At 39.6% G+C, this 288358-nt stretch overlaps 4 protein-coding genes and 2 non-coding genes across 21 annotated transcripts in view; 3 read left to right on the forward strand and 3 right to left on the reverse strand.

Moving 5' to 3' along the window:
- Positions 1-22161: 22161 nt before the first annotated feature.
- SOS1 (SOS Ras/Rac guanine nucleotide exchange factor 1) lies at positions 22162-163752 on the forward strand. 3 transcript variants are annotated; one of them, XM_058429008.1, is made up of 24 exons: positions 22687-22860; positions 76507-76632; positions 85154-85285; positions 87061-87225; positions 89091-89300; positions 92638-92781; positions 109170-109280; positions 109361-109459; positions 120587-120714; positions 121503-122158; positions 129914-129995; positions 130774-130896; positions 131200-131303; positions 132416-132638; positions 134061-134180; positions 137538-137700; positions 138235-138352; positions 147555-147727; positions 147937-148053; positions 149649-149913; positions 155716-155760; positions 157741-157859; positions 159013-160111; positions 160350-163752. In XM_058429008.1, the coding sequence occupies exons 1-23, from the start codon at positions 22774-22776 to the stop codon at positions 159499-159501; spliced, it is 3999 nt and encodes a 1332-aa protein (XP_058284991.1). In that variant the 5' UTR covers positions 22687-22773; the 3' UTR covers positions 159502-160111; positions 160350-163752. The 3 variants fall into 3 exon arrangements, with proteins under 3 accessions (XP_032034664.1, XP_032034665.1, XP_058284991.1); XM_032178773.2 differs by having other exon boundaries at positions 22162-22860; positions 159013-163752; XM_032178774.2 differs by lacking the exon at positions 155716-155760 and having other exon boundaries at positions 22162-22860; positions 159013-163752.
- LOC116484323 (U6 spliceosomal RNA) lies at positions 61263-61366 on the reverse strand. Its single transcript, XR_004252505.1, has one exon. It is a non-coding gene; the product is annotated as a U6 spliceosomal RNA (small nuclear RNA).
- A 7416-nt stretch (positions 163753-171168) lies between the features above and the next one.
- On the reverse strand, positions 171169-255153 carry ARHGEF33 (Rho guanine nucleotide exchange factor 33). Of its 10 annotated transcripts, none has more exons than XM_032176926.2 (20): positions 255035-255153; positions 248856-248925; positions 225658-225767; positions 223688-223737; positions 218749-218892; positions 215945-216109; positions 215194-215315; positions 213785-213927; positions 209365-209424; positions 207708-207932; positions 201200-201329; positions 194123-194255; positions 192039-192122; positions 190883-190966; positions 188316-188464; positions 187166-187330; positions 184649-185456; positions 179144-179283; positions 173380-173454; positions 171500-171605 (listed from the first exon to the last, which is right to left on the reverse strand). In XM_032176926.2, exons 3-19 carry the CDS (start codon positions 225680-225682, stop codon positions 173403-173405), a joined length of 2679 nt encoding a protein of 892 aa, XP_032032817.1. In that variant the 5' UTR covers positions 225683-225767; positions 248856-248925; positions 255035-255153; the 3' UTR covers positions 171500-171605; positions 173380-173402. The 10 variants fall into 10 exon arrangements, with proteins under 10 accessions (XP_032032813.1, XP_032032812.1, XP_032032823.1 ...); XM_032176928.2 differs by having other exon boundaries at positions 171542-171612; XM_032176927.2 differs by lacking the exon at positions 171500-171605 and adding an exon at positions 171635-172315.
- Positions 255154-260371: 5218 nt separating this feature from the next.
- On the forward strand, positions 260372-260478 carry LOC116484444 (U6 spliceosomal RNA). Its single transcript, XR_004252601.1, has one exon. It is a non-coding gene; the product is annotated as a U6 spliceosomal RNA (small nuclear RNA).
- Positions 260479-262387: 1909 nt separating this feature from the next.
- Positions 262388-269750, reverse strand: MORN2 (MORN repeat containing 2). The gene is made up of 6 exons (XM_032176934.2): positions 269580-269750; positions 269308-269437; positions 264836-264886; positions 264341-264447; positions 263472-263608; positions 262388-262641 (listed from the first exon to the last, which is right to left on the reverse strand). Exons 1-6 carry the CDS (start codon positions 269748-269750, stop codon positions 262539-262541), a joined length of 699 nt encoding a protein of 232 aa, XP_032032825.2. The 3' UTR covers positions 262388-262538.
- The window catches only part of DHX57 (DExH-box helicase 57), an 81169-nt gene continuing 62294 nt past the window's right edge, over positions 269484-288358 (forward strand). For 2 of the 5 annotated variants that reach the window (XM_032176938.2, XM_058428694.1), the window contains exons 1-6: positions 269501-269631; positions 276657-276889; positions 281843-282001; positions 283035-283223; positions 283530-284368; positions 286520-286695. In XM_032176938.2, the coding sequence (XP_032032829.1) occupies positions 276663-276889; positions 281843-282001; positions 283035-283223; positions 283530-284368; positions 286520-286695 (1590 nt within the window). In that variant the 5' untranslated portion in view covers positions 269501-269631; positions 276657-276662. Of the gene's footprint in view, positions 269632-269747; positions 269860-276656; positions 276890-277806; positions 277967-281842; positions 282002-283034; positions 283224-283529; positions 284369-286519; positions 286696-288358 lie in introns of those variants that run through there. The other 3 variants (XM_032176937.2, XM_058428692.1, XM_058428693.1) reach the window with 3 other exon arrangements.

A 288358-nucleotide genomic window follows, 5' to 3' on the forward strand; every position in this document is an offset into this window, starting at 1 on the left:
AGTGTGCATCAGAATCACCTAGAGGCTTGTTAAAATACAGATTACTGGATGCCACCCCCAGAGTTTCTAATTCAGCAGGTCTGAGGTGGAACCCAATAATTTGCTTTTCTATCAAGCTCCCAGATTATGCCAGTTCCAGAACAACACTTTGAAAACCACTTATCTAAACAATCAGGTGATGGGTTATTGAAGAACAGGATATTCACACAAACAGCTGTTCTTCTTTTTCTTCTTCTTCTTCTTTTAGTGTAATACTGTTTAACTTCAAAAACATTCCAGTATTCTAAACTAAACAAAACAAAAATAACAAAATGTGCAAATCGAGTTTACGTACAGAAGATTCTTGAAGTTTCATCGATGGCAGTGACTCTTCACTTTGCTGACAATGAAGAATTCTACAGTTTGTTTAACACTTTGAAAACTATCACACTTAGGCCGGGCGTGGTGGCTCATGCCTGTAATCCTAGCACTTTGGGAGGCCAAGGCAGGTGGATCATGAGGTTAGGAGTTCAAGACCAGACCAGCCTGGCCAAGATGGTGAAACCTCATCTCTACTAAAAACACAAAAATTACCTGAGCATGGTGGCAGGCACCTGTAATCCCAGCTACTCGGGAGGCTGAAGCAGAGAATTGCTTAAACCTGGGAGGTGGAGATTGCAGTGATCCGAGATTGCAGTGAGCCAAGGTTGCGCGACTGCACACTAGCCTGGGCGACAGAGCAAGATTCTATCACACACACACAAAAAAAAAAAGGCCGGGTGCGGTGGCTCACACCTGTAATTCCAGCACTTTGGGAGGCTGAGGCAGCAGATTACCTGAGGTCAGGAGTTCGAGACCAGCCTGACCAACATGGAGAAACCCATCTCTACTGAAAATACAAAATTAGTCGAGCGTGGTGGTGCATGCCTGCAATCCCAGCTATTCAGGAGTCTGAGGCAGAAGAATTGCTTGAACCCGGGAGGCGGAGGTTGTGGTGAGCAGAGATTGCACCTTTGCACTCCAGCCTGGGCAACAAGAGTGAAACTCCGTCTCAAAAAAAAAAAAAAAACCGGCCGGGCGCGGTGGCTCACGCTTGTAATCCCAGCACTTTGGGAGGCCGAGGCAGGCGGATCACGAGGTCAGGAGATCGATACCACGGTGAAACCCCGTCTCTACTAAAAATACAAAAAAATTAGCCGGGCGTGGTGGCAGGCGCCTGTAGTCCCAGCTACTCGGAGAGGCTGAGGCAGGAGAATGGCGTGAACCCGGGAGGCGGAGCTTGCAGTGAGCCGAGATTGTGCCACTGCACTCCACCCTGGGTGACAGAGCAAGACTCCGTCTCAAAAAAAAAAAAAAAAAAAACCAAACACTTCTCATGCCAGCTGACACTGCTAAGTTGGACACAACTAAGAATGGCAGCAGAATGCTGTGTCACTATATACAGAAACAAGACAATCTGAAGCTAAATGTATGCCTGCTGCAAAGTCAACAGGTCCAACCTCACAGTGCATGCCCTGAGCTGCAGCCGCTCCAAAAGGCATCTTCCCCAACAGCCTCAACGCCAAGCAAGGAGCATCAAAAGTTTGTCTCAATTTTGTTTTGTTCTTTTTACAAACCATAGATATATACAGTATCAACTGGCCACTGAGCATAACTTTTGACTCTCGAAAAACTTAACTACTAATAGCCTACTGACTAGGAGCCTTATTGATCATATAAAGTCTATTAACATGTATTTTGTATCTTATATGTCTTTTTTTTTTTTGAGATGGAGTCTTGTTCTGTCGCCCAGGCTGGAGTGCAGTGGTACGATCTCAGCTCACTGCAACCTCCTCCTCCCAGGTTCAAATGATTCTCCTGCCTCAGCTTCCCAAGTAGCTGGGACTACAGGTGCATGCCACCACACCCTGCTAATTTTCGTATTTTTGGTAGAGACAGGCTTACACCATGTTGGCCAGGCTGGTCTCGAACTCCTGACCTCAGGTGACGCGCCTGCCTTGGCTTCCCAAAGTGCTGAGATTACAGGTGTGAGCCATCTTGCCCAGCCCTTGAATGTCTTATATATTGTATTCTTAAAATAAAGTAAGCTAGAGGAAAGAAAATGTTATTGAGAAAATCATAAGGGTCCAGGGGCGTTGGCTCATGCCTGTAATCCTAGCACTTTGGAAGGCTGGGGCAGGTGGATCACTTGAGGCCAGGAGTTCAAGATCAGCCTGGTCAACATGACGAAACCCCATCTCTACTAAAAATACAAAAAATAAGCTGGGCGTGGTGGCACGTGCCTGTAATCCCAGCTATTCGGGAGGCTGAGGCATGAGAATCACTTGAACCTAGTAGGCGGAGGTTGCAGTGAGCTGAGATCATGCCTTTGCACTCCAGCCTGAGCAACAGAGCAAGACTCAATCTCAAAAAAAAAAAAAAAGGGGGGGGGCGGGGGTCTTGAACTAAATGTTTTCCATAATGTCAGAGGGTAACAAAGCCTGAAGAAATTAGGCTGGAAGACATTACTGCATGCTGCAGCTACAAAATCAAAAAATAGCAATAGAGAGACACCATCTCCAGTGAAAATTATTTTTATAACATTGCATCAGAGATTTCTTTTTCTAAGAAAGATGCTTGTCTTAGCAATATAGATTTTAAAATAATGTGAAAGATAAATGTTTTAAGATAACTTTAAAAAAATCAATGTTGCCGCAGCCACTCTGCTTTATATGGGAGACTAGGAATCACTTTACTCTGCAAAAATAAATAAGTTCACTCAGTTCTTTTGAACTGAGTATTATTTTCTCGCTAGATGTAAAACCACAAACCACTTTCGTAAAATTCTTTGTGTGATAATGAGGTAGATTAAGGGAGATATTTTCAGAAAATATATGTTTCTTTGCTCGGTACTGTCTGTAAAAAGCAGCTAGTTGACAATGCAATTCGGATAGGTCCCAGGTTACTCTCCTTAAGGAATCCCCATTCCAATCTTGAGGCTGTTCTGAGAAATAAATGGATTTAGAGCTGCAGTAGGCATAATTTCAACGGTGCCTCAAAGACCACCTCTCCGACTCCTGCCTTTTTTATATGAATCTCATTAAAGATCTTTTTTTTTTTTTTTTTTTTTTTGGAGATAGAGTCTCGCTCTGTTGCCCAGGCTGGAGTACAGTGGCACGATCTTGGTTGACTGCAAGCTCCGCCTCCCAGGTTCACACCATTCTCCTGCCTCAGCCTCCTGAGTAGCTGGGACTACAGGCGCCCGCCACCACGCCCGGCTATTTGTATCTTTTAGTAGAGATGGGGTTTCACCGTGTTAGCCAGGATGGTCTCGATCTCCTGACCTCGTGATCCGCCTGCCTCAGCCTCCTAAAGTGCTGGGATTACAGGTGTGAGCCACCGCGCCCGGCCTCATTAATGATCTTGATGAGCATCCATGGGGAAAAGCTGGCTCCCCAAAGAAAAGCTCCCACTGGAAGAAGGGGAAGAGACAGGACCGGTAAAAACACAGATTGCATGTCAGTGTTTGTTTCAGTGAAATTAGAATCTCTGAGGAAACAGAAGTTCAGAATTAGGCAAGTGAGGGGCTACGGCAGCAGGATTTGGGTAAGGAATAGGGAGACAAATCACAGAGGTAGCCAGTGGGCAGTATGGGTGGAGGGAAGCTCCGGGTAGTCTGAAGGCTCAGCCTGTCTGTCAGGTGGGGAAGGAGAAGGTGACACAGAGAAACAGGGCCTGCTTTCATTTTTCCTATGTTGCAAGTGCATTGTAAATATTGCTTTCAGCAAAGCTGATAAGGCTGAAATTATGCAGTTCTGAGCTTAACGTTTTTATATACTTTTATCCGATGCCTCAATCAACATTGCCTTCCCCTCGCACTTCCTCCCACTCTTCTACCCCAGTAAGATACCCTTTTGTCACTTGCTGTCATAGCAATGGGTTGTAGAGCCAGGAAAGGAGGGCAAAGCAAAGGCTGTGAAGGGCTGAGACCTATTTTACTTGGTCTGCAGTATCCAGGTCCTTACTTCTTATCCCCAAGGGCCATAGGAGTTCTCCCAGTGGTCCCAAACTCTAGTTGGGATCTGCCTTTAGATGGAAAGCCAAAGTCAGATGTGCCAGTTGAGAACCAAGAGGGGAAAGTGTGTTCAGCCATTTTGGCTCAACTGCATTCCATGATAATGATGTACAAAGAAACACATAATTAAAGACATTCCAAAGTGCACATAAGCATGCACACTTATTTACTTGGTTTTGAGAAGATGTTTTAATTTTTTTTGGGCGGGGGGGACAGAGTCTCCCTCTGTTGCCCAGGCTGGAGTGCAGTGGCGCCATCTCTGCTCACTGCAAGCTCCGCCTACTGGGTTCACGCCATTCTCCTGCCTTAGCCTCCCGAGTAGCTGGGACTACAGGAGCCCGCCACCATGCCTAGCTAATTTTTTTTTTGTATTTTTAGTAGAGATGGGGTTTCACCATGTTAGCCATGATGGTCTCGATCTCCTGACCTCGTGATCCGCCCTCCTCGGCCCACAAAGTGCTGGGATTATAGGCGTGAGCCACTGCGCCTGGCCATGTTTTAATATTTCATAGTTTTAAAAGTTTATAAAATTGTACAAAATAGCCTTTTCTTTTTCCTCTGGTGGTGGTAACTTAGCATGGGTCTCATTTTTTAATTAATTAATTTATTTTTTGAGACGGAGTCTCCCTCTGTCCCAGGCTGGAGTGCCGTGGCAGGATCTTGGCTCACTGCAACCTCCGCCTGCCGTGTTCAAGCTATTATCCTACCTCAGCCTCCGGAGTAGCTGGGATTACAGGCACGTGCCACCACGCCCGGCTAATTTTTGTATTTTTAGTAGAGATGGGGGTTTCACCATGTTGGCCAGGCTGGTCTCGAACTGCTGACCTTGTGATTCTCCCGCCTCAGCCTCCCAAAGTGCTGGGATTACAGGCGTGGGCCACCATGCCTGGCCTGGGTCTCATGTTTTTTAGAGTGCCCAAATATAGAGTAGCACATGCAACGCATATATCACAAACACAGAAATTTGTTTTTGGTTTCATGAATGTAGGTCAAGGATCCATTTTTCTAGCACTGAGTTTTAAGGGTAAGAGTTGAATAGTGACTAATGATCATACTTACCTCCTAAAAACAAAATGCTGACGAACAAGAAAGGGATTGAGCAAGGGGACCTCTTCAAGTCAGAGCCTGCCATCAGCCCCAGCTGGACCTGACAATAGCCTTACACACTGATGTCCCTCGAAACATTAAAAAACAAAGATATTGGGACTTTCCTCTTGTGAACAGTCTCGTTTTTCAAAAAGATAAATCTGAAAGAGCAATGTACATATAGTCCTCGACATGAGGAGCCACTGGGATGGAGTGAAGCAAGAGCTGACCTTGGAGTTTGTTGACAGCTTTGTACTAGGTGATGTAGGTAGGGCAGAGGGCTTACATTCACTGGGCCCCAGTTTTCTCCTCAGAAAAATGGGGAGATTAACACCTGTCTCATAAAATAAAATGTAAGTAAGGTACCTGGGATGTGAGATGCTCAAAAACTGCTAACTTCTTTTCCCCATAGCCAAAGCAATTATTTGAAAAAGGCAGCACGGGGCGATAAAGCATGGCCTATGTATGAAGAATGAAACAGAGGGCTGGCCTGGCATGGTGGCCCATGCCTGTAATCCCAGCACTTTGGGAGGCTGAGGTGGGAGGATCGCTTGAGTTCAGGAGTTGGAGCCTAGCCTGGGCAACACAGTGAGATCCTGTCTCTACTAAAAGTTAAAAAACTGACCAGGCGCGGTGGCTCACACCTGTAATCCCAGCACTTTGGGAGGCTGAGGAGGGCAGATCACTTGAGGTCAGGAGTTTGAGACCAGCTGGCCAACATAGTGAAACCTGTCTACTAAAAATCCAAAAATTAGCGGGGGCATGCTGGCACATGCCTGTAATCTCAGCTACTGGAGAGGCTGAGGCAGGAGAATAGCTTGAACTCAGGAGGCGGAGGTTGCAGTGAGCCAAGATTGTACCACTGCACTCCAGCCTGGGTGACAGAATGAGACTGTCTCAAACAAACAAACAAAACCAAGAATGAGGCAGAAGGTAATGGCAACATGAGGGAGCTCCAGGTTGATGATTTTGATTTCCTCAATAAAGTAAAAGTCAAGGTCAGGAACAAAAGGCAGGTGGAAATGGATGGGGAAATAAGGTATAAGAAAGGAGGAAATGCTGTAACTAGGTGTTCCGAAGATTGATGTATAGAGTTTACTAGAGATTCAGTAGATTTCTGGGTGATATTGAGCACCCCTTTGAGGCATAAAATTAGGAAGTTAAGGTGACACCAAGTGGTGCAATTGTACGATTCTCTAGCAATGCTTGGGTACACAGGAGCACACACAGAACTAGTGGATGTTTGAGGTTATTTGAGACTGGACTTTTTGCAAGGCAAGTGTGGCAAATGGAGAGAGGCAAGGAAATGGAAAGTATGTTCAAAGGCGTAATAATAATAATAATAATAATAATAATGAAATTTAAGCTAAAGAGAGAAGAAAAGACAGCAAGAGATTGCTCTGAAAGCAGGAAAGTTATTGACATTCATTTCAAATATGATGTGAATTATGTTACCTTCCCCCTTAGAAGGGAGGGGCAGTTAAGACCAACTCTGTTTTATTTCTTATTTTTATCTTTTTTTTGAGATAGAGTCTCACTCAGTCACCCATGCTGGAGTGCAGTGGCATTATCTTGGCTCACTGTAACCTCTCTCTCCTGGGTTCAAGTGATCCTCCTGCCACAGCCTCCCGAGTAGCTGGAATTACAGGTGCCCACCACCACGCCTGGCTAATTTTTGTATATATATATATATATATATTTTTTTTTTTTTTTTACTAGAGACAGGGTTCACACCATGTTGACCAGGCTGGTCTCAAACTCCTGACCTGAAGTGATCTGCCTGCCTTGGCCTCCCAAAGTGCTGGGATTACAGGCAGGAGCCACTGTACCCGGCCCCAACTTTGTTTTGAAATAATAATATTTTATCTCCATCATATTAGCAACTAAACCCAAAAGTTTATCAACAGAATAGTACAACATGAGCAAGAAGAGTGTATTTTAGGAATACACAAGTACTTAAATATTACATTCAATGATGAAAGAATTACCAAATGATCATATCATCAGATACTGTTATCAGTTATCTATTGCTGTGTAACAAACCACCCAAAAACTTTGTAGCATAAAGTAACCAATGGGTTCTACTCATAGATTCTGTGAGTCAGTAATCAGAACAGAACACGGCAGGAACAATTTATCTCTCCACAATGTCTAGAGCCTCAGCTAAGAAGACTCAAAGTATGGAGTGACTTGATTGCTAAGCAACAGAATCATCTGGAGGTATCATCATTCACTTGTTTGGTACTTGAAGCTGGATATTGTTTCGCACCTCAGCTGGGCTATCAGATGGAAAATTTACACGTGGCCTCTCGAGGTGCTTTCTCCAGGGGTTCATCTGAGCTTTCTCATAGCATGACGGATGGGTTCCGAGAATGAGCATTCCAAGAGAAGAAGGTGGAAGTGCATGGCATTTTTATGATCCAGCCTCATAAATAACAGAGTAGCCCTTCTGCAGTACTTATTTTTCCAGGCAGTCACAGAGATCTTCCTAAGTTCAAGAAAACAGGATATGGACCCCACCTCTGTATTAGTCAGTGTTCTCCAGAAAAACAGAACCAATAATATACATACAAGAGGAGATTTATTATGGGAATTGGCTCATGCAATTATGGAGGCTGAGAAGTCCCATGATACATTGCCTGCAAGCTGGTGAAGCAGGGAAGCTAGTGGTATAATTCAGTCTGAGCCCAAAGGCCTGAGAACCAGGGGAGCCAATAACGTAACTCTCAGCCTGAGGCCAAGGGCTGAGAAATCGGGGGCCTCTTGCCCAAGAACCTGGAGTTCTGATGCATAAGGACAGCAAAAGATGGGTCACACCTCTAGAAGAGAGAACACATTTGCCTTGCCTCTGCCTTTTTGTTCTATCCAGGCCCTCGGTGAATATGATGGTGCCTGCCCACATTGGATGAGGGCAGATATTCCTGATTTCATCCACTAATTCAATGCCCATCTCCTCCAGAAACACCTTCACAGACATACCCAGAAATAATGTTTTACCAGATGTCTAGGTTTCCCTTAATTCAGTCACACTGACACCTAAAATTACCATCACAAGTCCACCCCTTGTCAACTTGTCACACATATGTCTCCTTTTTAAAATTTTAATTATTATTATTATTTTGCAAAAGCCAAATACTTCTGAACCATATGTGTCTCCTTAAGCCATACTTCATCTTCAAATAAAGACAAAAACAAGCTGGGTGTTGTGGCTCACTCCTGTAATCCCAACACTTTGGGGGGCCGAGGTGGGAGGATCTCTTGAGCCTGAGTTCCAGAGCAGCCTGGGCAACATAGTGAGACCATGTCCCTACCAAAAATAAAAATAAAAATAAATTAGCCAGGTCTGGTGGTCCCAGATACTGGGGACTAAAGTGGGAGGATTGCTTGAGCCCAGAATTTCGAGGCTGCAGTGAGCTGTGATTGTGCCACTGCACTCCAGCCTGGGCAACAGAGTGAGAACATGTCAGAAAGAAAGAGAGAAAGAGAGAAAAAGAGAAAGGGAAGGAAGGAAGGGAGGAGGGAGGGAAGGAAGGAAGGAAGGGACAGACAGACAATAACAAGGTCATAGTTCCACCTAACATGATACAATTATCCTGTGTACAACTGAAAACACACTAGTCCCTTCCCCAGTAGAGGAGGTAAAGTTCTTGAGTGATGTTTACTCTTCTCCTGATATCCCATAATTTAAATACCATGATATAAAATTATGAATACTTAAAAATATTGATATAAAGTCAAAATAGCTAGCTTATCTTACACAATAAAGGAATAAGATGCAAAGAACCTGTCTTTGCTTAATATGTGTATATATACACACAAATGTATTTTTTGGGGGTGGGAGACAGGGTCTTACTCTGATGCCCAGGCTGGAGTGCAGTGGCACGATCTCGGCTCACTGTCACCTATACCTTGTCGGCTTAGGTGATCCTCCTGCTTCAGCCTCTTGAGTATCTGGAACTACAGGCACACACCACCACACCCAGCTAATTTTTGTATTTTTAGTAGAGACAGAGTTTTGCCATGTTGCCCAGGCTGGTCTCAAACTCCTGGGCTCAAGCAATCTGCCCGCTTCAGCTTCCTAAAGTGCTGGGATTACAGGTGTGAGCCACCACACCTGGCCACAAATGTAATCTTAACAAAATAGGGAGGAAATTCTTATGACAATTAATAGTCTATAACTGGTCACATGGTTGTAGCTGTTGTTTATAGTTAACTTCTGTTATCTATTCTGTATTCTCTCTGCCTTCAGTAAGCACCTCAACTGGTCACAGTTCTTTACTCAGTGGGGTCACCCAAATCTTCATTCCTAAAGGATCTGGGCCATTTGAAGTCCTGCCTGATTTGAGTTGTAGTTTCCCATTGACTTTAATCACAGGGCATGGTAATACTAAGAGGTACCCCAAGGGATCTCCTGTATTCCAGAAATATTATTTCTTACCAGCATTGTGGAGTATCCAATTTGGTAGTCCAGATCAATCATCCCAGCTGACACCGTAACTCCCTTCTTGGTCTGTTGACCCAGAGTCATTAGGCACCCAAAGGGAGCAGGTGGCATTCTTACTTACAATTTAATGAAATCATTGTTGTGTCTCCTGATTAAAGCATTCCTCCCTATGGAACTAAAGACCTTTGGGCCAGCAGAGCATGTCCTGGGAACAGGAAGCAAAAAGTTTGCCAGTGGATCACTAGGGATGATGGTGAGTGCTGCCACCTCCATTTCCACCCCTTGATTGCTGGATCCATGAATTCTGATTCTGGGAGAAACAGTACCATGTATTGGATGCTGATTCAGAAGAATATACAGCCTGCTGGAGAACTTTGCCCCAGCTCTATAAGGTGTTGTCATGTAATGGGCAATATAACTGCATCTTCAAAAGGCCATTCCACCATTCTATCAAGCCAGCTGCTTCAAGATGGTGGGGGTCATTGTAAGACCAGTGAACTCCATGAGTATGAGCCCACTGCTGCACTTCTTTAGCTCCGAAGTGAGTTCTTCGTTCAGTCCAGAGACAGTTTTGGTGGAAGCAAAGCAGACAGTGTCAAGCATGTAGAATAGGAGATACTGTGCCCATCTTAAAAAACAATCTGCTACAGATACTGAAAAATTATGTGATAACATTCAGCAGCTTTTCCTTTTGGAAGCTCATAGATCAAAAGAAATAGAAGGATGAATATATATGCAAAATAATTGAAAGCAGCATCCCAAAGAAACACTTGTGCACCCAGGTTCATAGCAGCTTTATTCACAATAGGTCAAACAACCCATGTCTCTGAGGTTACAGTGATCTCAGATTTATTCATCTCAGATGAATAGTGATCTGCTGAATAAACAAATGTGTTATATACATACAATGGAAAATTATTCAGCCTTAAAAAGGATGGAGATTCTGACACATGCTACAACATGGATGAACCTTGAGGATATTATTCAACCTTAAGTGAAACAAGCCAGTCACAAAAAGACAAACACTGTATGATTCTACTTAAATGAGGTATCTAGAGTAGTCAAATTCATAGAAACAGAAAGTAGAATGGTGGTTCCCAGGGCCTGGTGGGGAGGGGAAATGGAGAGTTGTTGTTCAGTGGGTTCAGAGTTTCGGTTTTGCAAGATGAAAAGAATTCTTGTGATTGATTGCACAATAATATGGATATACTTAACACTACTAAACTATATATTCTAAATTGGTTAAGGGCTGGTCTGGGTGCAGTGGTGTATACAACTAATTGATTACAACTAGTTACAGATTTCTTTGTTCCTTCTCCACTCCCACTGCGTCACCTGACTAGCTTAAAAAAAAAAAAAAAGGTAAAATGAAAGGTTAAGATGATAAATTTTGTGTTATGTGTATTTTGTCACTCTTTTCTTTTTCTTTTGTTTTTGAAACAGAGTCTCGCTCTGTTGCTCAGGCTGGAGTGCAGTGGCATGATCTCTGATCATTACAACCTCCACCTCCCAGGCTCAAGTGATCCTCATACCTCAGCCTCCTGAGTAGCTGGGATTACAGGCATGTGCCTCCATGCCCAGCTAATTTTTATATTTTTAGTAGAGACGGGGTTTCATCATGTTGGCCAGGCTGGTCTCAAACTCCTGACCTTGGGTGATCTGCCCACCTTGGCCTCCCAAAATGCTGAGATTACAGGCGTGAACCACCTCACCCAGCCTGTATCACATTTTTTAAAAGAAATAGAAAATTTTCTAGATATGCTAAAGAATGCTATGGCAGATATTGCATATTAGTATGCTCTAGAATGAACATATAGGCAGAAGCTAAAAAACTATATTTTCTAGACTCTCCTGTGGCTAGGGCTTGAGATATGATTTGTATCCCACGAAACAGAAGCATTTGTTGAGACTGATTTGAAACTGAGTCATATGTGGACAGAGGTGATATCAAGAGGATCTGCTTTGCTGGGGTAGACTGTGGCAGAGGTGGCATGGTCTGCAGCCACCTGTTGTGCAGCAGCTTATTAATTTGGCAGATGACTTCCTGATTCAGCAGCTTTCAACATCAGTGATGGCTGCATTGCCAATTTTGGTCAAGGCAGAGTAGTAATGGGGTCCAGGAGTTGCTGCTGAATCATTAGCCTAAGTCCTAATCCTCCAGCATTTATAAAAAGGCTGAAGGCAAAATATCATAGTTTGCATATAAAATGATTGTATTTGTAGGGAATCAGAGATGTTATTTTAGAAAGAAAACTATTAGAACTAATGAAAAGTTAGAGGCCAGATTTAAGCCAACTATATGAAAAACAATACTTTTCTTTAACCCAGCAATAATCATGTAGAAATATAGATTAAAAATCCCACTTCAAATGACAACAAACTTGATAAGAATCAGGAATAAAGTTATAAGAAATGCACTAGACTTATTCAACACACAGGTTTCATTTCAGTCCTCTTTCCCTCTGTTCTACATTCTCTGAACTAAATCAATAAACAACTAAAAGGAATATTATAATGAAATATTTCATGAGAACTGTAGTCTCAGTAATAAGAAAACCCATTTTTGCCTGATCAGCTGAGCAAATTAAAATTCAATTCTTCTTTAACCGTTACTATTTTCCATCCCAAGGTTTTGTTTTTGTTTTAACTTCTATGTTAGACTTAAGAAAACAAAAACTCTACACCCCATAAATCAAGGCAAACTTTTTCAGTTTTAGAGAAAAGAGGTTAAGAGGAAAACAATTCTAAAGAAGCAATGTTTCTGCCTCGGGGAGAGAAACCTTTAATACAATCCTTATGAAACTGTGTTCCTGGCGTTCCCTTCATAAATCATGCATGTATAAGTAATTTTCAAAGATTTTGGGAAATGAGCTGTTGTACAAGGGATGATGGGATGTGTTATTTTGTTTCTGTATTTTTCTTTCTCTTTCCCTTTTTTATAGTTGCTGGTCATTTATTGGTCAAAAAATAGAGGGTGTCTCTGTCAGAAGCAGTCAAAAAATAATAGGTCTGATGAAATATGGATGCCTGAGCTATATTTATCATAAGTAAACTACGTTTAAGAAACATAGCCAAGGCTGGGCACGGTGGCTCACGCCTGTAATCCCAGCACTTTGGGAGGCCGAGATGGGCAGATCACAAGGTCAGGAGTTCGAGACCACCCTGGCCAACATAGTGAAACCCTGTCTGTACTAAAAATACAAAAATTAGCAGGGCATGGTGGTGTGCACCTGTAGTCCCAGCTACTCGGGAGGCTGAAGCAGGAGAATTGCTTGAACCCAGGAGGCGGAGGTTGTGGTGAGCCAAGATTGTGCCACTGCACTCCAGCCTGGGCAACAGAGCAAGATTGTGTCTCAAAAAAAAAAAAAAGAAAATAGCCAAAATGATGGTAAACTGCAAGCTCTTTCCTTACAGATTCAGAGCCACATCAATTTCTCCACATTTTTTAAAGAAATAAATCACTTTGGAAAATTACAGATATATTTCTATATCAATACATTTGAGGTATTTATATGGATTCATCATAATTAAAAATATTAGTTGTTATCCTACAAAACAATATACATATACAAATCACTTGGGTCCTCTGGGAAGCAGATGCTGAGCTGGAGTTAAGAATGCAAAAGGTGGCCAGGCGCGGTGGCTCAGGTCTGTAATCCCAACAATTTGGGAGGCCGAGGTGGGCGGATCACGAGGTCAGGAGATGGAGACCATCCTGGCTAACATGGTGAAACCCCGTCTCTACTAAAAAACACAAAAAATTAGCAGGGCGTGGTGGTGGGCGCCTGTAGTCCCAGCTACTCGGGAGGCTGAGGCAGGAGAATGGTGTGAACCCAGGAGGTGGAGGTTGCAGTGAGCCGAGATCGTGCCACTGCACTCCAGCCTGGGCAACGGAGCAAGACTCCGTCTCAAAACAAAAACAAAACAAAAAGAGAATGCAAAAGGTGCCGAGCGCGGTGTCTCATGCCTGTAATCCCAGCACTTTGGGAGGCCGAGGTGGGCGGATCACGAGGTCAGGAGTTTGAGACCAGCCTGACCAACATGGTGAAACCCCGTCTCTACTAAAAACACAAAAATTAGCCGGATGTGGTGGCTTGCCTGTAATCCCAGCTACTCAGGAGGCTTAGGCAGGAGAACTGCTTGAACCCGGGAGGCAGAGGTTGCAGTGAGCTGAGATTACGCCACTGCAGTCCAGACTGGGCGACAGACTGAGACTCCGTCTCAAAAAAAAAAAAAGCAAAGGCTTCAGCCGGGTGCGGTGGCTCATGCCTGTAATCCCAGCACTTTGGGAGGCTGAGGCAGGCAGATCACCTGAAATCAGGAGTTCGAGACCAGTCTGGGCAACGTGGTGAAACCCTGTCTCTACTAAAAATACAAAAATTAGCCGGGCGTGGTGGCAGGCGCCTGTAATCCCAGCTACTTGGGAGGCTGAGGCAGGAGAATCGCTTGAGCCCGGGAGACGGAGGTTGCAGTGAGCTGAGATCATGCCACTGCACTCCAGCCTGGGCGACAAGAGCCAGCCTCCGTCTCAAAAAAACAAAACAAAACAAAAAAGCAAAAGGCTTATTGAGGAGTAACATTCGTAAAAAGAAAAAGGAGGAAGAACTGGGTCGGGGAGTCATCAGACCACGATGCGGATCGGCTGAAGACTCAGCCAGCCAGATAAGGAGCTCCCAGCAAAGATTACCCATTAGAGAAGTTCTGCAAAGGGCAAAAATGGCCAGGCTCTGTTCCACCATCTTGCTGAGTCACTGACTGGGGCTCAAGAAAAGTATGACCTTGGCTTAAAAGCTAACAGACACTTAAAGGAGTTAACAGCTGGAGGTTGTCAGCTAAATCGCACAATTCTTGCAGTTCAGAAAGAAGTCCTTTTTTCTAGGGGGTGGGGGTGGACAGAGTTTCACTCTGTTACCTAAGTTGGAGTGCAGTGGCACGATCATGACTCATTGCAGCCTCAACCTCCTGGGCTCAGGTGAGCCTCCCTACTCAGCCTCCCAAGATCTGGGACCACAGGCACGTGCCACCATGCCCAGCTAATTTTTGTATTTTTTTTTTGGAGAGATGGAGTTTGGACATGCTGCCCAGGCTAGTCTCAAACTCCTCAAACACCTCAGCAATCCTCCCACCTCAGCCTCCTGGGTAGCTGAGACTACGGGTGCACGTCATCACGTCTGGCTAATTTTTTAAATTTTGTAGAGATGGAGATCTCCTTGTGTTGCCCAGACTGGTTTTGAACTCCTGGCCTCAACATCCTCCCACCTCAGCCTCACCAAGTATCGGAATTAGAGGCATGAGCCACTGCACCCAGCTTGAATTGTCTTTTTTTTTTTTTTTGAGACAGAGTCTTGCTCTGTCACCCAGGCTGGAGTGCAGTGGCGTGATGTCGGCTCACTGCAAGCTCCGCCCCCTAGGTTCACGCCATTCTCCTGCCTCAGCCTCCCGAGTAGCTGGGAATACAGGCGCCAGCCACTACGCCTGGCTAATTTTTTGTGTATTTAGTACAGACGGGGTTTCACCGTGTTAGCCAGGATGGTCTCGATCTCCTGACCTCGTGATCTGCCCGCCTCGGCCTCCCAAAGTGCTGGGATTACAGGCGTGAGCCACAGCGCCTGGCCGTCAATTGTCTTTAAACTGGTTTTTTTTTGTTTTTTTTTTTTTTTCTGAGTCTTGCTCTGTCACCCAGGCTGGAGTGCAGTGGCGCAATCTCGGCTCACTGCAAGCTCCGCCTCTCGGGTTCACGCCATTCTCCTGCCTCAGCCTCTCCGAGTAGCTGGGACCACAGGCGCCCGCCACCACCCCCGGCTAATTTTTTTTGTATTTTTTAGTGGAGACGGGGTTTCACTGTGGTCTCGATCTCCTGACTTCGTGATCCGCCCGCCTCGGCCTCCCAAAGTGCTGGGATTGCAAGCGTGAGCCACCGCGCCCGGCCAGTTTTCTACTAGCATTTAATTTCAGCCTCTTCCTATTCTGACCTATAATTAACAATTTTTTTTGTTTGTTTGTTTTTTTGGCCAGGTGCAGTGGCTCACTCCTGTAATCCCAGCACTTTCGGAGGCCAAGGCGGGTGGATCACCTGAGGTCACGAGTTCGAGACCAGCCTGGGCAATATGGCAAAACCCCGTCTCTACTAAAAATACGAAAATTAGCCAGGCGTGGTGGCGGGCACCTGTAATCCCAGTTACTTGGGAGGCTGAGGCAGGAGAATCACTTGAACCCGGGAGGGGAGGTAGCAGTGAGCCAAGATCGCACCATTGCACTCCAGCCTGGGCAAAAAGAGTGAAACTCCGTCTCAAAAAAGAAAAAAAAAAGAACAGCTGGGATTACAGGCGTGAGCCACCAAGACAGGCCTTTTTTTTTTTTTTTAAGTGCATTTCTGAGACTGTCTCATAGTCCTTTTCAGATTTATCAATGAAGAGCTTTGCTCTATACATCGGCCAATTGTAACCTTTACCATTCCTTTTCCTTTGGTGTGTGTGTAACATATTATACATACAAGAAGATTATCTATATTTGTGTATGCACCTGGCCACAATGAAGTAAAATTTATCACAATTTTCCTTTATGGTTTGTATTTTTGTCTCATTTAAGAAACCCTAGGCAGGGCGCGAGTGGCTCAAGCCTGTAATCCCAACACTTTGGGAGGCCAAGGTGGGTGGATCACCTGAGGTCAGGAGTTCAAGACCAGCTTGGCCAATATGGCAAAACCCCGTCTCTACTAAAAATACAAGAATTAGCCGGGCGTGGTGGCCCGCACCTGTAGTCTCAGCTACTCAGGGAGGCTGAGGCAGGAGAATCGCTTGAACCTGGGACGCGGAGGTTGCAGTGAGCTGAGATCAAGCCACTGCACTCCTGCCTGGGCGACAGAGCCAGACGCCATCTCAACAACAACAACAACAAAAGATATTCCTTATTTTCTTCTCAGATTTTTTTTTTTTTTTTTTGAGACGGAGTCTTGCTCTGTCATCCAGGCTGGAGTGCAGTGGCGCGATCTCAACTCATTGCAGCCTCTGCCTCCCGGGTTCAAGCGATTCTCCTGCCTCAGCCTGCCGAGTAGCTGAGATTACAGGCGCATGCGCCACCACGCCCAGCTAATTTTTTTTTGTATTTTTGGTAGAGGCGGGGTTTCACCATGTGGGCCAGGATGGTCTCGATCTCTGGCCCTCATGCCTCGGCCTCCCAAAGTGCTGGGATTACAGGCCTCGGCCTCCCAAAGTGCTGGGATTACAGGCGTGAGCCACTGGCGCCCAGCCTTCTTCTCAGAGTTTTATAATTTTGCTTTTTGCACTTTTCTTCAATCCAATGGGATTGTTTTGCGTAGGGTGGGAGTTACGAGTATATTTTCTCTATGTGCATTTATCTATTGCACATTATTTCATTCATTCAACAGTATGGCCTTTACCTATTTATCTGCAATGCTTACGGTATCAGGTTTCTATATATCTGGCTGTCTACTGATCAATTGGTTTGTAGGTTCTTGTGCTAATATCCATTGTTTTAATTACTTTAGCTATGTTATCACTTTTCACATCTGGTAAATCAAGTTCCCTTACCTTCTTCTTTTACAGGAGAATTAGCCTTTTGCTCTTCCATATACCTTTAAGAATGAGTTTGTCAAATTCCATGACAATCCCTGTTGGGAATTTCGTTAAAGTCGCATTGCATTTGGATGTGATCAATTTGAGGAGCTATTACAACTTGAATCAACTGGAAAGAGACTTTTGCAAAAAGTCTTCTCTTCTCTCTTAGAAGATAAACTTGGGCATATCCTATAAGCTCCCTGCAGAAATCCCGAAAAAGTGCGAGGAATAGTCCCATATATCTTGGAGAACCTCTGATAATCTCTTCTAACTGTACCATCTTTGCAAAGGCAGGGATGGAAACAGAGAGGGAGGAAGAGGGAGGGGGACTCAAAAGTATTAGCTAAAGGTGAGTAAAGGGTGGGCATCCAGTGTTCTTCTCAGTCACTATTTTCTCTGGTGTATCTCCTGGAGATACATTTTTTGGAGGAGTGGAATTGAAGGGAGGCATTGGAAAGACAGAGGGTGAGGAAAAGACAGAGGGTGAATATGTTCTGGAGGAGAGAGTACCTTAACTGCTGATGGCTGAAACTGCTGTTCCTTCTACCTGTTCGGCTCTGAAGTTCGAGGGAAGGAATCCTGAATGGAGACTGAAAAAAAAAAAAAAACCTTTACAGAGAAGGTAGCATTTGAGCTGAGGGCGCGCACGGTGGATAAGAGTTCCAGCGCGAGCATATATCTGGGAGCTGGGGTGGGGCTGTGGCGGGCGGCATTAGAGAAAAAAGGCGACAGGCATTCTGAATAGCATATGCAGGAGACAGAGACAGAAGTGATGTGTTTGTAGGAGGCAAGAGCAGTTCATTTCGAGTGAGAGATACAGCTGGAAAGATAAGTAGCGGCCCGATTGTGCAAGGCCATGAATACCAGGTTAAGGACTTTGGACTTTATCCTGGCACGCCAGTGTGAGTTCTTGAAAAGAAAAGTAAGTAGCTGGGTCCGAAGTTCGCGTCAGGAGGATCACTGTGGCTGCAGCAAGGCAGAGAACCAGATGGCCGCGTCCTGGCCAGCGGGGCAGGCAAAGGCGCGGAGTGTTGCACTTCCACCTGCAGAGGGCACACTGAAGGGCCGAACGCCCACCCCGCCTCCGTCCTCGCCTCCCTACTCCGATGCGCCGCGCTCGGAACTCGGCTAGCCCGCCTGGACGCGCCCCTCTCGGGCTTCGGCTCTTCCGCCTGGACGCGCCTCCGTGCGTCACGTCCGCTGTGGCGTGAGGCTCCTTAGAGCTGAGGAGGGAAGCGAAAAGAAGCCTCTGCGCCTGCGCCAGGGCGCACCCGGCGGTAAAAGCTGAGGGGCTGGCGCGAGGGATTGGTGGGGGACATTTTACGTCTACACGCTCCTACACGTCTGCACGTTTCTGAGTCCGTACGGTTGTCTTTTCTTGCTGAATGGCCATAGGTATTTTGTTTTGTCCCAAGAGATACAGGCAAGCAGTACAGGGGTGATGGAGTGCTCCTTGACCTTAGCGAGGCTGACCCTGGCACTCCCTGTAGGTCTCCCCGCTGCGACGCACTGAGTCTCTTCACTGCAATTTCTCTCCAGTTACCTGCCCTGTCTACGGCCCAAACGGCCATGCTAGTGAAAACCTGTCCTGGCCGCTAAGCAAGCCCAGCCCAGGCTGTAACCCATGTTTCTAGGGCTTGTTTTCCTCCGCATTCAAATCAGATTCGGAGTTGAAGGGGACCTTAGAGGTCAACATGCCCAACCTCTTAGCCCGAGTGAGTGAATGTACGGTTTTTACCTGTACACCCCGAAAATCGCCCGTTTCCTGGAAACAACGTTGATTATGTAGTCCTGGAAGTTTCCTGCATGCAAATTTTATTCCTTCGACAATATTTATTGCTACCTGCTGTGTGCAGGCATTGTAGGTATTGGGGATACGATTAAAACCGATGGAGAACGAAACGCACAAGATTGTTGATCTCGGCCGGGCGCGGTGGCTCACGCCTGTAGTCCCAGCACTTTGGGAGGCGGAGGTGGGTGGATTGCTTGAGGTCAGGAGTTCGAGACCAGCCTGGCCAACATAGCGAAAACCCATCTCTACTAAAACTACAAAAATTAGCCGGGCTTGGTGGCGTGCGCGTGTAGTCCCAGCTACTGGGGAAGCGGAGGCAGGAAAATCACTTGAACCTGGGAAGTGGAGGTTGTAGTGAGCCAAGACTCTGCCCGCATTTCAGCCTGGGCGACAAAATGAGACTCTGTCTCAGAAAAAAAAAAAAAGATTGTCTCTCTCTAGGAGTTTACATTTTATTTGGGGGCAGGAGGGAAACCAACAACCAAAAGTAGAAGACTGATTTGATTTAGTGCTAGCAGGAAATAAAAAGAACATATCGTAGAAATACACAGGTGGGAATTACTTGGAGTGATCGGAGAAGGCCTCTTGGAGGTGGTGATGTTTATAACCAGCCAAGTGAACAGTTAGGGGTTCTAGGCTGAGAGAAGAACAATGTTCTTTAGGCAGGTTGTTTTCTAGGAATAGACAGAAGGCTACTGTGACTGGAGTGTGGTGAGGCGAGGTTGTGAATGGTGAGAAAACATTGAGAACGTGAGCAGGAGCCAGATGCATGCCTTTGTGTGGTACGGTAAGAAGTTTGAAATGTATTCTAAGAGCAATGGGAAGCCAAGCAATAGTTTGGGGTACAGGCTTGATCTTGGTTCATTTGGGACCATACAATCCAGTCTCTTCCCCCATATCACAACTCTTTAAATATTTGAAGAGGGCTGGCCGGGCGCGGTGGCTCACGCTTGTAATCACAGCATTTTGGGAGGCCAAGGCGGGTGGATCACGAGGTCAGGAGTTCGAGACCAGCCTGGCCTACACAGTGAAACCCCATCTCTAATAAAAGTACAAAAATTATCTGGGTGCGGTGGTAGGCGCCTATAATCCCAGCTACTCGGGAGGTTGAGGCAGGAGAATCACCTGAACCCGCGAGGCGAAGGTTGCAGTGAGCCGAGATGGTGCCACTGAACTCCAGCCTGGGCGACAGAGCTAGACTCCATCTATGTCTTCTTACCCGGAGGATTTGTGGATGGATTTCAAAACATCATTCCACACACTTTGGAGGTGGGGAGTTTTTCAAATGTAAACCAAGTATGTATATTTTTATTTTTTCAATAAAACAATAAAGATGGGTCTCACCAGCCTGGTCTCAAAACTCCTGAGCTCAAATGCTTCGCCCACCTCGGCCTCCCAAAGTGCTGGGATTACAGGCGCGAGCCACTGCGCCTGGCCGGTCTGTGTGTATGTGTGTGTCTCTGTGTGTGTGTATATATATATATATATATATTTTTTTTTTTTTTAATTGAAATGGAGTTTTGCTCTTATTGCCCAGGCTGGAGTGCAGTGGCATGATCTCGGCTCACTGCAACCTCTGCCTCCCGGGTTCAAGCGATTCTCCTGCCTCAGCCTCCCGAGTAGCTGGGATTACAGGCGCCCACCACCATGCCCGGCTAATTTTTGTATTTTTAGTGGAGACAGGTTTTCACAATGTTGGCCGGGCTGGTCTGGTACTCCTGACCTCAGGTGATCCACCTGCCTCGGCCTCCTAAAGTGCTGGGATTATTGGTATGAGCCACCTCGCCTGGCCGGCCTGTATATATATATATATATATATATATTTTTTTTTTTTTTTTTTAGACGGAGTCTCGCTCTTTCACCCAGGCTGGAGTGCAGTGGCGCGATCTCGGCTCACTGCAAGCTCTGCCTCCCGGGTTCACGCCATTCTCCTGCCTTAGCCTCTCCGAGTAGCTGGGACTACAGGCGCCCGCCACCACGCCCGACTAATTTTTTTTTTTTTTGTATTTTTAGTAGAGACGGGGTTTCACCGTGGTCTTGATCTCCTGACCTCGTGATCCGCCCGCCTCGGCCTCCCAAAGTGCTGGGATTACAAGCGTGAGCCACAGCGCCCAGCCCGGCCTGTATATTTTTAAAGGAAATAACCTAAGAGTTGTTTTTCCAGATTTTCAAAGAGGTCCTGTAAAGATTAAGAACCACTGAACCTTTCTCGTTTACGTGATCCTGGTTACTGTTCGCAGGAATAGCAGGACACAATGTCAGCTTTAACCCAGGCTAGTTCCTCTGCCTTCTTATCGGTGAAATGAAAATAATAGGGTTGCTATGGGGATTAAATGAGATGATACTCAAAAAGTGGTAATTAATGATAAATCATAAGGTGTCTGCCACAAAGTGCCCCTATTATAAACAAACTGGCCTGGAGGAACAGTTTATAAATACTGCTCCTTTAGCATTCCACTAACATTGACTGAGTGCCTGTTCTGTGTAGAGGCCCTGGTGAAAAAGATCTGCCTTCCAGTTTATTATCTAGTCGAAAGAACCACAAAAGATACAAAACACGATAGACTGAACGCCCTGAGAGGGGCATAAGTTCAGTGCTCTAGGAGCTGTAAAAGAGGTCTCGATATCCACTGGAGGAAAGTGCTTATTGGAGTTCATATCTGGAGTGGGTTTAAAAGATGAACAGAGGGAATCTAAAACATACACACAAAATCAATACTACACGTAAACATTTTATTCTTGATTTTGTGGAAAGACCAGTTAGAAACACTGCAATCATTTCTACTACTCAGCAGATACTGAGCAGTAGGTTTCGTGACAGAGCACCTGTATCTTTTGTCCAGTCTGTTTACTATACACTGCGTGCTCTGGGCAGTCCTTATCTTCGTGTTCAGGAACAAAGTACACACACCCCTTTCCGAAACGAAGGGCCCAGGGACTCCAAGAGAGGGGTGGGAGCCCTCACGGCCAGACCACACAATGGGGAGCCTCTTTACCCTAGTTATCACCCACCCCTACAGGCCCCACTTTGCCAGGGTTCGACTTCTCGGGCCCTTTCGCCCCTCCCCTGCAGCCCCGAGGAGCGCAGCCACAGCCCGGCCGGGCGCGTTCTCGCGCTCCCCCTCTCTCTCTCTCTCTCCCTCTCCTCTCTCTCTCTCGAGCTTTTCTCCTCCTTCACCGGGAGCCGGAAAACCCGGAGCGAACCAGCCCAGCCCGGCGGCGCATGCTCAGTAGCGAGCAGGTTCAGTTCGCTAGTAGGAAGCTACAGCGCTACACCGGCGGCGGCCGCGGCGGCACCTCAGGGCAGCCAGATTCCCTAACAACAACCTCGGGTCCTTCCCCTTCCCCGGGAGACCTCCGCCCCAGCTCCACCCCGCCCGGGACTCTTGTGTTTCGGAGTCCCAACTGCGCGGAGCGGGCGCCGCGGCCGGAGCGTCCCTCCACACGTCCTCCCCCAGCCGCCAGCTCCGCCGCGGGGCCAGGCCAGGCCCGGGAGTGCAGCCCCGGCGGGCGGGCGGCGGGCGGCAGAGGGCAGCCCGGGGCGGCGCCGGCGGGCCGGGGAGGGGCGGGGGGCCTGGCCCCGGGGCGGTGGTGCGGGATGCCGCCGCCTCCGGGCCGCGTCCGTTCTCCACGGCTGGTACCTGTGTCGGGTGGGTGGCTAGGCGCGGGCCTCGCCCCCCAGCCCCCTCGCCAGGGCTAGCCCGGCTGCGCGGCGCCCGGAGGGGGCCGGGCCGTCCGGTGGGGCCGCGGCCCTGTTCCGCGCTGCGAGCTCGCCCTCTCGCGGCTCCCTGGCCCGGCCGCCGCCGCCCCTCTCCCCGCCCAGAGGCGCCCCGGGGGCACCATGCAGGCGCAGCAGCTGCCCTACGAGTTTTTCAGCGAAGAGAACGCGCCCAAGTGGCGGGGATTGCTGGTGCCTGCGCTGAAAAAGGTGAGGAGCACGCGGGACCCAGCTTCCCGGTCGCAGCCCCCCAGCGCGGGCGCCGGGCCGGCGCTGGGGAAGGGCTGGGGAGGCGGGGCGCGCGCAGGGCTGTCTTTCTTCCCGGTCTCGCCGCGTCTCCAAAAGGACGGCGCACACGGAGAGGCCCCCCTCATACGGCTGGCTCTTGGTGTTGACATCCACCGGGTGTGTGGGAAGGCCGCAGGGAGCCGGGGGGAGTTTATCCGGATAATCCAACCCCTGAGAGGTGAATGCTTTGCCCTTTGATTCCAAGACGACAACAGTTGGAGGAGCCTCAGTTTTCAGCGGAGGTCAAAGCAGGCCACTTTTCCGCCTTCTCGGTCTTAGCCCGGAGCTGCTGTCAGCCTACTGTTTTAGGTGTCCAGTACGCTCGTTTTAGTGGCTTGAGAATGCCCTGGCCGTAATGCTTGCTCAAAGGAATTGCGAGCTCGCCTGCCAGTAGGAACGTGGCCTGCTCAGTAATCACTCCTCATTCTCCTGGTTTCCCCCGCTCCTCCGATTATCAGGGGCTGGTGCACATGCTACCAATTTCAGGGGGGTTTTGTTTTGTTTTTGCAGCATTCGAGATTCTTGGTGCTGTCATTTGGCTTGTTAAGAATTTTTAGCCTTTGTATGTTTAAGTTTGCTACATTGTTACCTGAGGTTACATACCCCCAATCTGTGCTTTTAAATGTTTTAGTATAATTAGGGAGTGTTGTTACATTTTTAAAGCTTCTAAAGCAGCAGTTTGACTACCAGACTTTTTGTTTCCTTTTCTTCATTTACCTTTTCCGTAAAGATTACTTTACTCTTCTAATAGTGTTTCTAAATCCCAGTGTCTTGCTGCTCAAAGAATGTTTCATGCTAACTGCTTCTACTAAGAATGGAGATTATGTTTTACCTTTTATGCTAAACATTAAAAGGTGTCTGATATTTCTCAAAGGCCAGTAACTTTTACTTTCCCTTTTGCCCTGTTCTCCTCTGGTCTCTCTTGCTGTCTTACAGTGGAAACTATTTGGTTTGTCAGGAGAATTTGCTCATATATTTCTGACTTAAATTACGGACATTTTCCCCTTCAAGTGTCTGACTAGTCACAAACATCTATGTAATTTTTTTTTAAAAAAAGAAAAAAAGATGCCATATATCTTATATACTTTACTCCTTTGAAATCCCATCAGGCTCTCACTCCTTACTTTTCCTTTATTTGCAAGTTTGACTTCTTAGCTTGTAATGGAAGGGGTGTAGGAGGTCTCTGTGATGCTAGAAGCTGGTGTCCGGATAAGGTAAGGGGAGACACGGAAATTGTTTAAAAACATGTAAAGGAGCTCATAAAGCATTGCCAAATAGGGGCCATTTTGCTTAGAGGCAAAAGCAGCTCCTTTCTCAGGGGAATCACCAAGGTATCAGCTGAGGATGCTTTGAAGTAGTGGAAAGAATATTGTACGAGTTGACAGACCTTGTTTAATTCTGCCACACTGGTGGCCCTTGCTGAAATCTGTCCACAGAAGCATTTTGTTTGGCTGGCACAGTGTTGTTTTATTTTTAAATGTAATTAGTTGCTAATATTTGAAAATGGGAGATATACATAAAATCTGAATTTTCAGCTTTTCTTGAAGAATAGGAAGGTCTTGTCATTTAGGACTTGTATTCAAGCGAGGCACTAAACTGCTGGAGTTGAGTAAATGGCTGCCTTCTTTAGACAGATCGTGTATCTCCACCTTACCACAGCCCCCACTTGTCCTTTTTGCATATTTACATAAATCAGCTTTTGACTTTAAGCTAGAGATACTTTTGCAGTAGAAGTGATAGGAGGAGGTGGAAGTGTACATAATCTAGCTGATATGTAAGGTTCTTCCAATTCTTATTTAAATAGCCACTAACAATGATTCTAAACAAGGTTGAAAATACAGTATATTTCATATCTGGATATGCTGTTGGTAGCTCAAAACCTACGTTTTTACTTGTCTGCTGAACATTTCATGTGGATATCTCCATATCTTGATTTCTTCCTTTGATTTATTATTGAATTATTTGTAGATGCATCCAACTTGTGTTCTCTTACTCTTACCTGAGGCTGTTTGGATATGCTAGTCCCTTCATCCTTCTTTGCCTGGTCCAACACTACTTATCCTTCTAGACTCACTCAAGTTGAACTCTCAAATCATCAGGGCTGAGTTGGATATTACTCCTTTGTTTTCTTTTTTCACCCTGTCCTAGTTCTGTGGATTTTAAGTTCCTGTTTACTTGCCTATAACTAGATTGGATGCTCCTTGAGAACAGGGATACCTTACCCTCATTTTATTCCCCGTACATACAGTGCTTGACATCTGGTAGGCGCTCAATTTGAATAAATAGGTGAGGGGATACACAAACTAAAACTATCACTTCTCTCCTCCACCTGTCATTTCAGTTTTTCTTCTTGATTAATGGCTTTATTGTTACATTTGACTGGTTTAAAATGTTGGGGTCATCTCTGGCTTCTTTGTATTACTGCGCACACTCAGGTAGAGCCTGTATGTTCATTTCCCTTTGACATGTTCTTCTAGTCTATTCCTCCTCCAACTTTTCTAATTGAGTCTCCTTTTTCAGACTACTGTGATAACTTCTTAATGGAGTTCACTGCCCCCCCCCCCCCACCTCACCTTGTGTTTTTCAAATCTCACCAGTTATAGGACACTTCTGAACATGTCACACTCAGAACTGTTGATGTCTTTTGAGTTCAACCTACACTAAAGTGCACACTTTTTAGCATGGAATTAACAGCGATTGATATCTGGCTTCATCCTGCGTTTTTGACTGGATTGTCTACCATAATCTTTTATCTCCTTTTTGCTTTAGCCAGTCTGGACTGCTAGTTTTCCTGAATATGGCTGGAATGTCCCACTGTATGTGTTTCACTACATCAACGAGTCTAAGTCCTATCTTATCTCTTGCACAAATATATCATGCCTACTATAGACTAGGTATTGCCCTTGACACTCAGGTTAAAAAGGTAAATGACAGGGCTGAGCGCGGTGGCTCACGCCTGTAATCCCAGCACTTTTGGAGAGCAAGGTGGGCGGATCACGAGGTCAGGAGTTCGAGACCAGCATGGCCAACGTGGTGAAACCCTGTCTCTACTAAAAAATACAAAAATCAGCCAGGTGTGGTGGTGGGCGCCTGTAATCCCAGCCACTCGGGAGGCTGAGGCAGGAGAACTGCTTGAAACCGGAAGGTGGAGGTTGCAGTGAGCCGAGATTGCGCCACTGCACTCCAACTTGGGCAACAAGAGTAAAACTCTGTCTCAAAAAAAAAAAAAAAAAGGTAAATGACATAATCAGGAAGAAAAGACTAAATTAGAACATGATGGGAAGTGGCAGGGCATGTCTGGAGAGACAACTGGTTTATGAACAGTTTTTATATATGTTAAGCTAAGGAATTTTAATTTTTTCTTGGGTAATTAGAAGCCATTGATAAAGTTTCTTTTGTTTGTTTTTGTTTTATTTGTTTGTTTTGAGACAGAGTCTTACCAGGCTGGAGTGCAGTGGTGCGATCTTGGCTCACTGCAACCTCCACCTCCCGGGCTTAAGCGATCCTCCCACCTCAGCCTCCTGAGACTATAGGCACACTGCCACATCCAGCTAATTTTTGTATTTTTTATAGAGATGGGGTTTCACCAGGCTAGTCTTAAACTCCTGGGCTCAAGCCATCTGTCTGCCTCAGCTTCCCAAAGTGCTGGGATTACAGGGTGAGCCACTGTGCCCAGCCAATAGGTTTTAAGTAGGGGAGTAACAGCACATTTTAATTTTAGAAAATTCACTTTGGCCATAGAATGGAAAATGGTTTGGAGAAGAATGAGACGTGAAGTGAGGAGAAAAGTTAGAAGCCTAGTTTAATAGTCCAGTCAAGAAATAATACACATTTGAATTAAGGGTGCATTTGAACAAGGATGGAAATATGGATGTGGATTTTATTTGAAAGATGTTTACAAGGCAAAATTGACAGGATCGAGTAACTCACTGAGTGATTGGGGGAATGGTAATGGAACAGGAATAGTCTTGTTTCTGACTTGATTGTCTTTAGTCAGGATAGAGAATGTAGGAGAAGCTCTTAGGATGGAGAGAGGAGTGGCATAAGAAGATGATTTTTGGAAATGTTGACTTAAAAGTCTTTTTGGGTTATTCAAGTGAACTTCGCCAACTGGCTGTTGGTTGTTGGTATCTGATGAAGCAGATTTGGAACTTCTAGATGTGTAAGTAAAGCCATAAATATAGATGAAGCCTATACAAAGACTTTATACATGAATGTTCATGGCAGCTCTTTTCAGTCAAAAACTAGAAACAATCCAATGTTCATCAACAGGTGAATGAATAAGCAAATTGTGATACAAACAGTGGAATACTACTGAGCAATAAAAAGGAACAAATTGGCCGGGTGTGGTGGCTCACACCTGTAATCCCAGCACTTTCGGAGGCCAAAGTGGGAGGATGACTTGAACCCAAGAGTTCCAGGCCAGCCTAGGCAACATAATGAAACCCTGTCTCCACAAAAAACTTAAAAAAATTAGCCAAAACATTAAAAAAAATTAGCCAGGTGTGGTGGCATGAGCCTGTAGTCCCAGCTACTTGGGAGGCTGAGGTGGGAGCATTGCTTGAGTCTGAGAGGTCACGGCTGCAGTGAGGTGTGATTGTGCTATTGCACTCTAGCCTGGGCAAAAAAATGAGACCCTGTCTCAAAAAAAAAAAAGAACAAACTTGATACAAATGACAACATGGCTGAATCTCAAAATAATTATACTCAATGAAAGAAGGGAAACCAAAAAAGAGTATATACTGTATGAGTCTACTTATAGAACATTCTAGAAGGTGCAAGCTAGTGCAGATCAGTGGTTGTTTAGGGAGAGGCTTTTTATGTTCACTTATCTTGATTGTGCTGATAGTTTCAGGGGTGTATATATATGCTGAAATTTTTCAGACTGTACATTTTAAATATGTGCAGTTTATTGTATGTCAGTTGTACCTCAATGAAGGTATTTTAAAAAGTAGATGAGACCACACGCTGAAAATGATTTGAGTAAGACTGAAAAAGGGCTGGCATAAGAAGTGGGGGAGGGGAGTGGAAAATAGTGTATAGGGAGATAGCAGAGGAAAAGGAATGGCGTAAGGAGACGGAGAAGCAAGGAGTCAGGCAGAAGGAATGAAACCCTAGTGTCTGAGAAGTTGAGAGAGGAATGCCTCAAGAAAAGAGTTGTTAGCTGTGTGAGATGGCTCACACCTGTAATCTTAGCATGTTGGGAGGCCAAGGCAGGTGGATCACCTGTGGTCAGGAGTTTGAGACCAGCCTGGCCAACATAGCCCCTGTCTTTACTAAAAATACAAAAATTAGCCTGACGTGGTGGTGCACGCCTGTAATCCCCAGCTACTCGGGAGGCTGAGACACAAGAATCCTGGGAGGTGGAGGCTGCAGTGAGCTGAGATCACACCACTGTACTCCAGCCTGGGTGACAGAGCTAGACTCTGTTTCAAAAAGAAACAAAAACAAATCAGCCGAGCGAGGTGGCTCACGCCTATAATCCCAGCACTTTGAGAGGCCGAGGCGGGGGATCACCTGAGGTCAGGAGTTCCACACCAGCCTAACCAACATGGAGAAACCCCATCTCTACTAAAAATACAAAATTAGCTAGGCGTGGTGGTGCATGCCTGTAATCCCAGCTACTCAGGAGGCTGAGGCAGGAGAATTGCTTGAACCCAGGAGGCAGAGGTTATGGTGAGCTGAGATTGTGCCATTGCACTTCAGCCTGGGCAACAAGAGTGAAACTCCATCTCAGAAAAAAAGAAAAAAGAAAAAAAAGAGAAACAAAACCAAAAAACCAAAAAAATTAGCCAGGCTTGGTGGCACACACCTGTGGTCCTGGCTACTCAGGAGGCTGAGGTGGGAGGATTGCCTGAGCCTGGGATGTTGAGGCTGAGGTGAGCCATGATCGTGCCATTGCACTGCCGTCTGGGTGACAGGGGAAGACCCTGTCTCTAAAAAGAAAGAAACAAAGAGAAAGGAAAGAAAGAGTCATTGATCATACCAGGCTATAGAAAAGTCAAAGGGCCTGTCAAGTTTGGCAGCTGAGGGATCATTGGTGACTATGTCAGAGCAGTTTTATTGTGACAGAAGATGGAAGAACATGGGAAAAGTAAGAATAGCAAGGGCTGCTGACCTTTTTGTTCAGATTATTTTTTTCTAGAAGCTTGGAAAGGAAGAGAAAAGAGATAGTGCTGAGGCAAAAAAGAGATTCAAGATTGGGTAAGACATTTTTGCTTCTTATTTGGAGATGACAAAAACTTGTTAAGAGCCTTTGGGGAAAGAGTTAATAGAGAATGCTGGTGAAGATTCAGGAACACAAAGCAATGGGATTTGCCTTGAACTGTTTGGGAGATACTACTTTAAGCACTTCACCTGTGTTCTCATTTAATTCTCATAGGATACTATTACGGCTTTCTTTTTACAGGAGAGAAAATCAAGGTTTGGAAAGTTAAATTTGCCCATGTAATTTAATTACAGAATCTGTATTTTTATTTTTACAATTCTTTTATTTATTTATTTTTGCACCATGGCCCGTCTCCCCCAACTCTAAAATCTGTATTTTTAAACACTATATTGACTGGGTATGGTGGCTCATGCTGTTAATGCCAACACTTTGGGAGGCCAAGGCAGGAGGAGTTTGAGAACAGCCTAGGCCACATAGTGAGACCCTGTCTCTACAAGGAAAAAAAAAAAAGCCAGGTATGGTGGTACATGCCTGTAGTCTCAGCTACTCAGGAGGCTGAAGTGGGAAGATTGCTTGAGCCCAGGTGTTTGAGGCTGCAGTGAGCTATGATTGGGCTACTGCACTCCAGCCTGGGTTACAGAGTGAGACTGTGTCTCTAAATACATTAATTAATAAAACACTAAGTGATGCTACCTCTGGCAGGGGTGATGACATCTTTTCTTATGAGATATAGGAGGGAAAGTGATAAAGATGGGTTTGTAGGTTGGGGAGCAGGGAGTTCATGCTAAATAATCACTTCTACTTTCTTTTCTTTTCTTTTCTTTTTTTTTTTGAGACAGAGTCTTGCTCTTGTCGCCCAGGCTGGAGTGCAGTGGTGTGATCTCCGCTCACTGTAGCCTCTGCCTCCCGGGTTCCAGCAACTGTGCCTCAGCCTCCCCAGTAGCTGGGATTACAGGCGCACTCCATCACACGCAGCTAATCTTTTGTGTTTTAGTAGAGACAGGGTTTTACCATGTTGCCCAGGCTGGTCTTGAACTCCTGAGCTCAGGCAGTCTGCCCGCCTCGGCCTACCAAAGTGCTGGGATTACAGGCATGAGCCACCGCGCCTGGCCAAATCACCTCCATTTTCATGATGAAATGAAAGGCAAAAATTTTTTACAGAGTGAAGAAAGGGAAAGTAGTAAGGAATTTAGAAGGAATAATGAAGTTTGGGAATTGCCGCTGTGGAGTGTAGAGGAGCCAACCAGTGCCTTAAAAAGGAATTGCAAGCCAGGTGCAGTGGCTCATGCCTGCAATTCCAGCGCTTGGGAGCCTGAGGTGAGAGGATCACTTGAAACCAGCAGTTCAAGACCAGCCTGGGCAACATGATCAAACACCATCTCTACCAAAAAACAAAAACAAAAAAGCCAGGCATGGTGGTACGCACCTGTAGTCCCAGCCACTTGGGAGACTGAGGTGGGAGGATCCCTTGAGCTCAGGAGGCTGATGCTGCAGTGAGCCATGGGAAAGAATGAGAGAGAGAGAGAGAGAGAGAGAGAGAGAGAGAGAGAAGGAGGGAGGGAGGGAGGGAGGAATTGCTCAGCAGCGCTGAATGTGGAGACCATAAACTCGAAGTAGGGTTGATCTGGTGGTTGTGAGATTTTCCTCCAACAGCACTTACCTGTTCAGATAAGCAGGGAGACAAGATAGTTGGTTGCAGGTAGCTGCAGTAGAGATTAAGAAGATAGGGATATTTCAAGTGATAGAGAGGAAGTAAGGGTATATAAGAGAAATAATGGACTGGAAGAAAAATTAGGGCTCCATGGATTCAAAATCTTGGTGAGTTAGAAGAGAAAAGGGTAGTGGGAGTAGATAGGGGATTATGATTTGAGATGATAATAGTTGTTATATTTTGGAGTTTTAAGATTCCAGAGATAGAGGCTGAGGAGGGCAGATCACTTGAGCTCAGGAGTTCAAGACCAGCCTGGCCAATATGGCAAAACCTCGCTTCTACCAAAAATACAAAAATTGTCTGGATGTGGTGGTGCATGCCTGTAGTCCCAGCTACTCGGGAGGCTGAGGTAGGAGAATCGCTTGAAACCTGGAGGTGGAGGTTGCAGTGAGCTAAGGTCGTGCCACTGCACTCCAGCCTGGGCAACAAGAGCGAAACTCTGTCTCAAAAATAAAAAATAAAAAAAAGGATTCCAGAGATGAAGCAGGTAAGACAATTAGGAGCTCTAAAGTTGATATATTGGGTTGCATATGGGAATGATGATGAAGTCCACAGAGATTATGGAGTGTACTGTAGCAGAGAGGGAGACTGTATTCTAGGAGTGGCAGGAAGGTCCAGAAGTAATAGCAGTAAGGATGTTTTAATCAAATAATAGTTAAAGTGGCAACTACTTCTCACCTCCTTTGATGTAGTATTTATTACAGCTATAGACAAAATAGGAAGAAACTTTGTATTTCATTTTAGAATTTTGTCTTGTGATAAAGTTTTTACCCTAACATTTTGTCATGAAGATTTTTCAATACACAGAAAAGTCTAAAGAATTGTACAGTAAACACCCGTATACCCATCACCCAGATTTTATAATTAACATTTTATTACAATTTTATTATGTTTGCTCTATGGCATGCCTATCCATCCCTTCATCCATGAATCCATCTTATTATTATTTTTTTTTTTTTTGAGATGGAGTCTTGCTCTGTCACCCAGGCTGGAGTGCAGTGACACAATCTCGGCTCACTGCAACCTCCGCCTCCTGGGTTCAAGTGATTCTCCTGCCTCAGCCTCCCAATTAGCTGGGATTACAGGCATGTGCCACCACACCTGGATAATTTTTGTATTTTTATTAGAGATAGGGTTTCACCATGTTGGCCAGGCTGGTCTCAAACTCCTGACCTCAGGTGATCTACCTGCCTTGCCCTCCCAAAGTGGGATTACAGGCGTGAGCCACCATGCCCAGCCCATTTTTGTATTTTTAATAGAGATGGGGTTTCTCCATGTTGGCCAGGCTGGTCTCGAATTCCTGACCTCAAGTGATCTATCCGCCTCAGCCTCCCAAAGTGCTGGGGTTACAGGTGTGAGCCACTGTGCCCAGCCAGGAGTTTTTAATACTGATGGAGTCAAATATATGCTTTTTTCTTTTAAGGTTATTGCTCTCTTATGTCTAAGAACCCTTTGCCGATATTTTCCTAATGTTGTCTTTTAAAAGCTTTATACTTTTAGCTTTCATAGACTCTGTGGTCCATTTCAAGTTAATTGTTGTGTTGTGATACAAGGTAGGAATTGAGATCCATTTATTTTTAATGCTGATATCTAGTTATTTCAGAACTATCTGTTGAAGAGACCCTCTTTTTTTTTTTTTTTTTTTAATTGCACCTTGCAGAGCAGGGCTATGCCATAGGCAGTATGCCTAGAGTAGTAGCCTGTTGAAGACATTTTCTTTTCTGTGTTGGATTGTGTTGATATTTTTATGAAAATTACATGATTCATGTGTGTATGTGTATATGCAGTCAGTCCTCTGCATCTGTGCATTCGAACAACTGTGGATCAAAAGTACCTGGGGGAGGACGATGGGGGGAAATTGCATCTATACTAAATTTGTACAGTTTTTTTGGTCATTACTCCTTAAACAGTACAGTACAACTATTTACATAGTATTAGTTATTATTAGTAATCTGGAGATGATTTAAGGTGTGCGGGAGGATGTGCACAGATTGTATGCAAATGCTACACCACTTCCTGTAGGATTACCACTTGAGCATCTGCAGATTTTGGTATCTGAGAGAGGTCCTGGAACCAATCCCCCATGGATACCAAGGGACGGCTATATACATACATGCACACACACACACACACACACACACACACAACTTGTGTACACACAACTGTATCTGTATCTCTGTCAGTTTATTTCTAGGCTCTCCATTCTCCATTTATCTAATTGTTGATTTCTCTACTTATAGTAAGTTTTGACGTTAGGTAGTGTAATACTCCAATTTTGTTCTTTTAAGAATTATGTTTTAGTGTTTCTAGATCTTTTTGAATGTTAATCTTTCATTCCTGTGATGATAAACCATGGCAGATAGTATTTTATTGAGTTCCTGCTATATGCCAGTATCCTAGGCAATATTGTTTACATGCTTATCTCTGTTCTACCCATTGATTTTGAAGGTGGTGATGTCCCAGTTGTACAGCTGAGGAAATGGATTTTATGAGGACAAACTACGCAAGATCTTATGACTAGTAAGGAGTAGAATCAGGATTTGAACCTAAGTCAGAATAGCTTCAAAGACAACTCTTTATATTCCAGTGTGTTGCCTTTTTTGAGTAGGAAGTATAATGCAGTACGATGGTGCTCTATTTGTCCTGAACCTTAGATTTTTAAGGAAGAAGTATCTCAGGAGAGAGGGAGGCTGAATGGACAGGGCTTTGAAATCCCCTACTTTAAGCTGAGGAGCTCAGCCCTTTTACATATTGGGGCTTTGCATAGGATTTCATTTGGAAAAAAAGGGTTCTGTTGCATTAAAAAAGGTAGAATTTTAAAAGACGCTGGTTAATGGAAAGATAGCACAGACCATAAAGGAACTGGCTGAGGATTAATGGTCTTTAGGTGGCAATGAGAAGCTAGGAGACTGTCCTTGTATGCTTATGTTTGGAAGTGATGGAAGTGACATATAATTTATTTTATTTCATTTTATTATTTTATTTTTTTGAGACAAGTTCTCGCTCTGTCACCCAGGCTGGAGCGCAGTAGTGCGATCATGGCTTACTGTAGTCCCAACTTCCTGGGGTCCAACAATCCTCCCACCTTAGCCTTCTGAGTAAGTAGGACAACAGACACGTGCCACCACACCCAGCTAATTTTTGTATTTTTGGTAGAGACGGGGTTTCACCATGTTGCCTAGGCTGGTATTGAACTCCTGAGCTCAAGCAGTTCACCTGCCTCAGCCTCCTACTGTGCTGGGATTACATATGTGAGTCACTGCACCTGGCCCATATAATTTTTTTTTTTTTTTTTAAAAGACACCAGGTCTTACTCTGTCACCGAGGCTGGGGTGCAGTGGCGTAATCATAGCTCACTGTAACCTTGAACTCCTAGGCTCAAGCGATTTTTGCACCTCAGCCTCCCAGGTAGCTAGGTCTACAGTTGTGTACTACCACTCCTGGCTAATTTTTTAAAAAATTTTTTGTAGAGACAGGGTCTCACTATGTTACTTAGGCTGGTTTCACACTCCTGGCCTCAAGTGATCCTCCTGCCTTGGCCTCCTAAAGCACTGGGATTACAGGAGTGAGCCATTGTGCCTGGCCAGAAGTGACTTTTTAAATGGAAGTGGGACCATAAATGGGTGAATGAATGAATGAATCAGTGATTGGAAGTGAGAGTTAGCCAGTTAAGGATTAGGAGGAAATAAATTCCAAGGATTTGTGGTAGCTTGGAGGCCAAGAGGAACTCAGCATTTTTGGAGATCTGAGTAGCTGAAGTCTGGAGTGGGGGCCAGATCTTGTGAATCAAATTATTGCATTTTATCTTGTCAGCAGTGGGGAGCAACTGCAGGGTTTTAAGCAGGGAGCTGACACACATGAATTTTGAAGCACTGCTGTAGATTGTATGGAGCATGGATTAAATGGGAACTGAACTGTAGGCAGGAAAGCCATTTGAGGAGATTTTGCAGTAGTTCATGGAAGGGATGATAGGTGGCTTTGATTAGAGCAATAGCTGTGGGGATAGAGAAAAGTGGACAAATTAATTAGAGAGATTTAGAGGTAGATTGGTGATTGAATTGAGCAGGGCAGTGAGAGGATTCCCAGGTTTCTGACTGAGGTGTCTAAGTGGGGATGGTGATGAAAGGGGGAATATTGGGAGAGGATCACGTTTGGAGGGAAACTAAGGCACCATCAGTATTCTAGAGATTAGAGGGCTGTGAGAGAATTGTGATAGGAGGGATTTACTCTTTGGCGGATATCCAAGCGTGGAAGGCCTGTTTGATGGACTGTCCCTGATAATCACAGGCAGGTATAGCGTGAAGGCTTTGAGGATGGCTCTAAAGTACATTTCAAACACCACCTCCTCCACAAAGCCTTTCTACTACAACTCCATCCCCTAAGTAGAGTGAATCTCTTCATATTCTTAGTACCTGCACCTTAATTTTGGAATAGTCATGTTTAGTATATTTTATTTTGTTTTAGCAAATAGGGAAGCAAATACTATATTTTAGAAATAGTTAATGTAAAATGGCTAGGGTTTTTTTTTTTTTTTTTTTTTAGTGTGATGCTTCAAGGGGAGCCTTTGTCATTGTATTAGTCTAGGACCTCTTAGAAGCAGATGCCAAGATGGGATTAAGCACATAAGAAATTTGTTAGGTGAAATGCTTGTGAGGGGGGAAAAGGAAGGAGACAGGGAGAGTTGTCAGACTGATGAAAGTCTGACTCCAAGTTAAAAGAGAGGTAAGGAAGGAATGAACTTTGGGTGAAAGTGTCTTAGACTGTAGTGCAATACTAAGGAAAGTTTGCAAGGCCTCAGGAAGTCTTTGAGTGAAAGGTGCCTATCGCAAGAATGATGTGTCTCCCAGGAATAGGCCTGCCATGCTCAGTCAGTGACTGGGAGGAGCTAGTGAGAAACTGGCCTGGACACAAACACAGTGATGGATTTGAGTGCAGCTGCTGCATTACTCAGTCTGTTATCCTTCCTGTAGTCAGAGATCTGAGAGGCTCATTCTCATGATCAATTAGGGTCATCTCTGGCTATGAATTGCCTAATTCGGGATAAATTATAGTTTTTCCCCATTTCAGGTGGGTAATTTGTTCCCAAAAAACCCTTTACTTAAAAGAAAAAAAAGGATGCCTTAAGGTGAATTCTTAAAAGTCAGAAATTAATTTTCGTTGAAATTAATGGTACACAATTTACTTCAATAGCTAATCATACAAACTTTGCATTCATATTCAATGTTTATGTAATTACTTAATATGCAAAACCACAAACAGAACAGTAAGACAAAAGAAAACAATTCAAGTAACACCCCAAATTATTACTCTATGAACTAGTGAACCAGGAGTACTTGAGGCAAACCAGTAGTAAGTTCCTGAATAGTCCAACCATGTGGCCAGGAAGATGACTCCTTGTTGGTTTTCCTTGCTAGTCTGGGCTACCTCACAGGCAGACAGGTGCAAACCAGTGAATGAAATTCTGCAGAATGTCAAATTCAGGTAACTTCCTATTGGAGTTGGGAGTGGAGATATACATGGGAAAATAAGTAATTTAAAGATTTGGTTTTATGGACCCTGAATTACTCAGATGTTATTTAAGGAAGTTTTTTTTTTTTTTTAAACTGTAACAGAAGATTACTTGAGGAATCTTTAATGCTACTTTAATGCTTCATGCTGTTTTTTGTGTGTGTGTGTGTGTGTGTGTGTATACAGTAGCACAATCTCAGCTCACTGCAGCCTCCACCTCCTAGGCTCAAGTGAACCTCCCATGTCAGCCTCCAAAGTAGCTGGGACCACAGGCACGTACCACCATGCCTGGCTAATTTTTTTGTATTTTTTTGTTAGAGACAGGGTTTCACCATGTTGCCCAGGCTGGTCTCAAACTCTTGAGCTCAGGAGAGTCACCCACCTGGGCCTCCCAAATTGCTAGGATTACAGGTGTGAGCCATCACGCCTGGACTGATTTTGATTTTTACTGGTTGGTTTTTTTTTTTTTTTTTTTTTTGAGACAGAGTCTTGCCCCGTCGCCCAGGCTGAAGTGCAATGGTGCGATCTCGGCTCACTGCAACCTCTGCCCTCAGAGTTCTAGCGACTCTCCCTGAGCCTCCCGAGTAGCTGGGATTACAGGTGCCTGCCACCACGCCCATCTATTTTTTTTTTTTTTTTTTTGTATTTTTAGTAGAGACGGGGTTTCGCATGTTGGCCAGGCAGGTCTCGAACTGATTTCAGGTGATCTACCCCCCTCGGCCTCCCGAAGTGCTAGGATTACAGTTGTGAGCCAGCGTGCCTGGCCACTGGTTTGATTTTATTTACCGAATTAGTTGAGCAGTATTTGTATGGCAAGCATGGATATAAAATTGAAAAATAAAACAATTGTTGCTTTTATGAAATTTATATGTGGTGATTAAGAAAAATCTGTAATCTGTCCATATGAGTTAAGCAGTCCAACTGTAAATATGATCAATGCTAGTATATAGAAAGTAGTTTGGCAGCCAGCCTTGGTGCCTCACGGCTGTAATCCCAGCACTTTAGGATGCTGTAGCAGCTTGAGGCCAGGAGTTTGAGACAGCCTGGGCAACATGGTGAGACCCCATCTCTATTTAAAAAAAAAAAAAAAAGTTCAGGATTTAAAAAAAAAAGAAAGAAAAAACAAGTCTTGATAGAACATAAGTTGTTTTTAATTGATACAAACGTTCTGTAGTAAGCTAACTTAAATTTCAGTTGTTCTTTTTTAATGCCTGAAACAATTATTTTCTATGTATAGCTCATTAATTTGTGATGGAATGCACTTACTGATAATTAATTCACAGATGTTTTGTTTAAGAGCTTTGGTAGGGCTGATTTCTATAGAACATTTAATAACTTTTTCTTTGATTTTTTTTATTGTGGTAAAATATATTTATACAACATTAAATTTGCCATTTTAACCACTTGAAATATACAATTGAATGCCATTAATTACATTCACAATGTTGTGCAACCATTACTACCATCTGCATCTGTTCTCTCCCAATCCCTAGTAACTTCTAATCTACTTTCTGTCTCTACCAATTTACCTGTTCTAGATATTTCATGTAAGTGGAATAATAAAATATTTGTATTTTTGTGTCTACTTTCATTTAGCATATTTTCAAAGTTCATCTGTGTTGCAGTATGTACCAGAATTTCATTCCTTGTTAATGCTCAGTAATACTCTATTCAGGTGGACATTTTGCACCTTTTGGCTAAATTGGATACTGCAGTGAACGTTGGCATACAATTATTCATTTAAGTCCCTGTTTGCAAGTCATCTGGGTATGTTCCTTGGAATGGAATTGCTGGGTTGTTTTGTAATTCGCTGTGGTTAGCTTCTTCAGAAACTGCCATATTGTTTTTCACAGAAGCTGCAATATTTTACATTCCTACCAGCAATGTACACATGTCAATTTCTCTACCTCCTTGCCCATACTTGCTATTTTCTTTCTTTTTTTATCCCATCTTAGTTGGTGTCCTTTTGGTTTGTATTTCTCTAATCAGTAATGATATTAAGCTCTTTTCACGTGCTTATTGGCCATTTGTATGTCGTATTTAGAGAAGTGTCTATTCAAATTCATTGCCCCTTTTTTATTATTTATTTATTTGAGATGAAGTCTTGCTCTTGTCCCCCAGGCTGGAATGTGATGGTGTGATCTCGGCTCACTGCAACCTCTGCCTTCTGGGTTCAAGCAATTCTCCTGCCTCGGCCCCGCCGAGTAGCTGGGATTACAGGCACCTGCCACCATGCCAGGCTAATTTTTAGATTTTTAATAGAGACGGAGTTTCACCATGTTGGCCAGGCTGGTCTAGAACTCCTAACCTCAGGTGATCCATCCCCCCTCGGCCTCCCAAAGTGCTGGGATTACAGGCGTGGGCCACCGCGCCTGGACCATTGCCCATTTTTTAATTTGATTGTTTGTGTTTTTGATATTGAGTTTTAGGAGATCCTTATTATATATTCTTGATATTAGACCTTTATCCAGTATATGATTTGCAAATATTTTCTCTCATTTAAACCCAATCAAAAGTTTATCTTTTTAGTTTCTTGATAATGTCCTCTGATGAACGAAAGTTTTTGATTTTGATGAAGTCAGATTTATCTTTTTTTTCTTTCATTGTCTTGTGCTTTTTGTGTCAGATCTTAAGAATTCATTGCCAAATCCAAGGTCGTGAGGATTTGCCCCTATGTTTTCTTCTAAGAGGTTTATGGTTTTAGCTCTTATATTTAGGTCATTGATACATTTTCAGTTAATTTTTGTATTTGGTATGAGTTAGGAGTACAACGTCATTCTTTTGCATGTGGAAATCCAGTTGTCCCAGTACCATTTGTTGAGCAGGCTCTTATTTCTCCATTGAATGGACTTGGCACAAATCAGTTGGTCATAGATGTATCAGTTTATTTTGGTACGCTCGGTTTTATGCTATTGGTCTATATATCTATGCTTTTTCAGTACCATACTATTTTGATTACTGTAGCATTGTAGTAAGTTCTGAAGTCAGAAAGTGTGAGTGTTCCAACTTTTTTTTTTTCTTGATTGTTTTGGCCTTTCAGTGTCCCTTGCAGCTCTGTGAATTTGAGGGTCAGCATTTCCGTTTCTGCAAGAAAAGATTTGGAATTTTGATAGAGATTGCATCGAATCTTACATTGCTCTAGGTAGTATTGATGTCTTAACAATATTAAGTCTTCCTACTCAATAACTCAGGATGGCTTTTAACTTATTTTGGTTATTTTAAATTTTCTGCAGCAGTGTATTGTAGTTTTCAGGGTAAAACTCACCTCCGTGTTTAAATCTCTTTCTAGGTACTCTTTTAGATGTTATTGTTCTTTTCAATGTTAAATGGAATTGCATTCCTAATTTCTTTTTCAGATTATTCATTGCAGATGCATAGAAACACAACTACTTAAATTTTTTTTTAAAGTTATTTTTTTTTTTGAGACAGGGTCTCGCCCTGTCACCCAGATTGGAGTGCAGTGGCGCGATCACAGCTAACTGTAGCCTCAACTTCGTGGGCTCCAGCAATCTTCCCATCTCAGCCTCCTGAGTAGTTGGGACTACAGATGCATGCCACCACACGACACACCACACTGACTAATTTTCGTGTTTTTCTAAGACAGGGTTTTGCCTTGTTGGCCAGGCTGGTCTTGAACTCCTGAGCTCAAGTGATCCACCAGCCTCAGCCTCCCAAAGTGCTGGGATTACGGCCGTGAGCTACCGTGCCCGGCCGCACCAGTCTTTCTTTTCCAGAATCTATATAGCCTGATCTTTTGGACTTCAAAATCCTTGTTGTTTCCCCTCAATAACCCTTTTAAAACGAAGCGGAATTTTTTTTTTTTTTTGAGGCAGAGTCTTGCTCTGATGCCTAGGCTGGAGTGCAGTAATATGATCACGGCTCTCTACAGCCTTGGCCTCCTGGGTTTTAGTGATCCTCCTACCTCAACCTAGTCTAGCTGAGTAGCTAGGACTACAAGTGTGTACCACCACACCCACCTAATTTTTTTTCCCCGTTGGTAAAGATGAACTCTCATTAGGTTGCCCAGGCTGGTCTTGAACTCATAGGCTCAAGCAGTCCTCCTGCCTTAGCCTCCCAAAGTGCTGGGTTTATAGGTATGAGCTACCACACCTGGCCAAAATGGGACTTTTTTTTTTTTTTTTTTTTTTTTTGAGACAGAGTCTCGCTCTGTCACCCAGGCTGGAATGATCTCAGCTCACTGCAACCTCCGCCTCCCAGGTTCAAGTGATTCTCCTGCCTCAGCCTCCCGAGTAGCTGGGATTACAGGCGCCTGCCACCACGCCTGGCTCATTTTTGCATTTTTAGTAGAGATGGGGTTTCTCCATGTTGGTCAGGCTGGTCTCGAACTCCTGACCTAGTGATCCGCCTGCCTCAGCTTCCCAAAGTGCTGGGATTACAGGCATGAGCCACTGCACCTGGCCTAAAGTAGTACTTTTTAATTAAAAAAAGAATCAAAATGAAACTCAATATATAGGCAGGTCATAAAAAATGATTTTTTCTTTTGCACAGGCAGTGAGTAGCATTAAGCTGTTCCCTCACCTTCACCTGGTGTTACCTGGAGTACATTTGGGAAGTCCTCAACTTTGAAAACCCATCTTCCCTATATACTGCTGGTAATTAAAAGCAAAAAATTATTCTGAAGTTTGTCAAGCATTTTATGAAGGAGACATTGCTAGTTTGTTTTCTGGTTTTTTTTTTTAAGTATATTTTAAACATTTCCTTATATTCCTAATATAAATGTTGCTTTGTCGGAAATTTCAAAATTTGGAACAAAATTTTGATAGTTTCTAAATAAATATAATTCAAACCAGGTATGGTTAGGATGGGTGCCTAGAATGCTGTCAGGATACATATAATGCTATACATAAAGTTTATTTCTGTATCATCTAGTTGTTCAACAGTTGATTTAGGCATAATAATGAAACTACTTTTGCAGTTTCATATAGTTTGGATATTTGACCCCTCCAAATTTCATGTTGAAATTTGTCCACCTCCAATCTCGCGTCTCAGTGTTAGACAGTGGGGGCCTGGTGGGAAGCGTTTGGGGTCATGGGGCAGGTCCCTCATGAATGGGTTGGTGCCATCCTTGTCCCAGAGGTAATGTGTGAATTCCTGCTCTATTAGTTCATGTGAGAATTGGTTGTTTAAAAGAGCGTGACACACTTCCCCTCTCTCTTGCCATGTGACACATTTGCTCCCCCTTTGGCTCTGCCATGATTGGAAACCTCCTGAGGTCCTTACCAGAAGCAGATGCTAGCGGCACGCTTCTTGTACAGCCTGCAGAACTGTTAGCCAAGTAAAACTCTTTACTTTATAAATTACCCAGTCTCAGGTATTTCTTTATAGCAATGCAAATGGACTAAAAGGCAGTTAAACACGTTTTTGTTTTTGTTTTTTTCCATGTCTCCTTGCTGTATTTTATTATTTTTTTGAGATAAGGTCTCACTCTGTTGCCCAAGCTGGAGTACAGTGGTGCAATCTCGGCTCACTGCAGCCTCCCCCTCCTGGGCTTAAGTGATCCTCCCTCCTCAACCTCTCAAGTAGCTAGGACTAAAGGTGTGTACCACCACACCCAGCTATTTTTCTTTAAATTTTTTATAGAGACAGGGTCTCACTGTGTTGCCTAGGCTGGTCTTGAACTCCTGGTCTCAAGGAATCCTCCTGCCTTGGCCTCCCAAACTGCTTGGATCACAGGTATGAGTCACCATGCCTGGCCTGCTCTTTTGTTTCTGTATGTTAGACTTTTTGCAGATTTCCACATATAAGCGATGTCATCAGTATTTTCTTTCAGTGTCTGGCTTATTTTACTGAGTGTAATGTTCTCTGGGTTTATCCATGTAGTTGCAAATGGCAGTATCTCATTTTTTTAAGGCTAAATGAGATTCCATTGTGTGTATCTGTGTGTATCACAATTTCTTTTTTCATTCATCTGTCAATTGATACATTGTTTCCATAACTTGGCTATTGTGACTAATACTGCAATGAACACAGGAGCACAGATATCTCTACCAGGTGCTGATTTCATTTCCTTTGAGTACATACGCAGCTAGGTCATATGGTAGTTCTGTTTTTAAGTTTTTGAGGAACCTCCATTACTGTTTTCCATAACGGCTGTGCCAATTTATATTCCCATCCACAGTCTACAAGGGTTTCCTTTTCTCCACACCCTCACCAACACTTGTTATCTCTTACCAAAAGAGTCATTCTCACAGGTGTGAGATGATATCTCATTGTGGTTTTGATTTGCATTTCTCTGATGATTAATGATGTTGAGTACCTTTTCATATACCTGTTGGTCATTAGTATGTCTTCTTTAGAAAAAAGCAGTTTTGGCTGGGCACAGTGGCTCATGCCTGTAATCCCAGCACTTTGGGAGGCCGAGGCAGGTGGATCACTTGAGGTCAGGAGTTTGAGACCAGCCTGGCCAAAATGGGGAAACCCCGTCTCTACTAAAAATTAGCAGGGCCTGTAATCTCAGCTGCTCCAGAGGCTGAGGCAGGAGCATCACTTGAACCGGGGAGGCAGAGGTTGCAGTGAGCAGAGATGGTGCCACTTCACTCCAGCCTGGGCAACAGAGTAAGACTCTGTCTCCAAAACAATAAAAAAAAGATACATGGTTTGTAAACGTTTTCTCCCAGTTTGTAGGTTGCCTTTTCATTGTGTTAATTGTTTCCTTTGCTGTGCAGAAGCTTTTTCGTTTGATGTAGTCCAAGTTGTTTATTTTTGCTTTTGTTGCCTGGGCTTTTGGTATGCCATCCAAAAAAATATGAAGGAACTAGTATTAACCTATACAATTCAGTAGTTTTTAGTATATTTACAGAGCTGTGCAACCATTGCACAATCAATTATAAATCATTTTCATCACCTCAAAAAGAACTCCATACCCTTTAGCTGTCATCCTCCAAACCTCCAGCCTCAGGTAACCATTAATCTATTTTCTGTCTTTATGGATTTCATATGAATGGAATCATAATACATAGTCTTTCATGACTGCCTTTTTTCACTTAGCAAAATGTTTTCAAGGTTCATCCATATTTTAGCATGTATCAGTACTTCATTTTGTTCTATGATGAAATAGTATTGTGTTGCATTGACGTATACTACATTTTTGCTTGTGCATTCATCAATAGATGAACATTTGGGTTGTTTCTACCTATTGGCTATTAAGAATAGCTGCATATTTTCATTCCCACTAGCAGTGTGGAAGGGTTTCAATTTCTCTATATTTTCACCAACACTTGTCTTTTTTATTCTAGCCATCTTTTTTTTTTTTTTTTGTGAGACGGAGTCTTGCTCTGTCGCCCAGGCTGGAGTGCAGTGGCGCAATCTCGGCTCACTGCAAGCTCCGCCTCCCGGGTTCACGCCATTCTCCTGCCTCAGCCTCTCCGAGTAGCTGGGACTACAGGCGCCCGCCACCACGCCCGGCTAATTTTTTTGTATTTTTAGTAGAGACGGGGTTTCACCGTGGTCTCGATCTCCTGACCTCGTGATCCGCCCGCCTCGGCCTCCCAAAGTGCTGGGATTACAAGCGTGAGCCACCGCGCCCGGCCTATTCTAGCCATCTTAGTGGGTATGAGGTGATATCTCATTGTGGTTTCCACTTGTATTACCCTAATAATTAATGATGAACATTTTCTCATGTGCGTATTGAACATTTGTGGATCTTGTTTGAAGAAATAATCTATTCAGATCCTTTGCCCATTTTAAAATTGGGTTGTCCTTTTACTGTTGAGTTGTAAGAATTTTTTTTTTTTGAGATGGAGTCTCGCTTTGTCACCCTGGCTGGAGTGCAGTGGCACAATCTTGGCTCACTGCAACCTCCACCTCCCGGGTTCAAGCAACTCTCCTGCCTCAGCCTCCTGAGTAGCTGGGACCACAGGCACCCGCCACCACACCTGGATAATTTTTTGTATTTTTAGTAGAGATGGGGTTTCACCATGTTAGACAGGATGGTCTTGATCTCCTGACCTCGTGATCTGCCTGCCTCGGCCTCCCAAAGTGCTAGGATTACAGGCGTGAGCCACCGCACCCAGCCAAATTTTTTTATATATTCTGAATGTAAGTTCCTTATCAAATATATGAATTGCAAGTATTTTTTCCCATTGTGTGAAGTCTTCTTATAGATATAGTATTGTGATTAATAACAAATAGTTAATTTAGGAGAGCAGAGTACAAGCTGCAGCAGTGGGAGTTTTGTCAGCACACGCTTTTAGAAGGTTTCTTCCACTGTATGACCGTGTATTGATGAAAGGATTGTGCCTGAAACTGTAACCTCAGGAGACATGCTTCCAGAAAAATCTCAAGGAAAAGTATTGTAAGCAACAGTAGATGTTGGATCAGACTCTAAAGTAAAGGGTGAAGAGTTAACCAGTTAACATGTAAGTTGGAGATAAAGTTCTCCCAGAATATGTAGGCACCAAAGTAGTTCTAGACAACAAGGATTACTTCTCATTTAAAGATAGTGACATTCTTGCAAACTATATAGACTGAAATAAATCATATTGAAATGGCATCAACATGAAGCTGCCCATTCTGTAATTCTGAAATCTTCTATCATGTAAAATAATTTTCATCTTTCTTTTGTGATAAACTAATGATATCTAAACTAATGATGCCCAGTGTCTCCAAAATTTAGTTTTGCTGTACTGATGAAAACATTTCCTAATAAAAATATGTAAATTAAAAATAGTTAATTTAAAGCTTATATAGACATTTAATTTCCAAGAAATGATAATTTTCAGCACTTCAACTGTTTTAATCAAGGGTTAAGAATTAACTTCACTGGGCAAAGTGGCTCATACCTGTAATCCCAGCACTTTGGGAGGCCAAGGCACGTGGATTGTTTTAGCTCAGGAGTTCAAGACACTCCTGGGCAACATGGTGAAACTCCATCCCTACCAAAAATGCAAAAAATTAGCTGGGCATGATGGTGCATGCCTGTAATCCCAGCTACTGGGGAGGCTAGGATGGGAGAATCACTTGAGCCCAAGCCTGGGAGGCGGAGGTTGTAGTGAGCTGAGATGGCGCTGCTGTGCTCCAGCCTGAGTGACAGAGCCAGACCCCATCTCAATAAAAAAAAAAAAAAAAGAAAAGAAAAAAAGAGATCTTGTGCTTTAGATCAGTGGTTGCCAAACTTTATCAAGCATCAGAATCACTTGGACAGCTTGTTAAAACATTCTTTGCTAGCCTGCATTCCCAGAGTTTCTGAATCAGAAAGTCTTGAGTGGGGCATCCAGGAATTTACATTTTTAACAGAACATGTTGATGCTTTGGTTCATGGACCACTTCCTTAATGGTCCCTATAACTGTCATAAAGAATTAGCAATATGCTGATATGTAGGAATTTCTACCTGATAAAAACGACAAAATTTTAATTTATAGCTCATATTTGCATCTCTTCAATTTGCATATATATATATATATATAAAGTGTTACATAGTCATAGTTAGTGCCTAAATTGTTTGGTTTCTTTTAAAACTCTTGCCATACATAAAGTCTACTTTTTTCCGTAGGCTTGTCTCCTGTCAGATCCTCATGAATTTCCTTGAGTTTGAGAAAACAGTAAAGAATGTTATAGCTTAAAGAGATTTTATAGATCATCCAACTCTCCCTATCCCTCATAGAGATTGGTTAAATCTCTTAATCCAAGATTGTGCAGCTAATTATTGGTAGGTATAGGTAGCTCTTAGGGAGTTTATTTCTGGCAATTCTTTATATTGCTTGAAGAAAAGTAAATATGTATTTCAGCCAAAATTTTTTTTTTTTTGAGATAGAGTCTCGCTCTGTTGCCCAGGCTGTAGTGCAGTGGCGCGATCGCGGCTCACTGCAAGCTCCACCCCCCGGGTTTACGCCATTCTTCTGTCTCAGCCTCCCGAGTAGCTGGGACTACGGGCACCCACTACCACACCCGGCTAATTTTTTTGTATTTTTAGTAGAGATGGGGTTTCACCTAGTTAGCCAGGATGGTCTCGATCTCCTGACCTTGTGATCCGCCTGCCTTGGCCTCCCAAAGCTCTAGGATTACAGGTGTGATCCACCGCGCCCAGCCAGCCAAGACATTTTAGTGACTTTCAAATACAGATCTCTTTGGTAACATTTTATTAGGTAATAAATAAGCTTAAGATATTTGAAATGACTTGATCCTGTGCTAAATGCTATTTGATTATTTTACACCAAAGTAATACATGAATTTAGCCTGATAAATAATTTTTAAAAGGTATGTCTTTTTTTTTTTTTTTTTTTTTTTTTTTTGAGACGGAGTCTTGCTCTGTCGCCCAGGCTGGAGTGCAGTGGTGCAATCTCGGCTCACTGCAAGCTCCGCCTCCTGGGTTCACGCCATTCTCCTGCCTCAGCCTCCCGAGTAGCTGGGACTACAGGCGCCCGCCACCACGCCCAGCTAATTTTTTTGTATTTTTAGTAGAGACGGGGTTTCACCATGGTCTCGATCTCCTGACCTCGTGATCCTCCCGCCTCGGCCTCCCAAAGTGCTGGGATTACAAGCGTGAGCCACCGCGCCCGGCCTAAAAGGTATGTCTTATAGGCGTCGCTTTTATTCTGCTCTTAAAACTTATGAGAAAGAAGATAGTTGAAGAGTATGTGCTAATGAGATGTGGCACAGATTTCCATCAATAAACTTATGTAAAATTGAGTAGAATGAACAGGTTGTTTCTTAGAGATGTCTTAAACCTATTAGAAAGTTTAGAGGGAATGATGAGGAAGGGATATGTAATAGTAAAAATATAAGGCTGTCCTCTTCCTTCTTTTAAAAATTTTGTCTCTAGCCAAGTCTGCTTAAGGAGAAAGTCTTGCTTTCCCCTGTCTAGGTTATAGCTTCTAGATGTTCATTTTAATAATTACTGAATTATTAAAATCTCTTTTTCCTTAGCCCTTCACCTTAGTAGTCAATCAAGGTTTGTTTTTCTAAATTAGATGATCTGCGTTGTTTCTTTTATAGGAGGAATTTGGGTAGCCAAATAGCTCCACATAAACATCTAGTTTCTCAGGTATCAACTGTAAAATGCATAGTAAATGCTATTAAACACTAAAAATAGATTGAAAGCACCGTTGACTGACTTGTCACATTATTCCTAATTGCCTTTGGTCAGCACATATCTAGACTTCTACACGCCCAACAGTCTATTTCAACCATTCTGTAATGTTGCTAAAATAATTTTCCTGCTTCATTGTTAAAACTCTAATGATTCCTCTCTGTCCTCTTTGCACACAGCTCTATCCTATATAAATTTCAGAATATGTGGAACTGAAATAATTTTTATCTCAGAAGCAAGTATTCCTATTAAGGCTTGGTGTGTTTTCATCATTTTAATTTTGACTAGAATAGAGAATTTATTAGAGTAGGAAATGCACTTCTGCCCCAGATTCAGGAGAATGAGGACTTATTTCAGTGTCTCAAACACAAACTTTTGAATGTAGCCTGCAGAACTCTGGTACTTACGAGCCACGTTCTGCCTGGCTGTTAGTTCTCTTGATAACCTAGGAAATATGCCTTACCTTAGCTTTTCCTAACCGAATCTCTCATCTCTGAGCTAAGATTTTTCCCCTAGTTTAATCATAGTGTGTCTTCCTACAGGAAGCCTTTTCAGGTTGACCTGTACCCATCTACCAGTCCTCAAGTAGTTTCTCAAACTGGAATCTCTAGATATTCTCAGGAGTCTGAGAATTCTCTGAGATTTAAACAGTTTTGTGGTTCTCTGTGTAGATGCAAACACCATACATCTGGTGTCTACTGGAGGGTGGAGTTGAAAATGATCATTGTGAAACAATGCCAGAATCTTTCTGAAATTTTTGCAAGTAGCAAATTTGAACAGCTGGTTTATAACAGAGGTTTTTAAACCTCATTCAGTCTAACTGTATGAAGTGCCTTACGTGGCTTTTATGGTAGGTGAGAGGAAGGATGAACTGGAGACTGAGGACACCACCCCCATTTTAACCTGGTTGGCCCTACTTTTATTTGTATTATATATTGTGGTTCAGTGAAGATTTCTCTTGGGAGCCTCTCTCCATCTAAAAGTTTTGAAAACCACTGGACTAACAGGTTTATGGCTTGTGGTTTTGGTAGGGGAATAGGGAAAAGTAGCAATGTATCCTTATAAAGAGGCTGTATGTGGCTAAGTTATTTGTAAATGGATTTTTCATAGTTAACCAAACAAAGAGTCCTTAGAAATTGTTACTGGTAATTGGGAATGTTATTCCAGGGTTATCTTAGATTGGTAGATAGTAGTTCTCAAGTTTTTTGGTCCCAGAACCCCCTCACAGGCTTTATTTTATTTATTTTTTATTTATTTATTTATTTATTTATTTTTTATTTTTTTAAATTATACTTTAGGTTTTGGGGTACATGTGCACAATGTGCAGGTTTGTTACATATGTATCCATGTGCCATGTTGATTTCCTGCACCCATTAACTCGTCATTTAGCATTAGATATATCTCCTAATGCTGTCCCTCCCCCCTCCCCCCACCCCACAACAGTCCCCGGAGTGTGATGTTCCCCTTCCTGTGTCCATGAGTTGTCATTGTTCAATTCCCACCTGTGAGTGAGAACATGCGGTGTTTGGTTTTTTGTCCTTGCGTTAGTTTACTGAGAATGATGTTTTCCAGTTTCAAACATGTCCCTACAAAGGACACGAGCTCATCATTTTTTATGGCTGCATAGTATTCCATGGTGTATATGTGCCACATTTTCTTAATCCAGTCTATGGTTGTTGGACATTTGGGTTGGTTCCAACTCTTTGCTATTGTGAATAGTGCTGCAATAAACATACGTGTGCATGTGTCTTTATAGCAGCATGATTTATAGTCCTTTGGGTATATACCCAGTAATGGGATGGCTGGGTCAAATGGTATTTCTAGTTCTAGATCCCTGATGAATCACCACACTGACTTCCACAGTGGTTGAACTATGTTATTTATTTTTTTGAGACAGAGTCTCACTCTGTTGTCCAGGCTGGAGTGCAGTGGTACGATCTCGGCTCACTGCAGCCTGCGCCTCCCGGCCTCCCGGGTTCAAGCAGTTCTCTGCCTCAGCCTCCTGAGTAGCTGGGATTACAGGCTCTCGCCACCATACCTGGCTAATTTTTTGTATATTTAATAGAAACGGGGTTTCACCATCTTGGTCAGGCTGGTCTTGAACTCTGGACGTCGTGATCCACCCGCCTCGGCCTCCCAAAGAGCTGGGATTACAGGCGTGAGCTACTGCACCCGGCCCCCTTCACACTCTTAAAAAATTATAGAGACTCCCCAAAAGTACTGTTTGTATGCATTATACCCATCAATTTTTAAATAAAAGAAAAAATTTCAATAATTACTGATTTATTTTAAAATAACGAACCCATTACATGTTAACAACAGTAACATTTTATATATATATATATATAGTTTTTTTTTTTTTTTGAGATGGAGTTTTGCTCTTGTTGCCCAGGCTGGAGTGCAATGGCGCGATCTCGGCCCACCATAACCTCCACCTCCTGGGTTCAAGCAATTCTCCTGCCTCAGCCTCCAGAGTAGCTGGAATTACAGGCATGTACCACCACACCTGGCTAATTTTGTATTTTTAGTAGAGACGGGGTTTCTCCATGTTGAGGCTGGTCTCAAACTCCTGACCTCAGGTGATCCGCCCGCCTTGGCCTCCCAAAGTGCTGGGATTACAGGTGTGAGCCACTGCACCTGGCCAACATTTTTAATATTAAGATAACTGTTTTCCAAAAAAGAAAAAAAGAGAAAACTGTTTTCCAAAACAAAAAAAATTAGCAAAGAGTGGCATTGTTTAGTATTTTTTGCAAATCACTTAATAGTACAATCTGGATTCTCATTTTCTGTTTCTGCATTCAACCCGTTTGTGATATGCTGTTTTAGTTGAAATATATGAAGAAAAACTCAGCCTCCTACATTCAGTATTTGAAAAGAATTAAGGTATGTAACAGCTTTTTCAGATATTATGAATACTGTATTTTTCTTTAATGTCAAACCCCACAAGTGGTAGTTTCTTTTAGGTTAATTGCAACATGGAATCTGAAACTATAGCAATGAATTTTTTGTTCCTTACAATAAAAGTAGCAATGTATCCTTATAAAGAGACTGGAAAGGCCTTCCAATTGGCTTTCCATAATTGCCACTCCATCACACTCAAAAGTCAAAGTCTTTAAGTGATCTGGCCTCCTACTATCTCTCTGATCTCATCTCCAACTCTGCTGACTCTGCTCTAGTCACACTGGTCTCCTTGCTGTTTGTTCCTCTCAACAATCTCCTGTCTCTGGGCTTTTGTGCTTGTCATTCCCTCTCATTTCTTAACAAATAGACTAGATATTGTGTTAAGTAATCTTAATTTAGTGAAGACCTACCAGAATATATTTGTTGAATGTGAAAATTATCTCTGAACAGAACTGCTTATATACTTGGCAATGGCATTGTAATCAGAAACACTCAACACCTTTATGTCAGACTCTGACCCTGTTATGTCTTGGTGGAAGTGAAAGTGTAAGTGGCACCAAGTCATTTGGATTGCCAGTACTTTGCTATAGAGTACACAGATGTGCCTCCTCATTGCAATAACACTAGGAATTGCTTACTACTGTAGTTTACTAAGAACTAACCACATAGATGATCATGCATTTCAGGAAAATATGATAGAAATAGGAAAGATTCTAACCCAGGTCTTAATTATTCACATATGGAAGAATGGCCTGTATATCTTCATTACATGTGTAGGGGAAGATAGTGCCTATCTTTCAAGATCGTTGGAAGATTAGAGATCCTTTTGTTAAATCATGTTAGTTTAAAAAATGCATTTATTTAAAAAAGTATTTCTATAGTATTAATAACTGATTTTTTGAGATCTTTGTATATGCTTAACATGGCTTTTTAAGAGTCACAGTTTACCAAAGAACTAATATTGTCTCATTAAATTTCTGAAGTTAACATTGTAGCACTTTGATATTTAGAAGTAAATTGTCATTTTCATTTTAAACTTTTAATTTGGGAATTTAAGTATTATGAAGTTTTTCTCAAATGTCTAGTTCGGAGAGACTATTTTTACAACTAATTAAGAGCTTTCAAGTGGATTTAAATTTGTCTTGCTTTGAAGATATTTTATTTCATATCACACTTTCAGATTTCTTTTAGTTTTATAAAATTTCAAGTTGCTTTTTCTTGAATTATAAATTTATTTAGTGTGTTTTGGTTTTTAATCATTTCATTTATTCATTCAACCCACCAACAGAAATGCCAAGCAGTGTTCTAGATACCAGGAGAGGGCGGGTGATGAGACAAAGTCTTTTACATTCTAGTAGGAGAAAGCAGACAAATAAATAGACAAAGAAATACTGTAGTTTTAGATAACAGTAAGCAGAATAAAGAAAATAAAGCAGGTTGTGATAAGTAGGGTCTGAGAGGCAGGAAAGCAAGGGGTACTCTTAAAAATAATGGTCGAGGACAGCCTCTCTGAGGAGGTGACATTTGAGAAGAGACCAGAATGTTCAGAAGCAGCCAATAATGCAAAAAATCTGGTGGAGGAGCACCCTAGAAGAGGGTAGTTAGTGTAAGACCTTGAAGCAAGACAAGCTTGGGGTGTGCAAGAAACATCAAGACAAGCAGTATGTGCAGTGAGCCATGATCCTCCAGCCTAGGTGAAAGAGTGAGACCGTGTATCCAAAAAGAAAAAAGAAAAAAAGCAACCAGTATGACTAGAGTATAGCATATGTGAAGAAGAGTAAGAAAAGTTACGTTTGGAGAGAGAGACGGACCACTTCATGTAGGGCTTTAGCACTAGCGATAGTAGAACACTTGAGGATTTTAGGCGAAGGAGTGACATAAACTTAAGTTAAAAATTTAATTATGGTCAATTTGTGAAGAAAAACAGACTTTTGTGGGCATAATAATGAAGCAAAGTAACTATTTTAGAAAAAAGAGGTGATGGCAGTATGAACTAGTAGTGTAGGTGGTGAGAAATAATCATAATTGGGCTATGTTGTGTCCACTGGAGTAAACCATTAGGAGAGAATGGTAACTTGGAAGTTAAATGAAGAAGGAGTGGCAAGAAAGTGGAAGTGGTCAACTGTCATACTGCCAAGAGGTCAGGTGAGATGCAGGCAGGGATTTAGTCCTGGCCATATTATAGAATGGCATCCCCTGGTGACCATGACAGCCCTGGGTGGAGAAGCCTGGGGGGCTGGTATAGAAAAGGTGACTGTGGAGATCCTTTTGAGGAATCTGCCTCTGAAAGGCAAAGAATGTGGTGAACACTGGGGGATGTGAGGACAAGGAAAGCTTTTTTTTTCTTGTTTCGAGTGCTTTTATATGCCAATAGGAGTGATACCGTTATGTTTAAGTTCATTTTTTTGTTCATGAATGAGGTGAGGCTTTCCTGAGCTAAAACAGTAGAAAAAAGGAGTTGGAAAAGAGTTAAGGGGCTTATAGACAATTATTTATACCTATGGGAAAGTTGAATTTTTCATTTGGATTCACAGGTGAAACATCAAAAGTTGAACACAACTGCATATGTAATTTCATTCACTTATTCATAGTGCAGTACTTGAGCTACTTAAGTACCAGGAACTAGGGTACAAAGGTAAGACATGCTCACTACCCTCAAGGAGGGAAAAATCCAGCAAATAAACAGATGTGTACACTCTCACTGCACAAAGGACATTGCTCAGACCAGCAGTGTTGGTCCCACCTGAGAGGTTGATAAAAATACCAAATGCTCGGCCAGGCGCAGTGGCTCATACCTGTAATCCCAGCAGTTTAGCAGGCTGAGGCGGGTGGATCACCTGAAGTCAGGGGTTTGAGACCAGCCTGACCAATATGGTGAAACCCCGTCTCTACTAAAAATACAAAAATTAGCCAGGCGTGGTGGCGTGCACCTGTAGTCCCAGTTACTCGGGAGGCTGAGACAGGAGAATCGCTTGAACCCAGGAGGTTGAGGTTGCAGTGAGCCAAAATCACACCACTGCGCTCCAGCTTGGGTGACAGAGTAAGAGTCTGTTTCAAAAAACAAACAAAACAACAACAACAGAAAATGCTCTACCCAAGAACTACTGAATCGGAAGCTGTATTTTTAACAAAATTTCTAGATGATTTAAGTTTGAAAAGCACTGATATACATAAACTATACATTAAAAAGATGCGATAAGCACTAAATTTTTTTTTTTTTTTTTTTTTTTGAGATGGAGTCTTGTTCTGTCGCTCAGGCTGGAGTGCAGTGGTGCGATCTGGGCTCAGTGCAACCTCCACCTCCCAGGTTCAAGCAGTTCTCCTGCCTCAGCCTCTCTAATAGCTGGAATTACAGGCGCCTGCCACCACGCCTGGCTAATTTTTGTATTTTGAATAGAGATGGGGTTTTGCCATGTTGGCCAGGCCAGTCTCGAATTCCTGACCTCAGGTGATCCGCCCACCTCGGCCTCACAAAGTGCTGGGATTATAGGCATGAGCCACCACACCAGGCCTGCTAAAGATTCTTATAAACAAAAAATACTGTATGTAAGAGCTCAGTTACTATGTCAACCAGCCCCCAGCCCCCCCAAAGAAGAAAAATGATCATAGAAGAAAAAGTTGGATCAGACATTTCCCTGGATTGGCATATTAAAAGGTGCTTGATAAGAGTTTGTTGAACTAAACTAGCTCTAGGTGCTACCATTTGAAGATGAATTATTTGCTATTTAGTAGTCTGCATTTAGTGTTTATGCACAGAGTGGTGTTTTTTTTTTTTTTTTTTTTTTTTGAGACAGGGTCTCACTCTGTTGCCCAGACTGGAGTGCAGTGGTGTGATCTCAGCTCACTGCAACCTCCGCCTCCCAGGCTTAAGCGATTCTCCTGCCTCAGCCTCCCAAGTAGCTGGGATTACAAGCACGTGCCACCATGCCTGGCTAATTTTTTTTTTTTTTTTTTTTTTGTATTTTTAGTAGAGACGGGGTTTCACCATGTTGTCCACTGATTGACTATACTAGTGCCATGAGCATGGGAAGTGTTAGGATATAAAGATAAGTGAGACAGTCACTGCCCTCTAGTAGGAGACTCAAGGACATTTATTTTACTTTTTGGGTTATAATCCAATACTGTTGCTACTTATTTTGTTGTGTAAATTGTTGCAGCTTTGGTCATTGGGAGCTTTTTTAGGTTGGCTTCTTTTCTCTTTTTTTTTGAGGCAGAGTCTTGTTCTTGTTGCGTAGGCTGGAGTGCCATGGCACAATGGCTTACTGCAACCTCCACCTCCCAGGCTCGAGCAATTCTCATGCTTCAGCCTCTCGAGTAGCTAGGATTACAGGTGTGTGCCACCATGTCTGGCTAATTTTTTGTATTTTTAGTAGAGATGGGATTTCACCATGTTGGCCAGTCTAGTCTTGAACTCCTGAACTCAAGATGATCTGCCCATGTTGGCCAGGGATGGCCAAAGTGCTGGGATTACAGGTATGGGCCACTGTGCCAGGCCAGGTTGGCTACTTTTGAACACTACTTTATGAGTCTACTTTCTTGCTCGTTTCTTCCCTATTTTGAGGGCTGCCTCATATTGGATCAGTGTTTTATGAAGAATATGATCTCTTAACTGACCACTCTGTCACTATCACAAGAGGTGTTTTGTTTCGTAAAGGCACACTCATCATTAGCGAAATGGAAATGAAAACCACAGTGAGATACCGCTTCATACCAATTAGGGTGGCTGTTACTTAAAATAAAAAACCAAAAATGAAAACCAAAGGACAACCACATGGATGTAAAGAAATTGGAAACTGCGCATTGCTGGTGGGAATCTAAAATGGTATAGCTTCTGTAAAAAACAGTATGGCAGTTCATCAAAAAACTAAACATAGAATTACTGTATGATCTAGTAGTTCCACTTCTAGCTATTGACATCAGGGATTTGAACAGATATTTGTACACCAGTGTTTATTGGCAGCACTTTTCACAATAGCCAAAAGGTAGAAACAAACCACATGTCAGTTACCAGATGAATAGATAAATGTAGTGTATACATGCATATAATAGAATACTATTCAGCCCTAGAAAGGAATGCAATTCTGATGCTGCAGCATGGGCGAACCTTGAAAACATTTTACTAAGTGAAAGAAGCCAAAAGCAAAAGGACAAATACTATATGATTTCACTTCTGAGACACCTAGAATAGTTCAATTCATAGAGACAGAAAGTAGAATGGTAGTTTCCAGAGCCTGCAGGGAGGAGGAACTGGGGAGTTATTGTTTAACTGGTGCAGAGTTCCAGGCCAAGATGAGAAAGTTCTGGAGATGGATAGTGGCGATGGTTGCACAACAATGTCACTGAATTGTGCATGTAGAAATGGTTAAATGGTAAATTTTGTGTTGTGTGTATTTTACCACAATTGAAAAAAAAAAGTCACTTCCTTGGCTCCATCCCAGGCATACTAAAGTAGAATTTCTAGTGGTCGGGCCCAGAATCACGCATTTAAAAAAAAGAAAAAAGCTTTTCAGTTTATTGTTATGCATGATTTAAGAACCACTGATATGTGGGATTATCTAATGGAAAGTGGGGTAAACTGAATTTTGTTGGTCTATCTTTAAGGAGAAATTTATCAGATTGATGAATTAGAGTATAATCTTCATCTAACTTTTTATGTTTAATTCAGCTGTTAATATTTACACATTACTTCATGTGGTAATGTGAATAATGACTACTAATAATTATTTAGCATTCTACCACATTTTAAAGCACTTTCAGCTGGGTGCAGTGGCCCACGCCGGTGATCCCAGCACTTTGGGAAGCCGAGGCAGGAGGATCATTTGAGCCCAGGAGTTCAAGACCAGCCTGGGCAATGTGGCTAAGCCCCATCTCTAAAAAAAATTTTAAAAATTAGCTGGGCATGGTGGCATACACCTGTAGGCCCAGTTACTCTAGAGGCCGAGGTGGGAGGACCTCTTGATCCTGCTAGGAGAGGGGAGGCAAAGGTTGCAGTGAACCAAGATTGCACCACTACACTCCAACCTGGGTGACAGAGTGAGACTCTGTCTCAAAAATAAAATAAAATAAAGCACTTTCTGATATGTGATCTCATTTGATCATCATGTTATCCTCTGGTGGTGATAATTGCCATTTTCAGGCGAGACACTTGAGACTTTGGAGATTGAATGAGTTGCCTAAGATCATACAGATAAAGTCAGATGTCCAAGATAGATCTGATTACAACTCCTCTTAGCAGTCTCCAAGAAAAGAGCAAGTGTTATTCAGGCCATTGTAAATATTCTGTGTTTAATTGTTTTGTGACGAAAAATGTAAAATTACTAAGTTAATCATGAACCATAGACTTAAGACCACTTTATTATATAAACATGACTGTTATCATATGACAGCTCCACTGTTCTTGCCATGTTGGCAGTGGTTAATATTTACAAAACAAGATACTTTATTTTGTCTAGGAAAGTATTCTTATGAAGTATTACTATGTGAATACTTAATAAATACTAATTAATATGATTTATCTGGAAATCTAAAGCAGATCTATGATTCTGTGGCATTGTTTTTCTTCTCTTCCCTTGCATTGAAGCGGCCTCTATACCCAACCATTTGTGCATAATACTATAACTGTCAACAGATGCAGTGGATCGCGCCTATAATCCCAGCACTTTGGGAGGCTGAGGTGGGTGGATCACCTGAGGTCAGGAGTTCAAGACCAGCCTGGCCAAAATGGCAAAACCCCGTCTCTACTAAATACAAAAATTAGCCAGGTATGGTGGTGGGCGCCTGTAATCCCAGCTACTTGGGAGGCTGAGGCAGGAGAATTGCTTAAACCGGGGAGGCAGAGGTTGCAGTGAGCCAAGATCATGCCAATGCACTCCAGCCTGGGTGACAGAATGAGACTCTGTCTCAAAAAAAAAAAAAAAAAACAACCCAACTGTGACTATTTGCCTTTTGAAGAATGTATTTGCCACAGTTGAGCCCAAGAGTCAGCAGACTCCCTCTCCTAGGACATCCAGCCATGTTTTAGTAAAGTAAAAAGATGTGGGGAAAAGCCATTTCTAGTGTTCCTGTTTTACACTAATTTTCCTCTAGCCTTCCTGTTTACCAACATGGAATTGTCAGGGAAGGGCATTTTTATTTTATAGTGATTTAATATCTAACCACTTCTTAATTTGATAGGATAGGGCATTATATGATAAAATTATTAAAAATGTAATCCAGGCTTGCTTACCAATACCTAGTATGTTAAACTGTCTATTTGCTAATTGCATGTCTGAAAGATCTCAAGCATAATGGAGTCCAGAACTCTTGATCTCTTGTTCCCTCTCCCACTTAAGAAAACATCTGCTCATCTTACAGTATTCCTTATCCTAGTATATGCATCTGTATCTGGCCAGTGATCTGGGCCTTACCTAACTGTAATTTCATTTCCTTTACTCTTCCCTTCACTTGTATACAGTCTGCTGCCTTTGCCTAGAATGTTATCCCTCTCACTTCACCAATGTACTTTTCACCTAAATTCTGCTCACCCTTCAGCTTTCAGCTTTAATCTTTTCCGAACCACTAGATTAACTTAGGCACCCATTTAGTAGCCTCATGGTATCCTGTACTTTAACAAGAACATCAATAATAGCTACAGGTAACATTTATTAAAGATTGACAATATATTGGTATGTAATATTACCAGAAGGAGTAAGTAATTCGTGCAGGGTTACACTCTGGTAATTGAAAGAACAAAGATTTTAATGTAGGCAGTGTAGCCCACAGTTAACCTTTTTACTACTCTGCCTCTTACATAGTGATAATTTTGTTTATTATTATGTTTAAATAAATTATTTGTTTAATGTCTAGTTCCCCTATTGTACTTCTAAGCTCCTTGAGGGTGGGGGCTGTGTCTCTTATACTATCTGTTGAATGTGTGCATGTATCATATTTGGGATATAGCCTTTCCATTACTCAGAAAGTCTGAAAATTGATAAAAATTTGTAGGTGGAATTCACAGATTAACCGTTTTATTGTCTAGAAATAAATGTGAAGAAATCTGTTTAGTTCATCTAGTAAATCAGTTTACTGTGAAGTGGTCATATATCAAGGAACCTGATTTATTTGGAGAAGTTTGAATTTGAAAAGTTTTTTTCCTTATTATGGCTTTGGTTTACTAGAACTAGAATCTACTGCTTAGAGGTTATGGGCAAATTAATTGGTGAAGATACTAGAAAGACACTTGGATCACAGTTGCTATCTGTTGGCATTTTAAGGAAGACTGCCAATGATAGTAGACACACATCACGTGTATTGTGAATTGCCATTCCAGCTTAAATATACCTCTTAGAATGTGGTTGAAACTTAAAATAGGGTAGGATAACTGCGCGTGGTGGCCCATGCCTGGAATACCAGTACTTTGGGAGGCCAAGGCAGGAGGATCACTTGAGCCCAGGAATTTGAGACCATCCTCAGCAACATAGTGAGACACCCATTTCTACAAAAAAATGAAAAAATTAGCTGAGCATGGTAGTGTATGACTGTAGTCCCAGCTTCTCAGGAGGCTGAGGTGGGAGAATCACTTGGGCCCAAGAGGTCAAGGCTGCAGTGAGCTGTGAACACGCCACTGTAGTCCAACCTCGTGACAGAGTAAGACCCTGTCTCAAAAATAAATAAATAAAAATAAAAATAGGATAGGATAGATGGGAACACTAGCAGAGAAAACACTGGGAATTTGATAAAGCGCCCCATCTGTGTCAGGACATCATTGATAAAGGGATACATGCCACTTTTGGAAGATAAAGAGCATAGTTGAAGAGGAACTAAAAAATCATCAGAGACTCTTTTCTTGAGTCAGTTCCTTTCTTTATTGGTGGGAACTCTGTTATCACATAGTAATATTTTTAAAAAGTTGTTTAGGAAGGTCATACTGTTTTTAAAGCAAAACACATGAAAAATGATATGAATTTAGCACTTGACACATGTTTGCAATTTGATGTGTATAGTTATTTTCTGTGGGAAAGGACTTTAAATATGTCTTTCCCATGGCTAATATATACACTGGCGTAAACCACATACCAATGAAAATTTTTAATTAAATTTATATTTTATTTTATATACACATAGACATAAATGTTATAAATGTGCATAAATATGAGTAATTTTTAGTAGAGCTTTGGGGGAGGAATGATTCATTCTTTCCCCCTTTTTCTTCTCTTCTGTTCACATCCCTGCCTTGCCCAGGACCGTTTATAACCCATGTTGAAAACAAAGGTTATATTCTTCCATATTTTTCTCCATGCTGTCATGCTTGTGTATAAATACATACTTAATTTATTATTACACATACACATGTATATATGTATATGTGGTTTTTTTTTTGAGAATTCCCTGTATTTTACATTTTTTTGTGAGTTTTCTCACTTAAGAATACCTCACTTAATAGCTCTAATTTGTTCTTTTTAATGGCTACACATATAGTTGTATTAGTTTGCTAGGGGTGCCATAACAAGTACCACAGACTGAGTGATTTAAACAACAGAAATTAATTTTCTCACAGTTTTGGAGGCTAGAAGCCCTAGATGAAGATGTTGGTGGGTTGTTTTTTTCTGAGGCCTCTCTCCCTGGCTTTATAGATGGCTGTCTTCTCCCTGTTTCTTCACGTGATCTTTCTTCTGTGTTCAAATTTTCTCCTCTTATTAAGGATACCAGTCTTGGATTGGATTCAGGCCTACCCTAATGACCTCATTTTAACTTAATTACCTCTTTAAAGACTTCATCTCAAAATACATTCACATTCTGAGGTGCTGGGGCTTAGGACTTCATATGAATTTTGGAGGGACACTATTCAGCCCATAACAATCATATTCCACAGTGTATCCAACCATTCCCTTACTGGTGGTCATTTACATTATTTTTGTTTTTTGCCACCATGCAATAAAATCTTTGTATATATATCCTTCTATTTTTACAGGATAAATTCCCAAAAGTGGATTTTCTGGGCAAAGGATATATTTTAATTTTGATAGTGGTTGCCAGATTACTTTTCAAAAAGTCTTATCAGTTAGCATTTCTACTTGTATGAGAATAACTTTTTCCAAGAATAGTCTATATTCAGGATCCCTCTTCCCATCTTTCTCCTCCCATCTACTCCTCAACTGCTTATAATTTGGGTTTTGCTCCAGCTACTGTATTCATATTCTTTTCTCAAAGGCCACTAGTTCTGTGCTATTGCTACATTAATTGTTCTTTTAAAAATATTCTGTTTGCATTTTGCAATATTTGAAGCTCTTGGAGACTGGTTTTTGTATATTACTTCTCCTGACTTCCTTAAGAATATACCCTAGCCACCATTTCCTGATTGTTTTGCCTCATCTTCATCTGCTTGCTGCTTGGATGTAGGTGCTTCCCAAGATTCCATTCTGCTTTAAATTGCTCCTGTCCACCTTAGACTGGGAGATTTTTATTTACTTGTACTATTTCTATTACCTGTGTGAAAGTTAATCATCCGAATTGGGTCATTTTTGTCATACCCAACTAAATCAATAGAGGGGCCAAGGGGAAAAATCATTCAGGGTCTATAAGATTGCTCTAGAAATGTAATTCTCTGCAAATCCAGCAGCTAAAACTGCCTATTTGTATAAACAAAAACCAGTTTTATCTACGTCTGCTGAGATAACTTGCTACAACTCTGGGACTAATTTTGCTCACCAACTGGAGTTTGCCAGCTCCCCAAAGCCTTACTAATACCGATAAACTTTCTATCAAGACCAGATATAACATTTCCTCTTCTTTATAAAACCCCCAACCATATCTTTGTTGTTTGGACATACTGAAGACCACCCAGTCTATGTGTATGCCCCAAATTACAATTCTTTCTTCCCAAATAAAACGTTAAATTTAGAGGTTTGCATCTACATTTTTATTTTGACTTTGACACCTGTAGGTGATTCGATGAATCCCAGATCCATGTTTTTGGCCTTAAGCTCTCTTTTTTTAAAAAATTAAAATAAAAATAATGGAACGCTTCACAAATATACATGTCATCCTTGCGCAGGAGCCATCCTAATCTCTGTATCGTTTCGTTTTCAGTATACGTGCTGCCGAAGCGAGCACTAAGCTCTTTTTTGAGCCTCAGACCTAGCTAGATTTCAACCTGTACTCTAATAAATTTAAAGTAAAATTTACCGTAAGATACCTCTGGGTTTTTTCTCTGTTTCTCTTTATTCTTTCATTAACATAGATCCAGTTTTTTTATTTTTTTTCCAGAAACATAGAGGAAAAGGGAAAGATGCAGTACCACAAAGCTAACAATAGAGCAAGTGATGTAAGTTCTGTGAGGGCTGGAACTTTGTCTTATTCTGCTTTTCCCAGATGCCTACTATACTGCTTAGCATATGTGAACCCATCTCAAAAACAAAATCCACCAAAAAACTCTTATGAATTAAATATTAATAATTAACTATTTACTATTTCCAATTAGTCTTAAAGATTGAACAGGCAAGTTTTGTAGCGGGGGTGTGGGGATGGCTACTGGGTACAAAAAGTGATTAGAATGAATAAGACTTAGTATTTGATAGCACAACAGGGTGACTAGTCAGTAATAATTTAATTGTACATTTTTAAATAACTGAAAGTATAATTGGATTGTTTGTAACACAAAGGGTAAATGCTTGAGGGAATGGATACCCCATTTACCATGACGTAACTATTATGCATTACATATCTGTATCAAGTATCTCATGTACCCCATAAATATATGCACCTATGTACCCACAAAATTTTTTTTAAAAATTGGTTTTATCAAAAAAGGTTGAATAAGCAAGTTTTTATAAAAATATTTACCAATATTTAATAACTATGGACATTCTTTTTTTTGAGACGGATCTCTCTCCCCAGGCTGGATCAGGCACCTCACTCAACCCCCTCCGGTTCACCCATCCTGCCCACCTCGAAACTGGACTACAGGCCCCCCACCACCCCTGCTAATTTTTTTTTATACCACCGTGGTCTCGATCTCCTGACCTCGTGATCCGCCCGCCTCGGCCTCCCAAAGTGCTGGGATTACAAGCGTGAGCCACCGCGCTCGGCCCGACATTCTTTTTTTTTTGAGACAGGGTCTTGCTCTGTTGGCTAGGCTGGAGTGCACTGGCGCTAATTGCAACCTCTGCCTCCTGGGTTCAAGTGATTCTCCTGCCTCAGCCTTCCAAGTAGCTGGGACTACAGGTGCCCGCCATCAAGCCTGGCTAATTTTTGTATTTTTAGTAGAGACGGGGTTTCGCCATGTTGGCCAGGCTGGTCTCGAACTCCTAACCTTAGGTAATCTGCCTGCCTTGGCCTCCCAAAGTGCTGGGTTTACAGGCATAAGCAGCCGTGCTTGGCAAATTTTCTTTATCTTTTTTTTCTTTTTTTCTTTTTTTTTTTTATTTTTACCGAGGACAGAGTCTCACTCTGTTGCCCAAGGTAGAATGCAGTGGCACGATCTCGGCTCACTGCAACCTCCGCCTCCAGGGTTCAAGTGATTCTCCTGCCTCAGCCTCCCGAGAAGCTGGGATTACAGCTGCACATCTCCGTCGCTGGCTAGTTTTTGTATTTTTATTAGAGACGGGGTTTCACCATGTTGGCCAGGCTGGTCTCGAACTCTTGACCTCCAGTGATCCACCCGCCCGCACTTCCCAAAGTGCTGGGATTACAGGCCTGAACCGCCACACCCAGCCACTATGAGCATTATTTACTAATAAATAAGCACCATCTTGCATTACAGCTACAAAAATTATTTTTTGTTCTCGTTTTTGAGACAGGGTCTCCAACCACCCAGGCTGGAGTGCAGTGGCAAAATCATGGATCACTGCAGCTTTGAACTCCTGGGGTCAGCTTCCTGAGTAGCTGGGACCACCCAAACCCAGCTAATTTTTTAATTATTTTTTTGGAGAGACAAGGTCTCACTTTGTTGCCCAGGCAGGTCTTGAACTCCTAGGCTCAAGCAATACACCTGCCTCAGCCTTCCAAAGTGCCGGTATTATAGGCGTGAGCCACTGTTCCTGGCCTTACAAAAATTATTTTGTAGGTTGTATTTTTAGCTAGCCTATCACAATTCTTCCAAGTTTTTAAATGGTTTCTGTTGCTTATAAAATATTATTTATTGATAGCCAACAAATTCTAATTTGGTTATTACTAGGGTATCAGTGCGAAAAAAAATTGCAGTTAAAAACTTGTAAAATCTCATATGCCTAAATACCAGGACTGGGTTTATAGTTGTATCAATTTATTTGTTTTTCTCAATACTCAGCATCCAAATTAAAAATAGGAGTATTTTTGTTTACTTTAAAAGGTGATATACTATTTATATTTTGTAACATTCATTGAAGAAAATACTTAAGACTTTCAAAACTAGAAAAATATTATTTTAATTTCTTAAAGCTTTGAAATATACATTGAAAAGAGTGCATATAACCTCAGTTTAAATGTTCGGTGTAAATCAGGGGTCCCCAACCCCCAGGCTGCAGACTGATACTGGTCCATGGCCTGTTAGGAACCAGGCGCACAGCAGGAGGTGAGCAATGGGTGAGTGAGCAAAGCTTCATCTGTATTTACAGCCACTCACCATCATTCGCATTACCGCCAGAACTCCGCCTCTTTTCAGATCAGTGGAGGCATTAGATTCTCAGGAGTGCAAACCCTGTTGTGAACTGTGCATGTGAGGCATCTAGGTTGCATACTCCTTATGAGAATCTAATGCCTGATGATCTGTCACTGTCTCCCATCCCCAACCCCCCCCCCCATATGGGACTGTCTAGTTGCAGAAAAACAAGCTCAGGGCTCCCATTGATTCTACATTATGGTGAGTTGTATAATTATTTTATTATATATTACAATGTAATAATAGAAATAAAGTAAACAATAAATGTAATGCACTTGAATCATCCTGAAACCATCCTCCCCACCCGAGTCTGTGGAAAAGTTGTCTTGCCTAAAACTGGTCCTGGTGCCAAAAAGGTTGGGGACCACTGACTTTAGGCATGCTTCCCCACCCACCTCCCCCTAGTCTGTGGAAAAATTGTCTTCCACAAAACCAGTCCCTCGTGCCAAGGTTGGAGACCACTGGTTTAAATAATAATGAAATGAACATGTATGTACCTAACAGGTTAAAAAATGAAGTATTTCTGGCCAGGCACAGTGGCTCACGTCTGTAATCCCAGCACTTTGGGAGGCCAAGGTGGGCAGATCACAAGGTCAGGAGTTTGAGACCAGCCTGACCAACATGGTGAAACTCTGTCTCTACTAAAAATACAAAAATTAGCCGGGCATGGTGGCACGCGCCTGTAATCCCAGCTACTGAGGAGGCTGAGGCAGGAGAATCGCTTGAACCCAGGAGGTGGAGGTTTCAGTGAGCCGAGATTGCACTACTGCACTCCAACCTGGGCAACGGAGTGAGACTCTGTCTCACAAAAAAAAAAAAGAAAAAGAAAAAGAAAAAAAAAGAAATATTTCTAATACTTTTAAAGGCTTCTGTGGTTTCCTGATTGCATCTTGTTTTCCCTCCCCTGGAGGTAATAGCTGAGTTTTAGATTAATCAACTACTTAAATTACTTTATAGTTTTGTCACATATGTGTAAATTAATAAACAATGAACATAGTTTGGTTTTGCTTTTTTCTGAACTTGATATAAATGGATTGTTTCTATTGTTCTGTAACTTATATTTTTGCCCCATTTTATGTTTTTGAGATTTCATTTATGTTATTGTGTAACTTTTAGGTCATTCATTTGCACTGGTAAGTAATATTCGTTTTCTAAATCTCCTGCAATGTATTGGTCCATTCTAATGTTGATGGACATTCTGGTTTACAAGTTTTGCTTTTTAAGCATTACTGTTAACATTTTTGTGCTTGTTCATCTGTTGTACACATATAAGAGCTCTATAATGTGGCAGTCCTCAACTTTTTTTTTTTTTTTGAGACAGAGTCTCCCTCTTGTCACCCATGCTGGAGTGCAGTGGCGCGATCTTGGCTCACTGCAACCTCCACCTCCCAGGTTCAAGCAATTCTCCTGCCTCAGCCTCCCGAGTAGCTGGGACTACAGGCGCATGCCACCGTGCCTGGCTAATTTTTGTATTTTTAATGGAGACAGGGTTTCACCATGTTGGCCAGGATGGTCTCGATCTCGTGACCTCATGATCTGCCCGCCTCAGCCTCCCAAAGTGCTGGGATTACAGGCATGAACCACCGCACCCGGCCAGTCCCCAACCTTTTTGGCACCAGGGTCTGGTTTTGTGGAAGACAATTTTTCCATGGTTGGGGAATGTTTTGGGGATAAAACTCTTTTGCTTCAGATCACCAGGCATTAGATTCTCATAAGGTGCACAAGCTGGAGCCCTCACATGCACAGTTCACAGTAGGGTTCATGGTCCCATGACAGTGAGAATCTAATGCTCCTGCTGATCTGACAGACGGGGCTCAGGTGGTAATGCTCCCTGGTAGGCTGCTCACCTGCTCTGTGGCCCGGCTCCTAATGGGGTTTGAGGGGATTTATTGGTTGGCAGCCAGGTGTTGGGGACCCCTCCTATAATGTACTTAGAATTGCTGGATCATATTGTGTGTGTGTATTTAACTTTACTAAGTAACGTTAAACTTTAATCCAAATTGTTATTTTATATTCCCACCAGTAATGGGTGAAAATTCACATTTCTTTGTATCTTTACCAATACTTGATATTCTTACATTTTAAAATTTTTGTCAAAATAGTAGGTGTAAATTAATGTCTTGTAGTTTTTATTTGTATTTACTTGAATACAAATAAATACAAGGCTGAGGCTTGAGATTGAGATTGAGATTGAGGCTGAGCACCTTTCTAATATTTATGGGGCAATTGTGTTTCCCCTTCCATGAAATGTCTGTACATGACTTTTGCGCATTTTAGAAAACTGAGGGTTTTTTTTATTAATACTTTTTAATTATTTATCCTGGATATTTCCGTTGTAGGTTATATGTGTCCCAGTGTGTGACTTATCTTTCCACTTTTTGTGATATGTTGATTAAGCAGTAGTTCTTAATGAAATTGAATTAGAATTTTTCTTCATTTTATACTTAATGTGTTTTTCTAAATAAATTCTTTCCTAACTCAGGTTATAAAGATATCCTGCTATGCTTTTACTAAAAGTTTCTGAATCTTTTGCTTATCACTGTTAAGTACTTGATCCGTCTTCAGTTGGTTTTTATATATGGTGTGTGATAGGGAATAATTTGCCAGTGTCCTAACACTATATCTTGGATGATCCATCCTTTCCTCATGAATCTACACTACTGGCTCTTTGTTTTATATTATTTTCATACAAGATCTGTATACAAGCTCTCCATTATGGTGGTCTTTCTGTTTCTGCACTAATGTCTTAGTATCTTAATCACTGTAGCTTAATCATGTCTTTATCTGGCAGGAAAAATAGTTTTTTACCTGATTTTTCTGTAGGAGTGACTTAGTTGTTCTTGGCTCTTCTAAATTTAGGATCAACATCTCAATTTTTCAGAAAATTGTTTCAATTTTAATAGGAATTGTAATGTTTAGAGTATGGGAGAGTTGACATCTTGAGATATTATGGTACTTCATTAATACTATTTAAGGCCTTCTAAATGTCATTCATTAAAGTTAAAAAATTTTTCTTCATAAAGGATTTTCTTTTTGAGAAGGAGTCTCACTCTGGTGCGATCTCGGCTCACTGCAACCTCCGCCTCCTAGGTTCAAGCAATTCTCCTGCCTCAGCCTCCCAAGTAGCTAAGATTACAGATGCGCACCACCACACCCAGTTAATTTTTGTATTTTTAGTAGAGACAAGGTTTTACCATATTTGTCAGCCTGGTATCGAACTCCTGACCTCAAGTGATTCACCTGCCTTGGCCTCCCAAAGTGCTGGGATTACAGGCGTGAGTCACTGCGCCCAGTCCATAAAGGTTTTATACACATTTTATAAGATTATTTTCCTAGTTACTCTATTTATTTTTGCAACTATCATTCAAAAATTATATTTTCTGTTTGTTGCTTATGTAGGAGTGCAACTATCTTTTATAGATTATTTCAACTATTTTGCTAAACTCACTTATTATCTCATAATTTTTCTATAGATTCTTTTGGGTTTTCAGTTAGAATAATTATATTACCTGCAAATAATAACAGTTTTATTCCTTCCTTTCCAATCCTTTTTATCTTATTGGCTAGGACCTCCAGACAATGTTGAGTAGACATTGTGATAGTAGGTATCCTTGTTTTGTCCCTGGTTTTAAAGGTAGTTCTTTTAGTATTGCACTATTGATTATGATTTTTGTTGTATGCTTTTTGTTTATATCCTTTATCAAGTTTAGGAAATGTTCTTCTATTTCTAGGCCCTGAGTTTGTGCTTGTATATTTGCTAGGAACCATGAATTGTTACCTTTTCTGCATCTATTGTCATTTTTCTCCTTTAATCTGTTAATGCGAGAATCACAAAAGGTTTACTTTTGTTGAACCAGTCTCAGTTCCTGAAATAAGCCCAAGTCGGTCATGGTGTAGTATCTTTTCTAAACATTTCTAAATTTGATTTGCTACCTTTTTTTTTTCTTTTTCTTTTTCTTTTTTTTTTTTTTGTAAGGTAAGGTCTCACTCTGTCACCCAGGCTGGAGTGCAGTGGTGTGATCTCGGCTTACTGCAACCTCTGCCTCCTGGGCTGAAGCAATTCTTTCACCTCAGCCTCCCCAGTAGCTGGGACCACAGGTGTGTGCTACCATGCCTGGCTAATTTTTGTATTTTTGGTAGTGATGAGTTTTTGCCTTGTTACCCAGACTGGTCTTGAACTCTTGAGCTCAAGCCTCAGCCTCCTAAATTGGTGGGATTACAGGCATGAGCCATCACACCTGGCCAAGTTTGCTACTTTTGTTGATGATTTTTTTCATCTATGTCCAAGAGCAGTTATTCTTTCCTAGATAGTGTTGGTTTGGTTTAGTGTCAGTTGTACACAGCGCACATTGTATAAGGTTGGAATTGTCTATTTCTGGAAAGATAAAATTACCTTCTTTGTGGGAAGATTTTAAACCTTTGATACAATTTCTTTAATGATTAGAAGACCATTCGAAATGTTTTATTTCTTTTTGAGTCAGTTTTGATAATTTACAATTTTTAGGAATTTGTTCACTTTACCTAAATGTTCAAAGCTTGATTTGAAGTTTTTCATAATTTTCTCTTTTTAAACTGCTATATTTGTAGTTATGCCCCTCCTTCTTGTGTATAATACAGTAGTATTTGTGCCTTCTCTTTTTTTCTTGATCTTTTAGCAATTTTTCTATTAGTACTTTTCAAAGTGTCAACTTTGTTTTTTATTTTTTTAATTTAAAAAATTTATTATAATATTTTGAGATGGAGTCTGTCTATTTTGTCCAGGCTGGTCTCTGACTCCTAGACTCAGGTAATCCTCCCGCTTCAGCCTCCCAAGTAGATGGGATTATAGGCGTCAACCACCACACCTGACTGTCCTTTGTTTTTTATTTATTTGTTAACTGTTGCTTTTCTTTCTTTCTTTCTTTCCTTTTAGAGGAGAAAAAAAGGTTGAAAAAAATTTAGGAGCCACTTGATAAAAAAAGAATTTCAGGTTTGTTTCCCTAGATGTAATACAGGAACCTTAAACTCATATGTCAAACTTGAATTTCTTATCTTTCCTGGAAAATATTGTCTTCTAGTATTTCCTGTCCTAAGTTGGTGGTTCGCTCTTGTTGCTGCCCCCACCACCCAAAAAAATAGTTATCCAAGCCTACCTCCTTCTACCTTAACAGGCCCTTCTTTCCCACCTCCTGCTGTTTGTGCCTCGGTCCAGGTCTTCAGTCTCTCTTCTTATAGAGCATGTGGCATCATTTCAACTAGTTTTGCTTCCTTCGACCTCATCTCTGTTAACCCATCCTTTATACTGGCATTTTTGACTTCAGCAAACAGTCCAATTATGTCCGTGTCTCATTTAAAACATTACAGTTATTTTCTGCTACCCTGATCACTTCCCAACTCCTTAGCATGATATACAACCTGCGCCTTCCAGTCTCCCTACATGTACTCTTTGGTCCATGGTCCAACTTAGTTTCCCTAACACATCATTTTGTTCTTGGTCTCTATGCCTTTTTTTTTTTTTTTTTTCTGTTGAGACAGACTTTTGCTCTTGGTGCCTAGGTTGGAGTGCCATGGCACGATCTTGGCTCACCACAACCTCCGCCTCCCGGGTTCAAGCAAATCTCCTGCCTTAGCCTCCCAAGTAGCTGGGATTACAGGCACGTGCCACCATGCCCGGCTAATTTTGTATTTTTAGTATAGACAAGGTTTCTCTGTGTTCGTCAGGCTGGTCTTGAACTCCTGACCCCAGGTGATCCACCTGCCTCGACCTCCCAAAGTGCTGGGATTATAGGCATGAGCCACCGTGCCCGGCCAGAGAAAATATTTTTAGTTTATTTTATTTATGGGAAAGATGTAAGTGCTCTGATTTGTTTGATTTTTGTCTTTTTCTTTGTCTTTTGCTTTGCCTCCCGGGTTCAAGCAATTCTCCTGCCTCAGTTGGGACTACAGATGTGTGCCACCACAGCCAGCTAATTTTTGTATTTTTGGTAGAGATGGGGTTTTGCCATGTTGGCCAGGCTGGTCTATTTTTTTTTTTTCTTTTTTCTGAGATGCAATCTCACTCTGTCACCCAGACTGGAGTGCAGTGGCACAATCTCGGCACGATCTCGGCTCACTGCAGCCCCTGCCTCCCGGGTTCAAGCGATTCTCCTGCCTCAGCCTCCCGAGTAGCTGGGATTATAGGTGAGCACCACTGCACCTGGCTAATTTTTGTATTTTTAGTACACACGGGGTTTCACCATGTTGCTCAGGCTTGTCTCGAGCTCCTGATCTCAGGTGATCCACCCACCTCAGCCTCCCAAAGTGCTGGGATTACAGGCGTAGGCCACCACGCCCGCCCCAGGCTGGTCTTAAATTTTATTTGTTGATGAAAGATTTTTGCCTTGGTTTTTAACCTCAGAGTGAGGACAAATAAGCACCTAAAGCATCAAACATTGACTAAAGAATTGTAACACTAAGAGAGAGATTTGATGATTCCGATCTTTATTATTTGGCTTTGAGAATACCAGTTTTATCTCAAATTCTGTCTTTATATTTATAAATAAAAGTAGCAGATCTGAGCTCAAGACATGACAGAACATAATTTAGAAGCTTTTCCAATTCTCCAGAAAGCCATTAGCTAGCAGGGGATATGAAAGATTCATCAGAATTCAACATAGTATTTTCTGGCAGTTTACCCAAGGGGTTCCTGAATACACTTGGAGAACTCGTGTATCAAACAACTACGAATTGATATACACCTAAATCCCTTTGCCTTTTCAGATTCCACAAAACCTGGCAATAATAGCCAACAAAGTTGCTTCAGAATCTGCTGGAACTTACTAGAGACAAAATGAACTGTCAAGATAGAATCAAGTAGTCCTTAAGGAAGGTTTATAATTCAAGAGTTTTCATCTTTAGTTGAATATAGTGATTACTCCTTAAAAGAACAATTACTGTAAAATTCTTATTCAGGCTATTGTTAATTATTTAGTAAAGTATTTGCATTAATTGTACTTAAATTACTCTAAGAAAATATAGTTAAAGAATTATATGCAATTTTCTGTGTCAGTAAACCATAAGTATAAAATGTAATGTTTTTTGAAAACTATTAGGTTGGTGCAAAAGTAATTGATGTTTTGCCATTAAATGGCAAAACCGGGAAAACCCACATAGTTTAAACCCAATTTGAAATGCTTATTTATAATTGCTCATAAACACACATGCAACTCTGAATCAGCTGTACATGGCTTCTGAAGACTGCCGTGAGATTTGACAGGGTAACCTATTCTGTATAGAGCTGAATAACTTGGATCATTTGATCTATTAAATGTCTCTGAGTACCATTTATGATGGAATGGAGCACTTTGGCTGTAACACTATCTCATGGAATAGAAGTGTGGTTACTCTGCCTACATGTGAAATATAATACTACTTCTGTTTGCTCTTTAAAGAAATATCCTAACAGCATCTTCTTGAAAGAATAAAGAATAGCCTGCGTATTTTTAGGAGTTGGTACTCAGCTTGCCTTTTAAGTATGGACCATTGCCTTTGTTTTTCAGTTAGAATTTTTAAGTTTTGTTTTTGTTTTTAAGGGGGTAAAACAATTTATTGATCTCTTAAATACATGGATGAGTTTTGTGATTCCCATTTGACAGATTTTAAGATGTGAGAAAGGTTAATGTCCAGAAGCTTAGAAGTGTGGTTGGCATCATGCATTATTTTCTGTTTAAGCCAACTAATTCTTTGATTTATTTGATAGTTCTTATTTGGATATTAGTAACCACCAATAAATAAAACCGAATATGAATTTCCAAAATTTTGCTTATACAAAGTGCCAAATTTAACATTTGAATTATATGTGCTAGAATTATAGGCAGTATCACGTTGCTGTTTTTAACCATTGCATTTTCACTGTTGTGGCTATATACAACTCTACATAATTAACATCTGTTTTAGTTCTAACTGCTTTTGTATTGTGAATGGTTTCTGCTTTAAAGGCTTATGCTCCTGAAATCAACCAAACAACCAAACAGACTCTCTAGTCTTACCATCACATCTTTTCAATTTTAATTCCAAGAAAGAAATATTTTATTCCCCTCACCTCTGTAACACAGAAGCCTTGAGTATCCCCTGAATGTCAGGGGTTTAGAGTGAAAAGCAAGGAGAAAATTATAAGTACATAAAGCCCTGCCCAGTTGGAACATCACTATCCAAAAGAGGAAACAGACAAGGGAACATGTAATTATAAGTCAACATGATAAACCCAGTAACAGAAATGTGGTATATAGTACAGGGATTAACCCAGTAAGAGTATAAGGACCATACGAGCAGGGATTATATTTGATTCATATCTGTATATCCAGTACCTAACAGAGGGTCTAGTATTTAATAGATTCAACAAATCAGTTAAATGAATGAGATTAATTCTGCCTTAGAGATAAGAAACAAGGAAGTCTTCCTAAATGGGGTGTAATCTGGATTTTGAAATTCAAATAGCTTAGAAGAAGAAAAGGACAAAGTTGAAAAAAAAAAAAAAAAAGCCAAATAGGCAGATAAAAAAAAGCTAAGAGAATGAATGACAGGCCTGGGGAACAGTGTGAGTGAAACTGCATGCCATGTTTTAGCAAACTGCAGATAGTTCAGATTGCATCAGCATAAAGTGTAAATTGAAGAGCAGCTGGAAATGGAGCTATACTAGTGAAGAATTATATACATGGGTTTCTTTGAAAAACAGTGAACTTTACAAAAAAAACTTAATCATACTTTCTTGAATACTTTCTAAATCATGTTTTGGGATGCCTAGACCCCTTCTTCAAAGGCCTGTGATATTTTTAAAAGGTGATTCGAATTATTAATGAAATATTTTCATTTTAACATTTATTATCTTCTCTAACATTTGAGATTTATGTCAGATTTTTAATATAATTTTATATAACTTATGAATATTGGGATCCTTTGTGTAACCAATGATGATTTTCCCTTTTCAAATTATAAAGATTTATAGAACTGTAGTTGCATTTATGACATGAGATAGATGTTTATTAAATAGTATGACAACATACCTCAAGCCAAGTTTTATATGGAAGCCCACTATATAAGTAGATATGGTCCATGGGCATCCACTCCCTACACTAGGGTACTCCACAGATTCCTCCAGGTTCAACAGTCAAGGGTTTAGTGGAAAGAGCCAGGAGGCCCAGGTTCAATATTTACAATATTACTAGTTAGCGACGGGATTGTGGGTGTGTCATTTTTCTTTCTCATCATCTAAATAGAGGGACTGGCTGGGTGCAGTGGCTCACGCCTGTAATCCCAGCATTTTGGGAGGTGGAGGTGGGCGGATCACTTGAGGTCAGGGGTTCGAGACCAGCCTGGCCAACATGGTAAAACGCGGTCTCTACTAAAAATACTAAAAAAAAATTAGCCCAGCGTGGTGGCAGACACCTATAATCCCAGCTACTTGGGAGGCTGAGGCAGGAGAATTGCTTGAACCCGGGAGGTGGAGGTTGCAGTGAGCCAAGGTTGCACCACTGCACTCCAGCCTGGGTGACAGAGCGAGACTCCGTCTCAAATAAATAAATACAATAAATAGAGGACTTAGTTAAATGACTTCTAAAGTCCCTTTTAACTCTTAAGTCTGTGGTTTTATAAATCTGTAGCTATAGTTTATGTGATGCTGGGGCTTTGAACTGGAATGTCACCCCCAATTATAGCTACACTTTCTGGGACTACATCTAAGTGAAATCAGGAGCAGTCTATATTGTGTTTTTCTAAAATACTTAAGTTCTTCTTTTTTTCATGTTAAGTTTGAGATTTTGGTAGAATAGGTGGAACTATGTCACAGGTAATGTGAAGTCTAAAACTGAGGAGAGAAATCAGTACTAGGGATAGATTTGGGGTTATCCATACAGGTGACTGTTAAATGTGGAAGTAAATGAGGTTACTTAGGGGGCAGAAGAGAAGGGAGTGAACATACGAGAGTAGAAGGGGTGGAGGAATGGAGGAAGATATGGAACTCTACAAGGACATGGAAAAGGAATAAGGAAATTAGGGAAGAAATTGAATAGAGTATGTCTCAATACTAAGGAAAGAGTTTCAGAAATGAAATTGACTGAGAACCAGATAGAAATAGCCTACCATGTGGTGGTAGCATTCACTGCAAAATGAAGATGTTGTTCATTAAGATAAAGATTATCTGAAAAGATAAGCCATTGGGGGCATGCAAATCAGTGTACAAAAAGAAAACTTGCAAGTTCCAGTTTTGTTTTGTTTTTTTTTTAAAGGTCATGCTAAGTATTGAAGAGGAATAAGTTTATATGGTTTGATACCTACACACATTAGTCAGAGTGTGGTGGTATGGTGAATGGAGAGCACAGAACTCAGAGTTATGAATTCTGGGTTCTAGTACACACTGTCTATTATTTTAACTGTACAGCCATCCAGTCACCTAACAGGGATACTTGTAAACAGATAAATTATAATCAGATTGGTAATTGTACTCAATATGATCAAAAGTTCTTGGGCAAATGATTTAAGCCTTCTGGGTTTCTTCACCTGTAAAATTAAATTGTTAAAAAAATTTGTTTTAGGCCAGGCACAGTGGCTCATGCCTGTAATCCCACCACTTTGGAAGGCCAAGGCAGGTGGATCACCTGAGGTCGGGAGTTTGAGACCAGCCTGGCCAACATGGTGAAACCCCGTCTCCACTAAAAATACAGAAATTGGCCGGGCATGGTGGCAGGTGCCTGTAATCCCAGCTACTGGGGAGGTGGAGGCAAGAGAATTGCTTGAACCCAGGAGGCGGAGGTTGCAGTGAGCCGAGATCATGCCACTGCACTCCAGCCTGGGTGACAGGGTGAGACCCTGTCTCAAAAAAATAAAAAATAAATAAATTTTGTTTTAAAGCTCGTACTCTATGTAGTACCTCTTCATGCAGTTCTGGATTGTTACAATGCTATTTGCCTTTAAAATGTATATGAATGCATACGGATGTATGTATACATATATGTACTTTTAAAAAATTATTATGTAGGATACTATCTTTTACTGTTGTTTTGAGACAGGATCTCCCTCTGTTGGCCAGGCTGGAGTACAGTGGTTTAATCATAGCTCACTGCAGCCCTGGCATCCTGGGTTTAAGCGATCCTTCCACCTCACCTCAGCCTCTGGAGTAGGTGGGGACTACTATAGGCATGTGCCACCTTACTGGGCTTTTTTTTTTTTTTGGTGGCGACAGGTTTTCCCTGTGTTGCTCAGGCTGGCCCTGAACTCCTGGCCTTAAGTGTTCCTCCTTCCTCAGCCTCTCAAAGTGTTAGGATTACAGGCATTAGCCACCACACTCAGTCTAGTACACTGTTTATAAAATATTCCCTGTAGACTGAGGCTGTCACACCCTCTCAGTTAATGAAGTGTAGTAGGACAGGCCATACTGTGTGCTGTGAGCTAGTGAATACTGTGCACTTTCATCCAGCAAGTGCCCTACCACCTGTTGGAGAGTTGATCATATTTTGGAACATGTATTGTTTCTCTCCTGGAACTGTCTTTCTTGCCATTTATTTAGGGAGGAACAAAGGGATGCAAGTAAAGACTATCATGCTGTTTATTAACATGCAAGCTTTACAGAGGCCACTGGCCTGAGATTCAACTAAAGAAATGGTCAAGGCTTCTTTCCAGTGTGGACTCTTAAGTAAAACTTTTCATAAAAAAAAAAAAAAAATTAAAGAAATGGTTGAGGAGAAAGAAGGTAAAGATTTTTAGGCCACCAATATTCCTAAAGTATAGGTAGTCACAACTTTTGTGTCCTTTGATACAGGGTGACTTTGTGTTCACAAATATTATTTAAATTTATCAAGCTTGTAATATACGTGCCCTGCACAGTGCTTGCTGCCATAGATACACTGGTGAACTTGATGAGACATGCCCCTCCTGGATTTTATCATTTATTAGGAATGGCAAAGTTAAACAACAGTCAGAGGCCCATAGGAGGTCAGTTTTGCCCAAGCAGAATGTTGAATAAATGTTCTAACTGGTTCCTGGCAAAAACCGTATAAACTGTATCTTTTATCATCACCTCAGCCTCTCCCTTCCTTTCCCCATTTCTGCATCATATTGTAACCATAGTATGAGAAAAAACATACTGAAATTATTTAGTTAGGTAAACTGGATCTCCAGGAGCATATAAGCATGTGGCTGGGAAAAAGGGTTGAGAAATCCTGACTTCTAGGTCAGTATCATTCAAATCTATATTTGCAAGCCAGACCACATTTTTAAGTACAAACCCACTTTTTATTTTTGAGACAGAGTCTTGCTCGGTTGCCTAGGCTGGAGTGCAGTGGCAAGATCTTGGCTCACTGCAGCCTCTGCCTCCTGGGTTCCAGCAATTCTCCTGCCTCAGCCTCCTGGGTAGCTGGGATTACAGGTGCATACCACAAGGCCCGGCTAATTTTTGTATTTTTAATGGAGACAGGGTTTCACCATGTTGGCCAGGGTGGTCTCAAACTCCTGACCTCAGGTGATCTGCCTGCCTCGGCCTCCCAGATTGCTGGCATTACAGGCATGAGCCACCATGCCCGGCCACAAACCCATATTTTTTAAAGTTTTAAAAATTTGTTTAATGACATGGAACCCACATTTTAATTACTTTGCTTTTTGTTTATAGGTCCAGGGGCAAGTTCATCCTACTCTCGAGTCTAACGATGATGCTCTTCAGTATGTTGAAGAATTAATTTTGCAATTATTAAATATGCTATGCCAAGCTCAGCCCCGAAGTGCTTCAGATGTAGAGGTATGACAAATGTTGTCTTGTATTTACTTTATATCTAATTTGTGTGTTGGTTGTAATGTCATTCTATATATATATATATATATATATATATATATATATATAATATGGTATATAAGAAAATGAAGCCTGTTTAATTTTAATAGGTATCCTATCGGGTTTTTTTTTTTTTTTTTTTTTTTGGAATGTTTGCAGTATACTTACTGGTTGAGCATCCCAAATCCAAAAACCCGAACTCTGATGTGTTCCAGTGAGCATCATGTCAGCATCTAGAAGTTTTGGATTTTGGCCTGATGTGGTGGCTCAAGCCTGTAATCCCAGCACTTTGGGAGGCCAAAGCAGAAGGATCACTTGAGCCCACGAGTTCGAGACCAGCCTGGGAGACAAAGTGAGACCCCATCTCTAAAAAAAATTTGTTTTTAACTAGCTAGGCATGGTGGCATGCGCCTGTAGTCCCAGCTACTCAGGAGGCTGAGGCAGGAGGATCACTTGAGCCCAGGAGATCGAAGCTACAGTGAGCCCTGAATGAAAGAGTGGAACCCTGACTCTAAAAAAAAAAGCTAAAAGTTTCAGATTTTGGATTTTTGGATTAGGGATAATCAACCTGTATTGCATATAAGATAGTTTATATATATTCTAGCTGTTAAACTATACATTTTTTGTTTGTAAGCTAAAACGAACAATTTCTTGATGATAGAATGATATACCCATACCTTTAGGAGTGGCTTATGTCCAAGCATTTCTTTTATTAAAGCCAGCTAACATTCCAAAAAGATTTCTGTTAATGTTTTGATCTTCAGTTGTTACATGTATTTTAGGTGGTAAGTGAATTATTTCCCACCAATTGAGAGAGAGGGAAACATCTAAACACCTAGGAAGGAGGTTCTGTAATCTCTTAGAAAGATGATATGGCCCTTGTCTTTTTTTAGGGCTTATGATTTAATGGAGATACAGATAGATATGTAGTCAGTAACATAATGTGATATTCTATGAGTAAAGAGTATATGGGAAACCATGAAAGGGGCAACTGATAGATGCTTTGGGGTTTGGGATAGCTTCCAAGAAAAAGATGTATCTAAACTGAGTTCAGAAGGAGTCGAAAGTTGGAGAGAAGAGTAAGGTTTGAAGTACCAACTGTAGAAAATGGGAGATACAGCTAGAAATAGAAAGAGTTCTCTGGCAATGATGAAGGACCGTTTGACTTTAATGACTTCAAGTGTACAGTAGTTCAAATCTTTGGGTTTCTGTGACTTTGCTTTTCAGCACTCAAGTGTGAGCACAAAAAAAGATAGTTGGACTGAATGGTGTTTCCTCATGGATGTATAGCAGCAGAAGAGTAGGGCAAGGGAATTGTAAAAACTGGTAATAGCAGTGCCTTGCAACCTTTTCGGGACACAACACACATAGAAAGTAATGTTTTTATGGCACACAGTGATTGGGTAGGAAGTAATCTCTAGCAACCTCAGGCCTTGTCCTTCTCTCCTGAAGGCTGAGGGATTGATAGACAGGCATATCCAATGAGAAACTGCTGAGAAGAGCATCACTGAATTGAAATTGGATAAGGAAAAAAGTGAAATGTGATAATAGCTGATGGGTTTTCTATATAGTATTATGCACTAGTCTGAATACTTCCATGCTTTACATTTCATTTAAACTTTGTAATAATCCCATCAAGATGGTATTAGTTTTTTCCCTACTAGAATGTAAGCTCCAGGGATTTTTTTTTTTTTTTCTTGTTCACTGTTGAATCATCAGCACCTAGAACAATATCTGGCACAGAGAAGACACTCAGAAAATATAAGTTGAATGAATGAATGTGGAAACTGAAGCACAGAGAGGTTGAATAACCTGCCCAAGTTATTAAGTAGTGAAGCCAATACTTTTAACCAGAAAGTCTAGCTTTTTGAGCATGCATTCTAATACCAGGTAGGGGAGGTCACATATAATGGAAAAACATGGAGAGAACAGGGTACTAGAGTTCTCAGTAAGGTCAGAGAACTCATGATATTAGGACATCTGAAAGAGAGAAATAGAATAGATTGAGATCAGAGAAAGAGTTGTTTGAATGTAAGATTTCATAAGTAACATAGTTACAAAGCAGGATGTGGCTAGACCAGGGGTGAAGGTCCCCAAGATGAGGCGTTTATAGAATTAAGAGGCCAGGGTATTTTGTGTGTCCCTAATGTAAACCATAAAGTTGGACAGAATGGTAGCAGGACTTTCATGAGAACAGAAGAGTGATGTTAACAGCTCTTAATACCACCACAGTGGGGTTTAGGTTTCAACATGAATTTGGGAGGGGCACAAACATTTGGACCATAGCAAATGGTGTCTTACATTCTTTCATCAGGAAATAATTTTCCATTTTCCTCATTGACTAGGATTCAGTATTTCTTTAACACAGTTACAAAGCTTTCTATTAAAATAATAAGGGCCCTAAATTTAGCAAGCCCTAAGTATGTTTTGGGATGAGTCATAAAATATTTTTCTTAAGTTTTGAGGGTCACATAAGAAAAATGTATATAGAGACTGGGCATAGTAGCCCACACCTGTAATCCCAGCACTTTGGAAGGCCGAAGCAAGCTGATAACCTAAGGTTGGGAGTTTGAGAACAGCCTGGCCAACATGGTGAAACCCCATCTCTACTAAAAAAAAAAAAAAAATACAAAAAATTAGCTGGGCATGGTGGCAGGCACCTGTAATCCCAACTCCTCGGGAGCTGAGGCAGGAGAACCGCTTGAACCTGGGAGGCAGAAGTTGCAGTGAGCCAAGATTGCACCACTGTACTCCAGCCTGGGTGACAGAGAAAGACTCCATCTCAAAAAAAAAAATGCATTTTAAAAATAGATCAATCTGAATTAGCAGAATATATACATTTAAAAATCTTTCTGAAGAATATGCTTCATAATGGTTCCCAGAAGCTGTGTTGATTGGAGAGAAAGGGAACTGGGGAAGATTCATTCAAAGAATGCATATTTACAGTTGGGAGGAATAAGTTCAAGAGATCCTATTGTACAGCATGGTGACTATAGTTAATGATGGTATATTGTATTCTTGAAAATGCTAAGAGTGGGTATTGATTGTTCTCACCACAAAAATAACTATGTGAGGTAATGCATTCGTTAATTAGCTAGATTTAACCATTCCACAGTGTATATGTACTTCCAAGCATCATCATGTTGTACATGATATACATGTATAGTTTTATACATCAATTTAAGGAGTAAAATTTGGCTGATGTGGTGGCTCATACCTGTAATCTCAGCACTTTGGGAGGCCAACGTGGACAGATTGCCTGAGTCCAAGAGTTCAAGACCAGCCTGGGCAATATAGCAAAACCCTGTCTCTACTAAAAATACAAAAAATTAGCTGGCCGTGGGGCTACATGCCTGTAGTCCCAGCCACCTGAGAGGTTGAGGTGGGAGGATCACCTGAGCCCAGGAGATTGAGGCTGCAGTAAGCTGTGATCGCGCCACTGCACTCCTGACAAGAGTAAGACCCTGTCTCAAAAGGAAGAAAAAAGAATTTCGAAAAAAAAAAAATGTTTAAAGAATACACTTTGCTTTAAAGTATAAGCATAATTCAAAGTATGGTAGCAATTACTGCTTAATTTGGTAGTTCCTAGGGGATATGTCTAAGAGTGATTTTTAGTTGCCCTATAGTTTTAGGAAAATAGGTGATTCAAAAGTACTTGAAAACAGATAGATTGCGTACATGTTTTGCTGATGGTAATTAAAAAGTTTTGATAAATTGTACTACAGATTATCACAAATTATAAAGTATCATAGTCCAAATGAATGGAATTTTGTTTTATTGATGTAGCCAATAATCATTAATCGGTACTGCCAATATATTAGTATTTACCGTCAGGCAGTGTTGCAGATGAATAAGGAGGTAGAGTTGTGCTTCAGTTTCCATGGGGGATTGGTTGCAGGCTGCTGCCTGAAGATACCAAAATCCATGGATGCTCAAGTCCCTTATATTAAATGGCATAGTATTTGCATATAACTAATGAACACCCTCCCATATGCTTTAAATCATTTCTAGAATACTTATAATACCTAATAAAAAGTAAATATTGCCAAGTGTAGTGGCTTGTGCCTATACTCCCATCTACTTAGGAGGCTGAGGTGGGAGGATCACTTGAGCCCAGGAGTTCAAGGCTGCAGGAAGCTATGATCATGCACTTCAGTCTGGGTGACAGAGTGAGACCCTAACCCTTAAAAAAAAAAATTGAATTCTATGTAAATAATTATTACATTGTATTTTAAATTTTGTATTTTTTTATTTTTTTAAAAATATTTTTCATCTGCGGTTGGTTGAATCCACAGATGTAGAACCATGGATATGGAAGGCCGACTGTATTATATGTATTTTAATGTGCTGGGATTTCAGAAGAAGGGTATATATTATTTGGCTCAGTTGATTCCAATTAATTCAAGTATTAAAAGATAGTATAAAAATTGCTCCAATCTGTTTTTTTCCCCTTTTATAATAAGTATAATTTTCTGTATTTAAACTTTGAAAAAATAGAGGCAAAAGCTAATTTTTTTTCCTGTGTTATGACCTTAGTATATTCTTTAATTTCTTAGGTCTTGTCCTTTCATAATTGTACTTGTTCTTCACTTGACTGGAATAATTTCCTTTGTTGTTCCTTCCCTTTCTGGTCTGTATTTACCTATATTTAACCAGCTTTGATTTCTTAGGACACTGATTTCTTTTCCTCATTCATCTCAGGCTTTTTTTTTTTTTTTAACTCCTTTATCTTAGACTTTTTTTTGTCATTAGCCCTTCATCGTAAAATGTAAAATGTCTGCTTTCGTTTTCCATTCATTTTTTTTCTTTAGCTTTTTTTCCCTTGGAATCCTAAAGAGTCCTTATAATTTCTTTCTTTCTTTTCTTTTCTTTTTTTTTTTTTTTTTCTTTATTTTGAGACAGAGACTCCCTCTGTCACCCAGGCTAGAGTGCAGTGGTGTGATCTCAGCTCACTGCAACTTCCGCCTCCCAGGTTCAAGTGATTCTCATGCCTCAGCCTCCTGAGTAGCTAGGACTATAGGCGAGCACCACCATGCTTGGCTAATTTTTGTATTTTTAGTAGAGACAGGGTTTCACCATATTGGCCAGGCTGGTCTTGGAACTCCTGACCTCAAGCAGTCCGCCCACCTCAGCCTCCCAAAGTGCTGGGATTACAGGCATGAGCCACCACACCCGGCCAAGTCCCTGTAATTTCTAATAAGCTTTCCATTAACATTTAGATTCCCCAAATAATTTATCCATATTTTCTACCTTTCTAAACAAAAACAAATTTCTCCCACACATACCAAAGTATGTGGGGATCTGATTTTTTTTTAACTGAAGTACATATGTAGGAATTTATATAGGACCTAGAATATTTATATTGGAATTGATCAAGATTATCTTTTTAAACCTATTTATTATGTAAAGGAAAAGACAGGGTTCTGCTAATAATAGAGGTGAATCTCAAACTTAGCTCTGTATCTCATTAATGTTTCCCAAAGGTACTAGATATTAATCAAGATAGAGTTTCTCATTTAATACAAATAAAATTATTAATCTTGAAATTAGGAGAGTAATAGTATTCTAATTCATGAATCTTTCATTGTTCAGTCCTCCTTGGGCTTCTTTTTAAAAATACATGAAGGCCAAGTGCAGTGGCTCATGTGTGTAATCCCAGCACTTTGGGAGGCCAAGGCAGAAGGATCACTTTGAGCTCAGGAGTTCCAGAGCAGCCTGGGCAACATAGCAGGATCTCATTTCTACTAAAAATAAAAAAATTAGCTGGGCGTGGTGGCACGTACTTATAGTCCCAGCTACTTGGGAGGCGGAGGCAGGGGGATCACTTAAGCCCAGGAGGTTGAGGCTCCAGTGAGCTATGATTGCCTCATTGCACTCCAGCTCGGGTGATAGAGCGAGACCTTGTTCCCCCCCAAAATAAATAAAAAGTAAAGAAATATAAATGTTTGTGAAAGAAATTTTATTTTACCATAAAGTTATGAATTTGCCACTACAAGAAATAAAGTAATTCCTTCAGTTTGGCCTCTCCACATTCGAAACACCTTTTTTTTTTTTTTAACCCTACAAATCTTTCTGCATGCATTTTGACCCTTGACATTGTCTCCTAAGTATGTATTTGGTAATTTGATTTCATTAATACCCTTGTAAGTAAGTTTAAAAATGTGCTATGCTTCAGTATTACCACTTTGCCTTTTTAAAAATCATTCGATATTTTCTTTCCTCTTCTTTCCTTCCTCGAAACAATAAACCTGGAATGAGGTAGACATAATTGATATGGACCGGGGTTGCAGTTCTGTTTTCTTTTTCTTCTACCTCAACCCCTGCCTACAGTTAGTCTCTGTAATTCCACTGCTGGTGATTTTTTTTTTTTTTTCTACTCTATTTAGAATTAATTGTTAGGTTGAGTTCAACTTCTGTCCTTTTCTACTGCTTTTATTTTTTTATTTTTACTTTTTTCTACTGCTTTTATATCTACACTGTGCACCAGTATTTTTAGACTCCAGGTCATGGCCGTTAGTAAGTCATAAAATTACTTTAGTGCATTGCCCATTTAAAAAAATAAAACAGGCCGGGCACAGTGGCTCACACCTGTAATCCCAGCACTTTGGGAGGCTGAGGTGGGCAGATCATCTGAGGTCAGGAGTTCAAGACCAGCCTGGCCAACATGGGGAAACCCATCTCTACTAAAAATATAAAAATTAGGTGGGCATGGTAGCACACACCTGTAATCCCAGCTACTTGGGAGGCTGAGGTGGGAGAATCACTTGAACCTGGGAGTGGTGGTTGCAGTGAACTGAGATTGCACCACTGCACTCCAGCCTGCGCAACAGAGCGTAAGACTCTGTCTCAGAATAAATAAATATATAAATAAAAAACAGAATAGAAAATGCCAGTGTGCTACATATAATAAGGACAGGTTTGTTTTAGGAAACTGTTTCATTTGAGTATGTGTGCAGTATGGAAGGGTACAATGTAAAAATGTGTTGAAAATTTATTCTTACTATGAGTTGAGGTTTTAAAAGATGTTGGAAAGCCACAGGGTCATAGCATTATTAGGTTTGTACCATGGTTACATTTAGTTAATTATGGGTTAAACCCATCACTATAAACATTTTAATTGAAAACCATGTAAGTTAGTCCTAAATATCTTGTCATTTTTGGATTAACAAGTCTGTAAAATAAACTTGGAAAAAAGAAAAGAATTCTTGTTTTGGATGTTCCCTTCTCTCCCTTTACCCCTTCCGTTTTCTCCCTTTTCACCTGCGATGCCTCCTCAATATTTTGGGCCTTTGTATTGCCTTTTACTGCGTGAGGCTGGTGTCCTGGCAAACAGCTTTTCAACTAGACAGTTGAAAAGGTTTGTAAACCCCATTTTTAACTGCTATAATTTCTTTCAACATGCTTCTAATTCCATTAATTAGAATTAAAATAACTTTATTTGGAAGCTGATTTAGCCTTGGACATAGATGAAAATTTATTAAAATTGAATGGATTACACTCCTCAATTTATAGATTTGCTCTTAAGATTTCCAAGAATCATTGTGTTCTCCACCCCTCCCTCACCACCAACGGCATCACATGGCATCACACTTTTTTATTTTCCATTTTACTAGCAAATAATAAGACTTTTTATTCAGATTTATAATTAGGATGATGTTTAATTTCATCTAGTAGTTTTTACGTACTAGTTGAATACTCATTTATTCAAAACACATGTGTAAAAGTTATGTAATAGCGACCTCTACTGGTTTTAGTCATGGTATCCTGCAAGTGGATTTTTTAAAGTTTTGAGAGGATGAAAGCGCCTTTTTGAAGTGAATTACATTAGTTTAATAAGGAAAGAAATTCAGCTGTGATAGTAACCTGAGTTCTTTCACTCTCAGTGGAAATTTTAACTAAAGAATTTCTGGAAATTAAATTGAAGTATTTTGTTAAAAACGAATGACTATGAGAGGACTTTAAAGAAACTACAACGTATTAAAATTGCTGTCACCCATGCAAACCATTTCTTTCCATGATTTGTAAATAGTTTTGGAGTGCCTTTGCATGGTGGATAAAGAATATTCATAGAAGTTTCAATTGAAAAATGCTGCATGTAATTAGTACTGAAAGTAAGGACAAGTGAGTGAGAACTGGATTTAGATATTTGCTTCTTGATCTTGGGTGTTGTTCCTTGAAGTTTTATACAAGTACTATTTAAAGTAGCTTCTACTCATTCTTGTAATTAGCTTTATCACAGTGAAGTTGAAATTCAGGATGTGATATTCCCCCTAGATAATAGAAAGAATGTTTAGTCTCTTATTGTCTAATTAAGGAACTAATACATTGACAATTACTGTTTTCTCTTAGCTTCATATGTTTGTAATGTAAATTATACCACATGTGAAAAGCTCTACTTTTGGTATTCTTTGATTTTAAAAGTAAATTTTAAGTGAAGAGCACTATTTAATATATTTTTTGCTTAGTTGTGATTTTCCTGTTTTCCAAGGAACGTGTTCAAAAAAGTTTCCCTCATCCTATTGATAAGTGGGCAATAGCTGATGCCCAATCAGCTATTGAAAAGAGGAAGCGAAGAAACCCTTTATCTCTCCCAGTAGAAAAAATTCATCCTTTGTTAAAGGTAATGCTGAAATACTGCCTTCTTGCCTTTTAAGGGAAAAATAAAACCCACCATTTTTATACAATAAGAATATATTTTATGGATAATTGAGTCAACTTAAGAGTAAAATTCTCTCATTCTAAGTTTTCCAGAGATTTATGTGGTGGGAAGGGATGCGATGATAATAAGAAAATATAAACCGGGCAACATGATTTAAAGTAATTTCATATCAATAGTAATAAGCAAGTTGAGAGGACTAAGAAAGTTATTGTGGATTTTGTTTATCTCAGATGTAATTAGGACCACAAAGAGAATTTATAAAACTCCTCCTTTCTTGTTGGTTAGACCTAAGTGTTCCTATAAATCCTTTTGATGTTAATACTTTGTGTAGAGACCTCTGTGAAAAGGCTACGTGTAATCTTGGAACAAAAAGATCACCTAAACTCTCCAGTCCTGCTTATCATGTAAATAAGTCAGTCAGTCAGTTGAATCTCTATAGAACTAATGGAATAACTGCTGGAAGCTCGAATAGTGCTATTTCTATTTTAGTTAATGTAATGAACTACTATTATCTTTCACAACAAAAATATAGGTATTATAAGAATCAAAAACTTAGATGCCAGTAATTTTGTACATACTATAATACAGACAAAATACTAATACTTGTATACATTGTCTGAGTTTTATTATTCAACAAAGTTATTATTATCCACAGTTTGTAAATGAGGTGACAGAGGCAGAAAGTGATTAAGTAACTTCTAGGCCAAGTTCACAAGACTCTAAGTGATAGTGTTAGAAAGTTCAGGTTTGCTTGATGTTGTCCAAAATTTAAAGTTAAACACTTGAATGAGTTTAAGGTTGTATTTTGCATTCAGTTCTTTGAATAGAAATACCTGCCTTATGGAAAAGGCATTCACCATTCTGTTCATGATTTTCATTGGCCATATGTTGAATTGTATTCTAAGAGAATTAACAAATTGAGGTATATAAATATTATGTTAATAATCCTAAATTTTGAGTTTTATGTGCTAATCGTGAATATAATTTCAATTTATTTTAATACACCTTTATCATGATACACTTACTAGTTTTTATATACCCTAAAAGGTAAATGCAGCCTGTCTCCAATTTGTAACAAACTTCTTATTTGAAAGTTGTTTTTTTCCCTTAAATGGGTTGTTTGGAAAATAGAATTTGTATGAACAGACCAGTCCCACAAAAGCCCATATTCTCTTCGAAGTCTAATATTAGGGCTATTTAACAATTTCTTAACAGCAACCATGATTCAGTAGGACATAACATGAATTTTATTTTCGTAGAAATTGCCAGGAATACCAAGAATATGCCCACTATGGTTTTGGGGAGCTCATCTTCCCTTGGAAAAGATAAAAGTTTAAGCCTGGTAGAGATTCCTAGATACCAGTAATATATTAACTTGTTTTTTGTAAAAGAAAAAACTTGTTTCTTATAGTTACTTCCAGGTATTCTGAATTAGATAACAAAGAGCATTTGCTGCCTTCCCCAAACTTAGGCCTTCCTTTGTAGGTTAGGGATTATCTATTTGTAATCTCCGCTTCTTATTAGAGGTAATTTTGCCTTGCCTTTTCTTAGCTTACATTTTCAATAGTAATACATATATTATTCATTGTTGAACCATTTAAAATTAAATGTTGTTGGTAAGCACAGGCCTCAGGAAAAAAGTGTAAGCTAAGTTGCAAATATGTTTTTTATTTTTAATCAGTGTGTTAAATGTACAGTATATGATGTTTAAACATGCTTTTCTTTTAATTTTGCAGGAGGTCCTAGGTTATAAAATTGACCACCAGGTTTCTGTTTACATAGTAGCAGTCTTAGAATACATTTCTGCAGACATTTTAAAGCTGGTTGGGAATTATGTAAGAAATATACGGCATTATGAAATTACAAAACAAGATATTAAAGTGGCAATGTGTGCTGACAAGGTAGGAAACTGAGCTTTTATATTTTTTCTTAAGTTTCTTTTTATGACTTATTAGATGCTAACATACTATTCATATAGAATAAAATTGTATTATGTGTTGGGGAGTATCTCCAGTAACCTAATAGGGATTCAAGATACCACTTTATAGAAATAAGATATTAGATATATAATATTAAAATGTGTTTAAATATGTCATGCAGTTTTTTTCTTCTGTGCTGTTGCAAATAGGGTTAATTAATCTCTTAATAGTTAATTTCTTTTCTTCTTCTTTTTTTTTTTTTTTGAGACAGAATCTCGCTCTGTCGCCCAGGCTGGAGTGCAGTGGCACAGTCTTGGCTCACTGCAACCTCCACCTCCTGGATTCAAGTGACTGTCCTGCCTCAGCCTCCTGAGTAGCTGGAATTACAGGCACACACCACCATGCCCGGCTAATTTTTTTGTATTTTTAGTAGCGACAGGGTTTCACCATGTTGGTCAGGCTGGTCTCAAACTCCTGACCGCCTTGGCCTCCCAAAGTGCTGGAATTACAGGCATGAGCCACCGCACCTGGCTAATAGTTAATTTCTTAAAATTTATTTGGATTGAAAGATTTATAAGGTTATGGATTTACTTAAAAACAATTTTTCAAAATGTAAAACCACAAAACGATAGTTTTACTTTAGCACCTAGCTTTCTTCAGATACTACTTTGTGGTTTTACAATAATACTAATAAGAGCACTTATTGAAGGTTAAGCATATATGTGGCTTATCTCCGTTGGTCCTTATGATATTCCTCTAAGGTAAGTGATCTTATCTACATTTTATAAAAGAGAGACTGAAATTCACAGGGATAAAGAAATTGGTCCAGAATTTTCTGAGAAGTTTCAAAGCCTAGGCTTGAACTCCAGGTCTCTCTGAGTCTAAAGCTTTTAGTCATTACCTAAGGATGTTCATTTTATGAAAACAACTTTGCAGAAAGGAAAATGTTTTCTGATGAAGCATTTCATTCCATTTTCCTCATTATACTCTTACTGATTTGGAATATTATTTCTGATTACTGATTCCACTAAATTATGTTTTAGTATTTATTTGTTCTTTGAGAATGTGGCCATATAGAGTGAAAAAACCCACCTGATTTGAAGAAGAATTTGAAATGTTTGGGTATTTTTAAATGAAGACATGAATATGAAATACTTGATTCTTTTTAATGAATCAGATAAAATATTTTTGAGTACCTACTACATGTTTACACAGGGAGGAGATGCAAGATAAGTATATCTAAAACAAGGCTCCAGAGTTGATGAAGGTATACTTATATTCATGAAACAATCAGAAAGCATACAAGATAAAATATTTTATTGTGTTATAGAGATATGATGCTGTAGAAGTTCTCAAGAAGGGGAAAGATGTGTTCTAGCAAGAGTAGTAACAGTAGACTTCTTGCAGAAAATAAAAGCTTATTTTGACCCATTCCCAACAAATGTAGGAAAATAGGCCAAATAGAAGGCTATAAACATTTAAATATGAGATACTGAGGCCATGGAATAAAGTGATGATGGCAGGGTATAAAACAGAGAAAACCAAGTCAGAGAAATTAAAGACAGGATCTGGAAACAAATTGGAAGTAATGGGTTAACGAGAGACAGACAGATAAATACTAGTAGTGATAGAGAACTTTGGAGGAGTGTAGTAAGTGGTATCAGATGTCGAATTCTGTTTTAGAGAAGCTGTGGAAGGATGCTGGCAATATATCCAAGAAGAGAAATGTGCTTGTCTGCTTTTTTTTATCATTTAAGAACTTTATTCAGAGAACTTAGGGCATTTCACATCATATTTGACGAAGGCTTCATATTTTATTATACTTTTTTATATCTCTGACTGTATAGGTATTGATGGATATGTTTCATCAAGATGTAGAAGATATTAATATATTATCTTTAACTGATGAAGAGCCTTCCACCTCAGGAGAACAAACTTACTATGATTTGGTAAAAGCATTTATGGCAGAAATTCGACAATATATAAGGGAACTAAATCTAATTATAAAAGTTTTTAGAGAGCCCTTTGTCTCCAATTCAAAACTGTTTTCAGCTAATGTAAGTATCATTGTATATATGCCTATCATTGCATGTGTTGTGAAATTTGCATGACCACTTCAAATTTGAAGTTGTGTAGTTCATGATTACTAATTTGTTAATTTTTTTAAGTTGTGGGACTTAATTCATGATCACAAAGTGCTATGACAGTTTCAAGAGATTTAACATCAGAAATTAAGAGACAAAATACAAAGTAGACTGATTATGTAAGTGAAAATGAATTCACAGAATTGTCCATGTACTCCTAAGGATAAAGCTTCTTGTTTAGGTGGAAGATATTCTTGTTTGAGTCATTTGAATCATTCAACCTACACTTCATCAATGCCAACTGTATTGTCAGGTACCATGCTTGGCAGCAGGGATTCAAAGATGAATAAGAAACAGTTCCGCTGGGCGCGGTGGCTCACACCTGTAATACCAGCACTTTGGGAGGCCGAGGCGGGCAGATCACGAGATCAGGAGATGGAGACCATCCTGGCTAACATGGTGAAATCCTGTCTCTACTAAAAATACAAAAAATTAGCCAGGCGTGGTGGCGGGCGCCTGTAATCCCAGCTACTCGGGAGGCTGAGGCAGGAGAATGGCATGAACTTAGGAGACGGAGCTTGCAGTGAGCCAAGATCGCGCCACTGCACTCCAGCCTGGGCGACAGAGTGAGACTCTGTCTCAGAAAAAAAAAAAAAAAAAAAAAAAATTCCTTTCCTTAAGTTTAGTCTAGTCAAGACAGAGATATAAACTATAAATTGAAATAAAATATGGTAATTACCATATTAGAAGTATGACAGCAGTAGTATTGGGAGCACAAAGGAAGGGGCCAGTAACATTGAAACTTAGACAAAGGATTACTGATCTTACGGTAGTAGTCAAGCTAACCTAATTGGGTCCTGAAGAAATGCTGAATGAGAACAGGTGAGACTGTCATAGGAGTTACACACTGGTAATTCCTGGAACTGTAGCCACACAGCCATAAATGACTGATAGAGAAACAGTGCTCACTACAGAGGCTGGGACTGGGCTCAAGCTATGGCAATGAGTGAACATTAAAAAATAAAGGAGTAGATTATGGTGATGGTTGTACAAATCTGTAAATATATTAAAGACCATTAAATTACTTTAAATGGATACACTGCATGATTTCTAAATAATGTTTCAATAAAGTTGCTTTAAAAAAAGAGTAAAGAAGAGGCAAAGGTTTCTGAGGACACAAAAATCAAGAACCAAAATGGCCAAAAAGCACATCAAAAGGTGTTCAACATCACTAATCATTAGAGAAATGCAAATTAAAACCATGACACACTACTACATACTCATTTGAAAGACTAAAATGTAAATGACTTATAATACCAAAAGTTGAAATGGGTATGGAACAACTGCTTGTGGGAATATAAAATTCCCACATTATTTGAGGAAGTAAACTAGTATATTTTGGAAAACAGTTCGGTAGTTCTGTCTCTTTTTTTTTTTCTCTTGGAACGTAGTCTCACTCTGTTGCCCAGGCTGGAGTGCAGGACCGTGATCTTGGCTCACTGTAACCTCTGCCTCCCAGGTTCAAGCGATTCTCCTGCCTCAGCCTCCCATGTAGCTGGGATTACAGGTGTGTGCCACCACGCCTGGCTAATTTTTGTATTTTTACTAGAGGCGGGGTTTCACCATGTTGACCAGGCTGGTCTCGAACTCCTGACCTTAAGTGATCTGCCAGCCTCGGCCTCCCAAAATGCTGGGATTACAGGTGTGAGCCACCATGTCTGGCCAGTTTGGCAGTTCTTTATAACAATAAACATAAACTAACCATATTGCCCAGCAATTCTACTCCTAGGTTTTTACCCAGAAGAAATGAAAACATGTCCATGCAAAAAACTGGTTCATGAATGTTCATAGCAGCTTTATTTGTAATAGCCCCAAACTGGAAACAACCCAAATGTCCATCAGCAAGTGAATGTATAAACAAACTGTGATATGACCATACAGTGGAATGCCACTCAGGAATAAAAAGAAATGAAATAGTTACGCGTGCAACAGCATGGGTGCATCTCAGAAGTATAAGCAAAAAACTAGGCACAGAAGACATATATGATTCCATTTATTTAATATTCTAGAAAAGACATGTCTATAGAGACAAAAAGGAGATCACAGGTTTCCTGGGAGTGAGGCATAGTAAGGGTTGATGGAAATGGGGACAAGAAAACTTCTTAAGATGATGAAAAGGTTCTGTATCTTGATTGTGTTGATGGTTAGAAGGGTGAATAACTACACAAAATCTCACCAAAAGAACATTTAAAATAGGAGTTTCTTATATAAACTATGCCTCAAAGTTGACTTGATAAATATAGTCACTGATAAAAAAAAAGAAATCAAATAATAGTAACCAATTTTAATTTAAATACAAAATGGATATGGTTGCAGATTCTGCATTGCAACTAACCCTTAAGAAACTACCATTTGTTGAATTTTAGTATAGTACCATAAAAGGATAGTCACTCTATTTATATGGAAAGTCCAGAATAGGCAAATCCATAGAGACAAAGTAGATTAGTGGTTGCCAGGCACTGGGGAGAGGAAAGGAATGGAGAGTGACTGTACTGGGTATTTAGATAGCCACCTTCCAGAAAAATCATAGGGTTTCTTCTTGTGGTAATGAAATGTTCTAGAATTTGATACTGGTGATGACTGCACAACCAATATTGAAAACCATTGATTAGTAACTACGCTTTTAACAAGTGAATTTTATGGTATGTGAGTTTTATCTCAATAAAATTTACACAGAGAAGCTAGATTTTTCGTATACTTTGAAATAATGTAGCACAACAGATTGTATGCAGAAATAGATATGAAAATCCTGCTGTCTTCTAGTACGTTATGTTAGAGATTTGCAAATGTAAAACATTGCCATTCTTCTACTAAATGTTTTTTGTTATGGCTTAAAAATAATTTGGTTACTTTTTATAAAAGTGCTATTTATGTTAACACATAATGGGTTTATTATTTTTAATGAATTTTTTTTTGAAATTTTTGGTTTTAACTTCTAATATGGTAAACATTGAAATACATAGTTATAAACAAAAGGTTTTTAGAATCTTCAATAACTTTTAAGAGTGTGAAGGAGTCCTGAGACCAGAAAGTTACATGACCACTGACCTAGAGAAATGTATTTGCAAATCGTACATCTTTGCAGGAGGAATTCTTGAATTGTCCTTTATTCATATTTGTAAGTCATTAAAATTTTTCACTGTGTCTGACATGTTAAATTTTGTGATTATAAAATGACTTATTGGCTCAAAATTTGTTTAATATTATAATAATACAGCCTCACTGAATTAATGTGTTTTCCCCCAAACAGGATGTAGAAAATATATTTAGTCGCATAGTAGATATACATGAACTTAGCGTAAAGTTACTGGGCCATATAGAAGATACAGTAGAAATGACAGATGAAGGCAGTCCCCATCCTCTAGTAGGAAGCTGCTTTGAAGACTTAGCAGAGGTAAGTACTTCAATTATATACCTGAAAAGTCTGCATAAAAGCCTACATTTACATTAAAATTGAGAGTCTTACTTCTTTCCAGCTAAAGTCATAGATACTAGTTGTTGACTGTTTATCTGTTATTGCTCCTTTTTCATAGGGTCATTGTCAGCATATGTTTCTGTTATCTTACCAAACAGAAAAAGTGGTCTCTTGTTAATTATAGAAAGACAGATACCGCCAAGGGGAGGTATTACAGCTGTCACGCAATGGCCTACTGTAAAAGGTTAAGAAATGTCAATGAATGACTATTAAGTAAGAGACCACAGAACTTGCACCTGAGGTCAGATTACTTGTGTTCCAGTCTAAGCTCTGCTGCTTATTAGGTGTGTGACCAGTGGCAAGTTATTTCATTTCTTTAAACCTCCATATCTTTTATTTGTAAAATAAGAATGATAATACAGGTTGAGTATTTCTAATCCAAAAATCCCAAATCTGAAATGCTCCAAAATCTGAAACTATTCCGACATGATGCTCAAAGGAAATGCTCATTGGAGCATTTCAGATTTGGGATTTTCAGACTCGGGATGCTGAAGCAGTAGGTATAATACAAATAATCCAAAATCTGAAATCTTAAACACTTCATTTTGAGTAAGAGATACTCGATCTGTAATCTCAGGATTTTTGTGAAAAATTAAATAACCTATCTGAAGTATTTACCTATCTACCTTCACATAGTAAGCTTACTCAGTATGTGATAACTGCATTATTATTTAGAATAGGAATGAGGTAAATAAGATAATAAGGTCCAGGACCTGGGTGATTCAAATACCACGAGATAGAAAGACAGGTAATAACTCCTCAGATATTTCAAATGCTAAAATACATGAGTCAGTCCTAATAAGTTAGCATTAAGAGTCATTCTGAGGTTTCTAGCATTTGCTGTGTTGTCACTCTAAAATCCACTCATTATGATACAGCATTGAGCTTGTAAAATTTTTTTTAATTAAGACTTTCAGGCAAAATAGAACGGTAAGTTCAAGCATCACCACAGCCCTTCCATTCCTGCTCCAAACACACATAAGTAATAAAGTATAAAAAGAAAAATGTGGAATATATATAACTAGACTTGAAAACAAGATCAGGAATGGAATAGACATTCAAGGTAGTGAGCTCTGGTATCTGGGTGTTTAGGCTCTTAAGGACAATGAATTGTTTCAAATGTGTTCCATGAAAGCCAGAGCAAGATTTCTTGCTCAAGTCCTTCCTTATAATAGGATGCTGCGAAAGTCTGCCAACCTGGTATCTACAGTAAAGTTTTCTAAAAAGTTGTGGACTTGACGTGGGGAGACAAAAACGTTGCCTTACAATAATAACTTAACAAAGTTTCCCACAACATTAAACCAATATGAAGCCTGAACCCCTAAAGTCATTTTAAGAGCAGGTTCTAGTTTGGAAGAGTGATCATAAAGGAATGGGAGAAAAAAAGGAAACAAAACATTAAGTCTCCCACTAAGAAGCATATAATACAAAATTCCAAAAAACAAGGCAAATTCTGATTCTCAGAATGATAATTAATAAAATCAGCAATTGCAACATGAATTTATTCCAGATGAAATTGATTTTGTATAACAGACATACAAAAAGTTTAAAAGAAGTTTAGGATGCTGAAAGAGATAAGTGAAGGAATATGATCTGTTTATAAAGACGATATTGTGAAACAAAAATAGGTGGAAAGGAAATGAGCAGATTTCTAGATATCAAAAGACAGAGATTTCGAGAATTAAATATACAAGCATTGAAATAACTCATGTAGTATAACATTTGCTGGACCCAGTTCAAGGATGAAATTAGTAAATTGGAAGATGGAATTGAGGACTTCACTGAGAATGTGACACACAGACCAAGATAAGAAATACGAAAGGCCAATTGAAAGTAATAAGGATAGCCGGGCATGGTGGCTCACGCCTGTAATCCCAGCACTTTGGGAGGCCAAAGCAGGCAGATCACCTGAGGTCAGGAGTTCAAGACCAGCCTGGCCAATACGATGAACCCCATCTCTACTAAAAATACAAAAATTAGCCGGGCATGGTGGTACATGTCTGTAATCCCAGCTACTCGGGATGCTGAGGCAGGAGAATCACTTGAACCCAGGAGGTGGAGGTTGCAGTGAGCCGAGATCGCACCACTGCAGTCCAGTGACAGAGTAAGACTCCATCTCAAAAAAAAGTAATAAGGATACACTGAGAGGCTTAGTATACATCTAATAGGAGTTCCAGACAAAGAGTGATGCAGAAACAATATTTGAAAAGATAAAAATGGAAAATTTTCAAGAAATGAGGACATTAGTTCCCAGATCAAAAATGAATTCCAAATATCGTTCAGGATAAATAAAAATAAACACACAGCTAAAAACATGGCAGTGAAACTATAGAACATCAAAGATAAAGAGAAAATCTTGGATTGGGCTCAGTGGCTGATGCCTGTAATCCCAGCACTTTGGGAGACTGAGGTGGGTGGATTGCTTGAAGTCAGGAGTTCAAGACCAGCCTGGCCAACATGGTGAAACCCCATCTCTACTAAAAAATACAAAAATTAGCCAGGCATGGTGGTGGGAGCCTGTAATCCCAGCTACTCAGGAGGCTGAGACATGAGAATTGCTTGAACCTGGGAGGCGGAGGTTGCAGTGAGCTAAGTTCACGCCACTGTACTCCAGACTGGGTGACAGAGCAAGACTCTGTCTTAAAGAAAAAAAAAAGAAAATCTTAAAAGCTGTTAAGACAAAATATTTTGCGAAGGAACTATAATTAGAATGGCAGCACGTTTCTCTTTAACAACAGAGGTTAACAGTCTGTTGAATAATATCTTTAAAGTACTAAGGTAAAATAGGATTTTCTACCCAACTACAGTATTATTCAAGAATGAGGACAAATTTTAAAATAATAAAGTTTGTAGAAGAAAGCATAAGTGTTCTTCATGACCTGTGAAATACACAAAGATTTCTTAAACAGGACACAAAAGCACTAACCATGAAAGAAAATAATTGATAAACTGGACTTCATTAGATGTAAGAATATCCATTCATCAAAAGACAAAATTAATAGAATGAAAAGGCAAGCTATAGACAGGAAGATAATATTTGTAATATACATAGCCAATGAAAGACTCATATCTGGGGTATATTAAGAACTCCTGGCTGGGCACGGAGTTCTGGCTCATGCCTGTAATCCCAGCACTTTGGGAGGCTGAGGTCAGTGGATCACTTGAGGTCAGGAGTTTGAGATGAGCCTGGCCAACATGGTGAAACACTGTCTCTACTAAAAATACAAAATTAGGCGGGCATAGTGGTGCGTGCCTGTCCCGGTTACTCGGGAATCTGAGGCAGGAGAATTACTTGAACTCGGGAGGTAGAGGTTGCAGTGAGCCAAGAGCACACCACTGTACTCCAGCCTGGGCGACAGAGCGAGACTCTGTCTGGAAAAGAAAACAAATGAAAAACCCAAAAACAAAATAACTCCTACATGCCTACAAATCAATAACTAAAACTTCAGGGTTTTTTTTATTTTGTTTTTTAGAAAATAGGCAAAAGACTTAAGTAGGTACTTCACACACACAAAAGATGCTCAACATTGTTATTCATCAAGGAAATGCATTTTGAAACCATGGAGCAGTTGGAAGTTACTTGCTGGTGGGGGCTAGGGTGTAATTTGGTACAGCCACTTTGGAAAACTGTTTGGCATATCTACTAGAGCTAAGCATACAATGTACCCTGTGACCCAGCATTTTAACTCTTGGGCATATACCAAACAAAAATGAGTGCTTATGTTGACTGAAAGACATATTTAAGAATGTTCACAGTAGGTTTATTCATAATGGATAATTAGTGGTATATTCACACAAGAAAATGCTATCTGGCAATAAAAAAGAATAACTGCTGATAAAAGCAGCAACATAATATTGAGTATAATAAGACTCAAAGTACATACTATATTGATATATAGGAAGTTCAGAAACGTATCTTTGGAAACAGATTATTAGAATAGTGGTTGACTGGGAAACATGAAGATTTCTGAGGTGCTAGAAATGTTCGATTTCTTTATCTGGGTGGTGGTTACAGAAATGCATTGTATACATATATTAAAAGTAATCAAATTACAGACTTTATGCAAAGTTATTCCTGAATTTATCAAAAATGAGGAAAAAGTGAGGAATAAATAAAAACCATTTCAAACATACAATGACCAAGAGCGTTTACTACTTATAGACACTCATTATAAGATGCATTGGATGGTGTTCTTTAGCAAGAAGGAAAGTTTTACTCAAAGGGAAGTCAAGAAATGCAGGAACTAATGGTGAAAAAGAAATCGGTAGATGTAGGCCGGTGGCTTGCACCTGTAATCCCAGCACTTTGGGAGGCCAAGGTGGGCAGATCACTTGAGCTCAGGAGTTCAAGACCAGCCTGAGCAATATGGTGAAACCCCATCTCTACAAAACACCAAAATTACCCAGGTGTGGTGGTGCGCACCTGTAGTCCCAGCTACTCTGGAGACTGAGGTAGGAGGATCACTTGTGCCCAGGAGGTTGAGATTTTAGTGAGCCAAATCATGCCACTGTGCTCCAGCCTGGGTGACAGACTGAGACACTGTCTTAAATAAATAAATAAAAAATTAGAAAGTGTGTTGATACATTTAAAGAATTGCTGAATAGTTTTAAAAGTAAGTTTAAAGTTTTTCATCTTGGAAAGACTAAACTATATTTCTATGTATTAGTAACAAAATATACAGTATGTAAAGTGGACTTGTGTTTATGATAGAAGAATAACTTGAAAAATTTATAGATAACCGTATTTATTTTAAAAAACATTTAGGAAGATCACCAAAAGAACAGAAATACTACCTGTAGCTTATAATGTACAGATAGGGAAAAAGGAACTATAGTAATTTTTTTTATCATTTTCACTGATAATAGGAAAGAATAAATGAAGCAAACAAAAACAATGATAATGAAGATAAAATGATATGATATAAAAAAATCCAACTACATTAGTAACTCAGTATATACAAACTGATGAAACTCAGCCTATTTAAAGAGAGTAATTATATTTGATTTTTAAAAATTCACTTTAGGCCTGGCGCAGTGGCTCATGCCTGTAATCCCAGCACTTTGGGAGGCTGAGGCAGGTGGATCACAAGGTCAGGAGTTTGAGACCAGCCTGGCCAACATGGTGAAACCCGGTCTCTACTAAAAAAAAAAATACAAAAATTAGCTGGGCATGGTGGTTTGCACCTGTAATCCCAGATACGCAGGAGGCTAAGGAAGGAGAATTTCTTGAACCCAGGAGGCAGAGGTTGCGGTGAGCCTAGATCATGCCACTGCACTCCAGCCTGGGCGACAGAGCAAGACTCTGTCTCAAAAAAATAAATAATAAATAAAAATAAAATCCACTTTATGCAGCTTATAAAAGATGTTCTTAAAACAGAACCACAGAAATATTTTAAGATAAAGGGATGAAAAATCATAACATATAAAAACTAATCAAACCTGTATACCAATATTAATTCAAATTAACTGATAAAATTACACAAAGTAAGCACTGAGGAAGAAAAAAGAGAAACACTTCCTAATAGTAAAAGGGATACTATCATGAAGATACAACAACCATTAATGTGTATGCACCTCATTATAAAGCCTCAAAATATAATAAGTAGAAACTGACAGAATTATAAGAAATGAAAAAAAATTGCTATCATAGGAAATTTTAACAGGTCTCCATCAGAAATTAACAGATCAAACAGAAAAAAGATTAGGCTACAGAAGATTAGATTAACACATTTGATTTTACAGACACACACACTCTCTCTCTCTTTCTCTCTCTCTCTCATTCACTCACACTCAATTAGCCCTCCATATCCATGGCTTCCGCATCTGTGGATTCAACCGACTGTGGATTGAAAATATTTTTGGGGAAAACATAATTTTATCTGTACTAACAATGTTGAGCACATTACAATACATTACATCAGGGTACATTACAATACCCTAAACAATACAGTATAACAACTCTTTATATAACGTACATTATATTAGGTAGAAGTAATATAGGGAATCCTCTGAAGGTTATATGCAAATACACCATTTTATATCAGGGACTTGAGCATCCCTAGATTTTGGTATCTGCATGGGATCCTGTAATCAATCCCTCACCGATAAAAGGGACAACAGAGTGTGTGTGTGTGCATTTGTGTGTACACAGTCATCCCTCAGTATATGTGGGGAATTGGTTCTAGGACTCCCTGCAGATACCCAAATCCACATATGCTCAAGTGCCACATCAGCCCTGCCAAACTTGCATAGGCCCCGTGGAACCCATATATACAAAAAGCCAGCCCTCAGTATACAAGGGTTTCTCATCCCACAAATACTGTATTTTTGATCCTCATTTGGTTGAAAAAAATCTGCATATAAGTGGATCTGTGCAGGTCTAACCCACGGGTTGTTCAAAGGTCAACTGTATATATCTTAATACTGTTGCCTTGAGGATTAAGTTTCAACTATAAAGTTTGCCGAGAGAAGTTTACAGTTTTACACATTTTTTGAAAAAGGAATAATTAAAAATGAATGAGTTAAGCTTTCAACCCAAGAAACAAGAAAGATAACAGGATACACCTAAGAGAATAATATGTAAGGAAGTAACGGAACAGAATTAATGAATTAGAAATTGATATAACAAAAGTTCTCATGGCTGATCAACGGGAAAAGGAAACACAAATACTAGATGTGATCTCGGCTCACTGCAACCTCCGCCTCCCAGGTTCAAGCAATTCTCATGCCTCAGCCACCCCAGTAGTTGAGATTACTGTGCCACCACTTTCGGCTAATCTTCATATTTTTAGTAGAGACAGAGTTTTGCCATGATGGCTAGGCTGGTCTCCAACTCTTGGCCTCAAGTGATCTACCTGCCTCGGCCTCCCAAAGTGCTGGGATTGCATACGTGAGCCACCGTACCAGGCCTGTTTTTTAAATCATGGAAGAACACTAATATCCACTTCAAAATGTTTTAGAACTGTAATGAAATAACCTTTAAAATATGTGAAAGAGCAGCATCAATGTCCTAAGTTAAAAAACATTAAAAAATGAATAGTCAAAAGTGTATTTTAACAAATGACTTGCGGCATAGACCAGGTGTTGTGAGTGCTATGGTTTGAATGTGTCCCCATATTTTATGTATTGGAAGTTTAATCTGTATATATTGATTGGAGGTGGGGCCTGTGGAGGTAATTAGGATTAGATAAGGTCATCAGGGTGGGGTCCCCATGATGGCAGGCCTGTTTTTATAAAAAAAGGAACAGACCTGAGCTGACATGCTGTAGTCCCCTTGCCATGTGATGCCCTGCACTGCCTCAGGACTGTGCAGAGTCCCTACCAGCAAGAAAGCCCTCACCAGATGCACCTGCCTGTCTTGACCTTCTAGCCTCCAAAACTGTGGTAAATAAATTTCTTTATGAATTACCCAGTCTCAGATATTTATTTATAGCAACAGAAAACAGCATGTGACAATGAGTTTTGCCAATCTTCAGGAAACAGTTAATCTTACTCTTTTGCAAATTGTTCCAGTGAATAGAGACATGAAGGGTAACTTATCAGGATTGTATGAATACATTATCAAAACTAGATAACGACAATACAAGAAAAAACTATGAGACATTCTCAGATACCAACGAAATGGCAATGAAAAATCAGTTTATGATACAATAAAACATATGTCTAAATATATATCTTATGATGTTTACTCTTATGTGGTTTGAGATTTTAAAAAGTTTTAATATAGTATTCTACTTTAGTAGGTTAAAATCTCAAGAAAAAGAGTTTCATAAAATTAAACATTCATTCATGAATTTCTTTAAAATGTTGGGCAAACAAGGAATAGAAGGGAACTTTCTTAACCTAATAAAGGACATTTACTAAAAATCTGTAAGAGATATAATAGTGGTTAAACTATAGCAAAACTAAGAAACTAGAAAAGAATACCACCATCACCACTTCTGTTCAGCACTCTAATAGCACTACCCAATACACAAAGACAGAAAAGGAATAGACAAGACAAAGTTGTCCTATTTGTAGTCAATATAATTATCTATCTATATAGCAAACTCAAGAAAATTTATATAATATTAAACTAGTTGGCAAGTTCATTATAGCTGTTGGGTAAAAGATCAGCCTGTAAAAATTGGTAGCATTACTGTGCTCAGTTATAGTCCATTGAATATATAATATTTTTGAAGACCGCATTCACTATAGAAATCAGACCATAAAGTACCTGGAAGTAAACCTGACTAAAGATACACAGGACCTTTGTTTTAAAAAAAAAATCATAAAATTAGCTGGGCATGGTGGCTCACTCCTGTAATCCCAGCACTTTTGGAGGCTGAGGCGGGCGAATCACAACGTCAGGAGTTTGAGACCAGTCTGGCCAACATGATGAAACCCCATCTCTACTAAAAGTACAAAAAATTAGCTGGGCATAGTGGCGGGCACCTGTGGTCTCAGCTACTCAGGAGGTTGAGGCAGGAGAATCACTTGAACCCGGGAGGCGGAGGTTGCAGTGAGCCGAGATTGTGCCACTGCACTCCAGCCCGGGTGACAGAGTGAGACTTCATCTCAAAAAGTAAATAAATAAAATTAGATTCATAAGGAATATCTGAATAAATGGAAACATATACTATGTTCATAGATGGAAAGACTCAGTACTGTAATGATACCAGTTGTCCCCCAGATAATCTACAAATTTAGTGCATAGCAAGCTGATCCTAAAATTCACACGTTAAGAATGAGGAGCAAAAATAACAATTTTGAGGAAGAACAAGTTGAGCGGACTTGTTCTTGTCCCCTCAAGTACTTGTTAGGTAAAGTAACCATTAGATAAAGTCTTGCCATATATTAAAACTTACTATGAAGCCAGAGTAAACAAGAGTGTAGTATTGGTGCAGGTAACAATTAGGTAGCAGAACAGAATAAAGAGCCCTGAAAAAAATATATACATAGATATTCCTCCTGATGTGTGACAGATATTACATTAATCAGTAGAGAAAGAATGAACTCATTAATAAATGATACTGGGTCATACCTGGTTAAATGGAAAAAAATTCATTCCATAACACATATAATTCACAGAAAGTACTCAACAGATTAAAAATCTAAAAATGAAGAGTAGAACTTCAAAAGAAAATATAGGAGAACATATTTATGACTTTGACATAGGAAGATTTCTTAACACATAGAGTAAACCAGAAAGGAAGAGATTAAGTTTTAAAACTTCTGTTCAAGAAAAGACACCATAGTTATAAGGGAAGCACAAATGAAGTTGGAACCGTGTACCATATCCGAAAATTAATTCAAAATGGATCAAAGACAATGTTAAGATCTAAAGCTATAAAACTCTTGGAAGAAAACAGGTCTGAATCTTCGATTTGGCAAAGAATACTTAGATAATGCCAAAAGCACAAGCTATAAAAGAAAAAGTAGATAATTTGGACTTCTTCAAAATTAAAAACTCTGTGTTTTAAAGGACACCATCAAGAAAGCAAAAGACAGCCTACAGAAAGGGAAAAAATATTTGCAAATAATATTTCTGATAAGAGTAGTATTCAGTGTATATAACAAAAAAAACCCAATTTAAAAATGGGCAAAGGGGGCCGGGCACGGTGGCTCACGCTTGTAATCCCAGCACTTTGGGAGGCCGAGGCGGGCGGATCACGAAGTCAGGAGATCGAGACCATGGTGAAACACTGTCTCTACTAAAAATACAAAAAATTAGCCGGGCGTGGTGGCGGGTGCCTGTAGTCCCAGCTACTTGGAGAGACTGAGGCAGGAGAATGGCGTGAACCCGGGAGGCGGAGCTTGCAGTGAGCCGAGATCGCACCACTCTACTCCAGCCTGGGCGACAGAGCAAGACTCCATCTCAAAAAAAAAAAAAAAAAAATGGGCAAAGGATTTGAACAGATGTTTCTTCAAGGAAGATATATAAATGGCCAACATGGTACATTAAAAAAAGCTCAACATCATTAGAAATTAGGGAAATGCAAATCAAAACCACTATGAAGCCTGGGCAACATAGTGAGACCCTGTCTTTACAAAAATTAGAAAATTTGCCCAGGATGGTGGTGTGCACCTGTGGTCCCAGCTACTCGGTGTCAGGGTGGGAGGATTGCTTGAGCCCAGGAGGTTGAGGCTGCAGTGAGCCATGATCACATGATTGCACTCCAGCCTGGGTGACAAGGTTAGACTCCATCTCTAAAAGAAAAAACATTATGCAGTACCACTTCGCATCTACTAAGATGGCTAAAATTTAAATAAAGGGAAAGTAACGTGTTCATGAAGATGTGGAGAAATTGAGACCCTCGTATTTTGCTGATAGAGATATAAAACAGAGCAACTGCTTGGAAAACAGTTTGCTGGTTTCTCAAAAAGTTAAACAGAATTACCATATGATCCAGAAATTTCACTCCTAGGTATATACCCAAAAGAATTAAAAGCAGAGATTCAATCATGTACTTGTATGCCAACATTCATAGCAGCAGCATTCACAATAGCCAAAAGCTGGGAACAACCCACATGTCCATCAACAGATTGAATGGTTAAGTTAAATGTATATGGTAAATACATTACAGTAGAATATACAGTGGAATATAATTCAGCTTAAAAAGGGATAAAATTCCAATATATGCTACAACATGGATGAACCTTGGAAACGTTATGCTAATAAAATAAGCCAGACACAAAAGGACAAATATTGTATGTTTCCACTAATATGAGGTAACTGGAGTAGTCAAATTTATAGAGACAGAAAATAGAAGTTACCAGGGGTTACGGGGAAAAGGCAATCATCAGTTACTGTTTAATGGATACAGAGTTTCAGTTTGGGATGATAGGACAGTTGCACATTGTCTATTAATGTCACTTAATTGTATACTTAAAAATGGCTAAAATGGAAATTTTCATATGTATATTTTACCACAATATAAAAAAATTAAAAGGGAGTGTGAAGCATGCTACAACATGGATGATCTTTGAAAATGTAATGCTGAACGCAAGAAGCCAGTCACAAAAGACTACATATTGTATGATTCCATTTACATGTAATATCCAGAATAGGCAAATCCATGGAGACAAAAAGTAGATTCATGGTTGCCTAGGGTTAAGGGGGTTTAGGGGATTGGGAGGTAATAGCTGAAGAGTGTGTGATTTCTTTGAGGAGGTGATAAAAATATTCCAAAATAGATTATGATGATAGTTGCACAATTCTGTTAAACTAAAAATCATCTAATTTTGCCCATTAAATGGGTGAACTGAATGTATATGAATTATATCTCAAAGCTATTTTTAAAAACTATCAATTTAACATGTAAAGTCAAGCTAATAAAAATGGTCAAAAGCTATTAATAAACAATTCTTAGAAGAGAAGATACAAATAAATGGCCCACAACCATAAAAGTAGATTCTCAACCTTACTAGTAATCAGGGAAATACATATAAAAATAACACTGGCATAGTCTCACAACATCAGGCTAACAAATTTTAAGTCTGATAGTATCAAATGTTGACAAGGAAGTGAACAACTGGGAAAAATCACCACTGCTAAGTATATAAATTCATATAATCACTTTGGAAAGCAACTTCCCCTTCTAGTTTACATGCTCTAAAAAATATTCATGCATATGTGCACACTAAGTTATACAGGCATACCTAAGAGATAGCGTGGCTTAGGTTTCAGACTACTGCAATAAAGTGAATATCACAATAAAGCAAGTCACTATTTTTTTGGCTTACAGTGCATATAAAAGTTATGTTTACACTATCCTGTGGTCTAGTAAGCATGCAATAGCATTATGTCTAAAACAACATACATACCTAAATTTAGAAATACAGCTAAAAAATGCTAACGATCATCTCAGCCTTCAGTGGGTCATAATCTTTTTGCTGGTGAAGGGTCTTGCCTTGATGTTGATGGCTGCTGAAGGTTGGGGTGACTGGCAGTTTAAAAAATAAGCAACAATGGGGTTTGACACAACTGTTGGCTCTTTCTTTTATGAAAGATTTCTGTGTAGCTGGTGGTGATGTTTGATAGCACTTTACCCACAGTAGAAATTCTTTCAGTATTGGAGTCAATCCTCTCAAACTCTGCCACCGCTTTATCAACTAAGTTGATGTAATATTCTAAGTCCTTTGTTGTCATAAAATTGTTCATAGTATTTTCACCAGGAGTAAGTTCCATCTGAAGAAACAACTTTTTTTTTTTTTTTTTTTTTTTTTTTGAGACAGAGTCTCATTTCGTTGCCAGGCTGGAGTGCAGTGGTGTGATCTCGGCTCACTGCAACCTCTCCCTCCCGGGTTCTAGCAATTCTCCTGCCTCAGCCTCCCGAGTAGCTAGGACTACAGGCGTGTGCCACCATGCCCAGCTAATTTTTGTATTTTTAGTAGAGACAGGGTTTCACCATGTTGGCCAGGATGATCTCGATCTCTTGACCTTGTGATCTGCCTGCGTTGGCCTCCCAAAATGCTGGGATTACAGGCGTGAGCCACCGCGCCCAGCCAAGAAACCACTTTCTTTGTTCATCCATAAGAAGCAAATTCTCCATTCAAGTTTTATCATAAACTTGCAGCAATTCAAGTCACATCATCAGGCTCCACTTCTAATCCTATTTCTGTTGATATTTCCACCACATCTGCAGTTACTTCCTCCAACTGAAGTCTTGAACTCTTCAAAGCCATCCATGAGAGTTGGAATCAACTTCTTCCAAACTCCTGTTAATGTGGATATTTTGACCTTTCCCATAAATAACGAATGTTCTTAGTGGCATCTAGAATGGTGAATCCTTTCCAGAGGGTTTTCAGTTGATTTTATCCAGCTACAACAGAGGAATCACTATCTATGGCAGTTACAGCCTTATGAAACATATTTGTGAAATAATAAAACTTGAAGGTCAAAATTATTCCTTGATCCAAGGGCTGCAGAATGGATGTTGTGTTAAGAGACTTGAAAACAACAAATCTCCTTGTATATCTCCATCAGAACTCTCAGGTGTCTAGGTGCAATGTCAATATTTTGAAAGAAAAAAATTTTTTTTTCTGAGCAGTTGCTCTCAATAGTGGGCTTAAAATATTCAGTAAACCATGTTGTAAACAGTTGTACTATCATCCAGGCTTTGCTGTTCCATTTATAGGGCACAGCCAGAGTAGATTTAGCATAATTCTTAAGGGCCTATAATTCTTAAGGGATTTTCAGAATGGTAAGTGAACACTGGCTCAATAATAATGGTGAAGAAGTTTGAAATATTTCGACACACAGACGAAATTAGCACATGCTGTTGGAAAAATGGGGCCGAAAGACTTGCTTCACACAGGGTTGCCACAAATCTTCAACTTGTTTAAAAAAAAAAAAAAAAGGCAATATCTGCAAAGCACAATAAAGTGAAGCACAATAAAGTGAAGTGTACCTGCATACCAAGTGCAAATTACAGAACGTTTTTTTATAATTGTGAAGAACAAGAAACGGTTATCTATCAGTGGAGAATGGATTAGAGAAAACTGATATATTCATACAGTAGAATATTAGAGAGAGTTTTAAAATAAACTGAAAGGAACTGTATAATCAAAATAGATAAATCTTGAAAAAACTTTGAGTATAAAAAGCAACTTATAGATGAATGTATACATTATATTTATATAAAGTTTGAAAGTATGCAAAACAACACGTTGCTTTGTTTCTTGATACATATGTAATTATGATATAAAAATGTACATGGGAAGGAAAAGATTCAAATTCAAGGTAATGACTACCTCTGGTGATCAGCAGGAGATAAGCTTATGAAAGGGAGCCTAGAGGAGTTAATTACATCTATATTGTTTTATTTCTTTTCTAAAAAGCTGAGGCAGATATTATAAAATGTTGAGCTTTTTTGAGTTCGATGGTGGGTATAATTAGGTTAGGCTGTTCTGTACTTTTCTGTCAATTATGTGCATTGACAATTAAATTTTATATTTCCTATGAATATTGTTACATTTTAGCCAATGAACCTATCATAAAATCATCTATTAACTCATACCAACTCTCAGAATTGCTTACCATTCTAAAAATTTGTCTTTAAGAATAAAACTTTGTGAAGAGAGTTTGGATTCTTTGTTAATGGTTGATTTTTTTTTTTTTCTCTTGAGATTAGCTATTTCAGAATGATAGTACTAGCTGCTACCATTTATGCAGTGCTTACTCTGTGCCAGACACTATTAAAAAGCACTTTACTTATATCTCATTTAGTTCTGTAAACAACCCTGTGAAATAATTATTATTCACATTTTCAGTGGGAAACAGGCTTAGAGAAAGTACATAGTTCATCAAAGGTTACACAGCTAATAAATAGTAGGGTTAGAATTGGAATGTGCATCTCTATGACTCCAAAACCCATGCTTTTAAGCCACATTGTAAAGCCTTTTCTTTACCTGTAGTTATAAAAATTGTATAATAAATTAGCGCTTATTGAAAGGGGAGGAGGGCAAACATGTCTGTGGCATATGATCATTTCTGGATTGGAAGAGACCTAAGCTATAAGCATCTCTTCACATTTTTAGTCTTCTCTCCCATCCACTGTATTCATGCCTGACTCCATCCTCTTGTTATTTTTGAAACTTTACTATCAATTTCTTTAAAACATAATAGACTCCAATTTCTGGTGTTATATTATGATAGCAATTTTTAGTTGAGAATAAAGTTGAAGGAGTTAAAAATTGGGAAGTCACCTAGGAGCCAGCTCAAGGAATCCAGTATGACTTGGAAGTTTACATGCCATATTGCAAAATGCAACAACCAGAACTCACGTCTCCTGGTTTCTGATCTGGTGGTATTACTATTCAATCATTTCTTAAAAAGCAATCTGAGGCCAGGCGCAGTGGCTCACACCTGTAATCCCAGCACTTTGGGAGGCTGAGGTAGGAGGATCACTTGAGTCCAGCAGATCAAGACCAGCCTGGTCAGGCCGGGCGCGGTGGCTCACACCTGTAATCCCAGCACTTTGGGAGGCCGAGGCGGGCGGATCACGAGGTCAGGAGATCGAGACCATCCTGGCTAACATGGTGAAACCCTGTCTCTACTAAAAATACAAAAAAAATAGCCAGACGTGGTGGCGGGTGCCTGTAATCCCAGCTACTCTGGAGGGTGAGGCAGGAGAATGGCATGAACCTGGGAGGCGGAGCTTGCAATGAGCCTAGATTGTGTCACTGCACTCCCGCCTGGCCGACAGAGGGAGACTCCGTCTCAAAAGGAAAAAAAGAAAAAAAACAACCAGGGTGGTTAACATGGCAGAAACCCTGTCCCTACAAAGTACACAAAAAATATAACCAGGCACTGTGGGGTGTGTTCCTGTGGTCCCAGATACTCAGGAGACTGAGGTGGGAGGATTGTTTGAGTCCAGGGGGCAGAGGTTGTAGTGAGCCAAGATTGCACCACTGCACTCTAGCCTGGGTGACAGAGTAAGACCAAGACCCTGTTTCAAAAATAAAAGCAATCTGAAAAATAACATTAAGGGTGATTTAATTCATAACCACCTTTCATTGTTTCATTCCCTTCTGCCTTTTTCTACTATGCTCCTCCACTAGATGTCCTATTCCTCTTGCTAGAATTACCCTTTATGGAAATGAGCTCATGCTAGAATCTAGAGCACCATTTTCATAATAGTTTTATACCAGGAATAGAGCACAAGATAGAAGAGTAGCAACTCTGTTTCTCCTGCTAAAATCAAGATACCTACTCTCTTTTTCCGCAGTAATCTTCAAAACCAGTAGATTCTGGTGTTTTTAACTGAGCCATTAGAATTTAGTTTATTGATTGGTGACATTAATGATGGCAAAATTTTGGGCAGTTCGGATTTTGTTTAATTGTTTTGTGAAATTATCACAATGAATTTTAGATGACATGAACTGTTACTTCTGGTTTATAGAATATGAAAGTACATGTCCACCACTGAGAACTATAAAAACATGTCTGGCTTCAGTATTCTAAATGTTTATACCTTACCTAGTTGTACATATCTATATTCTTTGTTGTTCAAGTTAAGCTTTGTTTTCTAGAACCAAAAGTCTGCCGACTCTTATGGCCGTGTTTATTGATAATACTCTACTGGAAACCTTTAATGAGAGCTGTTACATAAGGATTCTATTATTCATCAGAAATAACTGATTTACTCTCTTACTTGAGAATATTGGGACCTTTTCTATTAAAATCATAATTAGTAGTCATATAATTTTTGTTTAAGACTTTCAAAGAAATACATAATTGTGCTCGCATAGTCGTGCCCCATAATTAAATCTTTCTGTGTTTGTAATGGTAGATTATTTATGTTTTACCTTCTTTATTTTCTAAGGAACTGGCATTTGATCCATATGAATCGTATGCTCGAGATATTTTGCGACCTGGTTTTCATGATCGTTTCCTTAGTCAGTTATCAAAGCCTGGGGCAGCACTTTATTTGCAGGTATAGTAATTTTTAAATCAAGATGTACAATGTCTGAAAAGTAAACTTAAAAAAAAAAATTAAATCACTTTTTTTTCTAGTCAATAGGCGAAGGTTTCAAAGAAGCTGTTCAATACGTTTTACCCAGGCTGCTTCTGGCCCCTGTTTACCACTGTCTCCATTACTTTGAACTTTTGAAGGTAAGAAAACTCTTTATTGTTATTTATAACATATTCAAGTGTGAATTTTTTTTGCTACTTCATTTGTAAATTATTATGTGAGTACCCTGCACATTAGTGTGTTTCTGTTTTCTTTTTCCAGTTAAGAAGCAAATGGAAATCAGTCTGCAAAAGGGTAGCATATTTTCTCGTTCTAGTAGTGAATTTTATTTTTGTTGTTTTTTAATTTTTTGTTTTTTCTTTTTTCTTTTTATTTTTGGTTTTTGTAGTGAATGTTAAAGCAATTGTCAGATATTTTTATCTTGTACCTTTACTTTTTGTTTACATGGCTGATTCTTTGAAAACAACCTTGGATTTATGCATCGCAGTTTCCATTTGGGGACCTCAGCAGACTCAGGGACTCAGTGTGAGGATAAGGGAGCCAGTGTGAGGATAAGGCCAAAGTAATGGGGAAGGTTAGTTTACCTGACTTTCATAGCTCAAGTTTGCAACTATCTGTATTAAACTGTTTATCATTACTTTAGAAACAATAAATTTATATAATCTCAGTAAAAATTGCCCATTTGATCACAGTTCAAAATATTAAGCACTGACTGAAAGGAAAGGGGTTGTCTCTTTTTTCTTTTCCTATTATATACTGAAATTAAATAAAAGTCTGTATAAATTATAATTCAGTAGTGTAGCTCAAAGTGATATTCTCTCTACCTTTAATGGACTAGCCTTGTAAAGACAAAAGAAGACATGCATCAATAGCATTATTATTTCTTTAGCTTTCAAATGAGTATTTGTTTCATCAAAGAAAACTTCTGTTTAGTATCATGATTCTTTTATGGAGAATATATTACTGGAAATCATATAGTTTGCAGATGATAAAATAGGTTCTCTGTAATGAATCAATGAATGAATAGAAGGTCTGTGAATTTATTAACAGTAAACTGGAGGAACTTTCATCCTTACATTTTCTCAGGTCTCTGCATAGTAGTCATTTGGAATTCAATTTGATTTCTCAATTAGGAATGTTTACATTGAGAAAGGACTAAGGGAGTTAAAAGGTATTTTTAATCACTAGGCAGAAATGACAAAGCTCTTAGCAATAGCATACCATTTAAGTTCTTTGGAAATACAGGATGAGTATCTTAAGAGGATAATCAAGAGAGGAAGCATTTAGTATGTAAAATCTTTAGAAAGAATTCATTATTACTAACTATAGTTATAATGGGACATTTACACACTGTTTTGATATATAGAATTTTTCTTTGTAATGGTTTCTCTAATAATGGGATTTTTTTTTTTTACCTGAGCCTGTAATGAAATTCAGAAAGATTCAAAGGCCATATAAAATTTTAAGGCTGTTATCAATTTATAAATAAAAACAAGAAGGCCAGGTGTGGTGGCTCACGCCTGTGGTCCCAGCACTTTGGGAGGCTGAGGCAGGAGGATTGCTTGAGCCCAGGAGTTCAAGACCAGCTTGGGCAACATGGCAAGACCCTGTCTCTACAAAAATAAAAATAAAATTAGCTGGGAATGGTGGTGCACACCTGTGGTTCCAGCTACTCAAAAGGCTGGGCAGGAGGAACACTTGAGCTCGGGAGGTGGAGGCTGCAGTGAGCCATGATCATGCCTCTATACTCCAGCCTGAGAAACAGAGCAAGCCCCTGTCTCAAAAAAACAAAACAAAACAACCTCCCCCCTCCAAATGAACCCAAGAAGCTTTGATGAAAGTTCAGAAGGCTATAAAACCCAATCATCTTAATAATATAAAAGAAATTTTTACTCCTTCAAGTGTAGGCAATTAAAATTTCTAAAATTATAACTTACATTAATAAAATTTTAATAAGTGCATCATTTAGCAATATAAGATTTCTACTGATTTAAGCATGTGTATCCCTGGTTCGTATTACTGCCTAAGTTATATTGCAAAGTTAGCAGTATATTGGGCAGGAAATTTTGCCTAATTAGTCCACAAGGCTTTCATCACTTTTTTTTTTTTTTTTTCTGTGCACCTATAATCCCAGATACTCAGGAGGCTGAGGCAGGAGAATCACCTGAACCTGGGAGGCGAAGGTTGCAGTGAGCCAAGATCACGCCATTGCACTTCAGCCTGGGCAAAAAGAGCAAAACTCCATCTCGGAAAAAAAAAAAAAAGAAAAGAAAAAAAAGAATTTCCTAGCAGCCCTGGATATGCCAAATGTGTTCAGGGTTCCATGGGTATCCCGGTTCATATTACTGCCTCTTCGCTTGTCCTTTTTTCCCATTTATCTGGAATTCCTCTTCTACCCTCTCCAGGCTGGAGTGCAGTGGTGTGATCTCAGCTCACTGCAACCTCTGCCTCCCAGCGTCAAGCGATTCTCCTGCCTCAGCTTTCGAAGCAGCTGGGATTAATTACAGGTGTGTGCCACCACACCCGACTAATTTTGTATTTTTAGTAGAGACAGGGTTTCACCATGTAGGCCAGGCTGGTCTCGAACTCTTGACCTCAGGTGATCTGCCCACCTCGGCCTCCCAAAAGTGCTGGATTTCAGGTGTGAGTCATCATGCCCAGAGTGAGTTCCTTCCTTTCTTTACATACATCTCTTTTGAGAACTTGTCCCGTTTTTATTGTCTGCCTTATCATTCAACTGTTTGCTCTGTGAAGAATGGAGCCCTGTTATCTTTGAATTCTCATACCTATTACAGTGTCTGGCATTTAGGCATTCAATAAATGCTTGTTAAAAAATGAATGGCAAAAAATATATATACATTTTCCTTTAAATTCTTATGTCTTATATTTTAAAGAAAATTTAATTGTAAATTTTATATAATTACATTTGTTTTGGAAACAGGTAGAATGCCTTAAACTTTACAAAGTCAAAAGATAAGTTTAGCTATTAATAGTATAAGACTTTTGAACACAAACAATAAAATGGTGGTTACCAGAGGCTGGAGGGTAGGGGAGTAGGGAGATACTGGTCAAATGACACAAATTTCAGTTAGGTGTACATTCAAGAGATCTTTGTACATCATGGTAACTACAGTTAATAACAATACATTGCATATTTGAAAACTGATAAGAAAGTAGATATTGTGTTCTCACCACAAAAAAAGTATGTGTTAATGCACATGTTTTAAGTAGCTTGATGTGGCCATTCCAGATTATATACATCTATCAAAAGATCCTATTATATACCATAAACATAGGATTTTTACTTGTTGATTAAAAAATAAATTAAAAATAGTATGACTTTAATGCTACTAAAACTGAAAAAATACTCTTTCCTTCAGCAGTTAAAGATAGCAGTCAAGTCTTCAGACTCTTTAACTTGAAAAGTTAAAGTTAATTTTTTTAATGAAGTAAAAAAACTTCCTTTGTGCCCTTTTGAAAACCATATTGCTTCAATAATGTGATTTTTGTATGTGAATTAAACAAATTTAGATTTCTTTCTTGGGGCTAAGTAAATATATTGACCAGTATTTTATTTTATTTTTATTTTATTTTGAGACAGAGTCTCACTCTGTCACCCAGGCTGGAGTGCAGTGGCACGATCTTGGCTCACTGCAAACTCTGCCTGGCAGGCTGAAGTGATTCTCCTGCCTCCCAAGTAGCTGGAATTACAGACGCCCACCACTATGCCTGGCTAATTTTTGTATTTTTAGTAGACACAGGGTTTTGCCATGTTGGCCAGGCTGGTCACGAACTCATGACCTCAAGTGATCTGCCCACCTCGGCCTCCCAAAGTGCTGGGATTATAGGTGCGAGCCCCCACACCTGGCCTGACCAATATTTTAAAGGTTAGCAAATCAGTACATGTCTGGTTCCACAAAAGTATTAACTTTTTCTTTGTTCCTTAGACATAGGATTTTATCTCCCTCTCCCCAAGATGCACCCAAACAAACCTTAGAAAAAACCATCCAGGATGACTTTGAATTCCCTAGAGAATTGCCTATTCTTTTTCTTGTATGCTGGGTCCTTGTAACCTAGGGGAAAGTAAGTTTCCCTCTATTTTAAAATTCAGGTTGAAGTCTGTGTTGTTATGTGTACATGAGTGTATTTGGTTTCGTAAGGCTGCCACAGCAAAGTACCACAAACTCAGAGGCTTATATAAACAACAGAAATTTATTCTTTCACAGTTCTGGAGGTGAGGAATCTGAAATCAGGGCGTGGGCAGGGCCACACTTCCTCTAAAGGCTCTAAGGAAGAATCCCTGCTGCCTCTGCCTAGCTTCCGGTGGACCCCAGCAATTCTTGGTGGTCCTTGGCTTATAGATGCCATCACTCCCGTCTTTGCCTCCATCTGCACATCAAATTCTTTACAGCTTCACGTTCTTCTCTATGTGTCTGCATCCAAATCTCCCTTTCCTTTCTCTTACAAAGACACCAAGTCAGTGGATTTAGGGCTCACTCTTATCCAAGATGATCTCATCTCAACTTGATTACATTTGCAAAGATCCTATTTCCAAAGAAGATCACTTTCATAGGTACCAGGGGTTAGGACTTGAATATATCTTTCATGGGGGACACAATTCAACCCTTAACAATAAGTTTTTGGTACACTATGAAAATTAAATTTTTGTTGTTCTGATTCTCCAGCATATACACTGGCTACATTGGCTTTATACACTGGCTTCCCCTTAACACCCCCATCCCTCTTTTTTAGAGATAGGTCTCGCTCTCTCACCCAGGCTGGAGCGCAGTGGTGTGATCATAGCTTGCTGCAGCCTGGAACTCCTGGGCTCAAATAGTCTTCTCACCTCAGCCTCCCAAGTAACTGAGACTACAGGCATGCACCACCATGCCCAGCTAATTTTTTAAAATTATTTTTTGGTAGAGACAAGGTCCCATTTTGTTGCCCAGGCTGGTCTCAAACTCCTGGCCTCCGAACGTGCTGGGGTTAATGGCATGAGCCACTGCACCCAGCCTTTTTTTTTTTTTTTCCCTCTTTCGCATTTTTTTTTCTGTTTTCTTTTTTTGCATTAGGCCAATTAATCATTTCATCCTGATCTTAGATTTTTTTATTTTCATTTATTTATTTATTGAGATGGAGTCTTGTTCTGTCACCCAGGCTGGATTGCAGTGGTGCTATCACAGCTCACTGTAACCTCGACCACCTGGGCTCAAGTGATTCCTCAGCCTCACAAGTAGCTGGGACCACAGGCACATGCCACCACGCCTGGCAAATTTTTTAAAATTATTATTTGTAGAGATGAGATGTCACTCTGTTGCCCAGGGTGGTCTCAAACTTCTGGGCTCAAGGGCTTCTCCCACCTAGACCTCCCAAAGTACAGGGATTATAGGCGTAAGCCACCGAGTCTGGCGGAGAACCAATGGAGGTTCTCTCTAGTGTACATTCCCTTGAACCAGCTTTCTAAATTTAGAAATTCTTATCTAGAAACCATGGGCTCAAAGCTACATGGTATTGGAGCTGACCACAAATGTTGAATGTCTAAAGTTAAACATAGGATAGTGTACCACAGGAGCCATTGTAAACAAACAGCTAACTATTGTATCACTCAAATTTTTAATTTAATTTTTTGGTTTTGGTGTTTGGGGTTTTTTGTTTTGTTTTGTTTTGTTTTGTTTTGTTTTGTTTTGTTTTGTTTTTTGTTTTGTTTTGTTTTGTTTTGTTTTGTTTTGTTTTGTTTTGTTTTTGAGACAGGGTCTCACTCTGTCACCCAGGCTGGAGTGCAGTGGTACAGTCACTGCTCACTGCATCCTCAACCTCCCAGGCTCAATTAATCCACCTACCTCAGCCTCCTGAGTAGCTGGGACTCCGGTTGTGCGCCACCATGCCTGGCTAATTTTATTTTCTGGTAGAGACGGCATCTGGCTATGTCATCCAGGCTAGTCTTGAACTCCTGGGTTCAAGTGATCTGCCCACCTCAGCCTCCCAAAATGCTGGGATTACAGGCATGAGCCACTATACCTGGCCAATTTTTAATTTTAAATAAACTTGACTGCTGTGAGGTGCATTTGTAGTTAGTGATGTTTTCTCTGATTAGAACAGAGAGATGGTTTTAAAAGGTGTATTTTCATAAATGGCATATCCTAAACATTTTTTAGGGTTGATTGCCTGTTCAATGTTTGGAATTGAAATCTCGTTTTAATTAAGAATTTCATCTTCTCCACCCATACCTTTTAGGTGTGCTGGTACCATAAAATAACAATTTATTTGAGTGTCATGACCTTTCTTTCCCTCAGCCTTTAGTGGAATGTTTAAAATGATGTCATGGCAAACAGGAGCAAAAGGCTTGAATTACTCAGCAGTTAGTTAATTTGTTCTGGAATAATTTGGATAATATTTCATAAATTTGCCAAGAGGGCTAGTAAATCAAGTGTTACTCTTTACATTTTCTATGTTGTAATCCACCATGGTCTCATCAAACGGTATACAAATAACATTCCAAAATCAAAATAACCTAATCTTTGCTTGTGTTCTCTTACGTTGTGATGAGCTCTATGTATATATTTAAAATAAATGGAGATCTTTATTTTTATGTCCCAAATGTTAGACAATTATAATGTATATTTCTTGGCTGTATACTTTGTCATTCTTGTGCATTGCAATTTACCTGTTTGATGGAATAGGTTTTATTTAGTGAATATTGAGGTTTTTCAAAGTCATTTCAGTTATTTGGGTACCTATTATAGTGAAAAGTCACGGGACTGAAAGTCAAGAATTGTGGGTCCTGGACCTGCCTGTTAGTGCCTTCAAGTAAATGGTAATTCCTTCATTGTATACAATGCCATGTTGGAGAAAATTAATTCCAAGAAATAAAAACGAATTCAAGCATTCCTTTTTTTAATCAAAGGGAAACCATTATATGATTGTAAGTGAATTGAGCATATAAAATGCATTGGGTACAACAATTTCTTTTTTATATATCAAACAATCTTGAGTTTTATTCTCCTGAATTCTGCTATATTCTTTGTATTCATTGTAGCTTTTTCTTTTGACAGCTCCTTACATTTAATCCCATTTACCTCCCAGGGTTTCCTTTGCACATGCAACACACCTTATTGACTATTACCTCTTTACTTATTTCTAAGGGACCAAAAAAATGAGTCACTGGTAAAAGTGGTTTCTTTCTTGTGAAAAGTTAAATTTCATCATCTCAATAGAGCATATGAGTTTTCATTCTGCTTTAAAATATGATTCCTGGCTGGGCATAGTGGCTCATGCCTGTAATCCCAGCACTTTGGGAGGCCAAAGCTGGTGGATCACCTGAGGTCAGGAGTTCGAGACCAGCCTGGCCAACATGGCAAAACCCCGTCTCTACTAAAAATACAAAAATTTTCTGGGTGTGGTGACACGCACCTGTAATCCCAGCTACTCTGGAGGCTGAGGTAGGAGAATCGCTTGAACCCGGGAGGTGCGGAGGTTGCAGTGAGCTAAGATTGTGCCACTGCATTCCAGCCTGGGAGACAGAACATGACTCCATCTCAAAAACATAATAATAATAATAATAATAATAATAATAATATGATTCCCTAGATTAGTTTAAGTACAATCCCATATGGTAATATAATCTCAGAACTTAGTAATTTTTTTTAACTATTGAAATAAACTGCCTTTGTACAAATGTAATTGTTACTATTGCACATTATTATTAAATAGGCACTCATGAAAAGCATGGTATTGAATATCACTGGTAACAAGAGGATGCTGCTTTGTTGAGTCTTATTTACATACTAATTGCCACTGCTTTGTTTCTGTAGCCACAATAAGCCACCCTTTTGATGGTAGTTAGCTTGAATTATTTTGCACTAGTGCCAAGTTTAAATTAGCTGTGTTAAGTAAAAGAAGCAAAAAATGCTTACAAGAAAGGTCATTTATTACACTGAAATTTATTTTAGAGGCTTGCCTAATGCTATAAAGGTAAAAATGACATTTTAAAAGTATTTCATCAGGAAAGTTTTATGGGTTTGAAATGTACTTTGGGTTTGTGGCTTTTAAAATATTAACATTTTTAAGATACCAGAATATTCTGTATGTAAAATGCTACAGTTAAATAGTAGATAAATGATTCCAAAACTTGAAACATTTTTAGGATAGAAAATCAAAGGATGTCCAAATGGATTTTTTCTTTTATAAATATTTTTATGTGTATGAGAATTATATACTTTGTCTAACATTTGGTACCTGAATTAAAAATATAAGAAATTTATCCAGGACAAAATATCAAATGCTCAGCACTCTGCTACCTGTTAGTTATTTAAGACTGAAAAATTGCCTTGTATCTTACTGACTTGAATTTCTCTGGGCTTTACTTTTGAGTGATTAAATTCTCAATCAACTCAGTGAACTAATTCATTGTTCAGTGGTGCTTTCATTAAATTTGCCTTTTCTTAAGGTATACAGCAAGCTTGTCTAACCCCCGGCCCAACACAAATTCGTAAACTTTCTGAAAACATTATGAGATTTTTTTTTTGCAATTTTTTAAAAGCTCATCAGCTCTCTTTACTGTTAGTATATTTTATGTGTGGCCCAAGATAATTCTTCTTCCAGTTTGGCCCAGGGAAGCCAAAATATTGGATACCCCTGGTATATAGCTTTCAATGTTAGATTATCTGCTGCTTTAAAGACTAAACTTGATAAGTTTAATGGTAACCTTTTATTTGTCTCCCAGAATTCTGCCATGTGAGAGGCAAATAGTTCCAAATGATAGGGATGGAAGGTACTTTGAGAGATTACCTGGATTCCAGCCTTCAGCCTACCAGTAATAACTGTTAAGTAAAAACCTAGTATCTTTCTTTATGAACACCTGGCCATGGCTTTCTTTAATCTAGCTGGCCATATTGAGGAACAATATTATGAATAAAAGATATTTGATTTTTGTATTAATGTGTACACTTTTAAAGTCTCTTATCCCTTGGCAAATATCTTTCATTACCCTTTTTATGTTGAGAATTGTTATGAATAAATTTTTCTTTTCTTTTTTTTTTTTTTTTTTTTTTTTTTTTGAGACGGAGTCTTACTCTGTTGCCCAGGCTGGAGTGCAGTGGCACGATCACGGCTCACTGCAACCTCTGACCGCTGAGTTTAAGCGATTCTTCTGCCTCACCCTCCCAAGTAGCTGGGACTACAGGCGTGTGCCACCACGCCCAGCTAATTTTTGTATTTTTAGTAGAGATGGGGTTTCACCATATTGGCCAGGCTGGTCTCAAACTCCTGACCTCGTGATCCCCCCGCCTCAGCCTCCCAAAGTGCTGGGATTACAGGCATGAACCACCGTGCCCAGCCTAAATTTTTCTTTTACTTAACACAGTTAAGACTGAAAATTTTCCTAAAAATGTAGATTATGCCTCTAGTAGAAAGTATGGTGAGTTTTTAATAATGAATATAAGAAATCTGGATAATAAAAGCTAAGTATTAAACATTACAATATGGTATTATTACTTCTAGAATATTTGAACATTAAAGTATTTTAAGTAAATTTTAATAAAAATGGTTTAGAATATAAGTAAGAAATCTGTTTACTTTTCACAGGTCATGAGTGCATGTGGTATGTGTGTGCGCATGCATGTAACTGATTTTTATCAATTGAAGCAGAAAGGAGTGTGTTGTTGACCTTTAAGGAATACCTGTGAAAAACACAAAATCCTTAAAGTACTAATGTACTAATGAATAATTAAGATAATTAAAAAGTAAACTTCTAGCCAGGCAGGGTGGCTTACGCCTGTAATCCCAGCACTTTGGGAGGCCGAGGCAAGCAGATCACTTGAGGTCAGGAGTTTGAGACCAGCCTGGCTAACATGGTGAAAACCCATCTCTACTAAAAGTAAAAAAATAAAAATAAAAAATTAGGCGTGGTGACAGACACCTGTAATCGCAGCTACTCAGGAGGCTGAGGCAGGAGAACTGCTTGAAGCTGGGAGGCAGAGGTTGCAGTGAGCCGAGATGGCACCACTGCACTCTAGCCTGGGGTACAGAGCGAGACTCCATCTAAAAAAAAAAAAAAAAAAGAAAAAAAAAGCTTCTTTAAAAGTCACTTTGAATATTTCATGATTGTATATCTCAAGTCTTTTCATTTATGGTAGATAGTAGGTATTCCTAAATTGTTAGATGAAAACTCTATTGATAAAATGTTATTTTATTTTAATAGACGGTATCTCAAACTCCTAGACTTAAGCGATCCTCCCACCTGGGCCTCCCAAAGTGCTGGGATTATAGGCATAGGCCATTGCAGCCAGCCAACATGTGATTTCTTAACTTTTCCTTTTGGTAACCAGGAACAGGTTTAGATGTGTGAGTGAATTATTGTGACTCATACATCTGTTAATTGCTTGCTTGAATCATAGCCACCTTCCTATATTGACAATTAGTTATTGATGACTTAGTTCTTGTTAAGTAGAGATGTTCTGTCTGACATAGATATTTGCCAGTAATAGAAAATATGCTTGAGTTTCATAAATACGTATATTACAGCTTCACTCAAAATCTTAATGTAGATATGGACAAAGTTCTTTATTATACTAATGTTAATTCTGTAGTATAATTACAAAGAAAACCATTTACACTTACATTGTGTGTTACCATTTACAAAGTGCTTTGGTTTTTAATAACAACTCCTAAAAGTAGGCAGGGTAGGCTTTTTATAAGCCTTATTTGGCAAATGGGAAAAGTAAGGCTCAGAGATCAAGTGACTTGCCCCAAGGTCACACAGAAGTAGAGTCAAAATTTGATCCTAGATTTTGTAACTGAGATTCCTTCTACTGTATTGCATCGTTCTCTGTATATTTATCTTCCTTATCATCTCAATATTATATAACAATAATATAGGGATCAGAAACCTAAGACCAAATTCCACACTTAAAAAAAAAACCTCATCTACATGCTTAGTGCTATGCTAACTCCTATGATAATTCAATAGATCGATTATGCTCCCCATTTCTTTTCAGTAGTATGCACCTTGAAAAACTACATACTATTGCCTGTCACAAGATGTAACCCATCTTAACACTGCTAATCTTGGTCTTTTAATGTAGAAAACTTGGTTGTGTATTAATAGTAACACACAAGAAAAACACTTTTAAAAAGAATATTTGATGACACATTTAAAATTTTCATTGTGGTGACAGTTGAATAAATGTTATTTTTATCCTTAAATGAGCTTATTATTATTTTATCCAAAAGTGTACTACTGGTTCAGATTTGTCATTTTGGCTTTACAGCAGTTAGAAGAAAAAAGTGAAGATCAAGAAGACAAGGAATGTTTAAAACAAGCAATAACAGCTTTGCTTAATGTTCAGAGTGGTATGGAAAAAATATGTTCTAAAAGTCTTGCAAAACGAAGACTGAGGTGAATATTTTTACTTTTTAAATTATCCTTCTTTTTACCCTGAATATTGTGGTGTAAATCCAGGGATCCCAGGTCCCTCCTCAAGTAAACAATGAAGAAAATAGTTTTAGTGACAAGCCTGGTCTTTCAGAGGAAGTGACATCAAAGCCAAGAGAATTGTTATTGTTTGAAAAACCTTTCATATTTGTGCATTTTCCTTGCATACTCCCAGACAAGACCTCCTGAGAGTCAACTGGTAAGCTAAAGGAGAGACAGAGTAAAATGTATCGGGTAGATTTATGTTGGCATCATTATTCTGTCAAAGTAAAATTATTAGTGTCCTTTATTTTAGGGATTATATAACTTGAGGCATTAATTCAGATAACATTGCTTCCACTTTCCTAATTATAATATGTGCTACATGTTTTTAGCTTTGGGTCTTGTCCATTTAAACTCTTCTAAATAATTTATTTTAATCTTTCAGATTACTTTTTTTTACTGTATTGGGCTACTTTTTATTATTTGTCATTCTAAATATTTAGTAGCCAAGATAGAAATAATCATTTTGTAGTTACATTTATAGAGTAGAATTTTGTCAGCAATCATTGTGCTTTTTATAACACTGAAAAAAAATTTCTAGGTTGCTTTAATTTTCAAAATTGTGTAATTTTGTAATACTAATCTATTTGGGGAATTAGTGAATACCTTCTCAGTGAGACTTGTAAAAATCTTTTACATTTTCCCTTACTTACATGAACTCTAGGTTTTCTGTCATCTGTGTACTAATAATGTCTTTTTCTTTATTCCAGTGAATCTGCATGTCGGTTTTATAGTCAGCAAATGAAGGGGAAACAACTAGCAATCAAGAAAATGAACGAGATTCAGAAGAATATTGATGGTTGGGAGGGAAAAGACATTGGACAGTGTTGCAATGAATTTATAATGGAAGGAACTCTTACACGTGTAGGAGCCAAACATGAGAGACACATATTTCTCTTTGATGGCTTAATGATTTGCTGTAAATCAAATCATGGGCAGCCAAGACTTCCTGGTGCTAGCAATGCAGAATATCGTCTTAAAGAAAAGTTTTTTATGCGAAAGGTACAAATTAATGATAAAGATGACACCAATGAATACAAGCATGCTTTTGAAATAATTTTAAAAGATGAAAATAGTGTTATATTTTCTGCCAAGTCAGCTGAAGAGAAAAACAATTGGATGGCAGCATTGATATCTTTACAGTACCGGAGTACACTGGAAAGGATGCTTGATGTAACAATGCTACAGGAAGAGAAAGAGGAGCAGATGAGGCTGCCTAGTGCTGATGTTTATAGATTTGCAGAGCCTGACTCTGAAGAGAATATTATATTTGAAGAGAACATGCAGCCCAAGGCTGGAATTCCAATTATCAAAGCAGGAACTGTTATTAAACTTATAGAGAGGCTTACGTACCATATGTACGCAGGTAAGAAATACGAAGTTGCCTGTCACTTTTGTTTTCTTGCTTCAAACTGATTTTCTTTCCTGCATGGGTTATTGTGCCTAAAATAGAAAAGAAACTAACAGCCAAAGACTTCTTTTCTTTGACTAAAAATACCCCAGTTTATATTTCTTTGGAATGTTTTACTTTTTCTACTACACTTACATACTTTTTTTTAACCTTACCATCAGTTATAGATGAGAAAATGAGGTCACTTGGCTAAATTTATCCAGTTAGAAAGTGACAGAAACAAGACTAAAGTTAGTAATAAATCATCATTATTGGGATCTAAAAAGTTTTTTACTCCTTTATCTTTTTTTCTTTCTTCTCTTTCCATTACTGAGATTATAAAGTAAATAAAAATTTTAATATAACAAAATTGTGCTGGTAGTACAAGTATACAGAGCATTGCTTTCTTTCAATTTCCACTCCTAAACCTGATTATTTAATATTAAATGTTGCAATCCTGGAAGCCAAGGATTACAGTTTTATTATAATTTTTCGCCTAGAAATGTCTATAGTCAGTGTATTTATTTTACTGACCCAAAATTTTAAAAAATCATAGGAAATGTAAATAGGCTGCCTAGATTTTACATGAAAAACAAATAGGTTATTGTCATTTTTTTCCATATAAAGCTGTTTTTTGAGAGGTACAATTTTTCAGTAGTATGACCTGCCAGTTTAGTTGCGCTTCACCAACCTTCCCTATGTTCTTTATGATCTAGACTACAACTATAAAAATGTTTTTTATTCAGTTACCCAAAATTTGTGATTGCAAAATACTTCTTTTCTGCTTAAGGAATTTTTAAGGCTATAAAAGTTCAAATTGCCCTTCTTGCTACATTTTCCTGGTTTTTAAGTCCCCTTAGAGGACTCACAGAATTTTTATAACATAAGCATTCTAAACTTTATCGTTTCATCCTAAGTACTTTTGTTTGGGGTTCCTAGACTCGTTTGGAGTAAAAGTAATCTTTAGATTTTTATCTGTGTTTGTAAGAACGAAGTTTTAATTTTTTTTTTTTTTCCTGTAGAGCATTGTAAGACTTACTACTAGTGTTTACTGTCACAAGTCAGTGATACTTGGGCAGGAAAACATTTTCAAATTACAAAATTTTTAATTGTTTCTGTAAGACATGATTGAGTGATAGAAGTTTTCTCTAAATTACTATATTTCACAGTTAATTTATGATTATTAATAAGCAGCTGAAGAACGACAACTATTGTCTGGAGAACTGTCCTTTTTATTTATTTTTTTAAATGAGGACACTTTAAAGCAAAATTAACTGGAACAAGCTGATACTTGTTTTGTAGTCCTGAAAGTCTTCTTTCCTTAATGTGTACAATGTTAGCTAAAGTCCGTGGACATGGTACTTTTGTAATGATGTTTTGTTAGTTATTTCTGTCTGATACTTCTTTTCTATATCAATTTTTAGCTTTGGTATAGAGTAATATTTTGAGTGCTTTTACTTATAATGAATATAAAACACTTAAATTTCAAGATTTATAGAATTTTGCCAAAGTTAAGTGTATTGAAAATTTAAGTTGATGAGATTATTTTACTTAAAAAAAAAAGTAAGTTTTTTAAAAATTCCTTCCAATAATTTTTTGAGAAATAAAAGGCCAGTGTTGTGGCTAAGTTTTTTGACATTTTTCTTCTCTGTCTTCTTTTGAAGCTTAACTGAATATTTTAATTTATGTCATAAATATATTACTGGTGAAACTGGAGTCTACAAGCAGCTTTCGTGAGTTGTGGTTTACAGTACACACAAATTAGTGTTAACTGTTAGCTTATTTGAGCTATTCTGTAAGGTCTGTTACTGAAGTTATTACTGGCAACATAGAATGGTTTTTAATAGACCATCTATGAACTTGTAAAACTGAAATGGACTTTTAAGGCCTCACTACAATGGTAACAGATCAAGTTACCATTTGTTTTTCAGAACTATTGGTCTGCTCTTCTCCTCTCATCTTTCTTCAGCCTCCCCAAAGAAAAAAGGGATTTGTGATTTGGTTAGTAGGTATGTTTATTGGAGAACATACAGTACAGGTTGTGGCTTACACTGAAACAAAGCTAACATTTAACTTACACATTTTTATTTTATTATATAGAATTGTAATAAAAGACATTGGATATAATACATGAGAAAATTTAATGAATATTATAAGACACCACTTACAGACATCTTTTAGATTATTATAGTTTGGTTAGACATTGTCATAAAAACAGAAGAGAAACTGGTTTAACCTTACTTTATTCAGACTTCACTGTGGTGTCAGCCAACTTTATCCTTCAAATATTTTAACAATAGTGTAAAAAATGGAGCTATAGATCTCTAATGCTAAAAGAGATGTCCAAGCCTTCACTTTGTAGACAAATCCCAAGGCCCCTGACGATTATATGATTTGCCAGTTCTATTACGAGTTAATTCCAGAACAAGTCAAGAATTAGGTTTCTTGACTCTAAATAGAGTATAGTTTCTACCATGTTACATTGACTCATATAAGGTGATTGTTTTCATGAACAGAGTATGTTGTAATTTTTAAATTATATATGTTAATAATTAAGTAAAAGGATCTGGTACAGATGTGAGCTCATAAAAAATAAACAAATAAATTACTTCCTTGGTTTGAACTGCCAATAATATAAATGGCTTGTTCATTTCTGGGCAAACGTGTGTTCTATGAAGATATTGTCAGTAATTTTTTTTTTTCTTGAAATAGAATATAGGTAAGCTCTGACTATAGATACACTTCCATTGGAATGCATAGATTTTTTATGTATAGATACTGGTCATTATTATTTTTATTTTTTTTACAAAACCCAATCATTAGTCTATTGGTGTAGTTTGCTCTCCAAAGGGAAAGCTTTGTGGAAAGAAAAATTGAAATTTAGGTGAATTAGAAAATGGTTAACTTGCTTAAAAGATTGCAGCAGCGTCTTATGTGGAATCTAATTTATAGCTTGTCTCTCAGATTCAGTGTTTCTGGATGTATCATAATTCACTAACTATATCAGAATTTTGGGATTTGTCCCAAAAACTAGGGGAAAAATTATCCAATTGGATGGATCATTCTAAATCTGGCAATGGTATGAAGAGACTATTTCCTTATCCTAAGCAAGAAAGCACAAAGCAATATGCACAAATAAAAAGTTGCAAGTAGGAATTTCACGTCTGTTAGAGTTGTTGTAGGCAACAAAGTACAAGTTAGTTAATGAGACCTAAAACAACATGAGTAGAGAAATGGTAGGTGGTGCTGTGTCCAGTTTGGTAGTCTATTTTAGAAAAATGAGATGACCCTGAAGTAAGGATAATAATTCAGAATTGACATTTTATGGGAAATAAAAGCTTTGCATATTGAAGTGAGGGAAAAGGTGTTTCCCTTGCCTGGGAATTTCTCTTTTACAGAAGATGGTATTGAAAAAACTTAAGCCAGAAGATCGTTTTCTTTAAAGTATTTACTGCTATTTTATACCTTCATATGGAAAAGCCTCAAAAACCTAAATTAGATTTATTTTGAGTTTGTGTCCTATATAAGCTCAGTTTCGGTGTTTTAACTTATTTAAATCTTTTGAACAATTTTTTATCTATAGGGCAGCGCTGTTCTATTTTTATACTCTCTGATTTTTTTAAAAAGTGGTTTGTGCGTCAGCATAGCGTCTGTTTCCTTTTTTAAGGAATTCAAGACTGATTGTTTATAAATCCTTGTTGAGGAGCTTATTGTTTCTTGTAGCTTTTTAAATGGCTGCATTACAGGGAGAATTATCACATGAACAGACATCCTGATTATAACAGTGTTTTACTATGGTGGTTGGGGGTGGGGTGGTCTTTACATAAATAACTTTTTTATGTAATAAATACTTTACAAATTTCATTGACCTTGTCAAATAAAATGTCATGTCAATCAAAATAGGCACATAAGGAAAAAGGATTGGATTATCACTTCCAATCTATATTCTGAACACTAATGTAGGTATACTCTGAGTTCCTAAAATTTTGAAGTATTATGTAGTAAAATAACAAATAATGGTTTTATAGTGAGGAAAACAGAGACAGCTAGAAGGTCAGCAGAAAAAAATAACTGCAGCTTCTGTTTGAAATAACCTGGACCTAAACCAGGTTGGTGATGGTAGAGTGACAGGTATTTATATAGAGTTAGCTATTTTGACTGGGGAAAGCAGAGCAACTAGTGAACATGGTGGAAACCTTAGCGCAGGGATTTGGGAGTCAAGTAGCAGAGTAATGTTATCTCTAATGATGAGGGGGGAAAACTGTAGAAAAAGTTTTGGTTGTTGACCATATTGAAATCCATCAGGAGATCATGTTTGAGAAAGAACTTTGTGGAATTATCTCCACAAGCAAGTGATAAACAGAAAGGAGAATATAAAAATGGGCTGTTTTTAATTTTTTTCTATGATTATATGTTTTTGCTTATGTTTTAAAGCCAAACCCAGACTGGCTTTTGTATTTTTATGTGTTTACCTTTCATCTCTCTCTGCAACATGGTTTTAGAATATGGGTAGATAACTGCTGCTCCACAACTAACAATGGCAGTATAAAACTTGGCTTTTACCATTGCGTAATCAATGGAACTAGGTATTCTGTTTTCTTAAAAATTATATAACGTGTCCTTATTGATGGGCATTTGTTTATATTATCTTAGCTCTTTACATCATCAGTAAGATAAAGGTCTCCAGTGGTTAGTGACATGGTGTATGTTACAGTCATTGAAATGGAGAAACCAGTGCAATAGAAATAAAAATAATGTCTGGAATTTTTATGCTTTTCTGTGTAAAATTTCAAATATAAGTATTTTGTCTTCTTAATATGTTTTTCATTCATTAGCAATTTTTCATTGCTTTAGACTAAAAATAGAATATAAATTAATAAAGCCTGGGACTATATGCAGCCTTTAAGATATTTTTTGAAAGTACTTATATTTTTGCCAGATTTTCTTGGTTTGTTTTTAGTTTCTGCTGCTTTTGTCTTTTTGGCAAGACCACTCTTAATTCCAGTCAAGCTAAAAACAACTCTAGAACCTACTACAACAGTCATGATTATGGGAGTGTTTATTTCACTGCCAGCTGCAGAAACCCTGTACAGCATACAGGAAGGTACAGGTGTTAATTCCTAAAATCTAGAAGAAGGCTGATCAAGAGTTACAGAATCACAATTAGACTGCTAATTTTTCAGTGGCTTTCTGGTGCATTTAACCAAGATTAGCAGTACAGGTACATTCTGAATTAATGATTCATGTAAATTTCTATAGTGGTTATATAACTCAAAGTTTAATTCTTTATATTTAGATCTCACAGCTGTGGAAACTTTAAGGGTTTCTTTAATCCAGGGAGGTTATACGATATGATAGAAAAGAGCACTAAATCAGGAATCACATGATCTAGGTTCTGGGTCCATCTCTGCCACTCTACAGTATGACCTTAGATAAGTCTAGTTACATCTCTTCCTGCCCTGCTCACCTCACATAAATCATATGAAATAAGTTATGTCAAAGTTCTTTGAGAATGTTACATAATAGACCAAGAATTGGTGTGATCCCATTTGACTGTGGCACTGAGACACATCATGGCTTTCCCAGCATTATAATCAATTACTAAAGTACTGAAATGGCCAGAGGTTTTGGCTTAAGAAGATGAAAAGTCTGTTTAGAACTAGCTTGCCTTTAAACATAGCCACAGTTTTCTTAAAGCATACTGTAAGTCACTTAGAACTTGCTTTTATTCTGTTTTTCAACTTAAAATTCTCCTTGATGTCCCTCAACTTTTTAGCCTGATTTTCATGGCATTTGAGAAAATATGGAGTTGGGTGTTGATTTTAGATTTTTAGACTGAAATAAACTTTTCCTTTAAAAAGGGAGAGGGCACCCTAAATTTGGAACACAGGTCAAGGATGCTTGGAGTATTCTGTACTGCAGGTATGGGCTCTCTCCAACAGTGACAACTCAGCATCTCTCTAGTGGCCACTGCTTTTGCTTCCTAAACATGGTGTTTTGAGTAGCCTCACCTTACAAATAGATTTGCAGAACAGGAAGAAGATTCTTGAAAGGGAAGATTGTGATGAAACCGATAAAAATCTCTGTATTAAAATCTTGTACAGCCTTCTGTTTTAATATCTTTTCTTCTGGATGAGACATTAGTCTTTAACTTTTGAGGAACTCTGTAACTGAAGACAAACAATAAAATACCAACAGAGAGGAAATTATTAAAGGATTATATGTATTTAAATTACTTTTATCAGTAACCCACTCTAGCCTCAGAAGGTATAAAGCTAACAGAGAAGGGGACATTTAAAACCAATGTATTTTTATTCTGTAAATCTTTCTTTAACTTAAAATAGTATTTTAAATTCAAGGTTGTCTGATATTTAAATCGGTTATTATCTCGATGACCACATATATCAATAGTTTGGAAGTATATTTCTGTTTTATGATAAATCCATGAATTTGCTTTTTGGGGAAAAAGTTATTATAAACATTTTATTTTAAGGCTAAACCTAGGATGGGTCTTAGTGAGAATCAGCCTAAATAGAAATTTTCCAAACAAATACATTCTGCTTTTGCTAAATCCTATGCTAATAAAAGACATTGTGCTTCTTATAAAACTTTGAGCCACATTATGTAGCCTAACAGAAATAAAGGCATCTGCTACCCTCTATGAATTTACTATTGGAGTTTACCAGTCCCTAATACAAATAGGAAAAGAATGCTCCCAATAAGAGACTCAAGTTACTGAACTTTCCCCTCCTTTAAAAAAAAAAACAAAACAAGATTTACAATTAAATGTGGGCCTTGATAAAATTTGAGTTATAGAAGTGAGTGATTTCTCCCCCCCATTATGGGAGATGTCTTTCCGCCCTTTATGCAGAAGACAACAGCCCAAGTCTCTTGTGCTGGTGACAGCAGCCTTTCTCCATAACTTAGGAGAATATTGTTAAGGAGAGACGGGAGTAGGCCAGGCCTGGGGGAGTGATCACACTCAGCCTCTTGTCTTACTTCGTGGAGATGTGTATGAAAAGTAGGTCCTTTCATGGAAGGGATTGGAGACTCCTTTATTTATGACTGACCTCTCATTGTGACTACTTGAAATAAAGGCAATTAAAGGTTGGAATAGGACCAAACCAACATATTCTATCACATTTAATATTTTTAATAGCTTATAAGTATTTGTAAGCATCTTTAAGCAGTTGTGAGATTTTTAGCAAATAATTTAAAAACTGTATTTAACTTAAGCTACTACTTTATAAGTTCCAATTTCCTGTTGTATGCTTTGTTAACATGATTTAAAGAAAGCTAGATAAGTAATCCTAGATAAACTAATCTTGATGTAAGGAAAAGTAATGGGTTATTGCTGTGGCCTTTCTCTTTATAAAGGGGATAAACCAACTGGTGATACTTTGAGATCCTGGTAGCAGGTGGGAGGGGAGCCTGGTTCCCTGCTTTACCTTTGCTTTTCTTTCTTGCTCATTCCTGTGGCCGATGAGTTTAAGATCATCTTGTCAGTGTGCAGAGGGCAAGAAATAAGTTGATGTAAAGTTTTAATATCACCACTAATTTAGGAGGCACTAAGCTAGCAGTGCATCATCACCAAGTCCAAAGCCTTCTACTTGGCAAAACATTTTGGAACTTTTAAACTTGACTATTTGATCTATTTTGAAAATGTAAATAATAGTTTTAATCATTTTGAATCAAAGAGTTTAATAAGATATTTTTCCTTTTTCTTCTTAGATCCCAATTTTGTTCGGACATTTCTTACAACATACAGATCCTTTTGCAAACCTCAAGAACTACTGAGTCTTATAATAGAAAGGTCTGTCCATTTAAAAAATATTTAAATTCATTATTTTTTGTTAAAAAAGAGATTGAGCTAAGATCTTACTTTTTCAGAAATGTTAGATGAGCTTTAAAATATACTTCTCAAGCACTTTTTCAATAAATAAAATATCTTAGACGAACATTTATTTTATAATAATATGTTAGCTTTTATTATTTCAATACAAAAATACTCTTTTTTGTATGTGAAAACTCAGTATTTGAAATTTCAAATTTACAGAACTAAAGATCTATATAAAATTTATAGAGTCAAGAAATTCAAATTTTGATGAGTTAGATGTTCTAAGTAAGTTTTCAAACATACTTCATGTTGAGTAAAATGGAGCTTGTCAGTGAACAAATACTGTGATGGAAGGAAAATATTTCATGTACCCAAACAAAGAGCAGTCAGTTTTTCTGGAATTACCCTTAACAGTGATTATGTCACCTGATTTAGAGTAATTCCACAGACTAAAAATGAATATCAGTCCCGTAACTTTATAGTCACATTTATTTTTAGAATTTGCATGTATTCTTTGTTTGTAGTTAGTTTTATCTATATTGGCAAGTACTAATTTCTTTTAAAAATTTTTAAAATAATTTTATTAGCCTTTAATACTATAGAAGTCTCACTTGTTCACACTGATATGCATATCTTTAGTAATTTTTTTACAGTATTCTCTTGATTTTGCTGACTGGTGAAAACGTTTGTGGTTTTCTATTTGTATAACTCGATATAATTAGTCTTTTCATTAATTTGTTCTATTTTATGTTAGGTTTGAAATTCCAGAGCCTGAGCCAACAGAAGCTGATCGCATAGCTATAGAGAATGGAGATCAACCCTTGAGTGCAGAACTAAAAAGATTTAGAAAAGAATATATACAGCCTGTGCAACTGCGGTAAGCATTAAATAAATGAAGTAAGTAAGTCTTTATCAAACTTTTGTTTCAATGTTGAAGTATATAAGGACCTTTCCCAAACAAGGAGGCGAGTGACAATAAAATTAGTAAATTAAATTTACTAATTAGAGCAGTTATCAGAAACTATAGTATAAGCCTTAACATAGAATTTTGGAAGTGTTAAGCACACTGATAAGATTAATTTGGTAAGAGTTACTGCGTTTTCATTTGTATTGTACCATGCATTGTGATAAACATTTATGTTTGATTCCCATGTGATTCAATTCTGTGCTAATGCCGTAGAGTATTAAATGTATGTCGGCACTGGGTAGAGCACCACTTCTATGATTTTGAAAGAGATGCATATCTTTTGCAACGAATGGAAGAATTTATTGGAACAGTAAGAGGTATGTTTTTTTTTTTAGGTGCCTAGTTTTATATGTAATAAAAGTACCAACACGGTGACTGTCAATTGATGTCATTGGGGCTCAGTAATATAAGATGTTTATAATAGTACCAGCATAACTATTTCAAAAAGTTAAAAATTTTCATCAAACATTTAGATCTGCAAATTGCTCAACAGTCACCCTGTTGATCCAATGTATTTTCATTTTCATATTCATTTCAACTTACTGATTATTTTAGAGTTGGTTAAGCCAAGTCTTCATACATATCCCAAAGTATGAGGGCATTTGGGAATTACATTGTGCCATTATAACACCACTGATGGAGGTCGAGTGGGCCACAGGCGAATAGAATGAGAGAGGAAGCAGAGTAGATTAAATTGAGAGTCTGTGTCTAACACTGCCACTAATCAGATACGTGACTTTGGGCAAAATCACTTCGATTCTTTAGACTTCAGTTTTCTTATCAATAACATGAGGAACTAGGTTTGTTGATCTCTAAGGTTTTCCTTCTAGTTTTAAAGATTATATGAGTGTATGGCTCTAAGGATGTCTTAGACAAACTTATTTCCTTTGTATGCTCTAAATGATAATCAGAAAATAGTTAAATAATAGTACTTTCATGTACAATACAAAACAGAGCCACATCAAACCTCACACTAAAAATGAAGGAATCAGTCTTCTGGCACTGATATTTATTGGTTTATAAAATGCAATGTTGATTAGATTAATAGTGTGTATAATCCTTATACGTCTTGTGATTTACATAAGATATACCTTTTCTTGGAGGATTATAAAATAATACATTAAACTGAAGATCAGAACAATGGGGTGGACAATCTCTACAAATTAAGTACTTTCTAATTTTATTTGGAAAGGATCTGGAAGAATATATACCAGGCTGTTAACAGTGGTTACCCAAGTGGAGAAGAATAAGATTAGGATTGGGGACCGGGAAATGGAAAAGGAGAACTTGCATTTTTCATTTTGATCATTTGAACTTTTTGTAGCAAAGATACATTCAGGTATCATCTGTGTGATTTTAAACCATTTTTAAAATATAAAATATTAAACAAAGAATATTCAAATGTTATTTAAAATATAATGTATTGCAGGTAAAGCAATGAAAAAATGGGTTGAATCCATCACTAAAATAATCCAAAGGAAAAAAATTGCAAGAGACAATGGACCAGGTCATAATATCACATTTCAGAGTTCACCTCCCACAGTTGAGTGGCATATAAGCAGACCTGGGCACATAGAGACTTTTGACCTGCTCACCTTACACCCAATAGAAATTGCTCGACAACTCACTTTACTTGAATCAGATCTATACCGGTATGTAATTTAACATTCAAGCTGAAAAATCATTTCGAAAGAGTTAATTTTTAAAATGAAATACTGATTTCTGCCTTATAGGGTTGTCATAAGACTTAACTGAAATGTTACATGAAGTGTCTAGTAATAAGGCCAGGCAGCCAGTTCCTGTTCTTTCACTCCCCTGGTCCCTCTAGCTGAATTTACACCTTCTGTCTTTCTGTGTTCACCCCTAGTTGGTAAGGCTAGGTTCAAATCCTGGCTTTACCAATTGCTGGCCCTGGGCAACTTTAACCTCCTTGTGTGACTTTATCCTTCTGCCCCTTATTTTCCTCAAGAGTAAAATGGGGCTACTGATAGTACCTACTCCTGGGGCTGTTTTGAGGTTTGCAAGTCAATATATGTACATTACCTAGCACAAAGTAAGGGCTCAATAAATGTTAGCTACTGCTTTATTGTGAACTTATAGCCATTATAGTCTTTTTCAGTTTATCATACTACATTGATACAATTATCTCAAAAATGTCCTTCTGATTTTAAATGGAGACTCTTTAGAATCTTAAACTAAATTACTCATTTTTTTAATAACTAAATGAGAAAATGAGCTAATTTATAGATCTCCCACTAAAAATCATATTTCTGAAAATTACAGTGTTAGGATCTATTTTATTTCCTAGGACCCTTTTGTGGTAGGCGTTTTTCCTCTCCTCCTTTAGACCAAAAAAAAAAAAAAGGATGTGTGAATGCATTGATTACCCTCTTTGAACTGATTATAACAGACATCATTACTTAAATGTCTACTTTGTCACCCTAATTTATTAATAATGTTTATAAGTGCTGGGAAAGATATTATGGAGGAGTCTCAACCTTGCCCAAAGCAAAATGCTACTATAAAGCAATGCTAAAAGTACACAGGTGTTTCCATAAAAATAGTTTTTAAAAACAGTTTTTAAAGGCCGGGTGTTATGGCTCACTCCTGTAATCCCAGCACTTTGGGAGGCCAAGGCGGGTGGATCATCCGAGGTCAGGAGTTCGAGACCAGCCTGGCCAACATGGTGAAACCTTGTCTCTACTAAAAACACAAAAAATTAGCCAGGTGTGACGGGCGCCTGTAATCCCAGCTACCCAAGAGGCTCAGGCAGGAGAATCACTTGAACCTGGGAGGCGGAGGTTGCAGTGAGCCAAGATCATGCCATTGTACTCCAGCCTGGACAACAAGAGTGGAACTCCATCTCAAAAAAAAAAAAAAAGTTTTAAAAAAATCCATAAGGAAATATGCATAATTATACTTTTTTGTTATACCTTGTTGTCATAGACCTTTCTGTTGGTATAAAAGGAAAGTTCATATGAGAGTTTAGTTTTTATTTATCTCCTTTACTTAATAAAACGATGTCTCTATTAGAGGAAAAAGTGTCATGTAGAATTATGTATCGATGATTTTAGAGCTGTACAGCCATCAGAATTAGTTGGAAGTGTGTGGACAAAAGAAGACAAAGAAATTAACTCTCCTAATCTTCTGAAAATGATTCGACATACCACCAACCTCACTCTGTGGTTTGAGAAGTAAGTATTCCTAGCATTCTTATATTTTATAGCTGTCAGCTATGTTACAAATTTCAATGCAATTTTTTTGTTTGTTTGTTTTGAGAGGGAGTTTTGCTCTGTCACATAGGCTGGAGTGCAGTGGCACAATATCGACCCACTGAAACCTCCACCTCCCAGGCTCAAGCGATCCTCCCACCTCAGCCTCCAGAGTAGCCAAGATTACAAGTGTGTGATATCACACTCACCTAATTTTTCTTTTCTTTTTTTTTTTTTTTTTTTTTTGAGACAGAGTCTGGCTATGTCGCCCAGGCTGGAGTGCAGTGGTGTGGCATGATCTCAGCTGACTGCAACCTCCGCCTTCCGGGTTCAAGCAATTCTCAGGCCTCAGCCTCCTGAGTAGCTGCAACTACAGACGCGCACCACCACGCCCAGCTAATTTTTGTATTTTTAGTAGAGATGGGGTTTCACCATGTTGGCCAGGCTGGTCTTGAACTCCTGACCTCAAGTGATCCACCCATCCTGGCCTCCCAAAGTGATGGGATTACAGGCGTGAGCCATCACTCCTGACCAGTGCAATTTTATTTCGATACATCTCATGTCTTTTTCCTCTATTCCTCCTTTCTTTTGCATTGAGTGTTGATGAAAGTGACAATATTTGTCATTAGAAAACGTTGAATGTTTTTCTAATGTAGCATTAATTTTTTTCATTAATTTTTTTTGAGGTCCTTTTAGTGACTGCCTGGTTGCCTTACAGTTTACCATACATGTCTTATCAGAATCAGCTTCAGACTTATAGTAGCTTAATACCAGTGATATATAGAAATATTACTCCTATGTAACTCTATTCCCTTTCTCCCTTTTTTTTTTGTGGTACTGTAATACATATTACATCTTAATGATGCAAATCAAACAATACATTGTTACAGTTACTACTTTACCATTTGTCGTCATCCTCTTAGCCCATTAAAGCTTTGCTCTCACCCATCTCCTTTGTGTATTATTGGCAACATATAACACATATATTACATTTCTAAGTTATAAACTCAACAGTATGTTTATATTATTTTATACAGTTGTTTAAGTCAGTTTGAGAGGAAATGAGAAAAAATATGCATTTACAAAATGTCTTTAATAATTACACAATTACCTTTACTGATGGTCTTTGTGTGGATTCGAATTACCATCTGGGATCACTTGCTTTTCAGCCTGAAGAACTTCCTTTAGTATTTCTTCTGGAGGGTCGGCTAGCAACAAATTCTCTCAGTTTTTGTTTATCTGGGAAAATCTTTATTTTACCTTCATTTTTGAACAATAGCTCTATCTTCAAGTTAATTTTTTTTTTTCAGTTCAAATATACTATTGAGCTTTTCCAGTAAGTTTTTTATTTCAGTTATTGTACTTTTTAATTCCAGAATTTCCCTTTGGTTCCTTTTTATAGTTTCTATCTCTTTAATGATATCCTCTCTTTGATGCGCATTGTCATCAGTACCTTCCTTTCCTTCTTTTTCATGCTTTCCTTTAATTCTGTGACCGTATTCATAATGGCTACTTAGAAATCTTTTTTGTTATTGTTGTTAAATCTGACATTTGGTTGCTCTCACAGGCAGTTTCTGTTCCTTCCACCCCCTCCGCCCCATCCCCGCCCCGTGTAAGAGTCATACTTTCCTATTTGTTTGCATACCTCATCTGTTTTTGTTGGAAACATGACATTTCAGATAATATATTGTAGCAACTCTGAGTACTGCTCCTCATTCCCCAGCCCCCTTTCCAGGGCTTCTTATTGCATGGCAGTGGTACTGGAAAGACTCATCCAGTCCTTGCCTGACCACACACACCCAGCTATGAAACTCCACAATTTGCCAGCTGATTGCTCTGATGTTTTCAACAATTTTCTGGTGGCATAAATGCTATACAAAATAATGCAATCAAATTGCTCCTTTCAAGGAATGGTTTCTGAGATTTCTGTTTGATACTTGTTCTGACCACAGGAGGGCTCCTCTCAGCCGTCTTATTTCCTAGTTCTGTCCTGCAGACTACTCTGCCTACAGTCTAGGGTGATCTTCATTAGATCCACAAATCTCTTCCCCATTGCCTTTCACCACAATTTCCACTGTTCCTAAGGGCACCATTAAATTTAAACTACTTTATACTGTGTTGCAAATGACAAGAGATTAGGAGCTATCTGTTTGAAACGGGGCTCTGGGGCTGAGGACAATGGCAAGCTTTTCTCTGAGTGACACTTCTGCCCTAGGAGCTAAGTGCTTGGTTGAGCAGGTAGAGTGGCACACGGATGCTACTGTAGCCTGAGGTCTTCTTACCTGCCTCTTCTGGCATGGAACCACGCCCTCAGGAACCAGAGGAAGGGCTCTTTTCTCAGTATGCTCAAAGCATCACACCCAAGGTAGAGTCTCCATTCCATAAGTGGAAGTTGGGCAAAAAAGGGTTTTCCCACTTCTCAGCTGTACTCAACTGGGACTTAGCCTCAGCAACAGGCAGCGGGGCAGGATGAGAAAACTGAAGTCTGGGAGCTGGGAGCTAGGTGTTCTTGACTGCAGGAATCTGGAGTAGATGCTCAGTTCACCCTCACTGAGCTGGGAGAAAGAAGGGAGGAACCAGTCTTGGTTCAAATACCACAGACTCTCTCCCCTCTCTTACCAAATTTTTGTAGATTTTCCTGAATAGATGTTTCTTTTGCCATTTGCTCTCAGGGCCATTACTAGAGACTTTAAATGTGCGTGTGTGCGTGTGCATGTGCACGTTTGTATGTGTGTTTTAATAATTTTTACCAGTTTCACTCAGTGAAGCTCCTCATACTATCATACCACACGTCCAGAATCTCAGTGCAATTATATATTAGGTTGGTGCAAAAGTAATTGCAGTTTTTGCCATTACATTTAATGCTGTTCCTAGAAATGTAGGAAACATGGGAACAGAGCTGTTCCTAGAAATGTATGTAGCCAATAATATATGAAAGAAAGAAATTGGGCATTAATCACTAAAATCTTGCAATTAGATAAAGAATAGAAGGCAACAGAATTCTTGAATTCTACTAGAATACACCCACATCACAAAGACCTACATACATTCCACAAGATAGTGGCCTCACCAGTTAATTCTAATGCTAATAGAGGATGCACCAAATATAGTAGGAAAATGATTGTTTGACTGTACCAGTCTAGAAGACAGGAAAGAGCAGTATGCCTGCCTGGAGGCACTGCCTTCCTTCTATCAAGTCACCCTGAATGTGTCTTCTCTATAGTAGTTATACTATAGCCACCCCCTACTCTCTACATTATTTTATTTACTAAATTCTTTAAGCTATAACTTTATTGGAAAAACTCTAAAACCTTTAGTTCACTTTTTTTTTATTCCCAGATGTATTGTAGAAACTGAAAATTTAGAAGAAAGGGTAGCTGTGGTGAGTCGAATAATTGAGATTCTACAAGTCTTTCAAGAGTTGAACAACTTTAATGGTGTCCTTGAGGTTGTCAGTGCTATGAATTCATCACCTGTTTACAGACTAGACCACACATTTGAGGTAGGTTTCTACATGTCTTTTTAAAATGAACTTTCATTCCCTATTACAAAAATTAGATTTTTAACAATTATTATCTTTAATTTTTAAATGTCTCATTTGTCTTTTCAGTAGTGGATTGAAAGACAGAATTATCTAAGTTTTGTAATGAATTGTTCGCTTTTTAAAATTAAGCATTCCTATTAAAATGTATTCACAGGTCCCAGCCTAAGCTAGAAGAAAAAACTTTCGGCACTTAATTTGTAAGATAATGTACAATTAAATGTTCACATAATTGTGTAAGGAATGACATGATAAACTAGATCTCTCTGTCTCTCTCTCTCTCACACACACACACACACACACACACACATACACACACACACTTTAAGTTTATACTGAGGTCTATGAAGATAATTTATTTGAAGCAATGTTACAGTCATAAAATCAAATTGATACTGTTGTATTTGGGCGTTTCTGTTAGCCTAGTATTTTTTTTTTTGACAAGACCTTTGATTCCTTTTGTAAACTTATGCCTCCTATTTTTTTTCGTTATAGCAAATACCAAGTCGCCAGAAGAAAATTTTAGAAGAAGCTCATGAATTGAGTGAAGATCACTATAAGAAATATTTGGCAAAACTCAGGTCTATTAATCCACCATGTGTGCCTTTCTTTGGTAAGTATTTCTTTCTGAATTTTTATTGCATTTCTGGATAAAACAAAAGACTTATTTCATTAAATGACTGAATAATTACATGTGTAATATGCCAGCAGAAAATACTTGTTTGATCAATATTTAGCACCTGAAACCCTTTAGAATTTTTCTCATTAAGACTTAAGGTCAAGTCTAATATACATTTCATTTTCTAGTTTCATCTTAGGCAGCCATTAGATATTATATGATACTTGTGTTTTTATATGTATAAAGGCCTTTTTAATTGAATTTTAATAAACTAAATACAGCAGAGGCATGGCCAAACTCAACTATTTTTATAATCATTTTTGTAAACAGTTTCACATGGCTAAAAATCATAGTGTGCCTGCTGTGCCTTTGGGCCCACACCTCTGGCACATCAAAATTTTATTCTCTTCATCCTCTCTTATTTTTCCCCTTCTGCATCAGAGGAAGGAAGTACCTTTTCCTTCCTTTTTAGGACTGAATCTACCACCTGAATCTCCCTTTCTGTAGGTTCCTCTATCTTTTTCCATTCTTTATTTCCTGTATTTTCATGTATTCAATATCTCTTTCCTACTCTCATCTTTTCTCTGCCTGAGTATATGCTCTGATGATCCTTCTTTTGAATGCTTATAGAAATTATGATCTCTCTATAGTCTCTTTAGTATGTGCTGTAGTTTCTTCTAGCCTTTTCCTCATCTATAGCTATTTTTTATATAGTTTTAAATTCCACTGCATATAATAATGTTATGTTCTGATACTTTTAATATATTTTCCTACATTTTATTGTTTGGGCTTTATAGCAACCATTTTTGTATTTACTTCTAATCTTTTTGCTGTGTACATTGTATATAATTGTAATTGTATGATGTGCATATTAAGGTTATTCACTTACCATATCTTATATTTTTGTATTTTATTAAATAATCTTAAGTATTTATAATGGCTGCATAATATTCCATAAAGCTGGACCATTTGTTTAACCATAACCCTGTGATTAGACACATTCTTTCCAGCTTTTTTGCTTTCCAAATAATTTTGATTCACATTTTTATTTATACTATTTTTCTGTATTTGAAAATATCTTCTTGAGACAGATAACCAGAGGAGGAATTACAGTAGTGCTCCCATCTCCACGGTTTCACTTTCCACAGTTTCAGTTATCCATGGTCAGCTGTGGTCCAAAAACATGAGATATTTTGGGAGAGAAAGACCACGTTCATGTAACTTTTATTACAATAGAGTGTTGTAATTGTTCCATCTTATTATTAGCTATTTTTAATCTTACTGTGCCTAATTTATAAATTAAGCTCATAGGTATGTATGTATGTGTATATGTATGTATAGGGTTTGGTACTATCCATAGTTTCAGGTATCCACTGGGGATCCTGGAACATATCACCTTTGGATAAGGGAGGGACTACTATATACATAGGTTAAAAGGTGTCCATTTTTAAAGTGTTGATATATAATTTTAAGTTGCTTTCTGAAAGGCTGCCATGAGAAGTGTATGTCATTTATGCTGCCATCAAGTGTATGACAAGGCAAATTTCATCCCATGGTTTCTAATTTTGGATACTTTTTTTTCATTTCTGTTATTACAACTACTAAGCTATTTGTTGTAATAATTTCCACTCTTTGATTACTGTGGAGATTTTTTTCATACATTTCTTTAATATTTGCATTTCCTCTTGTCCATGTCATTTTTCGTATCTCCTGCAAACAATCTGCCTTGTACTTTTTATTCATTGACATGTATTAGTTTTAAATTCTACCATCTGTCCTTTCTCATTCTGGTTTCTATTGTTTCTAACCTTAGAAAGTTCATATAATCTAGTAATAATCATATTTTCTTCTGGCTTTTTTATGACTTTCAAAATTATATTTAATATCAAACTGAAGTATCTTTGATATCTTATGAAATACTCAAATTTATTTCCCCACCCAAATTATGTATTTGTTAATCCAGGTTTACTGAATGATTCTACTTTTTCCCTGTTTACATATGGGACCTCCTTTTTTTTTTGACACAGACTCTCGCTCTGTCACCCAGGCTAGAGTGCAGTAGCTGCCATCTCGGCTTACTGCAAGCTCTGCCTCCCAGCTTCACGCCATTCTCCTGCCCCAGCCTCCAGAGTAGCTGGGACTACAGGCGCCCGCCACCATGCCCAGCTAATTTCTTTTTGTATTTTTAGTAGAGACGGGGTTTCACCGTGTTAGCCAGGATGGTCTTGATCTCCTGACCTCATGATCCGCCCGCCTCAGCCTCCCAAAGTGCTGGGATTACAGGCTTGAGCCACCGCACCCGGCCAGGGACCTCCTTCTTTAATATGTGTTGTATCTCACTGACTTCCTATACCCCTGCCACAGTTTTAAGGATTGTCACTTTATAATCAGTGATTCTCAGCAGGGGGCAGTTTTTGCCCTCCTAGGGAGCATTTAGCAATGCCTGGAGACAATTTTTTTTTTAATTGTCCTAATTGGGATGGTGCTATAGGCATGTAGTGGATAGAGGATAGAGATATTGCTAACATCCTGCAATGCATAGGACACTTCCCCACAGCCAATAAGTATCCAGTCCAAAAAGTCAGTGGTGCTGAGACAGAGAAACCCTGCTTTATATAGTGTTTTCACAGATGATAAAGTTCGTTCTTCAGGGTTTCTTCAGTCCTTTTTTTTTTGGCCAATTTTGCCTGTTTATTTTTCCAAATGAACTTTATAAGTTTGGGTGGGGGGGGATGCCCCCAAATGTAACTGGAACAATCTGTCAATTAATTTGTAAAGAACATTTATTATATTTAGCATTTCCCCTTATTATTTTTCCTGAGTATTTTTGGTTTGAATGGTATTCATTGTTACCTTTAATTCCAAGAATTTTTAATTTCCTTAGGTTTTCTAAGTATTTAATCATGTTTACAAAATATAATACAGTGTCTCTTCCTTTGACCTTATTTCTGTGTTACGCCTTACATAATTGGTCATTAACTTCCCAAACAAAGCTTTAAAAATAATGGCAGAAATAAGCAGCTTATTTTAAACTCAGTTTTAGCAGGGATAAAGTATAATTTTACTACTTGCTTCATTAGATGGTTTTTATCCTTTTAAGAAAGCATCCTTCTTGCTACAGAATTGCTTCATTTCATTATTTTTAAAATACTAGCCTTCAATTTATATCTACAAACTTTTTTTAATTACCCCTATTTGTAATATATCTTTCTCATTTCTGTTTTTACTTATTTGCTTTAATTTACTTTTTCTTCAGAAAGATAAGGTCTCTCATTATCTGCTGATTTTATGAGGTTTAAAAAAAATCATTGTTAATTTCTAGTTTTCCTGAGGACTTTTGCCCTACCCCTATGTTCTTTTTTTTTTTTTTTTTTTTTTTTGATACAGGGTCTCTCTTTTTTTTTTTTTTTTGAGACGGAGTCTTGCTCTGTCGCCCAGGCTGGAGTGCAGTGGCGCAATCTCGGCTCACTGTAAGCTCCGCCTCCCGGGTTCACGCCATTCTCCTACCTCAGCCTCTCCGAGTAGCTGGGACTACAGGCGCCCGCCACCACGCCCGGCTAATTTTTTGTATTTTTAGTAGAGACGGGGTTTCACCGTGGTCTCGATCTCCTGACCTCGTGATCCGCCCGCCTTGGCCTCCCAAAGTGCTGGGATTACAAGTGTGAGCCACCACGCCCGGCCTTGATACAGGGTCTCTATCACCCAGGCTGGAGAGTACAGTGGCATCATCTTGGCTCACTGCATCCTCCACCTCATGAGCTCAAGCAGTCATCCCGCCTCAATCCCCCAAGTAGGAGGAACTACAGGCACAAACCACTATGCCTGGCTAACTTTTTTATTTTTTGTAGACACAGGGTTTCACCAGGTTGCCCAGGCTGGTCTCGAACTCCTGAGCTCGAGAGATCCACCCGCCTTGGCCTCCCAAAGTTCTAGGATTACAGGTGTGAGCCACCATACCCAGCCTGACCCTCTACATTCTTGATAAAAATATAGAGTTCATTGATTTTCTCTTCCTGGTAAAATATTAAAGCCTATATGTTTTTGCTTAAATATGTTACCAGTTCGTTTAAGGGGAACTGGAAAGGCTCTGGATATATCTGGACGTTATGTCATTCAATCTGTCAACATATATTTCTTGAATACCTACTAAGTACCAGGACTACGTCAGGTGCTTAGAAAAGTGAAAGATAACACAGTCAGTCTGCTCACCTAGCTTATAGTCATGCTACTCATGATATCCTGTGGTCTCTGGTACACAGACATGAAAAGAAACCTCAGGACCCATTCACTGACTCACTATTTGGCCCCTGCTCCTGTAACATCCTAATGGTTGGTATTTATTCATACAAACTGAAACTGTCCAAAGTCCTCTCTCAGATCTTTATAAACTTAACTGATCTTCATAACATGTTCTCTTTTTTTGAGACAGAGTCTCACTTTTGTTGCCCAGGCTGGAGTGCAATGGCATGATCTCGGCTCACTGCAACCTCTGCCTCCCAGGTTCAAGCGATTCTCCTGCCTCAGCCTCCCAAGTAGCTGGGATTACAGGCACCCACCACTACGCCTGGCTAATTTTTGTATTTTTGCTAGAGACGAGGTTTCACCATGTTGGCCAGGCTGGTCTCAAACTCCTGACCCTGTCAGGTGATCCACCTGCCTAAGCCTCCTAAAGTGCTGGGATTACAGGCGTGAGCCACTGTGCCCAGCCATAACATGTTCTTAAGTGAAAGAAGGAAGTTTCAGACCTACTTTAGAGTATGATTTCATAAGGTGTTTTAGGTGAGCTGTGTGATTTATTGAGTGAATACAAACATGTAGGTAGTTTGATAGGCACACACAGTTTAATAGGTGCAGCCCATCTGCCAGCCTTCATACCCCTTTCTTCTTGCTCATCTTCCTAGTTACTGAGCCTCTGCTCCTTTAAGGTAGTTTATCTACAACTGACCCTGGTCAGTTTTGGTGCCCTGTCTTTGCTATTCTTAAGCTAAACGTTATCAGTCTCTGGAGTTAGCCTTTCATACAGTTCTGACCCAGTGGGTAAAGCCAGATGTTATTGCTGCTTCTGAATTCCATCCTGTCTATATGGTAGTTTATAGAAACTCTTTCCAGATTCTTTTCCTAAATTCTGGATACTGGTTTTCAAACCCCTTCTTTGGGGGAGGGTCAGGGATAGTAGCTGATACTTCCTCTATTATTTTACCAGCATTATTCCCATCTTTTGCTGGCACAACCACCATTTACAGAATAAAAGTAGGGCAGTTACTCCTTCCAAAGCTCTGCCAGATGTTTCAGGTCTGTAACACAGTTTTTCTCCATAAACTAAAATATTCTACTGATAGGTAGAATGGATAGGTGGGCTAAAAAATGAATTTTTTCAGCTAGGCGCAGTGGTTCACGCCTGTAATCCCAGCACTTTAAGAGGTTGAGGTGAGCGAATTGCTTGGGGCCAGGAGTTCAAGACCAGCCTGGCCAACATGGCAAAACCCCATCCCTACTAAAAATACAAAAGTTAGCCAGGCATGGTGGTGCATTTCTGTAGTCCCAGCTTACTCGGGAGGCAGAGGCACAAGAATTGCTTGAACCTGCCAGGAGGCAGAGGTTGTAGTAAGCCGAGATCGCACCACTATACTCCAGCCTGGGTGACAAGGCGAGACTCTGTCTCAAAAATAGAATTTTTTCTAAGGTAAAAGGAGCATGTACCTTAATCAGGTTTGTCATCAAACATCCAAGCCTTTAGCATTGGCTTTGCCCTTTGCTTTTACACAGCTCTGATCTTGTGTCCTCCTTCTGTTATGTGTAAATTTGCTTTGTCTCCATTCTTGCTTTCCAGCTATTTTAGAATTGATTCTCATATCCTGGCCTATCTGTTAAATGCCTCTCTTCTATTTTGAAATAATATACTTCTTTCATTCAATCAAAAATATTTGCTGAATGCCTCTGTGTTATGCCCAGGACTACATGCTAAGAATAGACAAATAAGATATAGTTCCATAGTTTCTGCTCCCTTGAAAGAGCAGAGAAATAAGTCACAGCGCTGTGTAGTAAGTATAACACTGTATTGTAGAAAAGTGTAGATAGAAGTGTGGACAAATGCTATAGAAGCCTAGAATCCTAAGCAGCTACTTTATGCTGGGAAGGATGGGAAAGACATCAGCAAAAAAGATGAAACCTCAGCCCTCTTCTTTGTCATAATGCTCTGTTTTCTCTTTCCCTAGAAGAGCTACCTTCAGAGGTAGGGTATGTTAAATGATATACTGAAGTACAGGAATAACTAGACTTTCTATTTATATATTTTTTAAAACATGAAAAAAAAACCTAAGCTTTACTAACATATAATTCTCAGGTTTATGTTATACATACATAAATATATCTATGTTTTTATTAAACTGTATATGTGTATAGAGGGAGAAAGTGAGGATATGTGCTTAAATATTTTTTACTGATGCAGTGTAAGATCAAAGTTTGGACATCACTGCTGTGATCATTTGTTCTTTTAGCTAGCCATCAGTTAGGCATAACATAATTTCCAAATTTCATCCCGAACTGTACCAAAGTGCTACTTATAAGCATTTTCACAACTTCATTCAAGTGTGTTTTCAAGAACAAAGCTGTGAGTCTTTATTCCCACTGCCCCCATTTCCTCCCCAAACCAGATAATCAGTTCTTGGGGAGTCTATCTGTTAAATATTTATCCACTCCCCATTATCCCCATAGACACTAGGGCAGCCCTCATCATCTCACCAGGACTATTAGCCTACTAACTGCTCTTCCTGTTACTGGTCTTAACTCCTTCCAACCCATCTGGCTTCATAGTACAACTAGAGTAATCCTTCTAGAATGCAAACAAAATCCTTCTAATTCCCTAATTATCTCCTAGATAAAAGTTTAAGCTATTTAACAAAAGGTACTTCATGACCCAGTCCAAGTGCTAATACCCACAAACTCTTCACAGATCGGCCATCAGTTTGTGACCAATATGGAAGGTTGATTTGGGCTGCCATTGAGCATGCATACTCTTATGGACATGTTTGTCAGACTGAACACCGAGTGGATCATGCAACTTGTGTAGAGGACAGTATAAATGGCTGAAAATAAAAGCCAAACGACAGGCAGATGTGAAAATAAAAAAGCCTGTGCTTACTAGAACACACAGTCACTTTGTCTTACGAGTGTATCATCAGGCATAGCCTAGGTGCTGAGAAATAACCAAGTAACTAATGCGCTTAATAACTGGATCCTTTTAAAAACCAAACAGGCATGGATGTCAGATTTCATTATTGCTGATCTGTTCAATATTGATTTGGATCCTTTTATCTTTCCAAGGATGTGGCCAAAGATTTCTGTGGTATGCCTCTACCACAAAAGCATTTAGAAGTACAAACCCAGCCCTTGCCTATGTCTATCCCCATATCCTGCCACTCTTCCTCTACCCCACACACCAAACCCCTATGGTCTAGCCATACTAAATAGCAAATTATCTCTAAGTATGCCTTTCAAGCAAGCTTCATCATGAATCAATGCCTTTATACACACTGCTGCTTTGCTTAGACTGCTCTTCTACGTTATTCTACTCATTACACGTCTTCATTTTTTGGGACTTATTCTAAGCATTATCTCATCTGTGATGCTTTTTCTAGTCCTCCCAGCTCAAGACAGAATTTGGAATACCTCCTTTTTGCTCTCGTAGCATCTTATGCATTACTACTAATATAGCACCTACTAGTATGTAGCCCTTAGCAAATGATACTGTAGTAGCCAACAGTTCAAAGCTCTGGATCCCTGAGGTCAGGAACTCCTTAAGCACTGGGCTGCTGGAGGTCTTTCTCATCTTTGTACCTGCAGTACCTAATGCAGGACTTGGCTTACAGCAGAGAATCCATACACGTGTGGGGAGTGAACGAACTCAGATATTCACACTCCTTTTTTCTCCTCAAAGCATTGTAATCAGTACTTTAGGGAAAAAGGTAGAAGCATAAGAATATTAGGGCAAGATGCAACAACAGCATCAACAATCACAACCATGGCTAATTAATACTTAACTTTCATCAGGCTGTATTCTAAGCTCATACATATATTCACCCATTTGTTTCTCACGGCAACCCTCCTGTCCTCATTTTACAGATGAGAAAAACTGAGGCACAGTTAAGCAATTTGCACAAGCAATTTGCACAAGATCACACAGGCTGGTCGCGGTGACTCATGCCTGTAATCCCAGCACTTTAGGAGGCCAAGGTGGGTGGATCACCTGAGGTCAGGAGTTCGAGACCAGCCTGGCCAACATGGTGAAACCCCGTCTCTACTAAAAATACAAAAACCAGCTGGGTGTGGTGGCACATGCCTGTAATCCCAGCTACTCAGGAGGCTGAGACAGGAGAATCGCTTGAACTCAGGAAGAGGAGGTTGCAGTGAGCCAAGATCATGCCATTGCACTCTAGCCTGGGAGACAGAGTGAGACTCCATCTCAAAAAATATAAAATATAAAAAAAATCACACACAAGGAAAGAAGCAGAACTGGTTCCAGAGCCTTTATGCTAGAATAGAAAGTGCCTGTTATTTTGTTCATTCTCCTCCTCGTCCAGTGTACAACTGTAGTGATGGGGAAACAGGAAATCAATTACTAGGTTGCCACTAAGTCTAGAAACTATTGAAAACCAGAATTTACATAAATTGTATGCAGTCCCACATTTGACAGGCTTGCAAAACATTCCACATTTCCATGAGTAAGCCTACCCAAATAGTACTACTTCTCAATTGCAAATCATAACAACCTCTTGTGTGGCCGTCAGAGCTGACTAAGCAGAAACTATGATCCTCTGAATTTAGTATTTTTCCTGTTTGCCAAAAATGATGTGTCATTAGTGATGAAGTTATTCTTAAAGTTCCTTTAACAAAACTGTGATTTATATCAAATAACAATGGCTTGGAGGGGGTATGGAAAATTGATTATTCTTCCTAACAAATCTATTAATTTTATTAAACTTGGTCTCCCTCCCTTTTTCTTGGATGTTTATAAAATTTAAGTCTTTCACAGATACTTTCTCTTAAGCTGCTGTTTTCATATCATGGAAATCTGAGCCTTGGTTCTTTTGTTACAGCAACTGAGATGGTACAGTGTAATATACCCACAATTAATGAAACAGAAAAAAACTTGCATTTTCCTTCTTTATCCTTGAAATCATTCCATTATATCTTCTAGGAATTTATCTCACTAATATCTTGAAAACAGAAGAAGGCAACCCTGAGGTCCTAAAAAGACATGGAAAAGAGCTTATAAACTTTAGCAAAAGGAGGAAGGTAGCAGAAATAACAGGAGAGATCCAGCAGTACCAAAATCAGCCTTACTGTTTACGAGTAGAATCAGATATCAAAGTAAGTTGAATTATTTAAAGATTCATACTTCTGATTAAGTTTATAAACTACCTCATAAAAGACAGGTTTATTTTATAGGGGAGAAAAAGTAAACCTTAAAAGAAATAATTCAAATTTACTTGTATTAAATGTCTTCTTAACTTTCCAGGAATTTCAAACTGAATTTATAATTTTGAATATTAATAATTTTTTCTTTGCATTTATTTTAGAGGTTCTTTGAAAACTTGAATCCGATGGGAAATAGCATGGAAAAAGAATTTACAGATTATCTTTTCAACAAATCCCTAGAAATAGAACCACGAAACCCTAAGCCTCTCCCAAGATTTGTAAGCATTTGTATATTTATATTTCTTTTACATTTATATACATTTTTCAGTTGTCATCTACATCTGGTGATGTCATTACTACCAAATATGTTATATAGATTAGTTTTCCATAAACGTATTCAGGGATGAAGTATACATGTGATAGTTAAAAGTAATGAAAAAGTACTTAATAATTATGTCCAGGAATATCCCACTTCTTTCCAAATAAATGAATGTTAATATTAATTTGAGTAAATCCTGATATCAACGATGATGAAATTGAGCAAATATTATGTAAGTTTTTAATTTTTTTACCCCAAAAAATGTTAAGATTTTAAAGACAGGAAATTTAATGAATTTATACTAAGTCACTTGTAATAAATATATCTACTTATCACATTTTAAAAGTAATGACTTATTAGAACTTTCGACCATGAATCATTAGCCATAAAATATCAAGTTTTCCTAACAATACTTTCTTGGGAAAATAAAGTTTCTATTGTTTTTTGTTACTTGTCAGTGCCCAGCCAAATTTATGTACAGAATCACCAACTCACTGATTTGACTATGTACTCTCTTGTTCATAAAAAAGTCAAAAGTCTGCCAGGTGCAGTGGCTCGTGCCTGTAATCCCAACACTTTGGGAAGCTGAGGTGGGTGGATCATCTGAGGTCAGGAGTTTGAGACCAGCCTGGACAACATGGTGAAAACCCTGTCTCTAATGAAATACAAAACTTAGCTGGGCATGGTGGCGGGAGCCTGTAGTCCCAGCCACTTGGGAGGCTGAGGCAGAAGAATCACTTGAACCCGGGAGGCAGAGGTTGCAGTGAGCCAAGATCGTGCCACAGCTATCCAGCTCCAGCCTGGGAGACAGAGCAAGACTCATCTCAAAAAAAAAAAAAAAAAAAAGTCAAGAATCCTGAATTAAACATAGATGGCTTCTAAGTGACCAAGATAAATCACATAATGTCTTTTAATTAAAGTGTATGCAATTGCCTGACAGCAAAATTTCTCAAGCCCTTGTTCAGTTTTTAATAAGATGGATTAAAAATAGAAAATTAGAAATAGGTATATAATCTGATCCAATGAAGCACTCACTGAGAAATGATCATTTTGCAAGGAAAATGCAATAAAACCAATATACATACACAAATGAAAATTGGGCAATTTAATGTATTCGTTAAATATCTCAAATGGTCCTGATGGCATCACTGTATTACAGAATAGGAAGGTATTGTAATTCACAGTGATGATCCCGGCTTTTCAACAAGGTTAAATTTGCTCAAAATAGTCTGTTTTTTTAAAAACCAGGGAAATATACAATACATTTTAGAAAAACTTCCACCCAAATATATTAAAATAACAAATACTCTAGTATTTATAGGACTAAAACTTAGTTATTTAAAGAAATGCATTCTTTAACAATTTAGATACCAGGGCTTTAGCAAAATAGAATGTCAATACTTTAAATTTTCTACTTTTATTTGAATAATTATGTCCTTATTAGTGATTTACGATTTTCCTGTATATTAGCTGAATTTTACCAGGCACATATAGAAAAACCTTCCTTTCTACTACAGTGTTTAAAGTATTGTGTTTCTTTTGATATGTCTACAGCCAAAAAAATATAGCTATCCCCTAAAATCTCCTGGTGTTCGTCCATCAAACCCAAGACCAGGTACCATGAGGCATCCCACACCTCTGCAGCAGGAGCCAAGGAAAATTAGTTATAGTAGGATCCCTGAAAGTGAAACAGAAAGTACAGCATCTGCACCAAATTCTCCAAGAACACCGTTAACACCTCCGCCTGCTTCTGGTGCTTCCAGTACCACAGATGTTTGCAGTGTATTTGATTCCGATCATTCGAGCCCTTTTCACTCAAGTAGGTGCAAAAATTCTAAGTGCATTAAGGTATTTGTTAGTATTATACATGCTAGAGGTAAAAAAGAATCTCTGTTATTTTTGTGTATGTGTGATCTTGTAGTTAAGTCAAATGCCATTTCAAAAGATAACATTATAAAAATATAAGACAAATTCTAAACTCCACCAACTTGAAATTTCTAAAAAATCTGCTGGAACAGCCCTCTTTAAATTTATTATACTTTAATGAAAGGCCTAGTGGTAAAATTGGCAGCTTAAATTTCATTTGAGCTTTTCAAATGCATTCCTCTTATCCAGAGGAGACAAAGATCACTCTTAAAATCTGCAAGTAATTTTAGTCCCATGTTTCAAATGCTGCCTGGCTCCAAAATTATTATACAGGCTGAATATCCCTAATCCAAAAATCCAAAATCCAAAATGTTCTAAAACCCAAAACTTTTTGAGTGTCAGCATGATGCTCAAAGGAAATGCTCATTGGAAGTTTTCAGATTTTTCAATTAGGGATGCTAAACCAGTAAGTATGATGTAATATTCTGAAGTCCAAAATACTTTTGGTCCCAGGCATTTCAGATAAAGGATACTTAGCATGTATTTGAATACTAGGCAGGGTCCACCATCTACTCTCCACCAAATTCTTTAGTAGCTTTTAATTTAGCAATGTATCAGATTTAAGCCCTTTTCGTCTACCCAGTGGTCCCCTGATGGTATATAATGGCTGCTAATACACTGTCTATGCTTTTCAGTGCAGTGAAAGAAATCTCATAGACTGCACGCTACTGCTTATCCATCTGTTATTTCTAGACCAGCATTGTCCTATAGAAATACGTGAGCCACATGTATAACTTCAAATGTCTAGTTAGCCACATTAGGAAAAGCGAAAATAACTTTAATACATTTTATTTAACCCAGTATATCAGAAATATTGTCATTTCAACATGAAATCAATATAAAAATTTATGATTGAGATTTACATTCCCTTTTTTTGTTCTATATCTTTAAAATCCAGCGTGCATTTTACACTTATAGCACATCTCAGTTCAGACAAGCCACAGTCAGATGCTCAATAATCACATGTGGCTAGTGGTTGCCGGACTGTACAGCTCACCTTTTGAAAGGGTATCTTTTCAATCTAGATCACCAATAATTTTTTAAATTAATTTCATGTGAAACTTTAAAGCTCTTCTAAGAACCCTTTCTCATTTGTTCATTATTAAATCTTCAGTCACCTTTAACTCTTTCATGACCACTTCCACATACCCTTACCGTTGGCTGTCTTAGCTCGATGTGCTAATCAAGTTCCCCCTAATTTGACATACTACAATCTAATAGTAGAGGCAGCATGACATTATTACGGGGGAGGAGGTTGAGAAGCACTAACCTCGAAGTTAGAATTTCTGGTTTGTCATCCCAGTCTGCTAATTAGCTTTCTGATTTAAGATACTTTTTCTGTGCCTTCTGGGGGTCGAATTCGATTTTTAAGATTCTCTCAGTTGGAAGAAATGTAACTAAAAATATACTTAAAATAATTCTTTGGTAGTATATTATTTTGAAATTTGGTCCAGAATCCTATTTGTTTATTCCTGTAGTATACATACATTTGTAGTTACCCAGTAGTCTTTGTCGTCTTTGGGCCATCTAAAGTATATTTGGGCTGGGCATGGTGGCTCACACCTGTAATCTCAACACTTTGGAAGGCCAAGGTGGGAAAATCACTTGAGGCCAGGACTTTGAGACCAGCCTGGGCAACATAGCGAGACCCCATCTCTCCTAAAAAATAAAAAAATTAGCTGAGAGTAGTGGTGTGCACCTGTAGTCCCAGCTACTTGGGAGGCTGAAGTGGGAGGATCGCTTGAGCTCAGGAGTGTGAGGCTGCAGTGAGCTGTGATCATGCCACTGCACTCCAGCCTGGGCAACAGATTGAGACCCTGTCTCAAAATAAATAAGGTGTATTTGTCTTCAGAATACTGTGACTTGGCATTATTTGGTGACTGAAGGTCATGGAGTCTTTTTTTTTTTTTTTAATTTTATAAAATTTTTGGTAGAGATAGGGTCTTGCTGTGTTGCCAAGGCTGATCTCAAACTTCTGGCCTCAAACAAACCTCTTGCCTTAACCTTCCAGAGTGCTGGGATTATAGATGAGCCACTGTGCTCCGCCATGGAGTCATGTGACACACATAGTAAGCTGTCAGATATTTTTGATAAGTTCAGATAAACACCAAGTAAAAAACGATTCCCATTTATTCTCCCCAGCTTGCCAACCCCCTAAATTAAGTAATGAAATTAAACCAGCACCTTTTCAGTATATCTGACTTAAAATCATTATTTATTCTGACCCATTTAACTGTTTGCAGGAATTTTTCCCTAGAGCAGACAGCTATAGGTCTGTATCATTAAGGATTCTCAAATAAGTGAATTACTGAAACCACATAAAAGCCATCAGTTGCAAATTCTACTTCTCTTTAAGTAGCTAAAAATGAAAGTGGTGGAAAAACAGGAGATAAGCATATTAAATTCTCTACTAGTGCTGAATATTTAAATGACTAGCTAAACAGCGAAGAATAAATCATTCTAGAATGCAGTGCTCTGGATCCTGCTTTGTTATAAATAGTTATAATAGTATTAAGTTAACAGTATTAAACAGCTGGACAGGTGGAGAAAACATTGTTTCAGGAGTTAGGCTTTGTAATCTTAGACTTGAGGGTTTTCTCAATTTCTCTTTGTTTATGATAAAGAAAAACTCTATTACTGCTCCCTTTGTTTTTGGTTAAAAACTGAAAATAACTGATTTTGAAATCAAATAAACCAGCATAATATAAAGCCATCCATGTGTTCTGCTAATCCCTTACTTAAAACCTATCAGTTGACTTTGTGTATTAAAGGTCTCCTCCACATGCTTTTGTCTTCACTTTTGCCTAACTAACAGATGTGCGAGTGCCAGAGGATCACCCAGAGCCTCCAACTCGCTACCCACTGTTTTGCCACCAGAGTGAATACCTACTTCCTTGTTTCCCTCAAGGCCTGGCAGAAAAGAACTGCCTTGACTGCAGTCATATGTCATCCCAACATATTCCACTCAAAGCAGTACAAAGTTCCATTGTTTAAGTTTTTCAAAAGGCAAAGTTTGACTAGAATTTTTTTTTATCAGTTATACTACTATTCTTTTTTTACTCTTATGGTTTTTTTCCCAAAATAATCTACTTTTAAAGCTATACTTAATTCTTTCAGCCAGTATCTGCTACATATCTTATTCCTTGCTAAACACTTACACGTCTTCATTGGGAAAGCTTACAGTCTTACCGAGAGATTAAAAATAATCATAGTGCAAAGAGATTCACAGTTAAATGCTAAAAAAAAGTGGTAAAGACATAAATACTGGAGAGGCTTATAGAAAGATGACCTCAGAATGGGCAAGAGTGGTCATGGAAAGCGTTGTGGTAAAGACAGAGCAGAGAAGTGGCCACATACTTAGTGCTGCCACATATACGTTCAAAGCCCTATTCCACACCTTGCCTTGGCCAGGTCCACCTTTGGGGTGATGACGACAGTTGCTGAGAAAAGAGAAAAGACCACTGGCTCACTACTTGTTTCTGCTGCTATAATAGAGAGGAGAAAATGATGAAATGCTCTTTTTACCTTCCTGTTTGAAGATTGCCTGGTCATAAAAGGGAGTCAGAGGTCTGACTTCTCTATTTCCATCCCTTAGGGGACTGTTTAACAACAAAAAGAATGTATTACAAGTATGTCAAGCTGATATGCAAGGCTTTTCCTCCTGGAAGACTGGTGTAGGTGATGAGTTTCTAATCCCAAATATATTTGCATTTACCAGGCTTTTGTGAGTTTAAGAAGTTATCTATCATATCTTTTTTTTTTCTATAGGAAAATGCTTGTTTCTATCAAGAATGACTCCTTTATAAACTGGGGAGTATCTTTAAGAGTGGTTTCAACCCTGACTGTATAGTATAATCTGTTGAGGAGCTTAAAAAAAATATGTAGGCCCAGCCCACACTAGACTGGCATTGGTACCTGGTATCAGTATTTTTTAAAAACTTCCCATAGGATTCTAATGTACAGCCAAGATTGAGGACCATTTGTCTGTCATCTGGGATTATGCTTAATTAATACTGTTTTTTAAATTAATTAGATTTCACTCCTAAGTCATTATCAGTAAATTTGCTCAGTATCTAACTGACAAGAATTTCTAGCATATATTTCTTGATTAGTGCATGTAAAATTCTAAATGAATTTTTATAGTATTTTCCAGGCAATAAGACAACTAGTGCCCCAAATTTACCAAATGCATGAGTCTAAGCCTGTGCTATATATAAATATACTCAAAGCCAAGTTTACATCTGTGTACACAAGTGTGCATGCATATGTATAATTAAAGACTACAGTTTTAACAGTCACGAGCTTGTGTTTTGATTTTACCCCTATTCCTGTATTGTATTAAGTGTACTATCATGTTCTTGAGGCATATCTCCAGGAGATACATTTATTTCTTTTCCAAGATAAGTGGGACATATATAAGTAGGTAAACGCTAGAGCTAGATATTCCTTTAATCTCTATTACGTCAGATCTCTGTCTCCCTTTTACAACCAGGCAATCTTCAATTATCGGTGGCTAATAGGGAAGAAAATCATTGGCAGAGCAACAGCTTCATGTAATTTCAGAGTATAAAAATGAATTTTAATCTTCTGAAAGGTAATATTAGAATTAGCTGGATTGCTACACTTAGGAATCATAGGTTCCAAATATCAGTACATAACGGAAATTAGATAATGGGACAGATTATTTGAAATTAGGGCTGCCTAGAAAATAAGACTACTCTATCTATATAAACAAGTTAACAGAAGTCATGCCAGCTAAATCTGGAATGTGAGATTATCCTCCTTCTGACCAAATATGCTAATATTCCAAATTATGTGAGGGATTGCCTATTGTGCAAAAAAAAAAATCTGGATTTTAAAAAAATCAGCACAGTCTAGTATTCTTTTAGTGTCTTGGATGTTATAACGTTATCTGTTTCATGTGTTGTTAATGTAAGACAGTGTAACCTAGGCAACTATATTGATTTAGAATCAGTATAGATCACCTAGCCTTTTGTCTCAATTTTCCTACTTTAATGCTCTTGGGGCTTTTGCTTTTGCTTTTCAATTTTTTTCTTAAAATAATTAATATTGTTGAAATTAGACTTTCTAAATTTAAATTTATCAGAATTTCCTACGTAAAATGAGTCTAGGCACCAAATGTTTAATGACTTTAAAAAAAATTATGAGTATAAAAGGAAAAACCCTATATCAATTTCAAGCTTGTTTTATATCCAAAGTGCTAGTTATTTTGTGATGAGAATATATACCCCAAGAACATTTTTGAAAGACATATAATTAGTAACTTTTTTATTTTTCAACTTATATAAAATAAATTTATTACTTGTTTCACAAGTTTGAGTTTTCAAAATAATCTTTACTAAATGGCATATTTATATACGTCCAGCTGAACTTTTTGCTTGAATTGGGTTTCTACATTTTAAAAAGTCTTTCAGTAATAATAGGATTTTTTTATGAATGTTTTTCATTTAATAATTATGAAATCAAGTAAAGCTAAAAGGAATCTTAAATTCCCAATATGATATCAGTTTTTTCTTCTCAAAAGTAAGTAGTAATGAGGTTTTACTATAAACTGTTACAGCATTCTTTAAAACTACAATGACAATAACATTTTCATCATAATACAAATTTTTGCAGATGAGTTGAATATATCAATGAAAGAAAAAAATCTACTTTTTCTTGTTTCCTTTCACAGGCAATGATACCATCTTTATCCAAGTTACACTGCCCCATGGCCCAAGTTAGTATATTTGGTTTAAGACTCATAATTCTTGCTTTGGCTTTAAAAATCAAACCAAGTGTAACCTTTCCTGCTAAAACTCTTCTTGGGTCTGGCAGCATTGGTACCTTGCTTGCAACATCCTAGAAGTGAGGCCTTCACTTGTGCTATCTTTTGATCATAAGTGATTGGCTTAAATTATATATTTTTCATGCTTTTTATAAAACCTTGTTTCTCTCTTAAAAGAACATATTAAATAAGTGGCTTCCACATTTAACCATTTCTTTTTTCCAACTATAGAGTTCTAAATATATTTTAATGCTCAACTTTGAAAAAAAAGGCAAGAGCATGCATGCGCATATGGGAATGCTGGCAGCTACACGCAGTTTCTAAATCACAAAATATACTTAGCCTGATGGCACGATAGATTATAGACAACTGCTTTTGACTTTAGAAGAACTTTCTTGTAATTATTCAAAGTATAGCCTAAATACTGATAAACAAAATAAAGTTCCATTTTAATTTTAAGGTAAAATAACAATTCACTAAATTCCATTATTTTAATTATTTAAGCTAATATTTTTTTGCTATCCTTTCATACAATTTCAAAATATGTACAATGGAAAATACTAGTTACAAGCTGAATTAACTGTATATTCTTAAGAAAAAAGGTAGGTGATCAAAATGTTGATCATTTGAATAACATCAGTACACAAAGTACTCTTTTTAAGTTCTATATTTTACAACATATGACAAAATAAAAAGCTTAATGCTTAAAGGGAAAAAATACTACCAAGTATAATTTTGAATGATGGTTTAAGTATTTTTTTCACATCTTTTTTTATAGTGGGTATAAACAACTAACCTAAGTGTTGTTTTCCAAAGTGTAATTATTTATATGCCTACCTTATGTTCTTGTTACCATAAATGTCTGTAAGAGAGGTTCCAATTAGTAGCTTTACTTACCTTTTTTGTGCCAGTTCACCAACTTATTCTTAAATCAGATTCACTAGATTTTAGTGTAATTTCTGTTTTCATGGTCAGGGCTGCCTCCGTTGTCTTGAATAGTGCCATCACCGTTAAAATTTTTGGATTTAGAGTATAATGAGCCTCTTTTTGCTTACCAGCAAAGGAGAGCCTATAACTAAACAAAATGAGGAGAGGCCCCTCACCTAGAAACTATGATTCTTTCCCTTGCATCCTTTGAGAGAAATGCTAGGGAGAGACATTGGAGAGAGTGGTTAAGAGCACAAACTCTATTCCCAGGGACTATCCAGTAAGGTGGGGAAGTTCTATAAATTCTAAAAAAGTCAAAGAAAAAAATGAACCCATTATAGAATCTAAAAATTACCATTCCACAAATTTTCAGTAGCTCACTGTCTCCCAGACATCTGAGAATCAGACTCAATTAAAAATTTCAATAATAGGCCGGGCGCAGTGGCTCACGCCTGTAATCCCAGCACTTTGGGAGGCCGAGGCAGGTGGATCACGAGGTCAGGAGATCGAGACCATCCTGGCTAACATGGTGAAACCCCGTCTCTACTAAAAATACAAAAAATTAGCCAGGCGTGGTAGCGGGCGCCTGTAGTCCCAGCTACTTGGGAGGCTGAGGCAGGAGAATGGCGTGAACCCGGGAGGCAGAGCTTGCAGTGAGCTGAGATTGCGCCACTGCACTCCAGCCTGGGCGACAGAGCGAGACTCCATTTCAAAAAAAAAAAAAAAATTTCAATAATAGAGTAACCATGGGAATGTTATTTTGTTCAGGCAAAATAACAGAATACCTTAGGCAGCTTTTTTCTAAATATTCTGCTAAAAAATGTCTGCATGCTTTTATGGCAGTTTGCTTTAATGAAATACTATTTGGTATTGGTTTATTGAACAGCTTTTGGTATTTCTACACATTACTTTTAATTATAAGCAATTTCCAGCTAAGACTTTTCAAGATAAATAAATGAAATAAAATTCCTGTGGACTTTTTCTTAAAAATTTAACATCCGACAGGATCTGCTTCTGTATCATCTATAAGTTTAACCAAAGGCACTGATGAAGTGCCTGTCCCTCCTCCTGTTCCTCCACGAAGACGACCAGAATCTGCCCCAGCAGAATCTTCACCATCTAAGGTAAAGTAAGAAATCTTGTTATGTAGAAATTGGAATCATTACAGTTACATTATAATAAACGGCTGTCTAGTTTAGTTCTCACTGGGATAAGTTAACATTTCAGAGTATATAGGCTTAATAGTTTAAACAAGGATTACATATAGATTTAGCATGCAGTAATGTTTCTTTCTTCTGAAGGTAGTTTTTTGATATGCATTCAAGACCCTTGTAAACCTAAGGCTATGGTTATTTTCAGAAAAAAAAAAACAAAACAAGTTTTAATCTGTAAAGTAAGAGGAATTTGGTTTCAAGCAGTTCTTTAAAAACATACAACGTCCTGAAGCTTTGTATGAAGGCACATTATAAGTCAAACTGTATTTTGACATATGCTAAAATTCACTTATCTGAGCCCTTAATAGTAAATGTGACATACTTTTAAATGGAGTTTTCATGAAAATTCTGGGTTTGGAATAGACCCCAAAGGCTCAAAATGGCTATTATTTCTACTTATTTAATTTTTTTTTTTTTTTTTGGCCAGCTGTTAAACTTAATTCATTAGTTCTTAAGCTGTCCAGAGTGCAGAGCACCAGGATAAGTCAAGACAAGACACTCTTTGTAGAACTTCATGAATGTTAACATAGTTAACTTAAAATTATAAAATAGGCACTTTATGCTAAATTAGAAATGATTTTAGATTGAGTGATAAGCTAAGCAAGCAGTAGCAAACAAAATTTTGAGGAAAAAATTTTAAGTAAAAACTATGGCAAACTTTTTTTTTCTATGAATTGGCAGAACCTCCCATTTAAAACATATGCCAGCCTTGGCAACAGAGCAAGACCTTGACTCTACAAAAAATGAAAAAAATTAGCCAGGCATGGTGGTCCTTGCTGCTTGGGATGCTGAGGTCGGGGGATCACTTGAGCCCAGGAAGTTGAGGCTACAGTGAGCCATGATTGCACCACTGCACTCCAGTCTGGGCAATAGAACAAGGCCTTGTCTCAAAAAAAAAAAAAAAATTTTTTTTTTAATTAAAAAGAAAACATATGGCAAAACTCACTGTTCCACACTTAGCATCCTGCCAATAGCATGTTTGAAAACCCCAACTTAATTCTTATGGTCATGATACTTCATAAATTTATTAATAAATGTGTATTTTATTCTTTTCATTTGTTAGATTATGTCTAAGCATTTGGACAGCCCCCCAGCCATTCCTCCTAGGCAACCCACATCAAAAGCCTATTCACCACGATATTCAATATCAGACCGGACCTCTATCTCAGACCCTCCTGAAAGCCCTCCCTTATTACCACCACGAGAACCTGTGAGGACACCTGATGTTTTCTCAAGCTCACCACTACATCTCCAACCTCCCCCTTTGGGTAAAAAAAGTGATCATGGCAATGCCTTCTTCCCAAACAGCCCTTCCCCCTTTACACCACCTCCTCAAACACCTTCTCCTCACGGCACAAGAAGGCATCTGCCATCACCACCATTGACACAAGAAGTGGACCTTCATTCCATTGCTGGGCCGCCTGTTCCTCCACGACAAAGCACTTCTCAACATATCCCTAAACTCCCTCCAAAAACTTACAAAAGGGAGCACACACACCCATCCATGCACAGAGATGGACCACCACTGTTGGAGAATGCCCATTCTTCCTGAGTTCCTCTGTACTGGGATGTATATTTTCCTAGCCCCAAATCCATTGCTGGCAATGGATGCACTGAATGTGCCAGCACTGAGGAGTTAAAATGAGAACTCCAAACACTAACGACTCTTCTTCAAGATGCAGTATAAGACAATGAATTTTAACCTAGATGTAATTATAAAATGGAAATGGTATTCCAGTTTAGAATATGGAAAGACTGACCTAGAGGAATTGGACAACTGATTGCACCTGAAAATCATAAAGGGACTTTTTCTGGCCAATAGGCAGGAGTCCTCTTTTTGTGAAGTGATCTTTTGTGAAGTGATCATTAAAGGGATGGAAAACACAGTCTAGTGTCCAGCAGGCCCACATGATGACAGTTTTTGTAATTCAAATTATGCACTTTTAAAAAAAAAAAAACTTAAACAGGGATCTTAATATCTTCCTTTGTTTTCCTTTGCTTTACTCTTCTACTTTAGAATATTTTCTTAAAAATCACTCAAAGGACTGTGAGGAAAGGCTGTGGTACCTGACCTTGTTGAAATCAAGGCCCGGCACTGTACTACAGTCCTGTTTACAGATTATTACGGTGAACTGAATGGGTACCGAGGCTTCACCAAAGAGGTACTTTTTTGTTGTTGTTGTTGTTTTAGGATAATTATACCAATTTTAAGAGCATTCCCCCCACCTGTCCCCACACACCCAAACAAAATGTGGTGGTGTTGCCTTCAAAAAAGAGAAGTTTTGTGTCATTAACATGACAGAAGAACTTTTTTAAAAAAAATAACTGTCAAGTATTCTATTTGCATTTAGGAGACTGTTAATCTATGCTAGATTGTCATTTTCCCTCCTTCTCCCACAGAAGTTTACTGGTAGTCCATGTCATGGCTCGTAGCTATCCCTCTAACCATACCATGGAAATGCAGGCACCCAATGTGAAAAGGAGCACTTGCTGGGCATCACTGACACTGCTCATGTTTTACTCATAGTTGAGTAATCAGCATATCTAGAATTATCTTGCATTGCCTAAATCATATGTATATAGTGAATGTTATATAATATACCTGGCAGGTCTGTTTTAATTTAATTGAATAAAGATACAAATACTTTGTTTGGCTGGCATATATTAAATTATTATATGAAGAAAATGGTTGATTCTTATTTCTTTTAGTGGAAAAACACACAAAAACACTAAACATAAAAGCACGTTTTGTGGTACACCTTGGTTTCTAGTTCTGGATATATGTATTAATCTTAAAGAATGATCTAAAGTCACAGCTTGGCATATAGGAAGATACTTGGTTAGAATAGGATAGGTATCTTTTAAGCAGAACTTTGTAAGTTTTAAGTTCCTAAGCAATATGTATACAGTTTGTTAAGGTTTATATTGAACATTCTACCTTGCTTGAGGTTTTCTGCTTTATCAAAACTATTGATAATAGAACATCTACCTGCATCATTACTATCATAATATGGATTATTCATAAAGCGTATGTACTGTTCTTCTGAGTCTAACAAATACTGTGACTGAAATGCATGCACCTTGTTGAAGAGAAAACATTTAATTAATCTCCACTATAATGTCTGTGAAATGTGCAGTATTCCATCCTTAGAGAGTTATCTGGTTCATCAGCATCTGCATGTATCCTCTGAATAATGAAGCAACATTTCAGCAATTCTGTTAACCATGCCATTAGAGACATTTTTAGAAGTGCTGCAACATGGTGGGAACCTAGTACTTTAATAATTTCCTATGATATTTATTAGAGCATAAAATGTACATCACGATAGTACAGTATGTACTCCTTTAAGACCAGAAGGTATGTTAACTGCACCGTCATTAAGCAGTCTTATCCTATTTTCTTATTTGTTAGAATTGAATCCTTTTTGTTCAATATCTGTACCATTCCTACGATGGTAGCCATTTTTCTCTTTATAAAATATTTCCTCTTTGAAAAGCATCCTAAAACATTAATTTCAGATCCCCTCGGATGCAAAGTGTCCCTAAGACCATCCATTCAACAGTATTTATGTAAGCCAACTTACTAGTGCCACTACAACTAATCATGATACACAGTCCAGAATCTCCCAGGACTTTTTACTGGGCCAGCCTCATTGTCCCTAGGATTTCTCTTTTTATGTCTCATGGATTACTTCTCTTTAATTGCCCCAGGCCCATTCCAAATGAGAACCTGGTAAAAGTCACATTGGACCCCGTTCAGTATGTCTTCGGCTAATGTGTTAGCCTTCAATAATGTGATAACGCCTTTTCAACCTATCTAGTCTATAAAGAGGAAAAATTCAAATTTGGAGTTCTAATCTTATTTCTCCCAAAGGGAACTACTCTTCTACCCCATGGTTCTAGGAGACCACTTCACTGTGCAACAGTTTTATATGCATTGTGGATGGAGGATATTTTTATTCTGAACTGTTACATTTGGGTAAAAATATTTTCTGCAGTGGTAACTGATTAGAAAAATTCCAATTGGATGCCCTTAGGTGGAGGTGAGAAAATGGTATCCTTGCCTTCTTCTCAATATTAAACATTAACTAGTTGACAAATTTATCCTTGTAGTAATGAAAATATATTTAATCAGGGACCAGAAATGGCAGAGGAGATAAATGCATCATTACAAAATTCTGCTTTTGAATCCTGGACATTACAAGGGGGTAAATGCAGCATGACTTTTTGTTAACCACATTCCAAAATGTGGAACATTTCTTTTAGAAATGAAAATATTTCAAGGCTGATGTATTTTAAGACTACATATTATCAGGAAACATACATTGACAGTTTGCTTAATTAAAGGTTGTTGGGCATCAAATTATGATTAGTAGGTTACGATTCTCTAACAACTCAAGGATGCTTTAATGGATCTGAATTTGACAAAGAGCATGCCACACTAATACTACAGTCAACAACAGCCCAGAGAACAATTACTATGTCAGCTGGAGGCTATATTATGATTCTAAATTCTTAAAGGTTTTTTTCCCTCCATAAATAAAAAATTACCTTATGTAAACCAAAAATTAGTTGGTATTTATGGTCATGATCTTAATTCTCAAGTTTAGCTTAATCTTGTATTTCATTGTTTGTCTTCTAATATGACAGCTTAAATTCAGATTTTTAAGTGACTCAGCAAAATAGGAGTGTCCCAATTTATCAGTGTTGTACATATTGAGGAAAACCTTTTTGTTCCTTCAGATTTAGAAAGAAACAGTTTAACCATTTATTTCTTGGTATTCTGCTGCTGTGAATAGGTTTACTTATTCTTTTAACACATATTGTGTGACTACACAAGTATAGGTCCTGTTGTATTGCACATTAATCTTTACCAGTAAATAAACATCACAAGGTTAATATTGGTTTGGCTGAAAGAATTATGCAGTAAAGTTATTTATAAGGGAACATGATGACTTTATTCAATATTTTTCTTCTTTGAAACATCTCATTACTAACTTTTAAAATTATTTCATAATCCCTTATACATGAGCCAATGAAATATTTTGAGCTCTACTTAAGCATGAAGTCTATATTATAAATCTAAACAACAAAAGCACTTGTAACTTGTTTAGTAAATTCCATGCCTTATTTTCCATTTTTGACACCGTAAAGTGCATTTTCTGTCAACTGTGAGCAAATTTTCCTTTTGCCTTTAATGAAAATAGTGCATTAAGTAGCCAATTGCTGCAGAATTATAAAGCAAATTAGCTAACGGTGGGTCACATTGGACTACCACTCAAACAAGATGCATAACAGATGGAAGGTACATGTGGTGTGGCTTAGGGAGAGCACACCTGTGCCAGATGCATGCCACTTTCAGTAGCTGCCAAATGTGCCTTTAATTAAGAACATCTCTAATTTTTTTCTTCAGATCAAGTCAGCATTTGGGGGTGGGATTTGGGCAGGGAACTTTGGGGTGCAAATATCTGGTGAAACCACCAGAGAATTTGTTTGTCAAAGTGACATGTATAATTTTAGTTGAGACGTGTTTGTGTATATATGTGTATTTGCCTTTGTTTAGTAGCACGGTTATTTGCTAAAATAATTGTCAAAAAATTGCTCTGTCGGTCTTACTTTGATGTAAGAACAAAGTGTGGTCTATACATCTAATATGGCCTTTGTACCTAACCATGTTCATAGGTAATCTTTGTACTCTGTGTGCAGCAGTATTTGGTTTGCATTTAAAGTGAAAATAACGGCTGTTATTTTTCTGGCATTACTAAGATAAACCGAAAAATAATAAAGAAAAATGCCTTACATAGCCCACAAGTGTATTATTTTTGCATGTATTTATTTTAGAGGGCAGTATTTTTGAAATCATTAGTGATTCTCATTTAGCTCATATATGCCATATAGAAATATTTTGCATTTTTATTGTGGTCTTTCTTTGGAGGCACTTTTTTCCTGTATCAAGTTATAAAAGGATAAAAGAAGTTCCATATTTCCCTCTGTGTCAAATCTGCTGATTGTAGTGAGTGGGAGGCCTTTGGGATGAAAATTAGTAATTTAAAGTGACCTTGGGTGTCACCTGGATGAAGTTTCAGAGTGCTAAGGCATTTGTATTCCCCATAAAAGAAGTTTTGAGATATCACGTTCCCTGACAGGCAGCTTTTGCTGAGATCTGCTGGAGTGAGGTAGCCTGACCTTTAGCAATTCTTTCTAGGCTTGGCATGAAAATACGAGTTTAGGGTTGTAACTAAAGAATGATGCAAATGTACTGTCATTCAGTGTGAACTATAGGATGTAAAAATTGATGAATCCTTAGAGAGCCAATCCCCTGATTTAAAAATGAAGGTAGATGAGGCCTGGAGAAGTGAGATGACTTAGCCAATATCATGTGGCAGTCCAAGCATGAATTATCGAGTATATTCTAGGTAATAAATTTAATAGCTATAGGAAAATAATGTTTTTATTAAACTTGATTCTGAATTTTCTCTTGCAATGTCACTTCTTGTGAGCTTTAACTCAGTGATTTACTTTTTAACTTAATCCTCAGGTCATTGCAGATCAGTCTGTTTGGTACAGTCCATAGTTAAGCCTGCCTTTTTGCTGATAGGTGCACATGGTGTCCAGAGGGAAGGATGGCTTCAATATAGAGTACAATTCCAAAAAAGCAGTTTATGGCCATTCTAACATTTTAGGACTCTTGATTCTTACTGGAGGCCAGAAAAACTATAGCCCACTTAAAAGCTAATTTCTCTACCTCAGTAACTCATCAAGAAAAGGAAGAATCAATGTGATAGAAACAAGCAGGTGCTTTGGAATTATGTCTGTGTTCACCTTCTGGTTTCACTACTTATTACATGAGTGACTTTGCAGAAGTTATTTAATCTGTTTCTCATCAATACAAGGAGGTTAACAGATCTACTGTTTGAGCCTATTATGAGGTTTAAAGGTAATATGTGTAAAGCACATGCCTTTGACAGAGTAGGTGCTTAGTAAATGCTAACTAAAGTTATGAGGGATGCATTGTCAAAGTTCACTGGCTTTTAGGTATCATTTAAGAGGTTGGTTGCTTATCCTGAAGCCCTCATAATTTGATTCTTTATGACTTCCTTTGCTGTTTATCATCACTTAAATTAGTTCTGAGTGACCTTAGGTTATAAGCATTTGATAAGGGCCCATCTGACTATTCAGCATTCAACAAATATTTATTCTTCAGGTACAATTCTGATATTAGGAATATGGCAATAAACAAAACTGGCAAAAGTACATGTCATCATGGGGTTTATAATCTAGTGAGGAGATGCAGACAATAAAAAGTAGTAAGCATAATAAATATATTATACATTCGAATGTTTTCACTTATGAACAAAAATGGATATGGTGACTGGGAATGTGGAGTCCAGGGAAGGTGAAATTTAAATGGGATGGTCAGAAGCCTGCCTCATAGAGCTGACATTAATAGACTTGGAAGAGGTGAGGGAACAAGACATGCATATATCTGGGAGAAGACTATGTCAAGTCACAAGAAACAGCCAGTGAAAAGCCCAGAGGCAGGAGCGTACTTGGTACATGTGAGGCAGAGTGGCGCTGCTTGTATCTGGAGAAGAAGAAATGTGGGCAGAACAGAAGGAGATGCCATCAGAGGTTTGACAGAGCTCACTTAAGGCTTTAAAAGCCCTTGTAATGACTTTTGACTTCTTAGTGGCAGAGTAACCAGTGACAAGATCTGATTTACATTTTAACAGGATCACTCTGGCTGCCCTGTTGAGAATAAAATAGTGGGAATAGGGAGGCTAACCCAATAGAAAATGGCTTGGACCAGGGTGATAGCAGTGGAGGTGCCTTATAAGAAGAGGTCAGGGCCTAGATATATTTTAAAGACAGCCAATATGCTGATAGACTGAATGTGAGGTGTAAGAAAAACAGAATTGTTAAAAATGACTTCAAGGTTTTGGCCAGAGTAACTGGAAGGATAAATTTACCATTAACTGGGGTGGGGAAGATATGGTTGAAGCAGGCTTGGACATACTAAGTTCAATAAATATATTAGACATCTTAAGAGATGTCAATGAGGCAGTTGAAGATGTTAGTCTGGAGTTTGGGAGAATAGGCTAAAGATAGTGAATTGGGAGTCAGCTTTAAAGCTAGCAGACTGGATAAAATCACAAAGGAACTGAGTATAGACTAGAAAAAGAAGAGCTCTAAGCAAAGGAAAGCCCTGGGGCATTCTAATGTTAAAAGAGGGGACAAGCCAGGCCTGGTAACACCAGCTACTCCGGAGGCTGTGGCGAAAGGACCACTTGAGCCCAGGAGTTCGAGGTTACAGTGAGCTATGATTGTGCCTGTGAGTAGCCACTGCACTCCAGCCTGGGCAACACAGAGATCCTGTCTCTAAAATTAAAAAATTAAGAAAAAAAGAAAAAAAAAAAAAGGTGGGAAGAGATAGGGAATCAGCAAGGAGACCAAGAAGAAACTCCCAGTGAAGAAAAACGAAAACCAGGAGTATGTTGTGTCTTTGAGGCCCAGTTAAGATAGAAGGATGTGATCAGCCTGTCAAATGCTGCTTGATAGAGTAAGATGACTGAGAAGGAACCATTTGTTTGACAATGTGGAAGTCATTGGTGATCTTGACACAAGCAGTTCAGGGTAGTGGTGTGGGCAAAAGCCTGGGCCCTAGTTTGATAAAGAATGGCAAGACAGGAACTGGAGGAGTTTCCTCTTTGAAGTTTTATGAAAGGGAAGCAGAAAACTGGGGCATGGCTAGAACCGTCAAGAAAGGATTTCTTTTGCTTTAAAGATGGGAGAAATAAGAGCATATTTGTATGCTGAAGGGTTTGTCCCAGTTGAAAAGAAAAATGTGATAATGAGGAGAAGAGACAGAAGCACAGATGGTATCTACCAACAGTCCTTTACAGTAGATCCTATTAATATCTTCAGATAGATAGGCTTACATACATGAGATGAAACCCAACACATTCAGTTTTCTTGATAAGAATTAAGAGCATTTACAGCTACTATATATCTGAAGGGAATGAGGCAAGAAGGAATAAAAATCTCTATTTTGTAGATAAGGAACAAGTTTAGATGTCTTATTAAAGATTATGTACTAAGCTCTTGGAAAACAACAGATTTTAAAGTTACTTTGTTTGGGAAAAAAAATTTTGATTATTTTTAACATCTGCCAATCTCCCACAAAGATATTTTTAGTATTGCCTACATTCATCCCTTTATGTTCTATGTTTAAAACTCAGCTGTAGTGTTACACATCAATTTCTTTTTTTTTCCCTTAAAATATGTAGCTCTCCATCAGTTTTCTCAACCTTCTTTTTACCCATATCCCTGTTTGAAAAACTGTGCCTCTCCCTTCCTTTCCTCCCAACCCATCCCCACCAGCAGAAAGTTATTAATGGTGATGTTTCAAGAAAAAGTTTAATCTGAAAACTAGACCTAATTTTATGATACAACTTAATGCAGAAAAATCTGTCATTTTTCTAAGTGCATGCATTTGGTTATCTGGAATATACAGTCAATTTTACCAATTTATAGAGTAATGATCATGTGCATATGTATATTCTTAAATCAGAATTTTACTGTGTGTAATTAGACCAATAAATAGTATGATCTAGTATGTAAGTTTCAGCACTCAGATTCTATTCATAGACTGGATTTTAAAACACAATAAAGAACTGATTTTTGAGATACAGAAAACAAACTGTTCGTTGAAACCCAGTGAGTATTTTTGTATTCGTAATTATCTGTGACCTTTACAGATAATTATCTGTGACCTTTACAGATAATTACGAATACAAAAATACTCACTGGGTTTCAACGAACAGTTTGTTTTCTGTATCTCAAAAATCAGTTCTTTATTGTGTTTTAAAATCCAGTCTATGAATAGAATCTGAGTGCTGAAACTTACATACTAGATCATACTATTTATTGGTCTAATAGGTGGTATCTCTAACATTTCAGTGGGAAAATGACTCGCAGGACTGCATTAAAATGCAGATTCCTTTGGGAAACTACCTATCAGGTCCTGTGCTGATTACCTAGGTGACAAAATATCTGTAAACCAAACCCCCATGACATACAATTTACCTGTATAACAACCCTGCACATGTACCCCGAACCTAAAAGTTTAAAAATGCAGATTCCAGGACCCCACCTCCAGATATTCTAATACAGTGGGACTGCAGTGGTGCCCAGGAATCTGCATTTTCTACAAGTGCCCTCATGGAGGTGATGTATTAGTTAAGACTTAAAGGCAGTGAGGAAATGAGACATGAGGTGCTATAGAAAACACTGCTCAAAGCGTTTCCCTGATGTTCTAGTTTCAGGTCCCAGACTAAACTATTTCTTATGGGATGAAATAGCCCACTGGGGAGAACCCTAGAGTACTGGTCCACAAATCCTTGGTTCTCAAAGGCTCCAATTCTGTAGTCAGAGAAGGGGAGCAGTCCTTGCTTGGGCCTATATATACTGATTTCACAAGGCTGTAGAAAGGGCCTATTGCGACTCCTAGCCTGTGCAAAATATCTACTTCATCTTTTGGTAGAGTGCTTCTTTCTGATTATCAACCCAAATACTTCTCAAAGACATCTGTGGTCTCCTATGTACAGTACACTTCTCCAGAGGGCTGGAGGTCACAGATGTAGTCACTGTCAAGTTCTTTTCCACACTGCTCCATCCATGCATTATTTAATGTAATGCAACATTACATTAATAGGCCATAATGCAACATTACATTACAGGCCTGGTGGCCCATACCCGCAATCTCAGCCTTTTGGGAGGCTGAGGCAGGAGGATGGCTAGAGCCCAGGAGTTTGAGACCAGCCTGGGCAACACAGTGAGACCTTGTCTCTACAAAATGTTTAAATCAGCCAGGTGTCCTAGCTACTCAGGAGGCTGAGGCAGGAGGACTGCTTGAGGAGTTTGAGGCTGCAGTGAGCTATGAACTTTTTTTAACTGGAGAGAGGTTTTCTAATGCTAGATGCTGTGAAAGTGGCAGTGGTGCCTTTAACTGCTTCTGAAGGCAACTATATTTTATTTCCTTCATGACTGATATTTTTTCTTTAAAAAAAAGGCAGGGAGGTAGAGTGATAACTGAATTCTCTGTCAAATTAAGAGTAAAAATTATTTTCTGTAGCACTCTACTTATTAAAGCACCACCATTAATGATGGCATCAGCTACTTATTGAGCACCTACTATGCAGTCTTCTAGAGGTGGAAAGAAATTTAAAAATATATGGCACAGTTCCTGCCCTTGAGGGGACTTGCATTCTTACTGGGAAGATACGACAAACACATAAAGAGATAAACAAGTTACACCACAAGAAGTCACAAAAAGATGAAGGGACTTAAACTGGGTCTTAAGATCGGCAGAGAGGAAGGAACTAGAGCAAGGGCATGAAGCAAGAGTGAGCCTGGGCAAGATGCACGGCTGACTGGGAAACGGTAAAAACCCAGTTTACTTGAGGTAAGTCAGTCCACCTGGGACTCTGAAAAATACGAGATGGTAGCCAGAAAGAAAGAGCCTTACTGGAGAGAGCAAGCCTTGGATGTCACATCAAGAAGTTTGGAATTTCACTGTAGACAAGTAAAAACAGAAGAGTTTCACATAAAGCAATATTTGGGAATACTGTGTTAGAGACATGCAGGATAGATGGGAGCAAAGAGTACTTGTAGACAGTTAGAAACCTCAGGAAAACTCCAGGTATCAAGTGATGGGAACTCACCTGGAGAGTAAGTAAGTAGCAGCATTAATTATTACTAGTTTCATAAAATACAACTCAATTATTTTGGAGTTACGCTACAGATGTAGCATCAAGATTTTTCAGAGGATGCTACCAAAATAAAATTGCTGAGGTGTGTGATAGTTTTTAAACCTTTCTAGTAACTGATCAATTTTAGTGATAAACAGAAGATGAAAGGGAAAGGAATTTTATTGTGTTAACATTTTATTTAATAGATTGTGACTTCTGTAGTATTTCACTTTCCATGTCCAGTCGATTTGGCATTGTGCTTTCAAGCACTGCCGGCCAGATAATAAGCAAAAAATCTAATTTCAAATGAATTCATTAACTTCTAGGAAATAAAAATCTTGGCTTAAACTTAAATACTGGAAACTCAAAAAACTTGGCGGTGATCCTTTATGTGTTCCAGACAACTACTGTTCAAAACGCAGTAGGTGGGTTCCTAATTTGTCATCAGACAAGGAGAAGAAAACTTGCAACACTTACATGTGAACCTTTGCCTATTTTATCAACAAACGCTTCAATAGAGGAACAGCTTCTGAAGACACCAGTTTGAGTACCAAGATTTTGAATGAACAGAAACCAAATACCCCTAATTTACTATAGGGAACTGCCTGGGAATAAAGACAAATTGTTTGAACCCAATTTTTTTTCTATTATAAATCTGATGTTTGGGGCATATCAAGGATGCTGACCATCTTGGACATATCCATGTGGAAACAGAGCACATTTTATCACCCCAGAGCCAGGCAGGCCTCGTTGCAATTTGATTCCTCTATCTGAGCTGTAAGAGCTTGGTTTCTTTACAAAATAGGAAAACGGTCAAGTACTGCAATCCTGAATTTTCACTTTGACCTGCTGTTTGTAGCAACTGCTGTATGTGAGCCATTGAAGTTTTGGTGCAATTGCCACTTTCTTTTCAGGCTGCAGAAAGTCTTTTTAACAAGATGTGGCTAAATCACTGCTTTTTTCCTAGTCCATCTGGTCGTGTGTGTGACACTCAAGATCACTAGTGGATCTTGAATACTGAATACTCAATAAAATAGACTGGACTGTTTCCATCTTCAGCTCAACCCACACAAGGGAAAATGTTTCTTTGCCTTCCTCTCTCCCCAGTTTCTACAGAAATCCTTGTTCCCTTTACTGATTTCCATAACTACAGAACAAGTTTGGAGATCAATGTGTTTTTAAGCTTTGAACCTTCTGAATCATGGTTTAAGCACAAATTCTCCATAACTCAGATTTGCAACATATAAAATACAGTTCTGTTAATTAATCCTTTGCCTTAAGGGATGTTAGATATTGCCTTGGGGTTTTGGAAGACATGAAGCAAGACAGAACTGGCCCCTAACATAGTGTGTATTAGTCTAAGAACACTGGATGAGTTAAGTTAAATGCCTAGGAAGCATAAAATTCACATCCATGTTAAATATGAATATGCTCAATATTATACTCGGGGAATGACTTCAAGTTGGAAGTTTGCATTCTTACAAACGTTTATTTTCCTCCAAATTTATTGTGTTTTTCTGTAATGATGTGAAAAGTCTTCATTTCCCTTTTCCCCAGTGTTGAGGTTCAAAAAGCCAGATCTTAACCAGAAACTAATCTTCATCTCTTCAATGTCTTGTATGTTGATTTAGTTTCATATGTAAGTATTTATATTAGTTTTCCTCAGGGATTTATACATCGATATATATATAGATATATATATATATATTCCTACACAGATATATACAAGCTTTTTATCCTCATCTTACCACTTGACAATACAACTTTAAATATGTTTTACACAGCTGTTCCTTGGTCAAGGTCATTTGCAAGAGCAAGTCGGTTTCTGAAGAAATCTTGTTTGGTGGGTGAAGGATCCATTGAGGGATTCTCATTAGTTTTTTCCCTGTATTCTGATCCACTGGACCTAAAATCTCAGCACACAGATAAAGTACAGGTTGATTTGGTTTTAATTGTTTTCAAATATTTTTATCTATCCCAATTGTTTTGCATTTGTAAAACAGTTGCTTCCTAGAACTGGAATACTTTTTACTCCCCTGAATTTCATGACTTAGGACATGTGTATCTAAGATTTGCATTGAACATAAAGAGAATATCTTTCTAATGCTTTATGGGGACAATTGTGGCAACTGTATATGTCAGTGTAAGATATTATGTAATAACATCATAATAGGGGAACAAAAGCTCAGAAAATTCAAGAAATCCTGTTTTTGATTCAATGAAGTAACAACTCCACAAATTACCAAGGACCTTAAATTAAAATGGATGGAAATCATAGTTCTCAACCAAGGTTATCAAGGACCTTCACTGAATTTGGCATTACATTACAAACTCTTGCTTTTGCTTGTTTTCATTTTCAAATGAAAGATTTATTGAAGCCAACCACACATATATGCTACATTTGGTAGAATGCAGAAATTCGTACAGTAATCAGATTGCAGAGATACTATAATCTCAACCACCACAAAAGAGACCAAAGCCAATCAATAGCCAACAACTCAAATCAGTCCATTTGAGTCCCCAGTCGAGGGTGCATTCTTCCTTTATCTTGGTTAAGCCACTTGGGTAATCCATTCCAGCTCTGCACCTTCTCCAGTTTTCTCATGTCAGAAGTCCCTGGAGGGAGGAGGCTTTCTGGAAATAACCTCTGATAAGCTAGACTGGGGCCCTTTGGCTAGCTTAAACTCTGACCTAGAATGGGTAGAACTAGTCCAGACACTAAGAACCAATTTCAAAAAACCTCATGCAGGGTGTATGAAAGTGATGGTAGACATGAAGTTGCTTGTCCAAAGCTTCTATACAACTGACCAAGTTCTCCATATGCTGAGGCTGTCAGGTATGCTTCCACTATCCACCAAAGAAGGATCCAGGGCCTCCGAGTCCTTGCACTATCATTGGTTTGCTACTGTTGAGTCCTCACTCTTGTTATTAAGTTAATCATGACTATCATTGACTGAATTAATGGGCAGAATTCAAACATCTCTTTACATTATTCAAAGAAAGAAGTTGGATCCACAAAGACTAAAAACCGTAACGTCTGGAAACCTGATGACTGACTAGATATTTTCACTTTGCCCCCGATATTCAATATCACAGATGAAGCCACAGCCGCCCACCATGCTTTCTACTTCTGGTTGGTAAGGAACACTTTTCCACTACATCCCAGTGCAGAGAGGAAAAAACTATTCTATCTCTCAACTCCAGTACATCTGGATACTACTCATCAAGCAAGATATCTGGGTGGGATGAGGTTCTCTTCCTTTTCAGGAACCCCCCTGAGTTCTCCCTTGAAAGAGCCTCCACACGGCCCACCCTAAAACTCCAGGCCTTCTCTCATCTTTCACAGATCCCCCCTACCTCCAGTTCAAATCATCCCTGATAAGTGCAGTTGTGCCCCAAATTTAGGAAGATATATTTTTGACCATCTCATTCTTTCTCTATGTCTTCCATTATTCAGAAGACTAGGAATGCCTATGTTTTAGGGGCAGGAAGTTGGGGGCAGGATTTGAATTGGGCTGCTATTTCTTCTTGTTCCCCCACAGGACAGTTTCTCATCAGAAAGTCATTAGTCAAAACTTGAAATCTTTGCCTCGTATTTCCCCTCTTAGCTACATCTGGTCTATCCAAAACCCAACATGTCACACTTTGATGGTTCCAACATGCAACTGTTTAGTGTTTACCTGAAAATAGGAAAGCTTTGATGTCACCACCAGCCCCAAGGACCACAGAAATCTTCACCAGTTGCGTTCCCATTTCTGAAACAAATGCCAAAATCGCCCTGTCTAGTTTTCAAAGTCCACAAACTCAGCTTAAATTTTTTTAACTGCTCTTCTCGCAAATTGTACCTTCCCTATGTCTCCAATGTCTGAATTTCTCTGCATTTCTTGATATTAATTAAACTAACAGCTAAATTGCTCATCCTTTTCAAAATCCAGCATTCTGCTATAGCCATGACTAAAAGCTCATTTTCATCCTTGTAAAGATCATTTTAACTGACCTCTTTATAACGCTTACATGTATATGGCCACCTGGACTCTTCCAAAGGTGTGGCCGTTAGGCTCTGAAGTAGTGCATACCTAAATGACTAGGAAATAACCTGCAGGATCAAGGAGAAAAGGCAAGCAGATTTGCTCTTATTCCCTTTCTCTATAAAACAGAAATGGCTTTTGAGCTCCTGGAGCCATTGTGGCTGATTGCAGGGCATATCTGAGCAGACATTATAGGGACAGGCAAACACTCGCTGGGGAAGGGTACCATGGCTGCCAGGACATACTGACACATAACCATCCAAGTATTTGATGGAAAGAGGAAAAGACAACAGACCTGTTGCTAACTTTTCCTTTCACTCAAGTGAAAAAGAAAATAGCAAATTCAGTAGGTCATACCAAGTCTAGATTTCCTATAAATAAACCTTTTGTTTGGAGCTGGGGATGGGGGTAGTTGAACCCAGTGCTGCAAAAACCTCTGATTTAAGAAGGCTTGGTTCTCTGATTGGAAAGACTATCCTCCTTGAAGACATGCATCTGTCTCAAGAAGTAAAGGGGCAAGGAAACACCCATCCTGTCAGCCAGTCAGTCAGCCCTGGTAATCAAAGCAACAGCCCTTTGTGACTCCACCTTTACTTTCACTCAGACAACACTTCAGATTTTAAATACAAAGGACAGCACCAGTATCGTGGAGGCAATCTGATTGATGGAGGAGGGACTGATATATGAGAAAGGACAAGAGGACTAAGGGAATCCACTGGCCCTTTACCTGAGGAGAATTCCAAACAGCTGCAAGAGGACTGACAGCAATTAACCAACATGAGTTTGGAGAGCCCAAAGCAAATGAGCATTCATTTAATAAATATTTGTTGAGTGCCTACTATGTGCTATGTACTATACCTTGAATCAATACTTAGGTTATCCTTAAATTGATCTGTAAGCTCCTACTGGGCAGGAACTATTTCTCTTACATCTTTTGTGCTGGACAGAACCTAGTATATTGAAGACACTTAATTGAATGGTTGATTTCAAATGGCTTATTGAGAAACATTTGTAATTAAGGTTAAGTAATCTAAAATGTTTACCCTTCAACTATCCCCTTTAATGTTAAAGTTATATAGGAAATGAAATGGAAAATGAGAGAGAACCCCAAAGTGGGTAAGAGTGAGAGAGGGACTTGAAATGAGCTTTAAGGAAACAGAATAGGTGAGATAAAGTTATCAATGGATTCTTTAGCAGCCCTGCTTTCTATTACATGGTCTGTTCAACAGCTGAAGCTGGGCATATACAAAAACTGCTGGGAAGACACCAAAAGAAGAGGATTCACTGAGATAAAATGATTACATACGGGGCCCTGTAGAAGTACTCTCTCTGTGTGTGATTAAGAAAACAGATAGTGATGGGATTGATGGAGGGTGATGACGAGAAGGGAGACACTCTGACGCATGTAAATTTTAAAGTGCTAAAGAGGAAGAGAATGAGCGAGAAAGTAATTAATCATTTGGAAGCCATATTCCTTATCTTCCACTATCCCAAAATTTAAGGATAAAAAGAGAGAGTACCATCTACATTCCCTATTCCTAAGCTATCTCACGTGATCCTCTTCCCCACTGCCACATCTGCCATCAAGAATACGCGTTAACGTAAGTGTTGCAAGATGTATATATTAAGATGAAGTATCATTTGCCTCAGACTTCACAATAATCTAGGTTTAAGTCTTTGACAGCCTCTGTATAGATCCTTCTAGAATGGGACAGTTTGCCTTCCATCCTGCTCAAAGGCAGGGGAATAAGTATCGGTCTAGCTAACATTAGCCTACCACAGTAAGTCTGTTCCCTCTAAGAATCCTCATTTAAAATGTGTAAAATCACTTAACATTTCCAAACTTTAAGATATGTAGCCTTTATTCTGATCAATTATGGATACCTTTCAGGGACATGTGACCTTGTGTCTGCCCAGGACAAATGTGCCTGAGATGGAAACAATCAGAAGGTCATTCTTTTCCCCAAATATTTTGGGCATTTTTCAGGATTTTTTTAATGATGTCAACTTGACTCTCCCTTTTGAATCCTTGTGGGTATGAGCCTTCGGCCCTCCCAGCCTCAGAGGGAAGAGAACCCTTTCTCAGGTTTTCTGTTGCATCTGGCTCCATGCCTAGCTTCATCCCGAAGCAGCATTCTGGGTGTGTGGGGCCACCAGCCAAACAAGCCCCTATGGAACAAAAAGTGTGTCAGTGTAGACAGGAATGAGCCTCCAGAGGGCTGTGGGGGAGGAAGGCAGCAAGCCCCAGACATGACACAAGTGGCTTTGCTGGCACTGGCTCATTTGGACCTGTGAGGCCAGGCTCTGCAATGGTTCCAGTACTCAGGATTGGCCACTTCTTAAAGTCCTAGGGCTTGCTGCCAGCCTGACCTCCTGACATGCAGGAGGAAAATGGGCTGAATGTCTCTTCTGGTTCCTTCCTATACCTGTTCACAGGCCTGACTTCAGAGTGCAAGTTCCTGTGTAATGGCTGGGACTATGTCGCTCATGATTCCTATACAAGTGTCTTGCATAGTGCATGCATATAAGATTGAATGCTTAATTGATGAGAAGAATGGTGTGTTCTCATCTGAGTTAAAAGCCACTGCCCTTCCTATGCTACAATGGGGCCTCCCTGACCTTCCTCTCTACCTTATAATGGAGCAAATCTTCCATGGTCCTCATATGAAAACACTCAGAAAATGCTACGTAAGCTGCCTCTTCAACCCATGCAAAGTCTCCAAAGTGCCCACTGCAGCACCCTAAGCACCTGATGGTACTGACTGACCTAGGCCACATCTAAAAAGCCAGGAAAGCCTGCTAGACAGACAGTCTTCTCTGTGGCTCCACCTTTACTTCCACTCAGACAACACTTCGGATTTTAAATACAAAGGACAGCACCAGTATTGGTGGTGGCAACATGATTGATGCAGGAGGGACTGATCTATGAGAAAGGACAAGAGGACTAAGGGAATCCACTGGCTCTTTATCTAAGGAGAATCCCGAACAGCCACAAGAGCACTGACAGCAATTAACCAGCATGAACTTGGAGAGCCCATAGCAAGTCGTCTACATTATACCAAGGTCAGTGGGGAGCTACAGAAAGATAAAACCTGGTCTTCTACATGCTAGGGCTTTAAAATTTTAGGTCCCAAGGCTTCATTCATTTCTTGCTTCAGGTGATAAAAAGATGTGATTACTCAGATCAAGCTACAACAAAGTCAAACTACAGATAAAGCAAATCTCCACACTAGAAAGGACTCTGGCGATTTCTTAAACAATCTCCCACTTGATGCAGGGACCACTTTCATAGCATCCCTGACCAGAGGCATCCCATGAATCCATTCCTTCATGACGCAGCCAGCTCCAGTTCCATGCAGCTGCATTTTTAGGAAATTCTTCCTCTTAGCCACTGCTCCTAGTTCTGCCCTCTGAATCCAGAGAGGACAAATCCACTCCCTCTGCCTCATGTCACTGGCAAAAATATTTTCTTACATCTCTCTGATAAATAGGAATTGGTAAAGGGACCAGTGGTGAATCTATTGCTCATTGTTTTCCAATAGACAGCACCCAGTCATTATAAATGACAGTGGGCAAAAAATGGCTGTTTTGGGAATACCGTGGTTTAAAAAAAAAAAAAAAAAGATAGGCTCAAGCTGTGCCCTTAGGATTTTGCAGTCCTTAGAAGGATTTAGGAGTCTGGCCGGGCGCGGTGGCTCACTCCTGTAATCCCAACACTTTGGGAGGCCGAGGCAGATGGATCACTTGAGGTCAGGAGTTCAAGACCAGCCTGGCCAACATGGTGAAACCCCATCTCTACAAAAAAAAAAAAAAAAAAAATAGCCGGGGTGTGGTGGCGGGCACCTGTAATCCCAGCTACTCAGGAAGCAGGGGCAGGAGAATAGCCTGAACCCGGGAGGCAGAGGCTGCAGTGAACCGAGATTGCGCCATTGCACTCCAGCCTGGGCAGCAGAGCCAGACTCTGTCTCAAGAAAGATTCAGGAGTCTAAATCAGGGTGGGCTGAAGAGGTGTCTGTTTCCAGGTTCTCCCACCCCTGTCAACTTGACAGATGTTGGCGCTGGGTCAAGAAAGATCTAAGTCTATATGATCCTAGAAAGAGGAATACAATTCTCAACTCTTCAAACCCTGAGTAAGGTGGGTTGAGGATCCAGCAAAGCAGCATGCAAGCATGCACTGGATTCCTTAGCAAAACTGAGAGAGAATGCAGGGCTATGGCTAAATGCAGAGCTATTGCTCTTCCTTCTTCTTCCCCCTTCTCCAGTAACAACAGGCAGAGACCAACAGTCAGAGGCCGGCTAATCTCAGTACCACCCTCCCCACAGGAGGATAATTACAATTAGACAAACCAGCAAAAACAAAGTCCTCACTCCAGGGTTGCCCCCAATTCCTCCATCAGGACCACAATCTAAATCAGCCAGTGACCTCGACCTTCAAGGAAAAGGTGATTTCCCTGTGCTTCCTCACTTATCGGCAACTCTCCAAAGGCAGCAATAATGCCTCTGTTTAACTTTTCCATCTACTAAAATACGAAGACTTGTTATTTAAAACTGACTGCAAGAACATCCTCCACCAAGAGTAACTAAGCAGCAGGGAAAATCTCTCTAAGGGAGAGGGAGGTAGGCTGAGCCGGTGGAGATTGAAACAGCAGTCTCTCAGGCAGGCAGTGGCTGGACTGGCAGATCCCTCTACGGTCAAATGCTAATGCTCACCTCTCTCTTGCTTACATTTTATGCTGGGGTTTGGCCACTGCCTCCCAGACTGTAAGACAGTGCTGACCGAAATGCCTGTGGGTGATGTTTTATACAACAACAACTTAGAATCTCAGAAGGACCACAGGAGGAAAATGCCTTATTTTTGCCTCCTATGGAATACAGAAACTCCATTAAAGTGATTTCTAACTAGGGCCAAGCCAAATCCACTCATTCAGGGAAAGCACTAATAGAAGTCCCAATAAACCTGAATCAGCACCCAGGATGACAACAGGCCCCTAAATGCAGAAGTGCTGAGATCCCTTAGAAAACTTTCCACAGACGAGGAGATCTGATGGAGCACCCATGACACGCAACCCCAATAGTGGATCCCACTCCTCCCAGTCTAAAGGGGCTTTGATTGTCACCAGCTCATTTCTCAAGGGAACCACCTCTGCCCACTCCTCTGAGGACACATGACTTTAGGAACAAGGAGGGAGGGATAAAAGACAGAAGAGGCAGGGCAGAGAGCTGAGTTTGCTTCTACTCTGGGATATCACAATAAGAAACATCTTCACCCCACCGCAACTGTGGCTACTGGGTGCAGGCACTGTACTTGAAGCAGTCGTGTGAGACCAGGCTACTTTATACTTATTATCGTTAAAACCTCAAGATTTAGCCCAAAGGGAAATGAGTTACAACGCTGTCTTGTCTAAGGGCTACTCACTTCTTTTTAAAGAGCTTGCGGAAGGAGCTGCGAAAGCCCCCCTTCTGGTCTTGCCTGGGATTTTGATCGCTGAAAGATGTTTGTTCACTTTCTCTTTCTTCTTTGGGACAGAATCTGGTAGTATCTTCTAAATGCATCTCCTGGAAACAAAAAAGAGGGATTTTTTTCTTTACTCCTTTCCAACGTTATTATGGATCCTGACTATGGGACAATTTTGTAGTGTCGTGACTTTCCTCTCCCATGCCAAAAGACTACCAGTGGGCACCCAATCCCAACTAAAGCAAACCTAGGCTAATGAAGAAACCAGTAGGTGAAAAGAGGGTAATTTCCTGCTGAGTGTAGTATTTTCTATGTATCAAGGCAAATAGTCTAGCGTAATATATAACAATAATTAAAGATAAGGAAATAAAGAACATTAGCTAATGTTTAAAAAGTGGACTTTAAAAGAAGACTACAAGAACGTCCTCCACGAGTGAATAAATTCTTATTTTGACACCAACACTGTCATGCTAGAAAATCAGTAGCAGTCCCCTCTTATCTCCAGGTGTTTCTCTTTCTACAAAATAAGGATGTTCCTTTACTTGTAATGCTAGTTTTAAACTCATGTTCCTAACTCTCCATTTTAAGCATAAATGAGGGAAGGCATTTTTGAGAAGTCAGACCTGTTTAGAAGTAAATGTCAACTAATACTTTCAACCTGAAAATATGCCTGTAATACAGTTTTTGCAATTCTTAACCCATGCTATTTGGAGTATAAAGTAAAATAAGTTAAAAATAAGGCTGTATCTTTCGTGACCTCTCTAGTTTTTTTAAGTGTGAGATGTGCTAAATAGAAGTGCATGTATATTTATATGCATATAAGCCAGATATGCACTTATATACATGTTTATATTCCACATGAACAAAGTATTTACCTTGAGGTGACTATAATTTAAAAGCAACTTTAAAAACAGCTGCTGAATTTTGAATAACCTTTAGAGAACCCCAAGAAGTCAAAGCAAAAACCACACCAATGATGCCCTAAAAGTCTCATGAATTAGATGGGTGACTGCTTGCTGACAGAGAAGCAAAGTGTGAGGATGGATTTTTTTTTTTTTTTTTTTTCAGGAAACATATGGGTCTGACTTTGAGAACTGGGGGTTGCAGATACAGAAATTCTCTGAGATTCTACTAAGATTCATAACTAGACCATGGAGATCGACATGCAGTGTTTCTTAAAGGGTGGTCATGTGACTACAGGATCAAGTTGGGCCTTTATTTAAAATGTAGCTTCTTGAGCCCCATCCCAGACTTTCTGAATCATAATCTCTGCAGTTAGGCCTAAGTAATCCTTACGCACACTTAGATTTGAAAACGAATGATTTAAGGGAGGGGTCCCCAACTCCCAGTACTGGTCTGTGACCTGTTAGGAACTGGGCCGCACAGCAGAAGGTGAGCAGTGGGGTGGGTGAGCAAGCGAAGCTTCATCTGTATTTATAGCTGCTCCCCATTGCCTGCATTACTGCTTGAGCTCCCCCTTCTGTCAGATCAGCAATGGCATTAGATTTTCATAGGTGCACAAACCCTACTGTGAAATGCACATGCAAGGGATCTAGGTTGCGCACTCCTTATAAGAATCTAACGCCTGATGATCTGAGGTGGAGCTGAGACAATGATGCTAATGCTGCGAAGTGGCTGCAAATACAGATTAACATTAGCAGAGAGGTTTGACTGCACAGAGACCATAATAAATCAATTGCTTGCAGACTCATATCAAAACCCTATCAGTAAGTGGCAAGTGACAATTAAGCTGCATCTGGTGGCAGGCTTTACAGCGGCAAGTGAGTTGATGAACTTCAATGGTACAGCTGCATCTGGTGGCCTTAAAAGTAGGTTTGAGACAATTTCAAATCTCCATATGTTCTGGATTAAAGTCAAGGCAGAATATCATGAGACTGCCACAAAGCACTGAAAAGCCTGCTTCCATTTCCAGCATCCGATCTTTGTGAAGCAGGGTTTTCTGCAGTGACAGCAACCAAAATGAGATTACAGAGTAGACTGGACATAAGTGACACACTTCAGGTGTCACTCTCACATATTACCCCCAGATGGGACCGTCTAGTTGCAGGAAAACAAACTCAGGGCTCCCACTGATCCTAGATTATGGTGAGTTGTATAATTATTTCATTGTATATTTCAATGTAATAATAACAGAAATAAAGTACACAATAAATGTAATGCACTTGAATCATCTCGAAACCACCTCCCCCTCCACAGTCTGTGGAAAAATTGCCTTTCCCAAAACTGGTCCCTGGTGCCAAAAAAGTCAGGGACCACTGACTTAAGGCATGCTTCTGCCCACCTACACTTAATGTTTATATGAATCACCTGGGAATGGTCCTAAATTCTGATTCAGTAGGTCTGGGGTGCAAATTCTGCATCTATAACAAGTTCCCAGGCAATGCATTTGCTACTACCCCCAAGGACCATATTTTGAGAAATGGGCTTTTAGAGACTATTTAGTGACTAAATCTATTAATGGTTTAAGGAAAATCTTTCTAGGGAACCATGATCTCAATAGCATTTCACACTTTATAAAGCCTACCCAAAAACTGTATCTTCTTTGGCCTGATCCTCCCAACAACCCTGTGAGATAGGTTGTTTTATTTTGAGACAACTGGAGGCACAGAGAAGCCAAGTGACTTGTCCAAAAGCACACAGCTACTGGGCAGCAGAGCCAGGACTAGAACCTAGATCTCCTGACAGTCACGTGTTCTCACTAGAGCATACCATCTTCTTTCTTGTCTCTAAAAGAGACAAAACACTAAAGACTAGGCCTCAGCTAGCTCTGCTGGGCTGGGTGAAAGATATACAGAGTATTTAAAGAGATGAAACACTAGGAGTTTTGCACATCTCAAAAGCAAAGAGTTGATACCTTTAAGGATAGAGCTTTTGAGGGGTTTATCTTTTGCAACTAAAACCCCATCCCACCATCACCTCCATGCACATATGTACTTAGACATGCAGACATGCACATACATGCCCATGCACATATATATACCCACATGGTCTCTGCCCACCTGCACTCTGCATGCCACCTCTCTCTAGGACTCCTAATAACCAGGGCCTTTTTTTTTTTTTTTGAGGAGACTCGCACTTTCGCCCAGGCTGGAGTGCAGTGCCGCGATCTTGGCTCCCTGCAAGCTCCGCCTCCCGGGTTCACACCATTCTCCTGCCTCAGCCTCCTGAGTAGCTGGGACTACAGGCGCTCACCACCATGCCCGGCTAATTTTTTTTATTTTTTTATTTTTAGTAGAGAAGGGGTTTCACCGTGTTAACCAGGATGGTCTCGATCTCCTGACCTCATGATCTGCCCACCTCGGCCTCCCAAAGTGCTAGGATTACAGGCGTGAGCCACTGCGCCCGGCCACAACCAGGTCCTTTTAAGTTTTTAGAAAGAAAAATTGTGTCCAGAAACAAAAATAAGTAATGGGAACTTTGCATGCTTGAAAATTTTAATGATACTGCTAGAGAAAATGCCTCTTTTAACTGACTCCCATTTGCAATTTCCTCGGTATCTCATTTTGAGCTGACTTGATGCATGTCTTACACTGTTAGATGAAACTTGCTGTCCAGTATGTGCAATTAACGGTTCCTGATACATTGTTTATTGTTATTTGGTATGTCTGGTAAACAGCCACAAATATATGACTCATTGTTTGCTTCTCAGATATATTGTTATTTTTGATTAATGGTTTTTGTCTTACAATTGTTGAACCCCAAATTTTTTACACATCAACTACAAAAGGACATTGTTATTACATACGAAATAAAAGTTCTTTACAGTACAGACTATACTAGTTAGAAGGTTTTGTATGTAAACCTCTGCTTATCCCAAGTCACACTGAATTGGCACTGTAATTTCCATTTACTTCCCCTTTCAATAAACTTCTACACTCTGACACATGCCTAAGATTGATTTCTCCAAGAAATTCTGCCTAATCAAATTTTACAAAGCTTGGAGTTGAAAATCAGAGCTAGAGGAAAATCTGAGAACCCCAGGGAACCTCAGCAGCTTTAGCTGAGCACACTATTACATGTTTTTGTCCTCTGCAGGGACCAGACACAGACTTTGACTACTGGAGTGCAGGTGGGCAGCAAGCTCCAAGGCTCTTCATGATCCCGCCCCTTCCTGTTCCTCTGGCCTAATTTCCACCACTCTGACATGGCACAGTATGCCAGAGAAAAGGCATCACCATGCTTTTCTCACGCTTCCCTACCTCACTCTTCCCCTAGCCAACTTCTAGGCAGCTTTTACAACCTAATTCAGACATTCAACTTATCTAGGAGGCCTTCTCTGACCACCATGACCCCAAAGGTTTTAAATATCCCTCCCATGTGCTCCCACAGTTTATTACATAATTCTGTGTTTCTGTGTCTCCTTCCTGTACTAAGCCAGTGGTCCCGGAGGATAGAGACTGGTTTATTTCTGAATTTTCAGCAATTAGCACAGAGCCTGGTACAAGACAAGAACTCAGTGTTTGCTGAAAAATTAATGAATGAAAAAAGTCAGTGTCATCACTGTTTCCATTCGAAAATGAGAATAGTTGGAACGGAAGGGTGGTCGCACAGGTCAGAGCTATCATGTTACTTATGCTCTGCTTAATCAGACCAGAGCAATTATTTGCTCAGAAACTATTAGCACTTCGTGGATAAGTATTTAAAGACCTCTTTAAATGACTTTCAGGCTTGCAGACACCACAATTAGACACCAAAATATCAAACACCGGTAGACCTGCAGACACAGGGGTTGGCAATCAGAATACCTCAACATTCACTGAGGCTAAAGAAGTTGTTTCTATTTTGGGATGTCCCTGTCCCAATAGAGTTTGCAAATTAATAGGACACTCTTTTCCAGTCAAAAGAAAAGCAAGCGGAAATAAAGCTGGCTCTGCAGCAAACTGCGCAGCGAGTCTACCTTGAGCTAGGGCAACTTGCTTCCTGCCTAGCTACAAGCAAGAATGCTGCCGGGAGGAAGTGGACTAGGCTGGCGCACCGTGTTCCATAGAAACGACACCTCACAGAGAGAAGAAACACACTGGGCCCGGGACCTGCGGGCGGTGCTCTGAAACATGTGCAACTCTTCACATCAGCAGGAAGAGATTCCCCATAACTCCCTAAATGTGTGTGTGTTAATCAGGTCTAAAGAGTGGCGGGCTTCTCTGCTACCTCTGCCATCCCTCGTGTACCATACGAGGCAAGCTCTTTGGATCCTAGTACTGGAGAACAGGCGCTGCCACTCGCCTTCCAGGGCCCAGCAGCCTACAGCTAGCAAGGCGCAGGGGCTGCCCTGCTCTCCCTCCGCCTCCGCCCGCCGATGGCTCTCGCAGCCGCCCCCGAGCGCGCTCCCTAGCCCCTAGCCTGGCCCGGCCCCGCTCCCCCCACGCTAGGAGAACTCGGGATGCTTCCTGCAGATCTAGGCCTGGGGCCGTCGACGCTGTGGGTTTCGGTTCGGTTTTACTTTACCCTCCTTACTTCCAAATAGGTCTGTTTTTCGCTTTGGGACCTCTGTTGGGGGAAGAAAGTCCGAGGCGCGCCGCGGGCGGCGACAGCGGCGGCGGCCGGGCCGTGCGGCTGCGCTGCGCGCTCGGCCTTGATGGGCGCGCGGCCGCCGCTGCTACTGCGCGTGCTGTAGAGGCGTGGGGCCACGCCGTCGGCGGGCGGCGCACGTGGGAACTCTTTGAGAGAGCGGCTCAGCGGCTTGGCCTTGCCGTGCGCCTGCGCCGCCGCCTCTAGCTTGTAGGCGCTGCTGCTGCCCGCTGGCGACGTAGCGCTCTTGGGCAGCGGCTGCAGCGGGTGCTCCGGCCGCTCGGCCTCCATGGCGAAGCTGACGGGCCGCAGGAAGCAGATGTCCAGGCTGGACTCGGAGGAGGCGGGCGAGCAGTTCTCGAAGAGGGCGGGAGCCTGGAACGGCTCCTCGTCGTAGGGCGCGGGCAGCGCGAAGATCTCGCCGCCGTACTCGAACTCTTCGTAGGCGGCGGGCACGAAGCCGCGGGCATCGGGCATGAGCTCGGCCGGGGCGCGCAGGGATCGCTCCACGTTGCCCAGCGGCTCAGCCGGAGAGGGCTCGAAGTCCATCTCCGGGATGGCCTGCAGGGGCCCGGCCAGCGCCTTCACGTCCTGCTCGGCCGCGCAGAACTGCGTCGGTGCCAGAAGGCTCTCGGGCCGCTCGTGCTTCCTGCCGTCCAGCTCCCAGTCACTGGGCTTCCCGGGCTGCATGCTCTCCATCAGGCTTTGCTGCTGTTGGCTTTTCTTCACTGGGGGCATCAGATGTCTTTAGTGGGGGAAACAGAGTACAAAAGAGGTGTGCTTACGGCCGGTTAGTGCAGGCCTCTCGCCTGCCGGCGCCCCTCCTGGCCGCCCTCCGAGGCGCCTGTGCATGCCACCTCCCGAGCTCCACAAACTTCCACTAAGGCGCTCCCACGAACCCCCGTTCCCAGGCGGAGAGTGGACAAGGCAGTCCGTCGAGCGGAGGCCCGAAGGTATTGTCTGAGCTTATGGGAAATGGCCTGCGGGCCAGGGACGGTCATCACCCCGCGTGGAAGCCCTGACCCTCCTCACCACCTGCGGTGCTCCAAGGCACACCTTCAACTCTCTTCTCTCCCTTGCTTGCCCTAGCAGGGTCATATAAAATAATGGAAACTCAACTTCTGTTCGACTTGTGGATCTGCACACTCAGAAACAAATTACGTTCCTAGATAAAGTAAACGTGGCATGATCTTGATAACTGTTGAATCTGGATGAGGGCGTGTGGAGTTCACTGAACTCTTCTATGTAAATTTGAAATTTTCATAATAAAAATTTTAAAATATTCCTTGTCACTGTAAAGCATACTATATAATTCATCTCAAACTTCCACCCACAAAGAATTACCAACATGTAAAAGCTGTCACTCGATATGCCCAATTTCATGGAGGGTTTTTGGTTTTGGAGTCATGGGTAATGGATAATTTACACAGTTTACAAACTAGGATAGGGTACCATCAGATGGGATGTCCAGTTGTTCTGGACTTAAATTGACAGACGTAAATGGACACTGACCAGAAGTGGTTATTCTGCTAGTTTATGTATTCATATTTTAATTCTACCACAAAAATGCACAAAGACTTTGGGAGGCCGAGGCAGACAGATCACCTGAGGTCAGGAGTTTGAGACCAGCCTGGCCAACATGGTAAAACCCCGTCTCTACTAAAAGTACAAAAATGAGCCAGGCATGGTGGCAGCCTGGCCAACATGGTAAAACCCCGTCTCTACTAAAAGTACAAAAATGAGCCAGGCATGGTGGCAGCCTGGCCAACATGGTAAAACCCTGTCTCTACTATAAAGTACAAAAATTAGCCGGGCATGGTGGCAGGCGCCTGTAATCCCAGCTAGTCGGGAGGCTGAGGCAGGAGAATCCCTTGAACCTGGGAGGTGGAGGTTGCAGTGAGCTGAGATCATGCCATTGTACTTCGGTCTCAAAAAAAATAAAAACAATGCAAATATAAATGCTAAAACCAGTATCTTACTCTGGTGGTCTTAAAATGAAAATTAGGTGTCACGTTAACATGTGAAAGAGTGAAACAAAATATTGACCTCATTTGAATTATCTTTTAACTTGGAAGAAAGATTGGGAGTTTTATTTTCCATACGCAGAGTGCAGTGGCAGCCATATTGTTCAGTCTGGGTATAATCTCTAGGGGTTTCATATTTTGGCTCTATTTGTTGCATTTCAAAGAAGATGAAGTTTTGTAACTGCCTCAAGAGTTGAAGTGATCCATGAAGTAAATATCTACTTTCTGCCTCTCTTCCCACTTTCTACACCTGTCCCTTAACATTAGTGCCTTCCTCTGGGACCCAAGCATCGGGTTGGCTGCTTGGCTGGCACATATAGGCCTGATAGGGAAAGGGGATGGAGGAATCTAGGCTGCCCTGCTAACCCACACAGACTGGCTGGGTCCCAAAGGCATTGGCATTAACCTTCCCACAGCAACAGGTGCTTACGTGACGGCAGGGCCAGAACTGGGAGCAGAAGGGTAGGGTTGCAGCAACTCTTCTGAGTGGATCCCAGTGTCACGGACAGCCTCAGGACCTGCAGTGGGGGAAGCATCTTGCCCAGCATTGGCGCACTGGGAAGCCAGCCCTTTGTACAGTTTCGCCATGGATGACCTAACAGAATGGAAGTAACAGTTCTCAGGTTGTACAGTAGCAAACTGGCTCTCTGAACACATAGATTATGCCAAAAAAGATAGATGTCTCAGATAAAGTTTGCTGTGAAGGTCTCTATCTCCAGGGGCCTTTGCAAACTAAGTTCCTTTACTTAATAGGGTGCAAGCTGGCAGGACTAGGGAAGCTGATTCACTGGCTGAAAAGAGCTTGGGGGAAGGGGTTGGCGGTATGGAGAGACATCTCCCATAACAGGAGCCCTGGCTTGGGAGACAGCATCTTTTTCTGGTCTGAAGCTTCCACAGAAATGGTTGTTTTCCTCCACAGGAGTTGGGATGAAATTGAAGGAAATCCAGGTCATTAGGAAGCTGTGCTGTGGGTTGTTTCTGTTCCCTCTGAAGCTCAGATTCTCCCTAATCAACACTTCCTATTTCTCCCTAATATAAAACCTATTTGAAATTCCACTCCCTTATTTGCTTTATTTTTATCCATATCACATATCACCATCTTATTTATTTGTTCACTGTCCAACTCTAAAAAGGAAGCTCCATGTGGCAAAGATTTGGTCGGGGCCATTTTGTTCCTTTCAGTATATTCAGTGCACGGAACAGTGCCTGACACACAATAGGTGCTCAATAAATATCTGTTGAATTAATAAAGAAAGCTATGTTGCGGCCTTTTAACTGCAATTTTGAACCAGGCAAGTTTAGGGCAGTTGAACTACTTTTGAGGTGGTTAGCAACATGGGATGAGGGCGGGTCTATGTAAGCAGTAGAGTGAAGTGGGTTTTTTTGCTAAAATGATTTCCACCGGGTAGTCAGTGTCTTGCTCCTATAGCCAGCCTGACTAGCTCTTTCCCTCCCCTTCTCTCTTCCCTTCTACCTCCCACCACTGCATTTCAGCTACTTAACACACAACGTGGTTACTTGTGAAAGACACCCATAGTAACTGGTCTTCGACCCTCTAGACCGCACCATCAGAACCTTACTTCTTGAGCTTTTTCCGTTTCTGAATAAGCAAATCTTCATTGCATTGAAACAGCAGGGTGTAGTGTGAGATAAATACTCGGAGGCGCTGGACACACACCAGTAGTAGATAATAGTCAGGGTGCTCCTGCTCTGTGAACTTCAGGACGTTCTGGATGGAGGGGAAAAGGAAGCAGCATTGCATAATTAGCATGAAAATTTGTTTTTTCTCTTCTGCACCTCACCTTGATCTATTGTGGGAGATTCATAGCCATTTAATCAAAACAATGAACAATACACACGACCCATCTAATTATATGCTGAAAGGTCAAACTGGCTGCTCTCTATCATACCAGCAGAAAATAAGTCACTATTGTACCCTTTTGAGTTGAATGTGAACATAAAATAATTTCATCTGAAAAGTTAGAAGCATCTCCTAAGCAGACCTCTGAAATAATAGCGGCATTCTAACAATTACTGTCTATAAGTAGTGCCTTAACTCAAAAGAGCCAGACCAATGTTGAGAACGTCAGGCATCAAGGCAGGCGAGGGAGGGGGATGTTTATGATCAAGCCTGGTGGCCCCTCCTGTTACATTCCCCACTGTGCTGTAGTGGAACATGCCTAGGACTTGGATTTGGGAAAGCTAAAATGTATCGAGTACTTCCTATTGCCAGGTAGTAAGCCCTTTACATATATTATCTCATTTAATTGTTACCGCAACCTGCTTAAATAGGTACCATTATAAACTCCATTTAACAAATAAGGAAATCGAGGTACGAAGAAGGTAAATGATCTTCATCAGGTCACACATCTAGTAAATAATGGAGGCAAGATTTGAACTAAAGTCAGAGAGTGGAACCGGGGCTTGTTTGCCATATTCTACTATTTGCAAAACCTGGGTTTCAGTCCTAGTTTTTTTTACCTACTAGGTGTGTTAACTTGGGTAAATTGTTAACTTCTTCGGCCCTAGATTTTCTCTTGTAAAACATGACAACAATAATACCTATTTCATGGGATTGTTGAAAGGATTAAAAAAGATCATTATTGTGAGAAAATGCTTTTAGGATCTAAAGCTATATACAATTGAAAGTCTTTTCAGGGCACGGGTGGTGGCTCACACCTGTAATCCCAGCACTTTGGGAGGCGAGGCGGGCAGATCACCAGGAGATCGAGACCATCCTGGCTAACACGGTGAAACCCCATCTCCACTAAAAACACAAAAATTAGCCGGGTGTGGTGGTGGGTGCCTGTAGTCCCAGCTACTCGGGAGGCTGAGGCAGGAAAATGGCATGAACGTGGGAGGCAGAGGTTGCAGTGAGCTGAGATCGCGCCACTGTACTCCAGCCTGGGTGACAGAGCGAGACTCCGTCTCAAAAAAAAAAAAAAAAATACAAAAGTAAGCCAGGCATGGTGGCAAGCGCCTATAGTCTCAACTACTCAGGAGGCCGAGATGGGTGCATTGCTTGAGCCTGGGAGGTTGATGCTGCAGTGAGCCAAGATCGAGCCAAGATCACACCACTTCACTCCAGCCTGAGCAACAGAGCCAGACCCTGTCCCAAAAAAAGTCTTTTCAATATTGATACTTTGATACTGGACTACTGGACTACTTCTACCTTAAATTAATCCTAAGCATTTCTAAGATGCTTTCATTGAATTACTTAAGAAGATCAGTCAGCAATTAAACCAGAACAGGTGGGTGGTGGGAAGAAGAGGGTCTGGTGGGGGTTAGTGAACCTCTCTTTCAACTTTTCTTCCTCTAGGATATCACAAGCCCTGCAGGAAAATGGTGTGAAGACATCAGCTCATCATCTTCATGCCTCTTCTGTGACATAAAGCTTAAGCATGGCATGGTAGAATCTTGGACCCATGCCGAAAGAAAGTAGTCAGGATAGCAGTTAAGTGAGCAGGTTAGATGGATATTTAGATGTCATGTGGTAGCATTTAGATAGCTGTAAAACCAAAATGGGAAGAACTGGATGAGGTGCTTAGAATCTAGCAGGAGTGGTTCTAGAAAGATCCTGGATCAGCTGAGGTGGAAGTTGCTGGTAAGTAAAAATAGAATTTCAGAGGTAAGCATCATGAGCTGAAAATTTTTAGAAATAAAGATTTTAGGCTGGCTGCAGTGGCTCACACCTGTAATCCCACCACTTTGGGAGGCTGAGGCAGGCAGATCACTTGAGGTCAGGAGTTCAAGAGCAGCCTGGCCAACATGGTGAAACCTCATCTCTACTAAAAATACAAAAATTAGCTGGGCATGGTGGCACATGCCTGTAGTCCCAGCTACTCGGGAGGCTGAGGCAGGAGAGTCACTTGAACCCAGGAGGCAGAGGTTGCAGTGAGCCAAGATCACACCAGTGTACTCCAGCCTGGGTGACAGGGCAAGACTCTGTCTCAAAAAAAAAAAAAAAAAAAAATTTAGCTCATACCACAGGGTATTATGAGTTATCATGTAATCATAACAATCTAAGTAAACACTTCTTAGAAATATTAATGATTCTTGAGGCTTTACAGTATTTCTCAGTTGGAAGCCAAACCCAGTAATTATTTAGCATGCAAATCAGTTTGGTGGCTTTCCCACCCATACCTACCTGCAGATGTATCAGATATTCAGGGATGCGCTGGACTATGTGAAAAAACAACGTGTAGATGTCAGATTTAATCTCTTCATCACCCTGAATGAAAGAAAGATCAAGTCACTCTTCAGTGTTCCTCCAGCTATGGCAGCAGAACCTCTGAATCAGTCCCACCAGAGTAGGAAGGGTTTCCTCCCAGAGCATTTTCTTCCCAGAGATTGTCATAGAGCATTGATCTCTCATGGGAGAGGCCACATGTTCAGGGACATGCTCTAGGAGACAGCTCTTCTCCCGCAGGGAGCATATCAAATACTTATTTTGAATCCACCCAAATTTCCAAACTACCCTCTCCTTCCACTCAGCGCAGTTTCAGACAGAAGCAGCCACTCAATAAACTGTATTTGAGCTGAATTAATTCATTAAGACTCTCCAGCAAGTAATCGTGACAATGGTGTAGTAATAGGCTCTAAGGGAGACTTGGCGCCTCAGGAGAATGGAAAAGGGAGTGTCATTAGAACCTAGTCAGCTGGCCTGGCCGCAGAAGACATGCTGCACTTTCTCCATGTCCCTTCCTTTTCCTTCTCTTCTCTTTCCCAGATATTTGCTGAAAGCTAACATGGTAGGCATTATACTGGGTTGGGAGTAGTGGGGGGTTGAAGTAGAAACTTAGTAAGACAGAGCCTCTCATCTCTTGTGAAATTTGATTAACTCTTAGTGTTGGGGCTTCTGATACTGTTTTTTCCTATTGATCTGAAATAACTAAATTGTTATAGATGTGTATGTGCTTACTGAGCACCTAATGTATCATTGCAGTAGCAATACTTCAAGCACATGACTAGAGCCACCTTATGATCTTATAAACTGAGACTGGAAAAAACCCACCACATACAGCATGTAAGCAGCCTGGAGATCTCTGCATTATAGAACTATAATTTGTCTATAGTTCCAACGGAATGGAACAGTAGGTCAGTAAGGCAGGGAGGGGACCAATACAATGGCACTGATCCTCAAGTGAGTTCCTTTAACGCCAGTTAGTAGTATTAGTGGCTGTGTTCAGGCCATTCCTCAGCCTAGAAAGCACAGTGCATGTGCTGTACTGACTGGGTGGATGAGCAACATCATATGATGCCATGTGCAGATGAAGGATAGCATATATATGGCGTTAACTCACCTCTTTCAGGACTACAACATGAACCAATGAGATGCACTCAGGCAGGTCCCTTAGGTAGGCAACATAATAATCCAAGAAATTATTCTTTAAAACAAACACAAAAATGCATGGTAAGAACCTGAAAACAGGATCTATAATATTTTTATAGAGTCATATATGTAAAAGAAGAGTACTTTGCAGAGATTATCTTATTCATTTAATATGTTCTTTATTTTATATATTTTGAGGCTTTAAAAAATTTATCTTAGCCCGGGCTCGGTGGCTCACTCCTGTAATCCTAGCACTTTGGGAGGCCAAGGCAGGTAGATTGCCTGAGCTCAGGAGTTCAAGACCAGCCTGGGCAACACGGTGAAACCCCGTCTCTACTAAAATACAAAAAATTAGCCAGGCATGATGGCGAGCGCCTGTAATCTCAGCTACTTGGGAGGCTGAAGCAGGAGAATGGCATGAACCCAGGAGGCGGAGCTTGCAGTGAGCCGAGATTGCGCCACTGCACTCTAGCCTGAGGGACAGAGTGAGACTCCGGCTCAAAAAAAAAACGTATCTTAAAAAAAATTTTGGTTTTAAGGTAAACATCCCTACTGCTTTGGAATCAAAACTCAGCATCGCCTCCCTAATGAGAGAAAGTGAAATAATAAATCCAGGGAAGAGGGAGGTTCATGTAAGCTGAAAATGTATTTTTTTAGTCATGTAACAATAAAAATGTATATTTTATTTTTGTAATTCCATTTCATTTCAGTCAATCATGTACGTCCAGATGAGGGACTCTGCCCATCCCACTTCATGTCATCCAGATCAGTAGTTCACAACATTTTCTAGTAATTGCATATTTCCACTAAATGCATATTTATCTATGCATTATCCCCTTAGGAAAATCATTCTCAGCTTCTAAAGTTATAATAATTCTCAGCTAAAGGAAGCATACTAAACACAAGTGAGTAAAAGTGATATTAGAGGATATTAGTACATTATATGCACTCTAGTCTATAGAAGAAAATAATTTGCAAACTTTGTATTGTTACCCACAGTTCAGAATAATTGATACACAGAAAGTGATTTCAGGAAGTCTGGCTTGCAGACCAATTTTAATTAGCCCACACAATCTTTTAAAAATAAGAAAATTTCCCACAAAATTCTGGATTTCCAGCTTTTCTTAAAATATCAGAAGCTCTGGCAACTCTAGTCCTTTTTTCCTGCATAATGATTGGATAAAGCTGAGTAGCTATTCCTTGTATAACAACACAGCTGCTCCACTGCAGCTCACACTTCACACCAGTCCATACTGTGTTCACTTCACTCATTTATGCCACTGTCTGGCCCTGTAGGCATTTGAGTTTGCAGCCTCTGACTTGGATCATATTTTCTTTGTAGGATATTATAGAGATTGCAAAATTCAAGACAACAGCCACCCATCACATTTTTAAAAAAATCTCCAAGGAATGAAAATTGTGTGTGAAAATACACATGTATATACAAACTCTCATGTGTATATATATGCATGAGTGTGTATATATCTCATGTGTGTATATATGTGTATATATATATACACACATGCATATATATACATATTTTAATGTATATATACTTTTTAAAAAATTTAATAGAGACAGGGTCTTGCTGTGTTGCTCAGGCTATTTTTGAAGTCCTGGGTTCAAACAATTCTCCTGCCTCAGCCTCCCTAAGTGTTGGGATTACAGGCACGAGCCACCACACCTGGCCCACAAATATATATACATACATTTATATAAACACACACACACACAATACATACACACATCCACATGTGTATTCAACGGAGGCAGTTATAGTACAGTGGAAAGTTATGAACTGGAAGTCAGAAGACCTAACTTAGGGCTCTGAAAGTCACACATCTCCAACTACCTAGCTAGCGGGGTGATTTCGGCGAGGCTTTTAAATCTCTCTGAATCATTCCATCATCTGTATGTAGAATGAGAAAGTTAGACTAGATCTCAGTGGTTCTAGCTGTGAAATTCACTGCTTCTAGATTCTCTATTAAGAGAAGTAGACAAACGAGACACAAATCCATATAAGTAAAATGTATAGAGGGGCAGAAAACACCTTACCTCATCATTTGTTAACTTAAGGAATAAATCTCCAAGAACGCCTTGGCGTGGCCACTTCAGGACCCTTTCCTGCAGTGCATGAAGCAGATCCAGGTGCTGCTGGACGAGGTACCGTAAAGAGCCAGGGAAGAGGCTTGAAACAGAATAGAGACGGAATCACACAAACTAGGTGTAGAGAAGAAAGGACCCTGCAAAAATACATGCAGCAGGGCCCATCCTCCCAGCCATCCAACACACTGTGAGTCACAGGCCTGCATTTAGGATTTTTTAAAGTTTTTCATTGCACACCTAATAGCAGATATCCTGACTACAAAAAAAAAAAAACAAAAAACAAACAAAAAAAAAACCTTTACTAATGGCTTCTATACAAATGTGTATTGAACTAATAAAGAGGCCTGGCATGCCACACCTGTAATCCCAGCACTTTGGGAGTCGGGTGGATCACCTGAGGTCAGGAGTTCCAGACCAGCCCGGCCAACATGGCAAAACACTGTCTCTACTAAAAGTACAAGAATTAGCTGGGCATGGTGGCATGCACCTGTAATTCCAGCTACTTGGGAGGCTAAGGCAGGAGAATCACTTGAATCCGGGAGCTACAGGTTGCAGTGAGCTGAGATCATGCCACTTTACCCCAGCCTGGGTAACAAAGTGAGACTCTGTCTCAAACTAAATAAATAAATAAATAAAATACAAATAAATAAAAAGCACATCACTTGAAAGACCTTTTTACATGCTCATTTAAATGACACTTAGTGGAAATTCTAAGGGATACCTTTTTCAATGTTTTGGAGCTATTCCTAGATGTGCAAAATAGTCTATTCTAATTAGTGTTGTAGATGCAGCACTGAGGTGGCATCTACGTGACCATTCTCAGCTACCAGTAGGAGACTGCTATTTAGGTCAGTAGGAAAATTTGTTTAAAGTTGGCAACTAAAAAGCTCAGGGAGTTGTAGGGTATCAGAGGGTTTCTTTTTTCCTTTTCTTCAGTTTCTAAGAGGAATACTGGGCCAGGACAGTCTTGTCTGGGTAGGCTATTAATACAGTTTGGATGTGTGTCCCCGCCCAACTCTCATACTGAAATGTAACCCCCAGTGTTGGAAGTGGGGCTTGGTGAGAGGTGATTGTATCATGAGGGTGAATTTCTCGTGAATGGTTTAGCACCATCCCTTTTGGTACTGTCCCACCAAGTGATAGTGATAGTGAGTGAGTTCTCATGAAATCTGGCTGTTTAAAAGTGCGTAGCACCTCCCGTCTCTCTGTCTTGCTCCTGCTGTGGCCATGTGACATGCCTGCTTCCCCTTCGCCATCCACCGTAATTGTAAGTTTCCTGAGGCCTCCCCAGAGGCTGAGCAGATGCCAGCATCGTGCTTCCTGTACAGCCTGCAGAACCGTGATCCAATTAAACCTCTTTACTTTATAAATTACCCAGTCTCAGGTATTCTTTATAGCAATGTGAGAACGGCCTAACACAGCTACTGACCAGGCCTGGCTTGTTACTCCCTGGAATTTTACAAAGCACTTTTTCTACCCTTCCATCCCTCTCTTCTCCATCTTGCAATGTACCTCCTTTTTTCTTTTTTTTCCCTTTTTCAGAAGTAATGAAGGGAAGAAGGGAGACGTCAGAGAAGGGTGGGGTGGAGAGGAGAGATAGAGAATCATGGGAGGAAGAGGAAGGGGGACTAGCTGGGTAAGAGTGATGTGATTAGAGGCCTATAGAAAAGAGGAAGAAAAAAATAAAAAGAAGCAGAGTTTTTCTGGGTTACAGCAAGGATTGGAGCTCTAACTTGGTAACTTAAGGTAGGTTCCTTTATGCTTTCAGCACTGCAAGTTTAACAAACAGAAAAGAGATGGTCTGGTTGATCTGAATTTACTTGAATATTTTCCCAGGGTCAAATGAGAGTAAACTCATGGACAACTGGGGTGATTTCCCAACAAGCAAACCTTTGTTGGAACAATAGGAAGGACGCCAGATCGAGAGGAGGTTTTTTTCAACTCATTTCCAAGCAAAGCAAAGTGACCCCTGTGACTGTAGCTCAGAGGAGACACACAAACATGAGAATAGGGTACCTAGCCCCCTATGAAAGGATACGAGGAAGCCTTCCACTCCCATCTTCCACTCCCTCCACCCCCTGTGCCTGGATCCCCCACAGGTACGAAAGAGGAGGGGCCTCCTGACCTGAGCGCTTACAATGGAACAGTGGGCTTAGGAGATCAGAGAAATCCCTGTCCAGATCAGAGGGGAATTTGGAGGGGTAGCTAGGGGGTATACTGACTGGGAGAAGACCATAAACCTGATGGAGAAAAATACAACTGATTGTACTGAAAGAGTAAAATGCTGCACCAGCCAAAGATCTAGGTGCAAAAGATTTCTTCCTAACCAGTGGTTGTAAATGACTTTGTGTAATAGTCCTGGTGTGACCCTGGAAGATATTAGGGCAAAATGGGAAGATCTGACTTTGTGAAGAGTTGTCTATATATGTATATAATGTCTTGGATTATCGATTTCCTTTTTCCTTCATTTCCCTCCCTCCCTCCCTTTCTTCCTCCCTTCCTCTCTCCCTCCCTCCCTCCCTCTCTCCTTCCCTTTCTTCTTTCCTTCTCCCTTTCTTTCTAGAGAGCTGCATTATGCTACACTGTGGTCAATGTACTTGGAGAATGGGAGAGCTGGTACCAATCTCCTCCTGGACTGCCCACTGGGATGACTGTTTGAGATTTCAGGGTGGGGTCGGAGAAGGCTAAGGCCCCCATCAAGTATTGTGGAAGCACATAAGTTACACGAAAAACAATGACCTACAGTGGGTTCTATACGAAATATTGAAAACGGGCTTTAAACCTTTTTAAAAAATTTAACAAGGGTATTATTTGAAATTAGGGAGGAGTGTGAAATCAGAAGACAGAGAGCAAAGGGAGAAAGAGGGCAAGAAGTACAGCCACACTTCACCTGTTTCACTCTTTTGCCTGGCGCCAGACCTGACGCCCAGAAGCAACTTTTTCATGAAGATAAAGTACTCAGAGCTCAGCTTTTTTTTCCTATTCCTTACTGGGGATGAAATTATGGCAACATTAGTAGTTTATTATTTCTAAAGCCTTCAAAGTTTTTATCTCCTAACAATATAGTACTTAATCAATGAGGGAAATACACTAAAAGCAAGAAAGAAAAATCCAGTTATAGTTTCAGGTTAATAACTTAGCTTTTGCCAGCCCAGAATGAGGCCAAAATAACTCCTGAGCTTGGCAGTAGCAGGTTCCCGCCACCCTGGATGGGCATGATCATTAAACATGTGCCACCTGGTGGTGATCTGCAGCACGAAGCTTGTTAAGCTCTTGGTGGACATAGCACTGGAGTTTAGCTTACAAGGCTAATTGACAATCCTGCTGAGCTGATCACTGCTCCCTCCATAAGTGTTCAGACAGAACTGTAATCCTGAGGCTGTAGCTCTACCTAGGTGAGTCAGAGCCAAAAAGCCCAGAACTCCAACTTCTGTGATCCTTCGACAAATGACAGCCTGGGCAACAGAGCAAGACACCGTCTTTATAATAAACTGAAAAAGTAGCTGTTAGTGGTATGATGTATAAGAACACAGGGTGGCTCATGCCTGTAATCCCAGCTGGGGATGCTGAGGCGGGAGGATCACTTGAGCCCAGAAGTTTGAGGCTGCAGTGAGTTGTGATTGGGCCGCTGCACCCTTCTCCAGCCTGGGCAACAGACAGACACCCTGTCTCTAAACAAAACAAATGAACTATCGCCCTCAAGTTCTGCCCAGGTTTCAGCCAGCAGCATGTGCCCCTGAAACTTCCAACCTTTTCAGCCAGGGGCAGGGCTGGCTTCAAACAGGCTGAGGAAGCTCTTGAGTGACTCACTTTTTCTTAGGAAAAACCTAAGGTTTTATTTAATAGGTTGGAGAAGATGTGGCCACCTCAGGCTTGAGTGTCAAGTTGTACTTGCACGGGGGTTATTTGCAACCCAGCTTACTTTCCAATGGCGTAAAAATTGCTGGAGGCTTGTGATTTGTGATGGGAAAGTTAGCAAATGTTTTTTTTTTTTTTTAATATACTCATTTTCATCTTTGCATGGAGAAAAATGCCGATAGAGAAAAGGAACAATCTCATTCTGCTTTGTATTTCCTTCAGCTGGTCTATTTAAAGTACACACAAAGGCTGGGCACAGAGGCTCACACCTGTAATCCCAGCACTTTGAGAGGCCGAGGTGGACAGATCACTTCAGGTCAGGAGTTCGAAACCAGTCTGACGAACATGGCGAAACCTCGTCTCTACTAAAAATATAAAAATTAGCTAGGCATGGTGGTGTGTGCCTGTAATCTCAGCTACTCAGGAGGCGGAGGAAGGAGAATCGCTTGAACCCAGCAAGTGGAGGTTACAATGGGCCGAGATCGTGCCACTGCACTCCAGCCTGGGCAACAGAGTGAGATCATGTCTCAAAAAAAAAATAAAGAAAGAAATAAAGTACACACAGAGGTTTCAGGAAAGCTTTAAAAAAAAAAAGAAGAAAGATAATGAGTGGAGGAGGATAATGAAAATCTAACCCTAAAATAGAAAAACGGCTGTACCGCCAAGCTCAAAACCAGAGACTTCATATTCAGTACTAATGAAGAGGGTGGGGTTGAAGCTTTTCTCTGCTTGGTCCATGCAAAGAAAAAGAGGGTTAGTCTAGCAAATAACTAACATGAATAGCATTATCACAGATATCTTGAAATAACTATGATCTTACTTTCATAGAGGATTGCATGATAGCTTTAATTTTTCAATCTCGTAGGATTTGAGGGAGAGATCTACTCCTTCCTCCCAGTGATGGGTCATAAGAGAACCACTTAGAAAAATAGGAAGTGGCAGCAAGTCAATAAGGGCCCTCTCTTTTATCTACCCAAATCTTCTGCAGGGTCTGGTCTCTCCCCTATGACCTCCCGCCTGCTGGAGGCTTGCAACAAGGGCTAGACAAACATATCTAGCAGCCCTACTTAACAAATCAACTGAGATCTGAAGTAAAAACGTACAGGCTGTTCAAGAGGGAAGACTGAGTTTTGAAATAGGAAGAGACAACTGTATGCTTCTGACTCTCTGAGAAACTTTACATATTGCTGTTAATGAAGGCGGTGGCCTTGGAGAAGTGGTCTGATGTATAAGAGCACACAGTACAGGGTCGGGGCAGGCTTGCATTTGAATCCCGGCACTAATTGGTTCTGCGGCTTTAAGCTTCTCTGGGCCTTAGTGCCTTCGTCTGTAAGGTAGGGGTCACAGGTTCTGCTGAACATTTCGTGAAGTTACAAATCAAGTACCTAGCAGAGCAGCTGCTTACTACTCCCTTCCACAGTAAACAGTTTTCTCTCCCTGACTTACCCCACCTCCCCAGATTTTCAGACTAAGAAGAGATGCTGCTGGCTTAGAATTTTCTATGTGGAAGCAAAGCCACACCAAAGGGTACACTGCCTTTAGATTTCATTGCCATAAACTAAGTAGGTCTTTGGCAACAGCAAGACAGCTGGAGCCCATAGAGACTTCCAGAGGCCTGCAGCGCAGCTGGGAGGGTCAAGGAGGGGGAATGGGAAGGGTCAGATGGGGAAGGAAGGATGGCTGAGAATCTCTGGGCAGTGTCTGAGAGGTGAGGCCCAGTCCAGATGGTCACAGCTTTACCTGGATCACCTTAGCCTTTCTGTTCTTGTTGCTTTGCATTTTGTTTACCTCAGTTTTGTAGTAAAATAACTCTTGAAAATAGGCCACTCGTGGGTCTGTCAGGGAGTAGTGCCTCACTCGGTCATTTAGGTAGGAGGGCAGCAGTGTGTTTTGAGTATATTGTTGGCAGCCACCAAGTCAAATAGATTTGGGGGGATGGTAAGGAGCAAGAAAATATAATTAGGGGCTTCCCTGGGTAGATTCAGAATTTATGAACCACCAGTGTATATTACCCGATGGAATGTTTAAAGTAATAATGCCACATATGTCCATAGTAATCCATAATCCAGACTTTCCATTCTTTTGGATTGGCCTTTTCCTCAAATTTTCTGGATTATTATATATTCATTACATTAATCTTTTTCACCAAGTCTTACTTTCCTCCTTCCTACTTTCTCCCAACAGAGAGGGAAACAAAAAAATCTAGACTATGAACAGATATAGCTGGAGTGTTGTGACATTGTGAAAGCGTGCTGTTACAACAGGTGGCAGACCCTGTGAGCACACACAGACACACACACACACACACACACACACACCCCCCCATGCATTACCCAGTACTATGAGATCACCCACACGAATAATAAGGCCCAGGTCCAGAGTTATATCAGCCCTGTGTCATTTCTCTAATGGCCACTGAGTGCTTCGGTTTGCCACACATTCATTCTCCTGTGCTTCTAAGAGACCTGTGACCCATTGGGACTCCATGCAGATGGCAACAGAGACCAATGCCTCCCTCGCTGTAGCAATTTTTCCCCCTTTAAGTTTTTAAAAGACATGTTAGAGACACTGAAGGCCCAGGAGACTATACTAATTTTCTTACCTTGATGAAAATCTAAGTTTAAGACTTGCCAGGGGTTCCCTATTGCTATGATCTAAATGTGTCCCCCATAATTCATGTGCTGGAAACTGAACCCCCATTGCAACAGTACTGGGAGGTGGGGCTTATGGTGGGTGTTTAGGTTGTGAGAACTCCGCCCTATGAATGGATTATTGCCACTACAAAAGGGGCCTGAGGGTGTGGGTTCTCCTGCTCTCTCCTGCTCTTCTGCCATGTAAGGCTGCAATATTCCTCCTCTCTGGAAGATACAACAACAAAGTGCCATCTTGGAACCAGAGACTGAATCTGCCAGCGCCTCGATCTTAGACTTCCCAGTCTCCAGGATTGTGAGAGAATACATTTCTATTCATTATAAGTTATCCAGTCTATGATATTCTGTCATAGCAGCACAAAGTGAACCGAGACACCTGCCATCACTGCCTCTTCTCTTTTCAAAGACTATTTCTGGGACTCTTTATAGGCCCCAGAAATCCCAAAGTGGAAACAATAAACCACTTACCTTAAATCCTAATGAATCTGAAAAGCAAAGGCAATGAGTGCATGGATACCTTCTCTCTTTGGAATTCCTCTTTCCATCTGACCCCTGGAATGTGGCTTTTATCTTCAAGATCAGAGAGATGTTAATGACATATTTTCTTTCAGATTCAAGCAGTTCCAGGGCCACAGTCTGTCTTTTAGCTTTAGAAACAAACCAAAGAGGACTTGCTATTAACCATTTCTTCCTAAAATCCCATTAAATGCAAGCAATAAAAGTGATAAAAGGATATTGAAAGCAATAAAAAAAAACCATCTGCAAGTTTTTGAAAGGTAGAAAGCAGAATGGAGGCGCAGTAATTCATTCAGCAGAGCAAAGGGCACAAAGTCTTGGTGTCCCCATCTGCAGCTGGAAAATCTGCTGAGAAGCATCTGGAAAACTCAAGGATTGGAGACACCAGGGGCAATATAGATAGTGCAAATAAGGGACAATGCTGAAAGCAGGAGCAATCATTGAAAGTATACATATGGGGCAATTGAACCTCCAGATCCTCACCCCCATACCAGATGGCTTCCTCACTTCCTCCCCATGGCAAACAAGAAAAATGAAACTAGAGAAGCCCTGGTTTCTGGGATCTGGGCTAAAGACTTTAGACATAGTAGAGTTCAGATGCTAAAATGAAAACAAAGGGACCCAGGGAAGGCTTCATACTGAACAGTGAGACTTCCCTCAGCCTCCTTCCCCTGTAGACACCAGAGTGCCAGCAGCCAGGTTTAAACTCTTCAGGCAGGAGATTGGAGGGTCTTCCACTTGAGAAACTGAACTGCCCAAGGGAAAAAGATCCACAGACACTGACATTAAGAGGTCAGCTATCCGCCGGGCATGGTGGCTCATGCCTGTAATCCTAGCACTTTGGGAGGCCAAGGCAGGTAGATCACCTGAGGTCAGGAGTTCGAGACCAGCCTAGCTAACATGGTGAAACCCCATCTTTACTAAAAATACAAAAATTAACCAGACGTGGTGGCACATGCATGTAATCTCAGCTACTCAGGAGGCTGAGGCAGGAGGATTGCTTGAACCCAGGAGGCAGAGATTGCAGTGAGCTGAGATCATGCCCTTGCACTCCAGCCTGGGCAACAGAGCAAGACTCTGTCTCAAAAAACAAAAAGAGGTCAACTATCAAAAGTTAATTTGCCATCTGATTAGCCTATCTATAATGAAGCCCACTGATTGACAAGCTCGGCCAATACAAAATTTCCAGAGTTTTTCTAAGAGCTATTTCTTACATATATTTAGCTAAGGATGCTCATACATTTGAATAAAGCTTATACTATAAAAGAATGAGAAGAAAAAAGCATATACACATATATTTTTTATAAAGAGGGGGGACCCTGAAGAAACAGAGACAATGCAGGATACAAAAAATAAAAATTTTTAATCTTACAATTCATATTCTCAAAGAAATATAAGAAACATATTCCAGTCATTTAACAATTGCAGGATGCTATTTTTAAAAAGAGAGGGTAATTTTTAAAGAGGAGAAACTTTTAAACATTGCTTGAAAGATAGAAAAAATTAAAAGGGTAGAAGATGAAGAAATCTCCCTTTCTTAAAAAAAAAAAAAAAAAAAAGATAGGAGGGGCTGGGCGTGGTGGCTCACGCCTGTAATCCCAGCACTTTGGGAGGCCGAGGTGGGCAGATCAGAAGGTCAAGAGGTCGAGACTTGCCAACATGGTGAAACCCCATCTCTACTAAAAATACAAAAATTAGCTGGGCGTAGTGGCGTGCACCTGTCATCCAGCTACTCAGGGGGCTGAGGCAGGAGAATAGTTTGAACCTGGGAGGCAGAGGTGGCAGTGAGTCGAGATTGCGCCACTGCACTCCTCCTGGGCGTGACAGAGCAAGGCTCCGTCTCAAAAAAAAAAAAAAAAAAAAGGTAAGAAAGAGATGTATTGAAGAAAAATAGAAGAGCAAAAGATGTCAGTTGAGAAATCAATCCAAGAGGTCCAACATCAAATTAGTAGAAGTTTCAGAAAAAAGAAAGAAAATGGATGAGAAGATATTATCAAATTAATAACAGGCAAAAAAAAATTCCAGGACATGTATTTCCAGAGAAAAGGGCCCTTGTGCCCAGTAAAATTAATGAAAAAGACTCACATCATTACAAGGCATATCACATCACTGTGAAAGTTTAGCACACCACGAATAAAAACAAGATCCTAAAAGTTACCAGATAGAAAAATCAGGTAATGGGCTGGGCACAGTGGCTCACACCTATAATCCCAGCACTTTGGGAGGCCGAGGTGGGCAGATCATGAGGCCAGGAGTTCGAGACCAGCCTGGCCAACCTGGTGAAACCCCATCTCTAGTAAAAATACAAAAATTAGCCAGGTGTGGTGGTGGGCGGCTGTAGTCCCAGCTACTCGGGAGGCTGAGGCAGGATAATCACTTGAACCTGGCAGCCAGAGGCTGCAGTGAGCGGAGATCACACTACTGCACTCCAGGCTGGGTGACAGTGCGAGACTCTGTCTCAAAAAAAAAAAAAAAGAAAGAAAAAGAAAAATCAGGTAACATGCAAAAAACTGAGTATCAGAATGGTACTGGACTTCCTAATAGCAAAATTAGAAGTTAGAGGACAGTGGAACAATTGCTTCAAAATCATGAGGAAAAAAGATGTCTTATTTGGCCAAATTATTAATCAACTATGTGAAACCATTTTTGCAAAATTATGACAGCAAGAGAAATCTGACATAGCTGACTCCATCTTGCTTCTAACCTCAAGCTGCCCTTGTACATTCCTGAGCATAGGCTGAGATTTTGGGAGCAATTTAGTTCATAGTTCAACTTAGAGCAAGGATGATAATAGCCCTTCCCCAAACTAACCCCACGCCCTCCAATTTGGTACCCAAACTAGCTTTGAAAAACTAATGAAAGGCCAAAAGGTTAGGATTATGAATTACACTAAGATGTAGGCATAGTTAAATGATAATCAGCCATTGTTCTGGAGGTCACAAGATTTGTAACTTCCCTGGTTATTCCTATAGATAACATCACTACTGTAGAACCTAAGATTGGTCTTTTGAGACGTTTTTCCAGACCCTTCCATTTCTGGAAGCTGACTGACTCCACCTGGACCCACAACCCATGACTCAACCAGCCCTGTGGCCCTCACCCAGAGGCTGACTCAGCATATGAGGACCACATCCCTGTGATTTCATCTGCAACCAATCAGCAGCACCCATTCCATAACCCTCTGCCCACCAAATTATCCTTAAAAAATCTCCAGTCTCTGAATTTTCAGGGAGATTGATTTGAGTAATAAACTCTGGTCTGCTGCATAGCTTGCTGTATGTTTATTCAACTCTTTCTCAATTGCAATACAGCAGTTGCAGTAAATCAGTTCCACCTGCACAGCAAGCCAGCAAGAAGGACCTGCCAAGTAATTACATATGTGGAAACTACTGGATGATGTGTTCCACCAAAACTGGGAGTAAACCAAGAAACCAAGGATACAGAAGATGAAAAAAATCAACAACAGCAACAAACAGGAATCGAACAGAGGAGAAATATAAAGGGAATTCTTAAGAAGACTGGAAAGTCCCAGGATGATGGCAGTACATTGGGCCAAAGCAGAATAGGATGACGGAGGCAAATGCTCTTTAAAAAAAAAAAAAAAAAAAAAAAAAGATGGCTGAGCATAGTGGCTTGTGCCTGTAGTGCCAATTACTTGGGAGGCTGAGGCAGGTGGATCACTTGAGCCCAGGATGTTGAGGCCAGCTTGGGCAACAAAGGGAAATCCCCACCTCTAAAAAACTAAATGGATAAAAATAAATGAAAAACTAAAAACATTGATGATGTAAATAGTAAAGTTTCTGTTATATTGCTAAGAAAAATTCAAGATCTATATAAATGAAGAGATACACCATGTTCTTTAAATGGACGACTCAATACTGTCAAGATGTCAATTATCTGATAATTGGAATTTTTAAAAAGAGAGTCTAAAATTAGATACCCATATAAGACCACTTGACTTTCTACATGCAACAATGGGAAACAGAAGGTATTTTCAATTAATGGTGCTGAAACAACTGGATAGCCATCTGGAAAAAAAAATGAACCTGGAGCCCTTTCTCACACTGTACATCAAAATTTATTCACAATAAGTCATAGACCTAAATGTGAAAGCTAAAACTATAAAGATTTTAGAAGAAAGCATACCAGAGTATCTTCACAACTGTGAGATAGCAAACGTTTCTTAGAAAGACAAGAAAGTCACGAGCTATTTTAAGAGTTTAAACTTGACAGCTGGGTGCAGTGGTGCACACCTGTAGTCATAGCTCCTTGGGAGGCTGAGGAGGAAGAATCACATGAGCCCAGGAGATCAAGGCTGAAGTGAGCTGTGATCATGCCACTGCACTCCAGCCTGGGCAACAGAGCAAGACCCTGCCTCAAAAAAAGTTGGGCAATGGACTTACTTAGGCACTTTATAAAAGAAGATATGTGAATAGCCAATAAGCATATAAAAACATACTTAATACTAATAATCACCAGGGAAGTGCAAATTAAAACTACAGTGTGATACCAGTACACATCCCTGAGAATGGCTAACATTGAAAGGACTAACCATCCTTCCCAAGTATTGGCAAGTATGTGAAGCAACTGGGCTCTCATACATTGCTAGTGGGAGTATTAGCCAACTGCTTTAGAAAACTGCTTGACATTTTCTTTTAAAGTTAAACATAATCATAACCTACAACCCAGAGATTTTACTCCTAGGTATACACCCAAGAGAAATGAGGGCATATATCCCCCTGCTAAAAAAAAATTTGTACAAGAATATTCATAGCTAGCTAGGCACGGTGGCTCATGCCTGTAATCCCAGCACTTTGGGAGGCCAAGGCAGGCAGATCACTTGATATCAGGAGTTCAAGACTAGCCTGACCAACACAGTGAAAACCCTGTCTCTACTAAAAATATAAAAATTAGCCAGACGTGGTGGTGCACGCCTGTAATCCCAGCTAATCCGGAGGCTGAAGCAGGAGAATCACTTGAGCCTGGGAGGCAGAGGTTGCAGGGAGCCAAGATCACGCCATTGCACTCCAGCCTCAGTGAAAGAGCAAGACTCTGTCTCAAAAAAAAAATGTCCATCAATGGGAGAATGGATTTTTAAAAATGTGATAAATTCATTCAATGTGATTAATAAAAAGGAATGAATTGTGTGCAAAAATATGCATAAATCTTTTTTAAAAAACATTACGTTGGGAGAAAGAAGCCAGACACAAAAGAGTACACACTGTATTATTCCATTTACATGAAGTTTAAGAACTGACAAAACTAATTTGTGGTACTAGAAGTCACAATAGTGGTTCTTTGGGTGGATACTGACTGGCAAAGTGCATGAAAGAACTTTCTCAGGTTCTTTCATGCACAGAAATATTGTATGTCTTGATCTGGGTGGTGATCACAAGGGATAGACCCATGTAAAATGTCTATTAGCTTAAATATAAGCTCTGTGAATTTTACTCTATGCAAATTCACCTTCAATAAAGTATTAGTAAAAAAAAATAGTGTAAAACTTTTTTTTTTTTTTGAGTTAGGGTCTTGTTCTGTTGCCTAGGCTGGAGTGCAATGGCGCTATCATAGCTCAATGCAGCCTCGACCTCCTGAGCTCAAGTGATCCTCCTACCTTGGACTCCCACGTAGCGGGGACCACAGGCACATACCAGGAGGCCCAGCTAGTTTGTTTTTTTATTTTTTGTAGAGACAGGGGTCTCTCTATGTTGCCCAGGCTGGCTCCAACTCCTGGGCCCAATGGATCCTCCCACCTTGTCCTCCCAAAGTGTTGGGATTACAGGTGTGAACCACTATGCCTGGCTAAACATCTTTTAAAAACATAGAAGCAGGGGAAGACTGCATACCCAGTCTGAGCCTGCCATTCTCCCTCCCCCGTGCCCCCCAAAAGAAAACATGGAAGCAAGTACCAGAAAAAACTGTCAAAAGAGTTTAAAGTTGTTGGCACTCTTCTTCATAACAAACCTTTTAATACTTTTTTTCATGTATTTGATTTTAAAAATTCTAAATAATTTTAAAAAATTACCTCCCCACAAATAGCCAGGGGGAAATGCCATTGTCTGACACAGTAAGTGTTCAGCAATGATTTGTGATATGAAGGGAAGGAAGGAGGGAAAAAGGAGGGAGGACAGGCTCTGTTGCAGTGTGTGATATTTTGGTGGTAGACTGTTGATGAAAGGCTTGTTTCTAGAAGATTCCACATAACTGGCTAAATAGTTCTGCCTTCTTCTCCACCAACCTTATGCCTTCCACCCCCCCGCCCCCGCCCCATAGCACTCCCTTACTAAGTGTCTTGAACACGCAGAATCAAGGTGGTAGTCACTGGCCCTGTGACCTCTAATGAGTCCCTTTACCTCTATAGGCTTTAGTTCATCTGAAAAGGAAACCAGGAACTAGGTGGCTTCATGTGTCCACTGAATCTAAACTGCAAGGATTCTCGCCTTTGAGTTCAAAGCTCTGGTACATCCCATTCTTTAAACTATTAGCCTGCATGCCCCCTTGGAACTTACCAGCTAAGGAGGTTTCACATAAAACGTTTTCCAAGGAGCTGTGTCTACCCTGGCCAGCCTCCTTGAGTTTATCTGGGTGGTCTTTTGTGACGTATTCTTCACCCCATTCTTTACCATCCTTAGGCTGCCTCCACATGCCAGATGGGAGATGGCCCTTGGACTGGATATCAGCTGAGAGGCAAGACTTGAGGTTTTCTTCTGCTTCTGGAGTTGTTGGGTTCACTCCTGGTGGGGTGGGGGGAGGGGTGGGGAAACAAAAAAAAACTGCTATCAAAATCTTTTTTAAAAATATGTTTGTTACCACTTTCAGAGGCCGAGGCAGGCAGATCACGAAGTCAGGAGATTGAGACCACCCTGGCTAACATGGTGAAACCCTGTCTCTGCTAAAAATATAAAAAATTAGCTGGGCATGGTGGCACACACCTGTAATCCCAGCTACTCAGGAGGCTAAGGCAGGAGAATGGCTTAAACCCGGGAGGCAGAGGTTGCAGTGAGCCGAGACTGTGCCACTGCACTCCAGGGTTGGCAAGAGGATCGTTTCAAAAAAAAAAAAAAATTTGTTACTATTTTCTTTTTTTGAGACAATTTCCTTTTGTCACCCAGGCTGGATCAAGGGTTGTCTCGGCTCACTGCAACTCCTTATCCTGCCTCCAATCCAGGTGATTACAGGTGTGCCATCACAACCATTAATTTTATATTTGATAAGCCGAGGTTTCACCATCTGGCCAGGCTATTTTGAATCCTGACCTCCAGTCTCAAAGTGCTGAGATTACAGGCGTGAGCCACCGTGCCCGGCCTTGTTGCTAACTCTTAACGAATCTGCCTCTGTTTGGGTACAACTATCCCTTGAGGATTAAATATACCAATTAAAGATTGAAAGTGTCCACAGCTGCACGGGGTTCCCTCTGTTTCTGGTCTATACATCCTCTATGCTTTATACCTAGTCTTTACTATGTAAGGAGTTTTTTAAAATGAATTTATCAAATAGTATAGCTAATTTATAGTATGTATTGACTCCTTGTATCTGCTTCCTTTCAGGTGAGCACACCAGATGCTGGAGCACTCCTGGAAAGAGAAACAGAAAGAGGAGGAGGAAGGGTGCCAAAAACAATGTCTTATTTGGCCATTTTCCCCTTGACCCTAATGCTAGAAAGGAAGGAGAGAGGGAAGCTTAAATAATTTATAAAATTCTGAATTGTCAATTAAGTAAATCCTTTTTAAAATTTTGTTTTCTTTTATCTTCTTTTGTTTCTTTTCTATTATTTAGTCCTTTCTTTATTACCTGCACTACACAGATGTAAAAGTAAGTAACTTTTGAATTAAACTATACAGTGTGTGATCCACGGAAAACTTACGTCATGCTACATTCACCTGCAAGTTTTTGGCAAATGTGAATTCATTAGTCATTGAAATAAGCCAGAAAGAATGAAACATACTGGTTTTGTCTTAAGCTTCCCTAGCCCTTCTCTCTCCTTGGTTCAAATGAGTCACTGACCTGCTCTAGTACACATCTTGGAATCTTCGTAACTTCGTAACTTTATCTGTTGTGAGTTCTTTCATGCCTGGTTTGAAACTGAGGAAGTGGAAGCAGGGAAGATAGAAGAAGAAAAGAATGGAATTGTTGGAAGAAAAGAAAACTAAGAGAAGAGTCACTTACCAGGACCCATCATTCCCTTCACATTACTGTCTCCTACATGAACAGATCTGGACTCTTGGGCTGCAGAGAAAGGAAAGCATTCACTTAGTGATCATTCCACTAACATGGATTAAGCACCTTCCACGAGCCCGGCACTGGGGGCAGACTCAGAGATTCTAGTTTCATAGGGGAGGCAGAGCAGTAAAAAAAAGAAATTACAGTATAGTTGTGGCAAGTGCTATTTTCTCAGCTGTAAAAAGATATAATAGTGGTACTTATCTCAAGGATTACAATAAGAAATAAATAAGCTAGTATTTGTAAACTGCTTGAAGTTCTACCTGGCATATTGTAAGGGTTAACTAGTTGTTTAACTATAATGGTGGTGGCAGTGGTATGATGGTAATAATAAAAAGAGACAGAATGGTACTGTTGAAATGTAAGCCAGCCTGGGCAGCACGACAAAACTCCGTCTCTACCCCCCACCCCCCAAAAAAAACCCAGAAATTAGCTGGGCATGGTGGTATGTGCCTGTGGTCCCAGCTACCTGGGAGGCTAAAATAGGAGGATCGCTTGAGCCCAGGAGGTTGGGGCTGCAGTGAGCCGAGATTGTGACACTGCACTCCAGCCTGGGAGACAGAGCAAGACCCTGTCTCAAAAACAGAATAAACCAGACCCTATCACTTCTCTGCTTAGCCCTCCAATGGCTCCCATTTCAGTGTAAAAGCCAAAGCCCTTTTAATGATCATACAGCCCTGGAATATCTGCCCCCAACTCATGCCTGCTGTTCCTTTTTTTTTTTTTAACTGCACCTCCTGTTTTCTCCCTGGTTCACTCTGCTTTACCCCCGTTGGTCTTCTTGGTATTCCTTGAACACGTCAGTCATATTCTCACAGGACCCTGACACTGGCTGTTCCATCTCTTCCCGTCAGTACCCATAAGTGAACTTTCTCACTTCCTTCAGGTCTTTGCCTGGCACCCTATCTAAAATTACAATTCCTCTTTACTTACTTTTTTCCTCAACTCATCACTCTCTAACATACTACATATCTTACTTATCTTGTTTATTGTCTGCTTGCCTCAGAGGAAAGGCTCCATGAAGGCTGGAATTTTTGTTGTTTTGTTCATTCCTATATCTTACCACCTAAAACAGTGCCTGGGATGGAGGGAGGGAGAGACGGGGGAGGGAGTGAGAGAAAGGGGAGGAAGGGAGAAAAGGGGGAGGGAAGGAGAGAAGGGGGAAGGAGGGAGAGAAGGGGGAGGGATGGAGGGAGGGAAAATGTCAGGGTGGCTTGAATGCAGAGGGAGAAGTTGACGGTAACAAAATATAAGTCTGAAGAGAAAAGCAGAGGCGAGTTAAAACATGGCCATGTAAACTGTGCTAAGGAACTTGGACTTTATTCTGAGGGTGATGAGGAATCAAAGAGAATCTAAGAAGGAGCATCCAGAAAGTAGGTGGAAAATCAAAGAAGTCACAGTGTCAGCCAAAAGAAGAGAATGTTTCAAGAAGGTGGGTATCAAGGATACCAAAAACTATCAGGAGTGGTAAGGATGAAAGCCAATATTGAGCGGGTAGAATAAACAGGAGGTAAGAAAGAAGAGATGGATAATAAAACCATATCTTTCAAAAAAATTCGTTTTCAATTTTCTCGAGCAAGAATATGTCAGGAGTGGGGAGGCTAAACATCTTGAGAGTTTCTTGGGTGGTGAAAGGAACCTAAAAGAAAGGTATACTTGTGCCTGTAAAATGACATTTTCAAACTGACAAGTTCTACAATTATCAGGCACATAAATGATGTTGTTGCATCATGGCTCACATAAATTGGCTGCCTTCTCAGGTGGGGCTGTCAACCATTTGTGATAAGCAGCTCCAGATGGCTCCAATTATCCCCACCCCTTAGCATTCACGTCCTTATGTAATCCTTTCCCTTAGGTAAGGCTGGGTTTACTGATTAGCCTCTAATGAATAGAATATGACAGAAAAGACGGAATACCACTTCTAAGATTAGGTTATAAAAAGACTATGGGTCGGGCACAGTGCCTCACACCTGTAATCCCGGCACTTTGGGAGGCCAAGGTGGACAGATCACTTGAGGTCAAGAGTTTGAGACCAGAGACGTGGCAAAACCCCATCTCTACTAAAACAAAAATTAGCAGGGCATGGTGTCAGGTGCCTGTAATCCCAGCTACTCAGGATGCTGAGGTTGGAGAATTGCTTGAACCCAGCAGGTGGAGGTTGCAGTGAGCCGAGATCACGCCATTGTATTCTAGCCTGGGCGGCAAGAGCAAAACTCTGTTTCAGAAAAGGGGAAAAAACAAAACAAAAAACCCCACTGTGGCTTCTGTATTGAGCATTCTTTTAGATCACTTGCCATGGGAGAAGCTAGCTGCCAAATTGTAAGGCAGCAATTTGGAGAGGCCCATGTTACAAGAACTGGAGCCTGTCAATAACCACGTGAGTAAGCTTGGTGTAGATCCCCCATGAGTAGAGCCTTCACCTGAGATGACAGCCATGGCCAGCACCTTGATTACAGCCTTAATGAGAGACCTTGAGCCAGAGGCACTCAGCTAAGCTGTACAGAGATTCCTGACTTAGAGAAACTGTGAACCATGAATGTTTGCTATTTTAAGCGACTGAATTTTGGGACAATAGATAACAGTTGTACCATTTTATCAACAGTGGATAAGCCAAGACTTTCTGAGTGTTTGGTTCTTGAACCCTGTGTTTTAACACAAGCTGCCACCAAGTATGTGCAGAATGTCTTATCATGGCACATTATTCTTAAATTTCTGCAGCAACTCAGTAGAATAAACTATGACCACGTCTATACAGGAGGAAAGGAAGGAGGAATTGCCACTAAATAGTTCATTGAAATCCACGTAGGCAGTGAAATCATCTGGATCAGCTATTTTCAGTGGAGTCAACACATTCTGTGATTATTATGTCTCTGGGGGCTGTTACACACTGTCTAAACATGTACAAATTTACTTTGTAAAGATAATTTTTAACCTTTTATCTTATGAACATGTTTAGCTGCTCCAGACCTGGCATTGAACTGACTTTTATATTCTAAGCCTATCTCTTTTACATTCTAAGCCTATACTCTTTCCCAGAGAGGATCATCCTTTCATGTAGAGCTGTTCATGTCCTAGAGGAAAGAAAATAGAGCCACCTGCAATGAACCCAGTCCCCAGATGGATCAAGTGAGTTTTCCCAGCTGCACTGATCAGTCTCTCAATGAATTACACAAATAGGTAAAAAAATAAAAAGGCAAGCTGGGCACGGTGGCTCACACCTGTAATCCCAGCACTTTGGGAGGCCAAGGCGGGTGGATCACTTGAAATCAGGAGTTCGAGATGAGCCTGGCCAACATGGTGAAACCCCTGTCTCTACTAAAAATACAAAAAATTAGCTGGGTATGGTGACGCCTGTAGACCCAGCTGCTTGGGAGGTGGAGGCAAAGAGGGGGAAAAACTAGAACCCAGGAGGCAGAGGTTGCAGTGAGCCAAGATTGTGCCACTGCACTCCAGCCTGGGTGACAGAGCAAGACTCTGTCTCAAAAAAAATAAACAAAAAAATTAAAAAGGCAAATCTGTACTTTGAAGTATACCAATTAAAAGCCATTTGATTTAGATTTTTAGATTCAGTTATTCAGAATATACATTGTCTATGGTATATAAACCAAATTGTTCCATTAGTCTTAAGCATAGAAAACCACCAACCCTGTCTTTGACACACTGACGGTTGGGAAATCATTGAGTCATTCTTTTGAGGACTTTCTACGTGAGACCATAAATAACAGGAAATGTCATCTAAACAATGTTAATATCTACATTTATTTTTCTGTGTGCAGGTGCTTTGCTAGACATGGTTGAGGATACAAAGACGTGGCAATTTTTTTTTTTTTTTACTTTTCCTGAGTTGAACACAAGTTAATAACCAAAACTCAGACTTCCACTGGAAAGCCAGTTTCTTCGGTACCATTTTTTAATATCTGTTTTAACATCTCTAAGGTCAGGAATGAGACTGGTGACTATTTCAGCCCACAGGCAACATCAGCTCTGGTTTTCCAGAGGAAGACAGGTGCTGAGTTAGATTGCCAATAAAATAACTTATTAGAGTAAGTGATTTTTCTCTAACATTTCTCTCTTATGGGTTAGCGTAGTAATGATTGTACAATAAATTATTTTTAATTCAATAGAAATTTAGAAGTATCCAGATTAGTATTCCCCCCACCACACACCCAAAAAAAAATATTTAAAATTGGGCAGACTCTCGTGGTCTCAGATCCTCTGGATTCTTCTGAATTCCTGTTACAAGCAGAAAAATTCTACACAATACACCATTTTCTTCTAACAAAGATGGAGGGTTTAAGCCCATTCTTAAGCCCTAGGAATTGGGGAAAAAACACTTGATTAATTCAGTATGATTTGTGAACTGTACCTTTTTCATAGGCCTGAGAAGGCAAAAGGTTGGTAAAGTCTTCGCTTGGAAGAACAGGCTCAGGGATATTGATTGAACGAAAAGGACTTCCTTGTGCTTGGGCAGGCCCGGCCTGTGAGCTGTGCTCTTCTTTTTGAGTTTTCCTAGGAAAGAGAAACAAAGACAAGGCTATTCTGGTTCTTAATATCTGATAGGTTACGAGGAGATTCAGTTCAGAACAACTCAAGAAAATGTCTGAATTATTAGGTTGAACTATATAAATTGCTATTTTTGAAAATTAAAAGTGGTCAAATACTAGCAATTCATATGGTTCAACTTAAATCATCATCTCAGCTGGAGAAAAAACTTCAAATATTTACAAATCACCCTTCTAATTATAATATCCACATTCTTATTTTTTTGTTGCTGGCTTCCTTATCATCAGGATCTTTAGAGTTTGTAGTGGTGACAATTTGCTTGAAATGATTTATATTCGCTTAGCAATGCAACTCGAAAGTATCAGGAAGCAGCAGGTCCTCTCCTGAAAACAACCTATTCTCCAGGGTCACACACATATTATTCCTACATTTCTATTTTCAATTTGGTGATATTAAAAACACATAAGTAAGTTGAGCACTGTGGCTTATGCCTGTAATCCCACTACTTTGGGAGGCAGGAGGATCACTTGAGCCCAGGAGTTCAAGACCAGCCTGGGAAAACTTAAGGAAACCCCATTTCTACAATTTTTTTTTTTAAATTAGCTAGCATGATGGCCACACCTATAGTCCCAGCTACTCAGGAGACTGAGGTGGGAGAATCATTTGAGCCCAGGAGTTCAAGGCTGCAGTGAGCTGTGATCATACCACTACTCCAGCATGGGCAACAGGGTAAGATTCTGTCTCCAAAAAAAAAAAGAAAAAAGGAAAAAGAAAACCACATAAGTAACAATAAAGATTATATATGTTTAATGGTGAAACTTTACTTGATTCAACCTGGTCCAGACATCGTTTAACATAAATTTATTTTCAACCCTAGAATTAAAATAATAATCGCATTAGAGACATTTTAGAAAATTAATAAAAAAAGAAAATCACTGATGGTGTCACTACCTTAACATAACTATCATTATTTTTAAGTATATCTTTCTAGTTGTTATTTTACGTATTTTTACCCTTGTAATCAAAGCATTCATGCCATTTTATGTCACTTTCATTTTACATATTGTATTAAATGGATTTTTCTATGGTAATAGGTACCATCCATCTTTGGTATCAACCAATTTTATAATTCTATCACCTCCGTCGCATGCCGAGCTGTGGAGCACAGTGGCCAGCTAGCTATATACTGATAGTGGGGAAGGTGTTCCCAGTTCCTCTGCAGAAGCCATTGCTTATGGGTTTGCCTTTGGTACATTTTTAAAAGACACTCACTTGGCTTTAACTTTTCGAGATTCTCTTCGCTTCTCCTGTTGAAGCTGCTCGATTTTCTGTTGCATTTCTTCTTGTTTGGAAGTGATGGCTTGGATCATCGACATGGCATTGCTCAGCTCTTCCTAAAAAATAAGAATTGCTATATTTTAACGTGGTACATGGGGTAAAAGTATATAACATAATCTAGCACACTGTACACTTTTAATACATATTTATTGAATGAATGAATGAGCGATTAAAAAGTTTACTTCCATTGTGGCCTCAAATTTTAACACAGAGCTCCAAAAAAGAAAACATGAAAGATATTTTTCCATGATAACTATGAATGGCCCAGAGGAAAAATTCTTATATTTGGCTGCTATGGAAAAAGGCAAGTTTTCGTTTTTTTCTTTTTTAAGACAGAGTCTTGCTCTGTCGCCCAGGCTGGAGTGCAGTGGCGTGATCTCGGCACACTGCAACCTCCACCTCCTGGTTCAAGCGCTTCTCCTGCCTCAGCCTCCCGAGTAGCTGGGACTACAGGCACCCGCCACCACACCCGGCTAATTTTTGTATTTTTAGTAGAGATGGGGTTTCATCATATTGGCCAGGGTGGTCTTGAACTCCTGACCTTGTGATCTACCTGCCTCGGCCTCCCAAAGTGCTGGGATTACAGGTGTGGGCCACCACACCCAGCCAGAAAACGGCAAGTTTTCTACTCCTGTTACTGAGACCAAAATTCTCTTGTCAGCGGGGAAATTAAAGAGGGGCCTACCTTGAAATAGTTTAATGAATTCTTCATCTCAGTAACTTTTTCTTCCATGGAACATCTGCAGCTCTTAACCTTTTCTTCCAAAGCATATTCTCCATGTTGAATTCTTGACAGTTCTTGCATTGCTTCTGTGAAACCAGTTTTGAGTTCGGAGGCTAGGGCCTGCAACTAAATAATGCATGAAAAGTTAATTCAATTTGCTGGAAATTACTGTAAGTGGCACCATTGGCCCTTGAATTTTTCTTTTGTTTGAGAAACGAGGCTCCTGAAAATCTACAGACCTCATTTACTAGTGTACTTCAGTTTGGACAACTTAAGACAACCTTGGCCCCATTTATCTAAGAAAAAGAGTGCCTTCTTTATATATAGCACATGCTGAAGCTTGATAAATGACAAGAAAGCAAGCTGTTAATTAAGTTTACAAGTGCTTCTGCAAGCTTCTGTTTATTCTAACACCTTTGATTAAAATGAGATTTGCTTGAGAAGAAACATGTATGTGAATCTTGATCCAATAACTCTTCTAATTCTGTGAAAGAAGAAAATGGGTCATATTCTCTCTGGTTATTATGAGAGGCAAGGAAATTCAGTTCTTGTTTTCTTAAGAAATTAAAGAATAAACAGAGTAACAACTAAGCATAACTGAGAATTTATTTGAAAGGAAAGAAGGTTTTTTTAAAAAAAATACTCTTGGATGATATCATGGGAAAGGAGGTAACGGTATCTTGAATGATGGTGGGCTTTAACTCATAAGGAAGGCAAAGAAATATCTGGTAGGGTATGGTAGGCGCTCAGAATGTTGTTGATGGTGATATGAATCACCTCCAGCAGTCAGTCCTGGTCATGTAGGTCAACTTTGACATCATGAAAGAGGTGTTTTGGATCAGGTAGGGTACAAATCCTAGTTCTACCCTAAAGTACTAGGACCTTAGGCATGTTAGTTAACTTTTTTGTAGCAGTTTCCTCATCCATAAAATAGCTATAATAATATCTATTTCACAAGGCTGCCTTGAGAATTAAATGAGTAAATGTAGGTAAGCTGCCTACCATAGCGCATACTTGGTACATAGATGTTCAAGAAACGTTCATTCTTCTCCCCCTTTAGGTGGTAAATCAAAAAGTTAAGCACAAACAGAAATGTGGAGAAAATGGAGCATTTCTAAAGTTCAGTTTTATTTATTGAACAAATGAAAAAAGCATTTTCAACAGACAGTAAGTGAATAATAACAATAAGATAATAACATTACTTTCTTGACATTTATGATCTTACACTCTATTAAGTAGAGGAACTCTTAGCTCCACATGTCTCTTTAAAACAGAACCATTTAGAAGATTTAGTCTATAATCAAGTTTTTGTTGTTGTTGTTGCTTTGTCTTGTTTTGAGACAGGGTCTTGCTCTGTCGCCCAGGCTGGAGTGCAGTGGCATGATCTCGGCTCACTGCAACCTCTGCCTCCCGAGTTCAAGTGATTGTCCTGCCTCAGCCTCCCAAGTAGCTGTGATTACAGGCATGCACCACCACATCCGTCTAATTTTTGTATTTTTATCAGAGACAGAGTTTCACCATATTGGTCAGGCTGGTCTTGATTTCCTGATCTCAGGTGATCCACCCTTCTTGGCCTCCCAAAGTGCTGGGATTATAGGCATGAGCCACTGCGCCCGGCCTCAAGCATTTTTACTTTAAAGGAATGAAAACTAAAGTCCAGATACCTTAACAAAGTTTCTTTGAATGTGTATTTCTGAACATTTTCAGAATCAGGTCATCCACATGATTCCCACCTGCAATGGCACCTCCCACTCACTATACAGTGACTTTGTCTCCTATATCACATTTTTAAAGTATAGGATTTTGTGGTTCATTGTGCCTTACAAAGGATTGCTGGGAATAGAGAGAAATGAGAGGAACCAGAGAGATCATTCTGAGGAAAAAAAGCAGGGCCTGTCAAGTATTTGGGGCTAGAAGGCTGGGAAACATCATGAGCAATCTATTTTTCATTTCAATCATTTTTAATTATAATTAATCTTTGCAATGGATTTTGGCTCATGTCCTAATTCAGTCATCATGGTGGATTTAATCACCAGATCAACCACTTTCTGATCTGGTAATTTTTCATTATGTAAACGTATCTTCTGTGAGCAAAATAAATAAAATTGATGGCTATATAACATTAAATCAAAAATGCATGCAAGTTTTAAAATTGGAAGAAGGAAAGCTGACATTCTTCTTCGTGACATTCACTTAGGTTTCCTGCTTGGAAAAAAAAATAAAAAGGGAACCACTATCCAACAGAAATAGGTTTCATTATCCTTGCTCCCTTAGGCAGAGTTTTCTGCAGAGACCAAAAGGCAGCTGCAGACTCCTAGGAAAAGGACCTTCCTCCCTGCAGAATCCCAGCTCTCAAAAAATTATTACAATTTTCCCCTAACAGCCAGGTGACATAGGAACTCTGGGAATTCTGAAGCTATTTTTAAGTCATGTGCCCATTTCCTACCAACATATTACTCTGAGCTCCATGAGTACCTGCCACTGAAGTGTTGCTACTGCTTTGTAAACAGCTTCACAGCCCTGACCAGCCAGGGAGGGGAAGCCGTCAGGAGGACACACACCTGATGCAACATGTCACTTTTAAGATGCTGAGGGATCTTAGCATCTTTAGCCCCTACAGAGCGGTTTTCAACTACCAACCTGACCACTCCCTCGTAAACAATAAATACTGTGAAGACACGATCTTAACAACTTTTCTCTGCTCTCTTCAGCTTTCTTTTTTGACAGCCCACAGCCCACCCCAAGGATTAGAAATGGGTGTCTACCTTGTTCTCCAGCGAGTTGAACACGTTCCTCATCTCGTTGATTTTTTCATGAAGCTGCTCTAGAGAGGTTATGATCCCTCCATCCTGCCGCTGGAGGCGGGCTCCCACTGGAGGTAGGTTCAGGGAAGACTTGTACTTCGAAGCCTACGGTACCACAGAGGGCATCTTATGCTCAAAGAAATAGGGGAGAGGAGTCCGAATTCTTCCTATTTCCTGCTCTTAATTTCTGATTCTCAATTTTCTTTCTTTTCTTGGCTTCTTAACTCTTCTTAAGATGAATTTTAGTCAGTGTCTTCCAATTTTTTTTTTCATGAAAGATCCCTCAGGCCTCATACTTAATTTTCACAAATTTCAACTTGTGTTTTATGGACATTTCTTCCTTTTTGCCACATTACCCAGGCCAGGAGGCTACCAAGAGGTAAATTAGGGGGACTGGACCTGTGCCTTGGGAACCTTGTAAAGTCATAAATGTCAAGGTTTGGGAAACCTCCCAATTCCTACAATTCTATAAAAGCAAAAGCCAGGTGTTTCGCAGTGGCACATACACGATGGCAAGGAGACCAAGGTAATTGTTTTGGTTTCCCCCTAAACCAGGGTCATTGCAGAAGCAACACGAATTTTCTGCCAACTTCAATCTTCCAATAATTTAAAATACAAAGTGAGCAGCAAGTAATCTGAATGTCGAGAGTAAACTTCCCATATCTACTCCTCTACATTCCCTGCAGAAGCTGACCCTTCAAGTCATTCTTGCAGGGCCTTATTGAGACTGACATGCAGCCTGGTGTGCTTATCGATCCCTGGATACACCACAGGCCTAGAAGAGTTCACTTCTCTAGTATCAGAAGAACATTCCTCAATGGCAAAAAGAGACTGAGTCTCAGTCAGGATTTACAAATCCTAGAAAACTTTCAATGGCAGGTTTTGACGATGAAACCTATTACTGTAGGACTGGTTCCCATAGTGTTTCAATTAGAGGTCCTTTTGGCACATCACTTATTTTCTTAAATTATTTTCGTTACAGAGAAAAATGAAGAAAAAAGAGAATCGCCAAATAGAATCATTCCAAATTTCATTATTTCAGTATAACCATTAACACTCACGTTTCCTTCTATTTTGTTCTCTGCATATAAATGCAGATGTTTATACGGTTGAAATCACACTGCAGATACATTTTGATTCTACCTCTCTTTTTTCCCTCCTAATATTCTAATAAGGCATTTACAATAGCCTTCAAAATTTTTCTAAATGTCTACTTTTGATGGCTACATGATATTCCATCCTATGGATTTGCCAGAGTTTACCTACCCATTCTCTTTTGTTGGAAATTTATGTTGCTTGTAATTTTTCAGTGTTGTAACTAATGCTGTCATATTATGTTTTTGTTTTAAAATTTTATATATATTTCAGATTATTTCCTTAGAATAAATTCCTAAATATGAAATGCCTGTGGGTCAAAGATGTTAGGTAGTATCTGACCCATAGGGAAAGCTACTATATCACAGAGAGGCAATATATTCAACTAACTAATAACTATACAAATTATATTTGACCAGAGGATTTGAAAAGTTATAGCAATATGGCTGTATATTCTTGGAAACATTATATATGATATGTAATATCCTAAATTCATGGATTTAGAAAAACATACCTTGAATAATAAAATATATAAAACAATAGAAATAGAAGAAGCCACAGTGTTTACATTCCTAAGGCTACAAGTGAGCTTAAAACACAGCTGGAGTTGAAATCATTAGTGTGAGTGTTGGGCTAGCACTAAATTGTGCAGTTACCACATCTGTTGCCTTAATTATGGAATCCCCTCTCATGTTAATGGGATAATAATTTTAATAATCTATATGCAAAATGAAGTAATCTAGGGTAAAACGATACCTCTCATGTTAATGGGATAATAATTTTAATAATCTATACGCAAAATGAAGTAATCTAGGGTAAAACGAGTCAGGCAAGAGAAGCCTGACTCGGGAAAAGAGCTCTGATTCAACGACTTTGAGAGGGGTATGTGCAGTGGACAAAGGATAAGAGAAAAAGGAAATAGGGAATAGACTTTTCTAAAAGTTTCTAACAATTACACACATTCACCAGAACTAAATATTACGAATTATTATTTGCTATTTAGTGAAAATATAATACTCCTTATTTTAGTCATTGCTTCTTTGAGCTTCAACTTTTTCTTAGCAATCTATAATTTTACTTTGGTAAATTGTCTGTGTTCTTTGCTAATTTTCTACTAGGGTTTTAGAAGTTTCCATTTTCATTGACCTTCATTAACTACTTATTTATAATTAAACCTTTGAAATAGTTGTTGTGTCTTTCTGATTTTGTTATTTGCCTCTGAATTTGTTTAAAATATTTTCATGATGGAAATAGTTTAAATTGTAATGTGTGGATCAACTCTCAAATCTCTTTCTTTGTGATTTCTTCCAGTGCTTTTTAACTTAGACATTTCACATTTGGAGACAAGATAAATATTCACTTATTTTAAAATGTTATGGTTTGAATTCTTTTATATGTAAACCTTTAATCCACTTTGGCATTTGTTTTGATTAAGGTATGAAGGGAGGATCTCTTCTTTTTTTCCAAAGAACCAGACAAAATCTTTCCAACACTGTTTGGCACAAGACTGAATGACTGCATGAGACCTCCTGGCTCAAAGCAATATAGACATCTTGTAATATAGTCATCCATTCATTCATTCAACTCATATTTATTGAATATGTATTATATGCCAGGCATTGTACTTTACACTGCGAATACAACAGAGTGCAAAATGGACTAAATTCCTGCCCTTAGAGCTTACATTCTAGATGAGGAGACAGAAAATTAAAAAACAAGGTGATACATATGATAATGTCAGGTAGGGATAGGATCTATCCAGAAAATAAAATGAGATAGAGAATTACCAAAATATTATATCTTGCTTCTGGTGCCCTCCCTTCTAGTATGGATTTTGTTCTATTATGGTTAACTCCTCCCCAGCTTCCCTCCTTTCTCTTTCTCTTCTTTCTTTACTTCTCCTCTTTCTTCTTCTTCTTTTGGTTAAATGTTGCTTGGAGTAAACAGACTGGGGCTTAGGAAGTGTTCTTTTAAAACAAGGATGGGGTTGTAATAGCATCACAGAGGTCATATAGACCAACTTCACTTCCGTTGCTTTGTGTGTTCCACTGCGACAGATGTACTAGGATTTGTAGTGCAATAAGATAATGAGGCCACCCCCGCTGCGGCTATATTTAGCCAACATTTAGGGAGTGACCTACATAAAATCTATAATAGACTTTAAATCATACCTGACTTTAAAGAGGTACTCATACTCATTCAAATGTTATACACAGGTCAGATGAGAACAGAGGGGAAGTGGGCAGGGAAAGCGTCTGGAGGACTTGGACCAGTGAGGCATCAAAGCAGCACTGAGTGAAGACCCATTTTTTGCTTCTAGGCCTTTGTTCAAGCTAGTCCCCCTGCCCGAAACAACCTTACCTCTGCCTACTTGTCAAATGATCAACTTGTCCTTAAGTACCAAGCTCAAATCCTCCAGTCAATACTAATTCATCCCTTCCCCACAGAATTGTATCAATGCCTCTATCACAATTCTTTCAACAGCCTACCTTGTAAGAGCTAGTATTCTATGTGTTTTTCAGGTTGTGGACACATAAAAATCAATGAGAATGTCTGTTTCATCTGTTTAATCTGCCATGAGGCCAAGCAGTAGACTTTACACATAGTAACTGCTTAATAAATGTGTACTCAGTTGAAATGAGGCTGTTTCCCCCATTCATCCTATAGCTGGCCTGAGTCTAGGGGCAATACAGTTAAATAGTGTTTTCATAATCCTGTGTTGACTTGCCCTAATTTGGTTTATAGCAATGATCTCTTACATGATAATTCTGGGAACTAGTTGTCATTTTCACTTTACTGTCACTTGAACTCGACAAATCTAAATAACACTTCCCCTAAACTATCTACTCTTCTGGACTCCTGTATTTCTGCTTGAGAGAGCACTCTTTTTCCTAGTTACCAGGGCTTAAAACCTTAGATCAACTTTGAAAGCATCCGTTCTCCCAACCCCCACCAAGCTCTGTCAATGTTTTCTTCCTTTTCACGTATTCCACACAGCACTGCCTGAAGTCTGGAGAGAAGCATGGGTTTCCCTAGCCCAAGCTGCTTTTATATTACAAATTATGTCAGAATAAAGTTCCATGATTTTTAAGAACAGAGATGTACTTTAAATTTACAGTTGGGAGACAGAAGCCAAGTAAATACCACTTAGAGGACCAAAGCAATCTCATATGACTCTTACTGCAAAGATGTTTGCAGAAATTTTATCTTCCTTGTAAAGCAAATTGTTCCCATTGTTTAAAAAGAGCTTGAAAGTTTTTCCTGTACAGATATTTGAACATTTGCAATGTTACTCCCCTTTTCATTCTCAATTCTCCCTGCTAAAATAGAAAAGTAAGAAAAACAGATTTTGCCCTCTCCTCTCTGATGGAAATGTTATCTTGCAGTGTAATGGCCATGGCGACGGGGGCAGCAGGCAAGAGAAGCAGAGTTGAGGTGGGGATGGTAGTGCTGCATTTTATAAATGAGATAACTTGTCTTTCAATAATGAGTTCTCAGCCAGGCACAGTGGTGCTCACCTATAGCCTCAGCTACTCAGGAGGCTGAGCTTGAGCCCAGGAGTTAAAGACCAGACTAGGCAACACAGCAAGACCCTGTCTCAAAAAAAAAAAAAAACTCAGTTCTCTCCAAAGTACACTGTGAGTGGCGGGACCCACTGAGGTGCCTGTCTCACAGCCCTGTTAAGAGAACAAGTGCAACGATATATGCGGAAGCACTTGTGAGTGCTAAAAACATCTACACATAAAGAATAGTCAGTCATCGCTATTATACATGGGAGCATTCGAAACAATCGATTTGTCTTTACCTGGTAAATCTGCGTGGAAGGATTATTCACCGGCATATGTTCATTCTCTCCTGCAGGGAGAAAGAGCTTTGTTTAATCAACACTACTCATTCTGCCCCTATCTTCTCCAGATACATGCAGGGAATAAGGGAACTTACAGGATCCTACATATGTGCCCGCATGACAAGAAACCAGTGATTCCGGGGAATAAAAAATGAGCTGAAGTAGGTGGTGTCCATATTCACACATCCTAATCACTAAACCATTATCTACCTGATATACTCTTGCAATAGAAAACCACGTTCTACCACAGTAGGGAAGTTTCTCAACCAAACTGAATGAGGTGTGATTATTAAATAGCCAGAAAGGAATTTGCAGGAAGTGTCTCCTTTATGTTCTTGAGGCTAACTGAAATTGACCTGCGAGGACAGTTCTACAGGCAGGAAGGCGGCTCTTAGCCAGGCACTTAGTGATCTCAGCGAGCTTGCATAAAGTATCCTCTACTTCTTCCACCTCTGATCTTTGCCAGACTTCTGAACTCTGCCCTGCTGTCACTGCCAAGTTCAGCTAAGCAAATCTTGCTGTCCTCCTGGGCAAGAGGGCTGATAAAAGGAATTGTCAACAGAAAGGTTCTAGGAAGGATGCAGGCAGAAGAAAACAGTAATGTATAATACTATACTTCGAGAAACAGAGGGCACACACAGAGGAAGTAGTAGGTTGTAGAAAACCATTCACAGGCCAGGCGTGGTGGCTCACACCTCTAATCCCAGCACTTTGGGAAGCCAAGGCGGGTGGATCACTTGAGGTTAGGAGTTCAAGACCAGCTTGGCCAACATGGTGAAACCCTGTCTCTACTAAAAACACAAAAATTAGCTGGGTGTGGTGGCAGGCACCTGTAATCCCAGCTAGTCGGGAGGCTGAGGCAGGAGAATTGCTTGAACCCGGGAGGTGGAGGTTGCAGTGAGTTGAGATCGTGCCATTGCATTCCAGCCTGGGCGACAAGAGCGAAACTGTCTCAAAAAAAAAAAAAAAAAAAAAAAAAAGGAAAGAAAGAAAAAAAGAAAGAAAAGAAAAGAAAACCATTCACAACCTAGAGAGAAAAAGAGATCGGCCTAGGATGTACTTTTCAGAACCACATTGGTTGGCCATAAATATGAGGCAATCCATGTAAAACATTCAGCTCGTTGCTTATCCATTTAGCTTCATCTCCAGTGTGTCACACTGTATGCATCAAGCAGTTTATAGAGGAAGTCCCTGGTTGCAAACATTTGGTTTTGTGGATGTGTATATTGTTCTCTTAAGGCATGCTGGTACAGGAAACCCCTCCAACTTCGGTATTTAAGTCCATAAATAATACATAAACTTAGCCCAGAATTCATACACACAGAAGGCTGTCCCTATAAAATCCATATGATTTGAGGTTACCCAAACTTCCTGCATAAGCTTGAGTAAAGATTATTTAGACGATTTCATACTATGTCCCAATAGCCTGGTATAATAAGAAGAATCAGGGCTTGGGAGGAAAGATCCAGATCCCAGACCTAACTTTGATACTTTGTAATTGTCACCTGACTTCCCTATGACTGTTTCCTCCTCTGTAAATTGGAGACGATAAGAGAATCTACTTCTGTATGATAAATCTACTTTTTACATGGTAAAGATTAAAAGAGAAAGCACTTATGCTTCTAGGCTAGTCTAGAAGGTGATAGATGTCTAGTAGTTGAATCTATGTCTTGGCCTTACCCAGCATGTTGTTCTGAGGCAGTCCTAAAGTTATTGCTAAGAAAAATAAAGTAACAACATAGACCAAATTCTAATAGCATTTCCTAATTTTTCAGCACCCAGTCTATATTCTTCATAGTCATTATATGATGATAGGGAAATGAAAATAGTTAACATACTTTCTCATGTCTTGAGACAGTGGTAAGACAAGACAAAAACCTATATTCCTTGAATCCTAAGTCCTAAAGCAAGACATAGAAAAATCTGACCTTGCTTTGTTTTGTTTTTTTCCATAGTGCCGGTTGCTTCTCTTCTCCAGCTTATTCTTCAACATTGCATCCTCATCGTCCTGGCTCAGGCCACCTCCTCTCCCCTGCACCTGTCAATTCAAATCAAGAGTAAGGGATAACAAGTAAAACTGTCAAAGAAACTGGATTTACTTCATATATTAACTTTAAAAAATTGAAATGAACACAGCTTGAGGTACATGCAATTTCAGAAGAGGAAAAATATTAAGTTGAGTAAACATTTAGCATAATGGTAAATATTTTGTGAATACATATGAAATTCATTATTCAAATTTAGGGTAGTTTTTCAATATGCTACATTCTTATTTGGATCAAATCAATTAATTAAGACCTATTGGTTTTATTAGCAAGTTATATTTTAAGGAAATTTTCTTTCTTTTTTTTTTTTCAAACAAGGCCTTGCTCTGTCACCCAGGATAGAGTGCAGTGATGCAATCATGGCTCACTGCCGCCTTGACCTCCTGGGCTCAAGTGGTCCTCCCACCTCAACCTCCCAAATAGCTGGGACCACAGGCATATGCCATCACACCTGGATTTTTTTTTTTTTTTTTTTGCAGAGATGGGGTCTCCCTATGTTGCCCAGGTTGCTCTCAACTTCTAGGCTCAAGTGATCCTCCAACCTTGGCCTCCCAAAGTGCTGAATTACAGGTGTGAGCCACCACACCCAGTCCCAGGAAAATTATCTTAAGGAGAAAAAACTTGAGCAGATATGAAGGCCAATGCATCTGTTTCTATTCCATTAAATAGTATGTTCCTTGATAGCCTTGTCCCCACTTTCAGCACCTGGTAGACTCCTTTGCACCCAGGAAGTGCTTAGCAAACGTGCTGTGTCTGACATGACCATTAGACATGAAGCTGCAAGGTGAGAATGCAGTCTAACACACAGTCAGTGTTGTGGATACTGGCCCTCTTTTTAGCCATCCAGCATTTTAACCCCTTCCTAAGTTTGAAGAATTCCCTTGCCTTATGAGACTTGATCAGATGCCTCCCACTATAGAGGCTGAATACGCCAGGTTCTTCTAGCCTTCCTTGCAGCTAAGGCATGCTAGATACACGACCTGGGATATACCACTCAGATGCACCTACCCCAATTAACACTTGTAGTTGCAAAAAGAATTCCTAAGGCAGATACTTGATATTCTTTCTACCTTCTAAGACAGCAGTGGCAGTGAGGGTAGTGGTGGTGACCATTATCTGTTAGAAACATATTAGGAAATTCAAGGTGCTGCTTTCAGTGCTTTCCTCACTAGGACAGTTGTACTATGTGATTTAGGCATTGCTGCTGGCCATTCCTATGGGATTCTTCCCAAACTTGACTCTCCAGCCTCCCAGCAATTCCATGAGCTGTCCTTCTCCTTTCAACAAATTCCTCTGCTGCTTAAATCAGCCAGAGATTGTTTTTTGTTGCTTACAACTAAGAAAACTGATTGAAACAATACAAATATATGAACACTATCCAAGATTAAGAAAACAGAAGTTTAAACTTTGTTCGTCACTTAAAATAGACAAATCTAATCTATAGTGACAAAATGCAGATCAACAGTTGCCTAGAGCAGGAGGTGGAGGGATAACTGGGAAGAGGCACGGGAAACTTTTTTTCTTTTTTTGAGACAAGGTCTCACTCTGTTGCCCAGGCTGCAGTGCAGTGGCCTTATGATGGCTCACTGGAGCCTTGAACTCCTGGGCTCAAGTGATCCTCCCATCTCAGTTTCCTGAGTAGCTAGGACTACAGGTGGATTCCACTAGGCCTAGCTAATTTTTTCATTTTCGTAGAGACAGGAGTCTCACTATGTTACTGAGGCTGGTCACGAACTCCTGGGCTCAAGTGACTCCCCTTCCTCGGTCTCTCAAAGTGCTGAGATTACAGTCATGATCCACTATGCCTGGCCACACAGGAAACTTTTTTGGATGATAAAAATGTTCTACTGCTTAATTGTGTTAGTGGTATATGGGTGAACAAATTTGCCAAAACTCATTGAACGTATATTTTAATTGGGTGCATTTCATCTTACATAAATTATACCTGAAGAACATTGATTTAAGACTTCATTATGGGCTCGATGAGGTGGCTCATGCCTGTAATCCCAGCACTTTGGGAGGCTGAGGTGGGCGGATCACTTGAGGTCAGGAGTTCGAGATCAGCCTGGCCAACATGGTGAAACCCTGTCTCTACTAAAAACACAAAAATTAGCCAGGCATGGTGGCAGGTGTCTGTAATCCCAGCTACTTGGGAGGCTGAGGCAGGAAAATCACTTGAACCTGAGAGGCAGAGGTTGCAGTGAGCTGAGATCACACCACTACACTCCAGCCTAGGTGATGTAGCGAGACTCCATCTCAAAAAAAAAAAAAAAAAGAAGGCCAGGAGTTCCAGACCAGCCTGGCAAACATGGAGAAACCCTGTCTCTACTAAAAATACAAAATTAACCTGGCGTGGTGGCACATGCCTGTAATCCCAGCTACTCAGAAGGCTGAGGCAGGAGAATCGCTTGAACCTGGGAGGCAGACGTTGCAGTGAGCTGAGAGCATGCCATTGTACTCCTGCCTGGGCAACAAGAACGAAACTCTGTCTCAAAAAAAAAAAAAAAAAAAAAAGACTTTATTATAAAATATGAAGCGTGTCCAAACCAAAAGAAAAAGACTTTTTTATTCACATACTGAGGTTTATAAAGCAAAATAATAAGTTGGCAGGGTGGGAGGGTACACACAGGTAAAAAGCCATTGGGAAATAGCTACATGGCTATAAATGAGGAATATAAAGAAAGGCCCAAAGTCAAGGCCATATGCTGTTTAAACTCTTTCACATTTTTCACGTAAGCACGAAAGTTATGTCAAGCTAGGGCATCTTTCCTAACTATCTTGAATCTTTTTTTCATTGCTGATACAAATATTACTAAGATGAAAACTTTCTTCTCCTTAGCAATTGTCAATTTACTTGATATCTAATCCATTCTAGGATGAATGTAATTAAATCACAGAATGTTACAGCCAAAGGGACTCTGGGAAAATTATTCTATCCAAGTTCTTCATTTATGAAAGAAGTAAATGAGACCTAAGGAGGGGAAGAGAAGTGGCCTGCCCAAAGCCATCCGGCTTTAAAAATGGTCTTTAAAAGTGATTTCTGTTACTATTGGGGGGATGAAAATCTTTAAATATGCAAAGCCATATATTTATGGGATTTTTGTGGGTGATTTTTCCTGGAGATTTAGTCATTACAACTAATTGAAAACAACAACAATTAAAAAATCCATATATCATAGGTAAAATGAAAACTTACACATTTTCTGAGCTAGAATATCCCCATGCTCACATGGTCACATATGTACATATGACAACTTATTTCAAGACATAATACTGTCTTTTATTTTATTTTTTGTAGAGACAGAGTCTTGCTCTTCCCAGGCTGGAGTGCAATGGCATCATCATAGCTCAATGTAACCTTGAACTCTTAGGCTTAAGGGACCCACCTGCCTCAGCCTCCCAAGCAGCTCAGGCATGTGCCAGCACTCATGGCTAACTTTTCACTTTTTGTAGAGACAGCGTCTCCCCATATCCCCCAGACTGTTCTTGACCTCTTGGCCTCAAGCAATTCTTCCACTTTGTCCTCTCAAACTATTGGGATTACAGGCATGAGCCACCACGAGACATAATAAACACGTGTGATGGATAGTAAGTTAGAAATTTTATTTAGTAAATTACAAAAGCAACAAAACTACATTAGAGGCCAGGCATGGTGGCTCATGCTTGTAATCCCAGCACTTTGGGAGGCCGAGGCAGGTGGACAGCTTGAAGCCAGGAGTTCAAGACCAGCCTGGCCAACATGGTGAAACCCCGCTCTACTAAAAATTTAAAAATTAGCCAGGCGTGGTGGCACATGCTTGTAATCCCAGCTACTCAGGAGAATCACTTGAACCCGGGAGGCAGAGATTGCAGTGAGCCGAGATCGCGCCACTGCACTCCAGCCTGGGGGACAAAGCGAAACTCTGTCTCAAAAAAAAAAAAAAAAAAAGTAAAAAAAAAAAAAAAAACTACATTAGAGAAAATTTGGAAAGTATACAGGGGACAAAGCAACTATAATGCCTCTGCTTAAACAACTATCATGATCACTTGTTTGTATTGCCTGTTAATATTTTTTCTCTGGAATGTTTTACACAATTATTAATGAAGCCTACCTAAAATTTTGTAACTACCTTTCCCACCTATATTATAGCATAAACATTTTACTTTCTTTTAAAAATTGGACCATGGCTGGGTGCAGTGGCTCATGCCTGTAATCCCAGCACTTTGGGTGGCCAAGGATGGAGGATTGCTTGAGGCCAGGAGTTCAAGATCACCCTGGGCAACATAGCAAGATCCCATCTCTGTAAAGGAAAAAATAAAATAAACATAGGATCATTATTGTTGTACAGATAAAATACATGAAGAAAAACTTTTAAAAATTAAAAAAAAATTGGACCATTATTATTTATACTGTTTTTATTGTGGCTGTTTGAGCAGAGGTAAAAGTGTTCCTCCCCAATCCCAACTGATGTTAATAATCTCTGGTATTCTTTTTTCCATCCTCATATAATTGCACACAATCATATACAGCATATACATATATGGAGTGGGGTTGTTATTGTAGGTTTATATATTGTACTTCTCTGCATCTTACTCTCACGTAATACATTGTGGCAATCTCTCCGAGTTAATTGGTATAGATCTAAGAAATTACTTTTTTTTTTTTTTTTTTTTTTTCAGATGGAGTCTCACTGTTGCCCAGGCTGGAGTGCAGTGGTGAGATCCAGGTTCACTGCAACCTCTGCCTCCCGGTTTCAAACTATTCTCCTGCCTTAGCCTCCCGAGTAGCTGGATAATTTACAGGTGTGCACCGCCATGCCTGGATAATTGTTGTATTTTTAGTAGGGATGGGTTTCACCATGTTGGCCAGGCTGGTCTTGAACTCCTGACTTCAGGTGATCCGCTTAGCTCAGCCTCCCAAAGTACTGGGATTACAGGCGTAAGCCATCACACTTGGCCCTAAGAAATTACTTGTAATGACTGCATAGTATTCCATGGTACAAATGAACTGTGTTAATAATTTTTCCACTGATGAACATTCCCTTTATTTTCATTATTTTGCCATGGCAAACAATGCCACAACAAACATCTTGGTACGTAGAGCCTTACATGTTGGTGCTTTTATTTATGTGGAGTTTCCACAGATGTGGCTAGGCTGCTTTCCAAAAAGGCTATAACTATTCTCATTTCCCCCAGGAATATTTATTGCCTGAATACCTTTCTCCTGCATTCCAGCCAATAGTGGATGTTAACATTTTTAGTTCTTGTCAGTCAGATGGGTAACAAGTGATAGTCTATAGCTACTTTTGCTGATTGCTGGTGCTATTGAGCATCTCTATATCGTATACTTACTATAAGTTTAGATTTGCTCGTCTGTCAATTATCTAATCCTCTGATTTGCCTAATTTTCTTTTGGGTTATCTGCCTTTTTTTTTTTAACCAAGTAGTGACAGCTTCTAAATAATATGTATTAGCTGTTTATTTGTTATATGCAATATTTTTCCCATTTATCTTTTTGTCTTTTGACTTTGTGGTCACTTTTGCTATTGAAAAACAATTTTTTTTTTTTCTGAGACAGTCTTACTCTGTCCCCCAGTGCAGTGGCACGATCTCGGTTTACTGCAACCTCCACCTCCTGGGTTCAAGTGATTCTCGTGCCTCGGCCTCCTGAGTAGCTGGGATTACAGGCGTGCATCACCACGCCCAGCTAATTTTTTATATTTTTAATATAGATGGGTTTTTGCCATGTTGGCCAGGCTGGTCTCAAACTCCTGGTCTCAAGTGACCCACCCACCTTGGCCTCCCAAAGTGGTGAGATTACAAGCGTGAGCCACCTCGCTCAGCTGGTAGATTGTTTTTGTTTTTTATTGTATTTTATTTTGTCATTAAGCTTATGTTAGCCATAATGAATTGGAAGTTTTTCATCTTTTTCTATAACCTATAAAAACTTCAATTACATTGGAATTATCAGTTCTTTAAAAGATAATAGAGCAGAGCTATGAAACCATTTGATCTTTTAAAAAAGTCAGATCTTCAAGGCCTTTTCAATTTCTTCAAAAGAAATTTATCTAGGCAGCTTTTCAACTTAGTCACTTATATTTTCCTAGGAAACTATGTATTTCCTCAAGTTCATCAAATTTGTTGACAGAGCCTGTAGTCTCAGCTACTTGGGAGGCTGTGGTGGAAGGATCATTTCAGCCCAGTAGTTCAAGGCTGCAGTGAGACAGGATTGCACTGTTGCACTCCAGCCTGAGTGACAGAGCAAGATCTTGTCTCAAAAAAAAAAAAAAAAAAAAAAAAATTTGTTGACAGAGCATAAGCATTTTCCCATATGCTATATAAGGAATGGTGGAGAGAAAATGAACATTTGTTGAACAGCTGCTATGTGCCAAACATGATGCTTCATATTTTATTTATATTGTCTCATTTAATTAAATTCTCATATTGATTCTGCTGAGGATGTATCATTATCCCCATTTTCTAGATGAGAATACTGAGGCTTGGGAAAATGAGGTAATAATATGCCCAGGATCATGGCATACAGAGCCAGAATTGTAATTCAGGCAGGTCCATATGATTTCAGAACTGGTTCTTTCATTTATTACTACTGGGTTTCTCCAAATAGTTTCACAATCATTATATTTATTGACTAAGAAATAGTTGCTTGAGAAAATGTGTCATCATTTTCTTTCCCTCCCCCAATTATTAGGGTAATTTTCATTTTTTACTATAATAAATGGATATAAAAAGGAATAGAGTCTTTTTCTTCATATTTAGGACCTTTTTTCTTAAGCAAGTTTCCAGAACAGAATTTCTAGGTTGACGAGAATGATTGTAATAATGAATATGTATTAAAGGGTACAGTTTAAAAGGGAGCTTAATAACAGGATTACACAGAAAGGTAATATGACTTACTCTGGAAAAAGACTTGCTATGATTATGAAAGTCCCTTTGAGATCTCACTCGTAGTCTGTCTGCTCTTAATTTTGTACTGGGAATCTCTCACTCTGAGCCTAGTAATTCTTCACTGTGCCCTTGATAGACCTTGAATCACTGCCTGCCTTTGAATAAATAACCATCAGAAGCTGCCACATGCCTCTCACCAAATTAATGTGGCTCCTATTCCTCCCTGACCTTCCTCCTTTCTTTCCAACTCTATGGTTGCAGTGCTAACCTCTAAAAACACCCATTCAGGCCTTGGCAGACATTGGGGAAAATAATGTTAAGTGAGCCTGTTGGTCTCTATATCATGCCTGATCATGATACAAAGCAATGGTTTTCAGTTTATATTTTTTGAAGCCCTCAGGCTTTCTTGAGTCTGTCTTGAGTGGAGAGAGGAAGCCACCAAGCTGGTGGGGTTCTGGGTCCCCCTTTTTACCCCCTTCACCCAGAGTCTCTCTGTTCTTGTCTGATTCACATACTACAGCTTTGGGGGAAACATTTCCTTTTCTTATTTTTATTTTTAATTTTTTTTTTTTGAGACAGGGTCTCACTCTGTTACCCAGGCCGAAGTACAGTGGCATGATCATGGCTCACTGCAGCCTCAACCTCCTAGGCTCAAGCAATCCTCCTGCCTCAGCCTCTCAAAGTGCTAGAATTACAGGCATGAGCCACAGTGCCTGGCAGGGAAGGATTTCCTTTGAAGATCAGTTTCTGCTGTTTAAAAACGAAGGTTCTAAAATTATTGATATAGAGAAAAAAGAATGTTGAAACAATAAGAAGTTATAGCCATATTTTTGTAAAATTAATTCAGAAAAAAATTTTAAAATAATAAGTTAACAGAAACCTAAAGAATACTGAAAAGTCTCCTGGACCCTCCCCTAGACTGACCTAGAACGTGTACCCTCCTCCCCACATACACACATAAGACCACAAAAACTGAGGATTGTCTATTACTTTCCAATTACTGCTGTGACAGAAAAGGAAAGTTTGGCACTTTGGGGAATTGAAATTAATTGAAAGCAGACTTGAGTTAATTTCCATTTCAGTGTCCTTTATTGAATGGGTCTTTAGTGCACATTTCTAATTTAGTAGAATGGGAACTTTTTACGCTGGGGGGGAGGGTGATGAGGAAATACTTTCCCCTGAAACTAAAATAATTCATCAGGACAAATCCTGCAGCCATTTTCAAGAAGAGAGTCTATATGATCTTTGTGGTGTAGAAAAAATGCTATAAACATTATGAAAAGGGCTATTTGCTTTTTTTTAATAGAACCTAAAAGCAACATTATTTTGTGACAGTAACACCCTGTTTGTTCATGCTTCATAGTTTTCAAAGCACTCTCATGTATGTTATCTCACTTGATCACTACAGCAACACTGTGCAGTGGGCCAAACACACATTCCATTCATTTTATACCCAAGGAAGCCATAGCTCGTACAAATTATTTGCCCAAAGTTACACTGGAAGTCGCTTCAGGTAAGACCAGTAGTCTTTCTATGTTTCTCTAACTTTAAATCAACTGCTTCATGCCACAGTACTTCAAAGTACTGTAATTTAAGGTACCACTTTAAGGTACCATTGTCATTAAAAAAAGGTATCAATTCCTATGTGGGCTCTGATAGCCATCTGAGTAAACTGGTTGAATGGACTGATACAAGGAAAAAAGTTTTGGCAGGTCTGATGAGAGAAAGAGATTGAGAGAAAGAGAAATAATACAAAGTAGGACTAAAAAGAGGGATGTAACCACCAATTCAGAGAATATGAAATGTTACTTGTAAAATTCAATAGGCAATATTTGTTGCCAATAATTTCTGTCTTTTTTTTTTTTTTTTTTTTTTTTTTCTTGTAGAGATGGAGTCTTGCTCTGTCGCCCAGGCTGGAGTGCAGTGGCAGGATCTCTGCTCACTGCAACCTCTGCCTCCTGGGTTCAAGCAATTCTGCCTCAGCCTCTCGAGTAGCTGGGACTACAGGCACAAGCCACCACACCTGACTAATTTCTTTTGTATTTTAGTAGAGACGAGGTTTCACCGTGTTGCCCAGGCTGGTCTTGAACTCCTGAGCTCAGGCAATCCGCCTGCCTCGGCCTCCCAAAGTGCTAGAATTACAGGCATGAGCCACCACACTTGGCTGCCAATAATTTCTAAAAGCTAAATGAAATGGATAATTTTCTAGGAAAACATACATTATTGAAATTTGTTTTAAAAACAGTAGAAATCTTTTTATCCAGAAAAACTATCTGCAGAAAATATTAAAAGGGAAGGTAAAATATCTACTCCCCAATAGGAAATGATTCAGCATAATATCACGGGAAGGTTCTATAAATAACAGTGTCTGTGTTATTTAATCTATGCTATAGAATAGAATATATGTAAATAGCTAAATTTATTCTATGAGGTTCTGAAACCAACTCTAGGATAGCCTACATAAATAAATAAATAAATAAATAAACATATTCTAAATAAAATATCAGAAAACAAAAATATAACACTATGATCAGCAAAGTTCTAGAAAATAAAAATTAATTGTTATAAAACTATTAATAGAATTAATTAATCAATGTAACACAAGAAAACAAAGAGTACAGTGTGACCCTTAGAAGCAAAATGGTAAGGAGATAAGACAATTATCACAATATGCAGATACACAAGTGTTTAAAACTAGGATACCTCAATGAAAATGCAGCTTTTTATGCCCACAACCAAAAAAAAAAAAAAATCATCCTTGAATACATAGCAATTTAAAGTGGCAAAGGTAATAAATTAAAGAATTAAAATTAAAATAGGGGTCTGGCACAGTGACTCATGCCTGTAATCCCAGCACTTTTGGAGTCCAAGGAAGGCAGTTAGCTTCAGCCCAGAAGTTTGAGACCAGCCTGGGCAACATGGCAAAACCCTGTCTCTACAAAAAATACAAAAAAAAAAAAAGAAATTAACCAGTCATGGTGGTGCACTACTGTAATTCCAGCCACTTGGAAGACTGAGGTGGGAGAATCACCTGAGCCCAGGAAGTCAAAGCCGCAGTGAGCCATGATAGAGCCACTGTACTCCAGCCTGGGCGGCAGAGTGAGACCTGGTCTAAAAAAAAAATTTTTTTTTAATGAAATAAATAAAAGAATTAAAATAGGACTCTGTCACCAGACATCTCAAATAATAAGTGGCCTTATTTTGAAAATGGTCCTTGGTGCTCAAGTCAGCCCCTTACATGAGCCTTTGTCAAATATGGGTGCTGCTAGAAACAAGGTGGTTCCTGCCACTGAACCAGGTCACAAGGCCATCACCCCTCCTTAGTTAACTGCCTGCATGGCTGTCCCCTCCCTAGACTGTGAGAAACTAAGGAGTACACACGGAGTTTTATTCATCTTTCTGTCTCCAGCTCCTGGCACCATTCTCAACATACTCTCAACGAGTATTTATGGAAGTGATCTGAATTCTCATGCAATAGACTACCAGAGAAACATGCTTTTTACTACAACTTGCTTCACATCAACAATAAAGACTTAGTGGTAAATACAGAGAGTTTGGCCTGAAGATAATTTTTATTAGGAGAAAAGCCCTATTTTATTTTAACAAGCAAAGTTCCACTGGCAGAAACATATCCCCTTGTTCCCACTCCCTGGCTTGAAAAACCAAGAGAGCAGGCTCTCCTAGTAAATGGTCCCACCCCAAAACTAACTGCAGTGATGTTCACCACGGCCAGCAACGCCAAAGTGCCCAGAGCCAGTGAGAACAGGAGCAAAGCATAGAGAATAGGTAATTCCATAGCTCAGGAGCACAGAAGGCTCAGAAATGAAATAACAAAGATCCTTCCATCCTCACTCCACTGGCATGTTACTTTTTGTCATTGTTCACCTAAGATCAGTCAGGATAGAGTAAATTGGTAGAGTTAATATGTGTCTACATCAATCAGGAAAAAAAGAACATCAGCATGCTGTCACCACACAAAACCAACCACTGGCCGGAGATTATTTTAAGTTTAAAAATGCCTCATTGAAGACATAAAAACTTATCAAAAGTTTCAGATCAGGGCTGAAAGTCACTTCCAGGGGCTCTTCTGAGTCATTTTAATACTTGGCATACTTAAATGTGTCAGAACCAGATTTTGTGAGCCTGAATGTCTCATGGCCTCTGTGTCTGGTCAGGGAAGATATGCTTCATCTCTTTTCTTATCCTGATTTGACTCTCTTTAATCTCAATCTTTCAAACAGATTCTCTCCCTGGATTCATCCGAGTGGAAGTTAGAAGCCTCCTGGAGGCCAGGCACGGTGGCTCAAGCCGATAACTTTCAGCACTTTGAGAGGCTGAGGCAAGAGGTCACTTGAGCCCAGGAGTTCAAGACCAATCTGGGCGACATAGTGAGACCCCGCCTTTACAAAAAGTTGTTTGTTTGTTTGTTTTTTTTTAACTAGCCGGGCATGTCGGCATGCACCTGTAGTCCCAGCAACTTGAGAGGCTGAGGTGGGAGGATCGCTTGAGCCCAGGAGGTCAAGTCTGCAGTGAGTCATGATTGTGCCACTGCACTCCAGCCTGGATGACAGAGTGAGACCCTGTTTAAAAAAAAAAAAAACCTCCCGGAGACACTGTGCAAGAGGCAGAGAGCCCCAGTACAATGTAAATATCTACTTAAAAAGACAATAAAGTGACCGTCACTATACTTTCACTAAGTAAGTCCCGACTGATAGGAAGGAAAGGCAAAGAAGGACAAGAGTGCTCTCCTGGGAAATGCTGGAGGGAAAGAACCCTGAGCTCCAGAGACAACTCCCTCCAGTCCTAGAGATGGCCTTGATTTGCAGAGGGGTACATTAACATGGAAAAACTTCAATCCTCAGGAAATGTTCCTTCTGCTAAAGCAGAGGCAGTTGTAGGACTCCCAAGATCTGAACCAGGTGGCTGAGTTAGTAGTACCTTGTGAAATGGATCATCAGTCACCAAAGCTTAATTTAGGTGAGAGGGGAAACCAGGTTACTGCTGCCCCTCCTGGGAGAATTTTTTCATAGTTCAGATGAAATGACATCCAATTTGGAGCTGCCTTTGGTGCTTTCAGAACAGCTAGAAAGGAGAAAAAGAGTACAATCCAATCTTCAGAATGACTAAAATTTCCCACTACTGCCCAGTGAACAGACTCCCAGTGAGCAAAGCCTTCAAAAGTTGGAAATCATAGTCAAATCTTGAAAACGGATGAGCTCAGTTAGAAAAATAGCCCACAGCCCGTGCATACTTGACAGGGGTCAGCGATGGTCCCTGGGTACTAAAACTACAGCACTTTCCCCTACAGAACTAGTCCACTCACAGGCCTTATGCATTCCTACCTGGGGATCTCGGTCCTACAACCCTCTGCTCTCTGTCAACCAAGTCTTGCTCAACTCTCAAAGGGAACCTCATGTCTTATACCTTTCATGAAGCCTGCTTTGGCCATTCTCCTCAACTGTCATCTGTCATCTCACCTAAACCAAGGATCATCTTTTTTTGAGACGGGGGTCTCATTCCATCACCCAAGCAGTGGTGCAATCATGGCTCACTGCAGCCTTGACCTCCCAGGCTCAAGTGATCTTCCCACCTCAGCTGCCTGAGTAGCTGCCACCAGACCCAGCCTTTTTTTTTTTTTTTTTTTTTTTGTAGAGACAGGGTTTCACCATGTTGCTCATGGTGCTCCTGTGCTCAAGCGATCCTCCTGCCTTGGCCTCCCAAAGTCCTGGGATTATGACAGGCATGAGCCACTGCACCCAGCCAAGTCTCATCTTATAACCGATTATTATCACAAAGTCCAGCAGCAGAAGCCTAGATTGTTGATCAATGAAAAGTGTAAATTCATCATTAGTTTGATTATTTCTTTTATAATTTCAGCTTATCTCATACATGCCCTCCCTAGAGCTAAGGCGTACTGAACCCCACCAATTAGTACATTTTTACCACGTCTGAAAAGTTTGGAACAATGAGAAAAGGGCTAGAGACATTCCATAAGGAGACCAGAACATGCTGGGGCTGGTTTTGCTAAGAAGCTATTTTTTGATTCCTCAATCTATTGTTGCATTATTTCAATTTCCTTGTTTGGAACAAGTTGGGACAGGAATAAGTTAATAAAAAATAGAAGAGAAGCGTTCCATCCCCCTGCCTCCAAACTGAATTACATACTTCTCCTTTGTCCCAGATAGTTAGATAGCAATCCTGTTTTCAGAATTTTTTTTTTTTTTTTTTTGAGACAGAGTCTTGCTCTGTCACCCAGGCTGTAATGCAGTGGCACAATCTTGGCTCATTGCAACCTCCGCCTCCTAGGTATTTTTTTGTAGACATGGAGTTTCACCATGTTTCCCAGGTCATGTTGCCCTGATCTCGAATTCCTGGGCGCAAGTGATTTGCCCACCTGGGCCTCCCAAAGTGTTGGGATTACAGGCATGAGCCACCACACCTGGCTTCTTCAGCATTTTTTAAAGTATGTGAGGAAAGACACTGAACAACCTCACTTGAAGTCTATTCTAGGGCTGCTTAAGCATGCTGTAAGGCAGTAGGTCCCTGTGCAGATTATGCTCATTTCATCTTGTTCTGATGCCACTGGAAAATGATTCTTTCACCTGAAGACAAGTTGATCTAACAGGGCACACATGCTGCCCCACACCATTTCCTGCCTTTAATACTCTTCAGAGGGTCTTCCATTTTGATTTTCGATAATGCAATCTATGAACATTTTCATCAGGCTTTCCGCTGTAGAACTAAATAAAAGGGTTCCTCAAAGAGTCAGGAAGGCGGGGCACCTGCTGGCCCATACAGTCTGGGAATAGAAGAATACTAGACTGAGATCTAACCCTGACTTCTTACTGTGGGGCCTTAGGAAAGCCAGGCACCCTCTCGGGGCTTCCATTGCCTCATCTGTAGTATGAGGAGGGTTTCAAAGTCCTGGTAGCTCTAAAGTGCCGAGGCTAAAATTTAACAGAGTAATTCCAAATATCACTTGGCAGTGTGGTAACATGGTGATATCACAACCAATGGCCTCCCTTCCCCAGCCCTCTAGCCCCCAAAGCCTTCTGTAACTGTTCTTTTGTTTAATCCAAACAAATCATCACATTACCCTAAACTGAAATTATGCTAAACAGTTCATCATTTCTCAGTCCCTAGTGTTTTCACTATGCAGTTTTACCTATGTTTTAGTATTCAGGTCTTTAAGGAAAGGAAACAAAACTGGCCTTTTTTTTTTTTTTTTCGGCTAAATGAATATCCCTGGTCACCCTTATATTTCTTTCCAACGAATATTGTCACTGAGCTGTTCCACGGTCACCTGAAACTCAGTCTGTTGAAATCACATTGGTATCTTTAACCTCTCCAGGCTCCCCCTTCAGGTTCCCCTAGCTCCGCCACCAGCACCACCACTGACCCACGCTCAAGACCTCGGAATGATCGCCTCTCATCCTAAAATTCACCAGTTGTGAAATCCTTACGAGTCTTCCTTGGTAAGGTGTCTTTCATTTTCTCCTTTGCTTTTTCATTGTCGCCTCTTTGGTTCAGCCCTGACTGCTTCGTGCCTAAACATCTCTAGGAGCATCCTAGTTAGTTCATCCATCCTCTTCACTGCTAGTAGATTGTTTCCCTTTGAAAATCACTTAGATGATCTTTTGTCCCTGCTCAAAAACTGCAATAGGCATTTTCTTTTTTCTTTTCTTTCTTTTTTTTTTTTTTTTTTTTTTGTTACAGAGTCTCGCTCTGTCTCCCTGGCTGGAGTGCAGTGGTGCAATCTCGGCTCACTGCCCACCTCCGCCTCCCAGGTCCAAGCAATTCTCCCTGCCTCAGCCTCAGGAGTAGCTGGGATTACAGGTGCCCACTACTACACCTGGCTAATTTTTTGTATTTTTAGTAGGAATGGGATTTTGCAATGTTGGCCAGCCTGGTCTTGAACTCTTGACCTCAGGTGATCTGCTTCCCTCGGCCACCCAAAGTGCTGGGATTACAGGAGTGAGCCACTGCACCTGGCCTGTTTTTTCATCTTCATAAAATAAAATAGAGATCTCAAGGTCCTCCACAATGTTCCTGGCCCGCCCCTCCAGCCTCATTTCTAATGTGTAGGAGGTCTGCCAGCCGCCTCAGCCTTGTTTGCCACTTGCATTCCTACTTTGTCTCTCCCTTTCCCTGCTGCCTGGTCTGCCCTGCTCACCCCACTCCAATGGACAAATCCTTACTCATTCTCCAAAGTCTAATGCTGGCCCATTCCCTCTCTAGAAGTTTCCCCCTTCAATCCAATAGGAAATTATCCTTCCTTTCTTGGAATAACTGTAAAACTCAATAGGAATCAAAACAAATTTTTCTACTGTTATTCATTTTATGTAAATAATCTCATTTTCTAAGTTAATTGTAAACTTCTTTGAGAAAAGAGGCTATTTTTTCCACCTCTTATTATTCCTGGTACATAGGATATATTCTAACATAGAGTAGAAGTTCAATAGGTTTGTTGACAAAGACACTAAACTGTCCTAAACACTGGCAGTGGTAACTATCTAGCAAATAATCCCCCTCAATTAATGAATTATTGATAATTAATTGACAAGGTATTCTCACATCTAAAAACCACGGATGTAGAGATTAAGGGAGAAATAACTGGTAGAAGAAAATCCAGACTGGCAGAGTAGAACAAAGGGATTTAGTGTTCTATCTAGGCCCTAAAGGGCATTTGCAGAGTTATAGGGTCATAAAATAGGATGATCTGCAATAGCTTAGTCCTTGTTATATATATTAGATTCTAGTGTTTAAAATTTAGAAGCAAACTCAATCCTTTTCTTCCTTCACCCACTTTGGAATGCACCTTAGAATCCTTACTGCCTGGTGTTTGCCCACTTCTTTCCTCTGAACACCTGGAGGGTTTGCCTTTGGCCCCTAGTGTCTGTCATTCATCTTCTCCTGGATGCTCCTGTCTCCAAAACAAATTATGTGATGGGCTTTGAATGAGCCAGTAGATGCAGAATAAATCTAAAAAAAAAAAAAAAAAAAAAAAATCCATCCCTTTGAAAATAGGATTTCCAGCCTAGTCCTTGCATCTTTAACTCCTTCCTATATATTTTTTAGCTTAGATCCTTCCTTTAGCATGTGGTATAAATCTGGGTGTAAAATTCACATGCAAAACAGATCCCTGTTTCTTAAAATCCTGTAAGTTCAGTTATCATAGTTTTTTTAATGTACTGTTAATTGCCCATTGGTAAAAATTAAATAAATAAGTAGATGCAACACATTTGAGAAGTCATTAAAATGTTAAAAGACTGGAATCACAGAAGCCCAGAGGAGCTCATTTGTGGAAATCCTGGGCTATATGGGATGTGAGGAAGAAGAGTTAGGTTGAACCTCAAGCTATGATTTATCTCCACCAAGGCCTATTTCTTTCCTATCTCTTGGCAACTTCAGAATCTTCTCAAATTTACAATATCCTACTACACTACATCAAGGATAAAAAAGATTTAAGGTCTCTGCTTAAATGTCACTTTATTAGAAAGGCCTCCTTTGACCCATACATATAAGAGAGGAGTCCTAGCCTCTATGCCCTATCTCCCTTTCACTGCTTTATTTTTCTCCACAACATTTACCGATCAAATGATAATGTTATATATTACTTTGCTTATTGACCATCTTGGCTTATCAGTGACACCTCATGAGGGCTTGGACATTTTTGTTCACTCTGTATCCCCCAAGACCTAAACCAGTGTCTAGCACAGAATAGGCCTTGAATAAACAGGTGCTGAATAAATGAATAAACCAATCTCATAGTTCGGAAGGACTAAACAAAACAAAACTGCACCCACTATAACTACTTGCAATATTTAGCTAAGGAATCAGTGTAGAGTGGTAAAGAAAATCAAACGGAAGGATTATACAGAGACCAGCCAGCCAAGCCCTGTCACTTTACAAATACGGAAAATGAGGTCCAGAGAGGATAAGTGACTTGGCTAGTCATCAGCTCCTGTTTTGACAGAAAAAATAAAATGATTCACTACGGAGTCCCAATGTCTTATATACATATGGTGATTATGGAATCGGATAACACGTCTTTAATCTCAGTGAGGCAGGCCTCAGAAGTAAGTGGTATAAAATAGCTGTCAGGTCAGATGCCTTGCCCAAATATATCAACCTCACTGCCTGTCATCAACATTATGACTCTATTCCTTTGAATCTTGAGAGATTTTTAAAAACACTTTAATCTGTTCTCAGCTCATACTTCAGCCAGTTGAGAGCAACACCGAGAACCATGCTAGTTGTTAATAGGAAGTAGAAATGGAGAATTTGAGTTTGAAGTCTGGAAGATGTGAATTCAAATCCCAAGTCCATGATTTAAATAGCTGGTTGACCTTGGGAAAATTACTTACCCTCTCTGAGTCTGCTAGCTCAGTCTCTGGAATGACCGTAAGTCTCTAGTGGTGATTATTGCTGTGCTTTGCAGTTTGGTCCTAGTACAAAGCTGGAAGCTCAGCTCTAGCCTGAGATCAGTAGAGATAAGAGAAGAAGCAAATGCAGAAGTGTCCTGAGGAGTCCACATGTAAAGGTCTTCCAGGATAGGGATGTGTTAGCTTCCAAGGTCTGAAGCACCAAGGTCTGAAACTCAGAAGTGAGCCCCACCTGGGAGCTGGTTACTGCTGCAGCCGTCAGAATGGAGCGCTCCCATCCACAGCACAGCCTCAGCCCAGCAGTGGGTAGGAAGGGAGCCCACCACCAACCAGCTGCTTGGCAACTGTGGGCCTAAAGTTGGGGTTAGAGCGGGATGAAGGAGCTGCCTTGGCACCAATTTATCAGAGGTGCTAAAATGTCCCCGGAAATGTGAGAGGGAGAAAACTAGATTCATCAGGATTTCTCTTAAGGAAAGTATCTTGTGTGATTGAAAGGAATGCTTCCTTCTGGCAGTTTTACTGATCACGAAAAAGTAAGAAAAATAAATAAATAAAAAGAAAGAAATGCTTCGATAAGCCCCTTGAGGGCAGGTGTGTGTGTGTGTTTGGAGTGAGAGTGGGGTATCCCAAATGCAGGCTTGAGTAGCAACACATGGTTACTAAAAAGCCTTCAGCCTTCAAAGAAGGCTGAGTCTGGTTTTCCTGCGGGATTTTCATTTTGCTGAGTGGTGTAGCCAGTGTGAGGCCAGAGCTGAACTGTTATTGATCCTGGACAGGAAGCTGAGTACTGCTCTCGGGAGCCTCCTCCTCCACCCTTCCTCCAGGAAGAGATCACCCTCTCTTCATTCAAGTGTGAGATATTGAAAGAAAATCCGTTTAAGCAAGTGAGAGACTTTTAATCTGCCTCAGGTATCTTGATTCAGTTCTGTCTGTGGGACCTTAATCTTAAATCTCAGAAACCCCATCTCACTAACTCCACCTCGTCGGCTCTGCAAATCACACCTCCCCATATCCTATGTGACTGCTCCTCTAATCAGAATCTGGAAAGGCTGTCTGGGAGGAGCTCCTGGTGTGTCCCTGTAGCCAATTAGACATTTGTTGATACGATTTTGCTACTTGTAACACCTAGTGACTGGACTAGCTGAACTTAGTTGGTTTGTTCCTCTATTTCAGAGTAATTCAAATAACACTTTATAGTAGTTAGTATATGTGATATACATGTGTAGATGATCACAGTTCATGCCTTTCACCAAACACTTTCATGCCTCTGTGCCTCTGTTCTTCCCATCTTCTATCCCTCAAATATCTTTCTTTATCTAATGAAATACTTCTCATCCTTCAGGGCTCAATTCAAGCACCTCTTTCTCTATGAAGCTTGCCCCTATCCTCTAAGTCATAATTAGTCAATCCCTCTTCTACTACATTCTCAAACTGCGTTATTAGTATTTCTTCCTGCCAGGAATTATAGGCAAGAGTCTCTATGTATTTACTTATTTATTTTTAGAGATGGGGTCTTGTTCTGTTACCCAAGCTGAAGTGAATGCGGTGGTATAATCCTAGCTCACTGCAGCCTCTATCTCCAGGGCTCAAGCAACCTTCCTACCTCAGCCTCCCAAGTAGCTGGGACTACAGGTGCATGCCACCACACCAGACTAATTTTAAATTATTTTTTGTAGAGGCGAGGTCTCGCTTGCTTGCCCAGGCTGGTCTTGAACTCCTTGGCGTCAAGCAGTCCTCCCCTATCAGCCTTCCAAAGTGCTAGGATTACAGTCATGACCCACCATGCCCAGCTGACCATTTCATATTTATATCCATTGTACCTGGCAGGTAATGATTCTTTTCTTTAATTTCTTTTCTTTAATTCACAAATGATAATTGTATATATTTAGAAAGTGTAGTGCAATGTTGTGATATATGTATACAACACAGAATAAGTAAATCAAGCTAATTAGCCTACCTGTCACCTCATATACTTGTCATTGTTGTGGTGAGAACATTTCAAATTTATTCCCTTAGCAATTTTGAAATATACAATATATTAACTAAAGTCAGCCTGTTATGCAATAGATCTCAAAAATGTATTCCTCCTATCTTACTGAAATGTGTACCCTTTGACCAACGTGTCTCCATTCCACACCCTCACCCATCCACCCCCAGCCTCTGGAAACCACCATTCTACTCTTGACTTCCATGAGTTTGACCATTTAGATTCCACATATAAGTGAGCTCATGTAGTATTTGCTGCTTGGTGCTGGCTTATTTCTCTGAGCATAATATCTTATGATTACTAGAGTGCTGGACTTGAAGCCATACTCCTTATAGTAGCAATTTTACTCTTTATACTAGCAATTTTACTTAATTTTCAGCAATTTAAAAAATTATCAAATATTATTTAATGATCAGATATTTTATGGAGGGGAGTGCAAAATTAGCTGGACTTTTAACGATAACTACATTTAAATCATTTGTTCACATTCCTCTGACATGGGAACTACTCGCAGTGGGCACTCAACACAAGTTTGAGTTTGAATTTAATTTCAGGGGATATTTATAACCAATTATTTCTTTCCCTAAAAAAACCCACAGAACTTTATTTATTCATATTAATAGCAAGCAGACCATTCTTTTTTTTAAAAAAATTGACAAGTTAGAAAAGGCAAACTGGAAAAATCAATGCTATTTCACCTAAATTGTAAATTTTGGCTTAACAAACCTCACCATTTAAACATGTCTGAGAAATCTTTAAGAGCACTACCCTTTGGCAAAGACCAAATGATTCTTTGTATTTTAAAAATGTTTTATAAGATACATTATACACATAAAATAGCATATGCAAGACATGCACAGTTTACTCTTGCAAGTCTTTACAGTATCTGATAAGTAAAAAATTTAAATGAATAATAAATAATAAGTATTTATCAAGTGAAATATCCTTGAGACTTTACGAAGCCAGTGCCAAGAAGCAGGACGTAAAACTAATATTTTCCTTTTTTTAAGTATATTAAGTTAAGTACAGCCAAATAGAAATGAATCAGCTATGATGTTATCTGCAAGCCTTGATTTATACTAACTTGCTTTAAAATTTCAATTATAAAAGCAACATATGCTTAATGTAGAGATGTTAAAAACCTGACCCACTGTACCCTCTTTCTCTTTCCTGCTCGTTGTAGGTGGAAGGGTCAATGGGAAGTCACATGGCCCATCTGGAGCGCCTGGAAGACAGCAGAGGGCATGACAGTGGCTGAATCAGGAGTGAGCGATCCACCTTGAGTGACTGACACTAGCTTGCCTGTGCATGGGACTTACTGCAGCCAAGGAGTCAATGTGCTGCCCAAATTTTGTGTTTGACATACACCCCTTTTATCTCATAAAGTTTCAGAACTTTATTCTCCCAACTTCCTTTGTAAAAGCAATGGCTTTCCAATCAATTCCATTTAATTTTAGCAACATATCTTTTTAAATAATATATCATTTAGTCAATGATCCCCCCCAAAATCAGAATCAAGTGGTCTCATCTACTTTTTATACCTTATTCCGTCATCCAAATTATTATTCTCATGATGATTTATTTAGTCATGCACTAATATAGACTTTCTGCCTACCAATGAAAGTCTTGATCAAAATCGTTCTGTGACTCCTGAAGTTCAAATGTCCTAACCCAATGGACCAACCCCTTTGTGCTCTGGCTTCTGCCCAGCTCTGCAGACTCATCTTTAGTCGCTCCCATACACACGCTGGGGTTCTATCGCGAAGACAGTCATGGTTCCCCATCCATTCTAGCCTCTGGGGCTGTTCCCTCTGTGGACATCCTTCCCCTGCACCAGGCTAGCTGTCAAACTCCTAGCATCCTTCAATATTTTGTGCAAATATCATTCTTCCCTGTCTTTCTTGATATGACCCAGGAGAGTTAAGCCCTGTTTTTCTGTGCTGTGGTATAGCATCTTGTCTACACTGCCATTATAGTATTTCTATCAAACTATACATTTAAAAGTCTCACTTCTACAAAATCAGGGGTCCATACTCCCAAGGTTTCCACAAATCCTCTAAATTATAGGCAAAATTTTATAGGTTCATTTGCTTCTTCGGAAAGAGTTCAGAGCTCACATCAGTTTCTCAAAGGAGTCTATAATTACTCTCTCAAAAATAAACTTAGAAACCACTGCACTAGATTATGAGTCCCTGGGAAACAGAGAGTGAGTTCTAGACTTCTTTCAGTCTCTACAGATAGATGCCTAATGTTAGCTCAATGAGCATTTCAGTTATTGTTTAGAGGTAGCTACTTATTCTAGTAAAGATATATAGTAAATTCAACTTCCTCTGTTTTTTTATTTAAGTAGATAGAAAGTGTGATACTGTGAAAAGTATGGATATTTTTCATACATTCAAGTGTGATACTGTGAAAATCCTTCCATATCCTTCTTTTGCCGAGTGTACTATGAAAAGTACACTGGGTTGGGCTGGGTGTGGTGGCTCACACCTGTAATCCCAGCACTTTGGGAGGCTGAGGCGGGCAGACCACTAGGTCAGGAGTTCGAGACCAGCCTGACCAATATGATGAAACCCCATCTCTACTGAAAATACAAAAATTAGCTGGGCATGGTGGTGTGTGCCTGCAGTCCCAGCTACTCGGGAGGCTGAGGCAGAAGAATCACTTGAACCCAGGAGGTGGAGGTTGCAGTGAGCCAAGATCGTGCCACTGCAGTCCAGCCTGGGTGACAGAGAGAGACTCAGCCTCAAAAAAAGAAAAAAAGAAAAGTACGCCAGGCAAAAAGAAAGATATAGAAGGATTTATACCAAACTACTAACAGTGGTTATGCTTGGAAAGAGGAATGGGGTTAGGGGTAGGACGGGCTTTTAAATCCTACCTAAACTCTTCTGTCATGATCACGTTTGTATTTTATTTTACAATGAGCACTTTTGGGTTTTGAAATTTAAAAATAATGTTTTAAATTATGAGACATTTTTCTTAAGTGTTAGACATCTAGCTTCCAATCCCAGCTCTGCTACTTATTTCGTTTTGTGACCTGGGAAAGTTAATCTTCCTAAGCCTATGCTCCCTCAACTGTCGAGTGGGCATAATAGTTACCTAGCCCACATGGTTATTAAGTGACAAAGCCCAGCATGAAGTAGGAGCTCAGAATACATCACTTCAATGGAAAGTAAATGTTGTCTGTTTTTCACAATCATCAAAGACATCCAAAATAGAACTTAATTAAAACATAGTATGGCTGAGCACAGTGGCTCACACCTGTAATTCCAGCACTTTCAGAGGCCAAGGCAGGCGGATCACTTGAGGTCAGGAGTTCAAGACCAGCCTGGCCAACATGGTGAAACGCTGTCTCTATAAAAATACAAAAATTAGCTGGGCATGGTGGCGTGAGCCTGTAATCCCAGCTACTCGGGAGGCTGAGGCAGGAGGATTGCTTGAACCTGGAAGGCAGAGGTTGCAGTGACCTGAGATCACACGACTACACTCCTGGGCGACAGAGCAAGACTCTGTCTCAAAAAAACAAAACAAAACAAACAAACAAAAAAACATAGTCATTCTTGTCTCAATGCTGTTAGCATTCATATATGCAATCAAGTCTGATGTAACATAGCTGGTTTAGAAGGTGGCTGTTTGCCCTTACTGCTAGCTAATTAAGTAATCTCACAATTTGTTTATTTGATGGTTATCAAACCAAGAAGCGTTATAAAATTCTACAAAGAAATTTATAATACTTCTGCTTCAATAATGATCACTGGTTTAAGCTAAGCTCTCAGTTTGCCTGTGTTCTTATTAGAAAACAGTTCTTTGCAATTTTCACTCACCTCGTGCCCTGTCTCCACTGGGAGACATCACAGCATGTTTTTTGAAGTCTTCTTGTTTTCTCTAGAAGCTCTGCAAAAAAAACAAAACGCGATTGATAATGATAGCTACCTTGCATTTTATACCATCATTTTTCCTATAATTTTGTAATTAAAAGTTCTTATTATATATGCAATTCACTGTTGTTAAAAATTTCTAATAAGTAAAAAACATATAAAGTAAAAAAGTAAAAGTCTTTGTTTCTTTTAGTCTTTTAGTTTTTAAGTCACTTGGTATTGAGCAAGTACAATCACCTCAGTATTCATATGCTTGGGGGACTAATAAAAATAAATTTCTATGTATTTAAAAGCATAGCTGGAGAACTCCAACATGGCTTAGGGACTTTGCTGAATCAGAAGAGTTCAAAGCAGTTGGTATGACCCTAAAATATTGAAAGCCACAAATCTAGAGTCTTTTCTAATATTCCACGTTAAATCACCTACTTCAAGTGACGAGTGAAATGTGTTTATAGTAGGTTTTTCTTTAGGGGCCAATTGAAGTGATCTATACTCAAAATTAAGAACAAATCTATTTAGAAAACATTCTGTGATTTATATAATTTTTGCTGCAGTACAGGCAGTTTGGCCAATTCACCGAATCTTCCTGGACTTCGGTTTCCTGACCTGTATGATTGGCTTAGTAATAGTAATACTCGCCTCACGGTGTGGATGTGAAGATTCAGGGACATGAAGCCTGGAGGGAGGGAGACTGGGATGTAGAGTGTGGGGAGGGGTAAAAGCTTACTTGGTCACCTTTTGTCATTTTATCAAGAGGCCTTTATTCTTGGTGAATTCGTTTATTCCCAGCTTGGCTTGCTCTTTTTTTCCTTTAACTTTACTGATTTTTTTTTTCTTAAAAGACTACTTTTGTACATAATGCTGTACTTTGTCTAAAGGAATATGAGAGGCCATGTAAGGCCTGATACTGGCTCTGACAGACACTGCTAGTTGCCACCCAGTATTCATTCTCCTCTTTTTTTGGAAACCCAGTTAAAAGATTGTATTCTCCCTCTTCCTCACAGCTAAGTGTAACGATGAGACTAGATTTCTACCCGTGCAATACAAGTAGAAACACTGAGTGACCACTGGGAAGTCTCCTAAAAGGGAGAACACACCTTTTTTCCCCATTCCTCGTTCCTGCTGGCTGAACATCAGTGAGATAGGCGGAGACCTAGCAACCTTCTTGGACCAAAAGGTGATATACTAAGGATGGCAGAAGAGCAAGATGAGAGGAACCTGGGTGCCTCACACCAGGGAACTCATCTAACAGCACTGGACTGCCTACCTCTGTGGGTTTGTTTGTTTGTTTTTAATGTAAGAGAGAAATACACTTCTAGCTTGTTTAAGCCCCTATTCTTCTTCTTTTTTTTTTTTTTCCAGCATATACAGATTAACCAAATCCTTACTGATATGCTGGCCTTCGAGGAAGCTATCCAGAGCCCAAAAGCAACTTTTTTTTTTTTTAAAGGCAGGTTTTCTCTCTGAAGCCCAGGCTGGAGTGCAGTGGTTGTGATCGTGGCTCACTGCAGCCTCGACCTCCCGGGCTCAAGCAATCCTCCTGCCTCAGCCTCTGAGTAGCTGGAACTACAGGTGCATGCCACCATGCCTGGCTAATTTTTTTGTTTTTTGTTTTCTGTTTTTTTGGTAGAGATGGGGTTTTTTCCACATTGCCCAGGCTGGTCTCGAATTCCTGGGCTGAAGTGATCCCAGTGCCTCGGCCTCCTAAAGTGTTGGGATCACAAGAGTGAGCCAGCCTGGCAAGAACGATTTTTAATTCTGGAAAGTTTTCTCATATATCCTTGGAGCCTACGTGTGCTTTCTACTTATTAACAACACTCTTCAGGCCGGGCGCGGTGGCTCACGCCTGTAATCCCAGCACTTTGGGAGGCCGAGGTGGGCGGATCACTAGGTCAGGAGATCGAGACCATCCGGCTAACACGTGAAACCCCGTCTCTACTAAAAATACAAAAAAAAAATTAGCCGGGCATAGTGGCGGGCGCCTGTAGTCCCAGCTACTCAGGCTGAGGCAGGAGAATGGCGTGAACCCGGGAGGCAGAGCTTGCAGTGAGCCGAGATTGCGCCACTGTGCTCCAGCCTGGGCGACAGAGCGAGACTCTGTGTCAAAAAAAAAAAAAAAAAAAAAAAAAAACAACAACACTCTTCAGTCTTCAGACTAGAAGTCTTCACTCCAGCCCTTGTTTGTGCCCTGTCTCCCTTGAATTGCCTACATTTTAGATACTACTCACTCATTTGAGCTCTTCAGATAGAAACCTGGAAAATGAGGCAACTCAATTGGGAAAAAAAGAAAGAAAGTTTGGCTAAAATTAAGTTTTTAGGGGTTTAAACAGAGTTCACGTGCATTCAACAAGTATTTAATAAGAATATACCATATAAAAGGCATTGTACCAGGTGCTGGGAGAAATGCAAGGATGCCATTGTTTCTGCTTCCAGTCTAGTAGGGAAGATGAGACACACAAATAACTGTAACATATAATGGATCGTGACAAATGAAAAAGAAAAGTGTAAAGTGCCTAAAATTTTCAGAGAAAAGATGAATTCCCTTGTGGGGATTACAGAAAGCTTCATTAAGAAGATAGTATTTGAGCCGGCTTTGCATGATATGTAAAAATGGTCAAAAGGGGATCACCAGAGGGGCCAGGCACAGTGGCTCACACATGTAATTCCAGCATTTTGGGAGGCTGAGGCAGGTAGAACGCTTGAGCTCAGGAGTTCGAGACCAGCATGGCCAACATAGTGAAACTCTGTCTCTACTAAAAATACAAAAATTAGCCCACGGTGGTGGGTGCCTGTAATCCCAGCTACTCAGGAGGCTGGGGCAGGAGAATCGCTTGAACCCAGGAGGCAGAGGTTGCAGTGAGCCAAGACTGTGCCACTGCACTCCAGCCTGGCAACAGGGTGAGACCTTGTCTCAAAAAAAGAAAAAAAGAAAAAAAGAAAAAAAAAAAAAGACGATTACTAGAGGAACAAAGCACAAGGCCTAGGTGGACTTAGGAACCCTGGGGGAAAAAAGAAGGTAGAGTAGAAGGTGAGGCTAGACAGGTAGGTTGGGGGCAGATAGAGGGCCTTAAATCTCTTCTTTGGAGCTTGCTCTGCAGTGGAGAGAATGAGTCATTGAAAATGTTTAAGCAGAGGTATAACAAGATCACGTATCTCTGGTAAGAAGATGACTTTGTGGCACTGTAGAGGAAAGAGCAGCTGCAAAGAGGCCAGTGAACAGGCACCTTTAATAACCCAAGTAAAAGCTAATGATGACCTGAATTAGGGAAGTGACTCTTAGAAAGGAAAGGAGGGCACAGATAGAAGCGACATTTCAAAGGTTGTACCATGAACCAAATGTATGCTTCACTCAAGAAAAAGAGTTGGATAGTCACTCTGAGATTCAGAAGGAGGAAATATGTCCATAAGATAATTTTTAAAATTACTCTAAACTTATTTGAACCAGGAGACTAAAAGGAGGCTGAATATGCTACAATAATGAACTTATTGGTTCTACAATTTTAGCAGAGCCTTAACTTTTGTTTTTGTCAATTGGGGGTGCACTGACTAACTCTGCTAGGAGATGGGGAAAGCACATTAAAAAATATCTCAAAAAAGAAATACAACCATCCTTTCTTTCCCATTGTTCATCCTTTGCCTGGGTTTTACGGTACTTAGCAGATGTCAGTTAGGTTTTTCCACTTTTCCCCAGTTATCTGTTTACCCACCCTTAGGCATCATCTCTACCCACCCCAGCTACTCACACACTCCATAAGAAACCCAATGACAATTTACCAGGAGGAGATTTTTTAGAGAGCGTAAGAATTTTCCAGTATTTGCTTCTTCATTGCTCACTAAAACCATGCCAGCATAGCCTGGGGAAAGGTGGAAAGGGCTAGCATTGCCCCATATAAGAGAATTATATCCTCAAATCATTTGAGATAAGTAGGCCCCCAAAGACAAATCCAAAACAGCTACTCCCTCATTCTCACGAAATAAATTCTAGAGATTTCTTCAAATGGATATATTTGAGAATCCTATTAGCTGCCACTTTCTCTTTATTTTTCTGATTATTTTAGGAAGACTCAAACAGATGTTAATACTTACTACCCTGTCTTTTTGTCAGTAAAGGCACAAACAGACAACAAAATAATCATGAACATACCAATCAGAAGAGTGCTGTCTGTAATATTAGCATTTATGATTTGTTTCGTTCATCTTATTTGGGGCATTCAGAGTGCTTTACAAATAACATAATGAGGGTTTTTTTCCTTCCATGACTCCCAAGGTGGTTCCTGGCACTCTCGAAAGGCACAAGTGATTAGTCAAGTCCTTGGGGCCCAGCAGCAGTAATGTGATGCATGTTGGTTAAACTATGTTTCACACTCATGTAAATTGTGTGTGGGGGGGGTGGGGAATCTTCCACACTGTCCTTGAGAAGATCAGCAAGAACTATGAACTTCAAGATTCTTACATTTGTAAAAATCCAAACAAAGAGAAATATTGAACAAATCATACTCCAGTCCTAAAATCAAAGTCTAAGGGTCTTAACCTGTGGTCCCAGGAATAGGGTTTCAGGTCACCTGTAAATCTCCTGAAATTGTGTGCAAAATTTTGTGTGATTTTACTTTTTTTTTTTTTGGCAGAAATGGTGGACTGGTTTCTGAAGATTCTAAAAGCAATTCTTGACACCAAAAAGGTTAAGAACTGCTGTCATTAAAGAAAAAGAAAGGAAGGAAGAGGGAGAGAGGAAGGGAGGAAAGGAGAGAGGAAGGGAAGGAGGAAGATCAGTTGATCTTTGTATCCACATTGCTTAGTTTATTACTGGCCCGCTATGTTGCAGTACACCTTTATACACAGAGAAAAGGGAAGGTAAATAAAGGCAATTAAGACAAAGTTAACAATAAGGCCAAGAACAGTGGTTCACGCCTGTAATCCCAGCACTTTGGGAGGCTGAAGTGGGAGGACTGCTTGAGATCAGGAGTTCAAGACCAACCTGGGCAACATGACGAAACCCCATCTCTACAAAAAATAGGTGTGTTGGTGTGCACCTGTGGTCTCAGCTACCTGTGGGGGCTGAGGTGGGAGGATTGCTTGAGCCCAGGTGACAAAGTGAGACCTTGTCTAAAAAAAGAAAAGAAAAAAGAAAAAAAAAAAATCCAATAGTATGATCATCTTTTTTCAAAAGCCTCCGAGTTTTCAGATGAGTTTAGATTGCATTTTCAGAGCCCATGGTTATGAAAAATGTAGACATTAATTAATTAAGTTTGTGAAAAATGTTTAGAATAAATATGCATCAAAAACTTTTTTCTCTAGGATAATTTCTTATCATTATGTTGAATCCTTCAGAAGCAGCCTTCAATGAAATAGCTATTCCATTTACAGCAATATGATTTTGTATTAAAAGGGGCTATTAAAAATAAAAGGGTAATATAAAGAGAGATTTCTACATATTCAGAATACTATTTCAGCATACAAAAACTCACATAATTCCAATACTAATTATAATAGAATGCTATTCTCACTTAAGACAGTGTTTAAGTGAAACTCGGTTCTTCTCATTACACACCAAAGCCCCATGAAGTGTTTAGAATTAGGTTTCACCAATAAAGCCCCCATGTAATTAATCAGTACACATTTTCAATCAGGATGTGTTTTTTGTTCTGTACATAGAGGAGTGAATGCTGAAGATTCCTCTATTCTTTTTCTGTGTTAGAAAGGAATAAACCAATCTCCCTCCACCCCTAATCTTTTTCATTCTTTAATTATTCTTAATCCCAAAGAGGCATGTCTATGTCAGATTTATGCTGCCTAGCATCCTTTCTTTAAGACTGCTCTCAAAATTTAACTCATCTTCAACTATATTTATTAATATGCAGAACAACTTCAGTCTCCAGTTTATTGATAACCTGCAAAGCACAGTTAAGACATAATATAAAAATTAAGCAAGGAAATAAATGCATGTTTTACAAATTGTTATAACTTTTAAATAAAAGTTATTTCTTTGAAAGCCTACCTTAAATAAATGTTAGCATATATTGAATTTAAATGAGTACACCATATGGTAAGGATTGATGGGTTTTCATCTCTTATAAAATTGTTTTCCCTTTCAGTGCCCCTTAAAGCATATAAAAGCACATACTTACCCCATGTTGCTTGCGGTGGTTATATCATCCTCAGATCAAGGCTTATCTGGGTTCTGAATTAACTTAAAGGTTATAAAAAGAAGCAGTAGAGAGGCTTGACTTCCCCTGAAACGAGACCGTAGTATGCTAACCAGGCTTTTAAATGAGGAAAACTAGTGTCTCTTCTAATTATATAAGCTCCAGGTCAAATTCTAGCATCAACTAATCAAATAACTGAACTGCATTTAGTTTCAATGAGTAAAAGGAAGAAACCCATTTAGGAGGAATATCTTTGGTATATTAGAAAATTGAAAAGTTGTACTTTGAAAAGTTATTAACATAGCAATACAAGTTAAATATTTTAAGAGTAAAATATATATCTTGCTGCCTTAAATAAATTGAAAAAAATTAGGGAAAATTTAGTTTGCAGCAAAGCAAATACTTTTCTATATTTTCCAGAAGTTTTTGAATTTAAATTATATGTCCTGGTCCCTGAAAACATCTTCTCACCTTATCTTAACTTGTCCAGTATTTATCTCTTCATAAATTTCCATATAATAATAATATTTAATTCTAAAGCCATGCCAGCTAATGTTAAGCAACATATGCAAAAATGTCCAATTCTTAAAATGTATCTTTGAAAACTTACAAATAGGGTCTTTTGAAATTAGCCATAAAGCTATATTATGATAAACTAACAAGAATGCCAATTTTAACATTTTAGAAGACATTGTAACCCAAATTTGTGCCAGTACAGCAAAAAATAACAATATACATTTTTTGGCAATAACATACTGAGAAATACAAATATTCACAAGATTTTGAATAGAGAAATATGACAAAGAAGTTATCTATTGCGTACACTATTTTTTGTCAGTTTTAGAATATAGAGTTTCAGCAAAAACATTCAGGCCTTTATTGTAATTTTTAAAATGTAGTTGACATATACTGCTCTGGTAATTTTTAAATTATTTTATGTAAAAAGTAAAGAAGTTTTCTGGACATAGAATATATGACAACATACAGATCTACTTTTTAAGAAATTGAGACATAATTTACATATCATACATAAAATTTGTCCCTGTTAAGTGAACAATTCAGTGGTTTTTAGTATATTTTCAAGACTGTGCAACCATCACCACTGTCTAATTCTAGAAACCTCATGCCTCCCAATTCCTTCCTCCCCTGGCAACCACTAATCTATTTTCTGTCCCTAAGGATTTGCCTATTCAGAGCATTTCACATAAATGGAATCATATAATATGTGGCCTTTTGTGACTGGCTTCTTTTACTTAGTACAATGTTTGTTTGTTTGTTGTTTTTGAGATGAGGTTTGGCTCTGTCACCCATCCTGGATCGTGCAGTGGCATGATCTTCGTTCACTGCAACCTCTGCCTCCTGGGCTTAAGCAGTCCTCCCAAGTAGCTGGGACTATAGGCATGTGCCACCACACCTGGCTAATTTTTGTATTTTTTGTAGAGATGGGATTTTGCCATGCTGCCCAGACTGGTCTCAAACTCCTGGACTCAAGCTATCCACACACCTTGGCATCCCAAAGTGCTGGGATTACAGGATAAGCCACCCTGCCTGGCCAGTACAGTGTTTTTGAAGTTCATCCATGTTGTAGTATCAGTACTTCATTTTTTATGGCTGAATAATATTCCATTATGTGGTCATTTTGTTTATACATTCATTAGTTGATGGACATTTGGATTGTTTCCAGTTGGGGCTATTATAAATGTCTTAGTCCATTTGAACTGCTATAAGAAAATACCTTAGACAGGGTAATTTGTAAACAACAGAAATGTATTGCTCACAGTTCTGGAGGCTGTTAAGTCCAAGATCAAGACACTAGCAGATTTAGTGTCCAATAAGGACTTGCTCTCTTCTTCAAAGATAGTACCTTCTTGCAGCATTCCCTTGTGACAGAAGAGCAAGCAATCTCCTTCATATCTCTTTTATAAGGGCACTAATCCCATCCATGAGGGCTCTGTCCTTATAACCTAATCACCTCCTAAAGGCCTCAACTCTTAATACTACCACAGTAGAGATTAGGTTTTTGTTGTTGTTGTCGTTGTTTTTAGACAGAGTCTCACTGTGTTACCCCTGCTGGAGTGCAGTGGCGCCATCTTGGCTCACTGCAGACTCCACCTCCCAGTTTCAAGCAATTCTTGTGCCTCAGCCTCCCGAGTAGCTGGGATTACAAGCACACACCACCACGCCTGGCTCATTTTTGTATTTTTAGTGGAGAGGAGGTTTCACCATGTTGGCCAGGCTGGTCTCAAACTCCTGACCTTAAATGATGCACCCACCTTGGCCTCCCAAAGTACTGGGATTACAGGCGTGAGGAAATTAGGTTTAAACATGAATTCTGGAGGGACACATTCAGACTATAGCAATGAATAATGCTGCTATGAACATTCGTGTGCAAGTCAATTCCCTTGCGTACATACCTAGGCACTGCTGAGTCATGTAGTAACTCGATGTTTAATATTTTGAGGAACTGTATTCCACAGCAGCTGCACCATTTTATATTCCCACCAGAAATGTGTGAGGGCTCCAGTTTCCCCACATCATTGCCAATCTTTGTATTGTCTGTTTTTTTTTTTTTTTAAATATAGCTATCCCACCAAACAATGCATGTTCTCACTTGTAAGTGGGAGCTGAACGATGAGAACACATGGACACAGGGAGGAGAACAACACACATGTTGCGGGAGTGGGGGAAGAGAGAGCATCAGGAAAAATAGCTAATGCTTGCTGGGCTTAATACCTAGGTGATGGGTTGATAAGTGCAGCAAACCACTATGGCACACATTTACCTATGTAATAAACCTACACATCCTGCACATGTACCCCAGAACTTAAAATAAAATAAAATAATAATAATAAAATAAAAATAGCTATCCCAGTTGGTGTGGTATCTCACGATGGGTTTGTGGGTTTAAGGTGCATTTCCCTGAAGAGTAAGGATGTTAAGCATCTTTTTGTTTACTTATTGGCCATTTGTATATCTCCTTCAGAGAAACATCTGTTCAAATTCTTTGCCTTTTTTTTTTTTTTTTTTTTTTGAGATGGGAGTCTCGCTCTGTAGCCCAGGCTGGAGTGCAATGGCGCAATCTCGGCTCACTGCAACCTCCACCTACCATGCTTAAGCGATTCTCCTGCCTCAGCCTCCTGAGCAGCTGGGATTACAGGTGCCTGCCATCATGCCCAGCCATTTTTTGTATTTTTAGTAGAGATGGGGTTTCACCATGTTGGCCAGGCTGGTCTTGAATTCCTGATCTCAGGTGATCCGCCTGCCTCAGCCTCCCAAAGTGCTGGGATTACAGGTGTGAGCCACTGCCCCCGCCTCTTTGCCCATTTTAAAAATTGAGGTTTTTTTAATTGTTGGGTTGTAAAAGTTCTTTATAAATTTTGGAAACTAGACTTTTTATCAGTGTCATAATTTTTATTGCTATGGTTTCTGGAAATCTGGAGGTAGCGGTGAGCTCAACCAGTGGGGTGGGGGTGAGAGAGAGGACCACAGGACTATGCCTTTATTAAGGTCCATGGATGTTATCCCTTAGGCTTTCCCTCTGGGGTTGTGGATTGGCTAGTTTAAAGAAAACACGTGGAAAGGGGGAACTTATTTTTGCATGACTTATTTTGGCCTTTAGGTTTTATCATAGTCAGCACCTGTGGGATGTGTTGGGTTTTGGGTCAGCAGGGTAAGGAACAAGTGGGCTGTATTGCAAACAACTACAAGGGGAAGGAAAGTTTTAACTAGGCCAAGAGTAATGGGATATGACTGGACGTCAGACAACTTATGTCAGGCCTAAAAATGGATGCTGAGGCAGTGACTATATTAAGCAAATTTCTGACAATCAGATATGATTTGCAAGTATTTTATCGCATTGTGAGGATGGCATTTTCATTTTCTTGACAGTCTCCTTTAATGTATACTTTATTAAAGATAGAAGTGACAAGAGTTAGCATCCTTGCCTTGCTCCCAATCTTAGAGTAAAAGCTTTTCAATTTTTCACTGTTGAGTATGATGTTAGCTGTGGGCTTTTTATATACGATCTCTGTTATGTTTAGGTAATTTCCTTCTGTTCCTAATTTGTTAAGAGGTTTTTTTAAAATAACGAACAGGTGCTCAATTTTGGTAAATGCTTTTTCTGCATCTGTTGAGCTGATTATGTGATTTTAATCCTTTATTCTGTTAATGTGGAATATCACATTAGTTGATTTCCGTATGTTGAACTATCTTTGCATCCCAGGGATAAATCTCACTTGGTCATGGCATATGACCCTTTCCATGTGTTGTTGGAAACAGGAGAAAATGTTCATGACATGGATCTTGGCAATGATTTCATGGATAATGACACCAAAAGCACAGGCAACAAAACAAAAAATAAACAAGTGGGACTATAACAAACCAAAATCTTCTGCACAGCAAAGGAAACAGTCAGCAGAGTGAAAAGGTAACAACCTACAGAATGGGTGAAAATATCTGCAAATCATATATCAGATCAGGATTTAATCTGTAAAATATATAAGGAATTCTTACAACTCAATGGTAGAAAATACTAAGTGATTTAAAAATGGATTAGGAACTGAATAGACATTTTTCCAAAGAAGACATATAAATGGTCAATAGGTATTTGGAAAAATGCTCAATGTCACTAATTATCAGAGAAATAGAAATGAAAACCACAATGAGATACCACCTTATACCAGACAGGATGGCTATCATCAAAAACAAAAAACAAATGCTAAGGAGGTGGAGAAATTGAACCCTTGCTGTTTTGTCTCTCTAAACCCTCAAATCCTTGGCTGGAATCACCCCAAAAGCAGTGGCAGGGGGACTTCCCACAAGGGAGTCTCCAACTGTCCTGAGATAGGGCTGGCTGGAATACCAAAGGAAAAAACTCTAAGCTCTAGGGTGATCGGTCCAAAGAATTTATTAGGGAAACTTCCTTGCAGAGTGCTACAGCAATCGCTGAGAGAGAAAAGGAATGTTCTACCCAGGTATGTCTGCAGCAAGGGGATCAGAGTCTGGAGTTTCTATGACAGTTTGAGAAATTTGGCTCAGGGCTAGGGGCCAGTTTCAGTGTTTTGAGCAACAACCCAAACACCTTTCTCAGTGCTTGGGAATGTTCAAGGCCCAGTTTGGGTTCGAGCCTGCTGAGAAAAACCTGTAGCCAGCTGGGTCACAGAGCAGTCAAGGTACTCTGATTTTCAGTAAGGGCACAGAAAGAAAGTGGGAAGAACTGGGTTACTATACACTTGCCCACTGTTGCTGGGAATGCAAAACGGTGTAGCTGCTATGGTAAATGCTATGGAGGCTCCTCAAGAGATTAAAAATATAACTACTGTGCTTGCCTTGGCAGAACACATACTAAAATTGGAATGATACAGAGAAGATTAGCATGGTCCCTGTGCAAAGATGACATGCAAATTTGTGAAGTGGTCCACATTAAAATAATAATAATAATAAATAAATAAATAACAACAAAAAAACTACTATATGAGTGAGCAATCCTACTTCTGTGTGTTTATCCAAAAGAATTGAAGCTGGGTGCAGTGGCTCATGCCTGTAATCCCAGCACTTTGGGAGGCCAGGCAGGCTAGGAGTTCAAGACCAGCCTGGCCAACATGGTGAAACCCCGTCTCTACTTAAAATACCAAAAAATTAGCCAGCGGTGGTGAAGCACACCTGTAATCCCGGCTACTCGGGTGGCCAAGGCACAAGAATTGCTTGAACCCACAAAGCAGAGGTTGCAGTGAGCCGAGATCATGCCACTGCACTCCAGCCTGGGCAACAGAGTGAGACTCCTCTGTCTCAAAAAAAAAAAAAAAAAAAAAAGAATTGCTATCAAGATGTCAAATAAATATTAGTACTCCTATGTTCACTGCAGCACTATTCACAATAGTCAAGATGTGGAAACAAACTAAATGTCCACCATGCCTGGCTAATTTTTTGGTATTTTCAGTAGAGACGGGGTTTCACCATGTTGGCCAGGCTGGTCTTCAACTCCTGGCCTGCCTGGCCTCCCAAAGTACTGGGATTACAGGCATGAGCCACCGCACCTGGCTTCAATTCCTTTGGATAAACACCCAGAAGTAGGATTGCTGACTCATATAGTAGCAGTCCACCACAATGAATAAAGAAAATGTGGTATATACATACGATGGAATACTATTCAGCCTTAAAAGAGAAATCCTGTGATTTGTGACAACATGGATGAACCCTGAGGACATTATTCTAAATAAGCCAGTCACAGAAAGACCAGTACTGTATGATTACACTTTTAAGTATGAGGTATTTAAAATAGTCAAATTTGGCCGGGTGGGGTGGCTCACGCCTGTAATCCCAGCACTTTGGGATGCCGAGGGCGGGTGGATCAGGAGTTCGAGACCAGCCTGGCCAACATGGTGAAACCCCATCTCTACTAAAAATACAAAAATTAGCTGGGCATGGTGGCACGTGCCTGTAATCCCAGCTACACGGGAGGCTGAGGCAGGAGAATAAGCTTGAACCCAGGAGGCAGAGGTTGCAGTGAGCCGAGATCACACTGCTGCACTCCAGCCTAGGCAAAAAGAGTGAAACCCCACCTCAAAAAAATAAAAAATAAGAAAAATAAAATAGTCAAATTCATAGAATCAAAGAGTAGAATAATGGTTACCAGGGGCTGGGGTAATGGGAAAATAAGAGGTAACTAATAAAAGGCTGTGAAGTTTCAGTCAAGCAAGATGAATAAGCTCTAGAGATCTGCTGTACAACATTGTGCTTATAGTCAACAATAATGTATTGTACACTTAAAATTGTGTTCATTATCCTTAGCAAACTAACAGAACAGGAACAGAAAATCAAACACCGAATGTTCTCACTTATAAGTGGGAGCTAAATGATGAGAACTCATGGACACAAAGAAAGGAACAACAGACACTGGGGCTACCCAAGGATAGAGGTTGGGAGGAGGGACAGGATCAGAAAAAATAACTATTGGGTACTATGCTTAGTACCTGGGGGACAAAATAATCTGTATAACAAACCCTGTGACATGAGTTTACTGTATAACAAACCTGCACATGTATGCCTGAACCTAAAATAAAAGTTAGAAAATAATAATAAACAAATAAAATGTATTACAGCCTAAAAAAAAAAAAGTTTTTTTTTAAAGAGGTCAGATGTTGACCAGGACACACAAGCACAAATTAGAAAAAAAAAAAAAAAAAAAAGATGACAAAACTCAAACAGCAGATTGGAAATCAACTTTGCCAAGATTTGGATGGTTCTGCCATAGTTATTATAACAAGCAGACTGAATTGAATCATGTAATTTATTTTAAACTAATTGTTAAGACAATGAATATAAAGTTCAAAAAGGTGTAAGTAAGTGATGGTTTTATTGGCAAACTTATAGGGGTAGTGTATGAAGTCATTTCAAATAACAGATTAAGTTGCTTTTCTTACAACTAAAAGCTTCAATTACTACATTTCAACTTTAATTTAACATCACATCTACATGTGAAGCACATCTACATGTGAAGCTTTAATTTCAGGTCTGGAGCAGCTGTAAAATGAAAGTTACCACTCCATTCTAGTCCTTGGATATCAGTATATTCCCCTTCACCTTCCACCCTGTAATAGTAGAAAATAAGTTTTTCATTAACAAAGATGAATAATTTACAGTCCAGACATAAGATTTTCTAGCATAATATATACTATGTCTGAAGCACTATATCCTCTACTTTCAAGCTTTGCTTTTAAACCCAGCATCCTGCTTTCATATCCTACCAAAAAAAAAACCAAAAAAAAAACAAACCACGTACTATTCCAAACAAACACAAACAATTATTTGGTGTCCAAGATTTTAGGATCACATAATCTAGGTTCACACAAAACCAAAATAATGAGTTAAAAAAAATGAAAAGTTTACATTGGTTATCTAGCTTAATTACTTCACTTATTCAATAAATATTTCTTGACTATCAACGATGTTTGAGGTGCTGTGCCATCACACCTGGCCTCCAACAATTTTTAGAAACTATATCATAAAAGAATATTTAGAATTAAGTAAATACAGTATTTAAGCAGCTGGGCACAGTGGCTCATGCCTGTAATCTCAGCACTTTGGGAGGCCGAGGCAGGCAGATCACTTGAGGTCAGGAGTTCTAGACCAGCCTGGCCAACACGGTGAAACCCCATCCCTACTGAAAATACAAAAATTAGCTGGGTGAGGTGGTGCACGTCTTTGGACCCAGCTACTTGGGTGGCTGAGGCAGGAGAATCACTTGAACCCGGGAGGCAGAGGTTGCAGTGAGCCAAGATCACTCCACTGCACTCCAGCCTGGATGACAGAGTGAGACTCTGTCTCAATAAATAAATAAATAAATAAGTATTTAAGCAAACATACCAGAAAAGAATCTTTTAGAATTGCAGTGATTTTTTTTTTTTTATTTTAAGCTTACCTATTTTCATTGAAATTTCCAATATACTTTGCCCCATTTGGGAATGTGTAAGTCCCCAGTCCATGAAACATATTATCCTTAAATTGTCCTTCATATACTGCTCCTGAAAAATGCTCAAGTCTTCCAAAACCATTCATCTGTTTGTAACAAAGGAAATTACCTTAGAAACTAATCTTCAGTTTCCCAAGAACCTTTAAAAAACATACAAATATAAGTCTATCATCTGCTAATTATTACTTAATCAACTTTGTATTGTCCTTTATTTCCATAGTATAGATAACATTTTTATCATTTTCCTTCATCTGTATCTATCTGCGAAGCCCACTAAATCTAATGTTCTGGATCTGGGACATTTGAACATCAGGGGGTCCATGATGAAGATAATAGGGATCCTCAATATACCCTGAATGTATCAGAAACCTTAAAGTGCAACCAGTTTAGTTAGTTCAGGAAACCAGTACAAAGCAGTTGTTAAGAATTCAAATTTGGATTCAAGCAGACGTGGGCATACTTTCCTGTTTTATCATTTACTAGCTAGGCAAGAAACCTGAGCCTGATTTTCCTCATTTGTAAAATAGAGTATTAATGGTACCTATCTCATGAGGTTATTATGAGGATTAAATGAGAAAATTATGTAACGGATTCAGCTTTACTCAATGAATAGGAGATGAGAAAGATAATAACGATGATAAGCTCTCTGCAGTGAGTTTAATATTACTCATAAGTTAATATGTGTTAATATGATCATTTGTTATTTTTATTATATAGTCTACTCATTATAGGAGTTTTTGATTAATGGTGAAATGCCTGGAATCACTAAACCCACAGGGTTATTTATCCACTGCCAGTATTAAAAACAACAATAATACCTTGTCATCTTTCCAGCTTCCTGTGTAGACAATCCCATTAGGAGTGGTATGAATACCTATTCCATTTCTCTCGTAGATTCCAGAAGATGTTCTTGTACAGTCACCATCTAAACAAAGGAGAAGTACTGAAGATTATAAATGAGAATAGTTATGTCTGGGCCTAATCGCAACTACACCTCATGGGTTTCTTTGGCTCCCTGGCACTGAAACCAGTGAGACCGGAGATGAGTAAATCCACGGACATAGAACATCTTGTAACAATTGAGACTTAAGGGCCAGGAAAATTGACAGATCCCATAGATTTCCAAGGCATACCGTCTAGAGTTAACATTGGAGTTTTGATTTTAAAATCTCTTTATCTGTTAGGATTTCTGTTATTTTAGTTAATAAAGTTAATATCCTAATGGTAGTATTACAAAATTTAACGGTCTCAGTTTTTTATTCCTAAGCTATTTAATTTTCTGTACAGAAAAAGTAATTGAAGTGTATGCTTACCATACTTGTCTCCATTTGGAAAGATAAAGCTGATCTTATACACTTCTGAAGCTGTTTTAAAAGATTTAAAAAGAATGACATAAGTTTACTTTTTTTTTGATAGAGACAAGGTTTCACTACGTTGCCGAGGCCAGTCTCAAACTCCTGGGCTCAAGCGATCCTCCCACCTCAGCCTCCCAAAGTGCTGGGGTTGCAGATGTGAGCCACCACACCCAACCAAGTGTAAATATTCTTATGTCATAAGACCTATAACCAATGTGCTTTCAGCACTATCCAAATGGACTTACTTCTCAAGATCACATCATATAATGATTACTTGGCATTTCCATTGTCTAATGTAGGGTCCTGGGGAAATAAACAATTTTGCCTAGATGATCTCTTTTAAAATGTATTTATTATGATAGCTTTATTAATATATAATTCACACACCACAAAATCTACCCTTTAAAAAATACAATTTGATGTTTTTTAGTATATTCAGAGTTGTGCAACTATCATCACAATCTGATTTTAGAATATTTTAATCATCCCAGAAAGAAACTCTGTACCCATTAGAAGTTACCCATTATGACTCCCCTCAAACACCCCTCACCCCACAACCCCAAACCCCTGGCAACCACTAATCTACTTTCTGCCTCAGGGATTTGCCTATTCTGGACATTTCTTATAAATGAAATCATACAATATATGGTCCTTTATGTCTGGCTCTTTTCGCTTAATGTTTCCAAGGCTCATCCATGTTGTATCGTGTATCAGTACTTCATTCCTTTTTATAGCCAAGTATATTGTATAAATATGTTGTACAGAAATAGCATATTTTGTTTATTCATTCACCAGTTCATGGACATGTAGGTTGCTTCCAGTTTGGGGCCATTATGAATAATACTGCTATAAACATTGATGTACATTTTTAAAACATACAGCTTCCTAGGAGTAAAAAAAAAAATTGGTGTACAGATTTTTGTGTGGATATATTTTTATTTCTCTTTGGTAGCCCATATGATTTACTGATTGTCCCACAGAGGTAAGGTGGAGTGAGGAATCTTTAAATTGGCAGTAGGAAGAAATGGAAAATAAAGATAACAAGTGGGGAAGGGCTGGTAGGTCCACACAGAATGAGACTGGAATGGAAACCAAGTGAAAAAGGAAGAGGACCACAAGACTGAGGGGGACTCTGGGCCTCAGATCCCTGGACACTCAGTGGACTAAAACATTAGAAACTGTATTTTCCGATACTGAAGAAAACTTATGTAGACGGGGTATGCAGGCCCATCCTTCAGAATCACCTGAGATGCTTCTAAGTTTCTTCTCTCTACCCTACATCTACTGAATCAGAGTCTTTATGGGTGGGGCAAGGGAATTTAAAAATTAATTTAGGTGCCAGTTGAGAAAGGCTGGAGGCTCATCACTGAGGAAACAGAGTTAACACAATAGGTAGAAGACTTAAACTGTAATATCCTCAGAAAGAAAGGGAGAGTATTAGTATCGTTGAAATAGGAACAGGTGATTATAAAAAACAAAAAACAATTAGCAATCCAGGAAATGAATAATATAATTGGTGAAATAAAACTTCTTAGAAGGGATGAATAGCAGAATAGATACAATTGAAAACAAATTAGTGAACTGGAACATTAAGTTGAAAAATGTGCTTAGAAAGTAGCATAAAGTGTGAGTGAGATGGCTGGAAAAAAATTTTTTTAATTAAAAAAAAAGAAAGTAGCACAAAGAATTTTAAAAATTTTAAAAAACAGGCCGGGCGCGGTGGCTCACGCTTGTAATCCCAGCACTTTGGGAGGCCGAGGCGGGCGGATCACGAGGTCAGGAGATCGAGACCATGGTGAAACCCCGTCTCTACCAAAAATACAAAAAATTAGCCGGGCGTGGTGGCGGGCGCCTGTAGTCCCAGCTACTCGGAGAGGCTGAGGCAGGAGAATGGCGTGAACCCGGGAGGCGGAGCTTGCAGTGAGCCGAGATCGCGCCACTGCACTCCAGCCTGGGCGACAGAGCAAGACTCCGTCTCAAAAAAAAAAAAATAAATAAAAAATAAAAATAAAAAAAAATAAAAATAAAAATAAAAAATAAAAAAAAATAAAAATTTTAAAAAACAGTGGAAAGTGGATCCAAAATGCTGCTGTCAGTGTAATAAGAATTCCAGAGGGAAAGAATAAGGGATATTTGAATAAATAGCCAAATTTTTCTCAGAACTGAAGAAAATGACTGCTTGGACTACAAATGGAAACGAAGCAAAATCCCACACCTAGTCAGGTTACAGTAAAATTTCATGACATAAAGACCAAAGGCCAGTTAGGCCAGTTAAAAACAAGCAAACAAAAACCAGATTACCTACAATAAACTACAAAGGACTGACATTAGCAACAGTGGATTCTAAAAAAAAAATGGCACGATGTCTTTAAAATTCCGAGACAAAATTATTTTCAACCTAATATTCTACATCCAACGAAACTACCAGTCTAAAATCATGGAAACTGGCAGGCACACTGGTAGGATGAATTACTGGCTCATGCCTGGAATCCCAGCACTTTGAGAGGCTGAGGCGGGTGGGTTGCTTGAGCTGAGGAGTTCGAGACCAGCTGGGCAACATGGTGAAACCCAGTCTCTACAAAAAATACAAGAATTAGCCAGGTGTGGTGTTGCATGCTTGTCATCCAGGCTACTTGAGGGGCTGAGGCGGGAGGATCGCTTGAGCCCAGAAAGTGAAGGCTGCAGTGAGTCTGATCACACCCTGCCCTCCAGCCTGGGTGAGACAGCAAGACTCTGTCTTAAAAATAAATAAATAAAAAAGAATTAAGTTTTAAAAATAGAATCTGGTGGCTCATGCCTGTAATCCCAACACTTTGGGTGGGTGAGGTGGGAGGAATGCTTGAGCCCAGGACTTTGAGACCAGCCTGGGCAACACAGTGAGATTCAATCTGCACCAAAATTAAAAACTAAAAAAAAAAAAAAAAAAAAAGAATCTGTAACTAAAACTCAGGTAATATCAATATGGAAATGGTGTGGAGGATAGAGAGCAATCTTGCTAGAATTCTGATCTCCTTTAGGGTTAAATATAGACACTAACACTAAATCTTAGAAAAATATGAATTTAGTTATGTTTGCTCATTTTTTCCCTATAATTTCTAAGATTTGGTTGTGGATAAAGGGTGAAGTATGGTGGTATATAGAAATTGCCATGTATGCTCATTAATTAGTTATTTACATGTCTGCAAGATTTGAAATTCCAGGAGAGCAGGGACACAGAACTACTTTCTTTCTTATTTTATTTATTTATTTATTTATTTATTTATTTATTTATTTTTTGAGACAGAGTCTCGCTCTGTCGCCCAGGCTGGAGTGCAGTGGCTTGATCTCGGCTCACTGCAACCTCCACCTCCCGGGTTCACGCCATTCTCCTGCCTCAGCCTCCCAAGTAGCTGAACTACAGGCGCCAGAGCTACTTTCTAAGTGTTTAACTAATGATAATTAACTAGATTACCAGATCTGCTTGTAGTTTCCCACAGATGCCATGCTGTACTCTGGGTGGAACACCCTTCTCTTCTTTACCTGGTTAACTGCTATTCATCCTCAATAGTTGGCAAAATAGAGTGTAGTAGTTAGGGATTCATGCTCCGGCATCGGACTACCTAGCTTTGCATCCAGACTCCACCATTTTCTTTGGCCTTGGACAAATAATTATCTTATGCCTCAGATTCCTCATCCTTAGATGGGGCAAATTAAGTAAATGAGCTAATCTAGTTAAAACACTTAGCCCAGTGTCTAAACTCTGTAAATATTAGCTATTGTTTTCTTGTAGCCCCAGCTCAGGTGTGGGCTCTCCCACAAAGACTTTCCTCTCATTACTTGTCAACTTCAGACTCCTTCAGGAACCCCCACGGCACTCTGGGCCTATTCCTACTGTAGTACTTAAGGTTCTATTAAAACCATGCTTTTGGATCGGGATCCCCTATCCCACCCAGTTCCTCCAGGACACGGATGGCAGATTAGTCAAATCTCTTGTCACCCTACTGTCCGACTCCGTATTTAGTACTAATAGTAACAGAACGTCTAGTGAATGAAGGGCACTTCGGAAGGAATCGTTAAGTGCCTATGAAGCAGAACATTAAACGTAATCATATCAGAAAATGGACTGTTTTCAATTGCCGCTAAAATGTTCTACATTCGAAACTTGGGAATGTCAGAGCTAGAGGGAACCTCACAGAGACCGCCCGGCACCGTAGTGGAAACTGAGGCCCAGGGAGGTTGGCACGCGCCTCGGGTGTCTCAACAGCGAATTAACAACAGAATCAGAGCTAGATTCCCAGACCAGAGGTTCCCCCGTGCCCCTCGGCTAGACGGTCAGGAAACATGTCACACACCCACAGGAGTTACCGGGAGCCAAGCAGGTTCTGACTCCACGCTAGTTCGACTTAAAGGAGCCCTTCTCTGCCTGGGTCGTTAGAAGGAGGGGCACTCACTTGGCCGAGAGGTGTTAGAGAAATCTTCCAAACTCTGCGACTCCCCGTGGGCCGCCAGCTCTGCGGCCGGGAGAGAACTAGGCGCTAGGACAGCTCCAGGTGCGACTTGGTTGCTGGGGCGACCGGGCACCTCTCACCCGGAAGCGAATACGCGAGGGGCTGAAGCTGAGCCAATCAGAAGGCGCCGGGGCTGTGCCGCTGCAGCTGGGCCGCCGCAGGGCTGCTCTAAGTGAGAACCGTGAGGGTGGCCAAGCCCAGTTTGGACCTCTGACCCTTGGGCAGCACCTCCCGACAGCCGGCTCGGGACCCAACTCTGCGAGCCAGGTACGTCTTCCACTTCTGCGGACAAGTGATGCGCGTTGTGCGCACGGTCTGCGCGTCACCCTGTTTGTCAGTGTGTCTGCCGCCTCCTGCTCCAGGAGTGGTCGGGATCTGAGGAGCATCGCGGCCCAGTGTGTTTCATTCTGTCTGCCTGGGGCCGGTGAATCTGGACCAGCAGGATCCCAGGCCCTGCTACCGGACCAAGGCGAGCTCTGCCGCTGCAAACTGCAGGTGGGGGCCGGCGGGGGCGGGGCGTGAAATTCAGGCTTGGAGCAGGCTAAGGAGTTGATTGAAGGGGTCAGGCTCCGTTCCCTGTCTCCGTCTGTGTGGCTTTTTTGGGGAGAAGAGTGGGGACGATGTGAGTTCGAAAAAGGATACGAGATCTGGATATCTGGATAGAGCTGGATATATTGTGATCAGTCAGAGATCTGCCTGGGAGGAGAGTAGTGTGTAGTCACTTTTCAGTGCCTTGGCTATCAAACAAAGAATACTCTTACAGCCAGACTTAGGTCCCTGTATCCATGGTGAAGAAAGATAGTTGGAATCTTCCCGGGCTGGATGGAATAGATAGTGGAATCTAACCACGTGGATTATACAACCTAATTCCTATTCCTGCAAAACTCTGGGAGAGTGGTATTGGAAAGCATTACAGTCAGTAAATCTTCGTTTCAAATGTTAAGCGCATGTCTCAGATCTAGTTGTAAAAGTAACATTTAATGGGTTGGTGTGAGACAACTTGTTTTGAATCAGAGTAAGTATCCTCTTGCTTTTTCCTAATGTTTCTCAGTACACAAATTCACCTAGGCTGCATGGTTTTTGAGATGAAGTTCTAATCTGTCTGATTTGTTATTTCCTTTCCCTAAATTTTAGAAATAATAGGTAATTATGGCCAGGCGCAGTGGCTCAAGCCTGTAATCCCAGCACTTTGGGAGGCCGAGGCGGGCGGATCACGTGGTCAGGAGATCGAGACCATCCTGGCTAACACGGTGAAACCCCGTCTCTACTAAAAATACAAAAAAATTATCCGGGCGTGGTGGCGGGCGCCTGTAGTCCCAGCTACTCAGGAGGCTGAGGCAGGAAAATGGCGTGAACCCGGGAGGCGGAGCTTGCAGTGAGCCGAGATTGCGCCACTGCACTCCAGCCTGGGTGACAGAGCGAGACTACGTCTCAAAAAAAAAAAAAAAAAGAAAAAAGAAATAATAGGTAACTATTGGTGCACAACCTTACAGAATTCAGTCTGAGCTGTTATTTTTCTTGCCTGTTAAGATTTTAATGACTCTACATTTTTGTGAGTAAAGTTGACATTTGAACAACATGGGTTTGGACTACACGGTTCCACTTATAGGTGGATTTTTTCCAACCCAACACAGATTGAAAATACAGTATTTCAACTAGGCACAGTGGCTCATGCCGTTAATCTCAGCACTTTGAGAGCCCAAGGTGAGACGATTGCTTGAGCTCAGGAGTACCAGACCAGCTTGGGCAGCAAAGCGAAACCTCATCTCTACTAAAAAATGTTTAAAGTAGCTGGGTGTGGTGGTGCGCCTGTGGTCCCAACCATTCAGGAGGCTGAGGCAGGAGGATTGCTTAAGCCTAGGAGATCAAGGCTGCAGTAAGCTATGATCATACCACTGTACTGCAGCCTGGGTGATACAGCAAGATCCAGTCTCAAAAAAAAAAAGAAAGAAAGAAAAAAGAAAAGACAGTATTCCTAGAATGCAAAACCCACATACAGAGGGCCAACTTTTCCTCTATGCAGGTTCTACAGGGCTGACTGGAGAACTTGAGTATCTGTGGATTTGGGTATACATGGGGGTTCTGGAACCAATCCCCTGTGTATACCGAGGGATGACTATTTCATGGCTCATTCTCTCAATTTCTTCCAGATGTCCTTTAAAATCTCAAAGGGGCCTTACCCAATCACTCTATCTAAAATAACCACCTCAGGGTTTTTTTTTCCTTGATAGCACTTAAGTAATAATATATATATATTTGTTTAATGTCTGTCTTACCCTCTAGAAGGTAAGCCTCATGAAGCAGAAATTTTGTCTTTTTTGATGTTATATCCCCAGGATCTGGCACATAATAAGTGCTCAATAAATATTTGTGGAATGAACAAATAGATGAACAAATCTCCATTCCCACATAAGTCATTTTTTCAACCTTCAATCATTCATTCCACAAATAGATATTGAATTCCTACCATATGCTAGACACTGTGTTAAGGGTACAGTGGTAATCAGACATAGTCTTGTTTTCAAAGAGCTTTCTGGGAGTAGAAAGGAGAGACAAACTTAAGATAAACACTGAATACATATGTATAATCATCAAGAATTTTGAAGAAAGAAATACGTAGGAAGACCTAGTTTAATATACACATATTTGTGAGTTTCCCAAATTTTTTCTAGCTTTTGATTTCTAATTTCATTTTGGTTGGAGAACATAGTTCATATTATTTCTTTCTTTTTAAATTTATTGAGGTTTATGGCTGGGCACGGTGGCTCACACCTGTAATCCCTGCACTTTGGGAGGCCAAGGTGGGCGGATCACCTGAGGTCAGGAATTTGAGACCAGCCTGACCAACATGGTGAAACACCATCTCTACTAAAAATACAAAAATTAGCCGGGGAGCATGGTGGTGGGTACCTGTAGTCCCAGCTACTCGGGAAGCTGAGGCAGGAGAATCGCTTGAACCTGGGAGGCGGGTTGCAGTGAGCCAAGATTGTGCCACTGCACTCCAGCCTGGGCCACAGAGCGAGACTCCATCTAAAAAAAAAAAAAAAAAATGTATTGAGGTTTCTTTTATCACCTACCATGATCTATCCTGGAAAATGTTTCATGTGTCCTTGAGAAGTATGTATATTTTGTTGTTGGGTGGAATGTTCTATAGACACCTATTAGGTCTAGTTGGTTAGAGTGTTGTTCAAGTCTTTTATTTCCTTGTTGATCCTCTGTCTAGTTGTTCTACCATTATTAAAAGTGAGGTACTGAAGTCTCCTACTATTATTATTGAATTGTCTAATTCTCCCTTCATTTCTGTCAGTTGTTGCTTTGTGTATTTTGGTGCCTTATTATTAGGTACATATGTGTTTTTAATTGTTATCGTTTCCTGATGGGTTAGCCCTTTTATCATTAAGAAATATCCCTATCTCTAGTAACATTTTTTGCTTTAAAGTCTGTTTTGTCAGCTATTAACGTAGCCACTCCACCTTTCTTGTAGTTGCTGTTTGCAGGATCATCTTTTTTCATCCTTTTACTTTTCATTTATTGTGTCTTTGAATTTAAAGGGCCTCTCCTGCAGACAGAATATATTTGGATCCTGTTTTTTAATCCAGTCTGACAATCTCTGTCTTTTGATTGGACTGCTTTATTCTCTCACATTTATTTTTATTATCTGTATACTGGGAATTACATCTAATTCTATTCTACTTTTGGATGTCTGTGTGTCTCAATGTCTTATTTTTTCTTCTGTTCTTTATGCTTTCATTTGCATTTAGTCATTAAGTGAATATTTTCTAATGTAGTATTTTTGTGATTGCTTTGGGGTTTATAAACAGCTTCAGATTTATACTAGCTTAATTCCAGCAATATTGCTATGGTTTGAATGTTTACCCCCAAAGTTCATGTGTTAGACCTTTAATTTCCAATGCAACAGTGTTAGGACGTGGGGCCTAATAACAGGTAATTCGATCATGAGGGCAGAGCCCTTATCAATGGATTAATGTCACTAGCATGGTAGTGGGTTAGTTATAGCAAGAATGAGTTATTATAAAATAAGTCTGGCTGCTGGTACCTCTCTCTGTATTGTGCCCACTTCTGCCTTCCATCTTCCACCATGAGATGACACTTGGCAGATGCCAGCATCATGCCCTTGGACTTCCCAGCCTCCATTACCATGTGCCAAATAAACTTCTGTTGTTTATAAATTACCTAGTCTGTGGCATTCTGTTATAGCAGAAAACAGACTGAGAGATACATAGAAGTATTACTTTTATATAGCTCTATTCCTTTCCTCCTTTTTATAGTATTGTTATACATATTATATCTATTAATGTTATATACCCAACTATACTTGTTACAAGTATTACTTTACTGTCTGTAGTCATTTTCTCAGCACAGTACAATTATGCTCCCACCAATCTTCGTTGTGCTGTTATTGGCAAATATATTACATACATATTACCTTCTTATAGGTTACAGGCCCAACATTGCATCATGTACATATTATTTTATATAATTGCTTTTTAAATCATTTCAGAGAAAAGAAGAAACAATACATTTATACTGGTTTTCAAATAAATAACTGTCCAATATAAATGTGGATTTTTAAAAATAATTACTCAATTACCTTTAACAGTACTGTTTGTTTTTTCATGTAGATTTAAATTACCATCCAGGGACACTTGCTTCAACTTGAAGAACTGTTAGTATTTCTTGTGAGGTGGGTCTATTGGCAACAAATTCTCTCAGTTTTGTTTGTCTGAGAAAGTTTTCATTTTACGTTCATTTTTGAAAGATAGCTTTCCTGGATTTTTGGTTAACTATTTTTTCTTTTCTTTTCTTTTCTTTTTTTTTTTTTTTTTTTTTTTGAGATGGAGTCTCGCTCTATCACCCAGGCTGGAGTGCAGTGTCATGATCTTGGCTCACTGCATCTTCCGTCTCCCAGGTTCAAGCGATTCTTCTGCCTCAGCTTCCCGAGTAGCTGGGACTACAGGTGCGTGCCACCACGCCTGGCTAATTTTTTGTATTTTTAGTAGAGATGGGGTTTCACTGTGTTAGCCAAGATGGTCTCGATCTCCTGACCTCGTGATCTGCCCACCTCTGCCTCCCATAGTGCTGGAATTACAGGCGTGAGCCACCATGCCCAGCCCTATTTTTTTCTTTGAGTACTTTAAATATATATGTCATTACCTTCTGCCCTCCATTGCTTCTGTGAAGAAATCAGTCATTAATTTTATTGGGGTTCCCCCTTGTAAGTGATAAGTTGTTCTTCTCTTACTCCTTTCATGATTTTCTCCTTGTCTTTTGACCTTCAACATTTTTATTGCAATGTGTCTATTTTGTGGATCTCTGTGTTTATTTTCTAATAGTTGGAGCCATTGAGCTTCCTTTTTAATAAATCAGAAAAATTTTCTACCATTATTTCTTTGAATATTTTTTCTGCTCTTTTCTTTCTTTCCTTTCCTTCTGGTATTCTCATTATATGTATATGGTACCCTTGATGGTGTCCCACATTTTTCCAAGGCTCTGTTCACTTTTCTTCGTTTATCATTCTCTCTGTTTTCAGCTTGCATAATCAATGTCAGTCTGTCTTCAAGTTCATCAGTTCTTTCTCTTGCTGGTTCATGTTTATGGTTGAGCTTCTCTAGTGAATTTTTAATTTCAATTATTATACTTTTCAACTCCAGAATTCCCATTTGGTTCTTTTTATGTATATAATTTTTTATCTCTTTACTGATGTTCTCAATTTGATATGACATTGTCATCATACCTTCCTTTACTGCTTTAATTATGCATTCCTTTATTTCTGTGAACATACTTATAATGACTATTTTGAAGTCCTTTTCTGTTAAATCTGACAACTGATCTCACTCATAGGCAGTTTGTGCTTTTTCTCTCCAGTGTATGGGTCATACTTAAGTGTTTCTTTGCATGCCTTGTGACTTTTTGTTGTTAACTGGACATTTTAGATAACATACTGTAACAACTCTGGGTACTGATTCTTCCCTTTCAGGGGCTTCTTATTGTTATTCGCTGGTTTAATTTTTAGTGACTGGCTAGAATATTTTAGTGAAGTCTATTTCCCTCCTACGATTTTAAGCCTCTGTTGTTGCTCCTCTGGGAGGTACAGCTTTGGGTATGCCCATGGTTGATTGCTGAATTGTTTTCAACAATGCTCTGGAGAGTAAATTCCTTTACAAACTAATCCAACCAAAATATGGCTTCTTTGAAGCAATAGTTTCTGAGATCCCGGTTTAATACTTGTTCTAATCCCAAAAAGGAACTTCCTAGTGATCTTATTCCTTGGTTTGCTTCCTGCAAACTAGTTGGCCAGCAGTCTAAACTATATCTTCATTTAATCCTGTAATCTCCCTTTCCCCACAACCTTGAAAGCACCTTTAGGTTTGAACTTCTCCACACTCCACTGTAAATGGAGTCAGTCCTTTGGAAAAAGATTAGGAGCTATCTGTCTTATGGCCTACTTCCCTTTTGCCTTTGGCAGAATCTCTGAGCCCAAGCTGTGTTCCTGATAGAGCGTATATAAATTTAAATTTTGTCAAAACATATATTAAATACATGAAAACTTCTCAACTGGATTTTTTAAATCCTATACTAGGCTGGGTGCAGTGGCTCACACCTGTAATCCGAGCACTTTGGGATGCTGAGGTGCGCGGATCACTTGAGACCAGCCTGGCCAACATGGTAAAACCCCGTCTCTACTAAAAATACAAATATTAGCTGGGTGTGGTGGTGGGCACCTGTAGTCCCAGCTACTCCAGAGGCTGAGGCAGGAGAATTGCTTGAACCCAGGACGTAGAGGTTGCAGCGAGCTGAGATCGTCCAGCCTGGTTGACAGAGCAAGACTCCATCTCTAAATAAATAAATAAATAAATAAATAAATAAATAAATAAATCAAACTCTAAATTAGATCTAACCAGATGAGAATCTAGGATTAAAGCCTAGACATGTGTATTTTGACACTTCTCCATGTGTTTATGATGTACATCTTTAGTTAAGAAATCTGTGTCAGAGACATTCACTAAATATTAGTCCTGAGGTAGAAGTGCTTATAAATCTTTTGTGAGGATTTATCCATACTACCCCTAAACTGGCTGGCTCTTTTTATTGTGCAGTTTTAAAATTTTTTCACTGGAACAGATTCAGAATCCTGCCCTAAGACCAACTCTTTTTATATGTGCATTTTCCTTTGTTTCTTTAAATTAGCCTATATTCATAAATTTGGCAAACAAAGGATTATCATACACGTCTGGTTTTATGATGTCTACATTAATTTTTTTCTCTTGCAGGTGAAAATGAGTTCTTCAGTAAGAAGAAAAGGCAAGCCAGGCAAAGGAGGTGGAAAAGGGTCTTCTAGAGGAGGAAGAGGAGGCAGGAGTCACGCCAGTAAATCTCATGGGAGTGGTGGTGGTGGCGGTGGCGGTGGTGGTGGTGGAGGTGGCGGCAACAGAAAGGCCTCCAGTAGAATATGGGATGATGGAGATGACTTTTGTATCTTCAGTGAATCAAGGCGCCCTTCCAGGTCATTATAACTCTTTGAATGTTTAAATATGGAAATGGTATCAACCCCTAATGTATGGGACAACAGATGGCTGAGAAGGGAAAAAAAGTCAAGTAATTCTGGTCAAATTAATTGTCTTCCTCTTTGTAACCCTTTTCTGAAGGCATGATGGGAAATAACAGCTTTTGTGTGTATGTAGGTTGCATGGCACTGTGAACTGAGTGTAATACTGCTATTATACCCAGTGTTACTAGGAAAGTAAATACAGAAATAGTGTGATGAAAATTATTTTAAGTATTCCTTAGGCATCATAGATTGATGTTAAAATGATGATGTTAACATTGACCATGGACAGGTGCGGTGGCTCACACCTGTAATCCCAGCACTTTGGGAGGCCCAGGCGGGTGGATCGCTTGAGGTCAGGAGTTCGAGACCAGCCTGGCCAATAGGGTGAAATCCTGTCTTTACTAAAATACAAAAATTAGCCAGGCATGGTGGCGGTCACCTGTAATCCCAGGTACTAGGGAGGCTGAGACAGGAGAATTGCTTGAACCCAGGAGGCAGAAGTTGCAGTGAGCTGAGATCACACCACTGCACTCCAGCCTGGGTGACAGAGTGAGACTCCATCTCAAAAAACAAATATTGAACAGCCTAAAGTGCAACATGACTGAACTGTGTCTTTCTGGTTGATGAGCTGTGTATTTTCCAGCCAAATCAGCCATCATCTGATGGTGTTACATGTGGTGACCAGTAACAGATGTCTTATCTAGGCTTCTCTCCTGTTCAACTTTTAACTAATGAATGAATTATGGGAATTCTAGTAATTCTAATGAGTATTTAATAAAAGTAAATGTTTTGCTGTTGCATGTTATACAGTATAACTACAATTAGGCATCACTTAGTGACAGAGATGTGTTCTGAAAAATGCATTGTTAGGCGATTTCATTGTTGTGCAAACATCATAGAATTTACCTGTACAACCCCAGATGGTACAACCTACAACGCACCTAGGCTATATGATGTAGCCAATTGCTCCTAGACTACAAATCTATACAGCATGTTGCTATACTGAATACTCTAAGCAATTATAACACAATGGTAAGTATTTGTGTATCTAAACATGTCTAGTTATAGAAAAGGTATGGTAAAAATAGAGTATGAGATTAAAAATGGTACCTATATAGGGCACTTACTGTGAATGGAAGTTGCAGGACTGGAATTGGCTCTGGGTGAGTCAGTGAGGGAGTGGTGAGTGAATGTGAAGGCCTAGGGATATTACTGTACACTACTATAGACTTTATAAATAGCAAGCAGCATAGTCTCTCTATGTTGCCCAGGCTGGTCTTGAACTCCTGGGCTCAAGCAAAATTCTCCTGCCTTGGCCTCCCATAGTGTTGGAATTACAGGCACGAGCCACTGTGCCTAGCTAAGAACCTAACTTCTGAGTTAGCTACAGCTCCATAGCTTTTCTTTTTTTTTTTTTTTTTTTTTTGAGACGGAGTCTTGCTGTGTCCCCCAGGCTGGAGTGCAGTGGCGCGAGCTCGGCTCACTACAAGCTCTGCCTCCTGGGTTCACGCCATTCTCCTGCCTCAGCTCCCCCGAGTAGCTGGGACTACAGGCGCCCGCCACCACGCCCGGCTAATTTTTTTGTTTTTTTTTTTAGTAGAGACAGGGTTTCACTGTGTTAGGATAGTCTCGATCTCCTGACCTTGTGATCTGCCCGCCTCGGCCTCCCAAAGTGCTGGGATTACAGGCGTGAGCCACCGCGTCCGGCCAGCTCCATAGCTTTTCAAAACATGGACATTATAGGTTCTTGGAGTCCGTAGATGTTCATTCATTTGGTAAGTATTTACTGAATGCCTACCATGCACCAGGCACTGTTTTAGGGACTAAGAATTGCAGCAGGGAGTAAAATATTGTCCTTATCTAGAGAGAATGGGATTTGAGATAGAAAAACCATAAACAAATGTATAACATTACCAGGTGGCGCATGCTATGGAGAGAAATAAAAGAGTGTAACAGGGATATAAAATACCAAAATAGAATTGCTATTTTATGTAGAAAGCCCCCCTAATAAGATATCATGTGAAGAGAGGCAAGAAGTAAGTAAAGGAATTAACTGTGAAGTTCTGAGTGTAGAGCATTCAAGGCAGAGGGAATAGCAATTTCTTAAGGCAGGAATGTGCTTGGAAGGTTTAGGAAATAGCAAAGAACCATGTGGCTAGAATGAGTGGGCAAGAAGGCAAGTGGTAGGCAATTAGATCAGAAAGGCCAGACTGTACAGGACTTCATGGGCCATTATTAGCACTTTGGCTTTTGCATGAAGTAAGACAGAAGGCCTTTGGAGGGTTTGAGGCAAGGGTGTGTGATATTATCAGTCAGTCTGGCCAGAGTTGCTTCTATTCAGTATATGCCTTTATGTGAATTAGAAAATGGTGCTCCTTCCTTTGGACAGTTATAGCCCCACACCAGGATCATGGCTTAGCTAGCAGAGCATGGACCGGATTTTGCTGTCTCTTCCTCCCTCTTCTTCCATCCCAGCCAGGAGCCTTTGTGCAGTGTACAGTCTATGAATCCATACTCAATAGCATTCACTGGGTGTGCTTTGTAGAGAATAAACTATAAAGAGGCATGAGTTGAAAGCAGGGAGACCAGTTAGGAGATGTTCTCCAAGTGTAGATATAAAATAGATAATTTGATATATAAATCTGAGGTTCAAGAAAAAGATCTAGGCTGGAGATGTAAATGTATGAGTCTTCAATAGATAAATGCTAAAGTTCTGAGTCTGGATAAAATTGAATAGAGAAGGCATCTGATGTTTGAGCCCTGGGACACTCTAGGTTTTAAAGCTAAGAGAATTTGGAATGTTCCCAACACAAAGAAATGATAAATGTGTGAGGTGTTAGATATCCTAATTACCTTGATTTGATCACTACACATTGTATGCATGTATCAAAATATCACATGTACTCCATTCTCACGCTGCTATAAGGACATACCCAAGACTGAGTAATTTATAAAGGAAAGAGGTTTAATTGACTCACAGGGCTGGGGTGGCCTCAGGAAACTTACAATCATGCCGAAAGGGGAAGCAAAGGCATCCTTCTTCACAAGGTGGCAGGAGAAAGAAGAATGAGAGCCAGGTGAAGGAGGACACCCCTTATAAAACCATCAGATCTCATGAGAAGTTACTCACTATCACGAGAATAGCATGGGGGAGACTGCCCCCATGATTCAACTACCTCCAACCGGTTCCCTCCCATAATGTGGGGATTATGGGAACTGCAATTGAAGATGAGATTTGACTTGCAGCCAAACCATTATCAACCCTATAAAGAATGTACAATTATTATGTATCAATAAAATTTTTTAATTAAAAAATAAATAAAGCTAAGAGAAAGTATGAAAAACAAAGGGGACTGAGAAGGAGCTGCCAATGAAGTAGGAAACTAAGAGAGTGGTTTTTGGGAGCCAAGGGACAAAGGCGTTTTAAAGGAGAGTAGCCAATAAGATTGAATTGTATGCTTAAAGAGGGTACACATTTGTGGAAAAACGCTCTGGTAGGTCAAGGAACATGTGCACTAAGAATTGTCCACTGGATTTGACAATATGGATATCATGGTTAACCTTGACAAGAGCTGTATTAGCATAGGAAATACTGATTGGGTTGTGTTTCAGAGAGAAGAGGAAAGAAAATGGAGATGGAGACAATGATTTTGATAACCTAAATGAGAAGTTTTACTATAAGGGAGCTAGAGGGAGGAGAGATGGGGCAGTAGCTACAGGGAGGTGTGCACTCAAGGGAGGATTTGGCTTGGTTTCATTTTTTTAAGAGGGTAGACCTTGTAGTATGTCTGTATGCTGATAGGTATGATCCAAAGAAGAATGAAAAACCAGTGATGTAGAAAGGGGGATAAGTGCTGGAATGATTTTCTTGAGGAGATTAAAGAGATTGGCATATAGTTTACAAATAGAAAGACTGACTTTAAGATAAAGGATGACTTTAAGATAGGAGCATGTGAAACTCCCAACTCCCCCTCATTTTTAACTGATCATTTCCTAATGATCAGACAAATCATAAAAGATTATATATGCTGTGTAATTTATTTATTTTTTTAAAATAGAGACAGGATCTTGCTATATTGCCCAGGCTGGTCTCGAACTCCTGGGGCTTAAGCAATCCTACCACTTCAGCCTCTTAAAGTGCTGAAATTACAGGCGTGAGCCAATGCCCCTGGCCTTTTTTTTTTTTAATAATCAGAAATAAAGATAATTGAGTATTTAGAACCAGGGCCTAATATTCACAAGGAAGAATGAAACTCAGTGGTTTTCAGATTTTAATGCAGAATGAAATGAAATGCTCTTCATGTCCTATAGTGCAGAGGAAACCATCATTAGCATTGCTTTTTCCCAAGGATTCTTGAGTTAGTGAAGCCAGAATTAATGATTAAGAATCTGTTAAGTTTTGTTTTGTTTTTTTTTTTAGTGGAGTCTCGCTCTGTTGCCCAGGCTATAGTGCAGTGGCGCAATCTTGGCTTACTGCAACCCCCACCCCCGAGTTCAAGTGATTATCCTGCCTCAGCCTCCTAAGTAGCTAGGATTACAGGAGCGTACCGCCACGCCCAGATAATTTTTGTATTTTTAGTAGAGACAGCGTTTCACTGTGTTGGCCAGGCTGATCTCCAACTCCTGACCTCAGGTGATCCACCAGCCTCAGCCTCTCAAAGTGCCAGGATTACAGGCGTGAGCCACTGCGCCTGGCCAAGAATCTGATAAGGTTTTTTTCCAGCAGGTCTGATATAATGAAGTCTGGTAAATACTATAGAAAATGGAGAATCTCCTCACATTCATTGTCATCTTTTGTAAGATACTTGACAATCCAGTTTGTATTGTGTATATTTGGGGATCCCTGAGGAGAGTGTAAAAGTTCTGATTGCAGGTATGTGTGTAATTTTGCTCTTTTGTTCTCTATAGACCTAGCAACAGTAACGTGAGCAAAGGAGAGTCACGCCCAAAATGGAAACCCAAAGCCAAAGTACCCCTTCAGACTCTACATATGACTTCTGAGAATCAAGAGAAAGTGAAAGCTCTTCTCCGAGACCTGCAAGAACAAGATGCTGATGCTGGATCTGAGTAAATTGTTTTATTTGAGTCAGTTATTATATTAAGGAAAACATACTGGCAGTGTGAAGGTCCTGTGCGTCTTTGGAATGCTGTGTCAGTACTGATTCTATTGTGGCCATTTAATTAGTTGAAAGTGAGCCAAGAGAAGTACAAGAATAATTATTCAGCCACAATTTTAGAGTGAGTTTGTTTTGCAACATCCATGGGATTGCCTTTTTATCTTTATTTTTTTCCAGGGCAGTGCTCATATGGATTCAGTAACTGATTTATCTGTAACCTTCCAGATAAACCCTTCTAATGAACAAATAGAAGTACTGTTCAAGGAGCAAATATTGACTCAGTCAGGTGCAGTTTTAGGATTTGCTTTTCATGGCTATCTGCCTAAGAGAAAGCTTTTACTCTTAAATCTTAGTTGTTTCCCACTCTACTGCGTTTTGGCTCTTTTCCTTTGGATTTCAGTTGGAGAAGTTAATTCCTTCTTTCCATTTACCAGAATTAATTAGTGGCCAGTCATGAACAGCTTATTTTCCATCCTATCTACAAATCTCTTATCTGTTTTAGATTTAGAAAAGGAGATTATGTAGCAAAACAAACAATTAGGGATAGTTTTTTTTAATGAATGAGAAGAGAGAGGATAGCCAAGGTTTCTGTGGTTAAGAACACAGGCTCTGGAATCTGTCTGCCTTTGGCAAAATCTCTCTTTGCTCCTTAATGTGTAACCTAGGCAATTACTAATCCTCTCTGAGTCTTAGTTGATCATCTAAAAAAAAAAAAAAAAGGAAATTCCAGTAGTATTTGGTACAGTTATTGGGAAGATTAAAGGAGTTAGTTCATACAAAGCACTTAACACAGTACCTGGCATTTAATAAATGCCTGGTAAATGTTAATTGCCAAGATAAAAATTAATAGTTCAATATAAGATTAAATCAGCAACTGAAGAGTAGTCAGGATCCTATGAATTAAATTCTTAGACCTTTGCTAAATTTTTCTTTGAAGTAAGTAGAAAGTAATATCTAATATATGAAAATGTTGCTTTTGCTAGAAGAGGCATTTCTGGGGAGGAGGAAGATGATGAGCCTGATTGCTGTAACGATGAGCGGTACTGGCCAGCTGGACAGGAACCTTCCCTCGTTCCCGACTTGGATCCTTTGGAATATGCTGGCTTAGCCCCAGTGGAGCCTTATGTTCCAGAATTTACAGTCTCCCCATTTGCAGTGCAAAAACTTTCCAGGTGATTGCTTTGATCATTTACGGGAGTTGGGAAAGAATTCAAGGAAACCGACATCATATAAACCCACTACTCCTCTTTGTATACTTTCCTATTATGTGGGTTCCAGCAATGCCTGATAGGCCTAATATTCATCTTATCGGAAGGGGTCATTCAGGAGGGCTTATTGTTATCAGGGATGCTTTTTCAAAATACAAGCCCTGCCTATGTATAGTCATAACTTCATATAAGCATATTTAAATGAATTTTACTGTAATGGTGTGATACTGCTTTTTATGTGTCATTTTTGTCATGTTTTGTCCTTGACAGGTATGGTTTCAATATTGAACGCTGTCAAGCGGTCTTGAGGATGTGTGATGGAGATGTGGGAGCATCACTAGAGCATCTCCTTACCCAGTGTTTTTCAGAGATATTTGGAGAGAGGATGAAGATCTCTGAGACAGTCAACCAGATAAGCTTGGATGAGTGTATGGAACAGCGACAGGAAGAGGCATTTGCTCTCAAGTCCATCTGTGGAGAAAAATTTATAGAAAGAATTCAGAACAGAGTCTGGACCATTGGGTTAGAACTGAAGTATCTGACAAGTAGATTCCGCAAATCCAAGCCAAAAGAAAGTACCAAAAATGTACAAGAGAATTCACTTGAAATCTGTAAATTTTACCTCAAAGGAAATTGTAAATTTGGATCAAAATGCAAATTCAAACATGAAGTGCCCCCAAATCAAATTGTTGGAAGAATAGAAAGAAGTGTAGATGATTCTCATCTTAATGCTAATGAAGATGCATCTTTTTTATATGAACTTGAAATTCGATTTTCTAAAGACCACAAATATCCCTACCAAGCTCCCCTTGTGGCATTTTATTCCACCAATGAGAACCTACCTCTGGCTTGTCGTTTACATATTTCTGAGTTTCTTTATGAGAAGGCCTTGACATTTGCAGAAACTTCGGAACCTGTCGTATATTCTTTGATAACCCTTTTAGAGGAAGAATCGGAAATAGTCAAGTTACTAATGAATACCCATCACAAGTATAGTGTCCCTCCTGTGAACTTTCTGCCAGTACCCTCTAGGACCAGAGTAAATAATCCTGCCTGTCATAAACCAGTGATTCCAAATAATTCGTTTGTTTCTAATCAAATTCCAGAAGGTATGTAAGGCATTGATCTTGTGGAGGGAGGCATTCAGAATGATGGGTTTAGAAGTCAAAGCTTTTAAAGCTGGTCTAGGATGGCTTAGTGATCTTGGACAAGCTGAACAAGCCATTCAGTCCCATGGGCAAAAGGGAATGAGAATTCCCTGAACTGTAATTGTATCTGACTTTAATTGTAAGGCTCAATTGTGTTGCTGTGGTTGGGCTCCGAGTTGAAAGTTTGTAGTGATGTATGTTTAACTATATAAAATCCGAGGCTTGGAAGGACCTTAAGGTACCTTCTCAGAAAATCTGTTTTATTTAATTCATTTGGTTTTCATATGTTTATTTCTTATATTGTGTACTGAATTACTTTCAAATGAATTTTTAGAGATATTTTGCTTTCTATGCCACTATCCATACCCTCCTGCTTTTGGTGTACTAGACCCCCAGAATTCTTTAGGGATAGCTCTATGAATCCCTAAATCCTCAAATACTTGTGCAGGCTTCTAGCTTTGTCTAGATCTAGGTTTACTGTGCAGATTCTTTTTATTTTTGTTTTTTTGAGATGGAGTTTCACTCTTGTCCCCCAAGCTGGAGTGCAGTGGTATGATCTCAGCTCATCCCAGGTTCAAGCAATTCTCCTGCCTCAGCCTCCTGAGTAGCTGGGATTAAAGGCACCTGCCACCACGCCTGGCTAATTTTTCTATTTTTAGTAAGACAGGGTTTCACCCTGTTGGCCAGGCTGGTCTTGAACTCCTGACCTCAGGTGATCCACCTGCCTTGGCCTCCCAAAGTGCTGGGATTACAGGCATGAGCCATCACACATGGCCTACTGTGCAGATTCTTACACCACAAGTAAGCCCCTTTCAAAGAAGTCTCTGCTGGGTGTGGTGGCTCATGCCTGTAATCCCAGCACTTTGGGAGGCTGAGGTGAGAGCACTGCTTGAGCCCAGGAGTTTGAGACCAGCCTGGGCAGCATAACGAGACCCTATCTCTACAAAATATGTATATTTTCTTAGCTAGTCAGCCATGGTTGTGCACTCCTCTGAGTCCCAGTTACTCAAGAGGCTGATGTGGGGGAATCACTTCAGCCTCGGAGGTAGAAGCTGCAGTGAGCCATTGCATTTCAGCCTTGGAGACAAAGTGAGACTCTATTTCTTTAAAAAAAAAAAAAAAAAAAAAAAAAAAAAAGGATCCTCTTTTATTTGTTGCTATCTGTCTTTCTTCCAGAGAAACAAAAGTTTGTATTATTTCATAAGAGTCCTTGGGTAAACTTCAATGAGTGGAGAACAGTGACGCTGTTCTGAGATGTGGCTGCTGGTCAGTTAGCCAGGTTCACTCACTAACCACCTGACCCACTCCCAGATGGCAGCTTCTAGTGCATGGGATTCAAATGTGTTCCTTGGGAAATGAAAATTATGTGTCATGGACTTTTTTTCTAAAATAATAGTTTTATTGAGACATAATTTATATACCATACAATTCACTCTTTTAAAATACACAATTCAATGGTTTTTAGTATTTTTATAGAATTGTGCAACAATGACCACCTTTTAATCCCTGGACGTTATCATCACCCCGAAGAGAAACCCTGTACCCACGTACCCATAGCAGTCTCTCCTCATTTTCCCCTTCCCCCAGCCCCTCACAACCACAAATCTGCTGTCTCTCTATGGATTTGCCTACTCTGGACATTTCATAGAAATGGAATTATACAATATGCAGCTTTTTGAGATGGGCTTCTTTCACTTAGCTAATGTGTTCAAGGTTCATCTGTGTCCTAGCACATATCACTACATCATTCCTTTTTATTAGTGAATAATATTCTATTATGTGGACATGCCACATTTTGTTCATTGATTCATCATTTGATAGACATTTGTGTTGTTTTATGTTGTGGGATTTGGGGACACTTGCATATAGTTGAAACATTCACTGCTAATTCTTTTAATGTTAATTACTTTGTTTATGCTTGATAAAAGTTTATTTGAGGATGCATTTTAAGTTCTTTAGAAATAGAAATACTAGAAATGAATGAACTTACTTTATTCAAGTTTTAACTTTTTCTCCATTTTGACTTTTTGTTATTGATACTCTGTTAGCGACTTTCCCCTTTTGTTAAAGAAAGGGCCCCATACTGAAATGTTTTCTTTTATTTCCTTCAAGTTGAAAAAGAATCAGAATCTGAGGAGTCAGATGAGGATGAAGGTCCTGCACCTGTTATAGTAGAGAATGAAAGCTATGTGAACCTTAAGAAAAAGACTTCCAAAAGATATGACTGGCAGGCAAAGTCAGTACATGCTGAAAATGGTAAAATCTGCAAGCAGTTCCGAATGAAACAGGTAGGGTATGCTGAGAGAATGAGTAGCATTGCCTCCCTAATATCTGGATGATGGGATTAGGAATTAGGAAGCTTTGGCTACCCTCCCTAATATTCTTTTGGTTCTTTTTCTCCCTGAGTGGTCAAAGTTTCTACAGGCCACAGCAAACTTAAGTGCATATGCTAGATGGTTTTAGAAAATCCTATAGCTGGTACATGGCAAACACACACATATATGCCAAATAGTCTCAGAGTCATGTGCCTTTGGTACTGTGACAGACAATCTGGTATGTAAAAGGAATATCAATACTGTGGTTTAATGGCCAGGCATGGTGGCTCACGCCTGTAATCCCAGCACTTTGGGAGGCCGAGGTAGGTGGATCACCTGAGGTCAGGAGTTCAAGGCCACCCTAGCCAACATGACAAAACCCCATCTCTACTAAAAATACAAAAATTAGCCAGGCATGGTGGCAGGTGCCTGTAATCCCAGCCACTTGGGAGGCTGAGGCACGAGAACTGCTTGAACCTGGGTGGTGCAGGTTCCAGTGAGCCACAATTGCACCACTATACTCCAGCCTGGGCAACAGAGCAAGACTGTCTCAAAAACAAAACAAAACAAAACAAAAACAAATACTGTGGTTTAGAGCCAGGCGGGCGTGGTAACACATGCCTGTAGTCTCAGCTACTTGGAAGGCTTAGGCAGGAGGATCACTTGAGACAATGCCAGCCTGGAAAACATAATGAGACCCTGTCTCTAAAAACAAAACAAAACAAATACTGCAATTTACCTTAGAAAAAATTAATATATAAAAGGAGAAGGATAAGGAAGATCTTTTACCCTGTTTCAAAGACTGAAAGGATAAATAATGTGCCCAAGGTCACATAGCTAGTAAGTGGTTTAGCCAATTCTGTTTCTAAAGTCCATTTTGTTTTTACCCCATTCACATGAAGATTATTTTAAAAGAATTCATAAGTGAACCCTGAGGGCAAAGTTAGAGATAGGGCAGAGGCAAGTTGCTTAACCAATATGGGAATTGGATTAAATGCTCTCTAAGGGCCCTCCAGTTCTAAAGTTCTATGAGTCTGATTTTTGACACCATATAACACCATCACATATGTAGTGCAATACCCATAGAACATCGCAATGTATATAAATTGCACTGTAGGTAAGATGATAGAAACAAAAAATTAGATATTCAATTTGATCAGTGTGATAAGTTTATGATAAAATTATACGTAGGAAATGGCATGTTCCTGTAAATTTATTACAGTATTCAAAAGTATAGCCAGAGTTTTAATAAACAAGGCAATGTTTATAGCATTGGCCATTAAACATGAAATTGATTTATATAGTTGTGACCTCTCAAAAGTAACCCTTTAGTGAGTGCTTTTCTATTATTGATTTAGGTAAAAATCTGATATTGTTTAGAGCTATGCTGTCTGATATGGTAGCCCCTACCCATGTTTGGCTGTTTATATTAATTAATTAAAATTAAAAATTCAGTTCCTCAGTAATACTATTCTTCACATTTCAGGTGCTCACTAGCCACATGTAGCCAGGTGTTGCTGTATTGGACAGCACAGGTATAGAACCTTTCCATCAACATGGAAAGTTCTATTGGACAGTACTGGTATAGAGACTCTTGTTGGGAAGAACTGGATATGTGCTAAGCAAGAGGGCTTTA

This window comes from Hylobates moloch, unplaced genomic scaffold, assembly GCF_009828535.3.
Source record: "Hylobates moloch isolate HMO894 unplaced genomic scaffold, HMol_V3 SCAFFOLD_15, whole genome shotgun sequence".
NCBI lineage: Eukaryota > Metazoa > Chordata > Mammalia > Primates > Hylobatidae > Hylobates > Hylobates moloch.

Excerpts from the sequence above, each read along its gene's own strand:
- SOS1 (XM_032178773.2), top strand. The coding sequence starts at position 22,774 with ATGCAGGCGCAGCAGCTGCCCTACGAGTTTTTCAGCGAAGAGAACGCG. Across the intron at positions 155,761-157,740 it reads TACACTGCCCCATGGCCCAA|GATCTGCTTCTGTATCATCT; the intron begins GTTAGTATATTT and ends AACATCCGACAG. Across the intron at positions 157,860-159,012 it reads CAGAATCTTCACCATCTAAG|ATTATGTCTAAGCATTTGGA; the intron begins GTAAAGTAAGAA and ends TTCATTTGTTAG.
- ARHGEF33 (XM_032176921.2), bottom strand. The coding sequence starts at position 225,682 with ATGGAAAAAAACAAAACAAAGCAAG. Across the intron at positions 187,331-188,315 it reads AAACGGAAAAAGCTCAAGAA|GTCATCCATGGCGAAACTGT; the intron begins GTAAGGTTCTGA and ends CCATTCTGTTAG. Across the intron at positions 179,284-184,648 it reads CCTATTTGGAAGTAAGGAGG|GAGATGCATTTAGAAGATAC; the intron begins GTAAAGTAAAAC and ends TTTTGTTTCCAG.
- MORN2 (XM_032176934.2), bottom strand. The coding sequence starts at position 269,750 with ATGCTCCTCAGATCCCGACCACTCCTGGAGCAGGAGGCGGCAGACACA. Across the intron at positions 269,438-269,579 it reads TCGGGAGGTGCTGCCCAAGG|GTGCCCGGTCGCCCCAGCAA; the intron begins GTCAGAGGTCCA and ends TCCGGGTGAGAG. Across the intron at positions 264,887-269,307 it reads CTCTAACACCTCTCGGCCAA|CTTCAGAAGTGTATAAGATC; the intron begins GTGAGTGCCCCT and ends CTTTTAAAACAG.